This window comes from Telmatherina bonti, assembly GCF_933228915.1.
Source record: "Telmatherina bonti genome assembly, chromosome: 22".
Classification (NCBI taxonomy): domain Eukaryota; kingdom Metazoa; phylum Chordata; class Actinopteri; order Atheriniformes; family Telmatherinidae; genus Telmatherina; species Telmatherina bonti.
Genome location: NC_136631.1, coordinates 26377527 through 26590752, shown reverse-complemented (window position 1 = coordinate 26590752; position 213226 = coordinate 26377527). Strand labels below are relative to the sequence as shown.

Sequence of the window (213226 nt, the reverse complement as noted above, 5' to 3'; positions counted from 1 at the left end):
CACTGGTTTAAACACATGCAGCTGCAGCAGGTTTGGAGGTATAGTACAAAGATTAAACTGTGTGTGTGTGATAGGGAGGTTTTTGTATGGAGGAGCTGTGATATATTGCAGTGTGTAAACTAGCAGCACAGAAATAAACGGCACTGCTGTTCACACCGAGTCCTTCTATTGTTAACGTGCATTTTTTGCCTTTATTTGCATTTCCTGCTATCTTCGCATTTACTCCTTTCTCTATGTTGTCAGAGTCTCCAACCATGTATCCAAGGAGCTGCAGGTCTGTTTTCGTTTGCTTGTACCAGAGGATGCGGTTGTAGCTGTCAATCTGATGCGAACAGTCAATAGTGGCATCTTCTTTTGGATTTTTATACATTTCTGCAGGTTCCTGATGGACTTTGTCACTGAGAGAAGATCCTGTTTGAAAACAGACAAAAGATAATTATCATCATTGGTGGAAAGATAACAGATTGTTCCAGATCAATTGATTTAAAAACAATAAAACACCTGAAAATTGTAGCAAATTTGAATTAATTTGAGGTTTTTACCTGAAACCATCAGGATGTTTAAAGCTATGCAAAGGAAAAAGATGATCATCTTCTCTCGAAAAGTTTGGTTTTATAAGAAATTATCAGATTAGATTAAACTAGAATTAAAATAAGTCAGTATTTTCCATAAATGCTTGAACAGTTACACTGATCATTTCCAGCTTCTTTCTGAGTCAGTACTCAGACAGCAGTGGTGAACTAGCGTTTATTCCTCAGATGGGTGGCGTCATGCAGGATCCTCCTAACAAAAAAGTCTGATGCTTCCATCTAATGACAGAAGATAACTCAGGTGCAGGAGTCTCTGAGCTGTAATACACACATGGCAAAGACTGATGAGGTTTTTGTATTACAGCGCAGAGACATGCAGCACTGTGCTGACTGGCAGCACAGAAATACACTCCACTGTCACTTTCTGAAACAGTAGAAATATGTAGGTTGACCGTTTCCTGCCGTCTCCATCAAAGCTGATCTTTCCTTTCACATCCTCTTCTGGATTAGGGAACTGTAGATTCAGATATCCAAGAAAGTTCAGAGCTCCGTGTTTATCTTGTTTGTACCAAAGGATGCTCTGAAAACCAGCTATACTGTGTGAACAGTGGATCTGATTGAGAACAGATTCATCAGGCTTCTTGATGATGAAAAGAGGTGTTTGGAGGACGTCTAGTTTTTAGAATCACCTGTGGAGAAGAACAAAGACAACACATGTGATGCTTTTCATTCTGTGTGGTGTCCTTCTTTTCTTGGTGTACTCACCATTATTCACTGGCAGGTGAAGGAGATGCAGTATGAAAACCCGGAGCATCATGTTTAGCATTCGGAGGAGTCTGTGGAGAACAGAGATGTGATGTCTTTGCTTTCACATTATCAGCTGAGTCAGTAAAATGGGCGTGAACATGTTTGTGGAATCTGTTGATCTGCTTATATCTGTCCCCCCCCCCCTGTGGGTGAGGAAAATATATCTGTTCGATTAAAAAAATTATCTTTAAATCCTTGGAAGTACATATTTCTCGTATTATTAAAGGTTTTCAAAAATATTCTTTAAATTTAGAAAGCATATATGCTGCTTTACTTTTTCCACAGTTGTCTAAAAGGGAAATACTGACACATGACAAACAGTAAATATCCAGCCTGTTACTCATTTGTGTCTTTTTCAGTATGAAATGGCACATTTTGTTTGCTTTAATAGATAGATTTTATAGCATTCATTTTAGCAAATAATCATGCTCACACAGTTGGGTATTATTAGTGTGCATCTATTTTCCTGTAGATTTCTGTGGACTCTGATAAGATCGGTTAATGATGTGGTGGTTGTGGTGGGGGCAGGGTGGGTGCATGCATGTTGCAATGTATGACTGCATTGGAGAGAGAGATTATGATCAGGTGTGTCCTTTTAAATTTGTTGTGTTTTATACCTGGGGTTTGAAGATTTTTTTAAGGAACTGTTGGATCACCCTGAATTATCTATCTATCTATCTATCTATCTATCTATCTATCTATCTATCTATCTATCTATCTATCTATCTATCTATCTATCTATCTATCTATCTATCTATCTATCTGCTGGAATTGCTTTCATGTAAATCACTGTGCTGCATTTAGTATGAAAAGTACTTTAAAATAAAATTTGATGTGATTTACTATTCCATACTTGTAAAATATTCTTTTTCTATTATTAAACTCAATCAAAAATGAAAACAAGATATGAGAATCCTGACAAAGTTCCTGCTCAGCAGACTAAACCGTCAGTTCCTGCAATATGACCCTGTTAATACTTCTGACTCAACAAGTCAGCAGCACTTGAGTTCCCCCTACAGTGCATTAGGATACATAAGTCTTGGTAACAAAAGACACTGTATTCAGGTTTTTGTATGGCTGTCATGCACACCTGCATCACTGTGGCTGCTGACAGCACAGAAATACAAGCCTTTGTCTTCTGGCACCAGATTTGTCACTGTGAAGGTCCCACTGTGAACAACAGTCTTAGTGGCTGAGAATTTCTCATTTCTGAACTCTGGTTCAAAGTCATGCTTGTTGTTGCCTGTGGTTGTGAAGACCACCAGCTTCATGGTTTCTCCAGGCAGCTGTCTGTACCAGTACATGTAGAAATGGAAATCTCCTTTGGTGTGGCTGCAGGTTATTGTTGCATTTTCACCCTTTTTCTTCCACATAATGGCGGTCTGGATGACATCACTAAAACCTGTTTAGAGCAGTAATGGTTGGTAAAATTAGTACAGCTGCATATATAAACAGATTAAATGTTGTGTATTAATTACCAGACTTCCACAGCAGAAGGAGTGAGAACAGGAGGTTTTGTTTGATGAGGATCATATCCTGGTCCCGAGAAGGTGCCACAGTCTTGTCAAGTTAGAAAGAAAAGCTGAGGGGGTGTTGACAGACCATGTGAAGGGATCCTGTAAACTCCTCCTCAGTCTGCAAGGATATTTGCGATACAGGCTGCGTGTAAAAAAGCATCCCACTGAAATGTTTGGCTTCCTGTAGAGATGATACGGTCTTTAGGTCAGTTGCAAACTAAAAAGAAACATCTACTCTTTACTGGGAAATTAAAAATATTTAATAACTTCAAAATGTCTCTGCATGCTCGTCTGCTAAATCATAAAACCACACCGAGTTATTTAAACCAACCATCAAAGATCAGGCCACGTCCCAGCTTCTTCATTGAGATCAGTCTCCAACATAAAATTTGACCACAAACTATCATATAACTTTTATTTAGACATTTTAAAGTCTTGTAATATACTCCATTATGAAAAAATAACACTTTTTTCTTTGGGTGTATGATCAAGGGGTCAAAGCACATGAATATAGCTGAAATACTTTATTTTTAAATCTCAACTCCTCTTTATTTATAGAACACTTTAAAAGCCAAAGTGGCCAGAGTGCTGCACACACACACACATAGCCACATAAAATAGTTTAAACACAGGACAATCATAAAATAACACTTCAAGATTTTTTTTAAATTAATAACACGTTTCCTTGAAATAAGAGACGTGGCGTCAGAGGAAATCAGAATAGTTGATAAAGTCGTGGTTGAGTTTGTGGCTGGCTGCAGGTGTTCAGCAGCCTGACAACTACTGTGTGTGAAACAGTTATAAGAAGGTTTTTGCATTGAGTTTTAGGGAATTTGCAGCATTGTGTCTCCTGGCAGCACAGAAATACACAGCACTGTCGCTCGGCTCAACATCAGAAATGTTGAGGCTTGACTGTTTGCGGGCGTTTCCATCAAAGCTGATTTTCCCTTTCACGTCTTCTTCTACATTTCTAAACTCCAGGTTCAGATACCCCAGGAGCTTCAGAGCTTTGAGTTTGTCCTGTTTGTACCACAGAATAACCTCATTATAGGTTCTGTTGTGTGAACATTTTATCTCGCTGTTCACAGTTTCACCAGCTTTCTTTATGATGAACGGAGGAGTTTGGTCGACATCTACAGAGAAAGACAAGATGTTAAATGCAACAAATTCTGTCTGGCATTGTCTTCTTTCTGAATGTTGTTGTATTGTTTACCATTATTTACAGGTAGATGAAACAAACAATACACGCAGATCATAATTATTATCTTGCGTATTTGAGAAAGCTTCATTTTTACAAAGTTATGACAGGAAAATTCACACAGCTCTCCTTTTATAGCAACAAGCAGGAAGTTCAGCTCTGATTCAGGGTCTGAGGACATTTTCTGACATCTGTCTCCACCTGCAGGAGGTAAATGTTTGTACTTTACCTCCAGTCAAGTTATAAGACATTGTTTGAATATTAGTTGGGAGTTGATTTTCATCAAACACTTTAATGGATCATTCATTCATTCATTCATTATCCAAACCACTTAGTTGGATGAAGGGTTGTAGGGGAGCTGGAACCAGCAGTCTTTGGGCGAGAGGCGGGGTACAACCTGGACAGTTCGACAGTCAGATACAAAACATGTCACACTGAATAATAGTCTTCTTCTGTGTTTTCTTTGTTTCTTTTCTTTTTTTTTTTTTTTATTGGTTTCCCCGCTTTTTCTATCTGCAACATGTTCTGTACATTTTGGTCCACTAGATGGCACTGTTTCCATACTTCACCACAGAGGGGTCGTCCATCCATCCATCATCCTTATCAGTTTGTTGTAATTCAGGGTCATTCATCCCTCTGCAGTTTGCAAGACTCATAAGATACCACTGGATTGAATATTCAGTCCTCAGAGCTGTAGTTGGTTTTCACAGACATCTAGCAGATATGTGAGATTTCACAGACCAGTAATAACTTGCAGTTCTCCATGTCTGTATTGCAGAAAAACCATTGTTTGCAGAGGGACTGGAGAGGACTGTCGTCAAGTATTTACTGGTTCATATAAATTAGAACTTGATGTATAATCAGATATAATGTATTATAATAATAAGTGTGGTATAGTATTTAATTCACAGAAAGTTTGATCACCTGGTACAAACAACAAAACAATCTGAACCAAAAATACCAACAAGGATTTAAAAAAAAATCCTAATATTTTATCTGTCCTAAGTAGCAGCAGACCAAACAATTTTCCTTAAGTTGTGCCAAATTGTTCAAACAACCTTTGTTAAAATGTCCTGATTGTTTTCTGTCCTTCTCAGATGAATCTAACAGGACAAAAGTTTTCTTTGTGACCTAAAAGAAATACCAAGTTTGTATTAATGTCTTACTTAGACAGTAGGAATGTCTGCTGTCCACCCCCCACCCCTCCCACAGACTCCATACCCGATTCTTCACAAAATACAAACACAGCAGTAACAAAAAGCCTAAAAAACTATGATATATACAGTATATAAAACAATTATACATTTTCTATCTCAAAATTAGATGTATGTTGTTGAAAACACATTAGATGAGGCAGAATGGAGAACATAAGGGTAATGAGTCGGTGCATCGATATCTTCAGAAGATAAATGATGAATATTAAAAACTTGTTGCAGATAGGTGAGAGTTCTTGTTGCACACTGGACTGATCCAGATAGTAACTATAGGCAGGAGTGACAGGCACAGTTTCAGGTGAAAGTGTTGAATCCGGTGCTGTTGTGCAAAGGGATGCTATCAGCTCCTCTGAACTCCTCAGCAATGTCATCAAACGTCCGGCCTTTTGTCTCCGGGAGGCGAATCCAGGTGAAGGTGAAGGCGATCAGAGCCACAACCATGAAAAGAAGGTAGATATAAGCGCCACAGATTTTCTGTGAGAGACACAAGGACACTACTAAGATAAAAGTATAAAGCCACAAGATCAGAACATCTGCAAAACACATCTGAAGAAGAATTAAAAAAAAGGAATTGTTTTATTTAGTTCCCTGGTCTCTGCTTCAAGATGGCAGCTGTTTCTCCTGCACTGAAGCACTGTTTCCCCTGGATAACAGTTAACTTCATTACTCATTAGATTACATCAACCTGATTCAAAAGATTTATGTTCATCAAATATTAACTGTACAAGATTTATCTCTGTTTTACCAAACGCACATACGTCTTGTAAACAATAGTATGGACAGATTTATAACTTGCGTTTAACAGCAATGTCTCTAGGGAGTACGCGATCTGGCCCAAGCCTGAAAAAACCACCTCTGAAGTTTCCCCAGACGTCTAACTTGGTCATGCAGCATGTGGGTGTGTAATGTAAACGCACCAATAACGGAGGAAAGACGAGAGCCAGAACAAACTTCCCTCCCCAGTTGAGCATGCTGGTGAAGGCCATGGCGATGGGTCTGCCCGGCTGGTCAAACAGCTCAGCAGCAATGAACCAGGAGATGGGCCCGGGGCCTAACTCGTATGCTGAGATCAGGCAGAAAACCAACAGGACCTGTAGGCTTCGCAGTTCTGGAGCCAAGTGCTGTACAGAGCATGCAAGAGGAACGTCTCCGTCATGTGCTGATAGTTTTATCATACAAATGTTTTAGCATTTATCTTGGTCTTAAAGGTGCAGTGTATAAGAATTACTGACATCTAGGCGTAAAGTTAGGCATAGAAACTCATTTAAATACAAAGCACGGTTCTGAATGGACGGTAGCCGTCAGGGGCCAAAATTCTTCCAGGATCCAGTGGACTCAGGTGCAGCAGTGACTGAACTACAGGTTAATGTTTTTGGTGCCTTTTTAAGATTACATGTCCGAAATGTTGCTCTAGCTTCTATTAAACAAAGCCGGTGCTGCAGTTTTAAAGCACACAGGGTTCTCGTTTCACACACACAGTTGTTTGTCTGTTCAGAGACACCGTAGTAAAAATGTTGGCACAAATATGGCAGCTTAGAATGGATGATTGTAAAAGAATGAAAACTAAGAGTTGTTTTAGCAACTTAATTAAATAACAATAGAATCACTTTTTATTAATGATACATGAAATTTTACTGTTATTGAACTTTGATTTTTGTCACACACTGCACATTTAAACAGCCAAGAAAAGCTGTTTTTCTTTTCTTTTATTCATTTTCATTTATCTCAGTCATGTAAAAAATGTAAATGTGCATCTTTTTCTTTCATGTACAAGACTTTTTCAGTACAAAATGTAGGAGCCATATTACAAGTCATGAATGTCTGCGAATATGCTGATGTGTACAGGCTTGATTGGCACTTGGGTGGAGGGTGTGTCACTTTGGGTGTGAACGCACACATTACAAATAGTTGCACTGACCTGAGCGCATCGTTTTGGCTGTAAGGGTGCAGAAGTGGGGTGAGCTCGGGAGTAAATTTTTTGTTGACCACAATTACTGTAGATGTTTTTGCTCTGCGTATTGTTTGTTCATTGTAATTTATTTAAAGTAACTATAAAAATAAACAAACGCAATACGGAGAACATACATCTTAGTGCGCATCATCAATATCTCCCGTGTTTAGCCTGCAGCGGCTAAGTAGATAATGGCGTTGGACAGTTAGCCGCAACACAAATGAAGATAACAATCTTACCAGGACAGAATCGACTACAGTCATGACTAAGTTGCACACAGCTATGGAGATGAAACCAATCAGCAGCAGCCTCCTCCTGCCTGCCCGCTCCATCAGGAAGAACTGTATGAAGGAAAAGGTTCATATCTTATCTCCCTTTATGAGTTGTATAATAATATAAGTGTAATTTTAAATTGATCGATATTGACACATCAATACAATGATGAATCTAAATTGTAGTCATTTTTGTGCTCACCGCTACCAAAGTGAAAGTAACGTTGACAGCTCCCACACCCAGAGTCAGATATTTGGCCTCATCAAACTTGGCCTGGAACATTCTGGTGGAATAATTAATAATCTGGAAGTAAAAAGGAGGAATTACTCTCATCTTTGTAGGTTACTGGGGCATCTTTCTGGGCTCTTTAGGAATTCTCCGAGACACTGCCTCCATTTCTGAGCTGGAGTATGAGTAGTGAAAATGCTGAGGTTGAATAATTCATAGAATACTTCAGAGCTGTAGCTCTGTAAAGTAAACAAGCCTCTGTGTTGTGTGATGGAAAAGGTAACAGTGACTGACCGCATTGAATCCAGAAAGCTGACTGCCCAAGTTGACGACCAGGACGATGATGATTGGCTGCCTGTAGCTGCGTTTCTTAAAGAAATCGTGGACGGTGACGCCGCTCTGAGTGTGTGCTGCCTCCTCTTTCATCTCTTCCAGCTCACTGAACACCTTGTCTGCTCTGCTTCGCAGCCTCTGCAGGGCTGCAGGGTTAAATCATCTTCTTTTAGGAAATTGTAGAAGTGTAAAACAGCTATGGCTGATTTATAAGAGTGCATTAAAGGTATTTTGATGTTTTGAATTTTAAATGTCACTTACAACTAGTGCATATAAAACAAAATATTAACTTATTCTCTAATTAGAATCTTTTCCTGCTCAGCTGCAGAGTGACATAACACAGAGTCAGTTTAATGGCTAAATGAAATTAAATATAAACTTGGGTGGGACCCACCAACTTCTGCTTGGCTTTCCTCTCCCCGGTTAATGAGCAGGTAACGAGGGCTTTCAGGACAGAAAGGCAGAACCACATACTGTGTCAGTGCTGGGATGACAGACAGAGACAGCATCAAGGCCCAGCTGTGTTCTGTACCCAGCATTGTGTCCAAACCAACCACCTGCAGCAAACACAGAAACTCTCTGTTTACATCTTCAAAACTCAAAAGAGATGTAAATAGCATTAATTATGACTTAATAACCTTTTCATAGGTTGTTTCTATACTGTAGCATTCACGTTACATGATGGGAGCCATAAATGGCAAAAAGTGGAAACCCTTTCAGATTTTATTTTATTTACATAAACGTTTGGTGGAATTTTTTTAAAATGTGTTTTTTTTTTTTGTTTTTTTTTTGTCTTGTCCAGCATTTAAACAAGCAGAATGATGATCTGGATGCTGTGTTCTGCTGAGCATTTATTTTGCCAAGGGGAGCATTACTGATATGATGATCCCCTTGATTTTCTAGATTTTCCTTTTATTTCTTTATTTATTTTGTGTAAACTTTTGAGTTTCTATTGCTGGACCAGACCAGAGAGGATAGGAGCAACAGAAAGTTAAAGTGAAAGAGAAAGAAAACACCTCATAGAGACAGAGAAAAAGACAGAGAAAGAAATAGGAAGAAGGAAAAAACAGACATCTGCATATACACCCATACGCATTTGCCTATATAGACGCATGTACCTACATATTCACACACATAGACACAAACAGGCCAATCTTAGATTTTTTTTAATGTTAACATTATGTTTTAACTCCAAACACTCCATATAAAAGTGAAATATAAAGGTAAATTGAGAGAGTCTTGAACTTGTAGTATTAATGTATGCTTTGTTTGCATCATCAACAAAAGTATCCTCCCTCCTTAAAAGCACAAGTGGCCAAATTAACATTATAAAAGATGTAAAAAAATAAAGATAATGACTTATCAAGACAAAAGTAACATTTTTCTTGGTAAATGAGTGAGAAAAGTGTAGATACTGCACAACTTTGAAGTCTTAATTCGCTCAAATGCACAGTTTTGCAATGTAGCCATTTTATGTTCTGTCTCCAAATATCACTTTGTAATGAATTTGAGGACATGTAAGGTGGTGATCTCTATCTGTGCGCGCACACCGACCTATATCTAGTTTCAAATCAGATGTTTGCCAGAACCATGCTCACCATTCCCACCAGGATGCCAGAGGCGAAGGACACCTGGTTGAGAGTCGCAAAGGCCCCTCTCAGACTGGTGGGAGACACTTCCTGGATGTAAAGAGGGTTAAGGCTCATCACTAGACCACAGAAGAGCCCAAACACCAGCCGTCCGAGGATGAGAACCTCAAATGACTCGCTGACTTTGGAGGAAAACATGATACATGCTCCTGCCACAGACAGAGCATTTACTATCAGGATGGAGTTACGCCTGCAGGAAAAAGAAAAATGAAGATTAAAGACATTGATTGAGATTCGACTCATATTTCTGCCTCTCGTACTGTACCTGCCATAAGAATCTGCCAGGAATTTGACTCCCAGTGAGCCCAGTAAAGCTCCAAAATCTTTAATACTGACAGAGAGGGACCACAGCAGAGTCAGGCTGTGATCTGGCATCGACTGGTTGTGTCTGGATCGCCAGGTGTGGTTGAAAAACTCTTCAATGATCTAAACATCAGCAAGAAGGAGAGACGATGTTTTACACGCAGTAAATAACTAAATTAGGCACACACACATATAGACTGTGCTTCTGTTGAAGAAAAAGATACTGCAAATGTAAAAGAAGCCATCAAAGGTATGTTTGTTCAAGTCTGGAGGACCTGCCTCAGTTTGAGTTTAATGGAATCTAGCTGTGAAAAAACAAAACCCCGCCAGACGAAGAGGCCATGTCTGGATATGAATCAGAAACTTTCAGGAGATTGCTACATTGATTCAGTGTTTTATCGAGGTTGTGTAATATTTGTTTGAAAGTCAGCCCAGCGTCCAGGTTCCCCTTCGTGTTGCTGATAAATGTGGTTGTAGGCTCACTACGAACAACCCGCCAGACTGGCAGCTACTATCTGATGTTCTGGGTCATGTTGAGTCTGTTTTTTATGTGGTGCTTTGTTGGGAATTATCATGCCTTAGATGCTTTTTGAGAATTTTAATTTTCCATTAAAGCTCTGTGGGGAAACTTAAATGAGACTTTTTGTAGAATTGACAAGTTAAACTGGTCAGTTTAGGAGGAAAAAAGGAAATTATTCTGTTATCATTATTAAATTTTTGACTGTGATTATGAGAGTAGGCGTGAAACTGAGAGGGCATGATGAATCACTGACGCTCTGTTGTCCTGCTCACCTTGGCTGGAGCATTGACATTACCGGTGTGGTAGCCAATCTGCAGCGAGCCGAGCACTGCTGCCAGGATGGAGGTCAGGAGTGTGGCTGTTAGATGGCTCTGCAACAGCAAAAAGTTCACAATGTCTTCATTCATGCAGTAGCATTTCTCATAGTAGATATTGTAATGGTTTGTAAAACCAGGTATATAAAAAAACAAAAAAAAAACAAAAGAAAAAAGTGCACAGCATATTCTGTTACTACCTCCACCAAGGAGTTGATGTTTGTCTCTTTTTGTTCAAGATAACTCAAAAAGTTACAGATGGATTTTCATGAAATTTTCAGGAGTTGTTGGAAATGTAACAAAGGAAGAACTTATTTAATTTTGTGGTGATCCGGATCACCGTTTGTATCCAGGAGCTTTTTAAAGGCCTTGGCGTAGAGTTGCAATCTCCGACTGCTTTTCTAGTTATTTGTGCAACAAAATTAATGCCTAATTGCAGAAGTAGTGCATGAAAACTCAGGGTGTTTCCTGATTCAGTGGCTCATAGCAACATCTTTAGCAATAAGCTGCAGCAGTCATTTTCTCAGTGTCTTGTACTGTTTTATAGGACCAACACAGTTTTTTTTTTTTTTTTTACAATGTTCATTGTCCATTAAGTTTTCTTTGCTTACATTTGTGCAAACAAAACTATGCACAACTCTCTTTAGAGGCATTTCAGTCACATTGAGGTCTAGACTTGGATCATTGCAACACTTTTATTCTCTTCTTTTTAGTCCATTTGCTATTGATTTATCGGCTGTATTTAAGCTCATTGTCATGTTGCATGACCTAGGTTAACTCAGACTTTAGCTGTCAGATTGATGGCTTTAGTTTTGATGCTAGAACAAGTTTAAAGCTGGATCATTGACTATGAGATGTTCATGATCACTGGCTTAAAAAACACTGAAATGGTAACATATCAACACGCTGTTACGAGATCGTTGTGTTGACATGCTGGGCTTGCTTGTAATAAAAATAAAAAAACCCCACTTTTTTTATAACTATTGTTGCATGTTCTGAACAAACTTTGCAAACCTAAACTGAGCTGCTTTGTCGTTTTTGGAGAAAAGACCTGAACATTTAACATGCTAATTGCGGGATGTAAAGTCTGAGATGCAGCTCTTTGCAGTTTGTGTGACCATTGCATGGTCTAACCTCAGACTGGAACAAATGGGACGTCCACTGGATTGATGGGCAGCAAGAATTGCTTTTCTAAGATAATTCCTGGTGTCTTTCCTGCTTAGCACTGTATTAACACACACCTGAATGCTCCAGACCAGCCAACCAGCAAAAACTTCACTTTTTATAGACTTACACTTCCTGAATAGTTTTTCACATACTATTTATTTTTTGCATTTTGACTTATTGTTTTTTTTTGTTTTTTTTTTAAATACATAATTGCACAGTGTAGGTCTCAACATGAATGACTAATATAAGCAAGCTTAGATTATCTTGTAAAATTCCAAATTAGCAGGAACATATCTCTTCCTGTTGCTATAGCTAAGAACTTGTGTTTTCCCTTTTCATACCATGTTAATTTCTTACAAATATTGTAACGCAAACAAACCTCTCCTGATGCCATTTGTTTGGATGAGATGTGGAGGCACTCCTTCTGGGTACAGTTTCATTTATTTTCCCCTCATTTGAATCTTCTGAGAAACCAAATAGTGTTATTTCTGTATATTGTTGTTACTGTCAGGCCAAAATATTTTACATATAATCCAATAAAATATCTTTAAGTTTCACTTACCCAGATTTCCAGTTTTCTTAAAGATTCTTTGCCTGCATGGTAAACAACTTTACCTGCATAATCCAAACAGGCATTTTACATGTTACAGGCTGCAAAATACATACATATCAAGAAGGACATCATGTGGCATAAAGTGTTGTGATTTTTTTTGTCATATTAAATCCACACAGTAACTGGATTTTCTTTTAAAATCATTCTTGCACTCCTTCACTACCAACTTACCTGAACGGTGGACTTATGGAGTTTGCTTGTTTAGTCCAGAAACATAAATGTAATGAAATAAAAAGTGGGATCAATATGCAGAAAACAACAGCCTCCTGCCTTCATTTACCGTCAGCATTAACATGATCTGTAAATATATCCTCCCGTCTGTCTCCACTTGTGTACATCAACCCCTTCATCCCTCAGTTCCAGATATGACTGTGTACATTCTGAACACACCATCACTCAAAATGATACACCCACACGTATTAGACCAGTGAGTCCAGCGATGAAGTCACACCTAGCTGGTGAATTTGGGGCAGCCATGACAGAATGGTACCTGCGGGCCTCCTCTGGTTCTCATGGACCAGCTGAACACAATCCTGCGTTCCAGCTGACCAATGAGCTGTTTACCATCTGCCCTAAAGCTTTAGATTAAACCCAACAGGCCCCGAGTCCAAACTGAGGGCTCATTCTATTCTATTCTATTCTATTCTATTCTATTCTATTCTATTCTAGTCTAGTCTAGTCTGTTCTAGTCTACAGTCAGTTGGCAAACTCGCAAACAGGTGCTTGTATTATATCTATACGTAGAGGTTCACTGTTGTATTTCTTGTCATTTAAATGCAGTTTCTAGAAATATCTTTTCTAGGAATGCTGCCCTCCTGAATTCACCTACTGGACAGGGTAACACTACGACTAACAGCTGGGGAAATTAATCTTTACAGGTGAGTGCATGATGGTATTTGCTGTAATCCAGTCACATAGTGTTGCAGGGACCATTGAGCATTCTTAATCGACATCTGATGAGCGAAGCAGTTTCAGTAGAGACTGAATTAAAACCAAACCTTGTTATACTTTCCTGCAGATTGCAGGTGAGAAGCTGGCAGAGATTCTATAAGATGTGTCCACGCATGGCATTTAAAGGCAGCGCCTCCTCACACAATCCTGCTACAATTCAGAGCCTCAATGAGAAGCTACATAAAGAAGTACTGCATGCAGCTAAGGCCAAAGAGATTCTTACTCAGCACACAGTTTGATTCATGGTTCATCAATCCACCGATCCGTGGTCTAAAATCATTTACTCCAATGCAGGGTCACAAGGACGGGGGCTGCAGCCTCACCCAGCTGCTTCCACGCAAGAAGCAGGGAACACCCCAGAGGGGTTTATAGTTCAAATGGGTTTTTCGTTTGTTTATTTTTTGTCTGGAAACAAAAAAAAAAAAGGCATAACATATGTGAAAGGGGTGTCTAAAATAATTAATACCCTTCCTGACTAACTTGTGGCTGAAACTTTCTCCTTTATCATACCACAAGTTTTATCACATTGACACTTTGTCAGGAGCCCACTTCATCACTCTGCAAATATATGCAGGCTTTCTGGAACTGGGTAGCATAGTAATCAAGGAAAACTTCACAACATTGGAGCAGTAAATCATTTGAATGCCCACATCAACTGTGTGAGAACGTAATAGAGTTGTAGAGAAAGGAAATTAAGAACAGTCTTGATGCAAAATAAAGACAACAAAGTGAGATGGAAAACAGCAGTCTGGGAATTGGGCTCTGTTCTCTGTAAATTATGAATGTCTAGCAAACATCTTTTTCTAATTCTTGTATATTTTCGTCAGTTTTACTACAGTTGAATTGAATTTTAAATGTGTTTGTTTCTGTTTTCAAATTTGCCACTAAGGGGAATTTATCATATATGTTGTGTTATTTTCTCTTTGTCTGCAGCTGATACACATTCATGTCACGCAGGCACATTTAACTTGCCGTAATGTTCCACATAAGGACAAAAAAGTAGGAGAAATAGTTAGCATTGCGGGGTAAAATGCATCATCCACCTGCAAGCTCCGTTCATGCAGCTGAGTTCTTAATCAGGGTGTGGATATGCCTGTCTGGAATGTGACCTTTCACCCCTGAGTCCTGGCCTCCTGGCAGGCACCCCCCTGACCCGGTGTTCAGGCGGCTGGGCAGGTGCTGCTGTCAGCACAGAGGGCATCAGACACAAATGGTGAGCATTGTGCACCCCCATCTAACACACACACACACACACACACACACACACACACCTACCCCAGTCCACCATTCACCCACTTCTAATGCTTAGCTATCACGCGGGCAAATGGCCCCCTCTAAATTACCTGTAATGGTGTTTCTGATCTGCTTTTAAGTGTTTCAATGCACACAAACGTGGGAAATAGAAAGTCGTTGCATTATTATGTTCTCTCCATATGACCCCTGCAAATTTAGAAATTGTTAAAAACAAAAAAATGCGACTTTGATTATTACACAATCTGAATGGGTTTATTAGTTTTAAATCATGGCTTATAAATATTTTGTTATTCATTGCAACGTCTTTATTATTAATTTTTATGTCAAACATCTGGAAAAGTAACAAAAACACCCATTTGAAATGCTTTGTACAGACATATAAAACCATTTCATTGTTATTTTTTTTATTTGTTTTTACACTAAAATCACGCTTAACATGAATGAGTGTCGTCTGTATGTAAGATAAAGTTTTAATTGTCCCTCAAGCATCATGGAGCACCTGTCCTGCCCACACGTCACTTTCAAAACCCTAATTCCACCCATCACCTATGAAACCGTGGCTATGAAACCTATGAAATCCGACAAGCTGCCTACCATACAAAGCCTCAACAAAAGAGCAAACACACACACACACACACACACACACACACACACACATGCACATACATCCTCAAGCAGCTGCGTCATTATAAAACTCTTTTGAACTTCACACTGGAAGTCAAATGCCACATGTGTCAGTACAAGACAGATGTACTGCAGCTGCCTCTTGGCTCCAGTTTCATCAGTAATACCCCCCCACTTCCTAACCAGCACCCTCACCCCAAATCTCCCACCTCCCATCAGGCACTGGTGCACTGACAACATCCACTCCTTTGAAGTCTCATCCCTAAATCAAATTCCCAAAAGATTTCAATCTAAACAAACCTGTCTTTACTGCAAAAAAAATCACTTCAAGTGTAGCTAAAGGTGTGAATGGGCTACCTGCATGTTCATTAATGGGAAATATCTACAGTGATATATGAAAAACATGCCATTTAAAAGAAATAGATGTTTTAAATGTGTCTTAAATAAGCTTTAAGTATCATTTATTTAAATAGGAACCGCTGACCAGGTTTCTTGAAGGACTTTTCAAAGCTTTTCTTTGGATATTTTCGCTTTTTCTGTTCTGTGAAGACGATGCCACACCGCTTTGATAATACTGAGTTCTGGTGGGATTTACCACACCATCAGACCTGTTGTCACTTATTTTCAGTCTAGGTCTTGTGTCATTTGGCATGCCTCAGCTTTTTCTGTGTTCCTCCTGCCAGAAATCATTTTAACAAGGCTTTAGAGGGAACAGATGAGTCAACTGATGGTCCAGATGTATCACTCAGGCCTTGCATCAGATCTTACCTGGATTTCATGTCAAATTGTGCTGTCTTCTTCATTCCTTTTGAAGATGCACCTAAAGAACAGGGATGTGATTTTTTTTTTGTGTGTTTAAAGGGTTCAAAGGTGAGTGTGAAATGGATAAAAGAAAAAATAACCTTCCAGAAAAATTATCAGTCTGCAGCAATGCACAAAGAAAAACCATCAGAAAATCTGTGTTACCACTGCTCAAGACCACTTTAAAAGAATTAAAAACACAGCCAGGTTATTTGGAAGTGAATTTTATATATAAAAAAAGAGGGATTGTGTAACATTTTTCACACTAGAGTGTGTGTTATTGTAAGAACCTGCAACGTGCAGTTAAACATGTTAAACGTTAGGGGTCAGTGTGAAACTTTCCCTGTCAGATCACTTATCTTCCTCCACAGCTCAAAATCCTTTTTCACCATCCAGACAGAGCAGACTTTAAACACATGTGCCATGAAACAATGTCAGCATAGCTTGTACTGTTAATGTTTTTTTTTTTCATAGCACAGTTATCAAACAGTCAACTCCTGCCACAGTGGGTAAGGTGTTAAATAAGAAATAACTGCTATGTTTGTTTCTCAGCTCTTCTGAATGTAGGCCATCAACCTTTTTCTCATTATGGCTGCTATAAATTTCTTACACTTCAGGAGGGGAAACCACCCGAAAGAGTGATACAACCCAGGTGTAAGTTCCCTCTGCATGCCAAAATGATCTTCATAAGAAGCTGTTGTTGAGTCTTTTTTGTTGCATGTCTATGCAACTGGGATCTTTAGTAAAGCTTGCATGCTCGCTGCACAGAAACAAACTGGTCAAACAGCAGAAACCTCAAGCCATGTGTTTTATTCACCAACTTTATTTGATTTTTCATCAGGTTTCATGCTTCAGCAATGAATAAGAAATAATTGAAAACACACAAGATGGTTCTGATTAGCCTGATGGGGCTGATTCTCGAGACAATTTTAGCATTTCTCTGTCTGAGTGATGGTCAGCTGCAGCCCTTTCTCCTCTATGTCCTCCCATCAGGATCTGCCGTGATAATCAGCCTATTAGGTTGTTTTAGATCTTATGTAGTGATGTGCAGCTCGGCAGCGTCTGGAAACACTTCCGCAGGCATGCACCAGCTTTGTGCTCCAGCCTGAAGTTAAACAAGCGTTCAGGAGAAAGACAGGGTTCTTTCCTCATTCTTGTTGTATATGTTCAATTCAATTTAAACATGACTGGACTTGTGATTGTTACGAATTAAGCGCCAGATACTGTATACATTCTTGACAGTGTGTAGTGATGAAGACAGAAACTGTAAAACACAAGCTGGAGTAAGAAAATAACCACAGGACAGATAAAAATAACCAGTCCTCACAGAAGATAAAATGCAGTCCGGTCTAAGCTTTTCAATGTTTTTGAATGAGCTACTGTAAGATCCTACAGTTTCACATAATGTAAACAGAGAGAAAAGAAATTTGTTCACAAGAGAGGTACATGGGCATCCAAATGCCCTCACTGTGAGGTTTAGTAAAACAAACAAACAAAGGTTATTGTACATATTTACAGCAGAAGCCTTTTTTTTGTCGTGTTCATGAGCCGTTTGAGTGACTCTTGGGAAATACGCAACTTAAAACAAACGCACAAGCATTCAGACCTCATTGCAAGAGTGATTCTCTTAATTTGAAACCAGATTGTTCCCAAATGTGAGGAGGAACTTTTATTTTTACATTCCAAGAGGTTTTTTTTCTTTCCCACCAAGTCATTTTCCTATTAATCAAGTATCCTTAAAAGCATTATGGAGTCCTTTCTGTCCTCCATAAGGCAGGGGAGCTTCGGTAAGTTTCAAGTGTTTCACAGATTAATACCGGAGGATATTTATTTCTTCGCGTTACAGTAACTGGAGTAAACATCACTATGACAGCAAAAATTGGCTGATTTACACACTCAATGATTCTAATTCATGTAACAATTAGCTCCACTTATTGGCCAAGTTTAGTAATCTGTTGCATCTGTTAATACAAGTTCTGCAACTCCTCCAAAGATTTTTCTGGTGTTGTTTCATTATAATTACTTTGTGGCTGCTTTAAAGTGTATTTCTGTTTAAGTGGTTTCATCCAACTGCAAATAAGCTCTAATGAACCAAACGTCTTCAACCCAAAAGTAACAAACACACTCAAGCATGTGGAAGCTAAAGGACCAGGAATACGATCAAGATTGTCCTCCACCCCCAAAAAACACTACATAGCTGGTTTATTTTAGTAAGAAACAGGACCTACACATTTATTTTAAGAGCATGTAATGTCAGTTTGATGCATCACAAAGACAACCAACCAAATGCCTTTTGATGATGTAACACTTGTGTTTGTCAAGTTTTTGTCCTCCAAATTTGCCATTTGTCATAGAGAACACAACGGTCTATGTTGGTCTTTTGTGCTCATGAGTTGGAACTGCATGTGAACTGGAAAAATAGCATTCATTAATGTAAGAATGGTGGTGTGAAAAGAATGTATTTGACCCTTCACCTTACAGCTGAACCATATAAGAATGTATTAATTTTCATTGTGTTTACATGTAACTTAAGCAAAAAGCAAAACTGTGTCCATGAAGTTGATGATCATGTAGTAAGAAGAATTTATTGTCACTTATTTAATTCTGGCCACTTTATTTTATTGCTAAGCCAAACCAGGAAGTTAGAGAGAACTTGTTTATTTTGGAACATATTTTCGCCTAATCCTTCATATTTCCTAAACCTAACCAAGTATGTTTGAGTACTGCTCTAAATAAAGCAGCTTTAGTGCCTAATCCTAACCAAGTTGGGTTGAATAAACAGGTGAACTAAAAGAAAAGGGGGAATAATGGCAACCAGTTAAGTATAAACTGGTTATATTTTGGTCTTGAACTGGTGTTCCATGTTTGAAAGTTCCAAATACATCAGGATCATCAACTTCCCCATTTCCTTCTTTCAAGTTCTTCTAGACTAGCAGAAGTAAACATTACATACATGTTATGCTATTTCCAGATGACATGTCACAAAAAGTGTTCAAAATGCCGATAAATATCAGATTTCAGGGTACAAAAATACTACCTTTGTAACTGTTTGGATTAAAGATTTGTTGATGGAAATGGAGCTAAAACACAGGTGGATGTTTGACTTATGTTAGTTACATCGGTAAGGAAATATTTATATAAGGCAATATTTCCATGTTCTGTCCTTCAGATTTCAGACTGTCAAAACCTTTTATTTGTTCACAAACTAAAACATGCTTTAAATTTAAATCTTTGTGCTGCCACACATAAAAAGTCTAACCGGTTGTAAAGGTGAAATAGTGAGGACTACAAGGGGTAGCAAGGCCTGGCAATGAAAGCACATTTGCACATTTTTAACTCACAAATTTTTACAGTTTACTTTTAGTTTTGTTTTGGTTTTTTTAAACCAAAAATGTATTTTGTTAGACAACATCATTGCTTTGTATTGATTTTTTACTACAAAAAGTACTTTTCCTCCTTTTGTTAGTTTATATTCTTGAGTCAAGATGTCAAAACATCTTTGAGGCCTTTCGCAGTGTAAGGAAGGTTCATGCAGCTGGTTTTGAGCTGTCAAACTGGTTGCAGTGTAATTCCAAAACACAGAAATTTGCACTCAGCTCTATTTTTTTTAAATTTCATTGTCTTTATCGAGCAACATTTGGAGTGAATGTGATTCACTGTCATCTCCCCTTTTTAGATTTTCCACTGGCGTGTGTGCTACTTCATATTGTAGAGGGTTACTTTAATTTGATGGCCACACACTGTTAACTGGGGAGAAAACGACTAAACAGCAGACTGAACATACAGAGAGATGTGGTAACATACATATACGTGCTCCTCCAGTGGTGAGCCGGTCGTTTCTTTACAAACATACTCAAACCTAGACAATTCACTCACTTCAAGAGAAAAGAAGAAAAAAATAAAGAAAAAAAAATAAAGAAAAGCATGTTTAAAAAAAAAAAGAAAATGTCAAACATAGGGAGGAGAAAGTGCAAATATTTTGGCGCCGCTTCGTTTTCTCTTCTTGTTTTTCTGTTCATATTTTCTTTTAAAAACTCAGGAAGCTCTTTATTTTTCTGCTCCATCTTTCTTTTTCCTGTCAGCAAGCGTACAGATGCCTTCCCTCTGTGCCCTCTGCTCTCGTCTCAGCTTCTCCATCCCTCTCGGCTCACACCAGACGACCTACTGTGACAGACAGAGAAGCAAAACAAGAAAGGAAGACAAAGGAAAATGTTTTCACTTATTTGCTTCAGGATCAGGTGCTCATACACACTCACACACAGCGCCTGGATGAGAAGAAATTAAACGCATTTGAACGAACCAATACACACAACTGAAATGTTTGTAACATCTGATATGTGTAAATATATTTCACCAGCATTATTTCATTAAACAAGAAGCATTTACTACCTTCTCATATGAGCTGTTACGCAGCTGTGCACCACTTCTACGCAGTTTGTGTATGTGCATTTTCACATGTGTTCCCATTATGTTGCAACCATGCATTCTCTCAACAAGCCTCTGAAGTCGTGTTTCGTGCTGCAGTCATGCCGAAGCTGCCCAGGACAGTGTGCTGCTCACTCATCAATCAGACGAGTGGGTGAGGGGGTGAGGAGAAGAAGAAGGGAGAAGGGAAGAAAGAGGGAGAGGTCTGGGAGAAAAGGAGATGGGTAAAGAGTTCAGATTGCTTGCAGATGGCTGTCAAAGAGCAGCAAGGGTCCTTCTGAGCCCCATTACGGCTCACAGTGTTTGCATCTGTGTTTTTTAGTTAGGTTTGGTTTGTATCTAAAAGCAGATTATGTTATTTTTAGTGGCTTCTGTCTGTTTCAGGTGACATATACGGTGTATGTGGGATTATGTGTCTTTGCTACGAGCTCCCTTGTCAGTGGTGGTCATGTTAGCAGTGGAATAAAAATGCACTCAATTTTGCTCTGGAAGCTTTTTTAAACTCAGATGAAGTATTTCATCTTCAGCAGCGGCTGTAGCTCAGGAGGAAGAGCGGTCGTCTGTCACCTAGAAAGTTGGCAGGTCGATTCTGACTATGTGCCGAAGTGTCCTTGGGCAAGACACTGAACCCCCACCGTGCCTATTGGGGTATGTAAGTCGCTTTGGATAAAAGCATCTGCTAAATGACTGAAGAACAGAATAAAGTATTTACTTCCAGGTGTTTTATTCAGACCTGAATACACCACAATCCAGCCACTGCTTAGTTACCTTCCAGATGACTACATCCATGGTGGCAGTTTTCACCTGCACGTTATGGACACTTCTTTTAAGATATATATTATAATATTTCAATCCTATTGACAATATTTTTTTTTTTGTTTAAATACTGTTTGATTTAAATTAAACAGACTTTTCTGAGTTGATAATATAAACCGTTCAAGACACAAGACAAGGCATCACAACCAAAGCAGGGGAGACGTTGTTACAAACATTTTTGAAAACACGCTTTTATGCTAGTCCAAAAACTCCCCACTAAAACCCCTTTTTCAGTGATGAGAGAGCTTTTAATCAGTCCACTGTCAAATAACTTTACTGTCGTCATGGGTATTTTTAGGCTCCAGCTCTGATTAGCACAACGTCTACTGGGAGCTCAGTGAAAGGCAACAGTTCACAAACACACTTCACCAATCATTTACCAAAAACAACTTGAATACAAAGAAGAGGCCAGAACAGCAGATTTTATGCGATTGCAAGACATGCTACCAGTGAAATAACAAAGACTTTGATCAACATGTTTTAGAGGATTTCCCTACATTTAAAATAAAAGTTTAACCTTTTACATTTGGTCTAACAATGATTTTATCACAGTCTTTAATGAATAATTTCAGTAATTTTTTTGGACATTGTGTCAAATTTGACCTGTTGTATTGAGAACTGATTTTTGCATTGCACTGAAAAATAAATAAACACCAGCGCAGTGAAAAAAAACTTATCTTCAATCCTTCTTGAACATGTGTAATATTATCTAACATAGCAGGCACAAGTTTAAAGTCAGATTTAATTTAGCATTAAAAACAGAACATCCTCAGCATCTTCACCTCTTCAAAATCGCCCGAACCCATGCCAAACAAATGATAAAATGTCAAGTCAAATATGAAAGAGCTTAATATCAACAACACCTGCATTAACATGGAACACCTTTCATCCGATCGAACATCCAATCACAATTAGAATCTGTCATCGAAACACTTCAGCTGGTCTAATCTGCCTGCTTTGTAAATTATTTTCAATCCAGTTCAGAAGGGTGGTTTAAAACGTTTCAAGATCTTATCAGCAAAAAATAAGCATGTGTGCTTAAGTAATGAAATTAGTTACTGGGAAGACGAAAAAATGTTGTCAGCAAAACAGAATAGAGGTTGAGAAGGTCTTATTCTTTATGTGTGAATGGAACAAGATGATATTGTGGGATGAATCGTTTCTCGTAAGTTAACAAAGGGAAGATAGAAAATAAAAACTGCACTGCTTCTGGCACTGCATGGCAGCACCTGTGTCCAACTGAACTGAAATCTGACTAGTACTTATCTGTGATGCCCCCTACTGTTTGATTTCTTGCTTGTGTTGTTCTCACTCTCAGATGTAAGTCGCAGTGAAAAGCATCTGCTAAATGTGGAATAAAACAGAATAAACACTGCACCACAGACCACAAAGACCAATGTTGTTATTATAATAATCATTGAAATTAATAATGAATAAAAAAAAAATAGACTTTCCAACATGAAGTTAGAAGTTTGATTTCCTCATTGGGATATAAAAAAAAAACTACTTGTGGAGCATTATTATCTCATTTATTTTTTAAATTTATGTCACAAATCGCAGTGCTGATTGGATTTACTGCATGTGACGTGAAAATTGAACAAGTATTTTCCAGACTTACAGGATCACAAAGTTCCAGCGTTGTTTCATTCTTGTATCATGACTTCAAACATACCAATATAAGCATCCAATCCCAGAAAAAGTTTTGGTTTTTTTCTCATAAATTTCTGTTAAGACTCATGCATGAAAAGAAATGCATGCATATTATATTATACAGTCCATCCAGTTCTCTGGAGAGCATATTATTCATGTTAATCCTTCCAGTCATTGTGTAGGAGCTTTATTTTGGCATCTAAAGACAACCAGCTGAGCAAGAATCTGATATCAATATAAATATGAATACACAATAAGGAAATCATGGAGGGAAACTTAAATGTTAAAATGCAGACCAGCTGTCTTCTGCTGCAGTTTGGGAGCACATCTCAATGGATTTTTAAGTAGAATTTTGTCAGTAGTAGGATTTTGTGTCATAAACTATTTGGCTTGGCAACATCAGTGACATGTTATACCTGCAGAATAAGCAGTGCAACAATATTTCCTGATGCTCTTTCCACTGAGCTCAGATAAATGTCTCTGTTGTTCAGAGCTGAGCGACAGTTGCGCTGATGAATTGGCTTTGCAATTACCAGGCTCCAGAGCAGCGAACGCTCCTCTTTCCTCTTTTCTCAGTCACTGAGGATACTGTCTGTGGTATTAACAACACAAAGCTCCCCAGCCTCTCGCTGGACACCTTGGCCCCACTTGTGATAAAGAGCTGAAAGCAGATCCTGTCTGGTGGTGAATCGCCCCAACTCACCTGGGACCGACCAATAAAGACATTTGGATCAAGAGCTGGGAATCATGGTAAACTTGTATATGGCAACGGGAGAAACAGCTAGGCTGAGCTCAGTGTCATCTCTGGCAAACAGCCAATGAAATAAGAATTTTTGTACCCAGATTTACACTTGAATGTCAAGTCATGACTCTAGGAAAGAAATGTTTGCCTGTCACAATCCTCTCTGATGACCTCTGTTTCTTTCACTCCAGTTGTGTCAAACTGATGTCACAGTTATTAAAACACAAGTGGTGTGGAGTAATTACTGTTGGCTCTAAGAGGACGCGACTCTGGACTCCCTAATGGGCTTGGAGCCCTGCTGCCAGGCCCTGCTTAATAATGCCCTCCTTTCATAGCCATCCAGTGATGGACACAGTCAGGATAAACAGGAGGGGAACACAGGAGAGCAGAAACCAAGAGTGGAGAGTCTGACATTAAACGGGAGACAAGACACAAAGCATGAAGCTGTGTGCTGGTCTGTTTCTGTCTGTACAAGCCTTGTCTGCAACTTAGAAGGCTTCTGTCAGGCAGACTAAACCTCCAAAGGCCTTAACTGGAGAGAAAGCAGCACTCATTCCCATCCCAATTACCAGTTCTGGTTTATTTTCATGATCACATACTATTATATTGAAACTACACCATACTGCAGAAGCAGACAAACTCAGTCCATTATTAGTGCTTCCATGAAAATCAAGCATGTATAAAGCAGACACGTGCTGCCGATCACATGCACTTAATCATTCAGCAGCAAGTGTAAACACTTTGGGCATTTTGCAGATCTTTAGCATTCATATTAGCAAAAAAGACCATCCTCGCCAGTGTGGTACCTACAGCGGCACTCTGTTGCTCATTCTTTTCAATAAGGTGCAGAATAAATTCTGGGATAAAATAGGTTGCGAAGGATGCATCGCTTGTAGCCTTCTTTTTTAAGCTAACCTGGAATCAAACGAAGTATGGATGGAAGGGAGGATTTTGAAGGAGTCTTTGAATTGGAACGGCACTTGGCGCGGCACAGTGACGTATGCAGCCAACGAGTCCGCACTTCGAAGTCACCCTGAATCAGGACACATCTCATCTGTCTGACAGCTAAAGTTGCTAAAGTGGAACTATTATGTGCATTTCAGGCTAATTTATTTTTATTTCTGAGACCAGAAGGGCTGGGATTGATCGAGTTATTGTCACAAATTGCTTTATTTACTTCAGACCGACCCTCTCCGTAGGCTGTCAGATCAGCCTGTGGGCAAAACGAGTGGATTGAGAATCTTCCGCATTAAGCCCCGCCTCCCGCCACTGCACTACATCGGGAGCGCGCACCGCACCTGCTTTCACCGTCATTGTAACATCTCATAAACAGAAGGATTAGGCTAATATGAACTCAATAAAAAAAACAAAATACAATGTCAACACATAGCATACAGCCCTACATGTTGGAACCTGAATCAGACCCTGAAAACGAAGTGGAAAACAGCAACCCACAGCAACGAATGCAGCAGGATGTCTCTCTTTGGTAAACTCACCAGCCATCGTTGTAAATAACTTTATCCCACGTTTTCCACACGCCTGATGTATTTGTACATGCCCTTGTTAACCAGTAGAAGGTAACCAATCACCGAACCTTATCCCCCGGGACGTCACAAGGATTTCCAAGTAGAAAAAACTCTCTAAAATGACGCGTTTTCCGTCGCCATGGAAACCGAATGGAGAGAGTGCTGGAACTCAAACTCAAACTCAAACATGTGTTTAGGTGAAAAAAAAATTCCAGTGCCGTTCACATGTCTGATGAGGATTCAACACCGTAACACTGTAGAAAGTTCAGAAAACTTGAAATACCATAATAGCACCCCTTTAAGAAAAAAAAGGTTCAGTAAAAGGACAAAGATCTCAAACACACCAACAAGAAAATGATGAAAAGAAAAACTATCCAAATATTGGAACAACTCTGGTAAGGTCCAGACTTCAATACACATTCAGAATAAAAAAAAGTGTTTAATTTCCTTTCCATATAAGTGCATTTACATAAGTTCAATCAGCTTTCAAGCTTTGCTTTCCTCGTCCACCTTTCAATCTAAACATGGGCGCTTTTGGCTATAAATACAGACCAGTATGGTAACATCCAATGCTAAATCTAAAGCTTAAATGTATGATTCCACATGTCTTATTATTATATATATTATCTTTACTGTAAAGTCTATAAAATGTAGTCTTTTTCTGTCAAGGAAATAAAAACTTATGAAGACTGTGATTCTTCCTCCCAAAGTCCAGAAAAACACTTTTTTTTTTTTTTTTTTTTTTTTTACAAATGAACATCGCATTTTTTTTTCTAATACAACTATACAAAAACTGCCAGAGGTCTAAACTCTTGTCAGTGGTCTGATGGTAAGAAGGGTCTCCACAGAAAATTGTTGGATCTGCAGTAAGATCTCCAGGCTCTCACGCGAATGAATGCCACCTTGTCCAGCACCTGAAATCTCACACAAGGTTTTCAGATGTTTTCCTTTGCTGTAGCCAGCGTGTCGAGAGTGAAGAGCCTCATACAGATGTGTTCCAATCTGCCCTAAATGCTTACAATCTTTCAGCAAAAAGCATGTACGGTAAACCGTAAATATCCCCAGCAACACAACAGCGACCATCCAGATTTGCGACAAGGCCTGATAAGATTTAATGCCTGGCAAAGGCAGCTCGACTTAAAGAGATCCAGGCCATTAAATAACAGCAGGGCATACCTGAACACAATAGCTGTCTATCTTTGTCAAAGCAGAATGAAGCCATATGTTCTAACAGGCTCCTGATTCTTTCAAGAAGGCTCGGCTTTTCCTCTTTTTATAACTCACTCTCTCCACAACCTCAATGTGTCTGAGTGGCACCATGAGGAGCCATATAAAGCTGTCAGGACATTTACCTCCTGCTCTTAAGCATGAAGGCGATAGACTCCGCGGCTATAGCAAAAACAACCAGCCGAGCCTCGTCCTCTGCTCCTCCAACACCGGTGCTGTTTATCCTGGCAGTCGTGCCCCCTTGTCCGAAAATACCTGACGTTACACTTGCTCAGAAGCACAGGCACTGCAGGACAGAGCCAGGGTAAACACATGACCTCAGCGCTATGCGGCGCTGAACTGACCCAGTCAGCAGCGCCAGAGGGACCACTAATCAGTCAACGAGGGGAATCCCAGCAGAATGAACAACAGAGAAATTGTGAGGACGGGGCGATAAAACACTGGGAATAAAGCCAGATGAAAAAGATGCAATCAACAAAACTTAATTTCCCTTGTAATATTTGTTGGATCTTAGTCTTCATAGTTTGTTGCCTTATTTAGCATCCAGCTCAAATTTGGTGCAGGACAAGATTTAGAAGTTTTAAATACAGACCTAGACCCCAATTAAAGAAATCTGAATAAGGACTCTCACTTTGAACAGAAGTGAAATGAAATGTTTAACTACAGTTGTACAGCCAATATTGTGATGCTTTATGCTAATGCTAATGTTATTTAAACCTTGTTTCTAACTAGAAGATTTAAGTTGTTAGCCCCATCTTTAACCAACTACTTAAATGTATAACTTGTATAACTCTTATAGGCTAATAGAGTCCACATATTCATGAGTAACTTATAAATTAAACTGTTTTCAAGAACCAATGTTTAGCAATGTAATAGTGTATTTATAAAAGAACATTAGACATGGTCAAAGAAATAATGATGCATTCATTACTAAGAGAACTTTACCAATGAATGCAAGTAAATGGATTTTTGTGCAACATCATGTGCGTATGCAACCAGGGGACAGAAAGCATGGCTGATCACAGTTTGCTCCTAAGCGCCGTTGGCTTTACCAGTCGCCAAAGTGACAAATGGAAATCATTCAGAATTCCAAGAGGAATTCAGTTCTTTGCAAAAAGCAGAGGAAGACTGTGGATCCAGGCTGGTAAAAGAGCACATTGGTGTCCCTCCAGTCCCAAAGGCAGCAAAGTGTCTGAACAGCTCATTTTGTGTGACCAAAACTTTGGTTTCATTCCATACAGTGTGTTTCTTGTACCACCTATTTTCCTTTGTACGATCCTCTGAGGTACTCAATGATTTGCATCAGGTTACGCCGTTACCAGGATGTATAAGAGGACATTAATATTGCACCTTTATCCACACTTTTTATTTAAATAAATCCAGAATGGTAAACTGCTCCGAGGTTTGGTCAGTGGCCTTTCTGTGTGGAGTTTGCATGTTCCCCCCATGTATGCGTGGGTTCTCTCTGGGTACTCCGGCTTCCTCCCACCATCCAAAGACATGCATGTTAGGTTAATTGTTTACTGTAAATTGCCGATAGAGGTGAGTGTGAGTATGAGTGGCTGTTTGTCTCTGTTTGGCCCTGCGATGGACTGGCGAGCTGTCCAGGGTGTACCTTGCTTTTCGCCCACAGACTGCTGAGATAGGCTGCAGTTTCCCTGCGACCCTTCATCGGACTAAACGGTTGGGATAATGAATGATAAACTGCTCAAAATTTCATTAATTTAGTGACAATTTAGGAATGCTGAATCAAATATGATGAGAAATTTTGGGACTCTCACACTATTCCAGACAATGAATGGTTTGAAGTGTCTTCTACAGCAGGTGGCTTTGCATTAATTGTAAATGAAATAAGTTATTCTGAACATTTCTACATATTGAGCAAAGATTTTTCTCAAAAATATATAAAATAAATAAAGTAATCCCTGTAAGCTAGTTTAGACAGACAACCCGTGCATGCTGCTCTGCTCGCATCAAGCAAACGCATCTTAGGATTTAGGCAACAGTCTTCCTATCTAACCTGCTGCTTCTCAACAGAATGAGGCTGAATGTTTTTTTTCTTAGCCACCCAAACATCCTTCTGCGGGCTCCAAGTCAGAATTTTTTCTAATCACTTAAATATGAAATTGAGAAAACCTTTGCTCAAGGAGTGATGGGATCAGAGCCTGATGCCAAACTTCAGTCATATTCCTGTCATAAAGAGTTCACATGAGTTGTTTGACTGAAATGCTTGTAAGTGAGAAGCTCATCTATAAATGAGCCACTGCCAACAGGACTGGAATTAAACATGAAGCCAGGCCGCTGCAGAATGATGAGAGAAGTTTTCTATGTCTCGGACGTCCCTTTTATCTTTGGATGAGCTGCTTCCCACACATTGACAACTGCAATGAGATCTCATGCCCATCTTGTAAAATATGTTGTGCATGTGTACATGCTGTACTATTTAGCAGGTAAGGGGGGGATAAGACACATCAATGATCGGCACAGGGATTATAATGACTGGTGATTTGAAAAATAGCAAGGCGAATATGTGGAGGCTTAATCAATTTTAGCCCTATGTATAATTTCATGCCTGTTTCTGAAGAATTCCTGCTTGTTGTTTGTGTAACTATGGATGGAGGAGGATTCCTTTAAACAGTCCAAAGAAAGCACAAAGTTTTCTGAGAACAAATCAGGAAAAACTGTGTTAAACACTGGCCCTGCGATGAACTGGCGAGCTGTCCAGGGTGTACCCCGCCTTTCGCCCAAAAGACAGCTGGGATAGGCTCCAGCTTCCCCGCGACCCTTACTTGGACTAAGCAGCGAGGATAATGAATGAATGAATGAATGAATGTGTTAAAACACTGGCGGACCAATGAGCTACAACTTAAATGTTGATTTATTAGTATTTATTTCACTTTCACATTCATGTTTCTGAATTAAAGGATTGTAGTGAAAGTAGAACAATTTGCCTTACTGAACAGGTTTGTCCCTTGCCTTGTCCCTTGGTTGCCATTTGTCATTGAGCCACCTGCAAAAGTAAATAAATAGCAAAGATTAAACTTAACACAGGTGGTAGTCCAAACTAGTCTTTTTTGTGTCTGTTAGAAAATGTATTTGTTATTCTGTTTGGGGGAAAAAGCTCATTAATTGCTCACAGTGATATTAATCACTACATTCTCTTAACTATTCGTTGTTTGTCACACAATTAGTCAAAGCCCATCATTGTTAGAGACTCTGGAAAGGATTAATAACTTCTGTAAAGACTAGAAGTCCTCACAGTTTTCCAGCTCAGGCTTTGCTCATACATCAGTCTGACTAAATATTAAACCTCGAGTATTAAAGTATTTAAGACAGCATGCACATCTGTTTGTCACATGGGCCACACTCACTTCATACACAATACAAAATTATTTTCTCGCAGAGTGTTTGAATCTAAAAGGCCCAATGTGAAATATAAATTAAAATATATACATTTCTATTTGATAATTCTTTAATTATTATGTTAAAGTCAAGCTGATGGATAAAGTTATAATAAATTTAAACAGATGAAAAATAACACCTCAGCATCTATCCAATTGCTAAAGGAGACAAAAGTCCATCCACGAGGTCTCGACCCCGACTCCATGACCCCACTAAACCATTCTCAACTCTTTTTTCCTCCGTTCTTCCCCAGCTTCCTCTCTCACCTTCCTTGCTGACGCCCAGGCAGCCTTTCAGCTCCTGCAGGGAAATAGCCCTGTCCTTATTCAGATCACAGTAGTCGGTGAACTTGCGGGCACATTTCTTAGGTTTGGCTTTCTTCTTCAGGAACTTCTTAAAAGGTTTTAATTCCTTCTTGGTAATGTCATGGCTACCGTTGTTGTCCAGCTGGGCAAAGTACCAATGTACCACCCTTTCTTCCAGATTGTGACTGGGGTCAGGTTCAGTAAACCTGATGATGGTAAGAAGAACAAAAAGAACCAACAAACACCAATGGACACTTCACAAAATGCAAATGAAAGCAGGTACATGGATTAATGATTCATTGGAATGTGAGAACAAACAAGCAGTACTTAAGATAAACGTGTCGCATTTAAGATCTGCTTGTGAGCCGTTTTTAATCTTGCATGGCACACTGTCATTTAACGTGACATTTTGATATATAATTATAAATGATATGTGTAATTGTCTTAGTCCGTGACATCGTCTCTTACCTCCCACCACCAGAGGGGGCTCGTGAGGTTACGGCCTGTACCATGTCTGTGGTCAGAGCATCTAATAAGCTTGTAATGAATTCCGTTTTCTTCCCTTCCGGGCAGCCTGGTACAAATCAAAGACAAAATAAAAAAATTACCTTCCACCACCAATTTGGGCCATTATGGCACAATGAACTTGAAGCACCTCTAAAGCCTTGACACCAGTGAATCAGCATGAAAAATTTCCAACAGAGAAAAGTCTGTTACATGCTCGAAGAATGCATGTAATCCCTTCATGACAAAGTGCATAAGTGACACCGCCAACAACCCGATGCAGGTGAATTATTACTGTATAAACATACTTTCAATGGAGGTGATAGTTTGGCTGTTTTGCTGGACTTGAGAAAAACAGATCTGAGGCACATGGCGTGAGGGTGGACAGAAGTGTGCTGTGATGGGAGAGCTTTGCTGAGCCTGTTAACTTTTATGACACAATTCTGAACACCTTGGGTAGCTCTTTTTAATTGCCCAGATGTATGCTTTTAATGGCAAGCTAAACCAGCGCAAATTTTTCCCTCCTAATTGTGTCTCTTAAAGCAGCTTAAACTTCAAACGCAGCTGCATAGTAAACTGATCTTCTCATTTTTTCTCTTTTTTTCAGGCTTTTCTCTCTTTCTCTTGAGCTTTCTCATCAATCCGCTCCTTCCCCTCCTCTGAGGGTTAGTGGCCTCCTTGTCCTCTGTGCCGTTACCGTCTTTTCTTTCTCTTTAAGCTAGCTCAGGGCACTCTGTGAAAGGTGGTCCGCTACCCCACCAGGTGAATCCAATTAGCATTTCCTTAAACACAACGAGCTTGAAGAGGCACTGCCTTGCTGTGCATTGATCCAAGTGTTAAATTGGGGTGTTAGCGCAAACGGTTGTGTTGTATGAAACCTATGGGGCAAGGTGTTAAGGATAAAGTGTGGTGTGGGACCTCTGGCAGCTTCAAACAAGCTCTGGGTTGACTGTTTGATTTTGTAAAAACTTCAAAACCCACTAAAGCTGATATAAACATCACTGTTTAACCTTTTAAAGCCTAACCAAGGAAAAATATGGAGAAATGTAATTTTTGTACAAAGTATTTATTTGGGTCTTTAAAAAAAATGTGAAAAATATAATTAATAAAAATCATTTCTGGACATTTATCATTTATTGTGATATGTCAGTATCAGACTGTGTACAATCAGAGTTTTGACAAGCTAGTGATGCAAAAGGTCTCATAAACTGTATGTACCAAATCTGATACATACACCATTAAAGGGTTAAAGGGATATTTAAGTGTTTTGTTGTATTTTTAAAGTCCAGTTGTGTCATGTATAGTCAGTGCACTTTCAATTTTAATTTTAATCACTTCTGCATCAGATGAACATAAAGCAACAAAGGAAAATAAACATGGCGTGCAGTACAGAAGACATAAATGACCTGTATCATTTTTGCTGTAAAATCCTGAGGCTCCATTGGCAACTCATGTTGCTTTTTAACCTAATTTTAAGTCAGAAACTAATAATTTGCAAGCTTCGGTTTCCCACTATGTCCGTGCGCCATCTTGAATGTTTTGAAGACTACGAGGTGACGCAAGGCAAGAGGCAAGAGTCTCCTCAGATCAACCAATCCGAGTGGCCAGGGTGTTCTCATCATGCTGTTACCAACATAGGTGGTATTGTGACACTTTGTGTACAGTAAGATTGGACCTGTAGCTGCATGCTGTTAATAGTAGTCTATTAAGAATTCTTTTCTCCCCCACCTTGATGGACGGTCATGAAATATTGAGCTTTGTTGTGGCGGTTCAGAACATCCTTCTACAGTACATAAAAATATCTTCAACACCCCCAGCGGGCCCCCCACAGCCTTACCACCACACCCTTTCAACACTCACACCTTCCATAAAACATGCCATACATCTGCTGCACAGTCAGGAGTATGCTTGACTCTGTAAACTCACCAGATGGGGAATTAAATAAGAGTTACAATGCAGCCTTAAATGATGGGGAAACAGTGGGGAAACAAAAGTAAGTGAGCAGTAACAACAGCAGAGGAGTAGGTTACAACCTCTGACTTGGAGGAGATCTTTGTTGCCAGGAAATCCTCCATTATCTGCAATAGCTGCTATTTAGCTTATTTGTTTACAATGTTTCCTTAGTTTGTGGCAAAGTACATACATTTGCAGGCTAGACGCAAAGAGCTTTTAAACCAAGCGACAACATCCGTTGGACAAAGCTGAAGCAAATGCGGAAAGGTCAATAAATTGCAGTTCACCAGTTAACAATGTGACCTAGCTTTAGCCTGCAAACCTCTGTTAGCTGGTTAGCTCCCGTTAGCTCCGGGTTATCAAAGTTAGCTCTTAGCAATAGGCAGCTTGGAGTTTGGAAGATATTGATCATCCACCCTCAAGCTCACAGCCCCCCTCTTAGCTCAACCTCTGCCCATTTTTGTTTTTCCTGGAGTGATGGTGTACGTGGCACAGCCAAGATAGCGACAGTGGGAACCGCCCAATGAGCTGCCCATCAGCTCCTCAGAAACATAAAAGTGACGTCATGGATGAATATCCATCTTTTTACATGCCGTCTATGTTTTAAACTGCTTCTTATCCACCCTTATGTCTAGTCATAACTCATGTCAGAGGAAAGTAAATAGTTTATATATATATATATATATATATATATATATATATATATATATATATATATATATATATATATATATATATATATATATATATATATATTAATTCAAATATACAAAATTTCTAGATAAAAATGTACAAACGGATGAAAGAAAACAAATGTAGAAATGAAGGAAACCTGTTAGGTCTCTGCCTTGGAATGGGTCCTCTATTTCTGTGACTCGTGTCCCGTTGCACTCTGGCCTCTGGTACCTGTAAGAAAAATACATGGCTGTGTGAGAGAGACGCTGAAGAGGCAAAAAGAAAACCTGCCTGAGACATCAAAGAGCATGTAACAGGTTAGAAGACAATCACTGTAATTAAAAAAAAAATCAAACATTGCCAAGAAATAAAACTTTAACAATGAAAAAGCTCACAAATCCTTTAAGTGGATCCAAAAACCAGGGGATGTTGCTTTATCTGTCTTCATTATGGAGGCATGCACAGATCCATTTTACACCATGCCATTAGAACAGACGGAAACAAGTTCTGACATCTTGAAAGTACAACCTACAACCCCAAGTCCTCAATCTGTGTGTAAAGAATTATTTAAGGTGATTAATCACTCTTCTTATAAACGCTGGCTGAATAAATAAACTCGATGTGCACAGAGCCAAAACAAACTGTTTGGAATTAGGCATGGCGTGACTCGTTTTCTCCTGGCTATTGTGACTACGATTCTCGGTTGCAGTGGAAAAAACAAAGCATGTGTGTCTGATTTGTTTTGTTTTTTTTCTTTTTAAAGCAGCAGCAAGTTGTCATTTCTTTTTTTTACAATCTCCACTGGCCCTGATCCAAGATGGGATTTCTGATACATGACTGCAGATTCCATCCAGAGGAAAGACGATAAAACTAATTTTTTATGTGGCAAAATAATCACCTCAAGCTTTGCATTCAATATATTTAAAATGCAGATGAAGATTTTTAGCCTGTGATGGTGCATGGGATCAATTTTAGGATATCAATTATTTTCATTTTATGAAAAAAAAAACAAAAAACATTTGAAACTTGAACTATTGTTCAGTGAAACAGAAAACAATTGTTTCCAACTGAATATTTATGTTCTCAATACAAAATGAAAAAAAGTGCTTATACAACCTAAAAGCATAATCATTGAACATATTTTTGGTTTGGAGATCTGTGACACGAAGCTCAAACAAACAGAAAAACCATCATGTCCCCACCATTTCCCGAAAGCAAAGTAAACAGTAGCGGCTGAGCTGAAAACAATGCCTTTCCAGAAACCTAGTGTTTACAGCGAACCAACTGATATTCACATCAGTGCTTGAAACTACTTGGCAAGTGAATCATTTGAAGCAGCCTGAGTCAGAAAGTGGAGGTGTGTCTGCATGGATGCCTGTTTTTCTGACTGATTAACCATGAAATTTATATTATAGACTCACATCTCTGATGCCCAGAGGAGGAATCTTTGACTTTACTGATTCAGTTTTCCATTTATTTATTTATTTGCTGTATACATGACATTTGCATTTGTAATTTAATCAGCCTGCAATGGACTGGCGAGCTGTCCAGGGTGTACCCTACCTTTCGTCCAAAGACTGCTGGGTTAGGCTACAGCTTCCCTGCGACCCTTTGATGAATTAAGCGGTTAGGATAATGAATGAATGACTTAATTCAATTAGCATATATTTAGGCTAGATTATTCCCATATGTGGTGCAAATATGTACAACTGATTCTAGTAGCTTTGCTTTATTGCCCTCATTATTTCCTTGAGTACAGCCACATTGATCTGACGGCAGGTGGTTTTCAATGTTGATGCAAACTGTTTTTACAGTCATGCAGAAGAGAAAACAAATCTAACACTGACTGAATCAAATAAAATCTGATTGGATTTGATCTTGTCTTTGTATATTTAACAAAAACTAAGGCAGAACGAAGAAGCAGTAGATGAAAAAAATCCACAGAAACTATGAAGGTAAGTAGAAGTCATGTTCTGCTGATCAACTTCATTGAATTTTAATTTATTATTCGTATGAGCATTTATAGAAAAAGGACAGATTAAGGCATTTTCCTGATCTGGAGCATTCATGGGTGTTAACTAGTGTTGTACATGAACGTGTTATTATTGAACATTTTTTCTGTGAAAATGGAATTAAACGCAACGCATTTGTAAATGCAGAATACAAACTCATTAGGATTATGTGAGATCCTGCAACAGTCGCTGCCTACATTTCCCGGTTCCACACCATCATGCATTTCACACTCTAGTATAACAAACCAACAACACGCCCCAGCAATACGCCCAAAATACACAACCCAGCAAAGCTTCTCAGCAATGGCTGTGCAGTCCTTCTCTGAAATGTCAAGTGGAGGTGAAAGGAGATGAGCTGCAAGATGCAGTATGTGCATCACATGCTTTGTGTGCTTTTGATTACTTCCAGGAATATAACATGCTGTCTGCAGAAGATTCTGACTGTACTAATCTAATATTTCTATAGAAGTTATGTAAGCCTGGACAAAAGCAAGGTAGAAGGTCGACCTGAACTTTGAATAAGGTCATGAGCAGGGCCGGATTAAAAGTGCACAGGCCCCTGGGCCCAGAGTGTTCCAGGGGGCCCCCTTTCCCACACCTACATTGTAAAAATTGTGAATGATACAGTGTGAAACAACATTTCTAACATCTCTCAGCCAATGGTACCAATAGCAATACAATATACACTGTAGTGTAACTATCTGGCTTTTATGTACATTTTGTTTCATGTCCAAACTGCTGGTGTTTGCCCTATGTGGGCCCCAAGTGGGCGTGGGCCCCTGAGCCTGTGCCCATAATGCCCATTGGATAATCCGGCCTTGGTCATGGGAAGTATAAACTTGCACAGACTGGTGTCAACACAATGTCAAGGAGGAAAGACATTAGTAAAGATCCTAGAGATGCTGCCTGTCACTCTGGGAAGAGTGAATTGTTAATTTCCAATCAATCTGGAGTCCATCAACCTGCAGCTTCCAATCTTTCCTGCAAGTTCGCCACAAAGTCAGACCATGCAATGCTCTGGAAAGGTCTAGAGACACAAGAGCTATGTCTGAGTCCCTATAGGTTGGTTAGCATGTTCATATGTTTAAATTCATGACAGAACAATAAAAAAAAAGACTTAACAAGCATGGCTTCTTTTGAAGCATTTCCAGGTGAAAGCCTCTACTCTAAAAAGAACATGGCAGCAAAACTAAAATGTGTAAAGTTGCATTTAATTAAACACTCTCCAGTGACTTTTGGACAGACAAGCCTAAAGTGTTCAACCATTCAGCACAACATGAGGCAGCTTGTTATCATTAAGACCTTACAACAACTGTTAAGCATGGTGGTGGAGGGGTGATTTTGCAGTTACAGGACCTGGAAACCTTGCAGTCATTGAGCTAACCATGATCCGCTGCGAATACCTAAGTAGTAAAGCCAGATATATCTTGGCTGACCAGCAGCATCCTTTGAGGGGCAAATATTTTCTTCAACCTGATCATGAGTAGAGTGAAAAATAAATTTCCACTCATCATTTCCACTGTCAACATTCTTACAAATGACCAGATTTAAGCACAGTGCTGTTTAGTTTTTATAATTACACATCACTTCTGTTTTATCCCAGAGAGAAATTTAGACTATTTAAACTTAATTATATCATCTTAAAAGTATTCTACAGTCAAAATGATCTGAAATAAGATGATGCCACAGGACGATGACACCAAACACTACAGAAAATCTACAACTGAATGTTGCAAAGATCTGGCTTAAGTTCAGACCGCAGTCTGATTCAGATGCTGTGAGAAACAGTTGCAAAAGCGATGACATCAAGTTACTTGTGTGAAAGACTGTTGATCAAGCTGTCGATTCAATACTGTGTACACAGCTTTTCACACCCTGTGTCTGCTTTAAGCTTAGTTTTCTTTAAATATATAATAATTCAATGTAATATATCGCGTGTAGCTGCTCATGTGAGAATGTATTTTCTTCATTTTTAGACCTGACAAAGGACATTTGATTTTTATTAAGTCCTAATAGAATAATTAATAATAATTAAAACCGCTGAATTAAACAAGAGCTCTGAACTTTTGCTTTCATGACTGCATACCCATCACCGCTAAATAAAAAGTAAGTTAATTACACCAACAACAGCTTTTTTTTCAATTGAATTTTTAAATAAGTGGTAATACCTGGTGGAGGTTCCAGGAATGGGACGTCCCGTGTCCACCAAAACACACCAGCAGTAGCCTGTGGACCGGTGGCACTGGACTGCTTTGTAAAGACCTCCAGGCCCACAGTCTGGGATGAAAACGTTGTCGTGTGGACTCTGCCGAGCCTCATCCAGGGCGTTCTGCTTCTCCTGGTCACAAGAGGGAACTTTCTCTAAAACCATGAGAAATGGACTCAATGCAGAGAGACAGAGTTGGGCATCCAGACACACAACATAACAACCGGATTAAAGCATAATTGTGTATGGAAAGTGAAACAAGGATGACTGTGATTAATTATTAGTTCACTGATCCTTTATTTAGGCCCTTAAAATGTGTTTACAGGATGTTTCCAAGCAAAGATCACTATTCATAGTCAGTTTACCTTCGGCCATTCTTTGAGCTGTTTGACTGCAGGATTTTACCATAACCAGCCCCTCCTTACCCACTTTTTCTTTTATTACCCATCTATCATAGTGTTTATGCTCAAAAACACGCCTCAGCCCTGCATCACCTTCCATTAGCACACTGTATTTACACTGATATCCATTTAGTCAATTGCTCTCTCTTGATCAAATACAACAGAAATCGTATGAGAAGTTTGTAACCAAGGTTACCACTTCTGCTTGGTCCTATATCCATGCTATGAAGAAAAAAAAGAGTGTTGGGAGCCTCTTCTTTCAAGCTCTTCACTTGCGATGGTGTTCAGATAAAAGAAAAAGCCTTTCTAGTATAAAACTGATGATGAAGGTGTTTTGATGCAACACTTAAAGCGGCTGTTGGTAATATTTATGATAACACTGAATCAACTGACTTCACTGGCAAGCAGCCGGTACTTCTGTCAACGTTTCCCCTGTGGCGATATCAAACATTGGTTCATCATTTTGGTTTTATAGGCTGCAGCTTTAAAGATTTGTCTTTTTACTATAGTTTTCCAGATTTCCTTTCTTCACAGAAAATCTAAATAATTTGGCAAATTTAGGCTTTTTTAAAGTCATAAACATCAGAGACATGCACAGACATTTAGGTGCAGGCTATAACAGGGTTGCAATTATTTATATGAAGAATAACAAGAATGATAACCAAATGATGCTCCATAGTTACCATCAACAAAGACGGTTTTTGATTTGACATCTATAGTGCATGTAGGTGCTGCTTCAGCAAGATGAAGCATCTGGGATCAACAGGCAAATTCAGACATTTTTTACTTTCACCCGATGAAAACTGTAGACCATTAAAAAAAAATGCATGTTAACCAAATATGTTGCTAAAGACATGAAGAACAACAAATATACCCAGTGTATTTGTGACATGTTGATCTATAACAAATGCCATACAGAGTAAGTTTACAAGTTACTGCCAATACGAGTAAATAAAGTGAGATTAATAAAGATGGAGATGGCGGTGGAGGCGTCGCATCACACCTGAACCAGGCTGCTAAAGCAGAGCTAAACATATCTGTGCACCAGAGAACTTTCTTCCTGTGCGAAGACTCGATCTCAAGTGTTCTTACTGCTGTCCTCAAAGGTTCCTTCATATCCTAATTATTCCGCACTGTTTTCGATACAGAGGTTAAGCTGGCGCCAGGCGCTAAGAGTCCCAGAAGAAAATCATTTTTATACATCTAAATGGAAAATGGCTTCAGGTTTGTGTGAATGTGAAATTCAATCTGTGTCCTCTCTGCCTCCAATATCTGCATTTCTGCTCTGTTTATTTTTTGTTTTTGTTTCCTTTTTCAGTTTTATTTCTCTTCCTTCGGCAGGAACTGAAAGATGAGAAACACAACACCCCCCCGAAAACAAATATTCTCCTGAAAAAAGAAAAGAAAAGAGAGAAGAGAGAGACCCACACAAGTGGAAGCTTAGAGCAGATGTAACAATTTGCTCTTGTTGTGGAGATTTTTCCTCAGGGCAACTTGATTGTGGACAAAGGATGACTGACCGCTGTGTGTTTGACGACAGCAGCTCTGCTTTCCACTCTGACCACCACTATCTTTTTTTTTTAACCTCATATACTCTCTGCCCCTTGACCCTCCAGCATATCTTCTTGTTTCTACCGTTGGCTTTCTGCTCTTTTCAAACCTGCAGCCTTCATCTCCCTGCGCTTTCTTCTCTTCACTTCACTCCGATGGTTTTCAGCTGTGCAGTAATCTAGACAGCCTCCTCTGCAGTCAAAACAGCTGAAACCTCTGTGAGGAGGTCTGTAGGTGTGTGCGTGTGTTTCTTTTTTATGGCAGAGATGATGAAACATTTAGTCTTAGAAGATCTCAACTCTCCTGTCGACGCAGTTGTTAATTTTCATCAAGCCCTGTCTCATAATGTCGCTGTCTTCATTTAATGTGCTGAAAAGTAGAACTCCACTGCTCGCCGTGCCACATTAGGCATCGAATAGGATTAAAAGTAAAAAAGTTAATTTTTTTTAGCATTTGTTTACAGAAAGTCCTGCTCTGAGAGGGTATGGTCACATTAATCTGCCTGCAAAATGATGTATTCTTTTCTTTGCCTCTCTGCACGGGAGGATCAGTGCTGCGCGAGGTTCTGGTTCTCCACACACTTTTATAAATGAGCTGCATGACAGCACGCTTCCCCCCTCCGTGCAACATTTAGACAAGAACACGTCAAGCTCTGGCAACAAAGCATCTGTTTGAAAAATGGAGCTTGCTTTGCTTTGCCTAAGCAAACACATTTCACTAACAGTCTCCACATCACTCTTAATCATAATTATGGGGTATCTAGAGACAGAGCCAGTCAGTGAATGATGTCGCCTATGTGCGTGCAGGAGGCCTGCTTCGCGAACACTCAGGCTTTCCAGCTTGTAAGAAGAGAAAGACAGAGAAGTACTGATTTTGAGGACTTTAAACATTGTCCTCTGCTCGCAAGTTGTTTTACCAAGGAAGGAAGACAGAAAGCAAGCTCTGTTTATTCAGATAATCTCTCCAGATGACTGCTCGCAGTCTCAGACTTTCTGGACTCAAACGCTGGCAGGATGAAGCGAACTCCCTGCCCAACAACACAGGTCACACACAGCAAATGATGGAAGAGGTATTCAAATCCTTAACTTGCTTAAAAGTAAACTCTTTTCCATTTAGAGGTTTGTTTATACGAATAAGGCCGAGCTAAAATCGACTGCTAAAAGTGCTGATTGTTTTCTGGATGGATTCATTCATAAGATGTCTGCAAAACTGATTTATGAATCATTGCATCACTAATTGCAGATTGACTTTATAAAATTTAGAATGACACAAAGTCTATGAAAGTTATGTAATAAAAAAGAGAAGTTTTACTGTATTTTAGACAACAGTAAGGTTTATCTTTGTTGGCTAATAATCTTGAAAGGTAAATTAAATCTTTATTTAGTATTTTAGAATTCACATTTTGTAAATTCTGGCCCCATGTAAAGCAAAATAGATTATAAGGCAGTATATTTATCATGGTAGGCAGACACTAAAAGGCAACCAGTTGCCAAATAGAGTGCATATATTCCACATATTATTTTTTCTTTTACTACAGGCAGTTTTTTTTTTTTTATCATTATAAACCTGCTCTCAGCCAAACAGCAGCCATTCAAAGCTAGCAAAGGTGGAGCATATTACAAAACAAGTTCACATAGTCATGTGAAGAATAACAGCTTATTTCCATTATGTCGTTTTTTGTATCTGAACAGAACCGAAACAAAACAAAACAAAAAATAATTGTGTATTTAGCAGCTCTTTGACTTGAATAAATACAACCTTACAAAACAACTTTGCAAGTCATATCACATTGTCTGGTTACTTAACAGAAGGCTGTGTGTGAAGAATGCCCTCCATGATTCTGTAGTTTGCAGAACAACTAACAAGGCAGCAGTAAGTGTTTTCTGTATAACATCATGAGATTTTCAAATCATTTTAGGGTGGATTTTGGCAAAATCTTCTATTTTCTTATTGATTTATGGTTGGACGCTCTAATGCATGCAGAATTCTCTCTTAGAACATAAGAAAGCCCCAATCATCATTACTCCACCACTGTGCTTGACAGTTGGAACGTACTGCTTGGTGTTTTCCTTTAGTCTCGACTATCCAAATGACATTACTGCAGAAGTCTTGAGATCTAATCAGATGCAGTTTTGCAAAAACTTCATTATGCTGCAATGTTTTTGGGGTTTTTTTTTGGTTTTTTTTTTACAAATTGTCTTTCTCCTGACAATTGTGCCAAGCAAGCCGTACTTATGCAGTCTCCCTCTAAGAGTCTAAGATGTCATGTTAAAACCTTTTGCTGATTATCTGATCTCGGGTTTAACATGCTAACTGGTTAACAGTGGAATGATGTCCTGCAAACAGTTTGGGACAGTCCTTACAATCCTTGTCAAATTCATGTTCAGCAGCAGTTGCTTCAAAGATCACTTTTTCCTGCTTCACACTATGTTAACCCTTTAGACGCTGGAGTTTTTAGTTTTAAAGGCATACATACGATAAAAAATGTTGAATATAACCAGTTTATAATGGCTCCAAATTCACAGATCTAAGTTTGTGCTGTTGCATCACAGGTTAGGAGGCATTTTAGACTCCATAATTTTTTCGATGAAATATGAGTATATATGTTAATAGGTAGGTAAAGCCTCAGAGTTTTTACCTCCCACATGTTGCTTCACACATGAAATCCAAAAGAAGCATCATCTTAGCTGTTTATAGTTGACCAACATCATCCTCAGAAATGAACTTTTTCCCTCCACAATCAGAGCTGGATGTTTGCTGAGAAAGTACTTCATTAACTGTGAGACAGCACTGCAACATGCTGTATGTGCTCTCTATAACCCACTCTGCATGACAGAGTATGTGCACATCATCCACCTCTATGAGGTTTTTTCCCTGCCAACTGTGTCACACTGAGCAATCGCACGTCTGCTATCTTGCGGTGGAGACTGGTAACAAGTTCATGCTCTCTGGCCTAGAGGTTGTTGCAAATTTTGGTGCCTAAAGGGTTAAAACTTATCTAAATGTTCCTGACCAGCTAAATCTCAAAACATCTGCTTGTGCTTGCCAGTGATTTGTTAATGAAATGCATGTGATTAGCAGCATCTTAGCTGCTACTTATTCTCTTATTTCCTGCGGAAGCAGCTTCTGCACACAGTTTCTGTATTTTGGCTCAAAATTTGTTAAATTAATAATGACATAGAGTCTTTTATTGTTTTCTTGTTACTTACTGAATTAGCATTTTCTTTTTAAAAAAAAGTGGGTTGGGACCAGATGATTTTAAATGTGCACGCATGTCAAACCTGCAAATTGGAAGAGAGAAAAATTTCTGCTGAATCTGAATAAGCTTCAGTTTTCCAACAAATTCATCAACGTTATTTCCGCACTTTGTTTTTGCTGCCTCCTAGTGGCCACAAAAACAGTTCTTTAGCCAACTAGTCGCACACATATAACTGTAAAATTAAGTCACAGACATGCATTTTCTGCATGCAGACGCGCACATCGCTCATGTCTCAGAGGTGATGACAACTCCCTCTGAGCTGGACTTGTCCCTTGTCCTTTGTGGAGTCCAGATCCTAATTGGAAACAGAAAGCTGGTGTTTCCAGCGAGGTTTCAAAGAGCTGTCACGGCAAAATATCTGTCAGCTAAAATTCAGCCTTCAGTGCTGCTCAGACCACAGTTTCCCCTGCCACATCATTTACATTAAAACACCAAGAAACTCCAATTACAATCAAGTATCTGTATCCTGCAGTGCTCGCAAGGCAGCATGAAATATAAAACAGTGTGGTGAAAGTGAAGCCATAACAGGAGGACTTCAATCTTTATCAAAGTCAGATAACATGCACATTCGAATCAGTAGTAAGAATTCAAAATACCTGTATTTGCAAGATGATCGATAGACTAAAACTCAACACACAGCTGGTGTTTTGATCGTTTCTTTAAACAAATTATGGCAAATATGACATGTTTTCAAGGATTACTTCATTTGATTAGATTTGAGGGGGTTAAAAGCATCAGTTTTCATTGGTAAAAAAAATTGAATTAAATTCTTATAAAATTTCTAAAATATTGGTAAATAATGTTACACACACTATCAGTGCCGAATATGTACTTTCCCCCCATTCTTCATTTAATATTAAATGGAAAAAAATCTCTTTTTTATTGTATATTGTGAAAAACATGGAAGAAAAAGTGAACAAGAAGCCTGTCAGAGTTCCAATATAAAGCAAATATTAGTCCCATGTATCAACTATCCAACATATCCATCTAACTCTAATATACACAGGACTGAGAAAACCCCCGCTTCATTCACTCCTTGACTCGGTACAGAAGCGTGAAAGCCGTCCAGCTGCCCAGAGGGTAGTGAACATGTCGAGGAGTAATTGAAAAGGAGACAGAGAAAGCTAAACAAATTACATCAAGGAAAGAAACCACGAAACATAACCCTGGCAGAGCGGGGCTGTCTTCAGACTGGATAAGTTTTACGTTTCATCTTAAACTGGTGGCTTTGAAACAGCCAAGTTGATATACACTTTATCTGGGCTTCAGGCAACTCCTCTGTTAAATAGCAATGTGCAAAAGTCTTGAGCTCCTCCTGAGCCTTTTGCATGGTGCACGAATAAACAGGAAAGAAGTGCAGTGATTTATCAAACAAAGATAAATGAAATGGAATTAAATGGAAATGCCGTTATACTAAAACCAGCAAGTTCTGTCACCACTGAAGGAAGACTATTTTAAAGGCTCCATCCACACAAACACAGAACTGATTTAGTTTTAAAATAGTCTAAAATAGAAAAACTCTTCAAGTCAAACCGTCTGCGAGGTGGTGTGAATTTCGGATTTTACTGTGAGAAATGGTGGTCTAGTCAATAACATTATGTTTTATATGATAAGTGCACCACTGTCTAATGTAAACAATATTTTATGTTAGGCTTAAATGAATAATATGTGTGTCATATTTTCTAAGTGAGGGTGCATTTTTTCCTCTAACCTGGCTTCGTGGTGGTGTTCTGCTTGTTCTCCAGGTGACCTAGGTGTTTAATCCATAATGTCGGAGCAGTTTCTGCGGTGACAGGATGACAAAAGATAGATCAGCAGCTTTGACACATCAGGGTCAGCCCAAGAAAAAACAATGTTCAGCCTCTTCAGTCGCTGAGGATTTCTAAAAAAAGCAACCCAGTGAAGCTTTACCCACAAAACCCAAACCTAAAATAGCCTCCAGGAGCCAAGTATTTCCAAAAATATCAAATATATCATGTGGTATTTTTAACATCTGGACTTTTCCATTTGATGAACTGGGACATTCTTAAGAAATAGGATTTTGGACTTGGACATTAAAGTCATGACAGACTGTAGTAAAGTGTTGGAATAAGTCGAGTGCACTAAGGACTAATCTGTTAGCTGCCTTTTAACACACGATAATCACTGAATGTGTGGTATGCACATTGTGTAACTACTTAAAACACCATCCTAACACTTGTTTTGCAGGTAAAGGAGCTGTTAGAGGAGGCTCACCGTCTCCCTCGGGGGGGATGTGGGTCTCCATGGTGGGCGTGGGCTTGGAGCCATCATCTGGGTTGAGAGTGAGAAAGAAACGGAAAGAGACTACCATTATTGAGGTTAATACAATCTACTCTCCAGAACTGTTGAATGGTTGGGATTTGCACATGGCCCGGCCAAGACAGACAGACAGACAGAAAAACAGACAGAAAGACAGATGGAATAACAGAAAAACACAGGACAGCCACCCACACATAGATCACAAATCACTCCCACCAGAACTGTTCAGGACACTCACTCACAATGATCCACACTCACTCAGTCCAGGAGAATAAACCCCTCACATCATTACCTACATCTGAGCAGGTCTAGTTTGTTTTTGGTTTTTTTCAGAATACGTCCCCTGAATCAGTAAATAGATTTAACAATCTTGGCACTGGGATATTTTCTCCACAGAAAGAAGTTATTTTGGTCACACTATGAGCATAACTGACTCACGTCTCAGTCAAGGTCTCAAACCTGGTCTGGATATTCCCAGTTTCATGCACGCCAGTGACAATTAAGAATTTTATATTACAGATATACTGTAGTATTTTAGGTTAATAATTAATTTCATATGCAGGATATTTAGGTATGGTCTGAAACTGGGTATGCATGCGAGCACTAGTCCCTAAAATTCTTTTGTTATGAACAGACCCACTATTATGCAGTAGTCACAGACAAGTTCTGTTCTGCTGTTGCCCTCATTCTAACATTTTTGGAAGGATGTCAAAAAAATTGAATAAAAGTGGTCACTCTGTGTCAATCCCCCCCAAAAATATTGTCTGTAGATATAATTCCAATGATAAACTCTGAAACCACATCGTTAACATATTCATTTTGAGAGGCGGATTTCATATACATAAGTCCAAATACAAGAAAGCCCTTCCTAATATTCATATCTTCCTCACTGAACTAAATGTTTATTTATTCACTTAAAGCTCTAAAACAAACAAGAAAAACATTCTTACACTTTAATGACAAATTACGGTTTTTAATGACAAAGTATCTTTAAGAATTGTGTAGGTAACCAAATTCAGTTTCATTTTACTTTATTTTCCCGATACCTGATAATAAAGCTTAACTGCCTATTCTTATTCCTATATATTTTCCTCTCATGCCCATGCTTTTATTTCTTTTTATTTTCATGTATGTATGCCTGTAAAAACTGTTCAGTTTCCTGACTTCCTGCCATCACTGGTTATTTATGTTTGTCAAATATGGTATTTGCAATTTTAAAAAAAAAAAGGGTTGTTGCATGACGTTGGTAGGACAGCCCATAACATTTGAGTTTATTACTTAGTCCCCATGTGGATCAGTGGTATGCTCATAGACTGTGTATATAAAGATGGACGGAACCTCCGTGATGTCACCCGTAGGTTTCTGAAGAGCTGAATTGAAGCTACCATCGCCATCTTGGCAGAGGCATGCATGTCGTCTCGTCCGGAAAATACAAATATGGGCAAAGAGGTGGCGCTGAGAAGGAGGCTGTGAGCGTCAAGGAGGATGATTGACATCTAGCGAACTCCGAGCTTTCTGTAGCTAAGAGCTGACCGAGCTAACCCAGAAATAACAGGAGCTAACTAGCTAACGGCTGTAGAGCTAAGTCACGTTGTTAACAACCGTGACTTTTAACCGTTGTTAAAAACCGTGGTTGTTCTTTGTTCTTCTTACTTGAAGTGGGAGATCGGGTACCTGTCAATCAAAAGGACACGCCCCTAAATATACCAAACATCGAAATTAAATTACTTTTAAATGAGCGAGTTAGAGAAAAATTCAGTCCCCCCACAGTTGTCATGATGGTAAACTTGACCTATTAAACCTCAGACAGTTTTTTGAACCAGGCTGCAAACATGTTTATCTCTGCTGTGAAGTTTTTTACATGGTTCCTGTGAACAACTTTTTTTTTTTTTCAACAGAAATTATGCGATAAAATAAAAGTAAATGCATGATAATAAGTTAGATACCTGAAAAGCTCACAAGGAACTTTTATTTCTGCCTTAATCTAATCTTGATTTCAAAGTATAGTCATAAATACTTTTTGGTTACTTTGTCACCTAAACAGGAACCTAAATTAAGTGCCTTCTTTAATTTGCATTCACATATTTTCTTCATAAAGTATGTCTAATAGAGTGCTCCTTGTAAATTCTTCTCGCACATTATCCATATCTCATGCTCTTCATATCTTAATCCAATATCTTGTAACTGGCATTTCAAACCACTGATAACCACAGCTTTAAAGCCATTCCTAATGTCTTTCTCACCTATAACTCTGTGAAATCTTGAGAATTTTTTTTCTGTTTTTCCTGTTTCAGAGACAAAAACATTGGCTATAAATTATGTAGCAAAATGTTATATTTAATTATAACAAAAATGCATTAAAACATAAGGTCAAAAATATGTATTCAGACAGGCTGAAAGAGTCAATGTCCAAGTTGTAATGGATCTTATCTAATGCTGTGCATGAGCTGCCTAGTATACTCACCCATGTGCAGTTTTGTAGCATCTGGAACATTCCTTAGGAAATAATTCAATCAAAAGCAAACAGCAGAAAAACTTTGATTGCAGGTCATTTTAAACAGTTGAGTCCTTAAATCAGATCACATGTTAGAGTAATAAAAGTATTCTAGGGTCAATATGACCTGATTGTATCAAAATAAACAAAAAAAGGAAAACTTAAGTGCATAAGTGCACAAAGATTAAAACACAGAAATGGGCAGCAGTCATTATTTCAAACCTCAAAACTCATTGTTTTTCCTCGTTTTCTATTTATTTCAAAGTCACTAATAACTTACTTTGTATTCTACATTATTATTTCATAATATTTAATAGATAGAAATTGCTAAACACAACAGAAAATTATTTGACCCAATGCAACACTGTGAGAAAATGAGTAAGTTCAGTCAGCTGTGACAACATCTGCAACACAAAGACTTGACCTTCAAATGATCAATTAGCATGTTTTATGATTAAATATAATCTCTTATTAGCTGTGTACGCTATATTGCCAAAAGTATTTGTCTATCTGCCTTTACATGCATATGAACTTAAGAGACATATTATTTTTAATCCCCAGGGTTTAATATGATGTCGGCCCACTCTTCGAAGTTATATTGTTACACCTGCACCAGGCTCTGCAACAGACATGCCGACTCCAGCCAGCTTCCCTCGCAGCCAGTCTCCTGATTACTAATTATTCATACCTGTTCCCTATTCATCCTCCAGCTTCCTAAGCAGCAGCTCTCCAGTCATTCCTTGTCGGACGTCACAACTGCTCTCTGGTTTTGACCCCTTGCCTGTCTCTGGATTCTTCATGGCTTGACTTCCTGGTTTTGAACCCTTGCCTGTCATTTGGATCACCCCTTTAAGCAGCTTCAACATCAGCTTTGTGAGATCATCATTATTTACATGTTGGTGAACAAACTTGTTCAATATCTGATCTGTCTTGAGGAGTTCCTTGTTACTTGTGGAAAGTTTTTCTGGGAAAACTTTCCACAAGATTTAGGAGTTTTTATGGAAATTTCTGACCCCTCGTCTGAAAGCGCATTTGTGAAGTCAGACACTGATGTTGAACAAGAAGACCTGGCTCCACTGTAATTACTCAAAGATGTTCATTCCTGTTCAGGTCAGGTGCAGGCCAGTCAAGTTCTTTCACACCAAACTGGCTCATCCAAGTCTTTATGGATCTTGCTTTGTGTTCTGATGTGCAGTAATGTTGGAAGGAAGGAACCATCTCCAAACTGTTCCCATAAGGTTAGGAACATGAAATTGTCCAAAATCTTTTACTCTACCGAAGGATTTAGGGTTCCATTTCCTGGGAAAACAACTCCACACCATAATCCCCCCCTCCATCAAGGTTCACACTTTGCACAATGTAGTCAAATAGGTACCGTTGTCCTGGCAACTGCCAAACCCAGACTGATATGTCAGATTTGCAGATGGAGAAGGGTAATTTGTCTTTCCAGAGAACACATTTCCACTGCTCTGGAGCCAGTGGCGGCAGGTTTCTCTCTGCATTGCATCCCCCGCTCTGCATTGCATTTAAGGGTGTATGGCTCGGATGCAGCAGCTCAGCCATGGAAGCACAACCATCAAGCTGTCAAATCACTGTTGTGGAGCTGATCTGAAGACCACATATAGTCTGGAGGTCTGTAGCAACTGAAGGTTGGTGATGTCTGCACACTATGCACCTCAGCGTCCGCTGAGCTCCCTCTGTCATTTTACATGTCTACCATTGTGTGTCTGAGCTACTGTTCTCAGTGCTTCAGCTTTGTTATAATACATCTGAAAGTTGACTTTAAAGTATTTAGTAACAAGGAAATTCAAGATCACGGTAGCACAGTAGGCTGTGGCTGAGCTCCTGAGATTGACCCATTACTTCACAAATGTTGGTAGAGACAGTCTGCATCCTGCTTGATTTTATACAACTGTGGCCTTAGATGTGACCGAAACACCTGAATTCCATCATTTAGATGGATGAGTGAATACTTTTGGCAATATAGTACATGATTTATAATCACTAAAAATCCTCTTTAAAAACTATCAAATATTTCAGAAAAAATCATAATGACCTCCCTTTTGGGATTTTTAAACTTTTATGTCCATTTAACTTCCATTAGTCTAAACGTGGGAGGTTGTAAAGCCTTGACTTAACATGTTATGTTTGTTGTCCAAGTAGAGCTGTTTTTATCCAAAAAATAAAACAAAATAACATTCCTAATAAAAAAAAAAAAAACTCCAAAGAAACATAAGACTGAAATGACATAAAAAGAAAGGAACAACCTAACAGCATTTCAAACATCTCTTTGAATATTACTGAGAATGAAACTTAAAAATGTAAACCAAGCAGCAGTCGCATTGGAGCTCCTGCAAACGTGTTCTCATCAGTGTTTGATTCATTGTCCATGAACTTTCACTTAATAAATAAATCAAGCACTTAATTACCGGGTTTGTCACTGAAAAATACCAACCCAACAACTGAATGTTCATGACTCCGGCACTGTCTGCCCTCTTCAGGGAAAAAAACAAAACAAAAAAACTAATAAGTGCTTAAGTATCGCAAAACTTTGAGAGGCTGCCCTTGTTAGTAAAGTTTAAAAATATTAACAAAAGCGGGAAAATTGTTTGTTAAATTATGCGACATCAGCTTAACCTTAGTTCTTCTTTGGTTCCTTGAACTGCTTCAAACCCATTGCAGCTTCCTACAACTGTGCTATACCTTAGATTAAGAAAAGATACGGATAAAATAGTCATACCAGGAATTAAAACATTTTGGTCTATTTTCCAGTCAAGACAGTTACTGATCCCTTATACTGTAGGTGTCAAAGTATTATTATACTAATTATACTATTATTATACTAACAATTATTGCCCAATATATATTGGGCAACACCAAATGACTTCTAGAGCTGGCCCACCGGTGTTATACAGCACAAGTACAGCTAATATTACAAACCCCAGAACACTCTGCTGGTGGTTTGGTGCATCAGTCAGGACAGGGCCTTCTCCTCTGTAGACAGTCATCATAGCAACTTCTAGTTACTGCAGCAGAGATGTCAAAATAATCCGAGCCTTTCAATGAGGGCGCATTTGTGGAAAAAGTGCATGATGGAAGTTTGTGAGCTCATGTGCCCGGAGAAAAAAACAAGCATTTTCAAATGAGAGTCTGAGTAGAAACACAGTAGCTGAAAACACATGTGGTTTAGTCACTAATCTATGAGGTTTATTGTCAAATCTGGAAGATTTTCATCAATAAATGTTAATGTTGGCCCGCGAGTGTGTCCAATTTTAAAATTTGGCCCGCTGTATATTTAAGTTTGACACCCCTGCCTTACACTGAGAATGTAAGGATGCACTTTTATTACTATGCCCAAATGTTTGTATTCAGAAAGGTCGGCATCTTCTTAACTTTCAAATTTAAATAAATAGAAAAAACAAACAAAAAAAAGCTCACAGACTGGAACTTTGATACACAAATGTGGACTTTGCACATGTCAGGTGGAATGAAATTCGGCCAAAAGACTTTTTTTCTCTTGCTTTCATCCAAACAGAGACCCACATGCTTGCACACACACAACATACAGCAGATCTCAACTTACCTTTTCTACCAGAGCTTGGTGGCCCAGGTGGTTTGTCGGTTACTGACCCTGTAAAAAAGGCAGGTGGGAGGAGGGAGTCAAGCAAAGCACAAATATAAACAGCTGCAACATCCAGACATTTGATGGATTCCACTATCATATTATGCATTTTCATTTCATTGAGACAGCTTGCAGATTACCTTTCTGCAAGAACATTAGTTGTTTAGTGATGATTATTGCTGTTTTTAATTGAAGTGATTGTCGAAGTGTAAACAGGAGAAACACAGCGACAGAAAAACACGCCTTCAGATTATCCCATTCGTGGATGTCTCGCGCCAGAGTCACAGAATAAAAGTTGAAAAACACATTACATTAGATCCTGATAGTCTACCCACATTGCAACACTGGACTTAAGTATTAAGCAGCATTCATGGACGCACTGAAGAAAAAAAGCTTCAATTGTGCAACCAATTACGACCGAAAGGAAAAGAGAAGAATTTTTTAGTGTCGGCAACTGAAAGGAAATTTACTACCTGACAATCCACTTGTCCCAGCATGTGTTCCCATATATTCATGGATATTTCCTGCAAATGTATGCAAGATGATTGATTTGGGTCATTGAGTACAAGGGGCATCTAGCATGTCAGAAAAGGTCATTTAGGAGGGAAGGTGAGTAGGGCATTATCAACTGTTGCAGCAGCATACGGTGTCAGGTTTATTGTTGCCAGACAATATTTCCAGTATTGTAACATATTTTTGGAAGAAAGAATGAAGATCTTGGATCTTATGCAGGACAGAGGGAGATGGAGAGAGGTAGGTGTTGTACAGCTGTTTATATTTCAGGATTTCACAAAGAGAATGTTATGAGGAGAATTGTTGGGTTCTAGTGGAGTACAGGAAATGTTGGTAGGTACCGTAATGTACCTTTCACCGGGTAATTGTTTAGGAAGTGTTGCAAATAATATCTATTATGTCACAGATTAATCAAGTGCACCCATGACAGTATATTACCAATAATGTTACAATTTTATAAAACACAAAGTGACTTTTATAAACCTCTGAAGAAGTAAAAAGTTAAACTTTTCACGATCATGAAAAACACTATTTTTAACTGTAATGTTATATCAATCAAAACATAATGATTTTTAAAAGAATGATTTGGTCATTAAAGGGTTTTAAATACAATCACAAACGGACAAAAAAAACATGATATTTCAAACCAGGTCATTATTTATTAAATGTAGAAGCAGAAAAAACCTTTACTGATACCTTCTGATCAAATGTACATTATAAATTGATCCTCATCAATGTCAGCAGCTCTGTAAAACTAGAATGTTTGGTATTATTCTGGACTGAAGTATTCAGGTGTATGGTAACATGATGCCAAGGAGGAAAGACATCAGCAATAATCTTAGTGAAATAACTGTTGCTCCCCATAAAAAGGATGGTTTATATGGTCTTTAAAATCTCACTGACAGGTTATTCACAAGTGGAAAACAAATTCCAAATGTTACAAATGGTAAAAGACCATTCAAGTACATTTTTCATGATGGTGGAGGGCTTGCTTTGCAGCCACAGGACCTGGACACCCCACACTCAGTAAGATAACATGAACTCCTATGCATATAAAAGTACACTAGAGTTTAATATGAGGCCATCTCTACGACAACTAAGGAAATTTGTAATGTAAGAACACAACTATACCAGGCACAGCAGCAGATCCACAATACAATGCAGAAAAATAAGAAAAAAAATCAACATGCTGCTGGGGTCCAAAATCCAGACCACCTCCTGAGTGAAACTCTGTGACGAGGTCTTTAGAGAGCTGTACATACACAAACGCTATAAACTTTAGTTGTGGGCCAAAGTTTCTGCAGAGATATAAGCCTGATAACCTCCTTTAGAAACATGAACCTTCATGCTGTCCCTGCTGATGTGGTCAAACATATCATTCCCTAACAGCGTGTATGTTGTTGACACACACTGTTTCAGCATTTTTGTCCAGTTTCCAGTAAATATATAATGACAGTGTAATATGTGACATGTTCTTTTGTACCTGTCATTACCTGATTTTCAGCCTCTGGAAGGATATATTTTGTGAATGTGTGTGCTGATGTATAAGACTGAAAATGCCATGTCTTTTTTTCAGCCCCCCCCCCCTCCTCCAATGAAAAAGAATGTCTGAGCATTTCACTTAGAGCTACAGTGTACTGTTGACATTGGAAATGTGGATTCAAACATCCAAAGTTTCATGTCAGCAAACCTAGGACTTATCAGAGCTGGCAATCAGGAGCAAGGATTAGGTAACGTTATCTGACATATTGTTAGCTTGTTGCTAACAAGGTCAAAGCAAAGAGTAGATACGTTTTGAGCACTGTTGAGGGTGAGCAGTTGCAGCTTGTCAAGTGGTCTGCACAGAGCAAATGATGTAAAGTTGTACCTGTAGATCCAAATAAAGTAATGAAAGTATTTTTTATATAGAAATGTACTTTTAACTCAATTTATTGATCTAGTCCCAACTCACAACAAATGACATCTAAAACTACTTTAAAGATAAGCAAGTCAAATCAGATAGAGTCCAATTATAATCAGATTTAGTCTAATCTATAATGTTGTTGAAGTGACTCCCTTTAAAGGACTGAAAAATATCAGATGCTGGGGAAAACCAAACAGGTGATTAGTGGCAAAAGCAGATTACAGCAGAAAGAGAAAGGCACAGATGGTGGAGGAAGAAACAGATTGAGAGATAGATGAAGGAACTTGCAGAGGAAACAGGCGCAGAAAAAAGCCGGAGCCTCTAGATGTCTGCTGTGCAGCTTCGAAGGGGCATGCAACCACTTTCACCGCACTCCACGCAAAATTTGCACCATATGCTGTAGTGGCTGTGCAATCCAATTCTGGCAAAGGTCCCTGTGTATTATCTTCTGAAGGAAAATGATGGTGATTATCATAAAGTGTTCCCATCCAGTATGAGTGTGCAGGGTCCTGTTCATTCTCCTCCTGCCTGCTGAGAGTACTTATGGCTGGATGGGGCTGGAAAGGCCTTGCATGTATAGACATCAGCCTTCTTGTTGACCTTTGCACCTGCTATACACCATATGACATGTAATACACATGCATACACATGCATGACACACACAATCATTCAGACTAAAAGATGTCCCTACTAGTTTGGGCACGCTTTGATCAAATTTCAGCTGAAATGTGTTTAATCCTTAAACTCTGAGCTTTTTAAACAAACACAAGTGATTGAATATTTACTGACCAAACTCAAGCAACAGCTCTCAGGTGCTTTTGGCTGAAAGATCCAGCAAATCCAACAAGGACAAAAAGGTTTAATTGTATGTTTTGCTGCCTCGCTACGTCAGCAATGAAGCACCAGGAATCATGCAACAGGGACTGAGCTATAACTTGCAAAGTAAGCTTCTGTTTTAGGACGAGTTCATCTCATGTTAACCCCACAGCCGTCACTTCTGTACCTGAACACACCGGTGTCCTGTGCTGCACAGACGAACCACTCACTGGCTTGCCGTCACTGGTGACACACCAGCAGTAACCAGTCAGCGTGTGGCACTGGACCTACACAGGCATTACAGACAGAATGAAAAACAACAGACAGAAAAAAGTGAAGGAGTGAAAACTGGTTCACATAAGACTGGTGGAAAGAGGAAGATTTAGGAGGGAGGCAACAGCCACGATAAGCACCTGAGCAAAAGTTCCATCTTCATTGCATTCTGGGACAAACATGGACTCCCGTGCATGTTCCAGAGCATGGTTCCTCTCAGCGCGGCACTTGGACTGAACTGCATCTGTAACATATTGAAAGGATTAACCTGCTCTCAAACACTGCACCTGCACCATTACTGTTGTTTTGTATGCACGTGTGTCTGTGTGTGTGTGTGTGTGTGTGTGTGTTCTTCGTCAATAACACCTTGCTCACACCTGCAAGCTGCCCAGTAAGGTTTCCTTTTTCTCTTTCCCAGTTGTTGATGCAAAGTATATCTGCTCATAAAGCCAAAAAAAAAGAAGAAATGCTCCAAACACCTTTGTGCTGCTGGTTCATACTCGACATAGCAAATATTTTTTTACATTCCAGTATTCAAAAATTACAACAATAACATGTTTTATTACCAGTTTCAGATCTTGGTCATGACTACTGCATTACTGGTCTGAGGAGGATTTCACATATTCTGCAGTAATATTGTGAAATGATGGTTAAAAAAAAGAGCTTCTTTAGCTCTGATGAGCAAGACAAGAGCTTTGAAAGTTCAAAACACAGTTTCAGGAAAGCCCAGACCTACACTTGGGACTGGATTTGGCACGTATTCTCATTGGATAAACAAAAGTTTAAAAAAATCTCTGGACCTGAAAGGAGACAGACATGTTGTCTCCTTTGCTGTTAAAGAATTACAGAGTCTGAACAGGGTGGTGGTGATGCCACAAACAGGGGAGCGTTAAAGTCTGAGGACATCTAGTCTTATTTTAAATCATGGACAGAAGCCGTTTGCTTTGTCTTGGCACACCACTAATTTTATTAAACAAAACCACCTCTTACAACACAGAAGGCAACAAAAGACTAAACAAAATGATTTACCTAATGCAGAAATGGGCTGAAGAGGGGGGGTGAAATGCTGTGTTCCAGCTTTGTCTCTAGACCTATTAATCTCTGCCACTGTTGAGAGGTTGAGGCATCCAGAGCTGGAGGCAATCTAAGTTCCTGGTCTGTTAAAACTTACACGCCTAGAGAAAGGCGGAAAATGAAAGACACCTTCTCATTCAGTTCCACTTGTGTATTCTGCTGTCCTGGCTCCAAGCTGAAATATCTTAACAAAGCACTTTGATCCTCAAGTAACTGCATTTTATTGTTGTTTTAAGTTTGAAGTCAATAAAGTCAAAGGAAAGACTGGGTTATGAGCAGGAACAATGCTGCTCTTTCAATTTAGGGTGACTTTTTTTTTACCTTAGAGTAATAAGTTAGCAGCCAACGGGCTTAAAATCACTTTCTGTTTGTCAGGCAACATTCAGCTGTGGCCAGTCCCCACCTTTAAGTTCCAGGTCTCTTCTGTCATATGTTGAAGTTGCTTCTGGATCAGCTGGAACCTGATCTATTTTCACCCTGTTTTTACCTGAAAGAAAAAGAAGTAATGCAGAGATTTGATGTTTGTTTTTGTTTTTACTTTTTACATTAACGATCTCACTTATATGATGTGACGAAGCAAAAATCACAAGTGCTTACACCACCGAGACTGCCACTCTTCACGTGAAATGACGTGACCACGGGCACTCCATGCGTTAATGGGAAAGCTAAACCCTTAATTCAATAGTATTCATGAGGCAGGTCTTTATCTACCTTGTTTTAAAATCAGTTATGGAATGACAATGTTTTAATTTACCCTTTAAAAAGAGCATGAAATTAACCAACAGGCAATAAATAATTAGACTTTTCAATGACAAGATAATAAGGTGCATAAAAAGAGGTTGAAAAATGAATTTTGTTTTACATTTAGGAACTGGAAAAACAGTATTCTGGGTAAGATTTTAAAATAAATGCAATGTTAATCTACAGAAAGTAAGTCATCTGGTGATTCGCATTGTACTTTTTAAGCACAACTGCAACTCAAAGTGCTTTATACAAATATAAACTCTTTTTGAAAATACAATAAACATTAGAGTGGTTACCAACTAAAAAAAACATACCAACTAAAAGTTAAACATAAAAATAAATACAATAAAAGATTAGTATAATAATACAATATAATGCTTCAAAACCATATCTTAAAAGGTATTAAATGTAGATTAAAAAATGTGACTGATCTACAAATGCTGCAAAGACAGAGGATGAACTCTGACCCAAGTAAGGCCTCCATATGAAAAAAAAAACAAAATTGGGATTTTTTTGCTTTATAATTTTAAAAGCGGTGTTTTTGTTAAAAATCTTTTTTTTTCCAAAAAAATCAAAATAATAGATAATAAATTTTGTCCTTCTTAGTGTTTTTATTGATTTTTTTTTATCTGTATTCTTGGGCATTATAGCAGCAGAAGGATGGTCTGGCTACTGTGCTGTTTTTTTTCTAATTGAAATTAAGAACAATGACGAGCAAAAAAGGTTTTGTACGTGTCGCAATTTAAATCAAATTTACTCTAATAATTTCTCAGTTCTTTCTAGCTTATAGAAGAATGAATTTACCAGGAAAATTAGCACCTTTTGTTAGTTAAGTGTAATGATTATGAATCAAAAATCTGTTTGAATCGAGAATTGATTCTGAATTGAATCATCACCCCAAAATTCGGAATCAAATTGAATTGTGAGATTGTTAGATTCACATTCCTACTTATTTTCTATGGAAAAGGAAGAAGCCATTGCTACTTTCTACAAGGCAGATATATTTTTAACTCGGCAAATTAAATGTTTTTAATACCATGAATATTTTCACATTCTTTTATCATTATTTTTTATATAATCCTAAAAATGATAAGTTCTTATAGCCTGTAATACCTATTAATTTGTAATTCTTGCCATTTACTGCTTTTTATAGCTTAAATCAAAGCGACTCAACAGCACCTCCTCCTGGCCAGGCAGAGAAGTTGCACCATTAAATCGCTGTATTACGATCAAAGCCACACACTCTACCGAAGGCACAGCGCTGCTCTGCCTTTTTTGTGACTTATCGTTGATGTGTGTTTGCCCAAATAATAATCATTAATGTTTCTGTACAATGCCAATGATCTACATATGTTCAAAAGAATTAGCGAATTGACGCTTCGCTCTGAAGCTAGCTGACAGCCTCACTGGCAGGATGACCCCACTAGAGAGACTTAAACTATTTCCATGTCTTTTTTTCTTTTAATAAAAATGTCAACTTACGCTACTGGTTGTTATAACATATAAAGTTAATTTGAAGAGTCCAGGGACTGCAATCAAACATTTTAACTAGCTTTGCAAGTTTGTAATGGTGTCTTCAGATCTTTGTTTGAATTAAGCAGACACATAGCACCTCCTAATACATCTAAGCTAGGATTGTCCGTCTGTTGACTGTGGTGTGACAGACGGAGTGGTGCGACCCATGTTGAATGACAATGTGAAGCTCATGAAGCCTACATCTGAGTTTGAACGAGTCCATCTTGAGAAATGAATTGTTCCAAAACCTTTTGTGTGTGTTCAACACCTTACCTCGACACCGGCCCCGATGTGCCTGTGTAAGAGTCTTATCTTTGCAGCGCGCCCTCTGCAGTTCACAGCTTGTCTCATAGCTCCGCCCGTCCGAACCACACACCGGCTTCCCCTGCGTCCGGGAGCAGGTGACCCCACAGTGACTGTCTCTGTCTCCAATCAGCCACTGAAATGACAGATCATTTTAAAACTATAATAGTGAGACTCCCGTGAAATTGACCTCAAATGTTACAACATTTTCTTTGTCTTTATTCTCCTGATTTGAACAGGATCTACATTCAGGTAAATCAGATATTATGCCAAATGAGATTTACTGACTTTGCACATATTTTTTGTGTTTTCATTAAACACATGTCAGCTGCTGTCTTTCCTTGTTGAGGCCACTCTAACAAAGATCTGAGTTGTTTTATGTTGAAACTCAGCCCAAAGACTAATTTATCTTACTGATCTTTGGCTAAAGACAGTTTGAACCTTGATTGAATTTCAAAGGAGCCAAACCACAGAGAACAATGGGAATATTTCCTTTCCTTCCCTCATGATCTATACGCATGATCTATTGGTGGGAAGACAGCGTTCTTTCTGTCAGCAGTAATGGCTCTTGGCTTCCCAGCAGTCCCAAATTCATTTAAACTCAAAAGGTTTTGAGAGCATAAACTTTGCCAGATAGATAGAGTTGTGTGTCACTAAGGAGAGAGAGGTGTGCAGTGATCAGCAGCAGAGTACTCTACTGTAAAAGTGTTAAAAAAAAAAAGAAAAAAGGAAGTGCTTGGAAGGAAAAATATTCATTAACTCAGCCGGGAAACACCAAAGATCTTGACAGCAGCAACAGCAGCAGTGTGCTAGCTGAATCTAACCCTGCAGATCTTAAAAAAGGCCAGGTACTGACGGAAGAAGGTGGAAAATACGATGTAACCAGAAACACAGGGCACACTTTCCATCCTTCTCTTGCCAACTCCTATCAGACCATCTGAGGCCATTTGTAAAATGATCTTCGCAGAAATATATGTGTGTGTTAAGGTCGCATTTGTGGGTGTTTGCCTCTCTCTTTAATGATCAACTTCAAAACTACAACAACAAAAATACTGTTTTGAAAAACATCAGAAATGTTGCTTGGAGACACATTTTCTGTTCGTATGAAGAGTAATCAGATAGTTTAGATCGCAGCGATGCCAAACCCCTGATGTCATGAGTGAGTTGGTTTGCAACAGGATCTTATATACATATGAATCATCCAAAGTTTTCATCAAATCTGCTCTGAACAGAATAACACAGTCACAATCTTTGTAAGCCTTTCTGTTGATCTAATTTTATAAAAACTAACATTAATCCCATCTGAAATGTGTTTTTTTTTTCAACCACTTCAACCTGTTTTAAACCCCAATAAAACCTAAAAAATCCAACACAAGTTTCAGCTAAAATGGACTTTATGCAAGGACATATTTAAACTAATCACCTATGATCTACAATATTGCATCACTTCAGAGAGGAAATAATTGGAAAATTAATCTGCTCTTACTCTAAAGACAAATTTCATACATGTGAGAATATCTTGCAGAATGAATAAAGGAGAATGATGAGACTGAGATGATTGTGTTATTTACTTTAATGAAATGTCCTCAGATGTATTGGAAAAGTACCATATATAATCATGTTTGCAGCTCTTTAAGTCTACATAAAACATACTCAAAGGCAAAATGCTACCATTAGCATGATAGCATGTGCACAGTGAGATTTCAGGGTGATAATAAATACCTGTAATTGGCGTTATGACAGTTAACAGCACATATAATGCTCATCTATGTATACTACTGGTGTACTAGACCAGGTTGACCAGCTTTATTGTTTAACAATCATTTTTTTAACTCAACACAAATTACAGCACCTCATGTTCCATCCATCTCAACACTTAGCTATCATTCATAGTTCTTATTTTGATGAATCACTAAGGCCGAGGATATACATTCTTATAATTATGCATGTTTCCCACGACTAACTTTTTTGCGCTTTTGTAAGTTTTGTTGGTGGACATCTTTATAAATTAATATTACTTGTTCACAAGCTGCAATATGCTGGTAGGGGCAATGTAGGGACCAATTTGACTGGATTACAATGCTGACAGAGTCAAGTTTCACAATCTACAGTGTGCTTGGTTTAAGGACGTTACTTTCCACCTATGACACCATTTATGTAATTTTTTTGTACATTGATCTTATAACCAATCAAATATGGAATTCCTATCTTGTCATAACTCTTTCTGAACTCAACTAAACTCTGTCTAGTCTGAGTTCTCTAATGTGTCCCCTAGTAGAATTATCTGGTAACAACTGTAATACATTGCAAGTGCAGCACACTGGTGTGTATGTACTTCCTCAGAAATAATTGGCATTGCCCTAATCCTGACTGGCAAGTGATTGTGATGTTTAAGTCATTTTACATTAATGTAGCATGACTCAAACAGGTCTTCACTTCTCAGAGCATATTTCAGTACTGTATAGAAGTACCATGCGCTAGTTAGTTTAACGCTCCATTTTATTAGCTGCCTCTGCAATCCGTCTTCTCTATAAACCAAAGCATTTAACAACAAGGTTATTTACCTGCAGTTTAGCGCAGCAGCTAATACTGTGCACTTCATGTTTAGCACTCATCCCTCTCAGCTGGCAAAAGTGGACATTAACCTCTCTAAAACCACAGAAGAAGGAAACATTATGGATCATATTTGCATCAGTGTAAGCAGTATGCTGCGTGAAGTGTTGCCTGAAGAGCCACCTCAAAGCCCCCCGTTTCAGATAGTACCTGTTTGACAATGAAGAGTTTCCAACAAAGCATGTCAAGCTAACTCATCAACATCTTTATTTGACCACAGGTAAGCTGCAGCCTAACGGTGCTGACTACCAACATGCAGATGACTAGCTGGTGCCCACAGCTGGACATGGCAATGGTCCACCTGAGGAAGACATTCTGGACCTCTGGACACCTCTGAAGTACTCCTATACTTAACCTACATCACATTTAAGTTTGTTTCATCAACAAACATCAGTATTAGTCTATTTTGAAGTAAAACTGACTATTTGAACTTGATGGTGGCTTTGCAACAATAAACCATGAAACTTGACTGGGCAAATGGATATGTCTTTGAGGACCTCATTATTATCTGCAATCTTCCTGAAACTTAACAAAAGCATTACAGCCAGAAGGAGTAAAAGCCTTCTGATTATGATAGTATAAAAAATCTGACATTTTTATGCAGAGACTAATGCTGCTTAGCACCATCTGAAAATGACTCCATCCATCTTGCATGTACAATCTGGAAACGGCGCTTGTTGTGTATTTGGACAGAATCAAACTAGCCACTTGGTAGACTTGGGTCTGTCAACACGTAAATAAATGAAAGAAAATGCCACAAATGTTAAATGTTTTTCACATCGACTGTTTAGTAATTGAGGTATTAATGTATTTCATTGTCTGCTTCTTTTGTACACGTTACATGATGCAAATCTCTGAATATCTACTCAATATTTTATGCCTAATCACCTGGGTTTTTTTTGGTTTTTTTTTATTATAACATCAGCCGACAATGACTGAAAGCAAAAGTAGCAAAGTGAAATTTGTTGGACAATTTTTGGTCAGATGAAACCTAAACCTGTTCTCTGCTTCACAGTCTCTGCTTTTCACCTTTCTGCCACTTTAATAAACACTTTGAACAGTTAATAGTTTAGCATAACCTTTGTCACAGTTTCACATAAGTAGGAATATGAACGTTTTGCAGCCTGAGTGTTATCATTTCTAAATAATGTGGAAAGTGCTATATTTTCCACCGTGGACACACCTGGCTTTTACACGTTCTTCTCTGCAGAGATATCGTGTCTTCTGTGGGACAGAATAAGTCTCTCATGTGAGACGTAACCCCTTTGTGTATCTTTTGAGCATAACGGCGACATAAAAGAGGAAAAAGAAAATCCATCCAACAGAAGTTACCACACAGATAATAGACTTTGTTTGTCATATTGTAGGAAATATTTTTGTTTCATTCTTGAGTTTAACCTGTCTTGTAATGCAATACAAAGAAAGTCCTCTAAATTTATTTAGCATTTGTTTAGGTTTAGTTTGTTTTTGCTTCTTTTTTGTTACTTTGGTTCTGCTATCACTGACACTTATGTCAGCCATGAATATTAATTTTAAAGTCTCCTCAGTTTAATTAAAGACACTCAAAATCGGACTCCATTATTTTCATCAAGTTTAATAGTCTCTGTATAGAATGATAAGATATAAGATATATTTGGCAAATATCTTTTTGGGTAATGTTTTCTTTTTTATTATTCATTGTTCTTTGTTTTTTCTTTCATAAAATCATCCTGGTAATTATTATGTCTGTTGGTTGTTAACACAGGCTGATATCACATTATTATTATCCCAAGGAGTGTAGAGAGAATAAACAGGAAAAGTTACAAGAGGAGCAGTGACACAGATAAAATCAGGAGACGAGGCAGCAGGATGGCAGGTTGTTTAAAGGTCCGAGAATACGTTGTGAAACTGCAGGGTCACAGATTTCATCCCCTTATAAAGCTATATATTGTCCAACTTCTGAACAAGGAGAGACTGTCTGCTGTTTCCCACTGTCACTGTTAAATGTTCATAACACCCTTGAAGTGATACAAGAGAAAAAACTTTGTGTAAGTAGGTGAAAAGCAAAGTCAAACAAGTCGAGTCATATTTGAGTGGGGCAGAAATCCAACATGTCTTGCCATAACAGTGTGTCCAGAACAAGCAGCCAGTCAATGCGATTCCAGGTTCAGCTCCCGAGTATGTGGAAAAAAATCTTTTGTCAAACAGGTCAGAATAAAATTAAATCATGACGTATTTCTCTGTAAGTGCAAAATAAAGAACTTTACTTTTTTTGTTCTTCCATATTTTCTTTTTAGCCTCAGTAAAACTCAGTAATAACATGCACCTGCAGTATATTGCTTGTTTTTTCATCTAAAAAAAGACACTTTGATGCTAATTGTAATTAATTATGTCTTTTATATACTCAAACTAAATGAAAAGTGTGTGCATGAGACATGGAGGGAGCTGTTTTTTCAGCAGCAGACGTGTCTAAAAAGAGCAAACTGATCTGAGCCAAACTGAGCAGTGGATGGAAAGTTGTCTGTATATGTGATGAACTGTTAAATTGGTATAACATTATTCAGAGAAAGCAGTGATTTCTGTCTATCCAGCCACTCCTACAGTCACACACACACAGACACACACAGTCTGGCCTCTGCCCACAGACTGACCGACCCATCCTCCTCCCCATCCTTGACTCACTACGGTCCCTTTTCCTTCCCTGGAATAATAAAACATTAAATCACATTTTAGACGCCATTGTCTGGTAAGTTGAAATAAACCCTTTTACCAAGTCACCCACACATTTCTGAGTCATACTGTCCCACCCACAGATTCGCATCCTGAAAAGGTGAAACCAGAAACTTCACCAAATCTGTTATTAGTTCCTTCATTTTAAGCATTTATTTTTAAATAAAGACACTTCTGAATGGTGGAAAAAAATGAGTCAAACACTGACAGAAGCTTTCTGATTCATTGTTTTTGCTTTGAGGTGTTGATGGTGATCATCCAGTGGCGTTACAATCCCTAAGCTGCATGCTATGTGTAACTGTAAGTATTCTTCACTACAAGTGAGTTGACAAGATTAAAACATGTAATTAGCACAGAAATAATTATAAATAACCCAATATAATAAAAATAAAGCAATTCATGAAGCTTGAATAAAGCTTTTAATAAATCAGGACAAAGTAAAAAATTAAATAAAATCATTATATAGACCTTACCAGGTCTTAAAATACCCCAAATGCAACATTTAATAAACACCGCACAAAACATTCATGTCACCTCATGTGTCATTGTATAAAAAATGAGCCAAAATCCAGAAGCGCTGAATTAAAACCTAATTATATCCTTCCAAATACATGAGATCTATAGTAAATTTGAGTAAAACTCTGTGTAAGCAGACACTTTGGCTCTAGCTACTTAAAGAGGATCTATTATGCTATTTCTAGTTTCCTGAGCTTTCTACAATGTTGAATACTCAAGAGACATATGAGCAGCACCGTTTTTGTTTTTTTTATCACCTAAACGTATGTTTGAGTTTTCCAGCACTCTTTACGTTCGGTTCCCATGGCAACGGAAATTATTGGTTTTAGAGAGTTTTTTCTACTTCAAAATGTTTGTGACGTCCCGAGGGAGGGACTCAGTGATTGGTCATCTTGTCGTGCACATTCATGAGAAGAAAGTCACATCCATTGGTGTAGTCCAGGGTATACGAGGGTATACAGAATATACCCACTTCTTAACCTCTTGGGATGCTGCTTTCACACGTCCAAACGTCCCTACACATGTACCTACGTCGCCCAGCAGCTCAGCTAAGGTTACCTATGCTACGCTGGTGCAGGTAGCCATCAGCTGCGTTAACTTTAGCCTGAACAGAGACATAATAAAGGTATTTGTATATGTGCCTATGAGCCTGTCCCTCATTACTCTGTGTTCCAGTATTGGTTTAGTAACTTCATAACTCTTCCACCCTGAAACCAAAGAGCAGAAATTATGTGACAACGAACAAATATACAGATGGATTTTTGGAATAAACTAAATAAAGTAGTCTTACATGTCACTTTTTCTGAAACAGTGTTTTTCTGGGCCATTTTTTTCTGTTTTTAAAACAAGAGGGGGAAATTGAGAGTATACCCACTTCATGAGGGACTGCTACACCACTGGCCACGCCCACCTTCACTTCTCAATATAACTAATCCTAGCGGTTGACCAATCAGACGCTACCGCAGGCAGGACATGGGGCGAAGCTTTCTCTGTTTGCTTGTTTCTGGAAGAGGCTGATCTGAGAGGATCAATACAAAATGAGTGAACAAGTTTTTGAAAAATATTTGATTATGTCTTGCCATTCTGAACTTGCATAATAAAATAATTAGATTGAAATGTGCGAAATAGAGACACGTTAAGAGGATTCTGCTGTGTAACGCCATGCCAATGAGAAAGCGAGTGTTGCTGGTAAAGGTGAGGTATAATTCATGCTTAGATGCATCGCGATTCAGACATGAATGGTTCAGGATTGATGTAGAAATGGGGGGGGGGGGGGGGGGGGGGGGGGGGGAGGAGGAGACTATTGTAGTGTCATTGTGGTAGTTTCTGAGGTGCATCACATCAATCCAGTTTTTATTATTTTGAGGGTTTTTTTAATGTTTAGGAATATTTCGAGCTACTCATTTCTGATTCACATCTCTGGTTCATTTACTCAGAAACCTGGGTCTGCTGGGTGGAAGTGTGAATGCGAGCGAACTCTGGTCTGCCTCCAAACGTAGTCTCAGGCTGCTTAGAACAAACCCAATACGGGAAGCGGACTGCAATGCAAAAAGCCTTGTGGGTTCAAAGCAGGGTATTGTGGGTAAACACAACTAAAACGTGTACGTGGTTTGGACAATATCCAACTCTGGCAAGGAGAAATGGCTCGCCATCATTCATGAAAATATTAGATAAAAGTTCTGATACAGTTATGGCGAGCACCATATGCAGCTCTATGTTTTGCTCCTATGTGGAATAAACAAATATTTTGCTTTAACCAACAGACAAGCAATTTATCTTCTTCGTTTTGCTACAACAAATATGACAAACCATGTTACACGTTTTCCCCCAGAAAGTCATAGCAGGAAAGTATTCACACACAGAAAGAAAGATGAATCAGTCATCATTTTATAATCTTATCACCATCTGAATAGTAATTGAGTTAAATTGTGATGTGCCTAAATATTACCATCCCTACACTGCAAAAACTGAAATCTGAGTAAGATTAAAAATCTTAAATTGAGTACACATATGCTTATTTTTTTAAAGGTAAGATAATTCTTAGTTTTTATGCCAGAGAATTCCTCTTGTTTTAAAAGTATTTTTACTTATTTTAGGAAGTCTTGACAAGCCAAATTTTCTTGTTCTGTTGGCAGATACTTTATCTAATTTTAAGCAACATTTACCTCATTTTTGTATATTTTTTTTCTTGTTTTTGAAGTTTTTGAGTTTTTGCAGTTTAGTTCCTGATAATGGAAGTCGCAAGGGCTCTGAGCCTATTTCTAAACCATCTGGAGATCTAGCAAGTTTAGTTTGGTTTCATTACAATCAGAAAATTAACAAAAAAGGATGGAAGAATTTGAAAGGGCAGTCAAATAGAGGTCTTGTTTTCTTTAGGAAGAACAAGCCAGCAAGACTTAAACCCCTAATACACTGGTCAAAAATAACACTAACACCTGCTAACATCTGGTTCTTGAGTAAAATAGGAAAGTATTTAATCAACATTCAAACCCACATCAAACACTTTAATTGGCTTCCATTCAGCTCAGCTTCTATGGGAACAGCTTAATCTCTGTCCCATTGTGTTGCGCCGATGTCTGCAGTCCAGTCAAACGTAATAAACTAGCCAGATTACCTCAAGGTGGTGATTTTCAAAAGCACAGCTTGCAGGATAATGTCTACGCCTGTCCTCTGAAAGGTAGAGGCTCTGAGTTAATGTAACGTCCTTAAACCTTTTGTTTTGGAGGGTTTAATCCAACCACTTTACAAATATTGGATATGCAAAGTTATATATGGACAAACCACAAGACTTCTGACGGAAGAGACCGAGGTGGAGATGTAACTTACCACTGCAAACAATTTGTATCAACTGTCAAGCAGAGCGGTGAAGGTGGTGATGGTCTGGGCTTGTTCTGCAGCCGCAGGACCTCAGCACTTTTCAGTCTTTTCATCAACCATAAAATCCTCTGAATACCAAATTATTCCAAAGTCAAAATGAAGCCATCTGTTTGACAGCAAAGCTTGGATGAAACTGAGTTATTTAGCACAACAACACAAAGAAAACTGGCACATCTACAGAAGTATGACTGAAAAGGAAAATAAAGATATTATAGTGATACAGTCAGAGTCCAGATTTCAACTTGACTGAACCACCTTGATGAGATTTGAATAGATTTCAGTAAACCTGAGTCATATTTTAGATAACAGTGGGCCAAAATTCCTCCACAATGGCATGATACACTGATAACATCATAGATACCAACATTAGCATAAATCCAGTCAGTTGTAGTCGTGAAATGGTTTCTTTTTACATTGATGGACAAGCAAGACTTTCACATCCTACAAGTGTACCAAAAATGGAGCTAATGAGTATTACAAAGCAACAAAATGGTGTCATGATCGCAGCTTTTACACTATTTAAGTTTAAATTCCTTTGAGGTAAATCTGACAGCTGGTTAACAAGAGATAGACAGATTTTTTCTGAGGTCAAAGGATTACTGTCCAAGGCTGCAAGTCTATTGTGCCTCACTGACCGTAACAAAAAGAAAAAAGAGTTACAATCCTTTTGTCGACTCAAATCTCTTTATTATGTCATGGCCTGCAGTAGACTTCATGTTGCTTCACCTAAGCATGACAAAAATGCTTTTACAATAAATTTGACTTTGAAAGTACTTTATGTAGATCACCTGATAAGCACAAAAAAACCACCAATACCTGGTACAGGTTATCATTGTGGCTGTTTTAAGGGAGGTAGTTGTCAGGCACATTGATTTTAAAGTGTAAACCTAAACAAATTGTAAATGGTATGTAAAGTAAAGATGGAGAAACTGCATGAGCGATGATGACTGACAGAGGAATAGTAAAATAAATGTTATGGTAAGCCAAACGCAGGCAGACTGAAGCACAATTACTATGCCTAATTACCTGAGATATTGTTTTATATTAATAGGTGGGTGCTAAATTGAATCATAATCAGGTCTTGACTGACTTTAAGGTATTGCTCAACATCAAATCGCTATCCGCTAAATCATTATAATATTGTATAATGGTCAAACTGGCCATTAACACCATAAGCACAGTAGCCTGTTTGGGAGCATCTACACTGAAAAAACATTCCTTGGAACTGTATTAAACTCCACTGAAAAGCCTGATGATTCACCTTTTTAAAAAAAAAGTAAACATGTAAAGATTGTGCATTTTGTGGAATGAGCCACACAGCCACACAGCTCACAAACATTTGATGTAGCAAAATGCATATTTTCCTGTCAGGAGTCGTTTTGTTTTAAGATTCAAGTTCTCCCAGGTGTGTGTCAGTCGCAGATGATATACTGCCACCTCACTGGTACATAACTGATAGATGCATCATCGTAAGAGACTGCAGTTAGTGGTGACCCCATTTCTCTAGAATCTGGGACCTAACTCCACCCTGCAGGAGGATAACACTCTCCCCACAGAGCCAAGGTCAAGTGGACACAAAAATGAGAATATTAAAAGGATTTTGGTGCATTTATTTGGCAACTACCCACATGTTAAACAATGTTGCTCATTCCACAAAAGCACAAACCTTGTGAAATTTGTGCATTTCTGGAAGATCGCTAATTAGGCTTTTTAGCTGTGTATAATGCAAATAATAATAATTAATACCTATCTAATTTCATCAATAAAAAAAAATGAAATTTTTAAAAATACTTAAGCATCCCATGTTCTGCAAATTATAATGTAACATATTTTAAAAGGCAGTTGCAAATATATATGCAATTATTCACACCTACACACATAAAATCTTTATTCTGACAGAGGGAATATATTAATCTAAAGTATCCTTAACTTTCTAATCGGACCTATTGGATTAAATTCTGGAATAAATTGCAGAATTTAATTTACTTCATTTGAGTTGATTTTATTTAATTTGATGAACACCATAAGTGACTATTAGCCCAGATCTACAGACAGTGAGGGGAATGAGGTTGTCTTTTATCCAAGCAGCTCATCCTTCAACTAGTCTTTGACTTTCTGCTGGTCCAGTTTAACAAACATTATCTGAGCTGTCCTCATGTGCTAAACCCCACCCGTCATCTTAAAGAGGTTAAAACAAACGCCAAGAGTTATTTTCAGTCACTGTCAAACCCAGCTATGTTTGACATCAATCAGCCGCTACAGTGTAAACCAGGATAGCGGGACCTGGCATTATCTCCAGACGGAAAACAGCTCCCCTCCTGTTGGACCAACAATGAGAACGAAGGCCCACCCAAAGTCCTGTAATCAAAACCAAAAAAAACACATCTAACCTAAATACATCAACATGTAACAAGAGCTATGACTGGATCAATTGAGGAACATGCAGAACTCACAATATCCTAATTACCTAAACCTAAGGAAAAAGCTGGCTGAAGATCATTTTGCAAGTTTGACTTCATAGTTAAACATGAGAAAGTTAGAAAAGCCAAAGCAGCAGGCAACACATGAGGGTACAGAATACATGCCGACCAAGATAAGCTATCATTAGCATCCACTTTTAACAGGCCCTTTCTTTCATTTCTTATGGGAAAAGTTTTTTTAAAAAAACTTGATTTAGTTTGACTTTAATAGACAAAGAAGACAGCTTATTTCCAAACACTGTCAGGATTTGATATTCACCTTTTCCTGACGTCAAACCAGGGGAGTGTAGCACAGATATCTTGTCCGGGAAACGCTTTGAAATTCTCACATTTAACAAGCCAAATTCCCCCAACACACACAACTGCACGAGCTCACGCACATCTACGCCAGAAAGAACACAGATCCCTAAGCTTTCTCTCCACCACTCATAAAATAAGTGAAACGCAACCCCCATTGTGCAACCATTACAGCTTGAGAAAAAGGCCTTTTAATACCATCACTGGCAGGGAATCTGTTCCAGTCCGACTTGCCACAGTGGAACAAGATGAAAGAATATGATTAGAAATCTTTTTTGTTTTTATATACGTGCTTAAATGGCTGACAGGGAGAAAAGGCGATGCCAACGAAGGTCATGAATAAACAAATCTGCACGTTGCATCTACAGTAAATGTGAGTAAAACTTTCCAGCTGCTAGAGTGGAATTCATACGTTTGGATTGATTTCAAGTATTAAAACAATCAAAAACATAAAGACATAAAAAAAAAACCAACAACTGTTGATCCCATTTTTAGCTATATCACACCCATTAGCTGCTGCTTTAGTGGGGAACTGGCTTTTGTTACCAACATGTGAGCTAATGTACATCTCAGACACACGGAAGATGAGCTGACAAGAATAACAAGGATGTGAACAAACATCAGGTCACAAAAGGAAGTGTGTTACCCACAATGCAAATCACCCGTCAACCATTATATTAGACAGCGATGTTAGCTAGTAGCACCTACTGGAGTCTCAAAAAAGTCTGGAGTGCTCTATTCTGGCTTCATCCACTCATGCTTTTTTTTTTTTTTTTTTTACCAGACATCACAAATGTTCCTCTGGAGCCACAAAGAGTTTTATACAAGTTTTGTAACACATGCACCATTAGTCCCTGCGGAGGTGGAATTATTGATGCATCGTTTCCATTAACTGCCCCAGTAAGATGTGACCTTTAGCGATGCAGCTGTCATTAATAAACCAATGCTAAACCAAATGCGACAAGTCAAAATTTCTACTTCAACAAGACGGGGCAAAGGTTGTGAGCACCTCCTGATTTCTTTGTATATTTCCCTGAATAAATGGACAATATCTTCAGTGACTTATCAAATGTGAAAACAATAGAAAATAGTCAAACACAGTCAGACAGGCTTTCTAGTATTTACTAAAGGTGTAGTTTTCCCAGCTTTTTTAAAAGATATTCAGAAGCTTTTCAGTGAATCAACTGAGTGTCCTGATGCATCTATCAGGTCCTGTGTCAAGTTGTAACCAGATTTGTTTATCTCTTAGGACATCACTTAGGACAATCCTGCTCATTTGATGTAGATTATGTTTTAAACCTGACGCTTCTTCTGTCTATTGAATTAAAGTACAGTAAACACAACACACCATGCTGAGATGTGATTTATCAGCTAATACTTTTGCCTCTGTCAATAGTCAGTATTTTGTAGATGAACATCAGTGTCATTAACAGGGGGCTTAAAATCTCATTTAAAATGACTTATTTGCTTAATTACGTGTAGACATGCCTTTAGTTTGTATCTTAGTGGTTCTATCAACATACAATAAATATGACAATTAATAACAACAATGTGGAAAAAAAAAAGTCTGGATCGAGGACACGACTGAAAATAAGAGAAGAAGCAGCCAATGTAAAATCTTCAAAAAGTCTTGCATCTTGAAAGCAACATAAAATAGAGACTTTTGCACTTATGTACATACAGGCTCAGATTTATGTCATTATTGTGAGAAAATCTAATGGCACATTTTAGCATATTTCTTGACTTTTTCAACTCCTAACGGTGAACCTCCAGTCCCGACTCTAATCTGATGGTTGCCTTAGATGTTCATCTGATGTAAATAAACCTCTTCAACAATGAGCAGAGGTGTGTTTGTGTATTTTTATCTATTCCGTGCAAGACTGTGTAAAAATTCAGCTTGGTGTTGTTTATGAGCTGCCAGGAGAGATAATGTTTCCAACCTGCAGCCAGGCATTCCAGTAAGTACAATGTTTCAATTAAAGTTGATGCTACTTTTGGAAGTCACTGACTGTACTGTTATCACTCTGAAAACACAAAATATGGACCGGCCCAAACCCAAGGAGGTGAATATAATGTTTATGGCTATTTCTAAAATGTTAAAAGAGTAAATAATTTTAGTTTGATTTACAAGCAGTGGGATAAAAACTGATCCGTTTTAAAGGCACAGATTAAATCAATCAATGCAGTTTTTTTGTTTTCAGAAGATTTTGTCTGAAATTCAGTAGTTAGTTGACGTTCGTTAGTCTTTAGTTGGAGAAGTTCATGCAGTGAAGACTTGTAGAAAAAATGATCAAAGAGTCTGGTTGAGTTGGAAAAAGGTTAATAAGGTTTATTAGAATATAAGACAGCGAATAAGTGAGTGAATAAAAGAAGATAAAGCAGTCGGCGGCTGCAATCAGAGAAGCCCTTCAGAAGATTGCCTTCGACTTGGTTCTGAAGAGGTTTTGACCACAAGGTCAGAGAAGAGTCTTTTTAAGCCAGAGTTAAGGGCGACTCCAGAACGATAATAAAAATCCTCATCGTCCATATCCAGCCCAGAGCGGATATGGACGGCCCAGCCCTGAGTCAGGTTGTCTCAGACAAGCAACGGTGAGTTATAAATTCAGTTTGTACAACCAGAGCTCACACATTTGCTCCGTTTACATGGGAGTTTTAATTCCTGTTTAATTCCAAAAAAAAAAGTTAAATCCGTTTTAAACTGATGAAAAACGACCATGTAAACATTTAATTCCTAATGCAAATTTCTATTCAGAATTAAACTTAATTCTGATGTAAGTGTCTGGTTTATTCGCATTTTAATTCCGAACTATTTAATTCCTCTGTCATGTAAACCTTCATTCCGCTCTAAGTTAATTCTGGTCATTCTGCACATGCTCGTTACCTTGTCCTGTCTCGATGACGCGCGTTGTTTTACTTCCCGTGTTCGGTGGTCTATCTTTCTTCTCCTTCTCAGTTGCTGCAAAAAGTGAATTAGTATGCTCGTGTTGAGCTGCTACTTCACATTTAGAATAAAAATAGCAGCGAAACTGGTACTTATTATGTAGTTTTTACAAGTTACGACTGAAAAGACGGGAAGCAGGGAGACAACTTTGTTTATTTCCAGTATACATCATACATCACGTGTACCTTCTGTCCAATCAGAACCCTTCCCAACTCGCTGCTCTAAAGAGGAATTAAGTAAGGACATGTTTCATGTAAACCACCATTCAGAATTATTATTTTCATGTAAACTCGCAGGAGAATACATTAATTCCAAATTATTTCATTCCAAATTATTTATTCTGAATTAATAAACATCACGTAACTGTACCCATAGACACGGAGCATAAGAATGATGATGCTGAGCATGTTAAACAAGAGATACCAGTAAGAACAGAGTATAAAAGAGAAGATGAACAGTGAAATATCCTCTACAAGAGTCTACAAGAGTGTAGTTTATTCTGACAAAGTATGACTGCCCAAAATGGTTTCACATTCTGATTAAATTACATGTTGCTGGAAAAACTGTTAGCAGGAGCGGTCCTGTGGACGGCTGAATGACATCACTGTTTCTAAGGAAAAGACTTTGTGTGCACAGATGGATCAGTGTGTGCGCACGACAAAGCAAGTGGCACACACAGCTCCACACTGACGTGTGATGGGCTCATTATCCTCTTTGCGCAGCAACAACTTATGCAACAACACACACATATAAAGGGAAACTTGTCTATGTCCACCTCATACCTCATTGTGTCATTAATCACCAGCTGTTTATGGCGTTCCCTTAACTAGCAGACAAGTGAAGTAGTCAAAAGCTAAAAAGAGGATAAAAGTGAGCCGACCACTGAGGTAACAAGCCAATGAAAGTTGTCCACCAAAGTCAGCTAATTGTGTACCGTTTTGAGCTTTAACAGCCTGAGTTAATCCCTTTTGTCTAATTAGTGTTTAGTCTTCAGGAAATCTGTAAAGTACCGTCCCTCATGCGATTTAAACAAACACACTTTAATTCACTTTGGTATAAAAAAAAGAGGAAAAATTAGAAAGTATTTAAAGCTGCACCCTTCTTCCTTTTTCTTGTTTCACATTTCTCTGCATTTAAGTGTCTTTTTAAAGTTAAAACCTCAAAGTAAACCTCATGTATTGTCTCCATTCTTTCTCTGTCTGTATTCAATTTGAGAAAAATGAGACACTTAAGTGTGGATAATCTGCATAAAGATGTGGAAAAATGCACAGCTGGGTGATAATTGCCAGTGGGTTTGTCACTTTGTCACGAGCGACGGTTACACATGAAAATTTGTACCATATAAAACACAAATCACAAAATGCTTCAATGTGGGATTTACATGCAGCCCAGCATATTCAACAAATACAAACTGTCACATCATGCTGAAATCAGACTTCCTCCTGATAATAGTCATGAGATTAATACATGATTAATGAGTGGGATCACTTCCTTATTTCTCTTTTGAAGTGGTGTGAATAAATCTAAATCAAAGTCTGAATAAAGGAGAGCGAGACGTGTTCTTCCTTTTCGGATATGGCTCTAAATCTGCTTAACAACATTCCCTGTTTGTCACTAATGCTACGTCCTGGCTGGAGAACAGTCAGCTCTGCCTGCTGTTCCCAGGAAGTGCGGAGGTGGAAGTGTGTCTGTCCATCACACACTACAATAGATTATACATCCTCATTGCTTACTTAAGACCACACACTCGCTCAAATCAAAGGCAAGTTAAATGTGAGCCAGAGCAGGAGGCTAATCCGCTGAACAAGTCTGATATGGAAGCGGAAATGTGTCTGTCGTTTTGATAATCTGAAGGATTAAAGAGAGCCATAACTCATTCAAAACAGGCGGTTTTCCTCTCAGGCAAGGTCCCGTGCATGTCTCAAACTTAAAATTTACATAGAGACAATAGTGTATATGCAACCACATCAAATAAACCACAACTATCCGGAGGATCTGTGGAAGAAAAGAAAGGTTCAGTGAAGCAGCGATCGCCCGTGAGGGGAGCTCACTGGCCTGAGGGCTGCTTTTCATTATACTGATTAGAAAAGCCTGAAATTGAGCATGAAATGCTTTTTGCTAATCATGCAGTCGTCATAGGAATCAACATATGCAAGCAATTTGATTGGACAGTGGTGGGGTCACACTTACTCGCCGGACTCTATTAGAGTCCAGCGAAACCAGAATGGGGCCATGGTTTCTATGAGGGTTTGATCCTGAACTTTTTCAGATTGAAACTGGAAATTTTCTGTTTAAGTTTGTGGCCAATTAACAATGTTAATCCAGTCAAACAGTTTTAGAGTTTTCTGAAACAAAATTGTTTTGCATTTAAATTTCCATTAACAGCGCTAAACGTTAACAGCTTACTAAAGCAGCTCTGTCAGCAGACGACTGCTTAACATAAGAAATGTCAACAGATAAAGCCTTAAATGGGGTCTGATACTACAAAGCATCACATATACATAAGGAGGCAGGAGACTTGAGATTATAAGAATGGCTGGAAACACTTTGAAAGGTGAAAATCCTATTAAAAAATGCTTCAGACGTGCCGGGTTTTCTTTTGCAGTAAGGAAAGGAAGGAAAGCAGAAGAAAAAATTTAAAAAATCTGCACCTAATAACTGACTTCTTATAATATAGGCATTAATGAAATAAAATGGAAACAAGTAAACTCGGGAAAAATGCACAAAGCAGCAACAATAATCCACCAAAACATTTGCTTAATCAGATAACCACAGATCTTTATTTTTAAAGAAATTTCTTCTTTTTTTTTCTCTGAATGATATGGCGAAGCCTGGTCCAAATCTTCATTATTTCATATCAATAATTACCTTTTAAATCATGTTTTAGGCAAGAAAATCTAACCTCATTCTTTTACTGGAGACTTCAGGTAACAGTTTTATATTACAATTTCTGGGCTCCAAACTTATTGCATGCTCACATCTGCTTATTAAAATCATAACATGCCTGCATTTATCGTTGTGTCAAACTATCAAACATGATAAAAAATTACAAGCTTCTAACAGCCATATAAGCCCTTGTTTTCTTTTGTACACATGTCGACATTTTGTATTATGAGCAATGGTGAGAAAGTGAAACTGCATGTTAATAAAGAGTTTGGAAAAGGTGGAAGCCGACATTACACTGTAGACTGTTCCACTAGAGAACCGAAGCTGAGCCACATCCAACCTAATAATGTCTCAAAACTTTTTATTTTTCTGACTATTTGTTCTGACTCTGCATGTAAAGACATGCTCATAGGTTAGAAATAAATATATGTTTAGGGTCAAGAATGAAATACAGAAAAATCCATTGTGAAACAGAAAAATAGCAAAGCATCTGTAAAATCTACAGTAGACCATCTGGACTGCGGTAAACTTGCAGCTCCTGCTGTTCATCAAAAGTTTGTAGTTCAAAAACAACTCCCGCTTGTGTTTTGTATCCATGCATGATCAATGCAGCTGAACTCAAGCTAAACTCTTTAACTTCTACAGAAAAAAGTTTAAAAGTAAAATGCCATCACAACTTTTCAGAATTTCTTACAATGCAATGCAAAGAAATATCTCTGGGAACCAACTTTATCTGCATGAAAATGTCTGGATTACAGCTAGATTTGCTGTTGGGATTCATGATCCTGAGAAATCTGCACTATATAGGACAATGCATAGGATGCATGTCATATAAATGATCCTAAATCACTCCATTTAAATAATGAGGTTTTTTTTTTTTTTATTTTAATAAGCAAATGCTAAAATATTTTGTTCTTTACGCAGTATTTGCTCAGTCAGAAGACAATCAGACCAGACCATAGCCAAACTTCATCATTTCACCAAGAGTGTTTTTCCCTTTAAACACATCCATGTGCTTGCAGCCAAGAGCTCTTCTTCATGTGCATGTCAAACATCTAATTGCTCTGGGACAAACCCTTCCTTCTGTCTTGTATCTAACTGTCTGTTTTCTGCCAAACACCATAATCCTAAGAGATGTTCTTCTAAAAAAATCTCTCTCACACAGACACAAGAGCCAGCAGTTTTCCCTTTCGAGTGTCAAATATCACTCAAATATTTTGTGGAACCTTTAACCTAAATGTAATTTATCATTACTACCCTAGTTTCAACCTTTCAGATTCATTATGTGTAAATAAATAAAAGAAAAAGTGAATAAAAACTTTCTTGTATTGAAAAGTAAGTCAATAGCAGTGTAATTCTGTTTCCATTTTCATTAAAGTGGAACTATTATGTGCATTTCAGGCTAATTTATTTTTATTTCTGAGACCAGAAGGGCTGGGATTGATCGAGTTGTTGTCACAAATCGCTTTATTTACTTCAGACCGACCCTCTCTGTAGGCTGTCAGATCAGCCTGCGGGCAAAACAAGTGGATTGAGACTCTTCCGCATTAAGCCCCGCCTCCCGCCACTGCACTACATCGGGAGCGCGCACCGCACCTGCTTTCGCCGTCATTGTAACATCTTATAAACAGAAGAATTAGGCTAATATGAACTCAATAAAAATAAACAAAATACAATGTCAACACATAGCATACAGCCCTACATGTTAGAACCTGAATCAGACCCTGAAAACAAAGTGGAAAACAGCAACCCACAGCAACGAATGCAGCAGGATGTCTCTCTTTGGTAAACTCAGCAGCCATCGTTGGAAATAACTTTATCCCACGTTTTCCACCCGCCTGATGTATTTGTACATGCCCTTGTTAACCAGTAGAAGGTAACCAATCACCGAACCTTATCCCCCGAGACGTCACAAGGATTTCCAAGTAGAAAAAACTCTCTAAAATGACGCGTTTTTCGTCGCCATGGAAACCGAACGGAGAGCGTGCTGGAACTCAACCTCAAACTCAAACATGCGTTTAGGTGATAAAAAACAGTGCCGTTCACATGTCTGATGAGGATTCAACACTGTAACACTGTAGAAAGCTCAGAAAACTTGAAATACCATAATAGCACCCCTTTAAGCGTTGCATTAAATTATGATTATTGAATGATTATTATTATATCAAAATAGTTTTTGTTTTATTCTGCTGCTCTGCATCTTGTTTTTTATTTTTTTGTTTTTTTTTGTTTTACTGATGGACAACAACTGCTCAGAGAATATTGGAAGATTTTGCATTTATAAATCATCCCCATGGCTGCATGGTGGCATATTGGTTAGCACTGTGGCCTCACAGCAAGAAGGTCACTGGTTTGATCCTCGGCTGGGGGGAGGCTTGAACAGTGGCCTTTCTGTGTGGAGTTTGCATGTCCGGCTTCCTCCCACCATCCAAAGGCATGCATGTTAGGTTAATTGGTTACTCTAAATTATCTGAGTGGTTGTTTGTCTTTTTTGTTGGCCCTGCGATGGACTAGTGACCTGTCCAAGGTGTACCCTGCCTCTCTCCCAAAGACTGCTGGGATAGTCTCCAGCTCCACCACAACCCTTTAATGGACGAAGTGGTCGGGTAATGAATGAATGAATGAAATCATTCACACAAAAGGAATGGACATAAAGAACTATGTTTCCTGCATGATAACTAAGTGAAAAAGATGGGTTTCCATTCATGAGCAAAACAACCCAAAAAAACACAGTGATCTTTTGAAAACCTTCAAGAAAGAAATATGAATCAGACTTGTTTCCACTGACTGATTTAACATGAATGAACTTTTACACTGTTGATCTTTTAATAGGAGTAGCACCTGTACAAACCAAAGTCAAACCTCTACAAAGAAAAATGAACAACTACTGGACATCTGCAAAATGAAATTAGAAAAAGTTCTTCAGGATTTTCTTTCACCTCTGGGGAGTTCTGTGATTATTCAGAGCAGCAACCTATGTTGGACAAAAGTGAAGCCAATGTGCAAGTCCCTGAAGCTGCAGTTCTGTACTCATCCACTAGGGGCTACAAAACAGAGCAAATCCCTGTAGACTCCCATGTCTAAAAGACTACCTTCACAGCAGAAATAAACATGTTTACAGCCTGGTACGAAAAACATTTTAGGTTTAATAGGTCAGGTTTACCTTCATGACAAGGTACAACTGATTTAACTCAAAATTTAACATAGGGGACAGGTTCTTTTGTTTGATACATACTTGATGTCCAAATGCAAAAAGCCAGAGTGTGGCACAACCACAGTTTCTAATCGACTAAAAGCTTGACTTAGCTTAAGCCTGCATACCTCCATTAGCTGGTTCGCTCCCATTAGCTCCAGGTTAGCTCAGTTAGCTCTTACCTACAGACAGTTCTGACTTTGATAGATGTCACTCATGCAGCCCAATGCTCCCAGCTCCTCTCTCAGCTCTACCCCTTTGCCAATTTTAGTATTTTCTGGGAGCGATGGCACCCATGATGCTGCAAAGGTGGCGATGGTAGGAACCGTCAAATCAGTTTCACTTCACTTTTTCAGAAACCTACAAAGCCTCCGCCCATCTTTTATGTAGTCTATTGATAATCCCAAATATCTATGAAGACTCAAAAGCTAAACTTGTTGTGGTGTCTGCTCTGGTGTGTGGCTGTGGTCAGCGTGCTTTTTTCCCCTGACAACTGGATTTTCACCTGAGCTTCATCTGACAATCAGTGGCAGTATTTGGGACCAGTTCTGGCTTCCAGTCATCACCAGATGTTGTTCACCAGTGGTAAACGCCCTTGGTCATCTCAGCGATTTTGCCCAACTTGTTCTCCTGCCCAATCTAACTAGGTTCTGTGCACCTGTTTCTAATTAGATGACCCTGCCTGCCTCCCTGCCATTCTTGCCCTGGAATTCAATAAACATTTGACTTGAATCAAGGCCATTGTCTGCATTTGGATCCTAGAAATCTCTCCAGACCTACAACAGAGTAATTGACATCATTTTAATCTTTGCCAGATCAAATGTTATTTGCAAAACACCTAAAAGGCTCGGTTACGCACATAATTTGGTCGACATTTAAGGGACTTAGCTATTCATCATTTGGTGCAGAAAACAAAGCAACACCACTAGAAAGTCCAGTGGGAGTGTTGAGCTGCACAGCTGACACACAACCAGCAAAAGGAACAAACCAAAGAAGAAGAAGAAAGGGAAAAGGATGACTGAGAAATTATCAAATGAAGTTGAGGATGACAACATGGTGAGAGCACTTACAGAGAGGCTCTGTGCAACTATAACCACAAATCAGTGTCAAAACCATAGACTGTATATAAAGAGATGGACGGAGTCTCCGTGACGTCACCCATAGGTTTCTGAGGAGATGAATTGACGCTCGGTGGGCGGTTCCTACTGTCGCCATGTTGGCAGCGTCATGCGCGTCGTCTCGCCTGGAAAATACAAATATGGGCAAAGAGCTGGAGCTGAAAGGGCAGCCGTGAGCGTCATGGCGATGATTGACATTGAGCGAACTCCGAGCTTTCTGTAGCTAAAAGCTAACCGAGCTAACCCTGAGATAACGGGAGATAACGGGAGGTAACCAGCTAATGGAGGTAAGCAGGCTAAAGCTAAGTCACGTTGTCAACCCGCTAAAAACCGCGGTTGTTCTACGTTCTTCTGACTTTAAGCAGGAGATTGGTACCTGTCAATCAAATGGACACACCCCTAAATATGCCGAACTTCGAGATTAAATTACTTTAAAACGGGCGAGTTTGAAAAAAATTCACTCCCCCCACAGTTGTCATGAAAGTAAACCTGACGTATTTAACCGAAAAGTATGAGGGCAGCGATATATGACATTTGAAAGAGACGACCCTATTTATGCATGTGAGGGAGCATAAATGAACCTTTCCGCATCGTGCCTTCATGTGCTGAACACATTTTCATACTGAAACACTTTTCTGTTGTTGTTATGATACGAATCACACTGCAATACTTTAAATAGCTTAAATAACATTTGGAACATGGTACTTCAGAAAACTATTTCACTGCTGCAACATTAAGCAAGCAGCAGTTATTGCACCTGGGTTATTGCAGGTGTTGAGTGTTAAAAAATGAACAGAGAATATTCTGTAAGCAAAGCTATAGCAGGCTGTTATGTTAATGATGATGATGATGATGATGATGATGATGATGATGGTGATGACACACCAGAACTTCTGCTAAAGAAAGGAGCTTCATCTGTTGTCTGGAGATACTTCTGATTTAAAAAGTTGAATGCGAATCAAGCAGCTATTTACTGCAAACGCTGTTGGGTTCCAGTTGTGGCAGCAACACAACTACAATACACTTTAGCCAAAAAATATATGCTAGGAGTACAAGAGAGTACAGAACTAAGAACAGCATCCTCCGTGTCCTTAAGAAAAACTGAAAAAAAGCTGGAAAACAGTCCAGATTTCTTGTGATTGGCACCATGAGAACAAGCAGTGGATCACAAATGCTGTGACAATCCATACAGCCAAAGACCTGGTTCTGCACAGCACTGTGCAGAAAGACTGATTAAGGGCTTTGATCAAGACACTCTGGACATGAAAATGTTTTTTTGTTTGTTTGTTTGTTTGTTTTTTATTTTGTTTTGCTAAAATGCACAAATCTCATGGCAATGGAACAAAATATTTTTGCAAGCTAAATCAGCAATTCTTTTAATCAGTAGAAAATGTAGGTAACGCCCAGTCCACCATGAAAACCATTATATAAAATCATCAAATACAGTGAAACCATTTTAGTTTTTGTTTTTTAGGAAATAAATTTTGTAATTGTGGTCATACCATCCAGCATCTCCTCCAGAAGACTTTCTGCTCAGGATTGTTGTTTATGTTTGTCCTCCAGAAGACCCCCCACCCCCCACCCCCCCCCCGCCCCCCCTCCCCACCCTAACCCTAACCATCACCCTCATTTCAGATAAAGTACTGCTGAGCTTTTGCTCTTTTTTTATTTTCATATTAACAATTTGAATTCACATTTTATTTTTCATATTGTCCAAATATGGATGAGTTACAGTTTTGGAAACCAGCAAATGCACCTCTGATTAGCTTGTAGAAAACATTTAAAAAAAAAATTTAAAAAAAAACATAATTGAGCATAATGATGCCATAAGCTATGTTGTAGCACCCAGTGATGAGATAGTGTCTTGGTCTCTTTCATCTTATTATCTTTAAAAGCTTCATCTCTTATGTTGCTTTACTGCAAAATTACATTCTTTACCAAATACTAAATTGCCTTTCCTAAATGGCCAGAAATAATTTTTGTTATTCTTCTAACTCTTTGTCTTTCCTTTAAACACTGATAGTTCCATGTTAAATTGTGCAAAGCCATTTTGTCGGCATCTGTTTCATCTACTTCTTCCTGTGATCTCCCCAGTTTTACACTATTTGTTTTGACAACCTCTGATACAGATGCAACCTTTTATTTATTTATTTATTTATTGCTTTGTTCAGCTGTAAGTCATATATATATGGTCTTGAAGTCTGTGCCAGCTTTCAGGGGAAAAGCAAGATTCGTAATATGGGATTTTTCATCATGTCTGCTGAAAAGTCTGACAAAATGTCCCTAAGACAACACAACTGCCTGGTACAAGATACCAAAAATTCTTGTTTTTACCTTTAAAGCGATCAGCCTCTCTTTGGCTTTTAGATTTAATTGCTTTTCTTGAGTTAAAAGCAAGACTTCATTCCTTGGTGCACTGTAAGGATAATTAAGTGTCGCAGCCATGCAGACACCTGCAGCTATACACTACATCCATCAACCCACACACACATGTGCAGACCGCTCACACCTGCACTATAGTGGTTATCTACCTCACACTAATAAAAAAATGAAATAAAATGAAGACTTCCCTGATCTTTAATTGGGGCTCTACTCTCCCGAGATAAAGGTATGCAACCTTGGCTGCTCTGCTGCTCAGGCTTGGTTGTTTCTGTTTGTTTTTTCAGTGAGTTTACGAGTTCCTCGCTGATGCTCTCACCAAAGAATGCAAGTGTACCACATCCCGTCCCTGGCACCAACAGGTTGATTTGATGGAGAGGATTAAAGACGATGGGTATCCGCATTTGTTAGCTCTTTTTTCTGAATACATCCCCCTGGGAAAATGATTTTTATTTCAAGAAAAATGTGGATTTGGTGCCTGTCCACCACCTGCCTCATTAGTTTGATCAGTCCCACTTCTAAAGTTAAAAAAAAGCAGCATAATATCTTTTTACACTCACTAAAAAGGCAACTTTAATCCTCTTACACTGTAAAGTATGAATCATTTTGCGTCATAGTTAATGAGAAGCTCAGCAAGATCTTTTTTTTTTCTCTTCTCTGTCTTCAACATTACAGATTGCAGAAAGACTGTTGAAATAAAATGTCTGATCACCATCTGTAACCATCATGTGGCCCTGTCTTACCTCTAATTTATTAACAAATTACTAAAACAATAAAGAATACATAAAGATTACAACCAGACAGACTTATTTCAACCACTCAGACTGCAACAATACCATGAAAAATGTTTTACAAAGAATGGCTTGTGTCTTCATAACTTGTGTTGTCTTGTTCGGAAAGATTTTGGACGTGTACCTATTACATCATGGAGCCTGCAGGGAAACAAGACGGAAGCAGTGCTGTGCAGTGAAATTGGCTCAGCCGTTCCCCACTGATATCAACGGGCGGAAAGTGGGGGTGTGAATTTTGGTATTACAGCAGCCGTGAGCAATGTTAAAAGTATCCACCTTGTGGTAAGTAAGTGGGGGGGTGTTTGGCAGGCCGAGTCCAGCCCTGCCAGGAAAGAGGACAAAGTGGATGCAGACAGATAAAGTTGATGGAGATGCTACCATTGTTCCCTAAGTCTGGTGGAAACTGTCAGCAATTTTATCCCATTTAAGTGTAAAGTGACTAAGAAGCATTGTTTTCAGGCTGACCACCCTCTATTTTGGAGCTCATCCAGCGCGGTTTAGAAAAGTTTCCCCAAGACCGAGGATGAAAGAATCTCTCAGCCTGTGCTGGGAGTTTGACCTCCTCTGGCTTAAGTTACAACAAAGAGAAAAAGTTCCCCACAAAGAGGCAGCTAAGATTAGCTATCAAAAAAGATCCTATAAATTATCTCATTTAAGATTTCCTAAACATCCGAGCACTTGTGTGGCTAACATTAGATCCTGCATGTGAATCAGCCTTAAATATAAAGTAACAAACATCTGCATGTGCATTGAAATAAAGGAAATCCACTTGGATCGTCTTGTTGTGTGACCAAAAGGAAAACATGAGTTCGCAGCATAGAAGCCAAAGCATAAATTCATTGCAGCTCCTTTCATACTTTAGTGTCTTTTGTATTTGTAGAGGGGGGAGAGGGGGTTAAAAAATGTTGTGAAATAGTTGCAGTATGTGAAAGTATTACATATTCACCCCCCCTGCCGTGAGTCATCTTCCCCCCAGACCACAAATATTACAGTGCATCTGCAAACTGAAACAATCCTGTTCCCCTCCGCTTCGCATCACTTCGCTCCCGCTCTGCTTGGACAGAGACGTGGGTTTTTGTAAAGAGACTGAGCAACAGGAGGTGTGTGTGTGTGTGTGTGTGTGTGTGTGTGTGTGTGTGTGTGTGTGAGGGGGGTGGACAAGTAAAGCAGTGTGTGCAAGAGGGAAACAGGGGAAAATGGGACAGTGAAACATGACAGTGACAAACGACTGAGAGATGCTGTAGTGAAGAAAAAGCAGTAAAATCGCAGGTTAGTGGTCACACTGAGCAGATTAATCTCCATTTATAATCACTGTATTACACTCTGCACAAGCAGATGTGTATAAAAAGCATGCAAGCTAAATATAGGTGGGGTTTAGCCCTGAGAGTCTAAGATCTGTTGTTTCTAATAACTCAGTGGGACTGATAACAATTTATTTAAGAAAAAGCATAAAAACTGAAACATTTCTCAACCTTAATTTCTCTTTTTTTTCTAAATAAGCTTAATATAGAGGCTTTTCCCCCAAATATAAACTAAATGGCTCAAGTGGGTAAAGGGAAACTTAAATATTTTAAACCCAAATCAACTATTTTCCATATGTTTCCTAAAATTTCATAAATACCTAAATAACATTTATGCCATTTAATTTATCCAACCCAGCATTATATCTCATAAGAGTGAGAAGACATCTTGAATTTACTTCCAGCTGTCAACTTTCTTGATTCATTTTAAAGGTTATACCTGGTCTTCACTACCTACCCTAACAAATAGTTTCATGGGAAATTTATAAAGCATTTCTATGCCAATAAAATCTTTATGAGGGCTTTTCTGTTGTTTATTTAGTTTTTTTGCTTGTACATTAATGTAAAAGCAAACATGAGACCATGTTGCATGGTTTCAGACTATGCAGCATGATCTCAAACTACATATAAAACACAATAACCCTTCATTAAAGTGCAATCTAAATGCACCAGTGTGACATTTGGAACAATGTTATTCATGGAGTTGAACCAAAGTGTGAGACAGCGGACACGCAGGTACCCACTCACCCGTGAGCCAGGCTTCTGTGCCGAGACTTGAGGCAGGTAACAGAGAAACATAGGCGCCAAAAAGCAAGAAAGGGTGAAAACAAGAACACTTGACAGCAACATGATGAGTGTCGGTGGGCGCAGAGCAGGGAGGCAGCAGGTAGGCTGTGCGCACTGTGCGTCCGTGCGTGATCAACAGGTCCAAAGCTCCACAAAAAAAAGAAGATGCAAAAAGAAACACTCCTTCACTCTTTCGTTTTTTAGAAAAAAAATAATTTTCCTCTGTCTAGTTGCCCAATAACATAATGCCACGCGTGGGATCGGAGATCATGACTTGTCGGTGAGCATTGTGACTGGTTTTTTTATCCACTGCGGTTGGATCAGCTGGTCATCGCGACTTCCACAGGTTGAATTGCTCCTGTCTCCATTGCGACAGCATTTAAAAAGCCAAGCGGAGAGCAGCATCACTGACTGACTCTCCTCCCGACCAATGGCAGCGAGGAATGGCCTTAAAGCCACGCCCACCGCATCAAACCTGCCCAACACGGGAGGAAAAAGAGCCGCTCCGGTCAGTCGAGAGAAAGGAGCCGCAGAATCCGCAGCTGCTGAGACGTTCAGCTTATTATCATCAGTCTTTGAGAGCAGAGACAATGGCAGAGCAATTGTGAGGTCAAATTTTAGGTTCTCATTCCCATTCAGAGACATATAATGGTCTATAATAGCCCAGTATCCTGCTGCTGTGACATTTAGCCTGTGTACTTGGGTTACAATGGAAAACATCTATTGAGGAAAGTCAATAGCTGTCACAGGCACTACAGGGGGTCCGCCTGTGTTTGTAGATTTGACTGTGTGAATCTGTATGAGTGTGTGTTGTGTGTGTGTGTGTGTGTGTGTGTGTGTGTGTGTGTGTGTGTGTGTGTGTGTGTGTGTGTGTGTTTTAGTTGGCTGAAGTTTCAGTAGTTGACTGCTTAGTGGAGCTGCATGGACCATTTTCTCCCCCAATTACTGTTTTTTTGTTGTTGTTTTTTTTTTAAATAGATCTTACCTTTTGAAAGAGAACACGTAACTTCAACTATTAGTGAATAATTTTTGTCTTTAATAAATATATAATGTTGCATATTTAGGTCCTTGATATTAAGATTGGCTTGATTTATTACAGTAAGACATTTATTAGCGTAAGCAATTCATCAGAAACAGTTTGAGAGACAGTCTCAATTAGGGTAAGAACACAGTTACATCTAACAAACACTGATTTGGATTATTGTGGAGTGTGGATATCTTGTATTTTTACGATGCTTGCTTAATTTTATTTCAATGAGAAAGAAACTAAGTTGTACACAGTACTAAAGAGTTGCATGTTCAAACATATGGAACATATTTCAAGACACTTTATTTGCTTTATGTTGAATAAAGCAGCTTTTAAATAATTCAGTATATGGTGTTTTTCCTGCAGTAAGGACTCTGAGTACTGTTTTCACCCAGCCTGATAGATGAGTTCAATACACCTTCATGAAAAAGGTCCGACACATTTGCCATCCTACAAAATGCCCATTTCTGACTTCCATGTCTTCTTATAATCTGTGCTCTCTCTTTCTCAGTGATTTTCTCTTTTAGATAAGCTGGAATCAAATAAAAGGGGAAAAAAGAACAAGAGACAAAGGGAAGCTGAGCTCAGTGCAGGTGTCTAGCTTCAGTCCGACAGCTTCTCAAACCACAAAAATTGGGCTTTTAAGAGCTGAAAAGGGGCATCCGCTGACACCCCCAGAAGCCCTCCCTCAGTCTTTGTCCTTATAGATATTTTTTAATTGTTGGTTTTGACAGTTCAGCAGCCTTTTGAGTGCTTCTGTGAAGAGCCTTGTAATTAGAGCTATTGAGCTGGTGGAATTGGCACAATTAGGGTCAGCATTAATGATTTTGGTGTTTGCTGGCTGGTGACAGGATTTTCTCAGAGAATTGTGAAGAGGGTTCAGGCTTAATGGATGAGAAGGAAAAAGGATGGAGCATAAAAATTGTGTATAAAGGCAGAAAAAATGAGGAGTAAGTGAACTTTAGACAGTGAATTATCTGGACTTTGTGTTCATCACAACGTTGTTGAGACTTAGCAAAGTGTCACTATCATGATTACAAAAGATGTGATGTTACCCACTCTGCGCGGAGGTTTAAACCCCCTCCTTCCTTGCTTCATGCCAGCTGGTCCACTCATGTCCTAGACTGAGTGGGGAAATGTTGTGGGAGGTGAGGATGAGGAGCAGAGTGGGGTAACAGGAGTGTCTCTTGGAATGTTAACGAGATCAGTTTATATCTGCTCTTCCCTCTTGCTTCAACCCTCCACCCCGAACAAAGCAGACAAAGTTTTGTAGGGAGTAAAGCTGTTGTAGGGAAAGCATGTCCCGACACTTTAATTCTGTTGTCGTTTGGCCGAACATGAAAGAAAACTTCCAACAACAAAAACAAAAAAGGACTGAATGGGCACGCTGAAAGGGAATGTACTTCCCAATTACCGCAGCAGCCCATCCAAAGATCGCCCAGCCGCTGTCCCCCCACCGGCTTACACCGAGTACACACGGCCGAAAATTAGCAGGTGTCTGTAGACACAGAAACAGACGGAGCAGCTCAGAGGCCACCCAGAGATCTGACGGCGGGGCAGAGGGGCAGACTAGGCACAGATGTTCAGCCATGATGTCACATGACCAAAAAGTTTACACACTCACACACAGTTCAGATGTGGTATGCTGAAAGCCAAGGTGGACATGAGTTATAACAGAACTGCAGATTAGTAAGTCGGCCCATTGCTGCAACACACAATTACAAAAAAGGAGCAAATCTATTTATTAGATTGAAGAGAAGATTGAACTATGCAGCATAGGCCAGTTTAAAGAGGTGAGCTTTAAAAGAAAGTTTAAAAAACTCAGTGGTAAAGATGTATGGTGGAAAAGAGGTCCACAGCTGAAGGCTCCTTACCCCGTTTTAGACAGAAGGGACTTTTGAGTTTAAGACGCAATATGAGGATAGAGAAGTTCAGAATGATAAAGTGAACAGGATTTGATTTGTGTGTGTGTGTGTGTGTGTGTGTGTGTGTGTCCATCCCATATATATGTGCCCATTTTTCATTTGATTAAACGATTTATTTTAAAAAAAAAAAAAAAAAAAGTCAAATATTTCCAGTGGGTGACCACTCTGAACTGCAGAAGGACCAGTTTAGCACTCTTTAACTTATAGGCTATACTGTTGTTGTACATATTCAAAATATATATTGGCGATGTCTTTCTAAAATATAAGCTATACCTTTATATATATATATATATATATATATATATATATATATATATATATATATATATATATATATATATATATATATATATATATATATATATATATATATATATATATATATATAAATAAAAGGTATGATCTGGATGGCAACATACATTGCACCAAAAGGCTAAAATACCCTTCAGTATGGATGATGCTGCACATTATTAATGTGTACTATTGAGCTTTTGAACTCTTTGGCGATAGAAACCAATAAAATCCTCATCTTTGATTTGAATTAAATTTTTAGAGAAAAAATGTTTTGTTGTTATTTTGTTAGCTTGCCTTTTTGTCTTCAGAGACTATAATGGTTCTTTTGTAGCTTTTAATGGTACCAAACTGCACCACAGAATTTTAAACCCTACCGCATGTTAATCTAAAAAAGACTGAATGATTATCACATGTCCCTTCAACTTGCATTTCATTACATTTTATAAACATGTTTTACTGCTTTGTTTGACAGCTACAGTTGAGTTAACATTAAGTCATTTGTAACACTGTCATACAATCAAAACCAAAGATATATGTATATATATATACATATATATATATATATATATATATATATATATACATATATATATATATATATATATATATATATATATATATATATATATATATATATATATATATATATATATATATATATATATATATATTACACACAGCAGAGAGAGCGGCATTGCATATCATCATTTCACATATGATGCCAAGTCTTCTCTCCTGTTTGCGGTAACAAGTTCCACTTTAATTAGCTGAGCTTTAATCAATAATAAACTTGCTGTATAAAACTAAGTTAATAGTACCATTTAAAAAGTCATTTTTGATCATTAATAATGAATTTTCATTTTTAATAACTTCTTATTCACGCCATGCCCAAACATTAAAAGGTTTACGTTGTCCTGGAGACAGACAAGCAAACAATATGAGACAACAAATAAACATTAATGTTTAAATGTATTTAAAAATTATATGCGAGGTTTTATCTAATATGTATGACATATTTTTGTTGTAATCTGACATTTTTAACATCTTATTGATGATTTAAGTAATGCTTGTTGGGCATTTCATTCAGATTTTTCTGATGATGTAACTAACAGGAAATTTATCAGTAATTTGTTGCATTGAGCTCTTTTGCAGCATTGCTGTTTTAGCTGTTTTACTTCAATCAAATACGAAAGAGTGCATTCCTTCTAAGAGACTTAGTACCTGTTTGAGAATGATTTCAACCGTGTCATTTTTTTAAAAATATGACATCTTGCAGTAGTTCCAATGCAGCCGGCTTGATATTATAGTTTGATTTATGTGTTTTTGCCTCAAGAAGCAATTCTGCTTTTGCTGAATCTTCAGTACATGTTTTATATCTAAAAGGCACTACTGAGCTGATACTTCTTCCAACAATCAGCACTCTAAACTGTGTGTTATAATACTTGAAAAGTTAGTATTGTCACACAAAACCAAACACAATTACAGCAAATCAAAGACGGACAGGCAAAAGGTGGGGGGGGGGGGGGGGGGGGGATTAGAGGTCAGATAGAGAGCCCTTCTCCGTTTAAAGTGTCATCTGGATTTCATTTCATAAATTCCACATATTTTACATGTACTGGCTGCAATTTTCACTAGCTCCTGAAATGAGAAGCCGCGTACAGGCCGCTGCTGGCTCGCAGCTCTGGACAACAAGGACGTGGCCTCTTATTACCCTCTTCAAACACAAACATGCATGTTAACACGCACTGATGCTGATGTAGAAGCATGCCCAGCGATGGAAACACACAGCAACAAATAAATTAGCTCACAAAGCCAAATTATGTACGACATTTATCAGAGATGTGAGGGATTTTTTCATGGTGAAGGAGTGAAAGAGAAAGTGGCAACTGAGAGCTGCGGGTGTGAAAAAGGCTATTGAGCCTGGACTGGGGTGTCCCGCACCTGCGCTGTCTATTCACCCCACTGTTTACACACTGTCATCCACAATTAATACCTCCTGGGGACTGGGCTGCCTGCCCTCCACAGGGCCTCCAGACCCATCCAGGGCCCTTATGGATGCCTAATTGAGCATACCGCTCTCCTGATTGAATTAACAGCTCTGTCTCTGGGACCTTTTCCCCCCTCACACCGAGGAGGGGGCACAATTCCACACCCGCATGGGACCCCAGTACGGTCCAACAGAATACACAGCAGAAAGGAGAGGGGGGTTGGTGGCTGGAGAAAGCAAAGGGTCCAAAGGGGGAGTTGTTGAAACTGTCCGGAAAAGGTGACCCTTTCTGTTAGCAAAACCCAGGCTGGAAACGTGAAGCAAGGGCAACGAAAGGTCTCAGTCTTCACAGGACCGATGAGCTGCAGCAGGGCAGCAAGTGTGCAGGACAGCAAAGAGACATGTTGACAACTTGCACAGCATCAGCATAGAGTGCTTCTCAGTGCTTAACTCTCAATCATAAGCACACCTGCAGATACTTTTTTTTAAATTAAAGTTAGCTGCATTATTCCAGTGATTTCCAAACACCATAGTATAAATAGTTTAACTCTAAAGTAATCTAAGTACTTAGTTCATAGGATTACATAGTTTTCCGTAAAGTAGTTTTATTTCTGATGTATAAATTTGTAGGCACAATTTTTATTGTTCTTTGTGTTACAAGTGCTTGTCTCATGTAAAAAAAGTCCTATTTAAAGAAAAAAAAAAGATCTCAAATTAGTTTTTTATTCCAGTAACTGAGTGGACATACACCCCCCCCCCCCCCCCCCCCCCCCCCCCCCCCCCCACCCCCCCACCTCCACCCTGTTTATAATTAGGCCGATTTAATCTGCATCAGTTAATCGAAGGCCATAAAAGTTTGCTGCTTGTGATCATGGAGTCACTGAATATTATTTGCTTGTCTAAAAGGTTAGTTTCTTTCCTTTGTGTTAAATTAATCATTTTAAATTATCCTGTTTATGTAAACGTTACACTGTTTGCAAGTTGGATTACCCGTCTCAAAGCTCTTTCTCCTGCAACTTACCAATTTTCTTTTAAATAAAAAAGGGATTTTTGCACACAAGGAAAAATGGTCATGATTATATAAGCCTATAAGGAATGTATTAGTGTTCAGAAAAAAATGTAATATTTAAAGTATGAAAACATTGTTAAGCCGGAGCTATTTAACCCTACAAGTTAACATAAATTGTCTTCATTTTCCTAACTTTGGGTAGCAGAAACACTGGAACTGTAAAGGGCCAAATATGTCATTGAAGTCTTAAATAAAAATACACAGGGCATCATAATTTGTGGATGATTGAACTTGTCAGAGAAGTATTATAGTCTCAGTAAATATGTTCCACACTGAGCAAAACCTTCTGCAATACTCTCCTGGCATGATCCATTGCAATGATAATAAAATATAATAATGTGGAAAATCAGAAGCTCTCAGGAGAGCGATGGAAATGTAGCGAGAATGACTGCATCTTCTCTGTTTCCAGGCCTATAAAGCTGTTTGCCATGTCTTTATCTCTACTTGTCAAAGTGCAGCTGAAAATCAGATCTGCCTCTCAAAGGGAAATAAAATGGATGAGTTCAAGTCAGCCGAGGCTGCTGAAAGTCAGTGTCCTGCAGCCTAAAGTGCTCGTGCTTTTTTTTTCTGTCTGAATCTCCTGTCTGGATTTATGTTCTGTCTTGTGTAAAAAAAAAAAAAACAAGCTAAAGTGAATGATTGGGGAAATTACTCTCATTACAGATGCTGCTACATCTTTGTCTAAGGTCAGGCTTCTTAATCAATCACTTCTTTTAGTGGATCTCTCATGTTTTCCAGGGTGGGGAGCTCATAGAATCAGTCAGGTCAAAGGTAGCACAACTGCTACGTGTTTGGTTTTAAAAAGAAGATGCCACAGTCTTCCAGAAGTAAACATGAGAAGGAGAAGAAGGAAACAGCTTTACTCATTTTTTTTCTTAAAACATGGATGCTACATCTGTATCTGCATCTGCATCTGACCTTTTCTCAGCAGGCCTAAACTCAATATATCAATCAATCTTTATGTGCGTAGAACTTTTTATAGCAGATGTAAATCAAAGTGTTTAACAGCGCAAAATAAAACAGAATACAAACACATTAATAAAAGAGAATAAAACTAACCAAAGACAAGTCATAGTGATGAAATATTTAAAATCTGAATTTAAAAATTAGGTAAAAATTTCTGCAGATGAATAAAATTAGGCCGAAATAGTTTGCCTAATTATAAATACACCCGCTAATGTTGTAGTCTAAAACACATAGAGGCTGTCAGCAAGCTGGTCCAACAAGAGAGGAGCTTAAAAAGTAAAAGTTCCAGCACATGATGGTGTGGGCCAAGGATGCAGAATGGCACAATCTGCTGCCATCCAGATTATGTGTTCTTTACGGAAGTTCTTGCTCATTTTAGCAATGCAATCCTCATGTTGGGTCACAGCGGCACACCTGCAGTTGCTGCCACTGCCTGAAACATGTGTGAAACAAAAACTTTGAAAAAGAAGCTGCTTAAATGTTGATTTCAAGGTAACAGGACTGTGTTATCCTGAAACTTCATGTTTCAGCTAGAGGGAGCTCTAGGTTACAGGTGTTCATCACCTGGTAGGAGTTGATTTATTAAATTCATTTTCAGATTTATCTATTATTTAGTTACCTAAATTACCTGAGCCTCTAGGCACAAGCGTGGAGAGAGCAGCAGCAGAGTTACCAAAAGTGTGACAAACCATGACTGTAAAATCCCTTATTTTAGGACTAGTTTTCAGACCTTAAGACCATACCGGATTTTAAAAGGTTCACTTCCAGACTTAAGAACTGGATAAAGACAAATCGGGACTCCACTCACTTTTAGTACAGTAATTTTTCCATGCGGGTGTTAAAACTGTGGTTTTGACTGAATGTGTTGACAATGCTCTTATTTCGGACTGACTTTCATTGACAGTTTTCAATGTTTTACTTAATTTTACATTTTGGTGTATACTTATGTATTTGTATTTTGTATGTATACTTTCTTGTATCGTGTAAAAGCCCAACTAGGGACGGGCATTGAAAATTAGCCTTGGCTAAAATGCTGCAGTATGTGCCATCATTCATGGAGCACTTGTCCCTATCAAATAGAAATAAAATAAAATAAATAAACAAATAAACAATTTTCCAGGAAGGTCAGGTCATGTGATTCTTTTATAAGGACAAACATTTTAGTTTCAGAGTTTCATCATCACGCTGCACGGCAAAAAGGTTCCTGGTTCTTGGTTGGAATCTTTCTGTGCAGTTCTCCACTGCTAATCCAGGTTCCTCCCACAGGTTAAACACAGTTTTATAAGATAAAGTGGTGATTCCAAGTTCTCCATAGAAGTCACTGTGTGTCGGCATGCTGATGGACCGGCGACCCATCCAGAATGTACTTCTCTCCTAAAAGCTGCCAGGATAGAGTCCAGACCCTTTCAGCTTTCAGCCTGCTCTTTATGCATCATAATTCTTAGTTAAAACACTGCAAAGTACCACAAAAATTTCCCAAAAAAGCTGTTTAAAAGATCTGCAGAGCCGAACAGATGAGCAATAACTGCTTTAATTTTCTGCTTCTTGAACAATAAATATTAATTTCACCAACTGTTCAAACATTTTAATGAGTTTTCCCTATGACGTGTTTAACTGCACCACTAGGCAGAATATATGCTGCATGACAGCTTTTATAACCTACTAATAGCCTGTTAGCTGTTTTAAACAAAAATTCTTTATCTGTAAAAATAAGCTGCCATCCTGAGCAACGACCAACAAATTCCTTTAAATATTTATCAGATTTTATTCTATTCTATTCTACAGTCATTTAGCAGACGCTTTTATCCAAAGCGACTTACATATAAGTGAGAACAACACAAGCACAAAATTAAACAGTAGAGGACATCGTAGGAAGATGCTAGTGGACTGTCCACTTGGATGCAGATCCTTGCATGAAGTGCTTTATTTTTCTCATATAGAACTTTGCCACCTCCCCAGTATAAAACCAGTCTACAGGGGAATGCACAGGGTCCTCACCAGAGTGGTCTCCACGACTTCACCGAACAGCTCACCTCTCGATGAACCCCCAGTCCAGCTTTGGTGGTGGGGAGCATGCCCCACCAACAACAAAAACGAAAACACAAAAACTCTGCCAAGCATACCCCTGCACCAGTGAACTGTGCAGCAACCGCACCACCGACCCCCCACCCAGACCCCATGCCCCCAGTTAACAAGCCAGACAACACGTTCCCTGTTGTCACTGTCCTCCAGATATGGCTCGCGGGTGGGGCCAATTAAACTCGCACTGTTCCCCACTCCGGGTCAGGAGTTTAGTGGGTCATCAAGACCGTGATTTCAACCAGTTATCTAATCTTGATGTAAGAGCTCTCACCAGACCAAACCAGACAAACGCGTTTTAACACATTCGCATTAAGTAGTTTCACTGTCCTGTGCAACAATCTCACAGAGTTTTAACATGATTAATGCAATGCATCTATTCAATAAACCTTCATTCTGCACATTCTGGCAGAAAACTGAGTTCTGTCCCAGTTGACCGTGGGTGTGAAGAAGGACGTGTCCTTATGCAATCAGGAACTTAAACCATAGAGACGATGACAAACTCCCACTTAACCAGAGAAAAATCCCTCAGCCATAGAAGAAGATGCAAACACCTAAAGAAAAGCTTCAGTCTGGGTTGTAACCAGGAGCCTCTTCGTTGTAGAGAGACATTATTTACTACTGCAAGCTTGAATCTCCAAAACAATGACAGAAATGAATCCTGCAATTAAAACTGTGTCCAGTTAAGAGTTCTAGCTCATCCTCTCAGATTCGATAAGTGGAAGCAGGTGCATGAAAAGATGTTAGTGAAATCTAAAAGAAATCTGTATGTTAAGAAACACTGACTTACATCATATTAAGATGGGCACTTCAAGAAATGTTAAAAATAAATTACATTTTCTTGATGATTTTATGATTTTATGTGTAGGTATCTTCTCTGTCTTCTGTGTGTTCTTTTATGGACATTCGTTCATTATCATGTCACCTCAGCTCTGGGACGACGGACTCTTGTTCTGGTATCTCTTTGCAGTGTGACACTGAACCAAGTCTGATCAGCTATAAGACTCACTGCTGCACTCATTCATTTAATAATTAACACCTGTATTTTTCTACCGCAGTGCAGAGAACGAAGCCTCTGCAGGGTCGTGGACAGGAGAGCATGTGTATGTCTAAAGAAAGACTGCATTCAAATCTACATGAAACTTGCAGTTTGTCAGTCAAGTGAATTAGCAGGTTTGTTGCTTACTCATGCAGATATAAAAGCAAAAATAGAGGAAAACTTCAGAACAGTAGAATTCAAATTATACTCTAAAAGTTATCAGATTAAAAAATTTTGTGTCTGAAAGACCGATCATTTCTAACCTGCACATTTTTTTGGTAAATAAAATGTGTTTTTACAGTTTTTCCCAACTGTATTCACACACAAAAAAGGTAACTTTACACACAATTCCGAAAAACTGGGTATCGTTTAATAACAACATTATTCCAAACCAATCAACTCTATGTATTATTACATTTTTCACTTAAATATTGTTTTGCAAAACTATATATCCACAAACTCCATCATTTTGCTCACTTTGTTCACATTTAAAAACAGCCTTTCAAGAAGCAACACTCCGACTACCAAGTTAGTTCAACTCAGTGCAAACGCATTTTCAATCAGTTCAATCAAGAAAACAAAGGCCAGCAAACAAACTTCAACAAGTACATTTGTGTTTGGTCGATTATTTATCCCAGTTAATAACGCCAACTGGTTTTGTTTTCATTGAAAAGACGATTACTCGTCTTTACAATGAGATAAGCTTGTAAGGACCGTGCTTCTGTGGAAAAAGCAACACAGCTAAATGGCTGATGTCTTTGTGAAAAAATGCCAAATCACCTGCAGTGTCCTCCTGCTGGTGTTCATCCTTGTTTTGAGTTGCTTGGTGAGTTGGATGGTTACAATCTCCCACAGTAATGACGAATAAACGCAACACACATTGGCCATTTTTATCTTATTCATTTTGTTTGGTTGTATTTTGATGCAAGAAGACATCCTATAACTCAACCAGGAGTTGTTGGAAGGTCAGCCAGCACTGCAGTCATTCTAGCGAGCACAAGCTGATCCCACAAGTGTTTAACAGGGCTGAGGTCTTCAAGTAGGTCATTCCATCCTCTACATCCTCATTTCTGGAAGTTCTCTGTCATGGTCTTGGTCTGAGGGGTGGAGCATTACCATCCTGGAAGTTGTAGTTAGATTCCAGATTCTGGAAATATGAGATCACCACTGGCTCCACAATCTCATTCTGACATGTCTGTCTATCAGTAGGTGTCACACATCTGCAACTGACACACACCTGGCAACAGGTGTAGCTCAAAACTAGAGTGGATACCAACGGGAGGGTATTACAGGGCTTTTTGACACATTTTTTAGAGTACTGCCCAAATGATGAGCTGTGTTCTTCATTCTACAGAAGACTGGTTCTTACAGGTTAGACTTAGTCCTAAAGATTACTAGTTAGGCTTTCAGCTATGTATGATACAACACAAACTGTTAACATTAAAGAATAATCGACCAAACACAAAATTCCTTTCTTTTTGTGCCAGGTTTATTCTTAAAGTAATAACCGGAACCAGACCACATGAAATGACTGTTCCTGATACATGTTATATACAGTAAAGAAACCTTTATTTTGCATGTTATGTAGTATAGCATTAAACATCTGCAGCTCGTCCAGAATGCTGCTGCGAGAGCATTAACTAGGACTAAGAGGTCTGAAAACATCCCACTAGGCTTCCAGTCAGTCACGGGATAGATTTTAAAACCCTGCTGATTGTTTACAAATCCCAGAATGCTTTAGTACCAGAATACATTTGTAATATGTTCACAGATATGTTCAGAGAACATATCACAGATATGTGATCCTCGGTATAAACCTCTGCTTGGTTTTTACCAAGCAGAGCTCCAAAGACTCGGGTCAACTAGTCCAGACCAGAGTCCAGACCAGAGTCCAGACTAAACATGGAGATGCAGCATTTAGCTGTTATCCTGCAAGTGAAACAAACTGCCAGTGGAGATTAAATACTCACCAAATGTGGATTCTTATAAATCAAGGTTAAAAGCATTTCTTTTCTCATGTGTCTATGCATTAAATCTGCATAATTTATATTGTTTTCAATTATTTTAATACAATTTATTATTTTATTGTGATTTTACTATTTGTGTTGTATTTTATGTGTCATGTGAAGCACTTTGAATTGTCTTATACGTGAAAGGTGCTATACAACTAAATTTGCCTTTCCTTACCTGGTAACTGTTACCCACAATTTTCTACACAAATATTTGTTTGAGCGTGTAGCATGACCACGTGGAGCTAAAAGATTCATAAACACCTTGTGGTTGTGCTGCGAAATGATTACATAAGTGTACATTTGATGCACTGTCAGACATACACATATAAACATCTGATGTCTTTGTGTGTTTTGGTGGAAGGAGTCAGTTTTAAGGCATAATAACATGCTTTTGAGTGTTGTGTTTCATTTTGCAAGTGATGAGAGATGTTTTAAAAAAGCATCTTTTTCTGGGTTATGTCTGAAGTTTAAGGAAAAATGAGCAGCTGCTTGTGGACATACATGTGAACACCGACTCGCTCGTGACCTTTCTTTCACATCCCAAAGCACAAATCTGTAACAGCGACGCCCTCTAGTGTCAATTTTCAGTAATTACACCCTGTATATTCACCACAGCTAAATCGACAGATGGCAGCTGTTAATGTTACTTTTGATCGGTCATATTTAGCAAGCATATAACTCTAGGTATTATTTAACAGTATACTATTTGTGTCTGTTCTACTGTCCTTGTTATTAGACATGTATATATGTATCCTAGTGACGAAAAAAAACATGCAGCCTCGATTTTAGGGAGTGAATATGCTCGTGTAATTTAATATTATCTACAGATATAAGATACTGCTTACACTCTGGTGAGAAAATAAGAAATATTAAGAGTATATTTTGCCCTCAGGCTAACATTCAACCCCATTAGGTGAGTGTTTTGTAAGTGGACAGGCGGCTGCTTAATTGCAAGCTGTATTTTTAGCATCTTTGCCACAAGCAGGCGGAGCTACGGAGGATGAGAAAAAGGAGATGCTGCTGAAAAAGCAGGTGGAGACCGCGGATGTTTACAAGATGGGCTTTGCCTAGGGAGGATCAGAGGAAGCTGGGCACCATATATCATCGTTGGAGGGAGTAAAACTTCCTCAGAGGGTGGTTTTGCGATTTATTTCGCCATTTGGAAAGCGCAGATCTGAGCTGACAGACTGTGAAAGGATCCATCTGCGTCTGTCGTGTCGCTGGAGGTTGCGACGATGTGACGCTCCATCTTTGGACCGGAGCCTTTTTTTCCCCCCTGAAACAGGATATTATGCGGGGAATGAGGCAGACTGGACAGATTAAAGGGGAACAAAGTACCGGTCTAGGAAACGTTTTGCAAACTGGCAGGTCAGTGGATGTTTTGCGTGGTCGCCACCGTGTTAACCAACACCAACCCACAGGTCACACACAAGCATCACAGCAAAAAGCAGCTTGTGTCTCAGGGTAAAAATGTTGAGTTTTTATTGAGAAATTCACATTTCAATCCTGTTTTCCACTGAGGATAATGATGATGATGATGGTAGCTAAAGTGGGAAAGTCGAGGCCTTTACTGTTTGTAGGCAGATGTGAGTCCATGTTGGGAAGACTCATGCTTGCTCATCACACACCATCTCGTTCAAGTGTTTAGGTATAATCATTATTGATAATACCTTCTCCTGGCTTTTGTGTGTCAGGGTATTTGTAGGTTGATTGTGTGATGTAGAGTGAAAAATATTGCTATGAGTAATCAGATTCTCTCAGCCCAGTAACTCTGCCAAAAATAGATTCTCTGTTAAAGGACTGTGGTGTTTCTCTGTGCGTTATCTCACTTCCCTGAAGGGGAAAATGTCTCATCTGGTGTAAAATCATGGAGTGCATGAATATGTGCTCATGCATGCGTGCATCTCTGAACCTGCGTTATGACCCTCCCCCCGCAGACTGCATCTTTTTTAAGGTCTTGACTGAACACATATAATCCTCTAATTGAAACCTCTTCCCAGTGTTTTGTCCACTTTCCTCTTGCCTCATATGATCCTCCCTCCCATCCATTGATCTCTGCTTTCCTCCCACCTAACCCCCACTCTCTCTCCATCTGCAGTGCTCGCCAACTATGGTTGACCCCTCGGATGCTGAGGAGCAAAGTAAGTGCAAAGGCCCGCAAATTGACAAACCAGCTGAGGCCACAGAAGACGCTCGACTGCCAGAACACGATGATGGCACGACAGCGGAGGATGATGGCGATGCCGGCTTCGAGACACCACCCACTGGCAGCTCTGAGCCGAGCCCCTGTCACACTGCGCTGCCAGCGGGGCCAGAGGTCACCTCTCAGGGGCCAGCGCTTCCGCAGCCACAGACTCAGACTGATACCGAGCTGTCCCCTAAAATGCATCTGGACCTGTACAACTTCGACTCTCCAGCCGCCGAGGGCAGCCGCTACGTGTTGACGAGCCCTCGCTCTCTGGAGGCCTGTGCTCGATGCGGGGTCAAACCCGTGGAGCTGCTGCCCCGCCCACTCGCAGACTTCGCCAGGGAGGCTCCTGGGCGCTCCATGCGTGTCGCCACGGGTCTGTTTGAAGTCTACGAGAGGGACAGACATGGCAAGCTCAGGCAGTGCAGGGAGGAGAGGGAGAGGATTGTCAGGGAGGAAAAAAGAAGGATTCTCCAGGCAGCAGTCAACAGCAGCAGTGCGTCTTCGTCCTCTGTGGATAAAGCCTCCTCTGGCCCCAGTCTGCAACCGAAATCTGGGACAGTGTCATCCAGTTCTGTCCCTGACGTGGGAGCGTCCTCTAAAGCCACATCATCAGGTCCAACCTCTAGAACAGGCACAGTTCTTTTATCTAAAGCCCCCACCTCCGCAATTAGTACCTCCCCAAAATCTGTCCCCTCAGGATCTGCACAGTCCTCAAAAACTGGTGCCACAACCTCTACATCGACCTCCAAGGGTGTACTTCAAGGATCCACCAAGCAGTCCATCTCCTCATCATCTGAACATGTAAAACCTGCGCGGCCGCTCTCATCTGGCCCTCCCCCAGTGACCAGGAAGTCCTCTGGTGGTAAATCCTCCAACACCTTTCCTCGATCAACACCGAAACCTCCATCCTTCCCCCGAGCCAACTCAACGTTGGCATCGCCGGTGTCAAAGCCTGCCGTTCAGAGCGCTAGTACGCCTCTGAACGGCGTGACAAGAGGCCCGTTCTCTCAGCACAACGGACATCCCGGGTTTCACCCTAGGGTGAGAGGGAAAAGCCACTCGCTGGAGTCTCTGCAGCGAAGGATGGATCCCGTCTGCTCTTCAACCTCCACGACTACAACCACAACGTGCACCTCATCCGAGTCAGGCGCTTCCTCCTCTTACAGTTGGGATGGCGCACGAGATCACTGGGCTAAAGTCTCCAGTCCGCGAGCACGCACTCTGGCGACTTTCAACTCCCTGATGGGCCGCAGCCTCAGCCTCGGTGACCTGAGCCACTCGCCTCAGACAACGCAGAAAGTGGAGCGCATCGTAAAGGAGGTGAAACGTCGAGGCCTTAAGGCGGTTTCCGAGCGTGACCGTAAGATCGCCGCGCTGATGCTGGCCAGATACCAAGAGGAAGACATCATGAGTCAGACGCGCTATGTGGCTCACCTTCAGTGGGACAGCGAGCGCAGGATGGAGGAGCTGAGGAGAGAGCAGGAGGAGCGGGAGAAGCAGCGTGCTGTGCTCCAGTGCCAGAGAGTGTGGCAGACACAGGTGTCCATACGACAGCGGCGACTCAGCCAGCAGGAGAGGGAATTGGCAGCTGCTAAGATGCGGCAGGCCGAGGAGAACGAGGAGCGATGGAGGGAGCTAGCAGAGCAGCAGGAGCGCAGCCGCATCCTGAAGCTGCAGCAGGCGGCGCGAGAAGAGAAGCACAAGAAAGCGCTGCAGGAGCAGAACCTCAAGGCCCTGGAGGAGGAGCGCTTCGCCATGCTGGAGCAGGAGAGGCTGCTGCTGGAGGAGAAGCTCACCATGGCTGAGCTGAAGAGGCAAGAGAAGGAGCACCAGGCCCATGAGGAGAGACGAGGTCTGAACAAAGCGGAGAAGAGACGCCACGCGGCGCTGATACAAGAGATCGCCCGTAGGGAGCAGGAAGAGCGGGACGAGGCCAGGAGGGCGGCGGAGGAGAAGCTCAGCCGTTCCCTCGAGAACTACGAGCAGATAGTTGAACGTCGAGGGCAGGAGCTGAAAGAGAAGGCAAAGCGTGAGGAGAAGCAGATCCTTAAAGCACGCAAGGCAACAGAGAAGCGTGAGAAGCAGCAGCAGCGGGTGTTGGAGGCCCGGATGAGGGAGGCGGAGAAACGAGCCCAGCACGCCGCTTTGGTGGCCGAAGAGAGGGCCAAGGAGAAAGCTCAGCGGGCCGTCCAGAGCCGACAGGAGAAGGAGAGACTCCAGAAGCTCAACAGGCAGCGGGTGGAGGAGGAGGAGAAGCAGAGGCGCCTGGAGCTGCTCCAGTCCATCGAGAGAAAGCTGGAGAAGAGCGAACAGATCTTCAAGGAGAAGAAGGCGGTGCTGGAGAGCGCGCGCTCCGTTGCTCGAGCGTCCTTCCACGTGCGAGATAAAGTGCGGGAAGAGACGAACATGCGCACTTTTGATAAAATGGCCCTGGAAGCTCAGCTCAAAGCCAGTCTGGATGACAAGTAAACCCATAGCTTTGTTGTGAACTCCTTACTGGTCACATGTTTGGCTTCTGCCGCCATGATGGCCGTCGTCACTCAGCAGCTTTACCCACAGTGTTATTTTTACCTTACATATTGTTTCCCATGAGCTACTTAATGACTTTTTTCCCCATTTTTTTTAGAGATCCAATCAAAAACCAAACAAAATCATTTTTGTATCATGGATGTATGACTAGGATCTGTATCAGCTGTGAAACCTTGAGGCCGACAGTGCAGACTTGATGTAACGGTGCGGCGTGAGCTGCTTTTTGCAGCTACAAGCCCGCCTCCCTCTCGCACTCTGTCTCTTTGCCCTCTGCTCCATCTGTTTCAGCCACCAGACTGAAAGCTGTCCTGGAATGAAAAGAGTCATTGTTTATCAGGAAGCACAACTCCATGACAACTGCACAGGCTTTTAAACAAGCACTGCTGCAAGGGGAGAATATCAAGAGCATAAAAAAAAGTAGAACACAAATAGTTTAAGACCCTCAAAGCAAATGAAGGATCTTTTTGTACAAACTCAGATACAGCGAGGAGATAGCAGCCCCTGGGTGCGATGCCCTTGTCCATTTAGAAGCTGACAGGTCAGCAGAAGATTGTGCAAAAGATGCTGGATGCTGCAGCAGGACCGTTCTTCCTCCTTTAAATTCTCTTCAAGGACAACTTCTGCCTCTTTTCATCATGTTAGAGAGTAAACTGTCTCTTGATTCCCCCACCGTGGCTCTGCTCCCCAACCATGTCTGGGTCAACAAGGTATGTGGTTTTATGCTTTCACAGCTGATGCAATGCCCTCTGATTTGTTGCATGATGTTGCCTTACAGTGCTTACTAGGGCTGTGACGATATGCTTTCATTTCAAGTCAATTCGATTTCGATTTTTTTTTTTTTTTTGGGTGCCAAGTCGATTTAAATTGCAATTTTCGCAATTTCTTCAGTGTTGCTGATTTTTGTAGAGTAAAAGCAAAAGAAAAGAAAAAGTACAAAACTTTTTTTGCTCGTCACTTTTCTTAAATTTTATTAGGAAAAAACAACACAGTTGCCAGTCCATCATTCTGCTGCTAATGTCCGAGAAGACAAGTAAAAAGATTTTTTTTTAAAAAACAATAAAAATTACAAAAAAAATTGTAATGGGTTATTTTTATTTATTTTAAAAAAGAAGTTTTTGTTTTTTGTTTTTTGTTTTTTTTTAACAAAAATGTCAATCTAAAAGTTGTGAAGCAAAAAATCCAGATGTCCAATTTTGTTTTATTTGATATCCTGGCACTTACTAGGGGGTGGGAAAATCAAATAAAAAAATTTGAATTTTTTTTGCTTCACAATTTTAAATTAAAAAATTTTAATTTTAAAAAAAAAATCGATTTTTTTTTTCAAATTAATAAAAAAATAATCCCTTAAAATGTTTGTCATTTTTATTGTTTTTATTGATCTTATTACTTGTCTTCTTGGGCATTATAGCAGGAAAATGATGGTCTGGATACTGTTGGTTTTTCCTCATAGAAATCAAGGAAAATGATGTGCAAAAAAAAAAAAGTTTTATACATTTATTTTGTTTTTAATCTCCAAAAAATCAGCAATATTGTAGAATTGTGAGAATCTCAATTTAAATCAAATCGGCACGCAAAAAATCGGAATTGAATCAAATCGGGACAAAAGCATATCGTCACAGCCCTGGTGCTTACAGTAAAGCACAGAAAAGACAAAAGAAAAAATGTGCTGACAATGACCTGACAGCAGGTCAGAGTGGAATAAAATAATGCATTATTCATGCAGTGGTGAGCCAAAACACAAGCCGAAGGCGAGATTTTAATCCCCTGGTGAAGCTTATTGGAAAATCTCTCAGAATTATCTAAAAAAGGAAATAAATAATCAGAGGGAGACACTTGGATTTCCCCCCTCTGATGTAGCTGTTGCCATAGCAATTAAAATCAGAATGGATCAGCAGGAGGTGCGTGACTGAGCAAGGAGAGTGCGTGGGAAATATATGCAGCTGGTTCTCTGGCAGGTTGCTTCTTTTGACTTTTTTATATTTCTGCAGCGTCTTTACTTATTCAGGAAAACACCTTCATCCTGACATCAGCTGCTGCCTTTAGTGCACGTCTGCAGCCAGGAAGTAGACCGCACCAAGCATTTCAGACAGTCACGTGTCTCATATCTGCTTACTGCCGACATGAAAGCCGGAGAGAATTTGAAACGCAGCATCAGACCAGCACAGGACCAACAGGCTTATGGCTGACTGAGCACTGTTCCAAGCAGATAATCATGTGCAGGACAGGATGAGGCAGCACATCTGTGGGCGCTCTAAAATGATGAAGTTGTGGTATTTATTTCATCACAGCTGCAGTTTACAAATGCAAAATAGAAAATGCACAAATTCCAGCTGCAGATTGATAAATAGATAAAAAAAAATATTGATATTGATAAATAGATAAAAAGCCGGTTGAGCTTCAGATTTCTGTCTGCAGTCAAGTTCAATGACTTCAGTTTTTAGCACACTTCAACAGTGAGCGAACCATTACGCAGTAAACATGTTTACGTGGCAGAAGAAAAAAATAATTATTGCATCAATGGAACTAAAACTAGTTTTGCAAAATGCATGTAAACATGGTAGTCTGACTGAAATTAACCCTTTCATGCATAGTTGCCATATAGTGGACACCTCCTTTACAAGCTTTTTTTTCTTGCATATTCATGAATGAGGATGGTATTTTTGTAAATAAACCACTTCAATGGATGTTAGGGACTCATCTAATACATTTCCACTCACTGGAGAATAAATTAATAGGTGATATAATTGGAAATAATCTAATGACACAAGTTTGCCTTTGCAATAAATAGGAAAAGAAAAATGATACAGCTACATTTTATAGAAGATCTACATAATATGATTATCATTATATATTATTTTATAAATATTTTATAGAATACATTAAAATAAATAATAAATCATGATAAACAAAAAAAGTATCATTGCATATTTCTGGAGAGATATAATGATGTATTTAAAGAAATGTTGCAGTAAAGGGTTAAAGCCATGAAAACTAGACTAACAAACCCAGAAAATATAATTTGGAGCTTGAATTGGTTCTGCATAACAATCATCTGAAGTCCCGTATTTTTGTGAAAACTGTATTTAATGGATTTGAATCAGCATTAAAGCTGCTCTCAGTTACATATTTTTCGGATTCTTTTATCCGTTAACTGAACAAAAATTACAACTCAGCGGACTTTCTCAAATTAAAGTCATATCAAGTATTTGTGGACTGCTGCTCTGATAAAAGTCTGGATTTTATTACTGTTTATTTTCGTAGTTTGAAAATAAATATAGTAAATAGACTTACAAAAGCAAACTTTTTTGTCTGCATGTAAAGCAGGGTGAGGATAATGGTCCAGCTACACTTCCTGCATGTAAACAGTCAGCAATGCCAGATTTTTAAATAAAGATTTAAATAGAAACACATCCAAATATCTGTTTTTACTCCTATCAGGTTCTGTTTTGTCTTTTAAATGGCAAATGGGAAAGAAAAAGCAGAGAACCTTTTATTATGATACATCTTTTAAATTTGTGGTGTCTTAAAAAGGTGGCGTTGACAGTCATGACACTGAAAGAATTGTGAATAAAAAAGTTTGGTTTTGACAATGCGAACCTAGAAATAGTGGGATTTAATTGCAGTTGATAGAATGCAGATTGATTTGTGATTGATTTGTGAAGCTTCTTAACTTGTTTTTTTTTTCATGTTTCATTTGCCATAAAAGACGACAAACCAAAAGAAAAAATATGATGAATTTGATCAATTTTCTGAAATCATATATTTTTTCCTTCTGACTTCGCAACAATATCATTATCATTGTCCCTTTTTGCCATCACAGTCATTAGTTACAGTAGTCATCAAATTTATTCATACCCTCCTGTTATAGAAGGAAGAAAATACCTGTGAAATAAGTTGAAATTGGCGAAAGTAATAATAATTTCTTTTTCTTTTTTTTTTAAAAGAAAATCATTACATTATTTTCTAATTCTGGTTCAATAAAAATGTTTTCTTAGAAAGCAAAAAAATATGAGAAAATAAAATATGTTACACACATATGTCACATATAGACTTATGTCACATAAAATATGTCACATATAGACTTATATTTTGTTGAATGATCGTTTCGTGTTTCCACTCCAGTAAAGTGTTTTCTGTTCCTCTCAGTCAGACTTCTGCACCTGTTGACAGGTATTTTCTCCCATCGTTCATCAGAAAATTCTCTAATTTGTCCAGGACTGATTTGTTTGTTTGTTATGTTTTTTTTTTCTTCAATTAAGTTAAATGAAAAAAACAGCGTCTTATATCACTAAATTATAATTTAGCACATTTTTAGTTTTTGTTTCTATTTTAGTCTCCAGTTATTTGAGCGACTGTTGTAAATTCAGCATTTTTTTTAATTGAAAGGTTATAAATACATTAGAGGACGACTGTATTGTGGCAGCAAAGTTGACATGATTATTTAGATTTCATAAGTCTTCGGAGTAAGTCTTTGAAAAATCTTTTCTTATTCAGTGTCACACATTTATACTAAAAGTAAAGTGAGTAATCATCAAAATAACATTATGACAGCTTTTATCATCCTTCTCACACTGTTAAATGACAAGAAAACTATGAATAAATGAACCAGTTCTACATCATCAGCCTTCTGTTTCACTCCTTGTTCTGAGGATATTTATTTATCTCTGAAGTGAAGATCAGACTGACAAGTTTAATGGAGTAAAATGGACTTTAGCTGACCTCCTCCTTGTTTTATTTGCTGCAGGTCCTGGTGACAAACGAGAGCTGGCGACAGAACATATCCTCCTGCTGAACTTTCTCCAAAATGGAAAGGCGTCCATAGTATCTCCTTTTTTTTTATTAAAATTTTTTACTTCTTAACATTAACGTCACTTTTGCTGCAAAGAAGAGGACTTGAAAAATGTACAAGGTTCAAACACAGCTTTATTAGCATCAAGGCATGTTGTTCCGTCCATAATTTGTTCCTTCTGACCTTCTCCTGACATGTGGGCTTAATATCTGTGACATTTCTGCTGTTAAGTTATTAAAACATTTGTACATGATCGTAAAATGCTTTTTTCTGTTAATTACATTGAGTTTGGTTGTTAAAAAGTCTGCAGAAGTAGCAATAATCAGATATTTCATATCAGACACATTAGCAAGAGCTTTGATTTCATCAGCTTTCAAAGTAAAAGACACAAACAAACAATCAAAACTGGAAAAATAAAACATTTTTCATTTGGTTTGATGTAGCATCTGTTTCATTTACTGTTGATTTAATATTGTGATTCTTTATTTATAATCCCTCCTTCCCACATTGTCCACTGTTATGATCTTAGTGTGAGAGCGTTTACATAGAGTACAGATAATTATTAACTTAAAAACCTACAAATAAATAGTTTTAGTTTGTATTTATTCACCATTTTATTGATTTAATTTTAACTTCTTCGACTACACCTCTGTGTTTTAGTCCAAAATCGTTCTGAACTAGTAGAAATACCATTAAGATTTAACAACTGGACTTTGCAACGACACCCGGAAGCGCCACTTAAATTCTTCAAACACTGGATCGTGTTTGACAAGATTCATTTTGAATTAGTTACTTGAAAAGTGGGCAATAGGCTGAGCTATAAAGGAGATTATACTCCTCAGAGCAGTTTGGGTGAATTATCTCAGCCGCTTCCAAAAGCTGCAGATGAAATCAACAAATCTTATGAAATCTTTATTTTAAACCAGATAGTTCCACAAACTAAAATATTGGCTTAAAGCTACAAATTGTGCTTTTTAAATAATGTCTTCTTCTATTTTGACTCAGGACTGTCAATCATGTTGCAGCTATTCTCACATCAGCAGGTTGCAGATTGAGAAAAGTTGTCAAACTATACATATTAGACATAGTTTGATCATTTATGTTTTGATGAAATATATAGTAAATTAACTAATTTAATCCTCCATTGTTAAATATAGAATGATTTTATAAACGGAGGAGAAAGAATAAACAACACTGCTATAATAGTGGTAAGTAAAGGGTTGTGTAAATTTTGATAAGTTTATAAATATCAAAAACTTATTCAGTTCTGCTAAATGTCCTCTTTAAAGCAAACTCCAACATGCGCAATGCAAGAACACAAAAAATGAAATCATACTTTCCAACATTTTCATTTTCTAATCTGTTATAAGTCATGTTGGGTTATCTTTAGATGCAGGAGAAACCCAAACAGGACTGTGTGAAACAAACTACTATCATTAGTTCCTCGAAACAGCTTGGTTAAAAAGACAAATTTATGTCGTCAGTTTGCTACAAACACTACGGAAGCTGAGAGCAGCATAATTAGTTGCTTTTGACACAATTATCTGAAAGGTACAGTGTGTACGAATTACTGACATCTAGTGGTGAAAATGGGCATAGAAATGACTTCAAATGCAAAGCTCAGTTGTGAATGGACGGCGGCTGTTGGTGGCCAAAATTCTCCAGCTCCAGTGGCCGCAGGTGCATCGATGACTCAGGTGCAGCTGCAGGTAGCTACTTCAACATTATGTACATGTCTACTGACTTTTTCTATGGTCTTTTTAAGGTGTTACAAATCTGGGACTGCAGTTTTAAAACTATAAGGTTCCCACTTCACACACACAGTTGTTTGTCCATGCAGAGACACCGTAGTGAAAATGGTTACACAAATTTAGCAGCTGCTATGAAAAGTATTTGGACCCACAGTAAGTAGACAGAAATAACTCATTCAAAGGGAATAAAAACATAACCGCTACTTTACAAAAGTGATTAGATACCAAAAGAAATACATTTTTTGTTGATAGATTACATTTTTCTGTTATTTAACCTTTGATTTTGTTACACACTGCACCTTTAAGATCGTAAGTTAATTTGTCTATTATCTTATCATTTTTACAGGACAAATTAATTTTTTTTTTTATCATTTAAAAGATGAATAAACCGCCTTTTGTTTTCTAAGCATAATTAACTGTAACTATGTATCTTAAATGCTAATTTTTCGATATCATGAGCGGTCAATATGGGCTGGAATATAGGCAAACTGGTTATTGTTGCAGTTGATCAGAGACTATAACAGGAAGTTTTTCAGTTCCCATCCTGACAATGGCTTCCCTGAAGTCTGACAAAGAAGGAACAAAAACAATCTTTGTTATCTTGAGACAATAAGACTTTTAACTTTCTATCTTAAAGTAATGATGTTTAAATAAAACAATATAACACATAGTGGATGAGAAAAATAACTTGTTACTTTGTAGATAACATTTTTCTATCATTTTAACCACAAAACTCTCTGCAGGTGCTGCAGAGTCTACTTTTTGTCTCTTTTTTCTATATTAACATCAACAAGTGTGCCAGCAGTTAATATAAACGTTGGCTCAGTCCTGTGATTTGCTTGTGGAGTCTTTGCGAGTGATGATCTTGTAAACACTCTCTCTGAAGTTGCTATCAGAGGTCAGCCGTCGCGCAGTTTCTCGTAGCTCCTCCATGTCATCCTCGTCATCTTTGGGTGCCGCAAACGACCTGGAATGTTTTACTACACAGAGACAATAGCTACGTTTACACAGACAAATGTGTCTTCCATCTTACTGAAATCCATCTGATCAGTTGAGCATTTACACAATGGAAAATTTTCATATGATCGCAACCCTTTTGACATTCACAATTTCTACCAATGAAACTGAACGAAAACAAAGTGATGGAAAAATTGCAAGATGTTGCAGAATCCTACCATCTTTTGTGATTGATCACCATTTATTATTGAGTTTGCAGGGTTTGAGGTGAACAGTCCGGAAGTTGTTGATGCATCAGTAATGCGTGGCCTTGACTTAATTATCTCCCTTTAATCCATGACCACAACAAAGTAACTTGTGGTTATGCAATAACATATTATTTCCACTCATAAATAATCGGTGGTCACATGATGAAAATATTTACTTTTAATTTACCAGACAGCCTCCATATGAAACAATTACAATTTCCAGCTAAAAATTCTACATGCTGCTAATGTAATTTAATTTATATCTTAGTACTAATGGAATCATCTATATTTTACAACAAGTAGTGTTGCTACAAGTTGTATTATTTCTATATCTTAAATTACTGGAATCGATTCATATACAGCTGCAATAATTAAGCACCTGTTGCCAAAGCTAAAGCTAATAAAGTCATCCCAATTAGAGAAACCAGAACTAATACAACTAGCTCTTTTCATGTTAGGTATTTATGCAAATAAAGCTGCTCAGATAAACAGTTTTATAATAACCCACTACTCACAGCTAAATGAAACCATAAAAAGGTAAATATTGTGTTTTATGGTGGAGGAAATGGGAAATATGAATACTTCATAATAAAAAAAATACATTATTTCTATGTTTAAAACAGTAAAAGAAGGACTTTAAGACATTTTTCCTCCAAAATCAACTTTTTCAGGAGCTTGTAAATATTTAATCCTGCTGTTTTTGCAACAATGTTTTTGTAACATTGAAATTAATTCCGAACTGTGTAACTCTTGAATCTGTGGGCGAGTCCTACAAAAACTGAAGACTCAGAGTGAGAAGAGAGTAGTGACAAACAAAAATCTATTGAAAACATGCAGGAGAGCATCTCATGTGTGGATGCCTGAAGGCTTCAGTCTTCTTTCATTCCACCCTTTCTTTCTTCTCCTTTTTAAAGGAGGAAAAGATCATTTATAAGCATGTAGTCAAACCAACCCTTTCAAAGTGGACTTTATCACAACAGTCACCATATGAAATATAATACTCCAGCTCCTTGTTTCAAACCTGTCTCTTTGAAGCATAATAACTAAACCACTTATGAATATATATTTTAATGTTTTCCACTGTGGATCAACGTGACTTTCTTGTCTTTCTTGTCTATGTCACAAAAAAGCTGTTTGTAATCTGAAAGAAAGGACTGACAGATGAAACACAGCACAGTAATAAAACAAAAACATTTAAATGGAGACTTTATTGTCTTGCTATGAAACATGCATATTGTGTATGCGTGCAGTAATATTCAGCGTGCAATGCACACACTTACACCAGTGGCGTCTGGACGCTCTCCTTTGGATTCGGCAGCTCTTGATTCTTCGTGCAGCAGCTTTGTGAAGGTACACAGCATTCTTCATTATTGCAGGGAGCTTTGCCTCGATTTCCGCTGCGCATATACACTCCTCAAAGAACCCTGCATAAACACAACCATGAGAAAATATAGATGGTCATAGCTTCTGATACATCCACAAACTCTGTGATAAGACTATTTCATTTTATGAACTAGGAAAATTATTTATTCTAATTGTGATGTCTGTGTTTTATTTAAGTTAATTGTCAGTCGGGGAGGACAATAATGCAAATATTGGTATTAATCCAATACCAATCAAATCCAGGGTAGGTATCACCCATACTGATATGATACTGATATGATACCAATCTAGTGGCAATACAATATGACACCAATATGATATAAATATTCTTTAGTCGAAATTTCACAATTATTTAATCATTTGCCTTTAATTGTCAGAACCAAGTAAGGCAAGGCAAATTTATTTGTACAGCAACTTTCATGTATAAGATAATTCAAAGTGTTTCACATAAAACATCAAAAGCATTACAGATGGAGTACAGAAGCATAAAAAGACAATAGCAAATAGCAAAAATCACAATAAAATCATACATTTAAAATATAATAATGAAAAGGAAGATCAGTTGTGCAGATTTTATGCAAAGGCACATGAGAAAAGAAATGTTAGTCTTGTCTGGATTTAAAGTGTCTACATGTGGTGAAAATTTAATCTCCACTTAGAGTTTAGTCACATTTGCAGCATAAAAGCTAAATGTTGCTTTAAATGTTTAGTCTGGACTCTGGTCTGGACTAGTTGACCTGAGTCTTTGCATCTAAGAGCTCTGCTTGGTTTATAGTCATGCCAGTATCAGTCGATACCAATACTAGTCTCATCACTGATACTACGCAATGTACCTTCAGCTAATTAAGTAGTAGTTAAACAAACCAAAACCAGTAAAGCCGTAGGAAGTAGTCATTTTGAAAGCCTCAAAACAAACAGTGAATCAGCTCCTCAGCTTGTCTGCATTGTGTTTCCAGAGAATGTGGGGCAATAGTGCTTTCAGTTTTAGCAGAAGCACTTGTCACAGTAACAAATGAACCTCAAGGGATAGACAAAAAATAGTTAAAAAAAAAAAAAAGGTAAAAGAGCTCCTTTTAAGGAATTACTTTAATCTGTGAGAATTTCTTGGATATTATGTCATATCTATCTGAGAAGACTCCATGCCGTCATGTGAGTTTATGGGTTGTCTGCTCAGACCACAAACAGCTGAGGGATTACATCATTTTAATCTTTGCCAGCTCACACACAATTTAAAGTTATTTATTGGGAATAAACTCTTCATTAGTGCAGGCAAAGCCACCTACAACCTTTTCCCTATTAGATGTTATTTTCTTTTTCTATCATTCCCATTTGCCTTTTCCTTACAAACATCTTCGAAATAACTATCAAAAACAGCAATAAAAATCCAACTGGTGTTAACGGACGGAGATCGGAAAGAGATCTTCAGCGCGTATATGGTGCTGGTGTCAATAAATAACTGGATGAGAAAGAATCTACTACAATTAAAAGAGGACCAAGCGGAGATTATTCTGTGGCAGCGCAGAGAAGAGGGTCAGCATCAGCATTAGTATAGTAGTCAGCAACAACATTTTGAAACTCTGAATAAAATTACTCACCAAGTTTATAACCTTGGCTTGTAATAGATTTTGTCCTGACCTTACACAGCTACATCAAAGTCGCCTCCAAAGAAAACAAACTTAAAAATATCAACAGAATTTTTTTTTTAAATTGTCTACCAACCAGACCAGGAGAAAGTTATCCATGCATTTATCTTTAGGAGACTGGATTACTGGAATGGTCTTTCAACAGGTCTTTCAACAGTTTAGGTCCAGAATACGATCAGAGAATATAAACCAATCAGAGCTCTTGGATCCAAAGACTGAGGTCAGCTAATCCAGACCTGAGTCTAGACTAAATGTCAGCTGTTATGCTGAAAACCAGTGGAACAAATTGCCAGTGGAGATGAAACTCTCACCACATGTAGACACTTTTACATCCATGTTAAAAACGTTTACTTTCTCACGCGCCTTCACATGAAATCTGTGTGGTATCTTAACTTATCTAAACTGCTGTTTACTTAAAATCATGTTCATTTAGGTATCTTACAGTGTTTTGTTATTATCTACACACCTTTTTAGTCATGTCTTAAAACACTTATATTCTCTTTACTTTTTTGTGTACTTTTTAATGCATCTTCTGCATCCCACTTTAATGCTTTTAATGTTTTATGTAAAACACTAAATTGTTTTGTACGTGAAACGTGCGACACAAATAAACTTGCCATACCTGTTTCTAATAATCCGTACAACAAAAGATAACACTTACAAATCTGGTTTTAGCACAGGATTCAGCAGTTAAATAGATACAAACAGGCTGTGTTAGCAAATGCACTCACTCCTCAGCTGTGTCACATCCCCCTTCATCTTCTCATCTCGCTCTTTGGTTCGTTCCAGTGAGTTCAGGCCTTTCTCCAGGTCCTGCAGGGCCTCCTCAGCCTGCTTCAGCCTCTGTTCCAGCTCCATCCGAGACGCTATCTCTGCCTGGGATAAAGACAGGAAAACTCAAATAGGATGGTTGCTGATTGTGGGCCAAAGCATCAGCATGAATGGTAGAAATCAGCTGAGAGCTCTGCTGCTAGCCTGAAAGTGGGAATTTTACTCAGCCAAAACACTTCTTTTCATAAACTTATGTGTTAGTTTGAGTTTTTTGTTGCAGCCCATGAATAAAAAAAAAAAAACCCCAAACAGATGAATTACTAAAAACAAAATGAGAGAAGAACAGCTGCAACATTAACAAAAGGATATTCACTCAGTTTTACACCTCACATGAAATTTTACTCATCTCCACACAAAGATAATCCATCCTTCACATCCTGGTATTGCAAGGCCAGTGGGATGCTTCAGGGTGTAACTTTTTTTAAAGCATTTCATTTGAATCAGATATATAATACCTTATTTGTGTGGACAAAATGCTTTAAAAGAGCATCTCAGGTGAAAGTAAAATATTTTGTCCAAATAAGCAGCAGCAGATTTGTGCAGCAACCTTCAGTAAGGTGTCATGTTGGGTAACTGCAACCTGGAATCTGCTGAGTCATGCTGTGTTACCTTGAGCTCAGCCTCAGTCTGCTGCTTGTCCACAGTGAGCTGAGAAAGCGACTGCTGCAGCGTCCGGGCCTGAGTAGAGTAGTACTCCCTCTCCTGCTGCAGGACTTTAGCCCGCTGCTCATTCTCCAAGAGCCTGAAACAAATCAATGCAGATGAACATTGAATACAAAACCTGAAAACATTGTGCATACACACAAGTTTAGCATTTGACAACTCTTTGAAGGATCAACATTAGATAGGTTTAAGTGTAAAAAAAAGGGAGTTTCTGGCATAATTGTATGTATGGCAGATGATCTTTCTAGCTTTTCTTCAGCCTTAAGTTTCATTATTTGGTGTCATGCTCAGCTTTTTGAGCACCACAGGAAGCAAAAGGAAATGCAAAGGAAATTATTTTAGTGTCTTCAGTTAACAGTTTCACTGTAATTATAAACCAAAATTACATCAGAAATTTCATTCCAGCAACAGACTCAAACTTTGTAAAGAGACAAATAAAGACAGGAAAACTTACAGAGCATATAAGTGTCCTGGATAGGTGAGGGTGTCACAGTTGGGTATGAAAAAGAATTGCCTCCAAAAGATTTAATGTTTCAAAACAAAAACAAAATCATTGTTTACCATTATGTGCCACTCTGAGCCTAAATCAGCCAGCATCAAATTTGTTTTTTTTTAAAAATGCAAATTAGGTCATTAATTTCTAGATTTATTTCCTACTGGAAATGTTCTGAGCTCCATAAAGTGATGAATCAGACAAAAAACAAGCCCAGACAGCTGAGAAGCTATAATCTTGTACTGAGAAAGAAAAGATCTTTCTGGAAAACAACTACTTCCTCACATTACAAATGATTCATTTAAATTCAAAATTTTCTTATGTTTCCCAAATACAACAAAGACACTGTAATCATTTTCATTACACTTATATGTGTTCGATAAAAATTTGAAAAGATTTTTTTAACAAAACAAAGATTTAACAAGTTTCAGAAAAAATCCTTACATGTAAAAAAAATAAATAAATAAAAAATTTATAAATGTCTTTTTACATGTTTTTCTGTAAGCGTCAGATTGAACAAACAACAGGATGATTTCACAATTTTTTCTGAAAAAATACTGAAAGAAAAGAAAAAGTTTAATTAAATTCCACCACATTTGCCAAATTCAAAGTGCCATGGAGACACTTTTATGAACTTCAAGCCTCATTGCATGGACATTAAAAATAACACTGAAAAGTAAATACACAAACTAAAAGTTCATTAACCCTTTCATGCATGAATTAATAACAAAACAATACTGCATTTTAAAAAAGTTGCATTTTACATCTACAAATATGCAACGATACTTTTTATTTGTTAATTAGTGATGTTTAGAATTTTTTATGATTTATTTTAATGTACTCTACAAAATTATAACATCATCTACATCATAATTATATTATGGAAATCTTCTATAAATTATAGCTGTATCATTTTCTTTTCCTATTTATCGCAATGGCAAAGTTGCGTGATTACATTACGCTCAATTACATCGTATATTTATTTTTTCTGCAGTGAGTGGAAACGTATTGGATGACTCATTAACATCCACTGAAGTAGTTTATTTACAAAAATTGCTCCTCATTCATGAATAAAATATGCAAGAAAAAAGCTTGTAAATAGATGCCCACTACAGGGCCACTATGCATGAAAGGGTTAAAAACAAAAAAAAAGTTCTACATTCAGACTTATTTAGCTTATTACCAGACTAATTTAACAGTGTATTACTTTTACACTATTCTTCAGTGAAACATGTTTTTCCCAGCATTAGGTCCATGCCACTTAGCAATATTATCTTATCTTTAATCTAGAAATAAATCTTCAAAAACTCAAAATACTGACCAGACACACACTTAGTTTGCAGCTTCTAAACTTCATTGTCTGGTGTAGTAAATGACTGTTAAGTAGTACTACTGTCATCACTCAACTCTGCTACAGTTTGTGTCCTTAAACCCTTTTGGAGCCAGGCTAACATTATAGCCGAGATAGGTTTTTTTTTTCTCCGCCTTTACTCTCATTCAAAGCACGTCCACTTCAATGTAAGCAGCAAGTGAAGAACGTGAAGTGTGGCGTGACGTTCCGGGCTACAGCAAGCGTTGTACATCTACCGGTCTTAACAATAAATTTCTTTTCAGGAGACTTTTTATTAAAATCAACAAATATAAGCTGTAATATGTAGTGAAGTCGTAGGAGGGTATACTGCTTGCTGAGGAAAAAGCCGGTAAAAGTCCCAGTATGCACTATCCACTGTAAAAAAAAATATAGTCCCGGTACGCAAAGGGATAGAATTAAAAAGTGCCCTGCATACCGGTACGTACCAGCCCACTTAATGCACTGCTGCACACTATATTTTAGTCATTTTAGGAATTTTAGCAAAAATACAGTCTCAGTTTGGACAAACCTTTCCATTGGATTTAATAGGAAATTGTGTCTAAACCTCTGACTGATAGTTGACTGTGGTTGGATTAAAAAAGAAAAAAACATTTAAAAAAATAATAATACACTAATTTAACTGCATTGCAACACATTGTAAGACCCAGGTAGAGTTCCATATTAAAAACCATTTCAGTAGAAGGTGTTTCCTGTATGTTGTTTCATAGTACAGGTGAGGATCAACGTGATTTTCTTTCTTATGAAAGCTGTTCTGTCTGGTTATTTTGCATGTTGTCCATATGACCTAGCTCCAGGGTAACCGAGAGGAAGAGGAGAGCTCATGGAAATCCATTGATATGGACTGCATGTGTCAGCACTCGTAAGTGAGCATTAGTGCTTCACGGTCAATAACAGCAGCCTGTAAACTCCCACTTACAGCACACAATCAATGAACTGGTTGCTTTGAAATCAATACACATTTCCACTAGTTGTTGCATCCTCTGTACCATTAGCATGGAAGTTCACACAGGCTATAATTTAATACAATCAAAAATAGAGTATGATTACGTGAACCTGTGCTCTCTTCTAATCAGTTACATCTTTATCACAGATGAGCCATGTATAGTATAAGTTCTGTATCTTCGGTACATATTTAAAAAATGCTTAACATGTATTTAAACTAGGAGTGGGATTTTAACGTGTTAATTATGATTAATTAAATAAAGTTAGCATTCCAAACTTTATCAGCGCACGATTTCCTGATGTGACGACTACACAGGTGCACATGTTGGAGCTCTGCTAACAACATATCAACTCTGGTAATATATCTAGAGAGTTTTCAGACCCCTCTACCAACTCTCTTTAAAATAAAAACAAAAAAAGCAACTAGCAACATGTCGAATGGCTTTTTTTTTTGCTTTTTTTTGCTGTGATTGGAAACTTTTGGTGACGTGTGAGCACATATTGTTGACTCTTCTCAGTGATGCTGCCAAAGGCCCCTCCCTCCCCTGTCCAAAAATCACACAAGAGGCCTAGTTCTCACGCAGCACCCAGCTACAAGCTGCAGTCAATGATCACCTCTGCTCCATGACCAGACTGACAGTAAAACACACAAAGTTGCTGCTTTCTGATCCCGTCCTGGCTTAAAGACACACACTACAGAATTTTTGCAATTTTCCTCGTCATGCGCCCCCCTATAAACGGCTAATTCAGCATCCATTTAGCATCCTACCTAACCTTTTAGATCTCTCCAGCCAGCAAAACATGACCTTTCAGTGACTCTTGTTTTGTTCCTTTCTATCTTTTAATCTTCTTCCGTTTCTTTGCTGAATCAGCAACTTTGCGTGTTTAAAACAGCCAGAGCGTTTTCCAGCGTGATGTAAAGTCACGCATTACGTAATGCGTCTTTAAGTTCAAAGAGCAACTGTTGTTGTGTGATTAAAATGCAATCAATGAGAATAATTTATAACAAAGACTGATTTAATTAATTAAATCCATTTTTTATCAAGCTAACAAACATTTATGTAGCTTCTGAAATTATATAAGAATTAAAATGTTGTTGGATTGTTATTCCCTTGTCTGAGTTCAGTGGTGTTACTGGTTTGTCTCTCAGGGCTCACTCACTTCTCATCAGCCTGCTCCTTCTCCTTCAGCAGGATCTTCATTTGTTCTTCGATGTGTCGCAGATCCTGCAGCAGGTCTTGATCTTCCAGTTTCTCTCCATCCCCAGATTTCCTATGGGTCAGCTCAGAGTTCTCCTCCACTCCCTCCACATCCTTGTCATCCTGTTCCTTTACTCCCAGCAGCTCCAGTCTTCGCTGTTTCTCCTGGGAGAGCTCCTGAAGCAGCAACAACAGGCCACGTCAGATTGAAATTAATTATTTAGATTAAAAAAATTCATGGGAGAACTTTATTGTAAGATACAATGACTATTATCTTTTATACCAATGTTTCTCACTTCCAGTCCTTAAGTACCACTGCTCTGCATGTTTTAGATGTTTTCTAACTCCAACACACTTGATTCAGATTCATGGACCTTCCCATGAAGCCATTAACAGACTTGCAAAGGAGTCTGTTAACGAGTCATTCAGCAGCCAGGCAACATAAAGTCCAGAAGTACATAAGAGAGAATCCAGTTATAACAGCAAAACAGCATATTTGGTCAATTCTGTTTGTGACAAAAGTTTAACCTTTTGACAAAAGTTTACTGTCAGCAAATGTAGGTTCAATAAAAACAGCTAATAATCTGTTATTAAAACACTAAATTATTTGATTTATGCAATTCTTTTGTGTGTCTACAATTACACGCTAATGAATCACATTGAGGACAATTTGTGGATCAGTATTTTGCCCAGTCCACTTGGGGTCTAACCAGTCATTGTTCATTAATGTTAAGATTGTAATAAATTAGCAGGAGCTTGTTTTTCTTAGCAGCTGACATATGACCATGAAAACACATTCACACACACACACATGGGTCTGCACACAACTGATGCAGAGGTAACAGCAGCCTATAGTTGGGACAAAGTCTTTTAATACCTCGATGGACTTCTGAAGTGTAACCGTCAAGCAGTTCAGCTCTTTTTTTTCGTGCTCGACATTTTTCAGGGACTGAGATGTGCCGTCCAGATCACTGCCATCAACACACAACCGAAAAACAAGGAATAAACTCACAGCAGCATCAGCAGCACAGTGAAGATCAACCGATCATTTATGTGTTATTACAGTTTGATCTGCTCCTGCTCTGCTTTCAGCTCCAACACCACCTCTTCAAATTTCATCTTCTCCTCCTCCAGGACTTGGTTCAAACGCTCCAACTCCTGCAGATCATTTTCGTGATCGTTTTTAACTATAAAAACTTAAATACCAAACGTTTTATTATTTTAACAAAGCAAAACAAGGGTCTTATCTCACCTCTCTCTGTGCCCTTTGATGTGTCAGTTCCTCCGTCTCTTCCATCAGCTTATCTGAAGAAAAACAAAACCATTTCATCAAACCTGCTTCCGCCTATTATCTTTCATGAGAGCAGTTTATTCAGGTGACCTTTCTTTTTGTTTACCGAGGTATTCCTGCTTCTCTTTGGCCAGCTGCAGTCCCTGAGCCTCCAGACTCTCGATCATAGCCTCCCCGAGTTGGGCGTTTTTCCACGTACTGTTGGTTAGATGCAGTCATTTGAGTAAAAACTGGGATTTTTAAGATATGAAGGCTTTCGAAACATGTTTAAAAATGTATAACTACAGAAAGAAGCTCATCACTGAAGCAAATCTATCTACACTAAGAGAAAAATATTAAACATTTCTACATTTCATATCCTGCATTTGAAATATGCAAGATACAGTACTGTATCTTGCATATTTGTCATTCCTTTAGAAGAGCAGGATAAGATAAATAAAAACCATACTCACACTTTCCCTGAGTCCTGGAGCATCTCCATCCATTGGACCTGCTCTTCCACAGACTCAGCAGCCAGTACTATGGTACCCTGGGGGATGCACGTACCGTAATTTACAACCGTATCCAGTCAGTAATGGCTTCAGCCAGTAAAACATATAGTGGGTTTCTATCTTTGGGCTCCTGAGATGATAAATACTGATAGTTGTGCATCCCATTTTCAGCAGGATTTGAAAGAGGTTCTTCAAGAGGTTTCATCTCTGATTTGAGAGGTTAGCTCAGGTCTGACAGGTGGGTCCCGAGTCTTCTTTTACCTGTGAATCTTTACACCTCTGACAACCACTGGAATCAAGCTCATAGATGACCCAATTGCACAATTAGTTTAAATGCATTCAGTAAAAAAACACACATCTTTCTGGGTATAAGATACAAAATTGGCTAGAATGCATTTAGTCTGGTTTTCTACTTAAAAGCTGCAATTTTTATCAATATTTGACTGTGTTTTCTGTCTCTCCAAGCTCCTTTACCCCAACACTGTTTACTGTTTAAGGGAATACTCTGTAATAATGTATTTCTAATTAGATTTGTGCTCCACCAGTTGTAATATTCTCAGTTTTGTTCACCTGAAAATTTCTGGAAATGTCTGTTTAGTGTTTGGTGCAGAACGGACCACCTAACTCTTTATGGCTTTTACAGCCACTGAACTGATAACTATCAAAATATATAAAATATAAATCTAAATCGAAAATGTTTGATGGATAATTAAATAACCAATTTGAACCAGTTATAAAAATCAAAGCAGAGCAGAAAAATGGTCAATTTTTAATAAATAAGTAAGAAAGTTAGCTTTATTTGTATAGTGCATTTTAAAATATTAGGTTATGAAGTGGTTGATATAAAAATCTTGAAAGGCTGAAAAGTGCTATATCATTACAAGCAAAAATATCAAGAGACATCAGGTAATGTGGAAACACGAGAAAATGCAAGGGAAAGGCACATGTCAAACAATGTAAGTCAATACTGAGAAAAGATACTGAGAAAAGATGGGTCTTAGTTAAAATGGCAAAACGCACTCCGCATCAGATACCCCGACCAAGACTGTTTTGTAGTCTGGAACCCAACGATTGATCTGAGCACTCAGTCGAGAGCAAGAAACCTTTGATAAATCTTCATCAGAGGAACATGGGGGGTCTGACAGTTAATAGTTTACAAAGGTATTTTGGTACCAGATTGTTTAAGGCTATATAAGCGAGAAGGAAGGTTTTTAACTGGATCTTGAATATAACTGGAAGTGACATGGCAACTGGTGTTATGTACGGCCTCAGTGAGCAGTCTTACTGGGAGTTTAATACCGACTGTGAATGAGTCATAAAGTCTGGACTTAGACAAGAAGGAGGACAGTGGCAGTGGTCTCTGAATGATGATGTGATTTCATAAATAGCTGTTTCTACCCGCTGGTAGGATAACGGGATGTATTATTGCAACATTGCTCAAGTGAAAATCTGACTTCACATTTTTATCAAGCTTCAACTGATAGTTGAAGATAACACCAAGCGGCAACCAGTTACTAATGAAGTCTATGCAGAAGTGCATAAATTGGCAGTTCCCCCTTCATCCACTAGGGGCTCCAAAACAGAGCAAATCCATAAACTCCCATGTTAAAAAGACTAACTTCACAGCATAAATAAACATGTTTACAGCCTGGTACAGAAATCCATTTTAGGTTTAATAGGTCAGGTTTACCTTCATGACAACTGTGAGGGGAGTGTTTAAAAGTAATTTAATTTCAAAATTCGGCATATTTAGGGGCGTGTCCTTTTGATTGACAAGTATTTCATCTCCCGCTTCAAGTAAGAAGAACGTAGAACAGTCGCGGTTTTTAGTGGCTTACCAATGTAATTTAGCTTTAGCCCACCTATCTCTGTTAGCTGGTTAGCTACTGTTAGCTCCGAGTTAGCTCGGTTAGCTCTTAGCTACAGGCACCTCAGAGTTCGCTCAATGTCAATCATCCACCCCTACGTTCACAGCTCCCCTCTCAGCTCCACCTCTTTGCCCATATTTGTATTTTCCAGGCGAGACGACACGCATGACAATGCCAAGATGGCGATGGTAGGAACCGCCCACCAAACTTCAGTTCAGCACTTCAGAAACCTATGGGTGACGTCACGGAGGCTGACTCCATCTTTTTTTTTTTTTTACAGTCTATGGATAATGCCTACATTTTTCATTTTGTTTGTATAAGAAGCTAAAACGCTAAGAGATGTATAATAATTATATATCTGGAGGCTGATTTGGGGTTTTTTTTTTAAAAAAAAAAAAACAACATCAATTTTATTGTGATTTAGCTGAAGGAAATTTCAAGACCTCTTAACTACTGATTTTGCATGAACAGTTGGTGTCAAGCGTAAACATTTCAGATCCCTCAAGAAACCCACAAGTCAAATCTATCATGTAGTTTTGCAGCAATGCCAGACTTTTCATGTGTATTACATAAGAATTTTGAGGAGAAAACTTTGCATAGGAGGTTCGTGCTCTTACAGAGAAATCTTCCAGGTTAACCACGATGGCAAACGGCATCCCCATTTCCTCATTCGCCGACACCACACATCCTCCCAGAGGAATGACTCCCTGAGAAATGGAGACACAACTTCTATTTATAATGGCAAACTATGACAAACCTGCTTTTTCCATGTGATAGTATTTTCATTTAAAAATAAGAAACATTAGATATTTCAGAAGCTCACCTTGGGATGGATGTTGAAGTACCTGTTGGTCTCAAAGTTTCTCTTCTCGCTCTCTGCATAATAGAGTAAGAAGCTATCTTTGATGATGAAGAATCTTTGTACCGAGGAAAACAATAAAAGCAGCAGTGAGTGAACAACATCCACCAATGCTCTCAAACTTTTACCAGACTAAGCCTCTGCAAGATCACAAGATTTATTTCCAACCAGAGTAGCATTATTTTTTCATCAAGATCTTTCATTGATGGGAGAGTCAAACCTCTGCACAAAGCTTTCTCCATCACATCCCAAAGACTGTCACTGGGATTCAGGTCTGGAAATGATGTCTCATGCTTCCTGAACCACTCTTTCTCAGTTTGAGTCTGATGATTCCTGGCATTGTCATCTTGGAATATGCCCGTACCATCAGGGAAGATGGACTTGCCTCCCCATTCATTATATTCAGGTAGTCAGCTGACCTCATTCTTTGGATACAAAATGTTGCTGAACCTAAACCTGACCAACAATAGCAACCCCAGATCATAGACGGCCCCCATAGATGGCTGCATCATTTTTCCAATCTGTCCACAGTTAGGTTGGGGAGGGTGTTGATCCATTCATCCTGGTGTGCTGGGACTTTAAGTGGTTTTAAATCTCTTTTGAAAACTGATCTTTTTATGTTGGCTTTTAACTCCAAAGAGCAGGACAACTAGGTCTTTTCTGTCTTATTTTGTCTTTTTAACTATTATGTTGTCTTTATTTTAGTGCTTTTAATGTTGACTTATTTTATTTTACCTGTACAGCACTGTACAGGTAAAATAAAATAAGTGAAAGTGCTCTACAAATAGAGTTTGAATGATTGATTGATTGATCCCTCTACCTCTACCTTTACTTTACGAGAATAAGTTTCCCAAGTGTTACGAAGCTTTACACAAGTTTCTCTCCTAACTCATAAAGACCCAACCCATAAAAAATAGTAAGATAAGTTCAATTCTTTGAATATGAGGTCTTTATTTGTCCCTTTCACAAAATGTAAATTAAGAAAGTGACTTTTGTTAGGGGTATTTACTATTTATTACCATGTTATATGTAGAAAAAAATGATAGTGTAATCTTCTGCTTTCTGATGTTCGTCAAGGGGGAAAAGACAAAAATAAGATTGTGTTCAAGATGTGATAAGATTTTGTGCAAAGTTTGTACCATGAAATGATGCCTAATGTCTCAGAAACTGTAATGTTTCATGCATGTCACGCTGGGTTAAAGATGGCACAGACACTGATACATCATTGGTGCTTTTCCTCTATGGCACATTGTACTTTTCTTCTGGTTTCTCTTATTTTAGAGAAGCAGGTATGGTTTCCATGTAGAAGTACATCTTAAAAGGATTTGAACACTTGGTTCAAATCCATAAACTCACTAATGTACAAATTTGATAAAATCTCTTAAAACAATAGCCAGAAGCACCTAATTTTCATCAATATTACTTGGCCAATCAGTTACAACATGCTGTGAAATGGATCCATAACAATAACCACAAAATTCATTTGGCAGAATTAGAAACATTTCACTCTCAGATTTACATTTTCTTCCTGATTCAATCAGGAAAACAAACCATTTTAAAAGCATCACAATCAAGTCAACTCTGATAGCCTGGTGCAAAGCTGATAAAATTACAAACTCTGTATTACCACCACATAAATACACACCAATCTGGCACAATCCTCTCATTAAAATGACAAATTCCATAATACTTCTAAACTTTATAAATTTCTATCAAATACAAACACAGAAAAAACACTCCTGGAATCAAATTTGGAAAATGAACTATTTCTCCAAACTCTGAATTCTGGACTAAAAATCTATAAAAATGCCTCCTCAATCACAACAAATAAACTTTGAACTTATACAAAATAAATCCATCCACAGATCCCAAATCACAGATAGGAAAAAGTTTCTAATGAGTTTTGCAGACACACACACATTTGCATACAAGGCACCCAGGGGAACACGGATGATTATTTTCATACTACATAGACATTCACTCATTCTGGGAAAAAGTGACGGAAAAAAGGAGCACATTTATTAATTGACCAGAAGAGGAAACATTGCTAATGCCAAACTCTGTACTTCTGACTCAACTCATGAGATTTCTACATATAGAGGACATAAAGTAACAAAGAATTTGCATATTTAGTTATGAATTTCAGCTTTATTTAATTCCTGCTGTATATCTGTAACATTTTGCGTGATCTCTTACCTAATCTAAAAAGAATAAATTCACAACTTTCCAAAGTATATCAAAGCAAACAATGAAATAAACAAAATTGCAACGACGTTAAGTCAGAATTTTTCTAACTTTAACCTGTTTAGATCCATCGATACTCAGAGGTAGCATATCAAAAGAAATTAAACTTTTAAGTAAGATAAAACTAACTGTAGACAGAAAGTCATACTCATCCTCACCTACGGGACCACTTGGCTGATGGTCGTCCAAACGGCCTCTTCCACAGCACTCCGTGCAGTTGCACCTTGGTGCTGATGTCCAGCCCGTCACCATCCGCCAGCTCCATGGACGACCAGGGGGACAACAGAGAGTTTCTGGATGAAGAGGAGAACATCCTCTGGGTTCCCGTGCCCTGAGAGGTAGGGCCAGTTAAAAAAAAAAAAAATCACAACACAGTTAGTCAATAACAATTAGCCAAGCATCTGCCAACACACACACACACAGAGGTGCTGCAGGCACAAACAGCTTCAGTACAAGGCAGGAAAAGTAGCAAACAAATCCCAATAACTCAGCAGGTTGGAATGATGCAGCTGCCAATACGTTCATCAGCTGCAGGCAGACTGACAGCTCTGATGAAAGCAGTATGGCAGAGAGAGGGAGAGAGGGAGGAAGCGAAGCTTTAGGAATGAGCTGCTAAATCTGAAGCCGGTCGATAGATCCCAGCCAGTAAAAGCCGTTACTCAGATTACAGCACTCACAACAGGCAGCAGACTCCAGTTTTTGGCAGGTATGGTGCCTCCCTCCCTCCATTCATCCATCTGTCTATCCATCTTTCTATCTTTCACTCCCTTCATCTCTTACTTCATCTGTAAATTAGGGAGACATCTGTGGAAGAGACGTGGCTAAACAACCTTCCAATAAAGAGGATGGGGAGTGAGAGCAGTTTACATGCAGCTTTAGTACCACGGGTATCGGATTAATTTACAGCACATGTGTCAGAGTGGATGGACAGCAGATTACAAAGATACAAACAGATCATCTTTAACGTCCAGGATGGGAAATCCTGAGCCTGAAAGGCCTTTTGGGTTTGAATGTGGCAAATAGGGTGTTTTTTTACCCCACCTTAAATTCAAAAGACCATTATGTTTCCAAAGATGTACATGATGATTATAACCCCAATCTGGGAAGCCTGATAAAATGTAAATGAATAAATATCATAAAAACATACGATCTCCCCAATGTACAACATAAACATCACATATTAAAACTGTGATATTTTTTAAATATCACTAGCTCATTTTACATTTGATAGCAGCAACATGGCTTGAAAAAGTTGAAACAAGGACAGCAAAAGGCTGAAAATGCAATTATTGCAAATGAAAAACTATTTGAGGAGCATTTTTCAGCCAGTTAGTCTGATTAGCAACATGTCAGCTACGTGACTGAGTATAAAGAGTATTTCAGAGAAGTAGAGCCTCTTGGTAAAGAACGTCAGATGCTCACCAACCTGCAACAATTCTTGTTTCAAAAATAAAATTCAAAGCTGTTCTTGAAAAAGTGCAGACTTTGAAGATCCTTCAGGAGTCTTCAGAATAATATCAAAAGATTTTTTTTTTTAAAAACTTGAAGGAATCTCTGTGCGCACAGGATATGACCAGAAAACAACTGTATTCTAATGATCTTTGGAGTCTGCCAGCGCAGCGTGATTCTCGAATGGAAAAAATTGCGTAGGTTCATGAACACTTCCAGAAATCAGTCTGTGAACACAGTTTGCAGCGTAATGCACAATATCCATCCCTACCATGGAAGGAAGGACGAATCGGTGTGTGAACATGACAGAAAAGGTGTTGTCCTCTCAGGGCTACAGCTGATTTAAAATGGTCTGAGGCAGCATGGAAAACTGTTCTGTAGTTAGATTTTGGAAATTAAAGACATGTAAACTAAAGAGGAGAGGGACCATGCAGCTTGTTACCAGCAGACAGTTAAAAAAAAAACTGCTTCTCTGATGCCATGGGGATCCATGCATAAGCAGCTTATACATCTGTGAAGCTCCATCAATGCTGAACAGGACAGAGGTTATTGAACAACATCTGCTCCTATCCAGATGTCTCTTTCAAGGAAGGCCTTGTCTATTTCAGCAAGGCAATGCTGAACCATATACTGCATCCATTACAACATCATAGGAGAAGAGTTGGACTTTTCTATTACCACGAGGGCGAGTCCGGCCGCCTGCGGACACTTCCCCAATAGAAAACATCTGGAGCATCATGGATCCAAACACTCAGCAGTCAAGCACTGCTGAGCAGCTATAATCCTGCATCAGACCAGAATGGGACAACTTTCCTCTCCTAAAGCACAATCAACTTCTGCCAGACATTTACAGATATGAAAAGAAGAGGGGATGCAAAACAGTGGTAAACATCACCCTCTTCCACCTCATTTGTTGCCAAAATCAAATTTAAAATGAACTATTATTTTCAATTAAATGGTTTCTGTGTCAACATTTGAAATGTTTATATGCATTTCTGAGACGTACAAATTGTTGCATTTTGTTTCTATTTATATTTTAAAATGCTCAAAGTTATTCTGAGAGTTGGGTTTGTAAATTATGTAGTTCAAGTTCAATAAAAGTGCTCATTGAATTAAAATATGCCCAAAAATCTCCATAAATTAAAACAAAAAAACTTTAATTTAGTTGCCATAAAACACATTGCTTTACAAATTATGTTCACAATCATGAGTATGGAAATAAGGCAGACTCATTCTCAATTTAAATTATAACAATCTTCTGATCCCCGTCGGCCCAACAGATGACATTTCTGTTACCATGAACAAGGATGCATCAGCTCCACGTGTTCAAAACACATCATTTACAGGAATTTTATCTTTTTACATATAAAGATTTTCAGTGATGAGCAGGAAAATTGGATTCAGTGAGAAAAATGCAAAGTTCCTTCTGAAATTTAAATTATCTGAAGTAAATGTTTAAATACGTTTTGACTTTTACTTTAAAAGTTGTTAAAGACTTGTACTTTGAGCTAATTACTGCCCTACCTTTCACTAGGAGGATTAAATATGGCACAGGCGTTTAAAAACATACATTGATCCCGTCACATGTTGAACTTACAGCTTTCAGTTCATCACACCTGTTGATGTCACTATAAGCACTGCAGCAGGAGCTCACATGCATCCACATCAGTGACTTTTTTTATTTTATTTCCTTTTTTGTTAGACTTGACAATTTCAACCAAATTTTCCAAATTCTCTTCAACAGTTTATAAATATAATTTTAAAAAACCAAGGCATCTTACGATAAACCAGTTTGAGCTGAAATAAGATTTAGATTCATGAACTTTAAATCCCCTCACAAACAATTTTGTAATATTTTGGGGGGTTTTTTCATTGCACTGACAGGAAATAATGTGAACAACCTCTCAAACTAGCAGGTATCAAAGTAAATAGTTGGAGATCCCTGCAGCAGACATTATGAACATGCTTTTATGTTTCAAATTGTCATTATGGCCTTTTGAGGTTTTATAAGAAAACCCTAATAAGAAGAAATTAAAATTTATTTTTGCTCCAGATTGTTCTAAGAGGCAAAAAAGTGATCAATTTCAGAATCCAATAAGTGATGACGGTCAGGCATCCAAGTTCCCTCTTACAGTAGTAAGCTAAAATATGTCAATATGACTGACAATACTGCAAGAATAAACTATCATGTCAAAAATGTCTTTATAATCTCTACAGGGTCTCTGATGCAACATTGTTTAAAAGATAAAATTGCACACGATGAGGCTGCTGACAAACACGTTCAGGTGTAAAGCAACACCTTCAAGCTTTTCCTTTTTAAAACACACAGCTTGTCTAGGGAAAAAAAACACTTACATAGAAACTTAAAACTTCACGATGGGTATTTTATCCTTATTTGATCTGGAGTTGAGAAGTCTATTATAAAACCGGTTAAATAAATGAATAAAATTTACATTTATCAGGCAGAATTTAGTGTCAAGTCAGTACTGAGAAGCTCCTTCAAAGTCTCAAAATGCTAAATAAAAAAATGACAAAAAAAGTAAGCGGTTCGCTCAGATGACCTCATGACGCCTGTGGAAAGAAGTTGTTCTGTACAGTTTACGTACACAATTACATATACAAACAAAAGCGCTGCGGTGAGCAGGCCCAGTGATACAGTAACACTCATGACACCCACAAAGTCCTGACAGGAGCGTGCAGCCTGCTTCCATTGCAGCTCATGGCTGCTTTAGTGGGACTGGAAAAGCTGCGTCAGCCGCATTCAAGAACATCTGACAGGTTTTGCCATTATCAAAATGTTTCAGATGAAGCTGCAGCGCCATCAACAATGTCATTTCACTCCAATATCACTTTTTTTTTTTTTATGATTATTGCTTTTTATGATTGAGTGAATCTTAAATAAAACTGCTCAAAATTCACCTTGAGTCTGTTCTCCTGAGGCAATGGTCCCAAAAGGTTTGAACAGGTTATGCCCCATTATAGAGCAATTATTTTCCATTCATTCAGAAGCGCTGAAAAACCCTCCACCTCTAAACAATCTACACAATCACACAATTATATACAGATTGTTCTAGCAGGCTGTATTGATTCATTTACAGGTAAATGAGAACAGAAATAATGGAAAACAGAAAGCGACCATGTTTTGATGCGACTGAGGGGTTGTGTCTTGTCCTTACGCAGGGCTCAGGATTTAGATGACAGGACCAAGACTTTTTGCCAAGTGGTTTTACAGGAAGCACACACCAGTATCTCCTAATATCCCACCAAGCAACTTTTCACAAAAGATTTTTTTTTTTCCCAACAGTACAGGATCAACTTCACCAACACCATGACAACCCGAAACAAAAACTGTTACAAACAGGTGGTTGGTTGATCCGCCCGACTGGGGTTGTCTCTGAGGACGAGGTCTCTGTCGTTGACACTGGAGCATCGTGTGCTAACTGTAAGGTCCTCATGGCGCTGTCCTCTTCAGGTACCAGACAATCGCTTTTATGGCACTTGAAAAATCAGTTCAAGTCTGCTTGTGTTGTTGAAAAGATTTACACTGTACAGTTATTTTTATAAAAGGGATTTTCACTGCTTTTGCAATATCACAAGCTTAATCGAGACTGTATCTCACCGTGCAAATGCCATCTAGTCAAAAGATATCTAAACTCAGAGCTGGTTGTTAGAATTTGGACAAGCATGATAATGCAACACTAAAAAATCCACATTGATCAAAAGGAGCTTTACAAAAGGTCTACGTTTGGCCTTTTGTAGGGGAAAAAAAACAGGATTTCTGGTGGAATAAATGCAGAGAGCAGATGTGCCAGATGTGCCATGTCACTGTGTGCAGACAGATCATCGTGTGTATTGGTTGTCACTGCAGCAGCTCTGGTTCTCCCAACACAATTTATTTCCTGTTTCAAGCTCATTTTGAAGTCATATGATGTCCCTTCAAGGCGCTCCATCTGATCCATGAGATCCAACCGCAAACAATAAGAAATAAGACTTTAAATTTGCAGTCTGAAGTCTTTGTCTTGTCTTCCTTCCTCTGTACATCCGTTTTAAATTCCTATTTGGATCTAATGTTGGTGACCAATAGACAGCACTAGAGGAATGAGGCAGCCCAGTACCAGAGCTCCCACCTCCACTTTGCTCAGTCCCTTCCCTCCATTCCCGCCTGCAGGAGCATGGCTGTGGCCGCCACCCCCGACCTCAGGGAGGACATGGACAGTGGCCACGTAGAGAAAGGTGCCGGCAGAGAAGAGCATGGCTACACCAGTGGCGTTGACGTCCGACAGGGCTTCTTTACTGCTCTGAGGATGGAACAGACAAAAACAGTAAAACAAAATGCCCTGCAGAAAATCTCACTAAACACACACAAAGCATCTGATATGACGAGGCCATTTCATACACCAATACAGTGACAGCGAGTTAGTTTCAGGATCAAGATTCTTAAAACTTGAATTAGATTAAAAAACCTGTTCACTGAAGAGGTCACTAAAATTATTAGGATGTGTATCACCCCTCTTGATTCATATGATCCATATTTATAAACATGGAGAAATAAAAAGGACAAATAAATTCACCCAGTTTATAAAGGTGATATCAATAGAGAGACATTTTTTGTAAATAGAAAAATAGAAAAAAAGAAATAAAAACGACCTTACAGAAATCAATTTTTAATTTCGAGATCAAGACAGAAAAAAAAACCTGCAGATATTTTGTACTGCAGTTGCATCTGCATGTCTGTCATTTTTGTTGTATCATATGTTGCTACAGGCTGGGGATAATAAAGATCCACGACTTGAGCTCATATACTGTAAACTGAACTCGTTTCCTAGGTGATTTTAAACCTAGCAGGGAAAAAGCACACCTGCATTAACACAGCTTTTCACCAAACTCATCAAGCGTTGTTGTATCGATCACCAGTCTTTTTGCAAAAAAATAAATAAATAAATAATAATACTGGATGGTTATGGAGTGATTAAAAAAAAATGGCTAGAAAACTATAATAAAACTACCTGACTGAGGCCTAAAAATGTAAGCATGGCGAGGACCGGTGCTGCCAGGGCAAACACCAAGAGGTGTTTACGGATGCGGTTCCTCTCAAGACCAGCATGCATCAGGAAGGATACCAAGCCAAATGCTGCTGGAGCCTGCAGACAACAGAGCATCACACTTCATGTATTCATACGCACGGTTAAATGAAGCAACTGATGAAGTGGAAATATGTTCCTTAATTATTTACAAAAACCATAATGTGCTCAATTTTTGCAGACAGATTAAAAAAACCGACAAAAAAAAAAAACTTGAATCCGTTTTTGTTCCAAAAACGGGTTCAAGTTTTTTTTGATCTGTCCAGCTATGTAAAGTATGTTTTTACACAACATAAAGTCAAATATCAAGACAGATGTTGACAAACACTGATTGGTTTTTAGAAAAAAGGTTCCATTATTACCTTATGTAGCATAATAGCTACAAATACAATGAGTTGAACACTGGTCTGAGAAGTCGAGGCTGCAGCTCCCAATGCTACTCCGTCCGCTGGAAACAAAACAGAGAAAATGTGAGAAAGTAGCTGAGAGACTATTCACGTATTTGTCATTTTTACCCCAAATTATAGCAGCAAATTATTGGAAGAGGCAAAGACAGTTTCCACATTCCCTGAAATCTGAAATTTCGAAGTACTGCTTACATGATCTTTCAAAAATGGCATCTCAATTGCATTTCTATAAAACGGATTCAAGAAATAGCAGTTTGTTTAAATAAAAAAAAAAAACTACACAGAATGAAGTACATTTTTACATAAATCTATAATCAAATAGATATAATAAACAAACACTGCAGGTAACAAAAAGACATTTGTTCATTTTCTTTGTTTCGTGTTTTTCTCCCCAGCAACGCAGCTCTTCCTGGGAGACTCCAAAGTATTCCCAGGTTGAGAGGGATACATATTCCCTCCTGTGTGTCCTGTCTCTACCTCAGGACTGTGTCCCAGTTAAGCATGCTAAAAAGACCACCACAATTATGCAATCTTCCCATCATATTAATAGAAAAACAGTACAGGGAATTAAAATATGCACTGAGGCGCCATTTCAGCCTCCGTGTGATGTGTCGTAACAGTTTATGTTGACCCTTATAACTTCGGAACCTGAATGTGACCTACAGACTGACAGGCAGCTGTTCTTTCACTATGTTGTGAACTGGTTGGCAGACTCGCTTAAGCTGAGGACAAATGAGCTGTGGCTCACTGAGCATCTGTCACTGGATACTCACTTTGACTGAAGTTAGTGGTTAAGTCTGCAAACAAGCTTTACCTGAACTAAAAATGTGTAAATGCAAAAATAGCAAATACATTTTGCTTGTTCACGGGGGTCTTGTTCATGAGTGAGGGAAGGATGGAGCGTGAGATCGACAGACGGATCGGTGCGGCGTCTGCAGTAATGTGGACTCTGCGCCGGTCTGTCGTGGTGAAGAAGGAGCTGAGCCAGAAGGTGAAGCTCTCGATTTACCAGTCAATCTACGTTCCTACCCTCACCTATGGTCATGAGCTGTGGGTCGTGACCGAAAGAACGAGATCTCGTATACAGGCGGCTGAAATGGGTTTCCTCCGCAGGGTGGCCGGGCTCTCCCTTAGAGATAGGGTGAGGAGCTCGGTCATCCAGGAGGAGATCAGAGCAGAGCCGCTGCTCCTTCGCATCGAGAGGAACCAGTTGAGGTGGCTCGGGCATCTGGTCAGGATGCCTCCTGGACCTCCCTGGTGAGGTGTTCCAGGCACGTCCCTCTGGGAGGAGACCCCGGGGAAGACCCAGGACACGCTGGAGGGATTATATCTCTCGGCTGGCCTGGGAACGCCTCGGGATCCCCTCGCAGAGTTGGTAAATGTGGCTGGGGAGAGGGAAGTCTGGGCTTCCCTGCTTAGGCTGCTGCCCCCGCGACCCAACCCCGGATAAGCGGCAGAAGATGAAGATGAAGACATTTTGCTTTATGTGCTGCACCTCCCAACCTCCTGAAATAAGACTTACCGGCAGCGTGGACCACAAGACCCAGAGTGGTGGTGATTTTTGAGGTGGCGACTCTTGCTGACTCTGGATCTAAACATGATAAAAGAAGTATGAAGCAAAACTGAATCACATGTTGGCAGGCTTTAAATCGTCAGCTTGCAGAGGATAATCTGCTCAAATAAAACATTTCTCAAAGTGCTGAATGTGAACACATTGATTTAAGTATAATTTGGTGTTGTACCATCTGGAGTGTTTTGGATCCTATACAACAACAAAAACTTCAGCGAAAGCTGCTGCCACCATAACCAAGTCTTTCTACTCCTCATCTTTTAGAATATGGACAAACCTTCAGTGTTGTGAACATGAGAACTGCCTATTTGGTCCACTAGTAGCATAAAGACAAAGCCAAGGACCAGGGACACGCCGATGTAGGCATGGAGCTGCTCGTGACTGTGCTCGTGTTTTACGCTGGTGCCAAGAGCTGCTTCTCCTTCCACCTTTACTTCAGATGCCTCCACAACTCCAACCTGACTGTGGCTGTGATGTACGCCTGGAGAAACAGAAGATGATGAATGTTAAATACAATGCAATTATAATCTCTCTTATGCAATTAAAATAGGCGTCAACTTTCCACTTAACTACCAGCTGAAATATTACCCGTGTCTACGTAAAACCCCCTACTTCTAACTGTCCTCTGGCTTATTTCAGTGTGGGCAACCCACAAAAAATAATCTGAAAATCTCACAAATATCCAAAGAATATCTGATATAAGCAGGAAGCAGACAAGTAAATAAAGAACAGAGATCCATTGAAACTGAACAGCTACATTGTCATAATTAGGAAATTCAAAGCAATGACCAAGAGCAAATAGTGTCCCAAAGAATATAATTAATGCTGTGTTTGGGGCAAATGGACGTAACTGCTGAACCAGTCCTGAAGAGAACGAATAACTCTTTACTTTGTTTGATAATCTTTCCTACATTTGGCTGAATCTGAGCAGATGGTAAATCCTTCATAATTCACCCAGCTGTTTCTGTCATGAAATTAATGAACGCTTGTGACAAAGTGGCACTGGAGGCCACCCGTTGTGTTTTATGGATGATTTTGCATGCTTCTCTTCATGAACTGTAATTAATTTTTCTCTCAAGTTGTTTGGGTAAATCTAAGTTTTGTCTCTGCAAAGAATGCAGTTTCAGAACCAATCTGGCTTTCTTTAATGACTTTTTCAGCAACGTCTAATATGACCTTAGATTCTTGGTAGACTTGGAAAAAAGTAAAAGGAGCTAAAATTCAGAAAGTTTGATCACTGGTTGAAGAGTTTTTCTGTACAATGGAAAGGATCCTGCCATAACCCAACATTCCTGTCCTCTATGAACTTCCAGCTGCCTTGCTCTCAACTGTCTTTTAAATTTTTCTAAGAAACTCACAAGGTAATTTGATCTCTATGAAGACCCGAATTTCTCTGATAGATTTGCTTTGGTTTTGCTGGCCAAAATTTTCAGTGAACTTTTGTTGTGGGTCCACAACAGGACATGCTTTTCTGGCAATGAACTCCAGACCATTTATCAGCTTCAATATTAAAGCTATATAGCAAACATCTGCTGGGGGATAATGGGACCATTGCATTGGCTGATTGGTTTTAAATTAAGCTATAACCTTCTCTGCCAAGTTAGCTGAACCAATAAAACACCTGTTTGGTTGTGACAGAATTTAATCAGCGCAGTCAAAAGCTGAATTCAACTCATTTGGTAAGCAAGGTGATGAAATGTAATCAGAGCATTTGCAGACTTCGAATAGTTTGTGTCCAATGCTGTTATGTAGGTTAATAAACTATCGTCAACATTTAATAACATCATCAGTCTCTGTAAGTCATTCACTCTCCTGCAGTATTCATATCTGGAATAATATATATACACACACACAGTGGTATTAGGGATGCACCAATACCGATATCAGTATCGACTCAATACCAAGCGTGTGTACTTTTACTTGGTATTAATAAAAGTGTACTGATACCACAACCGATACCCAATACCACACGAGTCAAGCCAGCGCAGATGTGTTTGATGACATGCTTTGAACATGTTTTAAAAGAAATAAATGCCTTGAATGTTAAAATGTGACATTCTTTGTTGCACTAAAAGCGAGATCTTTGTTTCAAAACCACACATTTATAGTTGTATTTAGGTAAAATGTGTGGTTTTAAAATAAAATTTGTTGAAATTGTTAGATCTGCGATGTTATTATATTTGTATTGGTGAGGTAACATAAAAAGGATTGGTAATTTATGACAACCAAATTAAATCTTTCACAGTTGTAACAACAATAATAACCATAGTCACAATAATGTTCACATAAACAGATTTGGTATCGGCAAATATTGGCATCTGCAGATATTCAAATTTCAGATATTGGTATCGGATCGAAATACCCAAAAAGTCGATCGGAGCATCCCTAACTGGTTTGTATATTCTCAGACACACTCCTCTCTGTACTTTGTACAGATACATTTACAATTATACTTACAAGTTGACACCACTATCTGGACTGTTTTTCTTATCTTTTATCTAGTTTTATATTTATATATTACTATCTCTATTTTATCCAATGCTTATCCCTTTTTCCTGTGTGTTCTCTTTGCTGCTTTTGCGTCGTAAATTTCCCCGTTGTGGGACAAATAAAGATATCTTAAATCTTTAATCTTAAACATTTTTACCAGTTGGTCATGATTTGAAGAGACAAAAAATAGAAATCTAACTCACATACCTGAGAAGAACAGCAGAGAATCATTACAATCTTTGATACATTGATAAATATTTGTATGATTTGTAGCTACAGCCAGTATCTCTACCTTCAAGGATTTCTTCATAAAGTGCATGGACTCCTTCAGGAATGATGACAGCAAGTGCAGTCCCACACAGCAGCCCTGCTCCCAGAACAGTGATCAGCTTCAGTCTCTCCTGGACAAACAGATACACACAAAGTACTGTTTAAGTCGAAATGATTAGCTGATAACACTATAAAGTTTCAACTTGTGATCAATACTTGTGATTAAAGGCTCTAAACAGATAAGACACTAGGCACAAACTTGAAGACTTAAGTTAGCTTCTCTACGACAGTTTTAAGCTATTTTCATGCATTTCATGGTGCAAACCTACCTCTGAGAAGTTGACAGCCAAAGGTATTGTCCCAGCAACATAACACCCAACCAACATTGCAAGAGATAGCAGACTGATAGAGCTAAAATCGTCCATGATTACTCTGTCTTCTTCAGCTAATTCACAGCTAAGCTAAAGCATTAAACCAAACCTCCAACTGCACTTTTAACACCAACGTTGACAGGGGCCTGTCGAGTTTAACAACATGCCCCGAAATGTAGCTTTTAGTCAACTATGGCTAGGAAATAAACAAACGTCACAACCCTGCTTTAGTACCAGTTTAGCATGCTAACATCCACGTTAACAAACGCTGCAACTCCTGGCCTTGACAGCTAAGCTAACTAGCTCCGATAATCACCCGAGCTCGCAATTATTTTTTTAAATAAACAAACACAGTAAGTTATCCTTCGATTGAAAACAACTAATACACCTCATAGTTTCCGCCAAGTTTAGCTGTCACAAATAATACCACAACTTTCCCAAGTGGTTACCAGCTAACAGACAGACTATTGGAGGAGGACTGTCTTGTTTGGTGCCGATCGACTACTTCCGGGTCACGGTTCAACCTCTCAGTCTGCCACGTTGTATCTGCGAGCGTGTTTGAGGCGAAGGGAGAAAAGATTTATGTCTGTACATTTTGTGAAAAAGATGTTGAAAGTATCAATAATCTATTTTTCCTTTGTGCTGTAGTATAATCTTTCTGGTCCAAATTACAAAATTGTTTATATTGTATTTTTCCATTGTCTCCAATATCTATAAATAGAGATATATTCTGTATGCTGATTAAATACAAGAAAGACGAACTCTGTATAAATCTCTTTTTATGTTTAGCCAAATTTTTTTATTCACAAATGTAAAGTTCAGAAATGCTCCCCTATTTTGATCTTTTAAAAAAAAAAAAGAGCTCAGACTATATGTAAAATATTTGAATTGTATGGAAAAGCCCATAGCTCAAACAATGTATTCCTATTTACATGATATTCTCTTGGACTCAATGGTCTCAGACTGAAGTCTTATTACCTTTTGCAATGTTTTGCCTCATTTTTGCACTTTTGATTTACTTTTGAAAATGTATTGCTCGAACTATTCACAATTGTTCCCTTATTTCAAATGTTGTAAAAGCACAGTCATGTTTGTTATATTGCATATATTAACTTGTGAGTTATCAAATTTATTTTTAAAAAAAAAGAGGAAACTGATTTACTTGTCACTTTTTTTTCAAATCTAAATAAAAAAGACAATACACAAAGTAGGATAAGATTTTATGGGAAATCATGTGCTACCTACAACTGGTGTATTGTTTATTTGGTCACACTATATATATATATATATATATATATATATTTTTTTTTTTTTTTTTTTTTTTTTTTTACTTCTCTAAGAAAACCCATTTCAGAATTAAATTTGCATTGTGTATGCATGGTAATTTTATTTGAATGAAAAAACCTAATAATACATTTTAAATAAATACATGAGTTATTTTTTTCTGTTTTATAAGACCTCTTCCATCATCGACATGCTGAAAGAGCCAAGCACAACCAAGCTGTCATCTTGACAGAATGGTAGGATATATCTTTCCAAAATCAAATATATGCCTCACCATCAGTGGTATCTTGACATTTACTATGACACCTTCACACAGCACCCTCATACTTTCCCAGATTGGCTTTTGCATATACTAAGGACTGTTTTTCTCATCCTTGAAACATAATTTTCTATCAGTTTTCCCTAAAGCAACTAAAATATTAATTTATCTGGTCACGGAACATGTGTCAACCTTTTTTTGTGTGATATTTGGCTGAATCCAGATAATTTAGTAGCATTTTTGCCCAGAAGCTTTTTATTAGTTTAATGTAGCTTCAAGTATTTGTTTTTTAATGCAGTAAACCGCATTAAGTGACAGTAGTTTTGAAAAGAAGGCTCAAGTGAAAACCATAAATGTAGTTTCATGGTCTTTTTAGAAATTTGTAGCCTTATTAAATATTGTGATTGCGTTGTGCACATATGTTTTAAAAAAAATGTTTTTGTGTAGTTTTTGATTGACACTTTGGCACAAAGTGTTCAGCCACAACTCTCGTTTGGAAAAACCAAGCAAAACTGAAGTTTTTTAATGCCCTTGATATAACAGCAACAGTAATTTTACATTAAATCACATTATCATTCATTCATTTTCCAAACCGCTTAATCCAATTCAGGGTCGCGGGGAAGCTGGAGCCTATCCCAGCAGTCTTAGGGCAAAAGGCAGGGTACAGCCACATCTTATCAATGAAGTATAAATACTTCATAAAAATGCAAATTGGAGATTTTTTTTCATATTTTTTAAACGATCTGGACTATGTTTTGAAGTGATTGTAAAATCATTTCTCAAGGTCCATGTGCTGTGTAATGCAGGTTCACTGAACCTTTAATCCATTCTTTCAACACTTGTTTACAGCCAGCTTTCCTTACCTTTCCAGGAGAAATCATTAGAGAAAATGTATTTATGTCAATAAATGCGTTAAACTCGCCATCAACTCCCAAAACTGCTGAGGTCTCAGTCCATGCCATGGACCACATTGGTGTAAATTGGTGAGCCACGGCCGTCAGAATGAAACCGTGGTACTGACAGAACACACCAAACACAAATCGGGTGGGAATTGGAGGCAATACTTTGGATGAAAGCTTCTTTTATACCAAGGTCCTCAATTCAATCCTACGAGGTCTGCAATCCAACAACTTTCTATGTATCCTTGCTCAGACATAGCTTACACAAACTAATTAGCCTTTGAGCAGAACCTAATAGGCTGATAGATTCATTTAATTTGATTCAGGTTGTTGAAGCAGGAATGCAAGAAAAAAACATGCTGGACTGCAACTAAATGAATACTCTTTTATACCCTATCCTGACACCCTGACCCGTCCCCCATTAATCACTTCACTGAAGAATCTTCCAGATTATTGTGTCATATAAACTTTTCTTTGCCTCTGAATGTAAGAATTTTGAACAAAACAGAAATATCGACAAATCACTAAACTGAAAAGGCATTTAAACTTGTCAAAAACTTTTTGTACTTATCAAACTTTTCTTTAAAATTTTGATCATTTGACGAGGGGATTTTGAAGTTTCAATCTGACAAGTTGCAGCCAGTTAAAGAACTGCCAAGTGTTTTCCAGCTGTTCTCATAATTTATCAAACTGAAGGTCATAGATTGTGTCAGGTCTTGAGTGAGAAAAAAAAAAAAGGCAAAGTAGCATCCGACACACACACACACACACACACACACACACACACACACACACACACACACACACACACACACACACACACACACACACACACACACACACACACACCACCCCCCCCTACCTAAGAGTAAACCAACAGTAAAAATATAAGGACAATTTTCTTTCTAAAAAACAAAAAAAAAAAGGAAAAGGCATGTTTATTAGTTCACACATCAGAGTAGTGCTTCCATAAATCACCAGGAAATCAAAGCAGAACATGTCCAACCATGTAGAGAACATATTGTGTGCAATGCAAACGTCTCGGTTTAACAATGTCAATAAATGGGGGAAAAAAATACAACAAAGTTTTTACCATGCAGCATGTTTGTGCAAACCGTCTCTTGTCGTAACGCAGACTTTTTCATACAAACACACATGTACAAGGCAGCAGCTACTTGCTGACGGAATGGAGGGGTGTACGGACGCATGTTTACAGTCTGCTCCACCAGAAAAACTGTAGCAAGCGGAACTGAAAACTTAAAAATCAATCACAGAGAGACAAGAGTTTTTACTTCGCCAGTCCAATCTTCTTGGCTTCTGTTTCATAGATCAATAGTCTCCACATCTTTACGATAAAGACTTCTGCTTCTTCATCAAGAACCTAAAGCACAAACCAATCAGTTAAACTTTCAATTATCATTTTCTTTTTTTTTCTTTTTTTTTTTTAAAGCTGGTCACTAATTATAAAAGTTATAGGCTTGCATATTACGTAAAACTACTACCCTAAAAGCAGCCTATTGCCATATTTCTTTAGCAATCCAACAGTAAATACTTACTTAATAATACTATGTTACACAAATTCAATCAATCACACCACATCCACAACTTACCATAGCAACATCATCAAGAATACCCTGAGGAGTGCTGTGCGCCATTACCTAAAGTAAGAGAAATATTAAATCCCGGTCAGTAATATTCTTATCACCACAAACTAATGAGGTATTACAAGCTGTTGAATATATTCAGAGGATTTAAATCTTTTCATAAATAAATAAAAAATAATGTGACATCTTTAACTTGACAGTAGTTTCGCTCTGTTTGGTCTCTATGTTAAATAAATAAATAAATACCAACCTTTGAACAGACAAAATCAACCAGGGTAGGTTCTTCTTCGCCAATGTATTCAATAATCTTCTTATTAATCCATGGCCTAATGCGACGATCCATCAAAGTCTATAGAAGATACAATCAAAACCACAAAATGGCTTAATTCTCAGTTATGTATCATATTTTTAATTCATTTAAATACTTGTAGATTTTTACCGAATCAACCATTGTCCAGTCCAGCGGGTAGGAAAAAAGCTCAGGCCTAGCAGTGGGGATCTTCTCTATAAGGCTCTTTATGTGCTTGCGCTTCTCCTCAGTGTTGATGCTGCCTTTAGCTGCTGACATTTCTGCCCCGTCGAGCCCCAGACTCTTGTCATCGTCGCCATAATCCAGAGGAACCAGTTTCCTTTTGCGAGGTTGTTCGTCCGTTTCATCATCATCAAACTTGTTGAAAACACTATCTACAGTTGTCAGCTTCTTTCGCTTACCTGCGTTGAACTGACTGGGACTGTTGGTGGCACCTGGAGGAGGAAATGAGGAGGAACTCAGATTCAGCTCGAAACCAGGGGGATTTCTTTATGTTCACCGTTTGCTACTGAACTCACCCAGTTTGAGACTGAGACCAATCTTGGGCCGGTGTTCTTCTAAAGGCTGGACTTCAGGTGTGTTCTCACCAGGAATGATGATGCCGCAAGGAGATTCGTTGCTAGGTGTGTTTGGAGTCACGTTTCCACTGGCAGAGGACACTGAGGGGGCTGCAGTGATTGGTCGCATGATGGGTTTCAACTGAGGCTTGGCTTCTTGTGAGTTCTCACCGTCAGGGTAGTTATCCTCCTCCTCTTCCTCTACATCATCATCGGAAAGTTGTTGGGGAACTTGGGGTGTTGGCTCTCTGGGTCTCTCTGACCCTCTCTTCTCTCGTTCCCGATCACGCTCTCTGTCCCGCTCCCGATCCCGCTCCCGATCGCGTTCCCGATCGCGTTCCCGATCACGATCACGATCACGCTCCCGTTCCCGATCACCTCGTTCCCTGTGAGTTTTCTCCTGGTTTACATTCTCCTCCGGTTCAAGTTTCAACGGGGGTTGTCGTCTGCGCTCTGCCTCCTCCTCCATCTACATAAATGACATTTTAAAAAAGAAAAAAACTTTTGAAATCTTTAACCCCTCTGATGACTAAAAAACTAAATAAATCAGACAGACGTCACACAAAAAAGTAAAATGAAACAACTCTGTCTTTGACATAAATAAGGAACAGTTTTACGTCAGAAGGAAAAGATTAAAGTTGCAGGTGGACTTACTCTCTGCAGCTCAGCATCAGGGTCAGGGTGACCCTCTGCTAAGAGTCTCTGTCTGATTTCTTCTAGCTCCTCTTTCTCTCTCTTTCGGTCTCGTTCGTCCATCTCTATCTCCTTTTCTCGGTCGCGAAGCCGTTTCTGCAAAGCGCTGCCCCTGAAGGTGTGGAAAAAAAGACAAATAAGCAATGAAGCAATAACAAAAGTGTACGCCTCTCGCCTTTAGATATTCACCTGTAGTATTTTGGATCATCCCGGTCATCGTCATAATCTTCAAGGAATTCCTTCAGTCTTTTGGCTTCTTTCATCTGATTTTAAATGCAGAACAACAGTTTGTATATTTCCATGATATCTGTCTAAAAGCATTGTTTTGTATGTGTGACGAGCATCATGTAGGTTATACCACTTCACGCCGCCTCTCATCGTCCCTCTCCATTTCTTTGTTGTAGTCCCGAGATTTCTTCCTCTCTCGGACCTCCCAGTTTTTCAGACGCTTTCAGAGAAAGAAACACAGTTGTGTCAGCAACCCAACAGACATTAACACAATCATTTAAAACATAAATGAGAGGTTATTAACATACTTCTTGGTAAGCAGCCTCCTTGTCTCTAAGCCTCCTCTCAAGTCTTCGCCGTGCGTAAATGTCTTCCTCATCTTCGTCACGGTCTCGTTTCTTTTCTTCTCTCGTCCTCTCTCTATAAAAGACAAAGAGCAGGCTCATACTATTCAAGTTAAGATTGGGAACAAAATAACAACATACAGCACTAATTACACATTAAACTAGACTGGTTAATTAGAGGCCTGTGCTATGAAGTGAGGTTAACATACTCAGGATATTGCTCTGTTGACTTACCCAGACAATCTGGATCTGGATAAGCTGTAGCTGGTTACCAACTCGATAATTCAGTGCTGGGTTTTCCCATCAAGATTAGTCTGCACTTACATAAAATGGCCTAAGTTTGCAGCCTTTGACCATTTGTGAACAAGGAGAAACACTGCAGAGCAGCTAACTCATCATGGAGAAACAGACATTCAGAAATACGACCAATTTAAACACATCATCCAGGCCTGAAGCAACACTGTTACCACAGCAACAGCCAGGAAGAATGCTGGTAGAATATTGCTGATGCTGTTCATGTGTAAATTTGTCAGATTATATAATGGTAATTTATCCAGCAATTTATATTGACAGTACTCTGATTACTTCGTTACAGCCCAGAACTTCCTCAGTTTCTTCTTTATATTCAATTTCATGTTTCTCTCCTCAGCGCCCCTCTCGTGATCTGCGCACCAACGTTGTAAGAACGAGCAGGGCAGTTTTCACATTTTCAAGAGAACCGATTGGTCAGGAGGTGCTGCTTTTATATTTATTGATCTCTTATCCAGAATATAACCTGCTCCAGAGCGGGTGAGCTGTTCAGCATAAGTTCCTGGGGTGATATGCTCTGGTGAGAAGTGAACCAGCATCATAGTAAGGAAAACCCAGGGTTAACCCTGGAGTTACCTCGATAAGAGAAAATCCAGCTTCGTAGTACAGATCTCAGCCGTCAACCAGCATCGCTAGCTATGTTTTTAGTGTTACTTGCAGACACTCCACTATAAGTTTTGTTCCACATAATTTACAAAACAATAGTCCAGAAAAACAGCAATCATTAACATGTTTAGATTATAATTATAATGATAATATTATAATGAAAGTTATTTATTTGTATATCATTAGTAGTTATTTAATAAAAAGGCAAAGCCATAGGCTTAGCTGTGGATCCCCTGTACATCTTTTCATATTTTCCCCCCTCATCTCTTCCCTCTCTCTCCCTTTTTGGTTCCTGAGTGGCTATCAGCATCACATCTTTACACTTTGTCGCTATGTATTTGACTTGTAACCCAACCCTCCGACCGATGCTCAAAACCTGTACAAGTGTGGTTTGTGTGTGTGTGTGTGTGTGTGTGTTTGTATGGATGTATGACTGATGATGACTATTATGTGTATTACATGTTATTTTTATTTTGTTCTTTTGTTATTAATCTATTTATCTATTTACTTATTCTTTTTTTCCTGTTCGTAAATTTTTTTTTCTTTGTAGACGCTGCTGCTCTTGTTTTGTGTTGTTACTTTTATTTAGAGGACCCCCCCTGAAAATGAGATGGTGCATCTCAAGGGGTTATTCCTCTATCAATAAATAAATGTTAAATAATACTGATTACACTGTCTGGATGCATCTCAAACTCAAAATAAATAAGGGTGAATAAAAAAGCTACATGGTCGCTAATTTATCGCACTAGAGATGCTGAATCAGCAGGTCGTGTAGATTAATGTGTGAATTGCGAATGAAACAATCAACTTAAGTGCAAATACCGAAGCTCTGGTCATATTTCAAGTCTCCAAGCTTCTCAGTAGAATAAGTCAAACCAAAATACCAAATTTATTCTGACATCATCGCCCACTAACCTTGACCTGCTGCGAGCCTCGCTTGCGTCTCGACTCCTGTCTCGCTCTCGCTCCCTCTCCCGCTCCTTCGTTCTCTCGTGTTCACGCTCCCGCTCCCTTTCACGCTCACGATCTCTGTCTCTTTCCCGCTCCTTCTCCCTCTCTCGTTCCCTCTCCTTCTCTTTCTCGCGGTCGCGGCGCTCCCTCTCACGCTCTCGCTCTTTGTCTCTCTCCCTCCTCTCTCTCTCCAGCTCCAGTCGTTCTTTTTCTTTCTTTCCTTTCTCCTCCTCTAGTTTCTGCAGGAGCGCAACAGGAGAAAAGGGGATACTGTCACAAGGTGCAAAGTACCAGAAGACCATCATAAACACATCTTATCACCACATGACATGAAAACATGATAAAAAATAATGTACATTCCCTGTTCTGGATAAGTTCTCATACTACCATGACTCATTTCCTTGAAGAAGATGGTTGCTCAGAGACTGGAAGTCTTCCTACCCTTGTTGTTTCCTCCAGGAGGAGTGGTCCGCCGCTACAACAGGTTTGATGATATACTGCTCAGTCCAGGCTGCGCTTATGTAAAATCATAAACTTCATTCATTCTTGACAAACACTTTGAGAATTATTGTAATCTGGGTTTAAATGAGGGGGTTGCAGGAGGAGCAGAAGTTAAAATCATAACTAGGAAAATTTCAACTCAATTCAGCTCTAAAAGCTTACAACTATTGTATTCCTGATGCATAGACATGTTACGACCATGTCCTGACATGACTCCAACAACCTTCCTCTGTACATATTGTCGCTTGTACTGACATTTGTTTTTTCATCCCTGTATATGTAACAGGGCAACATGACCTCTGTGGCAACAACGGGGTCTTTGGTATGCTCTGATGTAATTGGAGGTTATTCCAATAAAAATTCAGTTGTGGGTTGCAAAAAATTAAAAAAAAATTTAAAAAAGTATCGGTCAAACCCATGTCCGGCTGTTTTCCAAATCAATGTGTAGTCATGCGAACGCTGATATGCAAAGGGCTCAAACAGATATAAGAAACACAGGAGGTGAAATGAGGATGATTTCCAATATGTAAACAGAATCTAAAATATATGGTGTTAATCTCACATGTATTAATGAGGGCTGTAACCCACTGCTGCCCCTGTGCATGTTAACCTGCAGGCAGATTTATGCAATGCAGCAATCAAACACATCTATGTGGAATTACAACATGTTTAATATTTTGAAAAAAAATTTCAAGTGAAACTGCAGCTAATTTACTTTTTAGTTTTGTTCTTCTGCCTTTTCTAGGATGCTAAATATCTGGAGCAAGTTTCAGCCAAGAGCAAATGATCAGTGAAGTGAAGGTTAATATGTTTGTTTTGTTATTTTCTTCTCCTAAATTCTCTTACCCAAGCTTACATATTTCTTACATTTGGATTATCTAAACACAAATCTTTATGGGCATGAAAAGTCAACCATCAGTCAACAATTTCACCAGATAAACATCACAGCATCGTCTACAGCCTCTTCTGGAGCTACTGGTGAGCAACTTCCAGGTGACGAGCTATGGTTTCTTCTCTGCCCCTACACATCCTACAGGTTACGTTTGGAAGGAGAAGCAGGTCAAGTGTAAAGTCACATCAGCAAAAACATGTCCAAATTAACCTTCATATTATCATTTTCAACTCATTTTCAAGTACGGTTCGAACAATCACAACAGTTCATATTCTGCCACAAGGAAATTAGTGAAGCGGTCTTACCTGTTGGAGTTTTTCTGCTGTCTCTCTGGTTTCTCCAACCCATTTAAAAAAAAAAATCCTTCCGAGTCAGACCCGCATTTACTACACCCTGATTTTATGGCATTTCATTGTTAATACTGTAAGTTTTAACTTCAAAATATTAGGGTTTGACAGCTGAAGAGAAAAAGAAATAGGAAAGGATGTAAAACAAAAAAAAAAAAAAGGGAACTACCTTTTCAAATATTTTACTGGCTGAATACTCTAACTCCATTAGTTTTTAACCATGTATAACATTTACTCTCAATCCAACAGCAGGGCTTCCACAGTTTTTAATACGCTGGTTTTTCAATTTGGCTCTTATGAAACTGACCTCTTGCCTTGAATTATTTTATGACTTTTCTGGTCAATATTACTTCAAACAAAAAGGCATTTTACAAGTTATTAATTCATCTACAAAACAACAGATGCACAGTCTCAATTTTCCCCCCAGCTGCTATTTTATATCAAGGTCCAATATGTTTTAGCTTGATGGGATCTTGTTTGCTAATTGCATCAATAAATTATTTATTTCCTCTATCTGGATCTTTCTGCATAACGTTACCTCATTTCAAGAATAAGTTTGTAATGCTACAGAAAAAAGCTGCAGAGGTTTGCACATCCTTGACATGTGGTAATTGAGTTTACGAAGATATAGCTCATCATTCACTCAACAACGCATCTAAAACCATCAATAAAATCTTTGATGGGAAAGCTGTGTATAACAGCACATGGAGACCTTTTTTTGTGTTAATGCCTGGATCATATATGCTGCGATTCCACCTCAGCCCCATATGTTCATGATCGAGCTTGATCATGTAAACAAGCATCGATAACCATCATGGGTTGTGTATTCCTTGTTTGTGTGTGTTTTCTTCTGGACACTTGCATATTTTAGCATGTAGTGTCTTTACAATATTACTGCTAGAATGATATCTCTTCACACCACATTTGGTTGGATTTCATCATCTTAATAACTAATCTTTAATCTGGAAATGTTGAGTTTAGGATTAGCATTTCCACTGTAATCTGAATTCTGTATGACAACTTCTTTCTGACTAGTTTTACTTTATTTGGATGACAGTATCAAAATTATCCTTGAAATTTTTAATTCACAATAACATTTTGAAGAAAGTATCAAGAATTGAAAAAACAACTTCTTTTACTTTCCCCCATGAACCCCCAGTACTCTGTTTAAATTATTCAAATTTATCTGTGTCACTATTAGACCCCTCCTAATGTTCACAGTAGGACATGTCTGGTAGTAATCCTAAAAATCTAAATAAAAGGTAACTGGACTGGTCTCTATAAGGGCAGAAAGATAAATATTCTGGGCAGGGATATAAATGGTAGCCTCAGTTAACACCAACTCAACGCTTATAAAGCAGCTTTGACTTTCATCCACATGCAGCTTCACAGCCAATCACACCCTGAATCTCATAACATGTTGCAACATGTTGGTAAACAACGCATAGGTGGCAATGAGCTGAATGACCCACGTGCAGGTGGATCACTCACTCACATGTGACCTCAATGATTTTCTTAATGTAATATTTACAATTTATAAGCCTTAAACTCCCCACTGCCAGTGGAGCGGAAGAAGTCTTTGGATGAAAGATGAAACATCTTCAAAAAACAAAAGAAGTCCAAGAGCCTTTAGTCAAGCTCTTGGTTCACTTCAGTTCTATGAAATATTCATTTTATAAGGTTTATTTCTACTCACCTAAGAGTTCCCAACTCTACACTCATATGTTCAAGATTTTACTTCCTTTTTATCAGACGGCACAAAGACTAGAAGTTTTTAAAACAGATAGAGGAGGAAAGCAAGCACTTACCTTGCATGTCTTCAGACCACACAGTGCTGTGGAGAGGCGCTCCCTGCTTAAATAACACTATAGGCTGCAGTTTATACCACTGCAGTGGTTAGGTTCACTCTGTCTTGGTGTTGTTCAAATGCATTACTGAACATCTGAGGACATGCAGAGGTTCACTGAGCCCCCCGGCCTTCTCAAAAGGTAGTGAGTGCAACACAATATTTCATGTCCTCATTAGTGTTTAAGAACAAAACATCAATATAACTCAAATTCAAGCTGTATGTCAGTAATGCAAATGTCCTGAAAGCCAGTTGCCCCTCTGCAAACCCTCCAGAAGGGAGCGCCCAACTTGAGTAAAGAGGAAAAGGAAGATCTTACTTACATCCTATCCTCGCAACTTTTTCCAAAGCTGAGATTCTGAGATTCATCTTGCTCTAGTCACCAAATGAACTCTACCATATTGGTGGGGTTTAATCAATAGATTAGCTTTGGAATTTAACATTGTGTCCATGCACTCTGTCTGATGAATTTAGCTTTTGCAGAGCTTAAAATTTATAGTCATAACTCTTCATAAGTTTGGTAATACTTCAATACTCTAGACATTTGCTTCTTTAAGTTGCTCCACTGTTTAAATTTCTCTAACTAGTCTACATATTGGGCCATTACAGAGACTAGAATAGTTGACAATAACAGAATATTTATATAGAAGTCTTACAGACCTCCATAATTGCTATTAACTAAAGATCCACTTGATACAGTGGGATTTTAAAAAGTAATATGAGGGATTTCTTCATCAGAAAATAATTTATGTATAAACAACAGCAGTTCGATACATTACCTTGTGTGTGTCCCGAAATTTGCTGATCTCTCTGGAAATCAGGTCTCTCTTGTCGTCCTCCATCTCCATGGCATTGATATCCTCCTTACACGAAGGGCAAAAAGCCAAGAGACAAACACACTAAGTAAACAAAGAACTAAGACATACAAGCCAATAATAATATTAAAAAATAATACATGTAAACATTCCTCCAGCTCTATCATATAAATCCTACCTCCTCTTTCTTCTCTTTACGTTTCTTATTACGAGGCTGACTGTCGGGATCCTGCGAGGGAGCATTGAGCTCACTTGAGTACTCTCGGATGAGGACGTCTATCGCCCCCTTTACAGCCTGGTCCCGATGCAAGGTTTCCTCATCAAGAACCTCTTTCTCCTCTTCATCCTCATTTTTTGACCCATCGGTGGTTCCCTTTGTAAAACAAACCAATTCAAGATGACAGAAAAAATATTAAAACTGGGGAAATATTGAGTTTTAGTATTTGAGCTAACAGGCAAACACCATACCCCATTGGCACTCCTCTTCTTGGCCTTCCACTCGTCCAGCTGAGCCTTGGTTTTGGCATCAACCTTGACAAGCAACTTCTTATCACCTAAGAGCAACTCGTGTAGAAGTCGGAGGGCTCGGAGTGTGGATTCAGGCTCTTTATATTCACAAAACCCAAAAGCTTCGAGAGGTTTTGGGAGTAGAAAGTTAGTTCAACTGGTGTTAAAATTACAAAAATACCTGATTATTTTACTCTTGATAAATCAGTCATGTTTAAAAGGAAAGCTCAGCAAAGGGTAAAGCTCTCTTTTAAAACTCCAGAGAATAATCTGGATAAAAAATCCAGAGAATAATCTGATCATAAAAACAAAGTAAATATAAATGAAAAAGTGTGACTATATATACACCATTGATATAAAACTTATGTAGAATACATTAACATTTAAATATGTCATGTTTTAATCCTTACCTTGAAGCTTCCCAGAGGCACCTTGGACCCTTTTCCAGCTTAGAACAATACCACATTTCTATACAAGCCAAAGACAAACAATTCAATGATAGGATCAATTTTGATTCTCAGAGCAAATGGTAATAAACATTATGTCAGTCAGGAGTAATGGGTGTGTCACTGCCACAAATATGCCAAAAAAACATTCAATGAGTTACCTGAAAGAAAGCAAACATGGTGCAAGAGTTTTCCTGTAAAACTGATTGCTAATAACCTGCAGCATACCAGGTTTAACCAAGTCCAACTGAGAAAAAAACGTCTCCTGCAACTCTTCTTCGAGGCAGCTCATTGTTACTTCTACAACATGAACATGACAGACTACCTAAAAATAACCACTACAATGTGTCTAAATATCCAACCTTTTTTTTTTTTTTTTATTTTTTTTTTTTTACAAACACATGGCAACTTCATCTCTATAAGTCACAATAACAAGATTATTACATTCCCTGCGGACCACTCACTGCTAAAAGCTGTCTGACCAGCATATCAGATGCCTTCTCAGAAATGTTCCCCACAAACACTGTGGTAGTGGGGCCCCCACCGTCCTCCAAATCCTTGGCTCTGATGGTGCCGGGTTCTTTGTTTGTAGTAATTGGCTTCTGTGCTACAGTAACTGTGGCTGGAACCAGAACCTGCAACATCAATGCAAATATATGGTTTTTGGTGCAACACATTTTCTAAATGAAATACAAAATAAATACTTGCGCAAAATTTAGTTATTTAAAGTTGTGCTTGTGTAGTCATGGGGCGTTTCAACTCACTGTAGGTGCAGGGGTCACTACACCCATGTGAACTGGGATCATGGGAGTACCTGAAAAGAATAAATAAAAATGCCACTTAGTATGACTTGTCAAGTCATATAAGCATATGGAATTTATTAGTGCTGTGACAATATGTTTTTGTCCCGATTCGATTCAATTCCGATTTTTTTTTGGGTGCCGATTCAATTTAAATTTCGATTCTCACAATTCTTCGATATTGCTGATTTTGGTCGATTAAAAACAAAAAAAAATTGTATAAAACGTTTTTGGGGTTTTTTTGCACATTATTTTTCTTGATTTCAGTTAAGAAAAAACAACACAGTAGCCAGATCATCATTCTGCTGCTATAATGCCCAAGAAGACAAGTAAAAAGATCAATAAAAATTATAAAAATGACAAAAATTTTATAAAGGATTATTTTTATTGATTTGAATTTTTTTTTTTTTTTAAAAAAACGATTTTCTTTTCAACAAAAAAAAAATTATTTTAAAATTGTGAAGCAAAAAATCCAGATTTTCGATTTTTCGATTAGATTTTCCCACCCCTAGAATATATATTATATTACATGAGATCTCCAAACAAACCAAGTTAACCTCAGTATGATCACAAGAGCTCATTTTACTTGTTTCTAGGATGAACCACCGACAGACCAAATCTAGGTCTTGTGTGCAGATGGTAACTATTAGTGGTGGGGAAATTGATTTGAAAAATCGAATATCGGGATTTTTTGTTTCACAATTTTAAAATTGATTTTTTTTTTTTTTTTTTTTTTTTTGTTTAAAAAAATTTTTTTTTCAATGAAATAAAATTAATCTACTATAAAATTTTTGTCATTTTAATTGGTTTTATTGATCTTTTGACTTGTCTTCTTGGGCACTATAGCAGCAGAATGATGGTCTGGCTACTGAGTGTTTTTTTTTCTCCTAAATGAAATCAAGAAAAATTACTAGCAAAAAAAAGCTTTTTTTAAATTTTGGGGGGTGTTTTAATCTACGAAAATCAGCAATGTTGAAGAATTTTGAGAATCGCAATTTAAATCAAATCGGCACCCCAAAAAAATAGGAATCGAATCGAATCAGGACAAAAGCATATCGTCACAGCCCTAGTAACTATTCTGCACATTCAATCCCTTTTGGAGACATTCAGAAGTTTCCTTTGAATTAAAAATAACATTAAATGACATCCCAACTCCCATCCCTCCTTCGGGACTTGGTATACAAACACAACTGTCATGTTATGTGGTTTATCTGCTACCTGGTGGAACAGCTGGAGCAAACCCCGCATACTGTGGAGGGGGTATTCTCGGAGGTAACTGGGGAATACCAATCTGTGGGCGGTTCAGAGGAGGAGGGTACGACATCCTGAAGAAAACCTACAACAGAAAGACAATAAATGTTTAACAGGAAAACCAAAAATTATTTTATACGAGTTAGTTGAGTAAATAATCATATTTATCAAAGCATCATTCTAACATTAACTGTAGAAAGAAGTGATAAAATTAAATAATAGGCAGGTGGGATCCATGCTCAGATGGAAACTCAGCTTCCTAAAGTAGCTAAATTAGCTCATGCCTGCTAACTCTGTGGCCTTGCTGGTGCATATCAGCTGTAGCGGTCAGAAACTCATTTACCTACCTACAGTTAAGCGTAAACTACAAAATAAAAAACGTCAATTAACTCTGTCGCTTCCCCACATAAAAGTCCATTAAATACTGTACAGAAGAGCAGTTATTATCAATGTTATATATGACACCGGTGCTCGACAGGAACCCGTGTGATTATTAGAAAAAAGGAGGAAGGACCTTTTCCTTTCCGAAATGCATCTCGGGATAGCTCAGCTTCCGGGGGTTTTTGTTACCCTGAATTTAGTCTTTCAGGCAGTAATTCGCGCCTTTTAAAAAATAAAAATAAAAAAAAGAGTCAGAAACAATTGTTCTCCATAAAAAACTTTGCTCCTCTCCTTTTAAAGCAAATTTACGCCATGTTGATGTAACTGCTTATTGGATTTATTCACTTATTCTTATCTCACCTGATATTTTTTATAGGTTTTTCTTGTGCAAAGCATTAACTCCATTTCGCAGCCTGAACAAATTGTCAAATCATGGACTTTATAGTCTCCTTACTTTTGCTCCATACACCTGCAAATTGAATTAAATAAGTATTACCGCAGGACAATACCAAATGTAAAACAGAAAACAGAAGAAAAACTACCTAACCAACTATGTAAATAAATAAATAACTGAAGTCTTCCCTCTCCCACCCTCTTGTCTCCTCTGTTTGGGTCCTCTACCAGAGTGCTGGGAGCTTCAGGTCCTATGCAGTACTATCTTAGCAGTTCTGATTGTGTTCTTCTGGATGGACTGTTCTTGTGACTGCAGGTTATACTGATGCCTTTCACGTTCCAGACTTTCTCCAGTTCTACCTTGAGTACTTGGTATTTCTCCAGTTTCTTGTGTTCCTTTTTCCTGGTATTTCCATTGTTGAAGAAGGCTACACTGATCACTGCAGCTTTCCTTTGCTGCTTACCACTATGTCCAGTTGATTGGCCACCACCATTTTGTTGGTCTGTGTCTGGAAGTCCCACAGGATCCCAGCCCTCTAATTCTCCACCACACTGGGAGATATTTCCTATTGTGACCTTGTGGTCTCCAGTCCACATTCTGCAGAGAAGTTTCTGTACACTATGCCATCTACTTGGTTATGGCGTTCCATTTGCCTGCCAGTATCTTGCAACCTGCTGTGAGATTGTTTTGTGGGCCTATTTACACAGCCCGCACCCGGAGTTCTGTCTGGTGTGATAGATTTGGGTCTTGATTGTTGTGGTACTTAAGGCTTGCTTCTGTGAGGCCACGATTAGCGCTTCTGTGCTTCAGTCCAACCCTCTCTACCAATTGGTGGCTCCAAGGCTTTGTTTCCCATCAGGTTCTACTGTTGGACACATTCACTAAGTGCTTTATCCTTTGGGGTCATCTTCTTGATCTATTCATGGAGCTTGGATGTTTCATCTTGATTAGTGGCTCTGATGCTCACTAGTCCTTGGCCTCCCTCTGCACTTACAATAAAGCCTCTGGACACTGAATTTGTGGTGAGACCCTCCATGAATGTTGAAGAGCTTCAGATTTGTGCAATGACAAAGGAAACTTGCCTAAGAAAAAAATCGCTGGGCAAAGAAAGCTCAACTGAAGCAACAAAAATTCTGCATGTTTTATTTTCAGACGCTTGGCGGCGCCAAATGCCTTCTTTGAACTGCGTAACAAGACCACCCAGATGCGTGTAGATACTTTACTTACTATCGTACCTCAGTGTATTCTCCACATCACACACGTTAGAATATGACTAAGGATTAAAATGGCTAATTAGAAAATTTTTTTCTTCTGTGCATTTTTATAATATAACCCAATAATTAATGCACAGATGTAAATCAGTCGTAGATTAATCATTACAAAGCGTTTTATATATTTGTTTTCAATTAATTTTATATATATATATACATATATATATTTATATATATATACATATATATATATATTTATATATATATATATATACATATATATATATATATATATATACATATATATATATATACATATATATATATATATATATACATATATATATACATATATATATATATACATATATATACATATATATATATATACATATATATATATATACATATATATATATATACATATATATATATATATATATATATATATATATATATATATATATATATATATAGGTGATAGGTTGCCAGGCAACCACTTTCTTCAGTACAAACTTAATAGGTGTAAAGCATAGACTGGCGTAAAGGCGGGCTCGCGACTAATTCAAGATTTTTAAAGTCAGTGTTGTACGAAAGTTTCTGCAAGTTGTTGCATAACTGCAATCATTTCGCAGGAATGTTGTGTTTGCATTCCGACATAAAAGCTAAACAGGGACAGAAATCACTGAACTATTAAGATGGTGGCAAGTTATATAACAGGGCGAGGCGAATAATTTAACTCAGCTAAGCCGGTCTGACTTGGCAGAGTAAGATTACAAATACATGGCAGACATAGCCTACTGTATGAGCTCCCCCACCCCATACTAATCATACATGCAGTACATAGTGTTCAAATTTCTTTATATGCAGTCTATGGTTCAAATACACTACCGATCTATTACAGTAAGATAAACTTTAAACTTTTATTAAATTATCAGCATTTCCTCCTGCTACTGTGTAAATGGGTCACTTAATTGCGTTGTCAGGGCTAAAGCATCCTATGGTAATATATAGCCTTGAGATAGTCATGAGCTTTCATGTTGACATGATACTTGATATGTTTTGGTCAGAGTTTCGGGGGCATGTATGCAAAAACAGCTGGGCTGGAGCATGCTTTAATGCAAACAAGCCGATCAGTCCCGCTAGGTTGCGTCTCTGGAAATTTCCACATTGATGACACGGCGCTTCACAACACCTTCACGAAAAAGCTTTTGGTTACGTCGGTGCGTCGGACACGCCCACAACGCAGACCCACCTATTGCACAGTTCCTATTGGCGGATTGGAAGGTGTGTCACTCAACCTCACGTCAAGCTGTTATAAAACACAACGTGCCCCCTAAAATCAACGTTATAACGTTTCAGAGGGCTCTGATAAAACCCATAGGCTTTAGGATATATAAAAAATAGTTTGTTTGACTAGGTAGGATCGTGATAATAGCTTCGTGTCCTCTTAAACTTTTATTCACCAGCTCATTAATATTAAGCAGCTTTGAAGCCTGTCTCCCCCTTTCCCCGACGCGGCTACAAACAGCATCCACCAGCGCAGCACTTCATTTGGACATCTCATCAGAGTTATCGCTGTCTCACGGAAATCTCTTTCGATCTCTGAAGAGGAAAATGGCTTTGAGAGGACCACTTTCCCGTCTTCTCAGAGCTCAACTCAGCCACACTTGCCAGCAAAGCAGAGCTCAGTCAGTGGCTATTCTGGGCGCCCCATTCTCAAAAGGACAGGTAAGCTTTTTCTTTTTTTTTTTTTTTTGTTTTTTTGTTTTTACTCTTTTTTCTTCCCATTTTCTCAATTTTATGCAAAAATATTAAATATTGAATATTAATTTATGATGTGTTAAAATTTTCTTAGAAAAGAAGAGGAGTGGAGCACGGACCTAAAGTCATCAGAGATGCGGGACTCATCGAGAGGCTGTCTGGTTTAGGTAGGTGAAGGACGGTGGGGATGTGGAGCCGACAGCCGGTGCTCCTGAGTTATGTAACACTGGACGGGTGTTGCATGTCGGCCTGACACTTGCCAGATTAAAGATAGCTTTGACTTCTGCCTACTGTTTTTAGACAGCTAGTTACATAATCGTAAATCAGGAAATTATAAGCGTCTCAACTGGAAGTGCGATTTTTTTTGTCGAGTTTTAATGAGATTAAATCTCAAATCTTACAAATAACTTGTCATCCTATTAGCTATTTTCTAAGAATAGAGATGCATCAAGTTCTGCACCTTGGATAATAACCACCCCAGGCGATTTGTGTCTTTTTGTCTTACTTTCTTTTTTATTCTGGGTGCCACATGTTTAGCCATTCATGTTCATTGCACATGCTCGGAAGAACCCGAGGAAATGATGTGGAGTTTATTTCCACTTTACGTCATTGCAGATAGATTCACGTGCCGTTTGGTGTGAGTGAGCACGCCCTCAGTGGTTAAGCCTATTGAAAGGCCTGCCTTGAACTTGAACTGCGACACCTCAGTCGGAAAGAATCCTCTTTTATTATAGCTTCCCCGGAAACACGCTGCATTGTACCCGAGAGTTACAAAAGGAGGGAGGGATGAGGCTACTGTAGGAAATGGCTGACGGTGTAGTCATAACAGGGATTTTAAGGGCATCTTGTTGATTATGATTAGGAAACACCACACATGGCCTCACATGATAATGTGTCAACCTAGACTACTTAGTGTCTCTTATCCAGACATTATAAATCCGGATAACAAAGGACGCAGATTTGCTGTGAGACACAGGACACAACGTGGTACAATGAAACCTGGATGCTTTAAAGGTGAAGCAGTTTTGTTGAGGGGAAAAAGTTTTATATTTGATCTGGATGCTGAGAAATTGTCATCACAGATCAGCTCTGCAAAGTAAAACCTATTGGAGACTGTTTTACAGTCTAAACCAGGTCTCTGCTTTCTGTAGTCTCACATGTCCAAATGAAGACATTTCGAGGAGTGACAGGTGAAAACTTTGAAAAGATGGATGTTTCTATCTTCATACTTGTCTTTGGTAATCAGTGAGGTCCATGCTGAGGTCCAACACTTTTTGGACAGACATTGCAGCTCAACAGGGTTTTATTTTAAAAAAGACGTCTCAGTTTCCCAGATGTTGACTGAAACTTAACTTAACCTAACTATTTTTTTTATATAGCAAGTTTTTCTAAAATGTGACATCAAGACCCTCAAACACCTGAATTTCTTTAAATTTTATTTTTAAAAAGATTTTTTAAAAATGTGGTAAAGAAAACTGCAACAAAATAAAATTAAATAAAAATGTAAATAATTCAATAGCAATAAATAAAAAGAACATGACATGAATAAATAATAACAAATCAATAAAATTGATAAAGAAAAACTTTAAAGAAAAGACCAGAAGCAATTGTTGCAAAATTGCAACACCTGTATTAAACCTAGAATATGTGATGCATTAAAAAAAAGCTATACTTTACCATATAAACCATATAAACGAACATTATTTTCAGTCATTTTGCTGTGATGCGAATCATGCTGTTTTACAGATGTTATCTTGTCTGTTTTTACTTAATTAATCCATATTTCTATGCAGCAAACAGCTGAAAATTATGCTTTTTTTTTTTAGCATGTCATAAGAAAATTAAACATTCTTCATTAGATGTGAATAAGACGTGATGAAAACCTTTCTGTAAAAACTTGCTGACGTGCTGTTTGCATCTTTAAAAGGGAGATTATAAGGATGCATCTTAAAACTGTCCACTTAAAAAAAAGGGGGGGGGGGGGAATACCTTAACATAAAAATCAGAGGTTTGATTTACTACTTGTTGGGCAATTTAAAGACCCAACACCTGAAACCAAACAATAAATCAAATTTAAACCATCTCATCTTGGAAACTTTAAGCTCTTAAAGCGTTTGTGTAAGATTTTTTAAAACTGTTTCAGCTGAAAAACAAGAAAAATAATCAAATAGCTTTAACAATACAGTTTTCCAACCTCGCTAGAAACTTTACAGCTCATAGCGTGCGTTTGAATGGTCCTGCAAGCGATGCAAACTGGTGCATCAGGCTATTCCTGGCCTGTCTACGAAAGGTAACAGACCCCACTGGTTGCTCATAAGCAGAGCAACCCAACACTGGTATCAAGGCTTATATTTCCAGAAAGATACTCAATCTGGCAAATTACTTGTTTGCTTTGCAATCTGCCTCAGCCAGTGAGTGTTTTACAGTCCTGCAGCCACCTAACTCATAGCAAAGTGCTGCCCCTGAAACCTGAGCTTCAGTGTGAACTGGGACAAATGGAAAGTGTTCCGTCACTAACATTTCCACTGGCATTGAATGACTCAACCTCATCAGACTGCAAGGTCAGACAAATCCATGTTAAGCCACGCTGTGGAAGATGCAGATAATGAGGCTTGCAGTCTGCAAAACACAAACCATGAACCATCATTTCGTACGTCACACCCTACAGTCAGCGTGCATCAGTAAAACGAGCACCTGCTCATTAAAAATGGTCTTTTCTTTCTACCTTAGACTACTCTATCCATGACTTCGGCGACCTGAGCTTCCACCACCTTGAGAAAGACGAACCCTACATGGATGTGAAGTTTCCTCGAACCGTGGGAGCCGCGAACAAGATGCTGTCTGGCGCGGTGAGCAGAGCCGTGGGTGCTGGTCACACCCTCGTCATGCTGGGAGGTGACCACAGGTAAATCAGCTCACATAACAAAAAGCACATAATGTTCTAATTTCAGCACAAGAGCACAGCATTTTCAGAAATGTGTACAATGCATACTGGACATCGTTTTACCAGGTGTTGCTGGGGCAACTCCATTACAAGGACACATTGGGCTTCTGTATTTGACTGATTTAGAGCCAGATATTTATAAGATCGCTCCTCTTCTTTCATAGCCTTGCTATTGGATCAGTGAGTGGCCACGCCCGGCAGTGTCCTGACCTATGTCTCATCTGGGTGGACGCGCATGCAGACATAAACACGCCCATGACCTCTCCGTCGGGAAACCTTCACGGCCAGCCTGTGGCGTTCATGCTGAAGGAGCTGCAGGACAAGGTGAGGAGACACTCTCTGTCGGGCTCACCTGAACCAAAACACAGGGGCGTCGCCAGGAATTTTGGGTCCTATGAAAGATAATGAAAGACCCCCACCATTTGATCGCAAATGTTATATTTTTGTTTTTGAGTCAATTGCTTCAAGCTGTGGAAAAAAAAAGCTTTTCATGGGAATAATAAAGATCTAGGGCTGTGTTTAACCCTTTATGGGGCAAGTGACTATTTTTGATCACTTCGTTTTCTTTCATATTCAGAATGAAACAATTTTTCTTTGTTAATGTAACAACAGAGTAGAGGTCTTGGTTCATACCAGAAGGACAATTTTAGGTTAAAATTTCTAATAAAGGGTTAAATCACAGTGCATACATCAAACTAGGTTATTTTAATATAAATGGTTAATCAGTTTATATTTCTGCTATATATTATTACAACCTTTGAAAAAAAAGTATCTATTATTTTTAATGAAGGGTTAATTATTTTCTTATATAGTTTGTACATCTTTTTGGGCCCCTATCAAGTCGTGGGGCCCTTACAGTCTACCTAACTTTCCCCCCCTATAATGCGCCTCTGCCAAAACAATAAACAGGATCTCTTATGCTGCCGTTCATGGACACACAAACTGTTTCCACAGAACAAAATGGTGACTTTTATGTTCTTCAAGTAAAGAACTGATGCAGCAGGGCCGTATAGTGAAAGATTAGGCTGTTTTTTTGTTTTTTTTTTTGGTTGACGTGTTTTGTTTTCAGCATCACATACAATATTTCCATCTCTCCCCCCAGATGCCAGACATTCCCGGGTTCTCGTGGACTAAGCCATTCCTTTCCTCGAGTGACCTGGTGTACATCGGACTGCGGGATGTTGACCCTGGAGAGTAGTAAGTTCATGCTTTCACTTACAATTTTTGTACTTTTAACCACTTTCAGCTGATGTGCAATTGACAGGCATGCAGGGATGATTAAAAATAAAGTTCTTTGTGCATTTTTCTGCAGCCACATCCTGAAGAATCTGGGCATTCAGTACTTCACTATGAGAGATATCGACAGACTTGGTATCCAAAGGGTCATGGAAGTTAGTCTTGACCATCTTCTAGCAAGGTATGGGATACGTGATCTGAATGAGCACTTTTTTGTTTAATCTATTGCTCAATCTCAAATTAAAGGGAACTTTTAACTAACCTTTAAACTTTGTTACCTCCTACAGAAAGCAGCGGCCGATCCACTTGAGCTTTGACATCGATGCATTCGACCCATCCCTGGCTCCTGCCACAGGAACGCCAGTAAACGGCGGTTTGACCTACAGAGAGGGAATCTACATCACAGAGGAAATTCACAACACAGGTACGGATGATGGCAGTCATACTTCCACACCTTCAGATCCTGTATCCTCAATTTAGGAGTCTAACTTTGTGAACGTGTTGACGTGCAGGTCTGCTGTCAGTCATGGACGTGGTAGAGGTAAACCCCATCCTGGGGGCAAGCCCCGAGGCAGTGGAGGCCACCGCCTCGCTGGCGGTGGACATCATTGCGTCGTCACTGGGACAGACAAGAGAAGGAGCCCACGCGACCATCGACGCAATACCCGCTGAGAAAAACGACACAGAGCAGCTCTGCCTCTGAGCCTGACGCACACTGATGAACTCTGTCATGCCTGACCATTCCACTCTTTCCCTGTTTGCTGTTATATCTAAATCCCATAAACAAAGAATGACTGCATCCATGAAACGATGAAAAGGCTTTAAAATGCTCATACTGGTCATGCTAAGACAAGCCTTTGACATAATTTAGAAACCACTGCACTTATTGATGGGACTACTAATCTAAAAAAGCAATACTAATTTATTTTGTCACTGTGCATCATTAAGTGTGAGAAAACTTGCCACATATGTATCATGTGTTTGGCTTTAACGGAGAATGTACCTGCCGCAGAGGCAAGAAAAGGTTTCACTTTGTTTGATGTTCACAATCTGATGTGGACTTTGTGGCATTTTGTGGCTGAGCCAGTTAGTTTCAAACTAGTCATGTCACTTTTGGACCAGGTGTGGTTACTGCATTTCACTTTTGTATTTTCACTTGAACCGACTAGTACATGCACTACAATTGTTGAATGCAAAATGATTTACATCCCAGAAAGAAAGAACGAAAGGGGAAAAATGTGCAATTCACTAAAGTTCTGGCAAAAAAAGAAAAAGTATTTTCATGACAACACTTGTACTGGTTTACTGTGTGTTTATTTAACTTGGTAAATGAATGATTCTTGTCCTTGTTACAAGGAGCTTCTATCTTGGTCTTCCATAAACATGATGATATTTTTGCTCTTGTGTCCGTGTGTCTTATTCTCTCTTGTTAACATTTAATTTCATCTTGGCAGATACTGGCAACCATAACTCGTGTTAACCATATAGATGAAAGCTACATCATAACACCAGCTGCTATTTTTCCAGCGGTAAACATGAATATCAGAACCTAATTCAATAACAAGCAATAAAAATGATTAAAAAAAAAACATGATTATCATGTTGGTACAAAAGAGAAAAGTAACAGATTCATCGGTGAATTTATCCTCTAGGGAAAAAAAATTACATTGTAATGATAAAAAAAAATAAAAAATTTCACAGTGTGAGGAACATTTAAGCTGAGATAGCAGAAGCAGAAAATTAAAGAGGGTGATAAAACTGATTAAGTGTAAATAAAATTAAAGAAGAGGGTGATAAAACTGATTTAAGTGTAAATAAAACCATGTATCACAGTAAAGACAAGTATGGACAGTTGTTATATTTTCGTTTCATGTTGATGCTACAGCAGGATGAAACAGTCGTCGCATTTCCACACAACTCTGTGTTGGCCAGAGGTTACAGCTGCTCTGCAATTACAGTAAACACGTGATGAGAATCACCACATCTGTGGCAACTGTCAGCACATTATGCCTCCTTTCTAGTTCACAGAGATGAAACATTTCAGAAAGGGAGCAACGTTTAAGCTGCAACAGCACAGACACAAAATTCAGGAGATTAATCTTCATTTTTAAGTGCAGCTAAAATCACTTGGAGTAGAAAAGACACAAGTTTGAGCCGATCAGATATCAGGGCACTGACCTCACACGGCTGACAACGCACGAAATGAATTAAAATCTGGTTGGTTTCGATCAAACGAATACTATTGATGGTTACGTATTTAAGTCTGGATGTGTTTAGGAAATAAGTTTATTTCACATCATATTCTGTCTTCTTGACATCTAAAAACAAACAAAAAAAAACAAAACTTTTTCTACATTAGTTTGCATTTTTGTGCCACTTCTGGCAATAATTAATGATATGATGATATGATGAGTAAGAGTTAAAAAAAAAAAAAACAAGCTCAGTTGCCAAGCTGGTTTGCATCGACTTGTGTGATCCTGGATGTTACAGTCAGGGATCGTCTCTGTGCCCCTGGGTGTGCAAAAGCAGACAGTTCCAGTTCACTCGTTTACCTGCCCGAGATTTCAACAGGATTCAAACAACACACAAACACATTCACTGTGATATCTGGAAATCTGCTTTTGGGCTATTGCAGATTCTAATATATTTTTACACTTCTCCTATCAACAAGGTCACAATAATTGTTTGTGTGCTTTTGAGGCATGATGGTGGTGCTACCGGAAAACAGTGTGGCAGATGTTCCACTTCACTTACACTGAAATAACCTCATCACCAGGTTGTCTGTGGCTGTTTACCCACCACCAACTTCAGCCAACTCCATATCGGATGTTTTCTTTATTTTTAACATGTTTATGGCTGCTTTTCCTGGAAACTCCAGATAAGAAGCAAACCGTGTTAAAGATTAGCTTTCATGGTGTGAAAACTGTCAGATAAGGAAGAGTGGGATGAAAATCTGTGATCCAGACAAGCAAATTTCAACACAGTCCCAGCTTGTGTTGTTTCATATTATCCATAGCTCTGTTTTTATAAAGATTTCTGTTCACCAGCCGTTGAATTCTAAGAGTTATGTATCCGCATCACATTCACCAGGCAGCCCACACAAGTGGGAGGAAATAGATAGTTTGCCGTCTTGTTTAAAGTCTTACAGGGTCGACCCTGCAAGCATACATCCAGATCATCGCCCTGCAGGACATCACTGGCAGTAACAGACGGATAAAGCCGTGCAAATAGAAGTTCAAGGTAAGTTTTTGTTCCATTGGCAGCTCTGCAATTCTTCTCAGATGATTTCCACCTGCCCATGGACAGATCCACTCCCAGTTGGGGCCCCCTGTCTTGATTTGCTCACAGGAACAGCAGAACAGCCTTATTGCTTCTGGACAGGCTGAGGTTGTATGAAGTCGGGGTTTTTGCCCAAAAGAACCAGAGATTAGTTCTTCTTTCGGAAAAACTTCAGGTAAACTACAGCACCCAGAATGGCCAGCTCCATTAAAATGATGACACTTAGAAGCAGCTTGTTTGTCATCAACCTACAAAACAGAAAAGAAAATAATCAACATCAACATTTAAAAAGAGGAGGCTGTGAGCACACAGGTACCATGGGTGTTATCGATCTAAGTATGCATAAAAATGCAGATGACATGCATGAAAAAACAACTGTTTAATAATTAAGATTAGGTTCATTTATGTATCACTAATAATAAAGTGTACAGCTGAAGCCACAGTAGCATCACTGTCTGGTTTAAGGACAAACAGCTTGGAGGTTTGAGGTTTTTTGCTCAGATCTCAGTAAAGTGATAACTTTGAATAGGGGCTACGCATGCCCACTCAGACACCGTTACTCAAATAGCTGCTTACGGGCCGTTGCAAGAGGACCAGTCATGTAGTCCGTTCTTGCCAAGAACCACTTCGGTTTTTCACAACCAGAGAGCCACAACTGAAACACATCCTTATGTGTCTTCGTTTGTCGTACGACTTTCCTTCTACTGTATTCTGAATTTCCAACCACAGTGCAGGAGGACTGTCGCTCTTCACAAAAACAACCAATGACAATAACTGTTTCATATTTCCTTCAGTTTTTAAATGCTGTTTTATATTTAATCTGCTTTTCTGAAGGATCTTTGTACCACTAACCGGTGTTTCAAAACACTAACTGGTATTAATGATCAGCAGAACAGGATTTCTACATGTTATTTGAAGAGTGACACCAGCTGACTATTAAAACTCCAAACAATATTTATATGTCGTCTTGATGGATCTTGCAATGGGATTATAAGCCAGCCTTCTTTTAGTACCATGAGATATCAGTTTGCAATGTAGAAGCACTGGTACACATGTCTCTTATAAATATGTTTGTATGTCTGCATTTTTTTTTCTTCTGCCTCTTTTTTTTTTTTCTTTCTTTTTTTATGGACCAGAGTCTGAATAAAGAGAGAAAGGTGAATATAAATGAAAGCAACAGTTTAAAAGTGGGAATGCATCTTGATGCACTTCGGTCATACAATAAAAACACACAATAAAAATCAGAAGACATTTAAAAAAAGGACAAAAAGGAGCAGCTAAATTAAATGTGTAACCGTTTGTGCTACTTACCGTCGCGACATGGCTCGAAGAATCTTTCTACTCCGGCTGAGGTTCTCTCCTGTGTTTACCAACTACACAGACATAACAAGAGGCGATTTAAATAAACTATGGCTGCTATGTTATCTTTATATTAAATAACTTTACATCCACAAACCAAAATACGATCCATTTCACCACAAACTGGATCAGTTAAGTACATTTCTGGACTTTTTCTTACATATCATATAAAACAAGGCTACCAAATTAGTCCTACAAGGGACACAGTGCTGCAGGTTTTCAATGTCTCACTGCTCCAACACACTTGACTCACATTAAATGGATCAAACAGCTTATAACTTTCTTCACAATGACTTATTCATTTGAGTCAGGTGTAAAAAGCTGCAGGACTGCAGAAGTTTGCAAGTTCATTCTTTATAAAGGCCAGCATGACCAGGATTATCAGCTCACCCTGTTTCTGGTACGGTCCAGCTGCTCCCTCTGTTCTCCCAGCTCCTCAATGATATCTGTACCAATCTGCTCAGTTTCTGCAGCGATACGCTGACTTCGATCAATACTCTGGCTGGCATTGTTCAGGTATTCTGTTCCTTGGAGCAGCAGAGCTCTCTGGGACTGCTGGTGTGTCTGCATGGTTAAATGAAAGTCCCAAATACAACCTAAGATTAGGTATATTTATTCTAGCAACAACACAAAGGAAAAAATGCACATGAATCTACTTTCTTTTTTAAAAAAAAAATGCATGGGTCATCTTGCTTTTCAAGGCAGCCCCATACTCACACTTTGTTGATTTTGTGATGAATAAATGCCTTGGGTAGTTCCTTGGGCTGCCTGTGAAGAAGAGCCAAATCCAGGCGCAGAGTTTTTCATGTCCCTCTGCAGTTTACCGAGATCCCTGCGATAAAGCCGTAACTTTGTACTCATAGCATTTCTGTAGGACGGAGGGGCACCACGCAGCTCATCTTCCATCCCTTGCAGCTGGAGACAAGTCAGAAAGCACTGTGTGAGGCTGATGATAAATTTGATTAGATTAAATTAGATTAAACTTTATTGTCATTAGGGGGTGGGAAAATTTAATCGAAAAATCAAATATTGGGATTTTTTTTTGCTTTGCAATTTTTATTTTTCATATAAATAAGAATAATCCATAATTAAATGTCTGTCATTTTTAAAAAAAATTTTTTTTATTGATCTTTTTACTTGTCTTCATTGGCATTATAGCAACAGAATGATGATCTGGCTACTGTGTTGTTGTTTCCTAAGTGAAATCAAGAATAATGACACGTAAAAAAAGTTTTGTACATTTTTCTACAAAAACCAGCAATATCAAAGAATAACGACATTCGCAATTTAAATCGAATCGGCACCCAAAAAATCAGAATCAAATCGAATCGGGACAAAAGCATATCGTCACAGCACTAATTGTCATTACACATGTACAAATACAATGCAACGAAACGCAGTAGGCATCGAACCAATTCAATTCAATTTAATTTAATTCCAGCTTTATTAAGGACACAGAATTCAGGTCCATAGAAATAGAAAAAATAAAATAAAATCGTATCAAATGGAAAAATAAATAAATAAAATGGTAGATACAATAAAAGTGCAATACAGGAAGAATTACAAATATAGGCAGGAGTGCCAGTTTTTCCAGATATTAGATGTGAACCTGACAGAGCTTATCCTAGGACAGACCGGAGTGCAATAAGCAACAAGTGCAAAGTATATATTATCTGCAGTATGTACAAGTATTTTACAGCTGTAGCATAAAGTGATTGTCACAGTAAACTGATTTGAGTACTATGAGCATTAAATGTAGATGGACTTTAATGATGTACCTCCTCCACGGTAGCAAAAAAAACAAGAAACTCAGATCTGAAACAGCCTCAAGTCGCCGTTTTGCTTTACTTTACATTTGTAAACTTTAACCAGGGATCTAAAAGTAGACAATCAGAACAACATACCACTTCCTCAGCCTCCCCCTGCCTCTCATCAAAGGTCCTCACCAACCTCTTCCTCTCCTCTGCACAGAACACAAGGTAAATATTTAAAACAGATCAGGTTGTGTTGTGTGGTTATCTAAATAATGTTAACAAGATGAAAAGCAATGTTTACCTCCGTGATATTTCAGGGCTTTCTCTGGTATCAGCTTCAGCTCATCGTAGATAGATCTGTAGATTTCGTGCAACTTCTCGAATTCCTCCGACGACATATTTAAATAAGTGTAACTTTGTTAAGACACCACTCTGTCTTATCTGTATAAAAGATTAAACCCAGTAAACTGTAATATGTGAGTTAATCTGCTAGTTTTGCTTTGACGATAATCAGATCCCCGGGACTCTTCCGCATCATGGCCCTCGTGACCGAGTGCCTTAAAATCTGTGGTGAAAATAACAACACTTTATTTTGTAGATAAAAATGAATAAAGGATCGAATAAACAGACTGCTACACCGATTATAAATATGGATATTATAAATAATTCCAAACATTGCTGAAGCGGACTTCAGAGGCGCATCAGTAATAATTTTAATCAGGCACTAAAGAAGCTTTAACCCGTCTGGGAAGTGTAGTTTTTAACAGATGTTTTTCATCGGACACTTAATGCATTATTTATTAACCGCACTCACTTATTTAGCAACGTGTTAGTTTATTATTTAACCAATGTTGTTTTATGTATGTTTAATCATCCATTAATTTGTGTTTTTTTTTTTTCTAATGGGGTGTGTTTATTGTGACTGAAACTGAAAAATAAAGGTATTGGTAACACTAAAATCTCATATGTGACCAATTCTTAAATGAATATATAGTTATATTAATAAAACAATACAAACCCGAACATGTAAACAAAAAGAAGACAATTTTTTCCGTTGCGTTAGGTTTTAAAGACTACAATCCCGTGATCCATTTCGCCATGTATCCTTCACCCACCGCTGCGTTTTGCACCCTGTTATCTTTGACATCAGCTGTTCTGCCTACACATCAACAGCATCCCGCTGGAGGAGACAGAGAAGCGTAAATCCGTAGCATGATGTTTCTCTTATTAATTATTGCAGGCCTCGGGGTGGTGACGCTGCTGGTGATTTCATTTGCTCCACATATACGGTAAGTAGCAGAAAACACTCGTTCATTCTCATAGAAATTCAGTGTCTTTAACACATCACTGACAAGTTACTTGGTTGACAAGACATAGCATTGCACTGATGTAATTACTGCGATTTGGTCCGTTCTTTTAATCAGAGATTAAACATTGTTTGCTCATTTACCTCACTATGGTCATTTTAATGGTGCTTTTTCATTATTTGTCATTTTTCCTCGACGATGATGGAATTTCAGAGCAGAAAATCAATGAAACAGAAAGGAGCTGTGGGAGTTTTTTTTTTTTTTGTTGTTTTTTTTTTGCACAGAGATGAACCGGGTGTCTCTCATCTCAGCTGCTTGGGCCTATCAGGAGCGTGCGCGTGGGAGGAGTTATATCAGTATGCATTACTCCAACTAAACCATTGGATATGGGGCGGTCGTGCTCGGTGGCGTGGGTCATACGACTTCTCGCTTAGGACTGTTTATCAGCCAAGTTTTTCCATGAATTATTAAGCCAGATTTCCCATATGTCCAATCCTAATGAGGACATGAGTAATACTGACTGCAAAATGGATCACTTGTCATTCAGATGGAGTTGTTTTCCTGTGATTTGGGATTCAGTGAGTGTTCTGATCTGCTGCCCATGTGTTTGAACAGAAGGTATGCAGCAGGAGGAGTGTGCAGGTCCACATCTCGTTTGGATGGGAAGACAGTGCTTATCACTGGAGCCAATACAGGAATAGGGAAGGAAACTGCTTTGGACCTGGCAATACGAGGTGATCGAAAGTGCACACACATTTGCAAGGAGTTGGTCCCAAAGCACCAGAATCCGCCTTCAGAAAAGGCACAACCAAAAGCCAGCAGATTTCCCTTATATCTTGCTTCCTTTACTTAACAGGGGCTCGGGTGATCATGGCGTGCAGAGACGTGGAAAAGGGCGAAGAGGCTGCAGCCAGTATACGAGCTGTGTATTCCAGAGCACAAGTGGAGGTTCGAGAGCTTGACTTAGCAGATACCTGCTCCATACGAACTTTTGCTCAGATGTTTCTGAGAGGTGAGAGCAGGGCCGAAGTTATTCACATTTAGTTACACCGTATGGTGTATTTTATTTTATTATTTTTAACCTTTCCAGCTTTAACATTGTGGCATTCTCATCCTTAGAGGTCAACCAGCTTCACATTCTTATAAACAACGCTGGAGTGATGATGTGCCCCTATATGAAAACTATTGATGGCTTTGAAATGCATATTGGAGTCAATCATTTGGGTAAGATCTTGCAGAAATGCCCTGAAATCAATAAACAACAATGCAGACTAAAGTAAAGAAGAGTGGGGTTAGGTTAGCCAGTAGGTCAACTGATCCAAGCCTCTGTATTGTGGCAAACATGAGTCTTGCCCAGTCTGTAGCATCCATCATTTTATCCAGCATTTATAATGCACATAAAATCATGCTAAACCTTTTTTTTTTATTATTATTTTTAAAAGCTGTGATGCAAACTGAGGCAAAGTCTGTTAGCCAGATCAGAGTCTAGTTTAAAACTATATGACAAGAGCAACGATTCACATTTCACTGCAACCTTCAGAAGTAGTTGTTTGGACTTGTTTCCAAGTTGTAGCTGACTCTTTTTTGCCAAAATAGAGTTGTTTAAGACTAAAATGTTTTTCAGTGTCTGTAATATTTCTTCACCTCTTTTAAGTCTTTTCTTTTTATTTCACACCTTTTCTGTTGAACAAATTGACTCAGAAATTCGAACAGTTCATCCATTGTTTATACCGGTTTATACCAGTTTAGAGGTGCGGGACGGGAGTCCATCCCAGCTGTTATCTTGGACAGACCGCAAGTCCATCACAAAGACAAACCTCTTGGACTCACTCCAGTTTAGATGCACCAACTTTCACCATGAACAGTCAGTTAAGGTGGTCCAACTTCCCCTAAGATGAACTTTTCCCTAACTTTGAGCAAATTCAACCTCAGAAGCAAGTTTCATTAGAAGGAATATTTCTTAAAAATTGTCATAAACACACTGATCATTTAAATTTATAGAGAACATCTTAAAATTCAGTTATGTGTTTTCAGTGTACATTCTCCAAAACTTTCCCTTTATCGGTCCTCATTTTAGTAAAATATAGCTGATCTTACTCACACATTAGTTTCAGAGTTTTTATCTGGTTTTATTCTTTGCTGAACAAACTTTTGAAAACTCATATTTATAAATTATAACCTAATTTTTACACTTTTTAGCCGTAGTAGCAAGCATGCAGCTAACTCCTTAAACTTAAAATGTTCCCTAAAAGGTTGATTTTCACTCAGATCCGATGAAAGGGGACCTGGTGAGAAGCAGGTCATTCTGATGACATCTTTCTTATTTCCAACAGGTCACTTCCTGTTGACCTACCTGCTGATGGGGCTGCTGAAGCGCAGCGCGCCGGCACGTATCGTAGTGGTCTCATCTCTGGCGCATAATTTTGGCTGGATCCGTTTCCATGACCTTCACAGCCAGGGCAGCTACAACAGCGGATTAGCATACTGCCAGAGCAAACTGGCCAATGTGCTCTTTGCCAGAGAACTGGCTCGCAGACTCAAAGGTAAAACAAACACATAAAACCATAAAAACGTGTCTAACATTACGCTCTCCGGTAAAACGGAATAAGGAAAGACCAGGAAGAGTGATTCCATGTAAAATACGGCGCCATCTTTTGCTTCGGCAGGTACGAATGTGACGGTGAACTCGGTCCACCCGGGGACGGTGAACTCAGACTTGACCAGACACTCGACTCTCATGACGATATTGTTCACCGTCTTCTCCATGTTCCTGAAAACTCCACGAGAAGGAGCACAAACCAGCATATACTGTGCCGTGGCAGATGAACTGCACTCGATCTCTGGGAAACACTTCAGGTAGGAGAAAACAAGAAAGCTGCTCAGTGAGAATCCGCACCAGGCTATTCAGTGTGGTCCCACGAGGGCCGCAGGTTTTCACCGTTTCTCTGCTCCAACGCACCTGACTCAATTTAAATGAAGTTTTGCACAAAAAAGTCATTTGATCAGGATGTGTTGGAGCAGGGAAACATTGAAAACCTGAAGGACTGTGGCCCCTGGAGGGACTAAAGTGAAAATGGCTGGTCTACAAACAGAAAACATAAATCGCTTCTTGAAGGAAATGTTTTATTTTAAAATGGATTAATTCCTGCTGCAGTGGAGCGGCTGACAGAAAATGTGGGTTTGTAATTCTGAAAAAAAGACATTTACTAATCTGTTCTCACCCTCTTGTATTATTAAAGAAGCATTTTGCGTCCTGCTGTCTCTTGTGAGAAACTAAAAATATAGAAAGCCAGCCCACTTTAAAACTAAACCACTGAATTATTTGCCATCTTTATTCTACAGCTTTTTTCAGGTTAGGTCCATAAAGGCTGCAAGTTGAAGCCTTCTTCTGATGCACTTGTTTTTCCAGGACATTACATAGACCCTCACTGGGATTGAGATCTGTAGACCTTGAAACCTTTATACTCATTAGACCCTCCCTGAAGACAGTTTTGCAGAATGCCCAGGGCATTATTTCACTTAAAGACTGACGCCATCAGGGAGTATTGTTGCTGTTAGTCTGCAATATTTACATTGTACATATCAAGAGTGACATCCATGTGAATGTCAGGACAAAATGCTTCCTGGAAGAAACTTGTCTGAAGCACCAGACTGCCTTTGCTTGCATGACTTCTTCTGTTTGTGCAACATGGCTCCCTACGTCCTCGCTGCGGGTTGTTAACCGTCATTGCTCCATGGTTCAATTCTAGCATCCATGTGCACATTGTAGGTACTTTGAGCTATGACGTCAGTCATGAGTCAACAGATATTTCTAACAATAAAATGAAAACCTGAATAAGAAAAATATGTCTATGAGAACAGGAATGTCAGCAGGTAGAAGCTGGTTTTTCAGCCCATTCACGGTGCTTTAATGCTATATATAAATACAGCTTTACCTGCGAATGACATTGCCAGGGCTGACAGCAGTGGGTAACGGTCTCGCTGTCACTTTTTAAGACAAACAGAGTGAGACAAAGGTCTGTGTGCAGGATGAGTCAATCTCTGTTTGCACATCTGCAAGAAGAGACCTTTTACTGGTTGCCTGTGCTTTTTATGTCAGTCCAGCTTCTGACCCCAACTGTTCACCTCCATGTTCACCCTGTACAAGGCTAAATACATCTCTGTTGGTTATACGTTGTTATATAACCAATATAAATACAGGCTGTTCTCTAAACAAGTCAAACACACAAAGTCTATTATTCAGATCTTTTCTTTGAAACCATTAAACTCCTTCTTGGCGTCATTCATGTGGGAACCAGACAATTGCTCTTCTTGGTATTAAGGGTGTTATACATCTTACAAAGCCACACCCAGCATCTGTTTATGTACAGGCAGTTTCAGCATGTGCTGCTTGGAGACAAGTGTGTTTGAAGCACTTTAAAAACAAGGTGAGGTTTGTCCAATTCCACTTCTTGGGACGTGTTCTACATGTTTCCCCACTTTTTAACACAGCTGGATTAAATTAATAGGTAATTTATAGGACATCAAGTTGTTGGAGAGGCCAATTTCATTTGAAGTGACCATCAAGGACTTGAATTGTACATGTCTACAATATATGACCAGTATATGACCGGGACTTTATTTATTTATGATGGCATCTTGGATCCTGCAGTTTTCTTAGATCTCCTTTGGATGGTACTTTTAAACAAAATAAATGTTGTCTTAATAATTAAAAGTCCGCAAATAGATCAAAGGCAATCTGAATGCAAGAAAAACAAAATTATGACCTAAAATGAACACTTAAAAGGATCTTTAAACCATGATAGTTTGACAGTCTGAGAAGTTGTATGAGTTTAACATTGTCCATCCCAAGTCAAGCACAAGGTCAGAGGCAAATCGGATGGTTTTAACCAGAGTGGTGACTCATGCCATCACTAGCCCTTACATAACAACTCTCCTCCTCATCTCATTTCAGCGACTGCGCCCCTGCCTTTGTAGCCCCTCAGGGAAGAAGCGAAGACACGGCGAGGAGACTGTGGGACGTCAGCTGTGAGCTTCTCGGCATCGAGTGGGACTGATTCCGCTTTTCACTGCTTTCTGTCTCAGTTCTCCAAGGAGTCCTTAATATTTCTGTTTTAGTTCATTCATTCGATTCATTTTGGTTTTGATGCTCTCTACCTTTGAACACTTCTTACATAACAAGCAGTCAGGTAAATTATATAAACGGTACCATAATGTGAAGTTGCTTTTTTGCTCTTACAGATAACGTCGTAAAGACTTGAGTATTTTGGTGCTTTACAACAGCTCCTTAAACCAAAACCACTCAACTGTATTTTTGTGTTAAAGCAAATACTTTAAGGTTTTTTTTGTGTGTGTGTGTGACACAACGTGCATACAGTGTAGGCAAAAAAGCAACTTGATGTATTGTAATGCTGTGGCGTGCAGTGAAGGGTTAATGCAGGGTAAAAAACCAGCATCTTTTCTCAAACATTGTCTGCTTTCTCCAGAATTTTGCAGTTTAATAGTTTGACTTATGTGCCAGCGTTTCTGAAATACTGCAGGGGTTCTTCTCAGCAGCGTCAGCTATGAACGACAGCTTGAACTGCATAGATGTATTTTGTGATAACTCTGCCAGTCAATGTAGAAGAGGAGAAGATTTTTTCTATTTCGAAGCTAATCAGAGCTGGAATCATTTCACTGTATGTTTGCAGAGATTTTAATGCCCGCCTGCGCTGGCATAATCTACCTGCACATTCCTGGAGGAACTACAGTTTCACATTTTTAAGGATCTCCGAACTCATGATTCCTTCGCAGCATTCACATGTACAGTTGCCAAGAGTTTACATTCAGTGTTTTATACAAGTCAAACATGCCTTTTACTACAATTATATTCATGTTCAGAGTTGAATGTTTACATTTTATGTAAATAAACAGAAATATTCCTATTAAGACTCATTCATTTATTCACTTGACTGTTTAGTCTCAGTAAGGGTCGCGGGGAAGCTGGAGCCAGCATTCATTGGGCGAGAGGCAGGGTTCTGGACCCTGCTGGACAAGTCGCTGATCTGTCCAGGGTGTACCCAACACAGAGACAAACAACCATTCACGCTCACTCCTAGGGACAATTTAGAGTACTACAACCTAAGCTGGAGTACCTGGAGAGAACCCACACTAACACGGGGGAGAACAAGCAAGCTGCACACAGAAAAGCCACTGCTCGAACCTCCCTATTACGACTCTTGTGTTATTATTACCTCCCCCAAGGTATTAGTTATGTTTTTAGTAGTTTGGGTTTGTCTGTCTGTCTTTTAGCAATATCACTCAGAGTTATGAACAGATTTTGATTAAATTTTTCTCAAAATCTCAAAAATGGAATAATGAACAAGTGTTTGCATTTTAACAGTGATCCAAATAATAATTAAAAAAATAAAAAATAATAATTTTTTTTAAAAAAACAAAAAAAAACTGATCCAAATACCCGTCCAGATCCAGGAATTTAAAAAAAAAAAAAAAAAAAAAAAAAAAAAGACTTATGATGGGGGGAAAAGGAATACTTTTGTCATTACAGCTTGTAGTTCAACAGATGGTGCACAGAATCACTGGCCAAAAAAAAAAAAAAAAAAAAAAAAAAAAACCACAATGACACGGTAGGTGTTTCAATCCCATTGTTTGACCCAGTTCATGCTGATATTCTGGACCTGCTGATCTAGCAGGTTTAAAATACAGCGAGTACATATGAAGATTGAAAAGTGGACAGCAACAAATGTAACAACAGACTTGAAATAATGCCAAATGAATGGTGAGGTTGGGCCTTTGTTGGGTTTTCTTCTCAGGTGAGTGACCGTATGGCGTGGCAGAGGTCTGTGATCTCTGAATGCTTCGAATTATCATTTTAAAGTCAGGCGTCAGTGCTGCGGCTGATGATTTCTGCTTTAAATCTAATGTAGCTCTTTAGAAAGGTGAGTCCAGATAGGCTATAGATCCCACACACAACACTGAAGGAGCCAACTCTGACTACTAGGGCCGTGACGATATGCTTCTGTCCCGATTCGTTTTGATTCCAATTTTTTGGGTGCAGATTTGATTTAAATTGCGATTCTCACAATTATTCCATATTGCTGAATTTTGTAGATTAAAAAAACAAACAAAAAAAATGTACAAAACTTTTTTTTTTGCTAGGCTTTTTCTTGGTTCACTTCGGAAAAACCAACACAGAAGCCAAACAATCTGCTGCTATAATACCCAAGTAGACAAGTAAAAAAGATTAATAAAAACAATAAAAATGACCAAAATTTTATAATGGGTTATTTTTATTTATCTAAAAATTTTAAAATGGATTTTTTTAACAAAAAAAAAAAAAAATCCATTTTAAAATTGTCAAGCAAAATATCCAGATATTTGTTCGATTAGATTTTCCCACCCCTACTGACTACTTCCAAGGTCATACTACTAATTTGCATGCATGGTGAGAACAAGCCTGCAACCGAAGCGGAGAAGCTCTGTGGGACGGAAGTAGAAATTTACCACAGCATATGGCCTAGATTCAGAAAGGAAGTTTATTTCTAAGATAACATGAAATAAAACCTGAAACATCAAGGAAAATATTGTGACATATTAAGAAAGGGAGGAAATTAACAAGCAACAATAGAGAACAACATGGTCTGTATCTTAGGAGGAGTGTGAGTGGAGAAACATAAAGAAATACTTTGTCACTCTTGCCCAGACAAAAAAACTCCCTAAAAACCCCACAGGACACAAAGAGAGAGAACAAGGACCACTGTGTATACAGAATAAACGCTTGAATTGAATCATTTTTACAGAATTTGGACAAAGAAAAATAAAACTGAAAGTATATAAGGAGTTAACTATTTTGCTTTACAGCTGTGGTTCTCAAACTGGGGGCTGGGATCCTCATCGGGGGCCCCAGGTAATTGTAAGCTTACATTCATCAAATAAGTTTGAGATTTTCACCAGCCCTGTCAAAATGAAATCATTAAAGGAGAGATAAATCTGTGAAATTAGATCCGGTGTGTGTGAGGTAATGAACCAATTTCCCACTACATAATATGTTAATATATGTATATATGTATGTATGTAATATGTACTTTTATGAGGAAAAAATAGAATCAAACTGCAAACAAGTAAGTAAATAAAAATGTTTTCTCAATGTTCATCTTTTTATTTAGTCATTTCTTAAATGTTACAAATAATGGAGAAAAATCATCCTTCCTGCATTTAAGCAGTTGCTGCACTACATGTTACAATTTCCCCCCCAAAGATTTCTTTTAGTATAAAGTGCGGCAGTGGCGAGTTACAACAGTGAAAGAGTTGAGGATTAGCATCCATCTCAAGTCTTCATTAGTCCTCACTGAGCATTCAGTGTGGGAGGGATCTCTGTCTCTGGTGCAACAGATGGACACAACACAGAACATCACAGTTCCTCCTCTACATGCAGACGTGAGACTAAAATACTGAAATACACAAATCTGAAAAGGCAGCTTTAGAGACATTAGCTGATTGTCATGTTAAGCACAAACAAGTGTTTCCAGGATAAATCCCTTCTTTTTAAAGTATTTAAGTCAGTTACCAATAATTTAAATAAGAGACCGATACAGATGTGGGTCATGTCGACTACAAAAGCAAAACAAAAGACAACCAACACCTGGGGAGTCTTTGCTAATAATGTATAAAGAGGGTCCCTTTTTGTATTTCATCCTCAACATTAACGTGTCACAGGAAATTTCTCAGCAACATCTTAAAATGCCCTTGAATTAAATTTTTAAATGTCATAATTAAAAGCTGACCACAACATGTTCTGTACATGTAAAACGAATAAACTGCCTCGTAATCAATCCAACACTTCTTCAGGGTTTGTAACATTCCTGGCATCTTATCATCACAAGTGAAAAATTTATTCATACACAGACAATGAGAATAAAAATAAAAAAAGAGAAAGAAATAGGTTTGTCAGAGTGCCTTTCACTTAAAAGGCATTTTCCCTTTCGGCTGAGGTAGGACATAAATTTGCACGTTATCTATGCTCAACTGTACCGATTTCATTTCTGGCATGTAGAGAGATATTAAGCATTCCTTCTAACCAAATACCGTACAAGTTAGAGATAAGTGAACGCTTCCAGATTAAAGCACAGCGGTGATTCACAGCTTTACAGGAGCTGGGGAGGTGGGGGGGCAACTCAAACTAAAACACAAAGTAATAACATGAGGTTCTGATCTAAAACAAAAAACATTTTGTCCCTGTCCAGAGTTTCCGACAGTTTGATAACGAAGTAAATTAGTAACTTTAGAGCCCAATGCTAACACATTAGCATACACCTTTGACTAGTCCACTCGAGGGGATTCGTTTGCTCGAAGAGGAAAAACTAAACAACTACTTGATGTGTATTAATATTAAAAAACATCTAGAAAAGAGGGAAAAAATAAGCGTCAGCATAGACGAGTTAGTTTCCCTTCTTTGGTTTTAGATAATATGAAAGAAAGTCACAGTGCCACTCGTGTTGAGTACAAGTATAAATGTAAAATGAGTTTTTAGTGGAAGACGAGTGAAATCTGAAACATGGCTTCACGTGATGTGACATCAGTGAGAGAAGTTTGAAGAGTAAATCATTCAATTTGTAGCAAGTTTCAGAAAACTATCCTTTCTTTTTTATAGATCTCTGCTGGAAACTAGAAGCTAGGAGAAGATCTGAATTGTTTGCAGTCAGCTGTATTGTTGGTGATGATGATGCTGAGATACCGATGAAGAGGAATTTAGCTTTGAGTCTTCTGCAGTGTAGTTTTTAAAGCAAGTACTGCAGTGTGTGTTAGTAAAAAGTGTATGCTAATGATTTAGCATCCGACGTAAATTTATTCCACTTTTTTTTTTTTTTTTTTTAAACATATGAATAACTGAATGGTGTTAAAAAAAAAAGAAAAAAAAAGAAAAAAAAAAAAGGCTGGTAATATCAATCCTCTGTTTTGCCGCCCCTGCCTTTACCTGTCACTGGGTCGGCTCTGACGCTGCTGAGGTGACTTGTTATGTTCGGAGAGCCACTGACGGCAGATATTCTGCATCACAGAGTCTTGTGCCTCCTCAGCTGCTTGTAGGACGTCCTGGACCAATGGGCCAGCTCTGCTCGACTCTAGCTTCACTGCCAGCAGGTACGCTGGCCTCAGCTTGCTGCACACCAGGTAAGCTTTTATCTGCAGAGAAAAGAAAAAAAATGAAAAAGAAAAAAATGATCTTGTTTTAAACAACTTTCTGAATGTTTAAAGACACGACTTACTAATGTAGAGAGGATACTACTGATTTTGTGAGCATGTCACTGAAGTACAGAAGATCAACAGGGTAAGTTTCATTAGAAAATTATGCTTGACTAGCAACCATTAAGTTGCTAGTCAAGCATTTTTGCTGTAATTTTTTCCCCCCATTCAGTGCAAAAAATTGTTACAAACCACGTGCACCGATGCAACTTACACTACCTTGCTTCAATAAGGTCCAAAACCAAAGCCACCTGATGCCCTGAAACACTGAATAACATTTATTTTATCCCCCGAGGGAACAGGTATATTCTGAAGTTTCAATGCCAGAAGTTATCATACTGACTTCAGGAAGTATGAGACATCATTAAAAAAAAAAAAAAAAAAGAAGACTGGCCACCACAGAGTCCAGACCCTAATCTTTCTGATGATCTTTGGGATGTGGTGGAAAACAACCAACACCATGATCTGATTCCGTCATTATCAAAGCAAAGATCTTTATGAACAATCAGCTGCATTAAGTACATAAGCTTATAGAAGCAATAAAACCCTGCTAATCAAAGCTGAAGCAGCTCCAACAATGTATCTGAATGCACTTTTTTTCCCCTACTGTGCTTCTTTTAAAGTCATAGCCATATTATCCACTAAAACAACAGGGCAGATGGAGGTGAGGTGTGTGTTTGCAGGTGTTTGAGAGTACATGAAAAGAAAGTGTCACAATTTATTTCATGCACTTCTTTCAATGCAACTCAGCATTTGCAATGAAATGTAGTTTCCTGACGACAAAGTGTAAACATACACTATGAGTCAAAAGTTTGGACGCACTTTCCTATTAAATCCAATGGGAAAGTGTGTCCAAAGTTTTGACTGGTACTGTATAACACTTTTAAAGACAACAGCGGGACGTAAACGACCCAAAGTCAGAAGCACCGAGCTGCAGCAGGTCTTCCTATAACATGTGCAAATAAACAACCTGCTCATATTTCTGCAACGAGCACTGAGCAGACATCTTTCTGCCATGAAAGAGCTGTTAATTAACCCTGCAGGTCAGACCTGGGAAAGGTTGTTAAAGTCTGACAAACCAAAACGACAAACCAGAGTGACAGATGTCCAGACAGAGTGATGTTCCTACATTTTGTACCTGCGCAGTGTTATTGTACCGTGGAAAAAGTTAATGCCGAGCTCTCTGATGAAGAACAGTCAGGGCCATTAAATAAGATCCCTACATTTGGGAAAAGATGGCCTGATGCAAGATGCAGTCAGTATCATGCTACCTTGTTTTCTGTGCTCTTTATCTCCAGAATGAGACTTTCCAGGTCCTTGGCCTAAACCAAAACAAGGATAAAAAAAATCAGCATGTCCAAATGCAGAAACATGTGAAGCTTCAAAATATTTCTGCCACTCACATCAGCTGGGACTTTATCTGCGATGGAGACACAGCTGAGGATGAGGCTGTCGCAGTCATTCTTGGTGGCAGTGCCTGATTCGCCCACACATTTCAGCAGCTGCCGCACGGCTCCATACTGCCGCTGACGGACGAGCCTTTGGCCGGCCCGGACGTAGACGGCCTGGGCCTCCAGCTGAAAGTCCTAATAGAAGAAGAGGCAATCAATTCCTTCCAGTCTTGTCTAACCGTTAACATGTTTAGGAACTTTAGGAAGAAAGGGTGAACATACCTGTATGACTCTGTAGGCAATGCCAAATCCCTCTTCAATGTTTTTTCCTCCGAGCATCACCTTTATTATCACAAAATAAAAAACATCAAATTAATTTCACACTCATCCAAAATCAAGTGCATTTAAATAAATTTGTGGATTAGAAATCTATAAATATTACTGATTTTTTTTTAGATTTAGTCCTCAGATGAAAAATAGTCTGGTGGCAAATTCAGACATTTTTAACTCGTATTTTTCATGTGTTTTATTAGAATTTGAACTGTTCCTGAATGAAATAAACCTAAGCACAGTTAGAATATGGAATAGTAGCAATCAGATCTTTACCATGCAGGCAACCTCAATCTTTACTGAGCTTCCACCAAACAGTGTGGGTGGGGAACTGGATCCTGAGGGCTTGACAGATGCTGTGCTGGTTTGTGAGGCTTTGGAGGATGTGGTAGTCTCGCAGCGATGGAGGAAACGAGTCACCTCCAGCTGGAGCTCGATTGTATTCATGTGCCTAATAAAAACGAGACAACAGACATTAATGCTTTAAAGTAACGTGGAACAACATGGATGGAAAATAAACGCCTCAAAGTTAAATTAAACTAAGGTCTAATCAACAGGAGAACTTTTCAAATAACCTGGACACGTCACTGGAAGACATCATCTTCCTGATAGAGCTGACCGAAGATTTTTTCCTCACAGCGCCCCGGCCTTGCTGCTCCTGCAGGTATGTTTTCAGGTGCTCTTTGGCCCTCACCAACCAGCGCTGAAAAAAGACAAGTTTAAAGTCAGGATCAGCTGTGTTGCATTAGCAGAAAATTTTAGCTTCAGCTGTATGAGTGTAAAAAGGAAAACATACACACCTGCCGCTCCCCCAGCTGTAGGTATGAACTTGCTCCTTGTGTAAAGAATCGTATGCAGGTCATAGCAGCACGCACATGGTCCTGTACAAAACAACATTTAAAAGTTAAATACATGTTAAATCGTAAAAGACTTGTTTAAGTTTAAAGACTGGGACCAGAAACAGCAAATCTTGGACAGATTTAGCCTCTAAGCCTGAAAAATGAAGCCAATGTCAAAATGCTTCAAACTTGCAGTTTGCATCAGTAACAAAGATTTATGCCAAATAACTGATTACATGCATGTTGCTAGATCATTTTTAAGTATCATTTTTGTGATTTTACATTTTACATTTTAAATAATTTAAATTAAATTGACATTGATTAAATATATATCTGAAAACTGTTTTATTTACTATGCAATCAATTCAAATTAGTTATGTTTTATTTATCTTGGAATGAGCCATTAATATCTTTTTTGCAGAAAATCCTTCAACATCGGAAACAAGTTTTGTTGATGGATTCAACTGAACTTCTAAATTTGGTCTGTGGAACGATAAAAGACGATGCATGAGGTTCAGAGTAGAGATGGGCTGCTACCGATACTAGCATCAAAAAGACTCGCTGATCCCGATGTGTCTAAACACCATCCGATACCAAGGAAACAGAATATTTGTTTTCCTACCCAAGCGTACCACAAACAGACACTTTAAGTTATGCCGTCTTGTGTCGTGATTATTTTGAGTTGGCAGGCAAAGAAGCAGCTTCACGCAAGTCACTGTTGTGTTAACATTTAGCATTGTGTTATAATTCCTGCATAGTTAAATCCCTCAATAGAAAATCCCACCAGCCAACAGTGACATGCCTCGTATACAATGGTGAAGTTTTCAGAGGTGACGCGAATGCTGCCAGAAATACCTCTTGCATTTGGATTGCCGTCACATAAAGGAGAGGATTATAACTTTTGCTGCCTTCAAGGAAAAGCGTAACAAATCACAGCTGCTGCCGTTGTGGTAAACGTTCACTGTGAGTCCAATTTCAAGATTTTTTTAATCGAAATTCTTCAATATGGGTGTATTAATTTGATAAATCAATGTTTTTGATTAATCTACGCTAGGCCTTTGACTGACGGCAATAGCAATCTCATCAAAGTCTACTGTAAATATAAAAAAAGTTATGAATTTAATCAATCTCTTGACAACATAACACAAGTATTGGATCAGTACTCTGTATCGGTAGATATCCAAGTCTCATGAATCGGAATCCGGATCAGATGGATAAAAATGGCATCAAAACAACCCAAGTACAGAGTTTATTACTCAAGAAAAATGAACATTTTTCCTATTTTAGCTTTTTATAGTAAATTCTGATAAAATAAACCTCTTTGGGACTTTAAAAAGATTCAAGTTAAAAAAAGTTTAAATCACGTACATCCTAACTGAGATGAAGCTAGGTTCCTGATCCAAAGACAAATAGTGCCAAGAAAAAAAAGAAAGAAAAAAATACATCTGAACACTGGAAGTAGCTCCCGATATGTTTCTTCACAAAGCAAAAGAAAAAGTGACATTTTGGAGGAAGGGCCGTGGCCTGAAACTTAACTCTTTTATTTTGTTTTTGTTTTGTGCATAAACATACCGGGAGCTACTTTTAGTGTGCAGAGACCCAAATTTCCTCAGATTCAACCAAGAACTTTTAGGAAAGAAACTAAATTCAAACTCACAGATATGTAAACTAAAAATATTATGCAGAATCTACTGTTATCAGAAAAAACCACAAAGTCAACATTTTAAGTATTTGATTGTAAAAACATTCTGGCGTAAAAATGTTTCTTGGGGAAAATCAGTAGTTTACATTTCATTTTCTGTATTTCCACCGAATAATTTGGAATTGACCCAGAAAATTTTACATAAAAGGGTAAAAACCTAAAGGGACCGTACCATCATGAACTGCTGGAGCTGGTACAGACAGTGATAGTATCCCCGCCGCTGCAGGAACTGGCAGGAGGCGATGAGGTAGATGCTGCATGTGTCCAGGCTGGGGTCCAGCTTTTCCATTATGCCCTGTAGCATGCCAAGAAGCCCCCGCTCCAGACATGGCTGCAAGATTCCTTCGAGAAACACCTCCTCTGGACATTCCTGAGCCAATAGTAAAACATGTCAACGGAAGCAAAACAAAAGAAAGAAAATAAATACATAAAAGGAACTTCATGTGTCCCAGTACTTTGAGCAAGTGTAACATTATATGCACAAACATTTGAGGGTTATATAATCTTAAAACTTGTCTCTCTGGGTTGAAAAGTCACATGGACCACATTAAGTTCACATGGTGTAACCTGACAGCTTGCCTGATCTGAAATCTTGGCAACAGAGAGGCGCCAAAGCATCTGTGAAGCTGGGTCAGATGATCTTCAGACTACTTAAACTGAACCAGAAAGGAGGACGAAGTTTTCTATTTTCAGTCTTGTACTTGGTGCCACTTATGGTATCAACTGCTTCATTTACTCACAACCAGAAGAAAAACCGACATTGAAAGGTCACCTGACTCCGTGCAAGTTTATTTCGTCTACATCACCAATCCGACAAGCTGAGCCTCACCTTGTTGAGGAGGTGAGTCAGGGCCTCTGTCACACAGTCATGGCGCATGTAGAAGCTGACCAGGGCCAGGTGAGTGCCGTATGTGTTCAGGTAGTAGAGACACTCCTGGTGGAGGTGGTTGCTCTGAGAAGGACCCTCCAGTTTCTCTACAGGGCTGACCTCGCACAAAGCATTCTCCAGCTCCCGTAGGGATGCCAATATGTCTTCACCATAAGACTGAGATGAAAAAGGAAACACTGAAGGTCATGAACTTATATGTGCATGTGTAATCTATCAGCTCAGCCCGTCCGCACCACATAGCAGTCTTCATATTTACATCTTTATATATTGCAGCTTATATCTTCCATTTCTCCGCCTCTATTTTACAATAGATTTACAATATTTTTTTTATTGTAACGTATTGATTTTTTCTTAATTATTTGCTATGATTATGCATGAAGCTTGAAAAGTAAAGGTCTGTAAATGTTACACGAGGTCAGACCAGTTTCACCAGGTCTCATATTTCATCCAGTCTGTAAGCTACGATGAAACATTGGCCGACAACATCAACACACCAAACTTCCCGTGTGCCAGAACTCAACTTCCTCTCAGCCTGAATGATACGTGGGAGATTCTCAACATGTCAAGCTGCTTTCACAGCTGTGGGTTAAGTAATATTGTACATTCTGCATGAGGTAAGACTGCTGAAGGCAGGGGTGTCCTCGAGGGCCGGTACCCGGCAGGTTTTTGTTGTTTCCCTCGACCAACACAGCTGATTCGAAACAAATAGATCCAGCAGCTTCTTGTCAACCTATTTATGAGTTTCTGTCAGGAGTGTTGGAGCATGGAGACAACAAAAACCTGCAAGATATCGTCTCCTGAGGACTGGAGTTTGACACCTGTTGCTCAAGGTATACAATGAAAAAACATTACTATTGCTAAAATATAACCTTCTTTATATTTAATATATTCTTATTAGACTCTCTTTAATATTTAGGGCTATATTTCCTAAAAAATAAGTGGGTCCTTTATGCAAAGAGGACAAACAGTACGATGACAGGGTCGTCCTACCATGCCCTGAGTGGGGCGGACAGAAGCCTCCAGATGCTGGACAACCTCCTGCAGCAGAGTGGGACCTTGCTTGAGCTGGTTTCGGTCGAATGGAGCCTTCAGGCATCGGGCAAACTTTTCCCTTGCTCCTGAAAGGTTTCCTGCTTTCAGAGATGCCATGGCCCAGGCCTGCCACACAGCACCAGGGTCAAGGCCGCTCTTGGTTGACACCTGGCAAAGCAGCCAAACACACCCAGGTGTCATATAAAAATTTCATTTTCAGGGAGTTTGAAATAAAATAAACCATCACCTATTAAAAAACAAAACAAAACAAAAAAAAAACCCCACCTCCACTGCCAGTTTGTAATATTCAGCTTCCAGCAGCTGATTACGAAGGCGTGCAACAGCAGACATCTCCAGAATGTCATCCAGAGAAGGAATATATTTGTAATTGGCCGTCACAAGAATCTTAAGCACGTCAACTTTACTGATGTAACTGTGAACATGAGGAGGAAGAGAGGAGCGGAAGTAAAAACAGTAAGCAAGTCTGTGTTAGAGAGAAATACAGAAGGACAAGCAGACCCACCCCTATGATAAATACAGAAGGTGTGGTGACATGCCGTCACTACTGCTTTAATTAGATCTATGAAACTAATATTAACATACTTCCTGAAATTTAAGCTGTTGTAATCAGGCTACTACTGATAGTCATCTGATGAGTTACAGCTTAGCAAATAGTCCCGTGTTGGTTAAGATGTTTGAAATAATCTTGTTTCGTTTTACTCTCACAGCTTGATGAAACAACTGCTCACAAAACAGAATCTGAATATCCGTCTCACCTGTCGCACAAGGCGAGGTCATGGCTGCGGCCGACTTTAACAAACATCAACTTGGCGCTGAACAGCAGCTGCCGCATGATGTCAGTGAGGAGGCAGGCATCCACCTCGGGGTTGGTCAGCTTCCGAGAAAGGGATCGGCAGTGGCTGATGAGCTGGTGACCACAGGCCGTTTGGTCACTGTGCAGGGACAAGATGGCCACACAGAGGTGTGCACTGGGAGCCTGCAGGAGTCGGCGACACAGCGTTTAACCTCAAGGATCTGACTGAATCAGCTCTGCTTAAAGACACACTACACTTGATCATTGTTTCTATTTATCTTGGATACGCTTCTGTCTTTCCACAGCTCAAGGTTAATGAGAGATAAACCCAACTGGGTTTACACAACTGGGCAGCATGGTGGCATAGTGGTTCACACTGTGACCTCACAGCATGAAGGTTTCAACAGTGGCCTTTCTTAGTGGAGTTTCCATGTGTATGCGTAGGTTCCTTCCACTCACAAGACATGCATGTTAGGTTCACTGCTATGGTTAATTGATCACTTATCATATATAAAGTGCTTTGACTGTAGAATAGAAACAGACAGGATCGTGATGTGCAAAACCAGACCTGCTCATAGTAGAACTCGCTCCGCAGCAGCTGGTTCTCAGCAGTGTTTGTGCTGAGTTTGAACTGTCGATGGATCACCTCAGGAAGAGGCAGCATCCCATCCAGAGCTTCGACTACGACCACAGGGCTTCCAGCCACTGCACAAAGACGGGGCAGCAAAGCGAGACAGAGTGAGAAGAAGGAATAATGACACATATTCTGAAAATATAACAGTAAAAATCAGGTCGTTGCAGGAATCAAAACAACAAATGAGGTATTATTTAGTCTACCTTCAGCTGTCTCAAGCTCATTGTCAGAGCTGCAAAAAGAAAAGAAGTTCAAATCATTTTCTTCTAAAAATGACTTGTGAATCCTTTCATAATCCAACTTAAACTTTCACATAGAAAAAAAGAATCCCTTCACCATTAAAAAGTGTCTTACTCTGCGTGAAAGTAGCTGTAGCACTGGTCACAGACTCGGACTTCCTCTCCTGGACCGCCGCCAACAGACATCTTCCGTTCAGAGCAAGCCTGGCAGACCAGACGGCCACATCTACGACAATGATGCCGTCTGTTAAACTAAAAGAAAAAAGAAAGCAGAAATAAATGCAGAAACATTTAATTTAATCACCATATTACTCTTTGCATGCTTTCTATCTGCGTTTTGCTTTTTCTCTTATTCTGGACTAAATAAAATTTACCAGTGTACATGTCTGCAGGTTATTCTTTTTACTCCCTGAACATATAATTGAGTTTCACATCCTTTTGCTCACTGACCATGGTGAACCGTTCACGCCGGCAGACCATGCACACATCTTGCTGGCTGTCAGGGACCCAGTCCTTACGGGCTGGAGGTTGATCTGGAGGCTGAAACTTGGCAGACGAGGGGCGTTTTTGCCCCAGTGAGCTGCGATCCCTGTCCTTGTCAGCACTGTTTACAGATAATGTGTGTGTAGGAGTGCTGTCTGTAATAAAGCACAGGCAAGTTAACACAATAACTTAAAAAAAGGATCATATTTATCACCTGTAAGAATGTTCATGCGTCTCACTTGAAGAAGATGCAGGAGATTCAATCCGGCTGGACGACTGAGAGCCGCTATCTTGAGCGGGACACTGCATCAATGCATCCTGGAGGCTGATTACAGAGTCTGCAGCAGAATGTGCAGCTTATATAAACAACTCTGTGAAGTTTAACCTATCCAATGATTGTTTAGTACTTGACACTAAACTGAGAAACAGTCAGTGTGTTGTGCACTCCTACTGACCAGATCGAGACCTCTCTTTGGGAGCACAGGAGAAGTCGAGAGCTTTGCAGGCGTAGTCTGCTAGAAGCTTATCGATGTTCTCAGTACTGAAGCCTGCATCCTGGCCAACCAGCAGGTTCCGCAGGGTTCGGACCACCACCTCTGCCCAATCCACCTTCAAATTCATCAAAAGCTGCTCGAGCATCAGCAGTGGCTCAGAGAGCAGAGGGAAATAGTCTTGCCTCACTGCCGCGGGGAGAGTCAGCAACACCTGGAGAAAGAAACATGTTTGTGAACTCAGCATATGACATCATTCAGCTGGGGAGAGAGAATTAAAAGCTTTGAGTACAGGATGTTCACTTCAGATATAATCACACTGTATCCACATATTTTTTAGGACATTAACTAAAAAAACCCTTTATAAAATCAAATTTGTTTTTTTTTTTCTCCAAGTCAGGGTGTCTCATTGTGTTGTAAGAAATTACGGTGACTTTACAACCAAATAAACAGACATGACGAACTACGTGACAGACAACAATTTTAGGAAACACAAGAACATACTTTCATACCAGCTCTAAGAAATCAGTTTCCTGGAGCCGCGTTTGGCAGCCAGAAGCTACAGCTCCGTGACTTTAGGTGTGAAACCTGAGCTGGTGCCTGTTGTTGCACGTCACCTGCTTTCTCTCTCTACCACACCCTTTCTGCTGAGCTACTGTCAAATAAAGGCAACAAAAGCCCCAAAAAATGTTCCATCCCTTGTCTAAACTTATCAAATATAATATATCTATTTAAAAAAAAAAAAAAAAAAAAAAAAAAAAAAAACCAAACAACTTTAATGTATATCAGAGAGGAGTAAGAAATAAGGGGTGGAAAAATCGAACCGAAAAATCAGATGTTCGAATTTTTTCCTTCACAATTTTAAAACTGATTTTTGTTTGTTTTTTCAAAAAAAAAAAAAAAAATCCACTATGTAATTTTTGTAATTCTTATTGTTTTTATTGATCTTTTTACTTGTCTTTTTGGACATTATAGCAGCAGAATGATGATCTGGCAACTGTGTTGTTTTTTCCTAATTTAAATCAACAAAAATGACGAGCCAAAAAAAGTTTTATACACTTTTTTTTTTTGTTTTTAATCTACAAAGATCCACAATATTGAAGAATTGTGAGAATCGCAATTTAAATCAAATCGGCATCCAAAAAAATCGGAATCGAATCGGGACAAAAGGATTTCGTCACAGCTCTATAACAAAATGTTTATCATTCTAATTAATATCATACATCAAAACTTCATCGTTACAAACCTTAGAGCCCAGATGAAGAGCATGGATGTGCTGCCGACGTACTTGAGACACATGTCTCTGGAAATGCAGGGTGAGGTAGTCGGCGAGGAAGTGGCAGGCATCTAACCCGGGACGGCTATCCAAAGCACGCTCACAAACATCCAGGCCAACAAGTAGGTCTGAGATGCCTTCGAGCAGCTAAATGAACCAAGCGAAGGACAAAGGAAATTAATAACAAGAGGAAAAAACAGAGCATGACACTAAATATAAATTAACTTGCAGCTAAATTATACAAGGATAACTTATTTTTTCCAGCGTAGTGTAAACATGAGTCTCCCATTTGTTACCAGTTAATGTCAGCTTTAAGATTCCTTTAAATTCTCTGAACTATCACAATAAAGGACTGGGGTATTTTTGCACTAAAGCAGGTTACATTAGTTACAGTTAATTCAGAGACCAAATTAACAATCCCTGATAAATCACAGGCTAATGTTTTACACAAAGGAAAATGGCTTTAAATGTAACCCATCAGCAAACAAAGTGCTCTGGACCTGAAAAGCCTTGTCCGTCTGTCCCCTCTCGAGCAGACACAGCAGATGCTCGGTCTGCAGCTGCCGCCTCAGATGGTCAGACACAGGATAGAGCCCAACCCAATCTTCACAAAGAGCAAACTCCTGCAAATATAAAATGACTCATTTACTTATTTTGCTTATATTAAAGGCGGAGTATGTCAGATTTTAAATATTTTCAAAATAAATTAACTAAAAAAATAACTACAATCATAATTAGATAGTTTTTTTTTTTTTAAACATGTAGGTTCCAGTCTGACAATATTTGATGTGTTATTAAATTACAAGTTTAATTAATGACAAAGACCCTTCTTAAATGTTTGCCTACCAGTAAAAAAAATAGTGTTTTTTGTCATTTGTCATTAATTGAACTTGTAATTTAATAACGCATCAAATATAGACAGACTGGAACCTACATGTTCAAAAAACTATGTAATTATGATTGTAGTTATTTTATTAGTTAATTTATTTTGAAAATATTGAAAATCTTACATACTCCACCTTTAAACCCAGGAAATCTGGAAATGAGAGTGACAACATCGCCCTAATCTCCAGAATTAGAAGATATCAATGTCACCGTGACATTGATGTTGTTTTCAGGCTAAAACTAACACAGGTGTGCTGTACCCACTTTTGCTCCCAGCATCAAAGATAAGACTGACTCCGGGTTTGTTTTGGATTGTGTCCTCAGCTCCTGCCAAGTGCCCCAGGGTAATGGAGGCTGTAAATCCATCATCTGTGGCGAGACGATGGAAATACAAATAAGGCAACAGAGAAGGAGATCATACAAACTGCTAAATCATCTACTGGTTGTCTAACTCAAGTACATTCCCTTCAGCCACAAGTATTTACTTGAAAAAGTACATGATAGAAATACTTTATGCAGAACAACAAGAACAGACAAAGCTTTCTCAGACCAGACTAGAATAAGTGTTTGACTTCAGCATCACCTGCAGGTAGATGTCTAATTCTTTCTTCTTGAGCTCTAGCTCCGTTTTCAGCGATGTTTCTGTGTTTGGGTCATTCAGGCAAAATTCAATCAGCTCCAGACAAGCTGACAGAGGCCACCGCTCCAGAGCCTGGAGGGCAACCCGGGCTCGCAGGTCAGCATCCTGCACGCGGAACAGCTGACAGATTCCCTCTTCTCCGTCTGAAAGACATCAAATAAAAGATTTTAGGTGCATTTTACAACAACTGTGAGATTTGATGTGAGAAGTTTCATATTAAAAAATTAGGATGCAGAAGTTTGACTGAAATAAAAGTGGTTGTGATGTCAAATGATTCGAGGTTTAATAAAAATAATAATATATTATCTTATATTACATCATACAACTCTCTTATTACAAAAGATTAAACATTTTAAGATTTGTTTCGTCTGAAGAGCCACTGGAAAACCAAGCGGTGACCTTTTTACATATATACAAAACTTTTCATTTGATTCAGCTTGTTTTATTTTAATAAATTGTTCATATTGTACTTTTATATCAGTTTTCCAGTAAAAAATATAACCATAAAATCCAAATCTTAAAAGTAATTCTTAAAAAACAATGGAAAGAAAGAAAAGGAAGCAGCTTTATGGGGATGTATTTATTCATTCCTTACCGTCCAGAGCAGCGCAGGCGAGTAGGCGGTCTCTGAGCGCCCTCCCCTGGTTGGAGTTTTGCCCATACAGCTCCAGCAGACTGAGGGCTCGGCAAATGTCTCTGGACTCAAGAGCCTTCTGAAAAGCCTGCGCAGCTATGACCTGAGCCACCTCTTCTTGAGGTCCAGACAGCAGGAGGCTGACAAGTGGTTTCCCACAAATAACTGCTCCAAGTCCGGCAGGGCTTTCCTGCCCCTCGCTGAAAGAGGTGCCCAGCACTGGTTCTGCCATGGTGTGAAGGTAAGCCCGCAGGATTGGAAACTCTTTAAGGAGGCCGTCAGCTTCTCGAGAAATCTGCTCGGCATCTAGGACGACCTCTTTACGGCCGCTGCGGAAGTATCCAGACCACACGGAGGACTGTTTCTCTTTAACGCTTTCTCCTCTGCAGGCGCTCAAGCACGCCAGTGTGGCCAACAGAGGAGAGCGACTCTTCAGGAAAGAAAGGGCTGATGCTGTGAGCACAAAGGAACTGGAGGAGGAAGAGGAGAAAGATGATGTCTGAGAGGGTGGGGATGTTGAGAGGCTGGTAGGGGTAGCAGAGTGGTCTTCCAACGATCCCTCAGACTCAGAGCTGACATCAGACAGAGGCTCTGTGAGCCCCAGAGTCGTCATGCAATCCTGAGCATGCTGCTGCAGCAGGAGAGACAAAGCAGGGACACCGAACGGCCCCTCATCTTTCTTGGCCTGACTGGGGTCTGCTTCATCACCTGGACTGGATGTCCACACAGACAGAGCTTCACAGCATCTCTGGACTATCACCTGCTGGACGCTCAGTCGCAGACCCCCCTGCTGCAGCAAAGACAGAACCCTGAAGACAAAACAGGGCACAGAAAAAATGGAATATTTAATAAGAATTTATGTCAAAGCACATTATGCAGGAAAGTATTCAAAACATGAACAGAAGTGATGTTTTGCCAACAAAGATGGAGGTTGTTGTCAACAGGCATGTAATGCAACGTTGACAGAACGGTGAGAGATTCTGCTCGTGTCTGAGCCGTTTTCTCATTTTATACGCAGAAATTATCCTGCTAAAATATGGCAAAAACACCAGTGCAAAAGGTGAAGTGTAGACACAACTTCAGCAACAGCAGCTTCAGCACGTCCCAAAGAAAGCCTGCATGTAGGGCGGCCGCTTGAGCTGCAACTCAAATATAGAATTCTGTCTAAAATTTACCTCCAACAAGATTTCAGCATTTTCCCTTCAGCAAGTTTGCAGTTCCTTATTTATGGGCTGTCCCAAATATGCCCTGAAAAGCCTCCAGCTGATGCAAAATGCTGCAACGAGGGTTCAAATGAGAACCAGCGGGAGAGATCATATTTCTCCAGTTTCAGCATCTCTCCATTGCTAAATCCAGGATAGAGTTTCATATTCTTCTCCGCACATATGAAGCTCTCCATGACCAAGATATTACAGATCTCATATCTGCATTTATTCCAAACAAAGGACTTTGCTCTCAGACTGCAGGTCTGCTTGTGGTTCCCAGTCTTTAAGAGTACTATGGGAGGCAAAGCCTTTGGTGATCAGGCTCCTCTCTTATGGAACCAGATCCCAGTCTGGGTTCTGGAGGCAGACCCCCTCTCTACCTTTGAGATTAAGCTTAATACCTCCCTTTTAGATAAATCTTATAGGTAGGAGGTCAAGTCATTCCTTAGTTATGCTGCTATAGACTTGGACTGCTGAAAGACATCCCATGATGCACCGAACACTTCCTTTTCATCTCTCTGCCAAATATCAGTCATATGTTTGTAGAAACATATGACAGTTTGGCATCATTAAAATATTTCTTATCTTTCTGCACGTCTTCCTGGATAAAAGTTGCAGTGCATGTTGGTCTCTTTCCTGTTCCCTCCCCCTCAACCGGTTGAGGCAGATCGCTGCCCTCTCCGAGTCACAGTCTCAGTGTTGTTTCCTTCCATTTAAAAGTAAATTTTTCTCCTTTCCACTGTCGCCTCATGCATGCTCAGGATGCTGAACTAGACTAGTATGAACTGGCTTGAATCGATGTGTTTGTGTAAAGTGACCTGAGAAGACACTGTTGTGAAGTCATACATTTTTTTCATGTTGTCAGACTCATGTAATTTATCAGCTGCCAATACAAATACTTCACTATTATTGCCTGTTTCACCTCATCACACTGCAGTCATTAAAAGCAGTCACATCATTCTCAGTTCTTGTGTTATCAATATCTGAATATTAGGAAAATTAACATCCAGATTCAATTTTTAAAAAAAAAAAAAGTAAAATATTCCTTGTAATCAAAATGACAGAACACATAATTATGTTTTAGTTCTATATAATTATAAAACGTCTATAAAAGTTATGAGCTACTGTTGACGCAGTGAAAGAAAAGCTTTCCCTGACTGAGCACTTTGCTCTGAGGTGCACGTTTAGCAGGACTGTGGCTAAATCTACCTGTCAGGAGAGACCTGTCGGTCAAACAGCAGGTGGGAGAAAAGCTGGAACGGAGCTTGAAGCACCACCAGCAGTGGATTCCCAAGCTTTACTTCGTTGCTCTGGTCTAAGAGGAACGACAAGAGAGCAAAAATCAGAACAAAACCAAGTATGAAAAAGCAAAAAGTGACTGCATTTAGTAGAGCGGCATTTTAGGCAGAATGGCTGAAACCTGGTGTCAAAGTAAAGCTTGTTGCCTCAATCAATTTCATAACCAGAGATCTCTGAGAAAAACGCAGGAGGGAGAAGCCATGGTGCTGAATCTGTGGTCTAACAAGAAAATAATTATTATCTTACCAGATAATAATTATTTTACTGTTTAGACTTACAGTTATATGAGAAATACAGAGCTTCCTGTCTAAATGATGAACTTTTCCATTTCATAGGAAGCCGCACAACATATTCCAGACATCATTCATTCAGTGAAAACAAAACAGGATTAGAAAAGCAACTGTGATCTCAAATTTCTAGATTCAGGACCTGATTAAGGACAATTTAATATAAGGAAAAAACAAAGCTTGTTATAGAGATCCTCTGACATCACAGGGAAACTTCATTTAACCTTAGTTGTTGTTTACTTTACCTTCTGAACAGAGGCTTCGCACTAACACGGATGCTAGTGTGTTGATGTAGTCAAAGAAACTGCGCACATAATCTGGTCTGGCAAGGTCTCCATCTGGCTCAAAGGGGCAGAGCTGATCCAGAGAGCGAAGCAGCTGCTTCATGCTGCAGCGCACGGGATGAGCTTCCAGCTCAGATTGCTTCAGGCTGGCCTGTTCAGCCAGCAGCACCAGAAGAGCGCTGCCCACAGTGCCCTCTGTTGGAACCACAGAAGAAGAGATGACCAACAGGATAGTTGGTTACTCCTTAAATAACACAACGCTTCTTGTGGCTTGTTGAGATTCATGCAAGTAAAAATTGTCCTCTATCAAACATGGAAGTAAATTAGCTTCAAAACAGTGAAATAGAAACATTAACACCACATTAAAACCCAAGTTTTACTACATTTACTGCCTCTTGACATCTAGGTGTGCCGTGCAGACCTGTTCCATCTGTAGCAGTGTTCAGATGGTGCAGGGTGTTCTCCAGACGCTGAGAGAGACCGAGCCGTGCAGCAATGCTCTCTTCACTCAGTGTCGGGTGGGAACAGAGCAGCACTTCCTGGACGCAGCAACCAAATGGGTTGGCAAACACTTTGTCTTCCCCGACGGCTTCTGCTGACAGGAACAGATCGGTAACACACAAAAAAATTTATAGTACATTTAAAACTGACTTTTTCCAACCAAAGAAAACTCTGCATTATTATAAAGCCTTAAAGCTACATACTTGAACTGATATTTAATTATTTTTATACCAATATAAATGCTTGAGCATTTGTTTTTTACCTGCTTTGACAGAGCCCTTATGAGAGGCTGAATGATTCAGGATCTTGCTGATCTGCTGTAATACCATGGGAAATCCACAGATCCCCTCAGAACGAGGGGCTTTAAGGTCAACTCTTATTCCTTGTGAAGCAGACATGGATTAAAGATGATAAATATGATACTTAACACTTCAGAGTAAAAAATAAATACAGGTGCCTCCAAACATGACATCAAAATGATGATTTTAAGATGTAGACCTCTGGCCTCGAGGCTGCTGTTGAGCCTGCGTTCAGCTGTGTCCAGCAGCTGTCGAGACGTCTTCCAGAGCTGGCAGTGGCAGCAAGCCAGGTCGAAGGCTGCCATTGCTGCAGGGCTGAGCTCCTCAAGCAGCTTGTAGAGTAGACCAGAGGCGTCCGAAGGGCAGCGGCTCAGCCAGTAGCCTTCCTCCAGGGAAGGCAGAGGGTTAGCTGGAGTGCTCAGGAGCCGGTCTGCTATGTCTGAGATGGAATAGAAAGCAACTCCTGCAAAAAAAGACAGCCAGATTGCATATCTAAGACAACAAATCAGCATGTTTAGTCAATAAAAGCCTTGAAATCTAATTGAACTTACACATTACGTATTTATATTATATAAAATACTAAAAGTACATAATCTTAAGCTGTTAACAGGTAAAGCTTTATGAATAACAGCAAATCATAGTAATGATAAAGAAATGAGTGAGTTTTACAGGAACTAAATAATCTAATTCAATTTTCTCTGAAAGCTGATTTTTTTATTTGAAAATTGCATTTGTCACTTAATTTGGAACTGATCCACAAATATATAAAGAATATATACAATTAAATCATTTCAATGCAATTTTCTTCTATAATTGCCTCACGCAGTTTCACAAGTCTTTTCTGAGAATGGAAACTGTTATAGAAAATAAAGTGGAACAAAACCTGCTTAGAGACAAAGCTGTTATCAAACAGGATTTTATCAAGTGCTTTGATAAGCATAAATTTAATTAAGAGTAGGCTGTTGTTGAAAACAAACATCCCACCTGCAGCAGCAGCACTTCCGATGGCCTGCAGCGTTGATCGGCCACTGCTCCCTAGCCGCGTCCTCCCTGTCCCCGTCACAACTGCCGACCCCAAACCCTCTGATGACGATGAGGATGAAGACATGGACTGACTTTCCATCTTCTGCTCCACTTGCCCCAACTCTCCCAGGACCTCTGTGTAGCGCTCCATGAAGACCAGCTCGCCAGAACAGGCAGACGCCTCCAGATCAAACACCACAGAGACCTGCAGAGCATCAGGGGAATATACTGTACTAATCAGACAAAAGAAAAAAAATGACAGAAAACAAATTGTGTTGTGTTGTTTACAAACCTGATGTGCTTCCATGAAGTTTCCCCTGCGGATGCAGGACATCAGCAGAGATTCTGGAGGAGACAACATGGCTGGGACCAGCCAGCTGTGAGGACCACCACATGGGCAAAACTCTAAATCTGCACAGCCTGTTGCTGGTCCTCCTCCCCCATCTGACATTACAGAAATAAGAAACCATAAATAAACATTTCCAGTTATGATGATTATGATTTTACTCATGTAGAGGCTTTATGTTTAGTTACAGAGAAAAACGCAGAGAAAGATTGTCAGTACTTCTAGGAGTAGGACCGAAAGCAGCTCTTTCTGCAGCAAAGTTAGCATCAAGCGTTCAGATCAGCACTACCGCTCTACAAGGTTATCAAACAGCTTCATCCATCAGGCGGTTAGGATGCTGAACTCAATCCACTACCTCCCCTCTGGGACCCTCACCCCTGTACCCTAACCCTGCTGAAACCTTACCTCCCAATAACCCCTGACAACAACACAACCTTGCACATATGACTCTTTTTTTACTGCTTCTTTTGCACATATGACTTTTGCTTTTATTTATTTTACTTTATTTTATTTCTTTTTCATATCTTACTGTCCATCATTTATTCTTTTTTTCTTCCTTTACTTTTACCTTCTCCAAAACCAAAGAGAGAGAGAGAGAAACAGTATCTCGGTTAACTTTTATGTCCTACATGTGCAATGAATTTACAATAAAAGTCTTTAGAATCTGTGAATCTTTAAAAAAAACAAAAACAAAAAAAAAAACAAGACACCATAAATTAGTAAGGTTTGGCATGAACTGTTGGACAACAGCTGAAGACAATCGTCCATTCAATCTGCTTGTATTAAAGTGTCTTGGTTGAAGTCTCACTGTGTTTTCTCTCTTTCTTTGGGACAGAATTATTCTTCTTTTTAGTAGCTTATTATTCCACAAAGGAACCACAACCACAGAAGAAGACCCAAACTGGGGCTGGCCCAATAAAACAGACTTCCACAAGTACTTAAAACCACTGACTAGATTATCAAGTTTACAGCTTTGGATTCTTTTAGAACTACATGGAACGAAACAAATCTGATCAAATGTGATTCCCAAAGACAACGACTTCTACACACTCGTCAAGGTTTTGGTTTACCTGATGCACTTGTGCTAACTTCTCCATTGTGTTTCTCCATGGAAGTTTGTCTCTCTGCAGTGTGCCTCGCTGGCTTCCTCCTCCTCCTCATGCTTGAGCTCTTGCCGCGTCCCAGAGGAGCAGCAGTAAAGTTGAATGCTGACATCTGAACTGGACTTTCCAAACCTGGAAGGAAATCAACAAATCAAGGCTCAACGAGCGCATACATTACAAAGCTTACTGAGAACTTACAGGTGCACGTACTGGGCAGCACGCTTAAAAATCAGCCATCATTCAAAGTTACATTTATAAACACAAAGATAAATCTGAAAGAAAAAATAAAGAAAATATTTGAAGCTCACCGTCTCCGTTGCCCTGGTTGCTGGTGATGATCTGCAGCCTCCACTGAGCCTCTGCAGTGCGTTTGGACAACCTCTGCAAACGGGCCCCGAATGTCTCCTCAGTCACTGAGCAGCCCAGACTCGCCGCCGCTTCGGCCTCTCTGGCCAGGGCCCTTCCTGCATCCTGTCCATCCAACTGGCCCACCACACACATACCCTCCAACCCCTCTTTTAGCAGCTTAAGAAATCCCTCCATGGCAGTCACGTCCACCAGAAAGCCCCTGCAGCCCTGGATGAAGTGTCCCAGGTCCAAATGACCACTGTGTGTTGATGATGAGCACAGATGCAGCTTGTAAGCGTCATCCATGTTTGATTTGGTTTCTGCTTCTACATTACCGTTCCTTGTGTTCAACAAGCAATCTGAGTGACAGTCGTTTCTTGTGTTCGGATTTGAGTCTTTTGGAATCTGCTGGGAAAAGTCAGAGGTGGACAGAAAGAGGAGGGAGAATATGTTCTCCAGGAGCTCCAGGCGAAACATGGCAGGCACAGTTTCCAGGTAGAGCTGACACTCAGACAGGTAGTGCTGGAACATAAAATGACAACCTGGAAAACAAACAAACAAAAAAAAAAACCAACAGGAGAAAAAAGGGAAAAACTTTCAGAATGAATAAAGACTCTGATCTTGTGCACAACAAAAACTTGGAAAACTTTTCACGGGATTTCTGTCTTTATAGTCACTGGATTAGTGTGAATAAAAACTTCCAAAACCAACAGCATGTTTAAAACATGGTTTTATGACAGAGATCATCAAACTAAATGAGCAAACAGAAAAGTTTACCATCACTAAAATATCCCTGCATTAAAGTAAAGCCTGCCTTCATACCCTCTGAGGACGCTGATGTCTTGTTTTGGTCCATTTCTTCTTCTGAAGAGTGGTGATGCTTCAAAATCTCACACTCTGTGCAGTTTGAATATTTATGAGCATTTACACAGAGTGCATAAATGGCATATTTCATGGTACAGAACCCCTGGAACAAAACTACATTCTTCTGCACACCAGGGCTCAGAGCAACAACTGCATCTGTATCTTCTGCAGAAAAATTGGAAAGAAAAAAAAAACAAAACAAATATAGGAATGATTACACACGTTACATCCCAATATGCATTATTATCTAAGGATGCATTAAGTCTCAGTTGGACTAAAAAAAAAAAACCCCAAACAATATCAACCTGCTTCAGGTAGATTTGGCAGTTTTTGGAGAAGATCTAATATCCTGCGTTCTTCAAACTGAGCCAAAGGAGTCAAAGAGTGTAGAATATAGAGGGCTGAGTGATTGTCCAGTGTGTGGAGCTGTGCTAGCAATGCCTCCGTGGAAATCCCTCTGCACACACACACACAGACAATATACGCAAAAACATTTTTAACAACAACTAAAAAAAATTAGCTATTTAAAATTAAGCTTTAATATGGGAAAAATTAGGCTTACGGATTGTTATTTTTACACCATTCAAGTACTTCAAGCTGAGATGACAAAAGATTAGCAAACTCCTGCAGAACAGCGTCTTTGGCTGCAGCCTGAAGAGAAAAACATAAAAGCAAATCAGCAGCCAAAATAAGATATGTGTGTCCACTAGAGCAGTGTTTCTCAACCACTGTGCCGTGGCACACTAGTGTGCCGTGGCACACTAGTGTGCCGTGAGAAATGATCCAATTGCACCTAATTGGTCTAAAAAGAAGAGAGAAAAATCACAAAACTTCCTTTTCTTGTGTTTATCTGATGGCTATGTCAGACTCTTGGATAAGATGGATTTAAAATATTGATATCGGCTTTTTTTTTTTTTTTTTTTTAAATTTGGTTTGTGCTGTGCCTTGTGACTTTTCAGTGGTAAAAATTGTACCTTGGCTCACAAAAGGTTGAAAATCATTGCACTAGAACCTACTCTGCCTTATTCTACTCTACTCTGTTTTTTCCACTACAGGTTCCCCTAGCTGAGTGGATACTTTCGTGTCGACCTGGTCTTTGTGAAGGATGGTGAGAAGCATCTGCGCTGAGCTCAAGCTGCGACACTGAGTCCATCCCAGCAGCAGCAGCAGACGCGACAACGGCTGGAACTCCCACCGCAGCAAATCTTTCAGCTGACCGAACTCCTCATGTTTAATCAGGTCAAGTGCAGTAACCTACAGGAAGGAACATGTCTTATTACATTACTGAATTATATCACATGCATTTGCTAATCCGTTTAACTCGACCATGATGATCCAGTCTAAATTATGAAAACAAAACCATTGAAAGAAGACTTTTTCTTCTCATATAGTTTAAAGCCTGGTCACTAAATTTGAAGTAACTCACCAAGACCTGCTCCAGGAAGTGCTTTCCGCGATTAAGGCACTCAAAAAAGATGGTCTTCCAAGAGGACGGCCGATCCTTGTGGCAACATAAACTGAGGGTGAGTTTCTCTGCTTCAGGAAGTTCCACTAAACAGGGAGATACAAACACATTTAATCTAATAAGGCAAAGAAATGAAAGAAATAAAACTTTGCTGTTTTTAGCTAAATCTAATAACAGAACTTTGTACGTGATGCTAACGGAGATGCAGCTCTACAAAAGTATTTTTTTGCAAATTGACTGATGAAATTAAGCCTGGATGGGATGAGAAGAGCTCATCATGTTAGCACAAATAAACCACAATTCTCATAATGACTGAGAAAACTAGACATTATTCATACCACCTTCCTCAAGCCCACACACTCACAAATTCATTTCAACCAAATACACTTATCAAGCTAAGCTAACATTTCCACAAGATTTGCAAACCATCCACTGTGTGTGGGTGTGTGTGTCCAGTATAAAAAAAAAAAAAGTTGCTCTGTGAAAGGAAGAAATACTTGGACCAATAAACAGCTGAGAACATTTTTGTCCAGGTGGATTCATAGAACTGTTAAACACCCAGTTGGTTGATTACTGAGCAATTGCAAAGAGCCAGATAGCTTCAGATACTGTGAGAAGACACTGCTTTCCTCTCTTCTTTGTGGTTCTTCAGATCAGTGTGATGAGCCCCACTATTGCCTTAAGAAATTCTGGAAGACACAGCGCTTTAATGGACCAGAACCAGACTGGGGAACAGGGACACAGTGGAGATTTTAGGTATCAGAGCAGGCAGTATTTAGTGACATTGGGGGCTGCAAACAAATGCTAATTTGATTCATATTAAGTGTATTCATAAAAAAATAACAAGTGAGCCCTGAAGTCACCTGCAGGTGTGAGTAATGTGCCAGACTGAGAGCCTTTTCTGAAGCGTTGCTGCAGGGCTCCCGTAAAGTCTTAGTCTGCCATTTTACACAATGATAATTACAAGGAAACCAGCTGCAGATGTGATTTTCATCTGATGCAGATTATTTCTCATTAATAACACAGAAGAAGCTGGAATGAGAACTGATGCCACTTATGTAACAGGATGGCTTTGCAGACATTATTAAAGCTGGGGTGGGTAATCTTGCTTAGAGACATTTTTTTTTACTCTAGGTGAAGTGGTTCCTCTTCCTGATAGCAGTCTGTACATTTTGTAATCATGAACAATAAGAAATATAGTTAGACCCCTCAGTTGACTGTAAATCAGCGCATACCTGATAGCCACACCCTGTATATAAATAGCGTTAGGATGATACAAAGTATTGAAGAAGAAACTCGGAAGGCAAACATGGCGACCAAAATCAAATCAGTTCTTCCTTGTGACATTTCCAACAACTCCTGAAAATTGAATTAAAATCCGTCCATAATGTTTTGAGTTATCTTAAACATAAACAGATAAACAGATAAGGGAAAAAACATAACCTCCCAGGAGGAGGTAGGAAAAAAAGTCTTGGACCACACAAGGAGCAAAACCAAAGGGGTGGGGGGAGGAGGAGCCAAGACAGGGTGTTACTTTCACATCTTGTTAGTTCCCCAACATTACCTACCCCAGCTTTAACTATGATTTGGCAACAGACCTTGTGAATATCAAATAAAGTCTACCAGACACTCAGAATAAAAGAAAAAAATAAAAGAACAGAAAGAAAACAAATAGAAAAAAAAAGTACAGTTTAAGGTGTCACATGCAGTAGCTGCTGACATGCTGTTAAAACTGCTGCAACTGGACAGCCACAAAAGCAGAAGTGGGATTTAAAAAGGGTGATGTCAACTCTTCCTTTCAAACTCTGCAACTAATGAATGCTGAATCTCAGACTTTAAATATCTCATCTATGCCATCCAGCAAAAGCCAAACACAGGAAGAGCAGAGAGGGGAACTGATTTATAGGAACAGGTTTCTGCATCAGAAAGTCGCCTGGTCAACTTTTCTGCTAAATGCAGGATTACTATTGATGATTATTAATTATTTTAAGTGAAAGCTGCAGTGTCTTTTACTATATAGGTTACATTAAAGCGGGTTGTTATCTGTAAATCTACACAGTAGCACAAAGTTAGCGGCAAATGCTGTCCATCAAATACAGTGATAATTTTACATAAATAAGTTTATACACTTACTTTCAAATGTAAATTATTTCTATATTTTAGTCAATAAACACACTTCCTGGCCAAAACCAAAAAAAAAACAATAAAAAAACATAGCTAACAGGAACAAACTCTCCACTGGAAACACATTGCATTAATGATATATAATCTGAATGATGTCTAAGAGTCTGTTCACACTTTGGCTGTTTAGTCTGATATAAATGGACCGCGGTTTGTTTTCAAGAACAGAACGATTCATTTGGCGCAACAGGAACAACAACTGTACTCTGATGTGGAACAAAGAAGTGAACTCTGGTCCGTTTGAAAGCAGGGGGTCTTGGTTTGCTTGCAAACGGGACAACCCTGGGACCAAACACAAAGACTCTAAACCGCAACAAGGCATGAAGAAGAAGAAGGAAGTGATGAAGATTGTTTGGATAGGAGGAAAAACAAAGTCAACAGCATGTGTTCAGAAAACGTATGATCTGCACACCACAGTAAAACAAGGGATTCAAAGACAATAGCTGTGTATGTGTCTAATTTTCCTGACTCGAAGAACTCACCGAAAGGAACCGCGATGACCAAACCTAACCCATGGATATCTACTGTTGAAATCTGGACCCGACCCATTCCTGTATAACCCACAACCCGACCCGCATGCTAACACATCACATAACTGTAAATACAGACCGTGTGTTAAGGAGGAACATGTTACCAATCCCAAACTGTAATTAGCCTAATTTCATTTAAAGCCATTCATCAAATAAGACAATCTATAATTAGTAACTAAAATATGAATCATTTACCTAAAATCATGAGAGGCAACTGAACTGTGCTGCTTACCATAATAATCTGAGTTCATGGTGTTCACGGTATTTACTTCAGAACGTTCACTACATCATATTCATAATACATATAATTTAGTTAAATATGATTTGAGCCATGTGAAATTATTGCATTTGCATTATTGGTTAATGGTCAATAATAACAGAAATGACAAAACAGGACGAAGGTAAAATCTACATTTTTCTTCACACGAGGCCTGAAATCTTGTTTTTGTGCAGAGATGGCTCTCGGGGAAAATGTGTATAAAAATGATCTTTTTACTCATTTATTCTACTAAGTTATTCATTCAATCTACATTCTCCCTAGAAATGTGTGTGAGTGGTTGTTTGTATCTGTGTTGGTGCTGCCATGCTGGCCTTTCGCCTAGAGGCTGCTGATAGGCTCGAGGCCCACGCAACCCTGCATTGCAATAAGAGGTATAGAAAATGGATGGAAGCATTTTTATACAGTTTTTTTAGTGTTTTCTCGTATTTTCCAAAGCAAACCACCCGTTGATTTCTTTGTAATCTCATTTGTAATATCTGTCAACCACTCAAGATGGCTCACTGCTGCTAATAAAGAAAAATCAATCTCTCATATGACATCATAAACACTGATATTTCCAACCACATACCTTGTGTTTTAGGGGAGTTCTTCAGCAGATAATCCCTCTGCAGCCTCAGAGCCGTGGAGCAGTAAATCAAGATGAGATCATCACATTGAGGGCGCAGAAACGAACTGAGGATCCTCTCCTCTTTCAGGGGTCCCTCCCTGGCTGCCCACAGTGCTTCACACAGTGCCACCAACTGCACATTGCCTCCATCTGAGCTTTGTGGCACGAGAGCCAGCACCGTGTAAATCTCCTCCACCCACTCCTCCAGCTTCTCTGGTCTTTTTGCTGGATGTCGCAGCTTCGTCATCAGGTGTTGGATGAAGGTGTGCTGCAGAGTATGGCCTTCGATGCATGGCTGGTCCTGCAGGAGAAGGGGAGGGGATGAGGAAAGTGGGAAACAAAAAGTTTTAGAGCTGCAGTAAGCACATCATATGGTTAAATATTCTGAATAAAAAATAACCACGGAAATATAAACCAATGCAGAAAACAGTAAACATGAAAACTTCAGGGTTTACAAGTGTTGAAAAATCATTTTGAACACACGATTACAGCATGCTTACTAAACTTAAAGGCCTTAAATAACAGATAAATAGATGAACAGAGATGAATCTGAGTATTCCTCAGATGCAGCTCTGTTACAAGATCTGCTATATTGTGAACCCAGTCTTTTTTTCATTTTATTTTAGCAAATATAAAAATCCATTAATCACATACAAATAATTCTGCATATAAATAAAATCTAAATATGAACTGCAGCCTTCATGTGACTCTTTAGATTACACATTCAAATCCCAATAAAAACAAAAGTGAGATGATCTTTTATGGATCACCAGACTTTGCAGATAATCCGAATAGTAATACTAATATACCCACATCATCATAATCTCTCACTAAAATGTTCAAAAAAAGTTTTTTGTATGTAGATGTATATCACTCATCTCTTCATTTAGCATTATTAAAGACAAAAGCAGGATTTAACAGGATTAAAATGCGCCTGGTCAAACAACACCAATGTTGACCACATTGCTGACTGTAATTTTTAGTTAGTACTGTAATTTATATGCGTTTTGCGTGTGACTACCTGTAAGAAATGTGCTAAAGTCTGGGCAAGTCTTGGTTTCTTTTTCTCCAGCAGGGTTTTTATGCAAGACTCAGCAGCAGTAAGTGTTGTAACTGCCCTGGACTGTTTGGCCAAGAAAGCCTCCTGCAATTCCTGCAGAGGGATAATATAGAGATTATTATCAAAAAGAAAAGAAAACATCTTTCCTTTTCAGGTGTCTTTCAACCGTAGCCAGGATTGAGGAAGTTAACCTTGATAACAGTCTCTGGTATGCCCTCTGAGCCCAGGTCCTCCAGGAGAAGTAGAAACTCCAACTCTCGCCTGATGTGGGGAGGAACCTGGAAAAACAATGGCAAAAAAAGAGGAAAGGTGTCACGTTGTTGTCATACTGCAGCACAAATGCTTTCAAATGCATATTAAGCTTATTTTACAACTGTTTTATAAAAGATATACAAGCCGTTTCCAAAGCTCAATTTGTTACAAACCAAAAAGTTTAAAGAAATCAGTTTTGTTTAATACAAGTTGTCTGTATTACCCGTTCTTCTGTCCAGTTCTCCAAGACCTGCAGCCAAAACCAAGCCAGTTTATGTGGACTGCCAACTGACTCCCATCTACAAAACCATTTACCACACACAAGCATTCAGTTAAGAGTGTTAAACATTAAAATGTGAAGACAAAATAAAAGAAATACTATAAGACATCATGAAAAAAAGAAAATCAGTATGTGCAATAATAATAACACTCACTTCAAACTGTAAGGTTGGCAGATAATAGCTTTGATTATATCTAACAAGTTTTTTGAAAGTCCTCCTGTTGACTTAACCAGTTGTGGAACACAGGCGCTCGCCAGCTCCCACTCCCCATGCTGCAGGCACCTCTTGAAGTACTCAAACAGGTCCTGAAGCGAGGTTTCAGCATCACAGCCGAGTGGATGCATGGTCACTGAGATACTCCTCCACTCAGCCGTCACAGTTAAAGAGGTGCTTTAATTACCAAGGTGCACCCTTATGCATCCTTCATCTGAGATACAAAGAAAAGGCTGCTTAAAACAAAAACATTAGGATTTTACACAAACGTTACTGGCGATTAGTTACTTCTTTGTATCCATTATTCACGTTACTAAATAGGTTAGTGTTGCAGTTACATGCTTTTTTTTTTTTTTTTTTTTTTAACATCACTGGTGATTTGTTGTCCTTAATAAACTAAATAAAATCTAAGTTCTATGTTTGAAGTTTACATCATTTGATTGAGTTTGCATGTAAGAAGAAATGTACAACTTGCACTGTCTTGCAGATAGGTAAGCTTCATGGATTTAGGTTTTAAATGCATAATGCAGTTCAGTTTCCATTCTGATGGCTTCTTTTTAATGTGGCTTCATAAAACCTCAAGTAAAAAGCTGTTGTAAAGTGCATGAATGTTTTATATTATACGGTTTTCAGACATTTTCATTTAATAAACATTTAAACTGTACTGCAAGCGACACATTTAGCTTAATTTAGAGCAAGACCTATTATTTGCAACCACTTCCAGGAAATTAAATTTTAATCTGTTAATTTTATAAGTCTGCTTTATTCAGTTGTTTGTTACCAAAACTAAGTCAATCGATCTACAGTCTTTCAATCCCATCCCATTTCACCCATCCATCTTTAAGTTGACACTGCACCGCGCATGTCAAAGTTTTGGTATTTTGTTTCGCTACTTGTATACTGTAATGTTCAGACAGAAACGTGGGACACACCTTAACACAACCACTGATGTTCGGGATAATTCAAGGCGATCTAAAATGTTATAATACTCTTCGTCAGTCGTCTCTTCCATGCTACTCTCTAGTTTGCGTAGTATTAGCTAAATTGTTTCTTGCTACACCTGAAACAAGTCAAACTAACTTCCGTAGCAGCGCGCAAAGGCTTGTGCGTATTTTGTTAAAAAGCATTGAGAAGTTTGTCAGTAAGAATCAGGGATACTTACTCATTTCTTTTCGCTGTTTCTCAACGAAAGTGCTTGTTATTTACGTTACAAACCTCGGCTGTCTCTCGACCTGTCTTACTAGCTGCTTAACGACGGTCATGTGACTAAATCAGCTGATTCTCAGTCGCTGGTTGGTCAAAGGTTGGCACGAGGTGGGCGTTCCCAGGAGGGTTTTTTTTTTTATACTGTTGCATTTGTGTGCAGTCGGAAAAACTACATTTACATAGAATATTTTTCCATAATAATAGTTTAACAAACAACCAGGGATCACATGAGAGTTGTTTGGCTGGGAATATGTTTTACTTGCTCCAAGCTCCTGCGTCTGCAAGCTAAGGTTTAGAAAAAGACACGAAGATACAACTAAATCTTAAGCTCACAGAAACCGACAGAATAATGAGTTTGGTAGTTGTTACTTGTGTGCCGCCTTGAAGTGTCCTGTGCTTGTGGTCCTACACAAAGAGTGTAAACTATTATATTTGCTAAGACATCCTTTTAAAGAGTTGACAATTTCTTCTGTCTAATCTTATCAAAACTAATTTGATGTTGCAACCTGATCGACTGTAAAATGGTCCCTCTTGCAGGTGGATCTCACCCTGCTGTTTTGTACAATTTTATTATAATTTTTTACAAACAAAATAAGTCATGTAACTAACTAAAGTAAAAAAAAAATTTTTTTAAATAAAAAAGCTAAACTGAAGAAATTACAGGCTACCTGCTTAAAGTAGAAGAAATTCATGAGCTGAGTTGTAAGTGAACGCATCAGAATCAGGTTTGTGAGCATTTTGTATTCTGTTATAAAAAAAAATGCTGATATCGCAGTTCAGCTACAGGGAAGCAGAAAACCGATAAAGTGGCAGTGAAGAAGGAAAGCAAAGTCGACATTAAAACTGTTTTGAGTGGTTTAAATGAGTCCTTCTTATGTGCAACCGACTCCCACCATCATCCCCAAACAAGGGAGCCAGTCTCTATGACAACCTGGTACAGGCGGGGTTTGCCAGCTGGGGGCAGACTCAGTCAGTCCTCAGTTGGTATCTCTGCTCCAAACCTCCACACTGCATCACGCCCTGAGTGGAATGGAAGAACAGGACAAGAAAGGAAATGTATGTAGCTTACCTTTATTTATTGCTCGAGGTATGCATTGTAAAATGTCTGCAAAAAAAATGTTGCATAGATCAAATGAATTTAGCCGTTTAGGATGGTGAACAAAAATGCAGACGGATAGTTTGTGCGGCTGAGTCGCAGATATTTTGAGATCCGGATCAATGAAGCTATTGTTCCCACTGATGCTACAGATTGCAACACACCGCAGATGGACACCGGCTGGATCCGTGATGAGAGACCAGCATTAAGTCGCTTATATCGGCTTAATAATAAAACAATGGCTCTGTTGTGTAGAGGTATAGGCCTTAATCCAATGAGTTCGCTGATCTTTATATATATTTATATGTATATCTATTGTTTCACAGGGGGAGTATAGCGGAGAAATCAAAGGTGGACTGAGGCCTTCAATGAAACTGGTTGTCATGGGGATCGTTAACAAGAAACCAAAAAGGTTAGTCCATGCAGTTTTTCTCATGTTCATAGTGTTATTTTGCATATTATAGTCATCAATAGCCAACTAAGTGTTGCACACATGACATGACAGCCAATTAAAGGTGAGGGATAATGATGACCAGACTTACATCTTTAAAGCAGATCCTGCATTTGAGTGCAGCTCAATGTTCCTTATTTGGGGCGAAAAATCCCCCATGCAATGTTTTTCTCTGATCAAGGTTAGTCTGCTGATATGTGTGGGAGAACTGCAAATACCTTGACATTTTTTAGAGTCTTCACTGGAAATGATTTAGCTGATAAGGTCAGGATGTGGTTTAGTTGTTCAATGTGCAGCAAAAGAGGACAGTTCTGACAGTTTTCCAAATAAAAAAAAATCTGTGCAAAAAAAAAAAAAAATAGACTGACAGCTGTTTTTATGTCAAGATGCTTATTTTCAGCTGTAGAGATAAAGAATCCTAGATGCTGAACATAGATCCTTGCAGCTTTTTCATAGCCACAATAGCTGCAAGGATCTTTTCATCTTTGCTGACGTGTTGAAGATTTACTGGATGGATTCAACAATGTCCTGATGTAGGTTGTCCGATGATACAAAATCAATTCTCCTAAAACACTGAACTTGTCATTTTCCTTCTCAGAAGCTGTTTCAATTGTAATCTGTAATCATTCCTAGTCAACAGTCAAATCAATAAAAATAACAACACATAAGATTTCTTTTCCAAATACAGGCAAAGACACAGAAGCATTGAGGAAGAAATAACTGGGAAATTTTTCTTAAAGCAAAGTAGCCACAACATAATAACTTGTCTTAGTTTGATAAAAGTACAAGTGCTGTTTTTATTGAGTAACACCTGTCCCTGCTGCATTACTGTGCCATTATATATTTATAAATTATTCACAGAAAGCACATACACTACATTTTGTGTAGGTGAAGAATACATTGATACTTTTTATTATTCCAGATAGTTAAATGTTAGAAGATATAAAATCCAGTTGTGTTTATTCCTCTATAAATACAGATTAAAAATAAATGTCTAATTAGGGATACCAGCCAACATGGTTCATGTTGTGTTAAGGTTAAGTTTTTCTACAATAAATCTTTGTAATTTGTCATGAAGGCCAGAAGATGGCTCTGTTCTGCTGTTCTTCATAATAACTTCATATAAATTAAATACATTAAAAAAAAAACTTTAAGGTAAACCTTTTCTCTTACTTGTCCTTGAGCCATGTGTTCTGTACCACACTGATGTGTCCGTGATGTTGCTTTGGCTGATGCAGCATTGAGGTGATTCTGTCCAGTAAGCCTCAGGAGGAGGAAACAGAGGGCGACGTGGGTTTGCAGCTGAAGGTCAACTTCATGGATAAAGCTGTCCAACGCAATGCCCGCTTGGATGGAAAGTGGGGTCCATCTGAAAACACACTTTCTTTTTTTCCTTTTGCTGCTGGAGAAGCCTTCAAGGTACTTTTATGCCTTGTTTCACTGAAATTTGAAGTAATGTGTTTGATCTGTGAGTTAACAAACAGCTTTGATTTTGCATGGTCGGCATTTTAAAACTGCACTGTAAGCAAAAATGGAGACCTCAGTTTGATCTGTGGTATGACGAGGGATTATCGATCATGCCACAGTTCATTCTTTTAATCTCAGGACTCATCATTTCAGATATTTGATTGTAAATTCTTAATGCCTTTGGTGTTTGGTTTTTTTTTGTAAAACAATGTGAGGCTTGCTTTCTGATTTGCTGAATTTATTACTCCACAAAATATGTACAAAAAAAGAGTTGCAGGAAAACAGTTAAAGAAATGGATGTTTTAAGCCATCGTGTCCACTACAGTAGACACCAATGTTTGGATGGTATATTTGCAATTTAGCCACTTCACATTGGGAGAGTCACCCAACACACTGCCAGTCATTGAAGAATAAAATATAAAATTTCAGATGTCCAAAACTTTTTTTCTAACATACAGACAGCAGTTTCAGATGTCATGTTATATAGGGTTTCAGAAGTTTCTGCAAACTAATGTGGTGGGAAAACTATGCCATATTTGAAACTCTGAAAATGGTCAATGTGAAAACAGCAAGAGTGCAACAAGATGTATGAATCTCTGAAAATGTGAAGCTGTTATATATATGTATATATATATATATATATGTATATATATATATATATATATATATATATATATATATATATATATATATATATATATATATATATATATATATATATATATATATATATATATATATATATATATACACACACACACATATATATATATATATATATATATATATATATATATATATATATATATATATATATATATATATATATACTACTCACAAAAAGTTAGGGATATTTGGCTTTCAGGTGAAATTTATGGAAAATGCAATATGTTCATGCTACAGTGATATAATATCATAAAAGTAAGACATTTATGTAGAAGGATGCACTACTGATTTCCTCATCTCAAAAAATTCATTCAACACAAAAGGTAACAACAATGGTAGTTACACCACAACAAAAAATGTGAACGTCTCAATATCTGGTCATGTGCCCTTGAGCATCAATTACAGCTTGACAACGACGTCTCATGCTGTTCACAAGGCAACTTAATGTCTGCTGAGGCATGGCATCCCACTCTTCTTGAAGGGCAGCCCTCAGGTCATTGAGGTTCTGGGGTGCAGGGTCTCGAGCCTCTACACGACGGCTCAGCTGATCCCACAGGTTTTCAATGGGATTCAGGTCTGGAGAGAGTGCAGGCCATTCCATTTGAGGTACACCAGTCTCCAACAGCCGTTCCCTGCATCGATGCAGCCTCGATGAGCAGGAGCATTGTCGTCCATGAAGATGAAATTAGGCCTGTGCTGTTCATGTAGGGGCACAATCACTGGATTAATGATGTTATTCAGGTAGTATGGGCTTGTCACTGTACCATTCACAAAGTGTAGGGCAGTTCTGTACCAAGTGGACACCCCTGCCCACACTGTAACACCGCCACCACCAAAAGCTCGCCTGGTGACAACAGTGGCTGATGCATAGCGCTCTCCCTGACGTCTCCAACATCGTTGCCGGCCATCATTTCTGCTCAGTGTGAATCGACTTTCATCAGAGAACAGCACTGAGGCCCACTGGTTCCTCGTCCAGCGTAAATGCTCCCTGGCCCATGCAAGACGATGATGCCTGTGCCTGGTGGTGTGGTCAGGTATCCGTGCAGGTCGTCTAGCACGCAGACCACGCTGATGGAAACGGTTTCGAATGGTCTGACGTGACACTTGGGTGCCTCTCACCTCTCTTAAACGTGCCTGGAGTTGAGTGGCATTCATCATCCGGTTTCTCAGGGCAGTGTTCACAATGTAGCGGTCATCAGCACGGGATGTGGCCAAAGGACGTCCACTTCTAGGCCTTTCTGTGACTCTTCCAGTCTCTCCATATCTCTGTTGCAACCTGCTGATGACACTCTGGGACACTCCAAGCTCAGTGGCCACTTCTGTCTGAGAACGTCCTGTTGGAAGCATCGCAATGGCAAGGGACTGTTGTTCCATTGTTAGGTGTCGTCTTGGTCTCATGATGTCAAAATGTGAACAGCATGATGAGGACAACTGTTTAAACACCAGCTCTAATTGAACCAGGACATTTATTGGTCAGTTCAAGGATCACACACCTGCCGTGATTTTTGCCGTTAAGCTCCTTGTTAGAGAACAGCAACTTGTGCAAAATTTATTGAAACATTTAACAGTTGGACATGTGCATTTAAAAGCTTAGAGAAGATCACATTAAGTTCACCTGGACAGGTTTGAATGCATTTTAGGCTTGTTGTGAAATTTCACCCAAAAGCTGAATATCCCTAACTTTTTGTGAATAGTGTATATAAAACAGCTTCACATTTTCAGAGATTCATACATCTTGTTGCACAAGTCTGGCAATAACTTTTCATCTCTTGTTGACTTCTCTACTGCAGCTTTGCTCTGTATGATTCTTCTGTTGTAAATACCTGACTGTACTTCCTCCTACTGACAGATGGAGATCGTCTGTGAGCACCAGCAGTTTCGTATCTTGGTGGACGGTCAGCCTCTTTGTGGTTTCAACCACCGTCTCTCCCAGCTTGCCTCCCTCACTGCCTTACGAGTATTTGGGGACCTACAGCTCACCAAGGTGGCCTAATGCCAGCGTCTCACCTACAAATAGCGGACATGAGGATGCTCTGGGACAGTACATACAATACATACAGTTAGAATAGATTGTGTAAATGCATTAACCCATTACGGGGGATGTTGTGTTTTCATTTTCAAACAAAGTTACGCCAGCCTCGTCATCATGCGTTAAGACAAAAGTGCCTTCACTAAGATTACACGTCTGGGGACTTGAAGCTAAAGACTGAATGTTACAGTCATAAATGTCTTAATCCAAATGAAGAATGTGATTCCAACTGATGTGAATTGTTATAAACAATGTGATCTATCAAACTGATTATCTCTGAGCAAATGCTGTACAGACATAATGAGCCACTAAAAAAAAAGTGCTACATCAGTTTTTGTGATTTAGAAAAACAAGATTTCTGACATCTGTCTATGACTTCTCTGGATTTAGCCTTTGAAAGCACTTACGTTTACAAGCGCCTGCATGAACAAATGCTTCTGAAGTGGATTATGTAACAAAGACTGTCATTTCATGCCCGATTTAAAACTACAAAAACAGTATAAACCAATGTGGGTAGCCTACTTAAGCACACACCACTAAACAAATGCAATGCTCTTTTTTTCTTTGTGGGAAGATTCATTTAAAAGCTGGAAAGATTTAGTCCCACGTTCGGTGATTGTACCACTATCAACCCTGGCTTTGAAAACACACATTAGTTTGTGTGTTTATCACACTCATCTGGCACTTTTCATATGAATGTTTCATGTTGTCATTACTTCATTGCAATAAATCAGCTTTGTTGTTATTTTTTTTTGTCGTTCTCTATTTGTATTCAGATTAGATTCTGTCCCTAATGTCATTTCTACAGAACTGTACATGACTGGGTTGTTGCCTCATTTATGATTTCACCGGAACCAGTAAAGACAACACCAGCTCAGCTTGAGTCATTCAGATAAAGGCTTACCTCAGCATGCTGGGTGGGAGTGTCTCTCTGTGATTGCTGGGAGCGCCTCAAGCTTTAAGTTTTGTGATTGTGACAAATACCTCCTGAGGCTCCTCTAGTCACTGCTTGCTATGTAATTCCTCTCATAGCTAGACTCCATTCAGTCCCCTTGCCTATAATGGACTCTTCCCAGTTCACTGAGTTCAATTTGAAACTTTTTAAAATCTTTTAACACCACACCCAATGTCATGTTTTAAAATCTGTTTCATGATCATACAAGCCAAATAATGTCAGATATC

At 38.8% G+C, this 213226-nt stretch overlaps 11 protein-coding genes across 12 annotated transcripts; 4 read left to right on the top strand and 7 right to left on the bottom strand.

The window, feature by feature from the left end:
• Positions 1-5560: 5560 nt before the first annotated feature.
• Positions 5561-10930, bottom strand: slc2a1c (solute carrier family 2 member 1c; the record flags this gene model as incomplete). Its single annotated transcript, XM_079261662.1, has 9 exons — positions 5561-5740; positions 6184-6387; positions 7457-7558; positions 7692-7793; positions 8013-8197; positions 8446-8608; positions 9650-9890; positions 9966-10126; positions 10796-10930. The coding sequence occupies 9 exons, from the start codon at positions 10928-10930 to the stop codon at positions 5561-5563; spliced, it is 1473 nt and encodes a 490-aa protein (XP_079117788.1).
• Positions 10931-20371: 9441 nt separating this feature from the next.
• Positions 20372-85388, bottom strand: smoc1 (SPARC related modular calcium binding 1; the record flags this gene model as incomplete). The annotated part of the gene is made up of 15 exons (XM_079262499.1): positions 20372-20411; positions 29610-29643; positions 30302-30546; positions 30809-30914; positions 33630-33703; positions 37653-37845; positions 44613-44684; positions 45137-45226; positions 51259-51306; positions 51771-51821; positions 54717-54816; positions 54943-55046; positions 56280-56363; positions 58409-58574; positions 85287-85388. 15 exons carry the CDS (start codon positions 85386-85388, stop codon positions 20372-20374), a joined length of 1509 nt encoding a protein of 502 aa, XP_079118625.1.
• A 14445-nt stretch (positions 85389-99833) lies between these two features.
• ccdc177 (coiled-coil domain containing 177) lies at positions 99834-102383 on the top strand (the record flags this gene model as incomplete). The annotated part of the gene is made up of 1 exon (XM_079261881.1): positions 99834-102383. The coding sequence occupies one exon, from the start codon at positions 99834-99836 to the stop codon at positions 102381-102383; it is 2550 nt and encodes an 849-aa protein (XP_079118007.1).
• A 7422-nt stretch (positions 102384-109805) lies between these two features.
• On the bottom strand, positions 109806-125780 carry plekhd1 (pleckstrin homology domain containing, family D (with coiled-coil domains) member 1; the record flags this gene model as incomplete). The annotated part of the gene is made up of 13 exons (XM_079261661.1): positions 109806-109963; positions 111469-111612; positions 113946-114090; positions 114655-114787; positions 118677-118891; positions 119592-119685; positions 119778-119872; positions 119967-120019; positions 120112-120203; positions 120458-120534; positions 122982-123071; positions 123188-123281; positions 125626-125780. 13 exons carry the CDS (start codon positions 125778-125780, stop codon positions 109806-109808), a joined length of 1545 nt encoding a protein of 514 aa, XP_079117787.1.
• Positions 125781-128052: 2272 nt separating this feature from the next.
• On the bottom strand, positions 128053-137467 carry slc39a9 (solute carrier family 39 member 9). Its single transcript, XM_079262615.1, has 7 exons — positions 137064-137467; positions 136757-136865; positions 134252-134455; positions 133927-133995; positions 132360-132445; positions 131923-132057; positions 128053-131214 (listed from the first exon to the last, which is right to left on the bottom strand). The coding sequence occupies exons 1-7, from the start codon at positions 137157-137159 to the stop codon at positions 130981-130983; spliced, it is 933 nt and encodes a 310-aa protein (XP_079118741.1). The 5' UTR covers positions 137160-137467; the 3' UTR covers positions 128053-130980.
• Positions 137468-140484: 3017 nt separating this feature from the next.
• rbm25a (RNA binding motif protein 25a) lies at positions 140485-153043 on the bottom strand. Of its 2 annotated transcripts, none has more exons than XM_079262100.1 (18): positions 152902-153043; positions 152522-152639; positions 151268-151317; positions 150968-151138; positions 150468-150525; positions 150019-150179; positions 149729-149923; positions 149515-149598; positions 145114-145388; positions 143248-143359; positions 143070-143159; positions 142901-142974; positions 142673-142823; positions 141980-142487; positions 141591-141895; positions 141402-141500; positions 141158-141205; positions 140485-140928 (listed from the first exon to the last, which is right to left on the bottom strand). In XM_079262100.1, exons 2-18 carry the CDS (start codon positions 152625-152627, stop codon positions 140836-140838), a joined length of 2580 nt encoding a protein of 859 aa, XP_079118226.1. In that variant the 5' UTR covers positions 152628-152639; positions 152902-153043; the 3' UTR covers positions 140485-140835. The 2 variants fall into 2 exon arrangements, with proteins under 2 accessions (XP_079118226.1, XP_079118227.1); XM_079262101.1 differs by having other exon boundaries at positions 149515-149595.
• A 2855-nt stretch (positions 153044-155898) lies between these two features.
• Positions 155899-161888, top strand: arg2 (arginase 2). The gene is made up of 8 exons (XM_079262674.1): positions 155899-156271; positions 156399-156471; positions 159035-159209; positions 159413-159572; positions 160351-160445; positions 160561-160665; positions 160772-160908; positions 160997-161888. The coding sequence occupies exons 1-8, from the start codon at positions 156158-156160 to the stop codon at positions 161185-161187; spliced, it is 1050 nt and encodes a 349-aa protein (XP_079118800.1). The 5' UTR covers positions 155899-156157; the 3' UTR covers positions 161188-161888.
• A 324-nt stretch (positions 161889-162212) lies between these two features.
• vti1b (vesicle transport through interaction with t-SNAREs 1B) lies at positions 162213-167305 on the bottom strand. Its single transcript, XM_079262717.1, has 6 exons — positions 167178-167305; positions 167027-167085; positions 165840-166037; positions 165513-165686; positions 165075-165136; positions 162213-164011 (listed from the first exon to the last, which is right to left on the bottom strand). The coding sequence occupies exons 1-6, from the start codon at positions 167272-167274 to the stop codon at positions 163912-163914; spliced, it is 690 nt and encodes a 229-aa protein (XP_079118843.1). The 5' UTR covers positions 167275-167305; the 3' UTR covers positions 162213-163911.
• Positions 167306-168088: 783 nt separating this feature from the next.
• rdh12 (retinol dehydrogenase 12) lies at positions 168089-173240 on the top strand (the record flags this gene model as incomplete). Its single annotated transcript, XM_079261868.1, has 7 exons — positions 168089-168165; positions 168799-168917; positions 169040-169195; positions 169303-169407; positions 170517-170726; positions 170850-171039; positions 173138-173240. 7 exons carry the CDS (start codon positions 168089-168091, stop codon positions 173238-173240), a joined length of 960 nt encoding a protein of 319 aa, XP_079117994.1.
• A 4912-nt stretch (positions 173241-178152) lies between these two features.
• On the bottom strand, positions 178153-206375 carry zfyve26 (zinc finger, FYVE domain containing 26; the record flags this gene model as incomplete). Its single annotated transcript, XM_079262604.1, has 43 exons — positions 206292-206375; positions 205070-205343; positions 204859-204934; positions 204575-204661; positions 204345-204476; positions 203285-203624; positions 199687-199811; positions 199350-199514; positions 198823-198911; positions 198566-198717; positions 198219-198425; positions 197357-197938; positions 197016-197180; positions 195892-196043; positions 195561-195804; positions 194776-195039; positions 194540-194659; positions 194198-194368; positions 193738-193971; positions 193116-193221; positions 190663-191510; positions 190011-190210; positions 189692-189796; positions 189043-189165; positions 188513-188689; positions 187231-187480; positions 187015-187113; positions 186743-186930; positions 186408-186544; positions 186257-186285; positions 185988-186124; positions 185382-185602; positions 184891-185038; positions 184564-184773; positions 183514-183729; positions 182857-183054; positions 180944-181024; positions 180719-180846; positions 180420-180594; positions 180096-180155; positions 179826-180008; positions 179694-179744; positions 178153-178362 (listed from the first exon to the last, which is right to left on the bottom strand). Exons 2-43 carry the CDS (start codon positions 205258-205260, stop codon positions 178153-178155), a joined length of 7776 nt encoding a protein of 2591 aa, XP_079118730.1. The 5' UTR covers positions 205261-205343; positions 206292-206375.
• A 903-nt stretch (positions 206376-207278) lies between these two features.
• LOC306772394 (galectin-related protein B) lies at positions 207279-212008 on the top strand (the record flags this gene model as incomplete). Its single annotated transcript, XM_079261843.1, has 4 exons — positions 207279-207391; positions 207758-207843; positions 209121-209301; positions 211865-212008. The coding sequence occupies exons 1-4, from the start codon at positions 207365-207367 to the stop codon at positions 212006-212008; spliced, it is 438 nt and encodes a 145-aa protein (XP_079117969.1). The 5' UTR covers positions 207279-207364.
• Between the last annotated feature and the right edge of the window lie 1218 nt (positions 212009-213226).

Excerpts from the sequence above, each read along its gene's own strand:
- arg2 (XM_079262674.1), top strand. The coding sequence starts at position 156,158 with ATGGCTTTGAGAGGACCACTTTCCCGTCTTCTCAGAGCTCAACTCAGC. Across the intron at positions 160,446-160,560 it reads GATGTTGACCCTGGAGAGTA|CCACATCCTGAAGAATCTGG; the intron begins GTAAGTTCATGC and ends ATTTTTCTGCAG. Across the intron at positions 160,909-160,996 it reads AGAGGAAATTCACAACACAG|GTCTGCTGTCAGTCATGGAC; the intron begins GTACGGATGATG and ends GTTGACGTGCAG.
- slc39a9 (XM_079262615.1), bottom strand. The coding sequence starts at position 137,159 with ATGGACGATTTTAGCTCTATCAGTCTGCTATCTCTTGCAATGTTGGTT. Across the intron at positions 134,456-136,756 it reads TTATGAAGAAATCCTTGAAG|GCGTACATCACAGCCACAGT; the intron begins GTAGAGATACTG and ends CTGTTTCTCCAG. Across the intron at positions 132,446-133,926 it reads TCTTGTGGTCCACGCTGCCG|CGGACGGAGTAGCATTGGGA; the intron begins GTAAGTCTTATT and ends TTTTGTTTCCAG.
- rbm25a (XM_079262100.1), bottom strand. The coding sequence starts at position 152,627 with ATGTCGTACCCTCCTCCTCTGAACCGCCCACAGATTGGTATTCCCCAG. Across the intron at positions 142,824-142,900 it reads GATGATCCAAAATACTACAG|GGGCAGCGCTTTGCAGAAAC; the intron begins GTGAATATCTAA and ends CCACACCTTCAG. Across the intron at positions 141,206-141,401 it reads TTGATTTTGTCTGTTCAAAG|GTAATGGCGCACAGCACTCC; the intron begins GTTGGTATTTAT and ends CTCTTACTTTAG.
- vti1b (XM_079262717.1), bottom strand. The coding sequence starts at position 167,274 with ATGTCGTCGGAGGAATTCGAGAAGTTGCACGAAATCTACAGATCTATC. Across the intron at positions 167,086-167,177 it reads AGCCCTGAAATATCACGGAG|AGGAGAGGAAGAGGTTGGTG; the intron begins GTAAACATTGCT and ends TGTTCTGTGCAG. Across the intron at positions 164,012-165,074 it reads CTTCGAGCCATGTCGCGACG|GTTGATGACAAACAAGCTGC; the intron begins GTAAGTAGCACA and ends TCTGTTTTGTAG.